The following is a 288358-nucleotide window of genomic DNA, read 5'->3' on the forward strand; positions in this document are numbered from 1 at the left end:
ATTTGTTCCAGATACATGTAGAAGTGCTTATACTTACCCTTTACAAAAGTATAACATACCACCATATACACCCCCCACCACTGTTTATACATATATATGCACGCATATATATATATATATATATATATATATATATATATATATATATGTATATAATGCAAGTGACTGTAATTTTCAATATTAAATGTAATTAGAGGCAAATACAAACTATAAATTACAAATACAATTTAAATGACAGTACATTAAATTCAAACGTCTGTTATTTTCCCCTTAAAAAGAATTCGGAATCTTTTTTCCTGCAGTAGTCCAAATGGAAATAACAATTAAGTAATATGAATATACGAGTTACGTCTCTGTAAATGATTTTAATATATTAACGATACTGATAATAATCACAGATTGACATCTATAACATAAAAGAATACAATAGGAAGTAGAATAGAAAACGCTAATTTACAGTAGATAAAAGATTTGAATACTCTGCAGCTTGGGATATCAGTTTCCTACCAAGTTTGCAAAAACCCTGAACAATTGAAGAAAGTAATAAACAGATTCACCAACTGCATGGTTTTATGTGTGCAATGATATATATGCAAATCATTTATAGGGGCGTATTCAATTGTTGCTCCGGGAGCCGCCGGAACGAGCGCGTTAAAACTATTACCGTTTATACGGTAATATTGCGCATAATTACCGTTCATACGGTAATTTACTCGCTCAATTTCAGCTCGCTGCTCAGGGAGCTGCGAGCTGAAATTGAGCGAGTACAAATAAAAGAAAAATGTTGTCCGGCGCTCAGAAACAAACAGAATTTAAAAATCACTGTGTCAGCATAAACATAAAGGAGAATTTTGTGCACAATATAGCTATATTGGGGTTAAGCTCACCTGCCGGACGTCAAGGCATCTCTTGTAGGTGAGTCCCTAAGCTAGTGATACAAATTTACATTCAGGGTGTTCCATTTAAAACCTTCCCCTGAACCTCCATCTTATAAAGCCTGCAGCACCTTTGTAGGGAGTGGTCAACTCCCAAAAAACTTTCACTATGAAATTGAGCGAGTAATTACCGTATAAACGGTAATAGTTTTAACGCGCTCGTTCCGGCGGCGCCCGGAGCAACAATTTAATACCCCCCATAGACTCTAGGGGGGTATTCAATTGTCAGCGTTAACGCTGAAAAACGAGCGCTCAAAAAATATTACCGTTTATACGGTAATATTGCGCGCAAAAACCGTTAATACGGTAGTTTACTCGCGGAATTTCAGCTCGCCGGCAAGCTGAAATTCCGCTAGTAATTACCGTATTAACGGTAAGATTTTTTGAGCGCTCGTTTGTTAGCGTTAACGCTAACAATTGAATACCCCCCTCGTAATATTTCCTTTTTTTGTAAGATTGTTATACAAAGTGTCAATGTGCTTTCTTATATCTCCCCTAAAACATTCTATAAACGATCACAGTTGTTTTGTTATATTTTGGAAGGAGCTGAAGTTATTGTGCTTTAAATTTTGGTGTTTGACATGCTATTTGTTTTATGTCACATGATATTATAAGCATAACACGCTCCAGTCTCTGAATATAAAAATAATCTACATCTATGATAAATATTTTCTGGAGAATTCATTAAATGAGTGGTGTGTTTTAAAGGGACACTAGAAATTGTTTGTGAAGGACAGGCATTAATACGGTTTTTTATTCTTAACAAACTGACGACTGGCATCAGGCTCCTCTCAACACATACATGCAGGATGAAGCCCAACAGCATTTAATGTAACAACACATTTTTTTATTCCCCCTCATTGATTCACTTTGCATACATCAAATCACATTTTACAGTAGACTGTTGTGCTGATGTAGACATAACAATTGCACTAAGAATAATGCGTGGGTCACATCGAGTGATTTATTGAACTGTTTTTTTTGTAAGTAGAAAAAAAAGCAAAAGGCTAATCTGATTTATGGGTCTAATTTTGTTTGGTCACATTGCAAGTTGCCATTTGTAGTAGTATAGAATTACCATGTACAATAAATGTCAAAGATTCATTACCTATTGTATTAGTGCTTTTAAACTGCATACTTAACAATTTTGCCAAGGTTTATGATTTCTGCATAGCGTATTGATGAGGGAGATTACGAGATAAATCTACAGTTATTTGCATATGACCAAGAAACAAATTAGATCTCACACATGTTACATGTAGAAACCTTTCTTTACATATTTTAAATCAAATTTCTTGAAGGAAAAAAATCTACATTTTTCTACTGTGTAGAAAACAAGATTAAATGTGCTACAAGGAATGGGTAATATCTGGTATATATTAGTGTTTCACTGAGATACTAGTATATTCTACCGAGAGATGGGCAGGGTAAAGCAAGAAGATGCCTGATCTTGACCCTGAGGTCTGTATGTATTGTTTTTATTGAAACTTGGAACAAACTTTCAAATGCCATATAACCATAGCAATTGTGACTCCGATGTGGCCCTACCGCACAGGGGGCCGTGTCCCGCAAGAATAGAATAAACTTACTATGGCTTCATAACAAATGTATCCAAGTAGATATCTGATCCGGAAAATAAGGGATAAATGACTCTACATATACATAATTTAGACTAATGTGCCAAATTGCTACTAATGCAATACTCTGATTTATTGGATACTGACTAAGGTTGGAGCAGACAATATGGCGACTATGACTTTATGATGATGTGTAGGGGGTTCATTCACATTCCAAAATATTATTGTAATTATCTGTTATTAATAAAGCGTCAACATATTGTGCAGCACTGTACATTGAGGTGATGCAAAGATGTGCTATACATTACCAAGAAAGAGAAGGTATGGATGGTCCTGCCCAAATGAGCTTACAATCTAAGAGGTGTGGCGAAAACTTGATGCATAAGGTAGGAGAGTAACAACTGTAGCTGCTGGAGGGAAAGTGTGTGTGGCTACTGTAAGGCAGAAGTATTATCAGCCATATATACTGAAACAGCCATTGGTGACTGGTATTCTTATGCAGTTTCTGGTGGTGTGTTATGGTTGGAATGAGGAAACACAGAGGAAAGTAGAGATATGAAAATGAAAGATGTGGCGGCAGCTGCTGCCACCAAGGAGGTTACAAAGATTACCAAAAGAGGAACTCGGCTACCCTTCAGTGATCATTTCATCATGACAGCACCCAGAGAAGGGGCACAGCACTAGTCCTGGGTGTATTGGGGCTCTGGTGCTTCCACTGTGGGACAAAATGTTAAGGAGCATAATACTGTTCAATTGCTGCCCAATGCTTTAATCCTAAGCGATATGCTAAATCTCCCCACTCCCAGTTGGGATGCTCCATCCCAGAATAATTTATCTGTGCATGATTACAGATATCCTGAGAACATAACCTACTGTGCATGTATAACCCACTGTCGAGAAATCCTGCTCTATATTTATTGACTTTTTTTAATTTCTCTCTTTTTCTGTGTACTATACGCCATCAAGTACACTCACCTACAATAACTAGGTTCTGCTCACTATGATACTTTAGTATGTAAGCTCTTCCCTCCTGTCTCTTTACTGTTTCTTCACCTCCAACTCCACTGTACTTGCTCTGCTCGGAGCTATTGGAGTCTTGGCAGTATTCGTCTTTGTTCTGTACTGTATTACCCTGATATGATGGCTTATACCGCTTATATACATTGAATAAAACAGTTACCTTGTGAGTATTCTCAGATAAAACGTGACACATTAGTGAAATTCCAGTCACCCATTAATACCACTCTAAGGATTTACTATTCTAGCATCTCTGTGGACCTTATAACTGTGTCAATGTACTATGTAAATCTATATAAATGACTTGCATGAGCTTTGCAAGCATTAGGGGGAATCTAGTTTAGATCAATTTGGTTCAGCAGTTTCAGTCAATCAAAATCTTTTTAATTTGCCATAATTAAATTGTTTACTAAATTCTATAATTCAATAAATATCAATTTTATCCTTAAATTAAGCACATGGTTATGAGGATTTTTTTTGATTTTTTTTTTTATATTTACTCTGTAATATTGAAGCCTTCACATTCATTTCAATGGCCCATTAGTTTAAAGGGATTATGTACTACAAACTTGCCTGCTCTCCCGGAATTTCCGGGAGGCTCCTGAATTTTGTGGAATCTCCTGGACTCCCAGAAGAGTAGGCAAACCTCCCGGATCCTAAAAAAATGCAGAAATTGGCGGCATGGAATATCGGGGGCAGGGCTTAATCGTGCCATTAAGCCACGCCCTCCCACTATTCAATACTGTGAATTTCTGCATTTTATAGTGGGGGCAGGGCTATGGTGGCGCAAAGACGTCACAACACCCTCTCCTACCCCTGTCACATGACCTGTCCTCTAGGATCTCCCGGAGGACAGAGTCACAAAGTCGGCAAGTATGGTGTACCTCAAGTAAATTACATTGAAATGAATAAGCTATTGAAATGAATGGAACTCCACAGCATTGTGGAATACTTTTCTCACATTTTCCCCACATCTTTAAAGATTTAATTAGTTTCTATTAACGTGGAATCCCCAGGACAACCAATCCCCAATGGCCTGTCAGAAGGAGAGTATGATAAACACTTGTGATTGTTTGGCGTGGAAGAGGCGTCCCTTGCTTTGATCATTTAGCAATCAACAGGACTAGTAAGTAATCTAATAACTTTTAGTCTGGGATTTGTTACTTCCTCTCATTATTATTGTTATGGTAGGTTTGTAAGGTTCCTCAGAACTCCTCAGAGCCAATTGGACTAAGTCAGGTCAAGGCATCATCATCATCATTATTTATTTATATAGCGCCACTAATTCCGCAGCGCTGTACAGATAACTCATTCACATCAGTCCCTGCCCCATTGGAGCTTACAGTCTAAATTCCCTAAAAGACACACACTCCTACACAGACACAGACAGACAGTGAGACAGAGAGGGAGAGACTAGGGTCAATTTTGATAGCAGCCAATTAACCTACTAGTATGTTTTTGGAGTGTGGGAGGAAACCAGAGCACCCGGAGGAAACCCACGCAAACACAGGGAGAACATACAAACTCCACACAGATAAGGTCATGGTCAAGGCAGAAGAAAAAGTTCCCATTTCGACTATAAAAACAATTTTTTATTTTATATTTAATAAAGTGGTAAATGAGGGTTTGGGAAGTGTTTCAATCAAATAAAGTTTGTGTCTGTGTGTTTTTATTTACTATTTTAATATAATGGACATGGGTCTTAGACGCCTCTATAAAAGTTGCCACTCCAGGGGTCCCAAAAGTCTTCATTACCTCTTTTCATTACGAGTTTAGAACTCAAAATGAATTGCATGGACCATTTGAATGAAAGGGAAAACTTCTATCCACGCATAAAAGCTTTTTTGTATATCTTCATTTCTTTTGCATCTCACTCGTCTCTCTTGTGTTGAGGTAACATCAATTGAAGCCAGTGAATTCATTTTTCATGATAATATACTGTTTATTAGATAACCCCTGTCCTATACTTTACTATGCAGAATTGCTGACTTTGCATAAATTTTTTTTGCGAGGTTTGAAAAAGTGTCCTATCTCTATAGCAATTCTCCTAGGGATTTAGAGATAGATAGATAGATAGATAGATAGATAGATAGATAGATAGATAGATAGATAGATAGATAGTTATACTGGAGAATGGATATTTGAAAATATGTCTATTTTAATTCTTATTTAATTAATATCATTCTGTTCCCTACATCTCTCAGATTGTGAGCTCTTTTGGTCAAGGCCATCTTTACCTTTTGTTTCATGTATGTAATTTCTTTTCATCATGATCCTCTCGATGTACAGTCACGTGATAAGGTGGCACTTTATAAATAATAATAATTATAATAATAATAATAATTACAACAATAATAAGCCTTTCTTTAGCTTGCTGTCTCTGCTTGCCTGCTTGCTCTCTGCTCACTGTTTTCCTCCCTACTTCTCTCCCACAAGCCCCAAGAAAGGTGATTGGCTGTTGTGCTGGGGGCGTGGCAGCCTATTCTTTTTTAGGCTGACTCAATGCATTGACAGGTGTAAGTGCAAAAGCAATGGGGGGGGGGGAGCTGTGACAGACACAGTGAAAAGCTCTTGCCTTAGGTTTTTACTAATAAAGGTCCCACTACTCATTAATTATATAGTTATTTCAATATGTTAACATATTTCTTTTAATTGTGGGAAGCGTTGCTTGGCTAACTCAGTATGTCTCAATAAAATAATAAATAGATCTGTAGACTATTGTCACTTCCAGTCCATCATTAATAGACTTCTAATTATACATAGCGTTTTTAAAGTAAACCTGAACGATTACAATTTAAATTGATGTTGCAAGCATTAAGCAGAAGCTAATTAACTTAGCATAGACATTTGGTACAATTTTAAGTAATCACTAATTTTTATCTGGTAATTTGTGATTGTTAGAAGTCTGCTTTTAATTATAGGTCATTTACAATTCATTAAAATGTTAATAGTGTCAATCGGATTTAGGTTTGAAAATGGATTGCTACATTATTGCGCCTGATCCCCTGAAGAAACATCATAAACATTTCATATATTTGTGGCTATAAATAGTATAATAGGTGTAAAAACATATATTTAACAAACTCACAAAGGATTTACATAATGCATTTTCATCATGCATACCGTCAAATCCTAGGCAGTAATAAAGAGGACACACAATACAGACTGAGATGCTGAAGGTATAAACCATACTGATCTCTAGCCAATGCATAGTATTGATGACTGCATGCTATTTTGTCATCTGAGAACCAAGAAGTGGTGTGGTGTTCATATAGCAAATCGAATTGAAGAAAAATCCCAACGTTTTTACATTTAATGCTGCAAAGTAGCTATTGTGAGACTGGGGTGTAAAATAAAATCCTGAAGTGATTCATGTGTTTATAGAACATATTTCATTTATGTTGAGCTATAGCACTATTCCAGGACCTTTATGAAAACTAGTGCACAGTAACTAAAAATGTTCTGTATCCCATAACTACCAGATTCTAAATGTTTTATTACTTGCAGTTTAATGGGGTTACAGCACCATTCACCAATTTTGAAACATATATATTTTTTATAATTTTATTTACCTAGTACCAGTATACTATGCAGCACGGCACAATAAGAGAATATTTATTTATTTGCATCTGACCCTGTCCCAGTCAAAGTTATGATCTCAATTCCATTACCACAGTCACACAACCACACACTAGGGCTAAATCAGTCAGAGGCCAATTACCCTATCAGTATGTTTTTGGACTGTGGGAGGAAACACATATATGTGGGAAGAATATGCAAATTCCATACAGATTGTACCCTGGTTTGAAATTGAACTGTGCATGGGGACCCTTTTGTCTCCTTTAAAGTATAGGATGAGACCCCATCTCTGCCAGCTCTAAGCTGGATTGAAATTCAAGGTATTGGAATATAATGTAGGAATATAACATCCCTGAAAATGCAACTTGTTCCCACCTCTTTAGCTCATTACAATAATCATGCTTGACAAAAATAAATCTTATTTCTGCAGAGCTCTGCAAAATGAGGTGCGCTGGTGCGTCTATTCCATACTTTATTAGAACACAATCACTGCGCCCAACTCCTCTCCTCTGATTCTGCAATCTGCGTTCTTCTAAATCTGTGACCCTCTTAATCCACAAACATATGCATCCCAGCATAAATCTAGGAGCATACGTGCAAATCAAAGTACACTGCAAGGCCAATTCTGCATTTGCATTGCAGAGTGACCAATTTGCATTTCAGAAATTACCTCTAGTGTTTTGCCAAATGGTGTTTAGGCCAATTATATCCTGTTCTTAAATATCTTGTCTCATGGTATGCCATGCCCATCTTACCCCATCATTTATTCTTGTTGTTTTGGAAAGGGGCAATTAGGTTGCCAGCTTGGCAACCAATGATACATGTTACACTGAACTCAGAGATGCTTTAATACATTACTAGGCCCAAAGCAAAGAACATATTATTTGGCCAAATTTCCATTTGCAGAACATGAGACATAACCTACAAATGTAACACGACAAAACCATTTGTGAACATTATGCTGTGTGAGGGTTTCTTACATTTCTAGAATTGTGCTGGAAAAAGCAGAGATAGTTTTATATCTTGAGCAAGGTTTATGGTTAGGACTTCTGCATGGATTACAGAAAGGTTTATGGTTAGGACTTCTGCATGGATTACACCAAGGTTTATGGTTAGGACTTCTGCATGGATTACACCAAGGTTTATGGTTAGGACTTCTGCATGGATTACACCAAGGTTTATGGTTAGGACTTCTGCATGGATTACACCAAGGTTTATGGTTAGGACTTCTGCATGGATTACACCAAGGTTTATGGTTAGGACTTCTGCATGGATTACACCAAGGTTTATGGTTAGGACTTCTGCATGGATTACAGAAAGGTTTATGGTTAGGACTTCTGCATGGATTACACCAAGGTTTATGGTTAGGACTTCTGCATGGATTACACAAAGGTTTATAGTAAGGACTTCTGCATGGATTACACCAAGGTTTATGGTTAGGACTTCTGCATGGATTACACTTAAAGTGGGTGTAAAGTTTACACTTGGGGTAGCCTCAGATGCAGCATTTGGTTATTGCTCAGTTATATACACTACAATGTATTCAATTTATTTTAAGTTTCACCTTTTTTTTTTACCCAGATTTTAGGATTATCTTATCAAATAAAAATAAAAAGGAAACTCAACTCAAGTGGTCAGTTGGGGACTGGAATAAAACCTGTTTTATGGACCCCTGAGGAAGTCCAATTTTTTTCTCCCTGTCCTGGCTCAGAATAATTGACCTTTTTGCCCATTTTTTTTAAATGGCCCTAATTGTACTCCCTATCACTCTAAAAGTAATGGCTTCTGAAAACAAATGTGTCATTTTATGCATTGTGTGTATTACAATTTACTGATGCTTTTAAGTGCACATACTACTGAAATATTACTTATTAGAAAAATGTTGTATAGTTCTTCTTGCTAAATAAAACAAGAACAATCTCATGGCTCTGTTTATAAGATATAACAACCATTCCACAATCTTTCTGACAGATTTGGGACTAGGGCAATTCTACATTGTAGTCTATGGGTAATATTTTATTCTAATCTCAAATCAAGCAAAATAGCAGCTTTATCTGTGATAAATGTGAACACAGAGCCGGTTTTAAGTAATTATGGTCTTGCCTCAAAATCAGGGTTGAAATTATCCTCTAAATACTATCCCTTGGAGTCGAAAAGTGGCTTCATAGAAACATTCCAGACTTTAATTACTGAGGACCTATGCCGATCGGACTTTTATGTTTCTGGTTTTAATAATTTAAAAACACAAGAGGTTAAGGCAGTAAAAGAACTACAAAAGAATCATGACCTGGTAATTAAACAGGCTGATAAAAGAGGGGGAGTGGTGATTTTAAACAGGGAGGACTACATAATAGGAGCTGAACGTCTTCTGAATGATACATCTTCTTATAGAAAATTAACAAAAGATCCTACAGAGGATTTCATCTCTGTTTTGAGAAATATACTCACCCCAGCACTTCATGAAGATTTGATTACCAAAGATGAGTTTCAATATCTGATGTTGAGTTATCCCGTTGTGCCAATTTTTTATTTTCTCCCAAAAAATCCATAAGACCCTCATTAATCCACCTGGCCGTCCGATAGTGGCTGGAATAGACTCAATTACCTCAGAATATGTCGATGTGTTTTTGCAGAAACATGTGGTTAAACTAAAATCGTATGTGAAAGACACCACAAATGTTCTGAATGTATTTCAAGATTTCATATGGCACAAGAATTATATCTGGGTCACGATTGATGTCCAGGTACTATATACCTCTATAGTACACAAGAAGGGTTTGGAAGCTGTCAGATATTTCCTTAATAGTGATAATGCTCTTTCGGAAGCCCACAGGGATTTTATTTGTCATCTTATAGATTTATCTTGACCCACAATTATTTTTAGTTTATGGATCAGTTTTAGAGACTTTACCATCTGTTCATTCTGGACTAATTTATTGACTGTTTACCATCATTATTCGTGACTGCTGGAAATTCACTATGTTATGACATCTATCTGGGATTACCCGCATTGTCTATTTTGGATCACCAGTTGCTGGTCTAGCAGAGCTGATCATTGGCTACCTAATATGTGAGTGGCTTATATGCATTTATTAAATTTTACTATTTTTGATATTATACCTGTGATTTTGCTTCATTTTTGAGGCATCCACCATCTATTGAATATGGAGGGCGTGTGACCTGTCCACATTGGCTATACAGATAAGCCTTAAAGAATATATCTCTGGTACGCACATTCACATAAGAGTGGTTGGTGTGAATTCTGATATTTATCTTCACATTAAATAACCACTAGTTTATTTTCTGGTGCAAGGGTTCTTTATTGTTAGACCTCTTAGGTCTATATATCACTAAAATACTACACTATTGTGCACCTTGTCCTCTCCCCCCCCTCTTTTCCAGATTTATTCCAGTTTACAGCCGCCTGCACAGGGGAAGTGTATCATAAGACTTTTTGGTCATTTCAATTTCTCACTGATAATTTGTTTAAGCGCCCATTGTTGTGGTATCTGTTTCTTCTCGACCGAGATAAAATAGTTTGTCTCTGCACAATGTCTTATGGCAATATGTTTCACTTGATATTTATAGAAAAGATATTGAAAATAAACTATAATTATAGTGTCGGGGTTGTAACTGACATGCAACCTTCTTTTTCACTAGCAGTCCAGATCATAGAGTCTAATAAACATCCCAGTAAACAATAGGGAAGCTCACAAGAGATCTTGGTGTTTCCCAGGGGCTGGCTGGGCTGGGGGGGGGGGGCATCTGTCTCATAGGGGGCTACATTGGGCTGGGGCACTGGGCTGCCTGCATTTTTTGTTCCTTTAAAATGTTGATAATAGGCTGCTGAGCCGAGTCTCACCCCCAAGGTTAAAATTTGCCAACCAGCGCCTGGTGTTTATCATAGAGTACTGGGCGCAACTATCTAACACGGTAGATATTTATGCAAGGTCAGTCAATAGTTAATGCATGGGGCATTGGATCCTAAACTGGATGACAAGTTAGGCTCAGGGCAATATTGTCGCTGAAGTAAGGGAAAAAAGCATAAAATAGGGAATGGCAAATACGTCAATGAAAGTGTGCATGTTACCAGCTTGTACTCAGACACGTGTATCAATATACAACAGAGAGCTCTATTGCTAAAGCTTACAGGGAAGCTTTAGAAGGCTGGCATGTGAGAGCCCCAAATAGAGAGGAATCTAGCATATTAAATAAATGACTCATCAACCGAGCAGTATGTATGGTAATACATGGTTTACCTGTAAAGTGAACATATCATAATATAGAAGCTGGTTGTAGTGCTGCACAAAATGCACCATCTCCAAATAAGGTGTGTGTGACTACTGTCACTCTACAACAAAAGGACTTGGATTTTTTACAAGCTTAGAGCTGGTGGTCTTCAGGTCTCTTCCTATACCTTTACTGGGAAGCTTTTTGTGCCAGCATGATGCAGTTTAGCAAGGAAGAATTCTACCATTCCCGGTTACAGGACTTTATTCGGGCTGCACCCACTCTATGGAATTCTCTCCCTCGCACAATAAGACTCTCCTCTGGTCTACAAACTTTCAAGCGTTCTCTGAAAACCCACCTCTTCAGACACGCTTATAATATTCCTCAACCACTCTCTTAACCTCACCGCCTTTAGCCTGTTACACAATTTCACACAAGACAAGTACCCCCTGATCAACATTGTTGTGTGACAGGACATTTAGCTTATGAGTCACTTTTACCTTTGCAGTCTGGCTGGGCCGAAATGCAAAATGTAGACTTAACCTCATGTATCAAACTCCCATTGTAAGCTTGCGAGCAGGGCCTTCTCACCTCTCTGTCTGTTTTACCCAATTTGTTTATTAGTTTACTGTGTTTGTCCCCAATTGTAAAGCGCTACGGAATATGTTGGCACTATATAAATAAATGATGATGATGATTTGTAGGAACACGCCACGCAATATAGTAAAACGCATTATACACAAAAAAGTTATAAAAACAGTTCCAATATCCTCTCACTGTCATGATTATTTCAAGCCATAAATAGGGCTAAACCAAGCAATATTTTGGGGTAAAACATAAATGTTTAATTGAATTAAAAACTTTGTTCTAAAGTGGTAACATTTACACTTTTGAACTATGTGTCTCTTGTGATTGTTTGTTTTCTCTGCAAAACTAATTAAATTTCCCATTAGGACCCAAAATGCGCAAAAAATTAAGATCACCATGATATTAAGAAAAAAATTAAGAACACCAGGATATTGTTGATGCCTAAAAACGTATTAAAGCTTTGCAAGCAAAGTATATTATGCTAACAGCTTGACACTAAGTTTAAGTTAATTGGCAGTCAATTTCAAAATCAACTTAAATTTAATGCTCAGTTTAATTTGACTTAATCCAATTTAAAAAATGGTAAATCCTTATGTTAGTTCACAGTTAATTAACAGGTTAACTGTGTTTCTGTGGATCAGTGTGATAAACCAATGAAGAAACAAAGAGTGTTCTTCCTACTGAGTTAAGAGTTGTTTTAAAAAACACTATTATGTTCAGCAAATTATCCATCTACCATATATACTATTAGCCAAATTAAGTGAAAGATACTTGTTTTTAGTGTCACAATATAATTCCTGGTTGCTTAAATGTGTAAGAGAGTAACACAGAGACATACTGTTTATTTCTTCAGGTTTTTGCCCTGCTGACTTAGTGTATTTATATGGTGTCAAAGTGCCTTATAGAGTAAATGACAAGCAAATCTGTAGGAACAGTTTTAAAAATAATGGATGAGGACTAAGTGACCAAAGATAATCAGGTCTAAGTTCATCATTCATCATAGTTAATTTATGAGTTTTGTTTATAAGATAGTTTCAAGCCATATTACCAGAGTTTGGAGCTGGGTCAAATTCATCTTCAGATTTATTGTTATTGCCCATCAGTGTTTGGGTTGAACAGAACAGTAGAGCATGCATTGCCTCTATTGTACTATATACTAGAGATGAGCGGTTCGTATTCAGAGAAACCCAAAAGATCCTAGATTTGGGGTTCCAAGTGAAACGGAGTCATGACTTGGTTTCACATGCCAATTTTGAATCTCCAAGCATAGCAAAACATAATTTCCAGGAAAATATAGATGCCGAACTCACAAGAGTTTTGGCTCGATACCTTCTATATATATATTGCCCTCCCTCGTTTTGTCATGTGCCATTTCAGAACAGACAGCGTGTAGGGAGGATGTTAGCTGCAGTTTTGTGCTCTGAAAATAGTGTTTAAACTACAGAATATAGCATTAGGGTTTTAATTTCAATCTGTCAGAGAGTTTAGATGGAGTAGTGGTTACTGGTTATTAGTGAATCTATATATAGCACTAGTATATAGACTGAGCTAGACATCATTCTGAACTAACTAGTATATTTAGTGGAGAAAAACAGCATGCTTTTGTTGTATGGCTATTAGCAGCAGAACCCAAAAAACAGTTAGATTTATTTTTTAAATAATGTTTAGGTTTTCTAGTGAAAGTAACTTGTGTGGGGCAGTGTTATCTGTATTAAGCTGAACCCCTCCAAAAACTAATATATTGTAAACTTTTTTTGTATTTTTCAATACTTGTCAAGATGCTAAGAGTCATTCAGTGACATCTATATTAAGTGGGGGAAAAAGGATGTTTGCCTGTGAAGATTTTTTCCAGGCATTTTCAACATTCATGTAGAAAATTGCAGTGGATGCAGAAAAAAGGTCATCTGATAACTTCGCTGCCTGGCTTCCACACTACTTTTCCACTGACCTCACCTCCATCATACTAGGTATTTTAACACCCCTATTGACAACCCCTGCCACCAACAAACTTCTCGCCCTTTCTTCCTCCTTTGGCCTCACTCAATGGACCTCTTCCCCCACCCAATGTCTTGGTTACTCCCTTAACCTTGTCTTCTCTCATCAATGTGCTCTCTCGGACTTCTCTAACTCTCCGTTCCCACTCTCTGACCACCCTCTCCTCTCCTTCACCCTGTCCTCCTCCCCTGCTCCCTCCCAGCCTAAACTACCCTCACTAGGCGCAATCTGGACCCTATCTCTTTCTCCTCTTCTCTCGAATCTCTTCTCTCCTAGTCTGCCCTGACCAAGCGACCTTTCTCTATAACCACTACCTCACCACTGCCCTGGATGCTGTCGCCCCTGCCGCCTTGGTCCACTGTCGCCGCTTAATTCCCCAACCCTGGCACTCCAAATTCACCTTCTTTCTTCAGAAGTGCTCTCGCGCTGCTGAACTCCTCTGAAGTAGATCTCGTTCTCTGGTTGACTTCCTTCACTTTAAGTTTATTCTCTCTTAATACTGCTCTGCCCTCTCACTTGCTAAACAATCTTTAAGTGCCTCATTTTTTTTCAGTCCTCTAATCCCCACCGCCTCTTTGCCACATTCACCTCTCTCCTCACCCCCCTCCTATCCCACTCTCCCTCTCTGCTACCAACTTCGCCTCCTTTTTCTCCTCCAAAATTGAGGCCATTAGACTTGACATCTCCACCTCCCTTCCCTCTCCTGCTATCCTCTTTGCTCCACCCTTCCTCTAACAACCAACCCTGGCGCCCTTTCTGCCCTACTTCGGGTGATGATGTCTACTCCCTCATTCTTTCCTCTCCCCCGTCTACCTGTCACCTGGATCCCATTCCCTCTCACCTTCTCTCTATCACTGTTTGCTCCTATTTAGCTCTCCTCTTCAACCTGTCTCTTTCCACTGGCATCATCCCCTCTTCCTTTAAACATGCCCTTATCTCTCCCATCCTAAAAAAACCTAATCATGATACCACCTCACTCACTAACTACCGCCCCATTTCACTTTTCCGTTTGCCTCTAAACTACTCGAGAAGATTGTCTGCAACTGCCTCACCAGTCACCTCTCAGACAATTCCCTCCTTGACCCTCTCCAATCAGGTTTCCGCCCCCCTCCACTCCACTGAAACTACCCATGCCAAAGTAACCAATGATCTCCTTTCTGCTAAATCCAGAGGTCACTTCTCCCTGCTAATCCTCCTGGACCACTCCCTTCTTCTGTAGATCCTTCTTTCTCTTGGTCTCTCTGGCACTGTCCTCACTTGGTTCATCTCATACCTTGCCAACCGCTCCTTCCCACCGTTTTCACGCCTGACTCATCCTCTCCCCCCACTACCCTTTCCATTGGGGTCCCTCAGGGCTCTGTTCTCAACCCTCTTCTTTTTTCACTGTACACTACCTCCCTGAGCAATATCATCTCTTCCTTTGGTCTCCAGTACCACCTCTACACCAATAACATTCAACTCTACATTTCTTCTCCTGACCTTTCCGCCCCCCTCCTCTCTCGTGTCTCTGACCTTCCCGCCATCTCCTCCTGGATGTCTTCACGTTTTCTCAAAATCAACATTGCTAAAACTGAACTCAATCTTTTCCCATTTTCTAAATCTTCTAATAACCTTGATCTCTCCATCACCATAATAACACCACCATCTCTCCTGTCCCCCAACTCTGCTGCCTGGGTGTCACCCTTGACTCCTCCCACTCTTTTGCCCCCCACATTCAATCTCTTCCCAATCCTGTCGTTTCCAACTTCGGAATATTGCCAACATCAGGCCCTTCCTTTCTCAGGACACCACCACAACTATTACCCACGCTATCATAATTTCCCATCTCGATTATTGTAACCTTCTCCTTAACCAGACTCCCTCACTCCCATCTTGCCCCCCTTCACTCTATTCTCAATGCGTCTGTGAGAATCATCTTTCTTTCACACTGCACTTCCTCTGCCTACCCTCTCTGCCTTGCCCCGCACTGGCTCTCTCCAATTGCACTGCCTCTTATATCTCTAATCTCCTCTCCATTCGCACTCCCACCTGTTCCCTGCATTCGACCAATGACTGTCGCTTCTCTTCCGCACTGATCACCTCACCCCATGCCAGAATTAAAGACCTCTCCTGCGCTGCCCCCCTTCACTGGAACAACCTTCCTCACTCCATCTTTCTGTCCCCTAATCTGAGCATTTTTAAACAGGCTCTGAAAACCCATCTCTTCCTCAAAACCTACTAGCTATCCACCTAACCTTCTCTAGCCTTGTTCTCCTCACCTCCCTCCTCCCTGTCTCCTCATTCACCTGATCCCCTCCACTGTCTCCTCTCACACCTCCTGTCTGTTTCCCCTCCCTTTAGTATGTAAGCTACTATGAGCAGGGCCCTCTTCCCTTCTGTCTCAATTCCATTTCTTCTTCTCCGACGTCACTGTACTTGCTGTGCTTGGAGCTTTTGGAGTATTGGTTCTACTTGTTTTGCTCTGTCTTACCCAGTATTGTTTTGGTCTACTGTTTTTTTTTCTGTATTTGCATCATGCTGCAGAAACCTTGTGGAGCCATATAAATAAAGATTAATAATAATAATAATAATCTGCCATGCCACCAACTGAAGCAAGTCCAAGAGATGAAAATGTTGAAATACTACGCACACACTAAATTTGGAACATTAGACAGCATACATCATGGAGAGTGAAGACGCAGCAACATTCAGATGTCATTAGATGGACAGAGGCATCAGCAAATATTTAGACAAGTAGATACTCAATTGTAAAGTGCTATGTAATTTGCCATCACTATATAAATAAATGTTTATTATGACAGACAAATTAAGAAACTTCAAAGACTAGGCACACAATAAATTTGGAACATAATACGGCATCCATTATATACATTGATGCTACAAAAACAGGCAGAGGTCATTGGATGGCCACTGATATGAATAAGTAGAGTTAGACATTTATAAAAGCCTGCATCCATACTAAAAAATTCAATGACTTGTACTATACACTTGTCGATGGACAGAACATTCATTGTAGGCCAAGAGACAGCTTTCAAATACCTTGTTTTACTTAAGCAGTAATTTATGCTACGAGTAAGGTAGATGTGGGCCGTAATGCTGCCCTTGTGAATCAAATAAGGGGACTCTGATATACATGTCAGTTATCGTGTAGATCTACATCCAGTTACCAAGTATCTACCTAATACAGTTTGAGATTAAAATGTCAATCTTGATTCATCCTTTTGGCCTAGCTCAAGTGCATTATATGACCTAGTACAGTAGGTTAGGGAGGTCCTCAATGGGTGTGTCTCCTTGGTCTGATGCCAGAAGGCCAGTGGTGTTTGGAGCCTGAGGTGTCTGTACCTCCTGGGGACAGGGCCCATAGGTGACCTGAAAATGCGGTGGTAGTGGGACCGAAACCTTTACCTTGCACATACCTAGAGTAAAGTGGACTGCCTGAGACTTGTGGTGGAGGCACTCCAGAAGAACCATGTATATAAATACGGAATGTATAAATAACACAGCCCAACAAAACAAAAAAAATATTTTTTTTAGTAGCTAAGGATATTTGAACAAATTTAGGGCTGCTGAATTCAAAAATGAAAGTAGTTTTTGCAAACGGACTCTTGTTCTTGAGATAACGGATACCTTCAATTAATAGGGAACTTTGTCATAACACGTGCATATGGGAATCTACCAGAACATTCTAGAAGGTGAAACATGCGAATATTCTAGCTGTTCACTCCATGATCATTCTAGAATATTCCCCTTTCGTATATAAGTGATCGGTCACCCAACCAGTGTCAGTTGACATATGGCAGTTAAGCGGTTTGCGATGTTTATTGTGTTTTTCTAGTGTCTCGTCCATGTAATATTTTTGTATACATGTAACTAGTGTAAATAAGTCTAGTTGTATACAGAGTTGTTGAAGTGACAATTTGTATACACCGAGTGTTTCAAGTAAGAATAAAGTCAATTGGTTGACAGGGAAAAAAATCTTCCCACCATTCCATATCAAGCTGGGACTAATGAAACAACTTGTTAAGGCCTTGGACAAAGATGGCAATTGCTTCAAATACATTTGTAGATCATTACCTGGACTATGTATGGAAAAACTAAAAACAGGAAAATTTGATTTCATTTGATCGTAAACTTAGCAAGGATTCTAATTTTGCAAAATTTATGCATGATGTTGAAGCTTCTGCTGTGTGAGTTATGTCTCAGTTGTCAAGAACTTCTTGGGTAAACAGACAATTAAGAAGAACTGGTGCAAAACATGCTCACAAACTTTAAACATTTGGGTGAGCATAAAGGTACATTTTCTCAATTAGCACTTACACAGATTTACGGATAATCTTGGTGATTTTAGCGGGGAACAATGGGAGATGTTTCATCAAGATATAAAGGTGATGAAGGAAAGTATTAAGGTACATGGGACAGACACATGATGGCAGACTATTGCTGAAGCCTCCAATGTGACTGTCCTAATAACGCACATAAAAAAAAATCATGCAAACAACGTTTTACTATGCATACATTGTAATTATCTGAATCAGCTTACTAGGATTATCTGTTATTATACCAAATAAAATGCCATTATGTATTTAATGTTTAGTTGAAAATACAATTTCAATGCGACTTGGAAGTAGCTTCTGCCTCACATTACATTTTATGCATTTTTAGGTTTTTCAATATTGTACCAATTATCTAAAAAAATAGAGCCAATCTAACACAACCAACCTCCTATTCAGAATCAGCACCACAAAGTTACCACAAAATCAGACTATTATGATTTGCAATAAAATGAGTGCTTACCAGTGTAATATATATGTTATATTAGTGAAGTGAAGAAAAATATAAAACAGATAGTTCATATGGGTCAATAGTTGTCCTTCCCACACATGTAAGTATGTATAACTGATACTGATGCAGATTTGGTTGCTAAAAACATCTGTCTTGACAAGACAATGCAATTAAAAGTCCACATCTAAGAAATTAAAAGGACAGAATTTGGCACTGGCAAAGAATACATGTATAGATGGAGATATGATTGGTGATGATTTACGCTATGTGATGGAATTAGAAAACCGTATAGACCAGTTAATTATTTTTTAAATTGAATCTCAGAAAGCAAAAGCAATGATGGCAGAGTTATAAAATCCTTCATTAAGACAAGAGTGGATATAAGACCTCAACGATGGACAGCAGCATTAGTAGACATTTAAAATAATGATGAGAGGGCACAATGTTAAATGGTGCAAGTCACAATGGCATTGTCATGACAGTTGCCCCCCTGCCCCCCAGCCCAGCCTGTCCCTTCAAATGACAATACTATCCTCAACCTCATCAAAGATGTCTACATCAACTACATTTTAATTTTTAAAAAAGAAGATACACCAGGTGTTAGGCATCATGTGTGACACATTGGAGAGGGTCACTGGCAATACTTTGACCACAATTGGTGAAAATTTGGACAGTTGTGAAAAGATCATTAGAAAATAAACTGTAAACGACTGTTATTGCTGTAAATAGTAATATAGGCGGAAAAACAGCTCACAATCACACCATTTTTCCTATTTTTCACAAGTTTTCATTAAATCCAGATCCAAAAACAAAACTTGTGACAGTTATATAGAACCAATGTACAAAAACTGTATAGCTACACTATCTTACAACACGCAGTAATTTCAGTGTTCACCACATAAAATATTCTTTCAAATAAGACTTTATTAAAATATATAATTATTACAGAAGTCGATATTTAAACTATGAATTGTAAATATTCCTATTTTGGAAATTAGTTTATTTGATTTTGACTTCCAGGTGTTTCCTTAATTGTCTGAAATGTTCCAAGTAACCGAGATACAAGAAAATTGTCTGTGTTTGGTGATATATGGACAGTCAGTGAACAATGATATAATGCAAGACTTGACTTTTGTGCATGTTCTAGTCCCTGGAGGAGAAAGGAGGTGTAGACAGCCATGATTCCTTGAAGAAGACTAATGATTGTAATGATACACAATAAAAAAAATGGCTAAAGATGAATGCTTTATCACATCTTTGTAATAATAATTCATTTACCAGACATTCAGTGTAATTCATGTATCCACATCTGTAGTGACTTATTCTACATGCTGTTTGACAGAGAAGACCTATATTTTTTACTATGTTCATTGTGCAAATGAATGTGAGTTAATATCCCACATTGTCTATTCAACCCTTAGATATGACTTTTATAGACATTGCCAGGCATAGGCACAGAGATAGCTAAGGAAGGATGGACAGCTCTGATATACAGGGTAAAATCCTGTTTTAAATTAATAATGATCTCTGTGGAATTTCCAATTCTTCTGAAAACTCTGAGTTCTAAATAAAATATTTAAAGAGAACAGTGGAAAATGTAGGAGGTTGCAAAGTAGAAAGCATCACAAGGCACTTCAGTGTGAAAACAATCATCACAGTTCTTCACATAGGAAAAAGAAAACATGCTTATATCAAGTATAATACTCTGAAAGTGTACTGTGATGGGATCTCTCTCACAAGCAGAAATAGAACTGTGATTGACAAACTATCATGAGGCTAAGTATTGTAATAAACTATGTACACCTAACTAGGAAATACCCTACATAATTCAGTGTGTGTATCAAAAGCCATAGAGCTCTTTGCATTTCACCCTATATATGAAGGGGTTTATAGCAGGTGATAAAGGCTTTTACATGAGGAAAGCTATTTATCAAGTATTGTGGCACATAATTCTCAGGATGGCATTGACTGAAATAAACCTATTGATTAAATAAATAATTTTAAGGGCAGGTCTGTTTGAAGTTAATGGGTATATAGCATTGCCCTTCCATACACAATCCTTCAATAACACAGTTTAACTCATGACATAACACACCTTCAGATGTCATACTTTTTAACCTCAGCCACCATTAAACAGTGTTAAATAAACCACAGTGATATTTAAAAAATAAACCTATATTTCAAAAATTGCAAAATTAAAGTGACTTGCCTAATTATTAAACTTTTGCTTTGCAAAAGAAGACCAGGAAAATGAAAGCATACACAACAAATTTGTATTGCATTTATTAATTGTGGGAGAAAAAGAGTAATATGGCAGAGTCACACATAACAGGCTAATACTAATAATTACTATGTCTCTATATTTTTATAGGAATAACTGAATAAAGACAGATAACCCCTTCCAACTTTATCCCCTAACATCTGTTATGTTTGTTCTGTCGCTATCAATAAGTATTGTCTGCTGCGATCAATGTGGTTCCAATGCACAAAAGAGACTTTAATAGCAAGATGTAACAAATAACAATAACATAAAAATAAGTACAGCCGATACATATGCAGTGCACTGGATTTGACAAACAGTCATTCAGTCCTAAAGCCTATGATAATCGTTGACTGAATGATGGTCTCATTGCCTGGTTTACATTTTGTGGTACATAAAAAAACAGTAGTGATGTCATGGCATTTTTCCATTGCTCCAGGATTTAGGACAGTCCAGTAAAATTCAGGTCATGCTCTCCAAGGGTGGGGTCTCAGCTCTCCAACAGTTGCGTATGTGTCTTCCCTCAGGAGCCTGCCGAAATACTGGTTCAAACCAGCCTATGAGCATTCCAAACACAATACCATTTTGAGCATTAATCATTTATCATCCATAACTAGCATACGCAAGGTACAATCGCTTAGCCGATTGTAGCGCATGTCTGATGGTAAAAAGTGGATTAGTATGACACTAAACATGATATATTTCCTATTTCCTGAATCTTATAGATTAACAAAGTGGTTTTAGCATTATTATAGTGAACAGTTAAATCTATTACATATAAATATAAAAGACTATGTGTTGGAACTTTATTAAGGTGAACCATTTACAAATGTATGTGTGAGTGCAAATGTATTTAAAAGTGTTTGCTAGTGTTATTGCATAGTCAGCCCTTCCACGACGTAGCGTTCTATTCACATATTTTCATATAAAGCCAATTAAATCGATGTTTATTAATTTGAAACGACTTCATACAATTTTTTAACTTTCACACATCTGCCTCATCTCCTCTTATTTAGCTCTTGCAGTCTATTGAGCCTACTTAAAAAAATTACCAATGTCAGTTGCACTTTATAAATAAACCAGCAGCACAATGGTTTAGATTTGTAAGACTCCACGGTGCTCTGCAGTGCCATACAGTAGGGAAAACATGAAACACAGGGACAAAATAAATGCAGACATTAAAACCAAGGGTAGGGAGGGCCCTGCTCATGAGAGAACTTACATTCTCAGTGGAATAGACCACAGCTGAAACAAGAAGAGCAAGAGTGGTTCAGAGTGGACACTTGTGAGGGTGCATTAGTTTGATTAGTATCACTGGGGATAAGGTAAGCTCTAAACAAGAGAAGAGATTTCAGAGAGTGCCTAAATATTTGAAGGCTGTGCAAAAGCCTGATTGGTGGGCAAAAGTCTTGTAGGTAGGAGTTAGAGGTGGTGACTAGAGATGATATCAGGCACAGGTCAGATCTAAGAGGGTGAAAGGGAGAGTATTTTGATATAAGATTTGAAATGTATGAAGGGGTGGTGTTGTTGAGAGCTTTGTAAGTAAGGGTGAGTAATATGAATTGGATTTTGAAGGGCACAGAGAGTGTTAGGGTTAATTCTGCCTTGTATACTGCTAGCATGTGCTTAGTTCTGCAGTGCATGTGTGCCTTCCCCTGTGAGTTTATTGGAACACTGCACTATTTAAATCCTAACTGGTTCTAAACCCATTTCCACTCATGCTCATGGCTCCTGTATCCTAAGCAGTTGGTTCCTGTCCCTGCATTGGTTCCTGTTTGAACATTTAATTGTATCCTGATTTCTAGACTGCACCATACAGTTTTGCTGGCTCTGGTTCTGTTCATATAGGATACCTAAGACCTGGATGCTTCATTCAGTTTGTTTCTACCTGGCATTGCTTTTGTTATCTCTTATGTTCAGCTCTGCATCAACTCAGATTCCCTAGACACAGACTGCAGTAATTATTCTTTGCTTTCCATTTATTATTGGACACTGTGAACATTTGCACCAGCCTTGTTACAAGAGACATTACTTATTATCTTGCATTGTCTAAGACCGTGCATGATTCCCGTGTTACCTTGTGCCTTATCATGATACCAGCATAATTTCAGAGATAGTGTTTATTTCCTCTCTGCTTTTAAAGTCTTTGAATAATCTCCATATTGTTTGTAAATGCATACCTCATTACTCCTCTGATTTCTTAAGAGGGAGCCAGTGTAAGGATTTGCAAAGTGTTACAGCAGATATGGAGCATTGAGAAAGGAAGATCAGTCTAGCAGATGCATTTAGGATGGATTAAAGTGGGGATACATGGGTGTTGATGCCAGATAGTTGCTATAGTCAAGATAGGAGATGAGAGAATGGATAAGAGAGGAAAAGGGAGTATGCTGGCAATATTTTCTAAGATGGAGTTGACAGGACTGGGGGTAGCCTGGATGTGAGTAACAAGGCAAATGGCAATCAAGTGTGACACCAATTGTGCCAGAGGTAGAAACACTAAATAAAAGCAGTTCGACAGCTAGGAAGTAATTCAGGAAAGAACTGTGTCATAAAGGCCAATGGAGTGAAGGATCTGTAGGAGAAGATTGTGATCAACATGGAAAAAAAGCAATAGAGAGATCCAGAAGAATGAGCATGGAGAAATGACCTTTAGAATTTGCTGTAAGTAGATCAGATCCCTGTTGTGAAAGTAGTTTCAGTGGAATGTTGGGAGCTGAAGTCTGATTGCAGAGAGTCAAGAATGGGGAGAGAGAGGGGAGAAAATGAGACAGGCAGTTGTACACCTGTTGCTCAAGTACTTTGGAGGCAAAGGGGAGGAGAGAAATAGGGAGATAGTTGGAGAGAGAGGCTAAATCAAGACATGGTGTCTTTAGAGTTGGTGAGATGAGCACATGTTTAAAGGATAGAGATACTGCCAGTGGAGAGAGACAGGTTAAAGAGGTGAGCTAAAGGTGAGGGAGAGGGACTGGAAAAATTGGAAAGGAATAGGGTCAAGTAGACAGATTGTAAGGTGAGATAATGAGATGAGTGCAGCCATTTTATCGTCAGTTACTCGAGAGAATGCATTGATAGTGGATTGGGGAGTGTAGGAGACGGTGGGTAAATTGGGTAGAGTGGGTGGAATTTAGCATGAAGAAAAATCTTGTAGAATGGTGTTGATTTTGTCTTTGAAGTAGGTGGCAAAATAATGGGCTGTGAGGGAGGAAGGGGGAGGAGGTGCAGGTGGGCAGAGAAGTTAGTAAAATGTGGCAAAGAGGCGACATGGAAAGAAGACACGTTGGATATTAAAGATCTGAAGTATGTTTGTTTGGCAATTGTAGGGGCATTGCTGTAAGTTTAAATGATTAAATGATTAATTTATAGTGTAGGATATCAGGATAGGAATGAGATTTCCTCCTTTTGCAGGTAACGGGTCTGTTGTCATGGTTGTGGTTTGGATCATTGAAGACTATATGTGATGTCCAACATCCATAGAAGAAGTGAAGAGAGGGTAGTGGATTGGAGGTACAGGTGGATGGAAAGTTTTGGGGTGTAGTGAGGAGCATGAGCAGATAATTGGGATTGTGTGAGACTCAGGATAAGGTGAGATGTCATCAGCAGCCATTAGAAGGAGCAGGGTGAGAAAATGAACATGCAAGGATGATGTAAGTCTGTGAGTGTAGTGGGTACAGGAAACAGAACAGTTAATGGGTGCAGACTAGTAAGGAAGGAAGTAGTGAAGTGGAATGATAATATTGGTGGAAGATATAGGGTGCTGGAGAGAGAAGAGTTTGAAGAGAAGTGTGGTGAAAGTGAAAGCAGCTCTGACACTATGAAGTCCAGGATGCTGACAGTTGGATGAAGAGGGTCCTGTAGCCAAACAAAGATGGCAACAGCAATCACATTTTAGCTCAGTGAGCAGTTGAACAGATAATGAAACAGTAATGACAGTTGAGCTCTGAGGGTCCAACAGCTAAACAGAGATGGCAACAGCAATGACATTTGAGAACAGTGGCTACAGCAGGTGAATAGAAATGGCAGTTCAGTAGAACTTAAAGCAGCCTTGTTTTTGGTGTGAAGTTAATCCTCAGCACTACAGCGTTGAGGATTAACAGCGCTGACATTTGACAACAGTATTCAAAAATATCAAATGCTTTATATTTGTGAGAATAAGAAAAAGTGGGAGCTTGTGTATAGAGCTGAGCTAATGTGCAGCCCTCTCTTTTCCTATTCTTTGTTTTTTAGGCACATAATATCTATACTGGATATCATTGCTAACAACGTGCTGACTACAACAGACTTCAAAAACATAAGGAAATGTTTAGAAAAATCGCACAATCACCCTCACCCAGACGTATACTAACCTGCCAGGAAAGCATCAATGTACCTAGAGAAAGTGGAAGTGCCTGGGAGCTGTGGCTGAACGTAACGTCCTTGGAGGCACAAGAAGGTGGCTAAAGAGGAAAGTGCAAAGGAAAGAAATTGGAAAAGAAAAACCAAGTGAAAAAGCAAATACCCGGACCATCTTATGTAAGATGGCAACAGTAAAGCTTTTAGAAGATAAAATTATGACTTGTTGTATTGATTGTGTTGCAAATCTAGATAACATTTACATTAAAAGCCTATTGTGCATAATTGCAGGGTGCACTACACATTGAGAATTAGATTGGTCGGCTATTCAGGTAATGGGTTTTGCTGCTAAGGGCAACGTTCTACAGCTGCCAGTATTTCAATGCAATTTCATGGGTTTTCTGCTGGGTAGGTGCATCTAAGTGTGGCAATATGCCCAACAAGATGTAATAAGGCCAGTAATAATGCCCAGCAAGATATAACATGGGCAGTGATAATGCCCAGCAAGATGTAACAATGGCAGTGATAATGCCAAGCAAGATGTAACATGGGAAGTAATAATGCCCAGCAATTTTGATTTGTAACCACTTGGATGTTGGTAAAATGGGTAAAAAAGGAAAAACACAGACCACTTTGCTGTTCATTGGAGTTGACTAACTTGTTACATTGTCTATTAGGTGGTCAATATTTTGCTTGAATGTCCAGATTTCACTTAAACATCTTTCAGAAATGCGCTGGCAATGCCATGTTGAAACTATTACAGTGATATGTTCAAAAAATAGAAAGTGAAGCAGGATCTATTGCTAGAGAAGTAGTGCCATGTGTTTCCCTCATTGTATGTTATGACATATTGTTGAAAATTAACACAATTAGCAAACTTTGGCAAAAAAACGGGTACACATTTGCTGATTTGAATCTCCATTCATTTCAGTCAATAAATAAGCAGCAATAATAAAAAGTCTTGAACTAAAATACCCTTCCTATAGCAGGAATAATCTAATGTTTGGTTATGAGCATAAAGATGAGTCACTTGTTGACCCAAGGAATCAATTCAAATATATTACTTACTGATTGTAGGCATTGTCAGCAGGTTTGTAAACTAAAGGATTCAAACATTTAAAGAATACACATATAACTTGAAATTTTCATGCAAAATATCTCAACTGCAGGACATGAATAAAGATCTACAATGATTTGTATCTTCACTTAAGTGGCAATGATTCTCCTAACTTTGCAGGCATAGAACTGTCCATGGAGCTTTTTGTGTTGTGTAGATTAGTTACAAGCAATATAAATGTGAGATGTGTTCTTAAGTACTTGATTGAGAATGCTTTGTGTGAAGTATATTCCAACTACTATGTTATTCCTCACATCACTGTAACCATCTGTGGGAGACTTGCCTCTGCAAAATGTAGCTTCTCTTTTCTGTTTTAAACTGATTAAGTCATATATTTACAATTAACCATGGCTCAAGGAAGACTAAGTGCACTTGCTATCTCAGCAATAGAAATGATGTAACAAATTACTTTGATTATACAGAACTTATTGAGGAACTTAGGGTGATGAAGAGCTGACACATGCAGTTGTAAAGTCACATAAAGCAGACATCTAGTTTGTTCAACAACAATAGGTCCTTTTAATATAAGTTTTTTAATGTTTTGTTTATTTCAAGGTTGACAAGTCCAGCAGATAAAGTTAACATAGACCAATGCAGTGAAAAGTTAGACATAAATTAATTTGCATTACAAACTCAGTAGTGTCTAGAGTTTGAGCTCCTCAAACTAGGGATTTTAACAGGAAGGTGTGATAAGTACACGAGGGAGGGAGAGTAGGAGGAAAAGGCGAAAGAGAAGGGTAGGAGTTATACCCATCGGGAGGAGTGCAAGGAAACAAAGGGCTAATCCAACAAATGCTGTGTCTCATTTCTCACAAAATGTGGACTGTATACTTTTTAGCCTTGTTGTCCCCTGCAGATTCTGCATCTTCCAAATAATGTTTTAAACCCATGCATTTATTATGCTTATGTTTGGAATCATTTGCAATGAACATCAGCAAGTTCAACAGGTCTCGCCAGTAATATAGAGTAGAGTGTGAATCAGGAGAAGGACGTGGTGAACCACGAAAAGACGGTATCAGAAAGACCAATGGTGTGAAGGGTCTGGAGTAGGAGATGGTGATCCATGGTGTCAAAGGCCGTAGAGAGGTCCAGGAGGATAAGCAGGGAGAAATGGTCCCAGGATGATAGAAGATCATTGGTCAAGGCAGTATCTGTGGAGTGAAAGGTGCGGAAGCCAAAATAGAGAGGAAGGATGGAGTTGTCAGAGAGGTAGACAAGCCACTCAAGTATTTTGGAGGCAAAAGGGTGAAGAGATATGGGGAGTTGGTTAGAGAGTGAGGTGGGGTCAACATTGGGTTTTTAAAGAATGGATGAAACAAGAGCATATTTAAAGGATGAGGATAAGATTCCAGTGGAGAGGGACAGATTGAAGAGGTGGGCAAGTTGGGAGCAGTTAGTGGGGAGCCAAGGAGGTGTGAGCGGACAGGATCCAGGGGGCAGGTTGAGGGTGGAGAGGATAATACAAGAGAGTGGACTTTGTCACCCGTAGTGCGTGGTGGTTAGAGGGAGAGTAGGGTGGAGTGGTAGGGGTGGCAGAAGAGTGATGAATGGGAGGAGATTATTTGTTCAAAAACCTTATTCTCCTGCAGCAGCGGGTGTCATATTAAATTATTAGCATTCCAATTTAATAAATAAGTCTATTTCTCCCCAACAGATCCAACATTAAATTAATATCATTCCAAATTATTAAATAGGTCTTTTATCCCCAATCAGCCCCAATATTAAGTTAATAGCAATACAAATTCCACTAAAGAGACCCAAAATTAATTTATCAGCTCTCACATTTAATAGATCCACACATTGCTTTTATAGCCTACCCACCCATTTTTATACCCCCACCAGCTCCCCAAAAATCACTAACCTGCTTTTTATTTGGAATGGTGGCTCAATTCAGGGATAAGTACTTCCAGATCACTTGTCTCTGAAGTGGGAGCAGTGGAAGGAGAGGGATGAGTGCAAGGGAAGGGGGTAAAAGACACAGGCAAGTGGTGAGTAAGATTAGAGGGGAGGAGAGAGATGAAGTGAAGCGGAAAAGAGAAGAGGGAAGGAGAGAAGGGAGGGGTAACGGAAAAATGGATATCTGAACCATATAATATCGAACAAGGTGGTTGGTCCCACAGGAGGAGCCAGAAGCAAAGAGATTGTTGTGAGGGGGAAGAAAAATGGAGAAAAGTGTCAGACTGCATTACAGCACCCAGAAGCACTGTGATGATCTGAGTGAGAGTAGCTCAGATCCACTCTGACTGTTATTGTCACTGTGTCACCGGAACCACACCTCGCTCATGGTATCCCCCGCCCTCAGCCTTGTCCCCTGGAAGATCCAACACTGCTTTAGTTACAGTCCTGGTGAGGAGGACACTCCAGGGATGTGGATTAACTGTGATGGGGGGTAAAGCTAGGAGGTGGAAAAGGTTTATGGTGAGTTCAGTATACAATTTAGTATAAACCAGCTGGTGACATGCGGAGACAGAATGGTAATTCCCGGGGCTTGTCTGGGTGTTGAGGCTGTGCTGTGAGGCATACTTGCCTACTATTCATACCTGCCCTTGAGTGGAGGTATGAAAAGAAAAGATGTTCGTGACTTGACGGTGCCATTTGCATTATCAAGTTGGTGTGCAAAGACTTTGAGTACATTGTGTCATAATCATCATCATTTATTTATATAGCGCCACTAATTACGCAGCGCTGTACAGAGAACTCATTCACATCAGTCCCTGCCCCATTGGAGCTTACAGTCTAAATTCCCTAGGATTGACACACACTCACACACAGACAGACAGACAAAGAGGGAGACAGACAGACAAAGGGAGAGACTAGGGTCAATTTTGATAGCAGCCAATTAACCTACTAGTATGTTTTTGGAGTGTGGGAGGAAACCGGAGCACCCGGAGGAAACCCACACAAACACAGGGAGAACATACAAACTTCACACAGATAAGGCCATGGTCGGGAATCGAACTCATGACCCCAGTGCTGTGAGGTAGAAGTGCTAACCACTAGGCCACTGTGATGCCCCTGTCCACTCAGTGTTCACTGATATGGGTGGGGCTTGATAACACAATTTGCATCATCACTGCAGTCACCCACTCACCATGAAGAAGAATTGCCTGCTCTCTCTGACATCTGGGGGGTCAACCTGTGTCCAACCTTTGTCCATCCACAATAATGATCTGCTTCTTTATTATGATTGAAATTTGTGTATCTCCTACTATAAAATAAAAATGGTATTAGAAGTCTCAGAGGGCTGTGATCTGTATAAAAACAGCCTCCAATCGTCTGATTTTATATGGTCACGGAACTTCTAATATACTATTTGCTTACAATAAGAGGTATATTATTTCCCTAGGTATAATTGAAACAGATCTTATAGGGCGCTTCACTCAAGTATGCAGCCGTGTAAACACCCCAGAGTTTCCACCAAAAACTCCACAATAAATACACAGTAATACACAGAATGGTACGTACACTGGCGCTTCCGTCTTTGACTCACAGAGAACCTCTAAAACAGAGGAATGTATCTCCTCAATCCTCTCGTCATACGAGGTACATAATAAAGAAAGAAACAAAGAAAAAACATGGCATAGTAACACAAAACACCAAATAAAGTCCACCACCACTATGGGGTATATGTTGATCCTCAAAGGTAGGTGATGTCAAAAAACTTCCAATAAGCACCCGTGATTCTTTCTTCAATTCTCTTCCCCTTAGGGAAATGCTTACATTTAAGGAGATCAATATGCGCCTGTAGGGTTATTCTCTGTTCCCTTAACAGTATTGCAGTATGTATTCTCTCTCACTCCACTAGAAAGATCCCATCGCAGATTACTGAGAGTCTCCCTCTATATAGCTCTCATAAAGTCTCCTCTTGATAGAGATGTGAGGGGTGCATGACGTCAGCGCAGAATCCACCAACAGAAAGTTTCTCCGCCTTTAACCTTAGGCCTTCATCCACCCAATAATCCCCGGTCTTGCGTGACAGCTGCACCCGGGTTTGTAACTGAACGTCCCTGGTGCCGGAGGAGGAGGAGCAGCGACCGGCACCTACAATAAAATACCGCAGAGATGTGACAGTATGTGAAAGGCAATATTATTTCCCTGGTATATTACTTTTTATTTTCTTAAAGCATTACTTTTTCCATTTCAGCAATTATTATAACATTTGTAAATTGACTTGCTGAAAATATAACTATAGCTGCCATATCTCTTGTCATTCTGTGGCCCCAACTGTGGTAGATTTTCTCATCTTTAACAATACTTATTTATAAATATTAATATTTTCAGTTGTCTCAACACTCAGGGCTGTTCATTGCCCTTAAATTTATATGAACGGAGTAATTGCATTTTCACTGTCCTCAGTCTCCATTTCTCCTCAATCTGAGAGATTTTATTATACTAATACCTGCTTCCTGCTTCCAGCTTAGTGTTGCAATTAGTTCCAGGAACTTGATAGCACAATATACTTATCCATCTGAGCACTCTGTCAGGATGCATGAAGTGTAAGAGGTTCGCACTTAACTTTTGAAATGATAAAATCCGGTATTTGTTTCCTAAACAATACGAGAAAGTTATAATAAATGCAATGTATACAGTGTTTTCCCAAATATATCAAACTTATGTGGTACAGGGTTGTAAACAAATGACCCAAATAGCCACCTCATCACATACTACTCAACCATATCCATGACATAGCCCAGCCCTCCCCTGCTTGCTCACAGTCACTCTGAAGTACCATCACACAAAATTACACAAAATTGAAGTTTTGAAGTAAATAAAGGGATGTGATTTCCATGGGAGATGGTCTGGTTATTAACTACACTTAGATCCCACAGAGCCTGAGAAAGGGGGAAAAGGGACTGGGGTAATTGGTAAAAACCCAGGACTAGAGGTAGGTGTCTGTGAGAAGCCTCTTCAGCAGATTTTTTTGTTTCCTTCCTCAGGGTTACCCCTGTCATGGCACTGACACCCTGGAAGATGACTTCCAGGACACTTACACTCTCTGCATACATTTCAGCATGTATTGGCCTCAGTAACAAACTGTTACAGTTGCTTAGTAATAGCATAAAGTCAATGCAGGATAGAACAAGGGGATGTCTTATACAATTAGTGGAGGTGTCCTAGAACTAGAGATGGGCGGGTCCGGTTCTCCGAGAACCGAACCCACCCGAACTTTGGGTATCCGAGTACCGAGCTGAGCAGCTCGGTACTCTCCCGCCCATTCCGAATCCAAATCGAGGCCGAACGTCATTGTGACGTCGTCGGATCTCGGGACTCGGTTCTCGCGATACTTCAACTTTATAAATACACGCCTCCACAGCAATCCATCGCCATTTGACAGAGGGAGAGAGCAGGGTGTAGTCATAGGCTAATTAGAGCAGGGACAGAGAATACCATATTGTTCTTGCAATTGCTCTAACCAAAATCGCTAGTGCAGAGAGGAGGATAGAGGTTTATTATTTTTTCTTCATATTTGGCACTCCCCAGCGCTTTTGGGGTGTCCCCCATAATTGTGCATTAATATTTCTGGCTGTCAAAAGTCATATCTGTCAGCAGTATCTACTCAATAATTTTTAGCACTCCTCAGTGTTTTTGGGGTGTCCTCCCTAATTGTGCATTAATATTTCTGGCTGTCAAAAGTCATATCTGTCAGCAGTATCTACTCAATAATTTTTAGCACTCCTCAGTGTTTTTGGGGTGTCCTCCCTAATTGTGCATTAATATTTCTGGCTGTCAAAAGTCATATCTGTCAGCAGTATCTACTCAATAATTTTTAGCACTCCTCAGTGTTTTTGGGGTGTCCTCCCTAATTGTGCATTAATATTTCTGGCTGTCAAAAGTCATATCTGTCAGCAGTATCTACTCAATAATTTTTAGCACTCCTCAGTGTTTTTGGGGTGTCCTCCCTAATTGTGCATTAATATTTCTGGCTGTCAAAAGTCATATCTGTCAGCAGTATCTACTCAATAATTTTTAGCACTCCTCAGTGTTTTTGGGGTGTCCTCCCTAATTGTGCATTAATATTTCTGGCTGTCAAAAGTCATATCTGTCAGCAGTATCTACTCAATAATTTTTAGCACTCCTCAGTGTTTTTGGGGTGTCCTCCCTAATTGTGCATTAATATTTCTGGCTGTCAAAAGTCATATCTGTCAGCAGTATCTACTCAATAATTTTTAGCACTCCTCAGTGTTTTTGGGGTGTCCTCCCTAATTGTGCATTAATATTTCTGGCTGTCAAAAGTCATATCTGTCAGCAGTATCTACTCAATAATTTTTAGCACTCCTCAGTGTTTTTGGGGTGTCCTCCCTAATTGTGCATTAATATTTCTGGCTGTCAAAAGTCATATCTGTCAGCAGTATCTACTCAATAATTTTTAGCACTCCTCAGTGTTTTTGGGGTGTCCTCCCTAATTGTGCATTAATATTTCTGGCTGTCAAAAGTCATATCTGTCAGCAGTATCTACTCAATAATTTTTAGCACTCCTCAGTGTTTTTGGGGTGTCCTCCCTAATTGTGCATTAATATTTCTGGCTGTCAAAAGTCATATCTGTCAGCAGTATCTACTCAATAATTTGTAGCACTCCTCAGTGTTTTTGGGGTGTCCTCCCTAATTGTGCATTAATATTTCTGGCTGTCAAAAGTCATATCTGTCAGCAGTATCTACTCAATAATTTTTAGCACTCCTCAGTGGTTTGCGCTCAGAATGGATTCAAAGCAGTCCACATATGATCTAAATGAGCAACCAGGTTCTGTCACCAGTCCTGATGTTAGTGTTCCCAGTACGTCATCTGGCCAAGGCGATGTCAAACAACAGAGTGTTTTCAAATTAGTGCAAAAAACAAAAACCAAAAAAAAATTTACTGTATTGAAGCGAAAAAGAAGTGTAACTGAGCAAAAGTTAAGTGACGATAAAAAAAAAATTGCAAGCATGCCATTCTACACACGCAGTGGCAAAGAGAGAATGAGGCCTTCACCTTTGGCTATTAGTGGCAGATCCCAAAAAGTTACCCAGGCTACAATTGGTGCACAACTACTGTTACGCGTCAAAGCTGAGCTGCAAGATACCAGTGAGGCATTACAGGAGAATATTTGCTCTGATTCACAAATGACAACAATCCCTGTGGAGAGTCCATCCAACAGTGGGATGTCTAATCGTGAGCATTCTGCTGATGTGTGCCTTAATAGCCCGAGTGTAGCCGGTGATACCCAAATTGAGGATGCCACTTTGGAATTAGAAGAGGATGAGGGGGAGATTTGTGTAGGCGACGAGGGCGCTAATGAGGATGTTGATGAGGATGAGGTTGTTTGTGTAAGTCCTGCACCAGTGGCAGCAGTTCTGGCACGTGACAAGAAAAAGGCCATTGTCATGCCTGGGCATAAAACAAAAAAATCCACTTCTTATGTGTGGAATTATTTCTACCCAAATCCAGACAACAATTGTATAGCCATTTGTAGTGTATGTGAAGCCACAGTCAGTCGAGGGAGGGACCTTAACCATCTTGGAACCTCGTCTATGTTACGCCATTTAACGAGAGTTCATGGCAAAGTGTTGGGAAAAGCTGAAAGTTCTTCCCAAAAGAATACAAGCACTCCCTCATCAGCTAAGACCCTCCGCTCACCGACATACCGACGGCTACAAAATACACCCACCACACCATCCTCATCAATATCCTCAGTAGCGCTCGGAGTTAGCCCGGCATCCCACTTAAGGCTGGATGACTCCGGCACTATTATTGATTCCTCTGAAGAAAGCGTTAGTCCTGCTGCTGCTGTTGCTGCTGCTGGGGGTGAATCGTCATCCCAGAGGCAGGTGAATAAAATGAGCAGTCCTACATTTCAGCAATTAACTGTGAAACAATCATTTGCGAGGGGAAGCAAATATGACAGCAGTCACCCAGTCGCCAAGCGAATCACAGACGCCATGGCTGCAATGTTAGTGTTAGATCTGCGTCCAATCTCCACAATAAACGCAGCTGGTTTTTCACAGTTAATTGAGGTTTTGTGTCCGCGTTACAGAATTCCATCGCGACACCATTTCTCCCGTAAAGCTATTCCACAACTATACCAAAAAGTGTGTAAAAATGTAGAGATTGCGCTGAAAAATGCCATTCTGCCCACTGTTCACTTAACCACAGATATGTGGACAAGTGGAAGTGGCCAAACCAAAGACTATATGACTGTGACAGCCCACTGGGTTGGTCATTCACCTTCACCAGCAGGAACAGCAGCAGCATGTACACCACTACGTAACATTTGTCACAGGCAGGCCACTCTTTGTATCACCGGCTTCACTAACAGGCATACGGCTGACAATTTGTTACGCAAACTGAGAGATGTGATTGATGCATGGCTTATACCACTCGGACTCTCCCCAGGGTATGTCATTTCAGATAACGCCAACAATATAGTGCGAGCATTACAGCTGGGTGATTTCCAACATATTCCCTGTTTTGCTCACACCATCAACTTGGTGGTGCAGAGCTTCCTACGAAATAACCGTGAGGTGCAGGAGATGCTTTCGGTGGCCCGTAAAATTTCAGGCCATTTCAGGCATTCAGCCACAGCATGTAGGAGATTACAGCAGCTCCAAGAGCAGTTTAACTTGCCCTGCCACCAACTTAAGCAAGAGGTGGTAACTCGGTGGAATTCCACCCTGTACATGCTTCAGAGGATGGAGGAACAGCGCAAAGCCATCCAAGCATATTGCACAAGTCATGACATTGGGAAAGGAGGGGGGATGTATTTCACTCTTGCACAGTGGGGAATCCTTTCAGTGCTGTGCAAGGTGCTGAAACCATTTGAAGTTGTGACATGTGAGGTCAGTGCAGACTCTGCTAGTTTGAGCCAAGTCATTCCTTTAATTAGACTATTGGAAAAGCAGCTTGAGAAAATGAAGGAGGAGCTGAAAGCAAGCAATTCAGCAAAGTATGTTGGCCTTGTCGATCAAGTACTTAATTCGCTTCACAATGATCCTCGAGTTATTAAGATCTTGAACTCGGATCAGTACGTTTTGGCCACTGTGCTTGATCCAAGGTTTAAAACCTACATTGAGTCTTTACTTGTAAATGAGCGAGATGTGAACTTTTGCAAGGAGCTATTGCTCAGCAAGTTGGCCGCTGAACTGGGCCTCGGCTTGACGACGTGTCCTCCTTCACTTTCTCAAGCTGTTGCTCGTAAAAAATTAAATTTCCAAAAAAGAAGCAGGGAAGACACAGGGGGCAGACGAGAACAATTTAACATCTGGGCTGGTTTGAAGGATTTTTCAAAAAAAAGTGTCACTTTGCCCATAAGTCCATCCAATATGAGTATAAACATGCAAAGGATGGTGGAGGATTACTTTCAAGAGGTAGTTGATATGGAAATGTCAGACAGTCCCTTTCCTTACTGGGAAGAAAAGCAAGCCATTTGGAAACCCATGTACAAACTTGCTTTGCAATACCTAAGCTGCCCACCCTCCAGTGTGTACTCTGAACGAGTGTTCAGCACAGCAGGGAACTTAGTCAGTGATCGCCGTAGAAGGTTACTTCCCAAAAATGTGGAGAAAATGATGTTTATAAAAATGAACTACATCTTCCACGAGGAAGGCCTTCACCATCCAAGACATCCAAGCACTGACTGTTCTCTAATGGCGGATTCAAGCGGCGATGAATTGATAGTCTGTGATGATGACGTACACACTGATGAGGGTGAGGATGAAGCTGAAGATGATGCCGATAACATCTTTTTAAAACTTTCTATGTAAGTGTAGGGTGCAATCTACCCCCAAAGAGGAAAGGGACTTGTGGCATTTCCATATCACATACCATCTTGAAAGGCTGCTGTTAGGGCAATTTATCCTTAAGGGTAGGGTGTCATAGACAGAGTGACCCTAAACTGGCTTTGTCCATTTTTCATAATATTGTACAGTCTATAATGGCTGAATTTTTTAGTATTTTATACAAGTGGAGGGGGGCCTAGAGAGACAGAAACCAAACTGGCTTTCTCCATGTCAATTAATATTGTACAGTCTATAATGGCTGAATTTTTTGGTATTTTATACAAGTGGAGGGGGGCCTAGAGAGACAGAGTGACCCCAAACTGTCTTTCTCCATATCAATTAATATTGTACAGTCTATAATGGCTGAATTTTTTAGTATTTTATACAAGTGGAGGGGGGCCTAGAGAGACAGAAACCAAACTGGCTTTCTCCATGTCAATTAATATTGTACAGTCTATAATGGCTGAATTTTTTGGTATTTTATACAAGTGGAGGGGGGCCTAGAGAGACAGAGTGACCCCAAACTGTCTTTCTCCATGTCAATTAATATTGTACAGTCTATAATGGCTGAATTTTTTAGTATTTTATACAAGTGGAGGGGGGCCTAGAGAGACAGAGTGACCCCAAACTGTCTTTCTCCATGTCAATTAATATTGTACAGTCTATAATGGCTGAATTTTTTAGTATTTTATACAAGTGGAGGGGGGCCTAGAGAGACAGAAACCAAACTGGCTTTCTCCATGTCAATTAATATTGTACAGTCTATAATGGCTGAATTTTTTGGTATTTTATACAAGTGGAGGGGGGCCTAGAGAGACAGAGTGACCCCAAACTGTCTTTCTCCATGTCAATTAATATTGTACAGTCTATAATGGCTGAATTTTTTAGTATTTTATACAAGTGGAGGGGGGGCTAGAGAGACAGAAACCAAACTGGCTTTCTCCATGTCAATTAATATTGTACAGTCTATAATGGCTGAATTTTTTGGTATTTTATACAAGTGGAGGGGGGCCTAGAGAGACAGAGTGACCCCAAACTGTCTTTCTCCATGTCAATTAATATTGTACAGTCTATAATGGCTGAATTTTTTAGTATTTTATACAAGTGGAGGGGGGCCTAGAGAGACAGAAACCAAACTGGCTTTCTCCATGTCAATTAATATTGTACAGTCTATAATGGCTGAATTTTTTGCTATTTTATACAAGTGGAGGGGGGCCTTGAGAGACAGAAAGCAAACTGGCTTTTTCCATTTCTTTACATATTTAACTATAAGTGTAGGGTGTAATATACATTCAAAGACGATGGCTGCATTGCCAATATGCATAGATGGAGAGGAAGACAATCTGTTTTGTGTGTAGAATAGGCCTACCAACGAAGAATTAAACTGTTTTTTTGGATGATTTATTACCTCAACAATTAGATTACTTGTCTCTAAAACAGTTGGAGCACTAAATTGGGTTAATTTAGGCCCAAAAACATGGATTTTCCCAAAAAATAGCAAAACAAAACCAAACAAAACCAAAACCAAAACCAAAACACGCAATGGCGGTTTTGCAAAACCAAAACCAAAACCAAAACACGACGGTAATCCAGATCCAAAACCGAATCCAAAACCAAAACACGGGGGTCAGTGACCATCTCTACCTAGAACTCACCTTCCAGCCTAGCTTTAGTTGCAATGCAATGCACACCAATACATACACTAAAAAAAAACCATACCGGTATGTTTTTTGGATTGTGGGAGGATATTCATGCAAATACAGGGAGAATATACAAAATCTACACTGGTAGGAACACAACCCATGGTCACAGCACTGTGAGGCAGCAATGCTGACCACCACTGTGCCCCTCTATGGCCCTAGAATGTCTTTGGGACATGGGAGGAAATTAGACCACTCAGACAATGAAGCCCCAAGATTGTAATGAAACCTATGGCCCATTACTGACTTCCTGTGTCCTCCAGAAACTAATTCACATTACTCACCCTTACCTACAAAGCCCTCAACAAATCTATCCCTGGTTACATGACATCTCAAATCTCATATCAAAATACTCTCCGGCCTGCCCTTTTAGATGTACCTCTGACCTGCGCTTTGTCTCGCCTCTGGTAACCGCCTCTCACTCCTGCCTACAAAACTTCTCTTGTGCTGCTCCCCACTTATGGAATTCCCTGACACGCTCAATCAGATTTTCCCACAGCCTTCAAATCTTTAGATGCTCTTTAAAAAACTCATCTCTTTTTTTAGTGGTCACCTTAACTCCGATAATAATACTTTGAGGCAGCAATGCTAGCCACTGAGCCAATAGATATTAAAAATAATCAAAGGATGTTAAATGCTCAAAACTTATGTCTATTACTCTCTCCCTCTCTGTATGTATCTGAATCATACATATACGGATAGATATAGATATATCTAATATATAAATGCTTAGTGGCGTCTGTGTGTGAAAAAAAAAAAAACAAGTTGCAGCGCCACCTGCTGGGCAGAGTTATACACTGACCTACTAAATTCTTAGTGTGTGTGGGAAAAAAAATTCAAAAAGGGCTGAAATTTGGTAGGGCTCAAACTAATTTTCGTGAGGTAATTTTACCTCATGAACACACATGTGTAGAGGCGTGCGTTAGTGTGTGTGGAAAAAACTATTTTCTCAGAAAGGGCTCATCCAATTGACCTGAAATTTGGTATACTGACATTATTTGACAAAAAAATTAGAATAGTCAAGTCAGTTAACGTCCATCATCCCCCCTTCCCCCGTGGAAGGCTAAATTTACAAGTTGAGGGGTCAAACTCATTTTCGTGAGGTAATTTTACCTCATGAACACACATTAAAAAGGCTGCTTGCGTCGGGAACTAACGCTCTTCCCCTGAGGAGGCCTGGGCTAGGTCCAAATGCATGACAAGAACCTTTTTAAGACCTTAAGTAGCTTGATTTGACTAGAATGCATGAGTATCATGCACGGGTTAACTTATAATATATATATACCCTTACAGCAAAGTGTCCATGTGAAATAGAATGTTTATGGGTATTTTATTTACTCCTTAGCATTTTATAATCCCATCATGTGTTTAATTAGTATGAAAAGAAACACTGAACAGGCACATAGAGTATCCGTTATTGTATTAGATCATTATCTTTACAGGGAAATGCTATTGACCAGTATATTGCCATCAGTTTAAATTCAACTAATGTTTACCTATCAAATGTTGTGTATTATTCTTTTTAGCATCCAATTACACTTTCTAAGAGTTGATTGCTAAAATGCATTAAACAATAATTAGATAGGCCTGATTTACATCTAATGTGTATAGTTTAAAAGAGCAATATAGCTGGTAATTGGCCTTGACCAAAGTAAATAATGTCCTCCTTTTTATTTACATTTGGTTTTCACATAAACTGCCTACTGTGTTGCATTGAAGTAAGAGGCAAGCAAAAACCAGTATCTCCATCCATCAGTATTAATCTCACACTACACCGAGGCTCCCTCCATTCATCTTTCCGACACAAATTAGAAATTCAAGAGTTTTAACAAATGAGCCTGCAAATGTAAACTTATTAGGCCATATATTTTTACTACACACTGTGCTGTGTCCTCCGCAAAGCTGTCCCTTCAGAGAGTGTTTTCTTATTTTGTGTTATTGATGGCAGCTAACTAATCACATTTTTAATGTTGTCTTTGGGGAGGCCCATTTGAATGAACGTGCAAACCAAAGTGCCTAGAATAAATCTACCTTATTAAATGCCTAAAATTATGTGTCTTACACGATAAAGAAACTGGAAAGCATTATTACACTTGCTAACCTCCGTCTGCTGGAATCAAAATAGGAGGGATAAATTAAAATAATATGTCAACAGCAGCATACTGTAGAGAATGTGTCTCCAGGATGGGAACGTCCAAGAAAAATTGGCTAATTGGTAGCCTCACTTCTATCCACTTGAGTGAATAGATCTATATTCAGTTATTGCTTTATATTAGTCACTGAGAATCAGGAAATTCAAGTTAATTAAAACAATAAAAGATCTCCCAACTGGATAGACTTGAACAATTCATGTGTCATTTCCTATACTACACTATGTTGTGCTAAGTAAGGGAGTAAGGGTCATGTCCTTAACATTTGTTAAGTTTCCAACATTGTGTGATATGTACTGGGCTTCTTAAAAACCAATAATTTACAAAAAGCAAAGAAAAATATTTTGCTTTATTTAATCAACTTTCTTAAAGACTGTGCTAAAACCAAACTGTATTCATAAATAAAACACATAAGATACGCATATTCCTCTAAAATGTCATCGTAGCCTTTCTTTGACAAAACTATCCAGACATTTTAACATGCATGATAATCTGTGTGGTATCACAAAAATCAGATCTGCCAAATGAATATCTGACTGAACTGGATTGGATTGGTTAGAACTAGTCCTACCCACACACATTACAATATTACTGTTTTTGAATTAATTATTTCCCTCATGAGGTTATTATTCACTATGTGAATAATCCCACTTAACTTCCTACCTTTTCTTCTGTCTCTTCCCCTTCATTGCCCTTCCCTTATCCTTATCCTCCGTTCCTCCTTCTCTCCCTCTCTCCCCTGTGTCTCTCTTTCTGTCTACCCCACCCCTGCTCCTTTGAGCAGGGTCATCTCTCCTCCTGTCTTCACCACTTTTAACTCTCCTCTCCAGCTACCTAGCCCTCCTCCTCGAGGACCCTCTTCCCCCCGTCCCCTCTCGCTCCCTCCTCTCCCCTCTGGGGGTTTCCCTTTCTCGCTCCCTCCTCTCCCCTCTGGGGGTTTCCCTGTCATCTGTGCCCTCCCTCTTGGGCTCCGTCGTATGTAGACCTTCCCCTCTCACCTCCCCCCCGCCCCTAGCTGTGCTTTGAGCTCAGAGTTACTGTGTTTATTGTTTACTGTACTGTGCTCTCTCACCTCGTATTGTAATAATAATAATAATAATAATATGTGACTGGAAATTATTAGGTCACATCTAAAAGATTAGAAATATTGTCTGACACACATTAAGATTATTAATGGGCAGATCTATTGAAAGCTGAACAATTATATAGGATTGAGTGATCACATCACACCTGCTACAATATGATTGTACCTTGCCAAAAATGAGCCAGCTCTTCCAATTGCAAATTAGATTCAATCATATATTTTTTATTGAATTGTAACCACACACGTCTCAGTATCTGCAAAAAAAATTCAAACTCAAACATATACAATCATATACCTTAAAGCTCCGAATGGACTATGACCATCAACATATGTGGCTTATTTAGCTACAGATTGTTCGGTGATAATTACAATCACAATTGCATGTGTGCAACAAGATCCATTTGATTTGCACCTGTATCTATTTTGATTAATAAAGTAATTTCATATCTAAATCCACTATAATATACTTTTAAAAACACTAAAAACAAATTTGAACTTACTACATTAGTTTAAATGATTGGTATATAAGCCATTTTTGGCATACTGTTTATTTTAAATGACTTGATTTCCTCTACATGTGCTTTAAAATCATTGTAAATAAATAAATGCTTCAAAGTAGTCAACTTAAATTACATTTGTTTGTCTCACTGCAAATACTCTCTGGTCTATTGTTTGGAATATTGTAATTCCAGAAAAAAGAATGTTTTACAATCAGTGGTAGATAAGTACAGCTCAGTATAGTCTTTGAACATTTGTACTGGATGTAGCATTCAACACCAGGGAAAGAAAGATGTTAAAATAAGTCTCACATATAAAAAGCAATCCCAAAAGAAGACACATTATGGCGCCTCCACTACTTAGTAAAAGCAGCCAATGTGCTTCAGCCTCACTTCTACTTAGTGTGAATAATTCAAGATGACTTTTACATGAAGCATCAAACAATTATATAGATCCCCTGTGTCACGGACTTTTAAAGCCAGTAATGTAGTGGGCTTCACTTTTGTTCCCCCACTCCCGTTCACCAACCTTAAAGGACGTCTTCAGTGTGTATGTAATGCAGCAATATATTATGTGTGCCACAGTGTTGACACTTGTCATTGTGCAGTCATGGCTAAAACTATATGTCACACAAAGCCAGCTATCCAGACAGCAACATTTAAATAATAAAAATTACGGTAATAAACCTTCCTATACCAATAACATGTTATAGAAATAGTTATACAAAGACTGCCCATGGAGTTTCAGATAACATGGCATTAATTCAATACATTTCTAAAAAGTGGAAAATGTAGCACTTGAAAATAAAAAAATTAGACATGATGGACTGGATAACACTAGTTACTAAATCATTATAATTTGTTAATATTTTACCCAACATCTAGCATTCTCTAATGTAATTTAATGCAGTAGATTTTTATTTTTTTCAGTGTCAATCACCAGTAAATTGGTGCCTACCTGACTTTTCCATCTGTAGTGTTTAATACACTGCTTGTTTTACAGTGGTTGTAATTTAATGCATCCGCCATAGACTTAAAGCAGTAATTCCACTATAGAAGATTTACATTTTAAGTAAGCATCTGCGTGCTTTTTCTTAGCTGTCCTCCTAAAAATCATTATGTCCTTTTAAAAATCTCTCTGGTGGGTTGACAAAGACAGCTGCCAGATACAGACACAATCAGTCTGCTATACACACACAGACAGCTCTCAGCTTGTCATGTCATGGGTGAGAAGGACAAGGAGGATTTTACAGTGCCTGATGAAATAAACCAGAAAAATGGTAATTAAAACATTTTTTCCTCAAAGCCTGCACCAGTGATTTATGGTAAAATACACAACTCATTTTTTTCATGGGAGTGCTGCTTTAAATAATTTCCCAAGCTCTCCTTACCTGCTTAGTTAGACAGTTTTCTTTTGCTTTTAAAAGAACATTTGACATAGAGGGACTGGAGGCCATCAACGGCAGCCCATCTACAACTGAGTTTGTAAATGCAGAATGAAGGTTCCTCATTTCTTTTGCAATTATCTCCAATTCCATGATACCATATGTTGCTCTGTAATGTCCAGCACCACTGTGTAGTACTCAAATACATATCACACCAGTACCCATCTCTTGGGCCTACAATGCCTCAGTGCTCTTGCTCACCAAGGAACCAGCATACAGTCATGGCCAAAAGTTTTGAGAATGACACAAATATTATTTTTCACAAAGTTTCACTGTCTCAGTTTTTATTATGGCAATTTGCATATACTCCAAAATTTCATGAAGAGTGATCAGATGAATTGCAATTAATTTCACAGTCCCTCTTTGCCATGAAAATTAACTTTATCCCAAAAACTACATATCCACTCCATTTCAGCCCTGCCACAAAAGGACCAGCTGACATCAGGTCAGTGATTCTCTCGTTAACACAGGGGAGAGTGTTGACAAGGACAAGGCTGGAGAACACTCTGTCATGCTGATTGAGTTAGAATAACAGACTGGAAGCTTTTAAAGGAGTGTGGTGCTTGAAATCATTGTTCTTCCTCTGTTAACCATGGTTTCCTGCAATGAAACACGTGCAGTCATCATTGCTTTGCACAAAATGGGCTTCACAGGCAAGGATATTGCTAATAGTAAGATTGCACCTAAATCAGCCATTTATTGGATCATCAAGGAGAGACGTTAAGTAGTTGTGAAGAAGACTTCAGGGCGCCCAAGAACATCCAGCATCGCCAGGACCCTCTCCTAAAGTTGATTCAGCTGCAGGATCGGGCACCACAAGTGCAGAGTTTGCTCAGGAATGGCAGCAGGCAGGTGTGAGTACATCTGCACGCACAGTGAGGTGAAGACTTTTGTAATATGGCCTGGTGTCAAGAAGGCCAGCAACAAAGCCATTTCTCTCCAGGAAAAACATCAGGGACAGACTGATATTCTGCAAAAGGTACAGGAATTGTCATTAGCCGTACCTTTTCTAGTATTTGCCAAAGTAACTGTGAAACACTATGTCTGCTATTATAAAATCCTTACCCTCTTGTATAGAGTAGCATTATGCATAACATACCAGCTGAAGCAAGGCTTCATTTTGCATGTTTCACTCATATCATAAAAGCTCTGTTTAGGATATTGAATGGTATTAAGCATATGTTCCCTACACCAGCATTTGCTGCCTAATATATTTTATTGCTTTGGTATCCTCGACAATGTTATTGTTATTATTATAATTATTATTTAAACTGCATTAAAAGAATTTGAAATGTGGTAGTGAAAGATTAGTAAGGCCACCATTTTGTGCTGCCTGTCTCTTTCCTCCGGAAGTAAGAGCAAGAGGATTAATCCTCACTAGTGGGCCTCTAGCCTATATGCTATATAAAATATCATATTTTTATCTCCACACTAGAGTGAAATAAGTAGTTGGCCATCTATACCATTCTGAAACGTATCAATATTTTTGGTTGTTATGAACAGATTTGGCCAAACTCCATTACAGCAACTTTACATATATGTGATGATCACACCATCCAAATTTTGCCATCTGGTATCCACATATTATATATTCTATCACCTAAACTGCTCCTGTTTACATATAAAAAATAAATTGCACATGGCGGTGTATGGCTATGAAGAGTAACTTTAAAAGGTGATTACAGAGATTACAGCATAACGTTCCTGCTTTACCCAGGCAGGTTAAGTCCAATGCCTCCTGTGTCCTGCCTTATGGTTCTTTGTAAACGGAGTGGAGTCACATTGCACCAGTCCTGTGGCCTTGCAGAACACCTTCAGACTCTGGCCTGACATTATCTACTGGTAATCAGAACGCCACCAGACAGTACATTACAAGGGAGATAAAACCTGGTGAGTACTCAGTTCCCATCAAATTATCTTTTTCATGGTCAATGTTCCAGGGTAAGCCTCTGGACTAGATACTATTTTTAAGAGCCTCTATATTTACACATGACTAGGCCATTTAAAATAGACCACCAGTGAAGATCCTTTAAGCTGCCTGTGACCTCCCAGTTTTGCTAATACCTTTGAAGATTGTCTATGAGAAGTTCACTTGAGGTATCACACCAGCACACTACTAATTTAATCCCCAGCTCATTCAAGCAATTATAACTACCCAGAAGGGTCAAGAAGGGCTTACTTAGATCCACGTGGTTATTGGAACCAGCTAACCTGGAGTCTGCTGTAATCCAAAATTTCTCCAGGAGAAGATAAAAGGATATAATCACTCAAGACATAAAAAACAAGAAATGTACCAATAATAAAAACCCTTCTCTAGTGTGTGCAATCGGATAATGTGTAGCCATTTGTATGACATGTCTCAGGTTATGTGCTGATAGCCACCTGGCATTGACCATGTTAACACCTGACTAAGCACTTTATTATAGAGAGTGATCAATCTCAGTCTTAGGGGACTTCCCATAATAACGCATTATAACTCTTTCTACAAGATGTCATAGGAGATCTGATTACCTCCAATGGGTGTAATGGCTAATTAGCCCTGCCACTTACCAGTTCTCCTAGAGATATCATTCTATCTTAAAATTAATAAATCCAGTTTTCCTCAGTGGATTCCTCAAACAACTGTTACTGGAGTTTACAGAGGAGAATTTGCTTCTGAAGAGATCCCAAAGGTCCTTGCACATGAAAGCTGCTTCAGATTAACCACCAAGCTATGTCATAGTGAGGATCCACTAAAATGCCTATAAAGAAGAGCAGATGTCTATGACAAGAAATGCAACTATAATCTCCTCTCGGGGGTTAGCCTTTTATAATTCAATGACCTATCCCCTGGAACCATGATGGAGAGATCTTACCAATGTTACTAAATATCTACATAATCAAGGACTTCTCTACCAGTTGTGATTCCCTTTCCACCTACTGTTATTTTTTTTGTTCCTGCTAGAGAAATTGGCCTTCCAGATTGCCCTACCATTGCAGGGTCAAGTGCCAGGGTCCAAGGTCAGATCACCCCCTGGTTGGAATAGACTGTGGCATGCTGAATAACCAAAAGACGTTCAGTGCATTTCAACATCTCTCCAGACAAGCACATGTAAACGTCACCTTAACAGTAAACTCTTGGTGCTTCCTATTCTGCACCAAAGTGCAAATGTGCAGATAATCAAACGGGACCCAGCTGAATGTAAAATTCAAAATGTTCTTATGTTACAATAATATCAGAAAGTTAAGGATCGGTCTCAACTGATCTTGTTAAGCGAAGAATATTCCAACTATTGATCTTCATATAGGTTGAATTACCTCCCAATCAGGCTCTCTGTACCTTGTTACACAAGTCAATCAGCAGTAGAGATCCCAGACGAAAGGAAACTTGCATCGTTATTAGGAATGTAATACCAAGTAAGAAATATAATATGTATGACTGCCGTAAATAGCAATTACAGATTTATTGCTGGAACCTATGGTAGCACTGCAGATTCAAATATTTTCTACTGTTCTTCAATGGGACAGATAATATTAGAAGGTACATTTAATGTGTCACTAAAAGAAACCAATTCTGGTAGTGGCCTCATCTGTTTGTAACTGACAAGGCTTTTTCTCCATCGGTAAATTTAATAGAACCTGTTGATTTAGTTATCTTAGTGTTTTGCTTGAATTTGATAGTTCTGTTAAAAAAAGAAAAGTAAAACCAGCACTTGTAAAAACTATTGTTTTAGATAAAACACAATTACAAATGCATGAGGAAGGCACATTGCCTCCTGGGAGTGCCACAGGAGAGCTAAGTGAGCTCTGTTTACCATAGGTTCAGGACAACACCATGGATTCTGACTGCAAAGCTCCAGGAGCCAAATTCAGCTCAGAGATGGCCCTAACAACCAGAAATATAGTCCTAGAAGTTAACTTGTCAAAATATCTAAAGATAAGATCCGTTCAGCCCCGACCCATTGGGCAACAGCCAAGGTAGAGAGGGGACAGAGCTATCCCTAGCTGGTTTAGGTGATAGAAGTGGTCAGCGATGAAAAATTGCTGACCACCAGCGAAACTTCATAAAGCTTGGTAGACAGGGTGGCAATGACAGCTTATCACACCAACATATGATAAAGTGCAGTGTTTGCAATCCAGTGTACAGAAAATCCTTGCAGATGCGTATTACTCTTCCAGTGGTGGGATTCAGCCAGTTCTCACCGGTTCGCCAGAACCGATACCTAATTTTAGGCTCGGTTCGGCGAATCGATGACTACAGGCTGGGTCCACCCACTTTGTTGGTGGGGGGAGCAGGCTCCTTTAAAAAACAAAAAACAAAACCTCACCTGTCTGTGGCATCGGCACTCCTCCCCCCCTGCTCCGTCCGCACTGAATGTCAGGCGTAACGTCATCACGCCCGACATTCAGTGAGGAGTGGCGCAGAGAGGAGTCTGCAAGCAAGAAGACAGAAGAGAAGAAAAGAGAAGAAAGAAGCCGATAGAAAAAGTAAGTGGAGGAACGGAAGCAAGGGGGAGCAAAGGCAGCATGGCAGAGTGTGAAGAAGGGGAGCAAAGGCAGAATGGCAGAGAGCGAAGGGGGAGCAAAGGCAGCATGGCAGAGTGTGAAAGGGAAGCAAAGACAGCATGGCAGAGTGTGAAAAGGGAGCAAAGGCAGCATGGCAGAGTGTGACTGGATCACTATTAAATAACTTTTGGTAAAAATGTATTTAAAGTAAATAGCGCAGGGCACTTGTTTATGTAATTGCATTTGCACTTATTTTTTTATATTGTTTATATTGTGGGATAGGTAATCGTTATTTCTGAGACCAGGGAAGAAATTCGTCTCTTGTCTAACCTTACTATAGGATATGTCTATTTCTGATGCATATATCTGATATAATGAGCCTGTGTTTACCAAGCCTTTGGTGTATTGTGGTTTGGGAAACTAGCTTGTTGTGGGTCCTTTTGTTGTTTTGTGTGAATATGAATTCCGAATGGTCTGATGAAAGGCCACGTGTTAATTAGATCTTTTGATGTGTGAGGTTTAACTTGGAGACACGCAGGTTTAATTTAAAACGTGCTGCTACATTTCCTGTATCTCAAAGATGCAGGATATCACAGCAAGGTTTTTAAGAATTTCAAAGCTAAGTATAAATATTCGTGGCTTTGCAATGTATGTAAATCAATGTTTTGGTAAACGGGGTTACATCCTGAATCTAAAAATAGCCTATGTCAGAACTGTATAAAAGATGAGCTGTGTGAGCATAGAATGTATCGTTCTTCTGAATTTTCATCTGACCTGATCACACTGGTATCTTCCACCAGTGTGTGTGAGAAAATAAACCATCTTGCTTCAAAGACCTGCTTAGAAACATCTTCAATATTGCTGTTTTCCTGTGATCTACAGATTAGACCCTAAAATCTAATCCGTTCTCCGGCTGACTCTGCAGTTTGGACCCATGCTTTTCCAGTACCAACGCTCTGCTTGCTACGCATGCAGCCCTGGTCAGTGTGATAGGCCAGGGGGATCCATCCACAGCATCCCTGATCCATAGTAAGAGGTCAGGAGCACCAGCCCAGGTACACCAACAATGAGATACGCTAGCAGTGTCAGTGACCCAGAAGAAACCCGGTTCTGGATGCCGGTATAGGAGTCCAGTGGTGGCAGCAGCTTAAGCCCCTCCTACTGCAGAAAGAGGGCGCTTTTGGGATAATGAAAGGGTACGGTGGCAAAGTAAGCCCAGTTGGTTCCCAGCAACAACAGACAGGGTGGAATAGGCGGTCCATCCTGTCACACAGAGTGTAAAGGGGGAGCAAAGGCAGCATGGCAGAGTGTGAATGGGGAGCAAAGATAGCATGGCATAGTGTGAAGAGGGGCAAAAGCAGCATGGCAGAGTCTTTTGGGGGACAAAAGCAGCTTGGCAGAGTGTGAAGAGGGCAAAAGTAGCATATGGCAGAGTGTGATGAAGAGGGGCATTACTGTGGCATAATATGAACTGGGGGCATTACTGTGGCTTAATTTGAAATGGGGGCACTACTGTGTATCATAACATGACTCATTACTATTATTATCTCGATATTAGCAGCATAAAATAAGAAATATTTTATACACACACGCACACCTGGAGTTGACCAGATAACTGCCTCTTGATATGAATATCTTTTTGTATACTTAAAATGGTCATTAGGGCAGTGAACTGGTTGTTAATTTATTTGAATCCCACCACTGCTCTTACCCATAAATAATTTGGAGAGGTGGGTAGTTAGTGTTTGTAATGCATTGGTACTAGCCCAGTTGATCTTTGTTTAACCACTAGCATTGTTGGAATATCTTGAAAATTGGGGATTAGGGATAAGAGTTTGACCAATTGCTGGAATAGGATTCAGCTGAAGGTGGGTCAGTAAATGGTGATTATTCTTATTGACACATGGTAGGTGTACAAAACTTGGGGTCTTAGGAATGAATCTGCACTTTGGATTTGAGTTGTGTACACTGGATATATTGGTGGAGAACAAGGCAAACTAATATGGTGGTGAACTAAATTCATCATTGAAATTTTAAAATTTAGTAAATGGTCAGTGGCTACATTGTTTACATTTCCTATCAGGCTTTTGCAAACCAAGGTTGCCTCATCGTCATTATCATTTAATAGTGATGAAGTATTGAGGAATGTGCACGAGCCCTGGAAAACCTGTTCATGAGGGAGATCATGCTTCAGGTTCTGTTGTGGAGATAGCTGGGTTATCATTGGACATGCCACATACATTGTATACTTCTTCTGAGCCAATTTCTGCATTATCCTCTCATTGTCAGGTGAGAGAGGCACTAGTGGACTCGCTCTTTACACTGCTAATGTCCTTTGGAAAATAAAATAGGAAACAAAAAATCTAGAACAATGGTCTGCTATTAGAGAGAACTTCTTTATGAGCTCCATTTGTATTAGGATCAAGGAAAATGCATATAAATTTACTCTTGTTGGTATTTGACGCCCTCCAGGTCACACAAAACCTTCCCTCATTCCTATGATTTGTGTTGGAGGAACTGTGCTCAGCTAGGCACTTTGTTACAGCAATTAGATACATCATTGCATGGGTCACTGAGATTTCAAATCCAAACAAACTACTACTCTCTGGCCTGATTCCTAGCAATAACACACTGAATAATAGGCTAACCAGACACATACTCAATGTAGCTAATTGCCACATCCTGTCCCTCCTTCTCTCCAAGGAGTAAGCAAAAGGGTATCAAAATTCTATGGTACACATTACTTGTATACTGCAAAACACTTCTGCATGCTTTAAGGCAATCTGGTGCCCTGGTTAATATATAATAATGTGTTACAGGCACCTAGTTCATTAGTGTAAGGAATGGATCAGACTGGTAACTGGGCTTTGGCTAATAAACATAATACCCCAAGGGGTAAGTTTATCAAACTGTGGGTTTGAAAAAGTGGAGATGTTGCCTATAGCAACCAATCAGATTCTAGCTATCATTTTGTAGAAGGTACTAAATAAATGATAACTAGAATTTGATTGGTTGCTATAGGCAACATCACCACTTTTTTCAAAACTGCAGCTTGATAAATGTACCTCCAAGTGACTCACTGGGAACCCCCTCCCTTTTTCACAGCCCCTTCCCCCTCTCCCAGTCCCTCACACCCAGTTTTTTCCCCAGGAGATCAATGATCTATCTCAAGAGAATAAGATGGATCATAGAAATTCTTTTGTTATGCATTATTTTATTAGTAAGTATTCATTAAAATAAATGTATTTTCTTTTTTTTTTTTGCTGGAAAAAACCAAATTAAAAAAAATTAAAGAGACTAAAAAAGAAATTGCACACTGTGATGCCTTTTCTTTTAGTTGACTTACATTTCTTCATATAATTACTATATAATACTGTTTGACAAAGGCACAGCTTTAAATATATTACTCATAAGTACAAATGACGCCTTAAACCAATCAAACCACAATTTAATGTATCTGTATGTAAGCAGATAGCCCACTATATTATCCATTAAGCAAACGTTCATCACATGCTGCAACCCAGCTTCTAGAAATTATTCCAAATAATTCATATCGTACAATAGACATTTTGTAGTCCTTAATTCTACAAGTCATACATACAGTGGACAGAAACCATAATCAGGGATCAATTAAAGATAATCATCAAAATAATGTAAACCTTTAAATCTACCCTTTAGATTATAAGCCATAAATATTTAAATATCTTGCAATGCAGTGTGGCTTCTAAAACTGTCACATGGAAAAAGCAACATATATAATCTATGTGCCTCATTACTGAATGTTCAGCTTTAACACAGCAAAACTATTGTGCTGTGCTTTGAACTTAGACTTTAATACACCTCTGAAAGCACTAATTTGTGCAGTATAAAGGAATATGGAAATGACAATTTTATTATGTGCTATCTAACTCACACAGAAGGTTCATGTGAATGTTACATTATCAAATTGTAAAATATGACATTGTGTAGGAGTGAAACCAGAAAAATCAATTTAGCATGTGCAAGTGTACTTGCCTTTTTTCGGGTTTTAATTATGTGTTTGTTTGCCACGGTGGCCTAATTTAGTCAACTAGATGAGCCAACATTAAAAGCTGGTAGGTGAGGTAAGTAATCCCAAGGGTGGGATGCTACTGCATAGAGTTTAAAAGCTATATGTTCCAAAGCACAAACCAAGGCAAATTTGAAAAAGGGTCTACATGATAAACAGTGAAAAGCGAGCAAATCAAATTTTTCACAATTAGTTGAACAACAACTGTGACAGGCTCAGCGCTTAGCATTTTCATTTGTGTGCTCAAATTTGGTTATCCGTCCTCTTTTATGCAAATGTGATGTGACAGGGAAGCTGGGAGCACTCAAGCAGCCCGATCACTCACAACAGGGGCTGTGGTCTGTACAGCTGAGAGGCCTGGATTAAATGGACTGAGCGCTGATGGATAAATGACATGAACAGCACTCAAAACCTCATAAACGGATTTCAAACTTCAGAGGGAGGGCTTTTGTTTACGCAATTATGCTTTTAACCATAGCTGTAACTTTATCGAAGAAAATGAAAAAGGGAATGGCTGCAATGCAAAAATACAAAAATGGGATAATGTTGCCAAATTCTTCATTTTATGTCTCCCTATATTAAAAAAATGACGATTGAAAAGCATTGTCATTTTCTTTATGCAAGAATATTGCACACTGTAGATTTGATAAGAATAAAGGAAATTTAAACATAAACTGTAATTTACATGAATAATTTCATTCCAAGTTGTAGATGCTAAAAATATTTATATATGTATATATTTTTATCTGTATACTTATATTCTAGACTGATGAAATGTCACGGCACAGAATTGCTGTAGTGCTTTGGAGACCACGTATTCTTTCTCTGATTTATATCACTGGAGTAGGAGACATTCTTCATAAGGCAAATGGGATTTCTCTGAAGCACTTTAGTTTACAAGAGAACAGAAAATTATTTTAAAGCTTCTGTTCAAGAGCTTTTGCTTTGCATTTAAGTATCCCAATCAAAAAAAGCTACAAAAATAAATATACTATGTGTAGCTGTTCAATGAAGCAATGTAACAAGGTATTCCTCCATTTGCAGTACATACAGTTCCTGCTTTCTGTTAGTGCAGGGGACTCTGACCATCTACATGTCTGTGGGACTAATACCCAGAGCCATTTCTCTGGTCCATTGGAGGCCAGTGATTAACACCAAAGTAATTAACAGCTTCTGGTGAGGTAGGGCTCTGGTTTATCATGACAAATTCTTACAGCGAATTGCCCACTTTTGCTTACGGAGTCCTGGCATAGCACAGAACGAAGGCATTATTACATTCAAAATAAAGGCCGCACAGAAATGTAGTAATATTTTAGCAACTTTTAAAAACTTGACAGAATATAGAGAATCAATAATTAAACATTTTTTTTCTTTATTTTTAAATAAAACAGTGCAGGCATAGCCAGGCATGATGGACATAATGGTTGCCAATCAGGCAATAAACAGACCTGAAATAGCTACAATAATTAGCTAAAGAACCCGTGAGTCTACCTGGAGGGAAAGTATGTGTTTGCGAGTTATATATAGATACGTAGATCTTCATAGAGTTTACAGAGTCACAATATTTTCAGTCGATGGTTATGACAGGTGAAGAGCACAGATCTAAAAGGTAAATCTTGTTTATAGTGTGTATAATCTTGTAAAAACGTGTATAGTGTGTACGCATAAATTGGCATGCTGATCTGGACTTTCAGTCATTGGTAAAATCGTTAACGATAAACCATCAGGATAAATTTTCTATAGTTTGTACCCAGCCTTAAGCTGATTCCGGGAGACCCCAGCAGTCCAAAAGACAAATTCTTTTATTAAGCGTAAATATTGAGCTGCTAGTGATCTATACATTATCACGGGCTAAAAGAGGGTGCGAATTTAGGAGTTTAGCAGAGTAGGTCTGAAAGTCCATTTGAGGCTGGTTTGTCTTTGTTGTAGAAATACATAGGCTCCATATTTGTGTAAATTTGGCATTTACAAATTTTCTCCATTGCCGCAAGGTAGCAGATCTCATTATACATTTGCTGCAAGAAGATGGAGGGGGGGGGGGGGGGGAATCTGGGCAGATTGTACATTTGTACAGATAGTTTGCCAGAGTATTTGTCCAGACCCCTCAAGTGGTAGACCCAGAAGGAAAGAGCAAGGGTTGTTGAAGATGGGTATTTTAGTGATGATGGTGAGAAGGTCTGCAATGCTATCCTTATATGTAGATATTTTAGGGCAGGTCCACCAGATATGGAAGAAAGAGCCTGGCTCTCTGTAGCCTCTCCAGCATTATGAGAAAACTGTGTCAAAAAATCCTCCATAGCCTGGTTGGGAACAGTTATCACCTGTAATAGATTTTCAAAGAATTATCTTTGATGAGATTTTGAGGTTTTTCACACTCTTTCTTTAATTATGAACCATGAGCCTTGTCCTGGTGGCTTGCTTCCCAGTTAAGCTTGCGTTTTGGGGTAGCAGTTTGCTTCGCAGTCACCAATAGTTTATTCAGGGTTGAGATTATACCCACTGGGTGGGGGTTGTGGTAGCAGATGGACTGGAAATTATACAGTCATGGCCAAAAGTTTTGAGAATGACACAAAGTTAGCTGCTTTAGTGTTTTTAGACCTTTTTGTCAGATGTTCCTATGGTATACTGAAGTAAAATTACAAGCATTTCATGAGTGTCAAAGGCTTTTATTGACAATTACATTAAGTTTATGCAAATAGTCAATATTTGCAGTGTTGACCCTTCTTTTTGAAGACCTCTGCAATTTCACCCTGCCATGCAGTCAATCAACTTGTGGGCCACATACTGACTTGATGGCTGCCCATACTTGCCTAATAAATACTTGGAGTTTGTCAATGTGGGTTTTTGTTTGTCCATCTGACTCTTGTGGATTGACCACAAGATTTCAATGGGAATAAAGTCTGGGAAGTTTCCTGGCCATGGACCCAAAATTTCAATGTTTTGATCCCCAAGCCACTTAGTTATCACTTTTGCCTTATGGCAAGTTGCTCTATCATGCTGGAAAAGGCATTGTTCGCCAACAAACTGTTCTTGGATGGTTGGGAAAAGTTGATCTTGGAGGATTTTTTGGTACAATTCTTTATTCATGGCTGTGTTCTTAGGCAAAATTGTGAGTGAGCCCATTCCCTTGGCTGAGAAGCAACCCCACGCATGAATGGTCTCAGGATGCTCTACTTTTGGCATGACAGAGGACTGATGGTAGCACTCACCTTTCCTTCTCCGGACAAGCATTTTTCCAGCCACACCAAACAATCTGAAAGGGGATTCATCAGAGAAAATGACTTTACCCCAGTCCTCAGCAGTCCAATCCCTGTACCTTTTGCAGAATATCTGTCTGTCTCTGATGTTTTTCCTGGTGAGAAGTGGCTTCTTTGGTGGCCTTCTTGACAACAGCCCATCCTCCAAAAGTCTTTGCCTCACTGTGCGTGCAGATGTACTCACACCTGCCTTCTGCCATTCCTGAGCAAGCTCTGCAATAGTGGTGCCCCGATCCCACAGCTGAATCAACTTTAGGAGATGGTCCTGGGGCTTGCTGGATGTTCTTGGGTGCCCTGAAGCCTTCTTCACAACTATTGAACTTCTCTCCTTGAAGTTATTTATGATCTGATAAATGGTTGATTTAGGTGCAATCTACTAGCAGCCATATCCTTGCCTGTGAAGCCCTTTGTGTGCAAAGCAATGATGACTGTATGTGTTTCCTTACAGATAACCATGGTTAATAGAGGAAGAACCATGATTTCTAGCACCACCCTCCTTTTAGAGCTTCCAGTATGACAGAGTGATCTCCAGCCTTGTCCTCATCAACACTCTCACCTGTGTTAACGAGAGAATCATTGACCTGATGTCAGCTGGTTCTTTTGTGACAGGGCTGAAATGCAGTGGAAATGTAGTTTTTGGGTTAAAGTTCATTTTCATAGCAAAGAGGGACTTTGAATTTAATTGCAATTCATCTGATCACTCTTCATGACATTCTGGAGTATATGAAAATTTCCATCATAAAATATGAGACAGCAGACTTTGTGAAAAATAATATTTGTGTTATTCTCAAAACTTTTGGCCATGACTGTAGGTACAAATTGCAGTCAGTTGACGAAATACTAAGGAATGTTACTTACAAATGTTAGTGAAAGCTCATCCAGATGCTCTCAATAAAAACAAGCTTTACCAGAATTTTGCAAAACTAGTAAAATTGTATACATTAGTATTGTAAAACATTAACATACAATATATACTGTACTCACACAGAGATAAAAAAAAGGCTTTTAAAAGCGTAGCAGCACAGTAGGAGAAATGTATACAGTCCCTGCTTCCCTTCTTGGCAATCACTGCTCATTCGTTTCCCTGAAGTCAATGTTAGCAAGAACATTGTCTACAACTTTGTTTCCCACAAATAAAAAAATCTTTTATGAAATTACATTTGTTCTGTAGCTTACATGGAGCATGAAAGTGCATTGTTAGACAGATTAGGATGACTTGAAAGCATTCACTCTTCATTTTCCTGCTTAGAAACAAGTGTGCTGATTTTGAGCTTTTTTGACATTTTCATTGACTTGATGGACAGAGTTTCACAGAAATGTGGCAACATAAAGCATCTGGATGTTTTTGATAATGAAAGGAGCTGTTCCAAAATCCAAACAAAGGCTATATAGTAAAGATCACTTTTATTATAATACAACATATTTTGTTGCTGTATCCTTAGTAATATGAATAGTTCATTCCCTTTATGACACAAACAGCCTGGTTCGGCCATTTTGGGATTATCAGCCAATCAGCAGACAGGAGACATCCATCATTTTTCAGGTACAAGAGGTGTAAATATTATTTATTCATGCAGGTATAATAGTCTGCATAGCAACTGTGGTAATCAGGGGTGATTTCTATCAGTAATATTTTATAGTAAGGAGCACATTTTCCTTATAAACAAGAGTTTTTCTAACAAATATTGACGTGATGCAAAAATGATCTAGGACATGTGTAAAAATAGTCACCTCGCAATCAATTTACCTCCCCATTCTTACACTGTGGGACAATCATGAGTTTCCCATGGGCACATCACAGCAGTAACTCCCAGTCCTGGTGTGAGGCAGATATACGTTTTGCCTATGACCTTTCTGATAGAGGTTCCTGACTGACCTTTGATGGTTTACAAAGTAAGCATTGTGATCTCTCACAGAAACTCTTCCATTTCATGCAACTGAAACACTTCTTGGGCTCCCTCTCATAAGACGAGCTTTGCCGAAATACCACTACTTTGAAAAGCTTTGCATCTCGTCCCCAGAGAAGAGGAATGATTTCCTCACTTTACAAAATATTATTGGACAAGGTTCTGGGACCCCAGGGCAGGTATGAGCAGGAGTATGAAAGAGATCTAGACCACCCCTTATAAGGACTAAACTAAATAATCAGGAAAAGAATAGCAGATAGCTCAATTTTAACCCTTATTATTATTGATGTAATAAAATGCATGTAAAGTGTATTACAGGTAGTACTACACCCCTGACAAACTTGCTGCTATGTTCCATTCTACAGCTAAATCCTGTTGGAGAGAATGAGGTTGAAGAGGCACCCACTACCATTTTTAGTAGCCCTCTTTAAAAAGCTTAGCTTACTGTAAAAGTCTGCAACTCTTCTGGCCTCACTTCTGCCATGCCCTGTCATTAAAGGCCCTGGTCCTTTATACTTTGCTATCCGCAAGATATAGCCAAGCACTCTACCAAATAAAAGAAAAAATGTTGTCTGTGCCCAGAAACAAACAATATATAAAAATCACTGTGTCAGCATATACATAAAGGAGAATTTTGTGCCCAATTTAGCTATATTCTGACCTTCCCCGCCAAGATAGAACAACAGACCATTTCTCTGCTGGAGGCCCCATGCCATCATCAAAGAACTAGTGCCATCTTTGGAGTACATGAGACACTCGGACTAGGTCAGAGCTTAAAAATGCTGCCTTTGGTTCATCTTTGAGTTCTGCTTCTATCTCAATGGCCTACACCATTTCCGAGGAACACAACAACTGAGCCAACTCCTGCACTGGCACCTTGCACCTATCTGGGACTCTAAGGATCCTGCTACTCCCTCTTCCCTCCAAGAGGAGCCGCCAATCTTGAAGACACTCAGGGTAACATACACCCCCTTCATTTGTTCTTCTACAACAGAAGCAAGTGGGCCGTTGCTCAGCGATTCTTTGGGGACTACAAGAAAGATACCCAGAGCTATATTCAATCAAGACCTGGGATATATCTGCAGAGTGAGTAAGGGTCTTGTGTCCTGCGTCATATTACACATGCAGCTGTAAATTTGCCTATTCAGAATCTGTAGACCCCATAAAAACAAGGTAAGCATACCTGTTGCTTATGTTGACACCAAGTTGCCAGTCATATCATTACAGCTTTCTTAAATGCAGTCCCCACAAGGCATAGACAATAACCCCCAATGCTATATTTCTTCAACTAATGTAACCATCAAGTGCTAATATATCATGAAACTTTCTTTTGTGAAAGAGTCTGATAACAATCACAAATATGCTTCTAACTGGCTTACTTGTATTGTTCTGGAGGTAACCAATAATTGATAGCCACTTATTTTCTCTATGGGCAAAGATAAAAAAGGCCCCTCAAAAGAGGGAGGCATCTCAGGGCGACAAGCTTTAACCACAATCAGATATGAGACAAAAACTTAAAACTACTACCTCTAACAACTCAGCCTACACATCTGGCCCCTTGCTCTCACAATCCCTGGAGTGGAGTAACCTACTAAAATGATCCCTCAGCTTGAGGACAATACATGGAATATAAAAATCTTCCAACACTTCCACAAATCCCTGTCTACAAAACAGGATCTCCTGGTCTTATGGTGAAAACTACAAGCAATAGTGGCAATAGCTGTTTCTAATATTCATGTAGACCTGCCAAATCGAGCTGATAGGCTTACATCCCTGGAAGAGGAAAAGGAAGCATTGGGAGACTAATTCACATGCCTTTAGGAATCAAGCATCAAGTTATGGAATTAAATAAATTACTTGAGGAAGACCTTGGGAACATGGGCTGGCGTAACAATCTCTGGAGAAGAGGTATACCAGAGGACATCCCCCCTCAAGACATAGTGAATGTCCTCACACATTTTTTTAGAAAAGTCCTGGAACAGTATCCTAATGCCCAAATATTTTTTGACATGGAACAGAGTCTTAAGGTCCTAGAGGTGGGCCCCAACACTGAGCAACAGATTCGGCAAACATAGATTGCATTATCATACTCAAAAGGAGATCCTTTGGAAAGTGTGGAAATCAATCTCATCCAGATTCCTCAGAGACAAGATTCAGGTGTTCCAGGAGTTCTCCTGGCACACCTTGCTACAATAGAGAAATCTAAAGTCCCTGACAGAAGAGCTATAGGAACATAATATAAAATATTGCTGGTGCTTCCCAATCAGCCTCATTGCCTCCTAATGGCAAACAAGTGCTTCTAATAGACCATTTCTGTACTATGCTAGATCTCCCAAAAATCACCTAGTAGGACTGGTCTGCTTGTCTGGTCCCTGCCTCTCTTCCACAATGGGAAAATGGTGGAAAGTTCACTATCCAAACAGAAGCCAAAGCCTCTTCACAAGACAGCCCAATGAGTACCTCTTGTCTCTGACCAGGACCTTCTATGTGATATTGAGCTAAAGGTTTTTAGGTTTCCTGTTTCTGACCAAGTGCAAGTTAATGTACATGGCCATCAGAATTGTTATTTACTGTCCTTTTACATTTGAGTCATATCACCATAGCACTACATGACACTCAATATAGCTGATGTCTCAGTGTTGAACCTTTTGTGTGTTACCAAGCTGATTGTTTTAGAGGTTTTTTTTATTAGGTCCCAGCTCTGATAAATGAGAATACTCAGCAGAGGTGCTTTTAGTGCTTTTCTTTTCAATGGTTCAGTGTTACTTTTATATCACACTACAATCAATGGGAAAACCCAACCTACACAAGGAACTTATATGTGATGTTATATGCCCCAATGTCCCCCATTCTAACCCAAATTAAGGTTAATGCTTACCAGAAATGCTGGTCACTATGCCAGTTATATAGTCCTAAAATTTGCCGTAACATTATGCTGCACCTGATTATAGCTCTTCAAATATAATTTACAGTATTGTTCTTGATTTATCAGTTACCTCAGTACACTTTATCTAATGTATACCCTAAGCCATTGATTAGCTAGTTTATTTTTTCATATATATAGTTTATTGTTGCGCCACTAATTTAGTGGGAGGTGTCACCACTCTACCCCTGTTAGCAAAAACACCATAATTTACTTTTACCTAGCTACGCTTAGGGCTTCTTTCTCCATGATTTTTAGGTGCAGTATCCTACTGGTATGTTACCATTTAGCATATGTATTTTGCTCCTTTATTGTTATTTCCTCTCCCTATGCCTTCACCACCCTCCCTCCACCTCTGATGGTCCTCAGGGTTTGTGCTTAACCCTTCATGTTATATCACAAAATTATGTCAGCTCAGAGTAGTTCCCCTGTCGCCCAACCCACCGTAGGGGACATCCTAAAAGGTCTGTTTGATCAATGCAAAATAATATTTCTGAAAAATGATCTCAGGCCTTACCTGGGCACTGGAACATCAGGTTGACACCTTAAGTGGAACCCCGAGACACTCCAAACACATACATTGAAAGGTAAGGCATATCTTTCACAACTTTTAGCTGACCGACTCTGGCGGCTCCTACATCCTACCGGCTGTGATAAATTTTTTCTCATATCCCCAAACTGCATAATTTAGAATAAACTTCCTATTTTTCAGCCTTCAGGAATCACCTATTAAAGGATGCTAGCATAGGGCAGGCGACCTGGTCAGACCATGTGCCTATTTACCTCTCACTATCTATGAGCCACAGCTCTTCCAAATAGTGGAGATAGAGACTGAATGAGTTATTACTCCAGGAACAATTTTGTAAATCCCAATTAGAATCAACAATTTACAACTATATTGCCCATAATAACCAAAAAGATACCTCAAAAGTAATTGTTTAGGGAGCCTTTACACCTATGAAGGCGTCCTTAGAGATAACCTAAAATGAAATAAAAAAGAAGCCCTTAAAGAGAATTTGTTGCTAATGACCAAAGATCTAGACACTCGTCACAAATCCTCCTTGGCCAGGGAACCTTTGCAGAACTAATTAAACCTAGATCCACCTTTAATCAACTTATAAGTGATAGGACAAATTTGTCCTTTTGAAAGTGACAAAATAAATACTATCAATTGAGGAACAAACTGGATGACTCCTAGCCAGGGTATTTTGTGCATAACTCTCCATCATACACATACAGTGCCAGGGACCACAGCGGCAGAGTGTGCCATTTTAACCATGCAATAGGTAAGGGCTTTCAAGACTATTATACTAAGCTATACACCATCCACAGGACTTCCACACCTGTAGATATTGCACACAAAAAGGAGAAAATAAGTTATCTTTGGAAATTTAACTTTCCTAAATTTTTGGAAGATGCTAGGGAAACCTTAAATAAATATTTTCTTTAAAGGAACTAGAAGACGCAATCTGTTCCTCACCTTCTGGAAAAGCCCTGGCCCAGATGGTGTCTCCATAGCATATTTTCATGTCCTTTAGATTTGGTTCACCGGCCCAAATTTCCTTTTCATGCATTTATTCTATGTTGGTAAGAAAACCCACGCAAACACAGAACATACAAACTCCACACAGATAAGGCCATGGTCAGGAATTGAACTCATGACCCCAGTGCTGTGAGGCAGAAGTGCTAACCACTAGGCCACTGTGCTGCCCATCCAGATCCATTAAACCCTGCTTCAGATTGATGATGAATTTGAAAGGCTCAGCTCTATCTGCATCTTCACTAAATTAGATTTAAGGGACGCTTACAATTTAATACAGATTCATCCTGGAGATGAGAGGAAGGTAGCTGTCACACACCAGGCTCTCAGGTTATGTCACTTACCTCTTCGCTGCCTTTCCAAGTCTCTTTGGTCCTCAGGCTCTGCTGGTTTCAGAGCTCTCTGCAAGATGCTGTCCAGTCTGTCTCCACTCCAGAGACCCCTCCAGAATGAGAGTATGGGCATGGCCATCTTGGATTCATGCACATGATTCCTCTCAGCCAATCAGGTGATAACAGCCTTCATTTCAAATTCACTCCAAAACTAGTTCATGGGAGCTGCCATCTTGGATATAGTTACCTGATCCATCTCAGCAAATCAGAGTGCTGCTTCTATAAAAGGACTTCATGGAGCCCTTACCTGTTGCCAGTGCAATGTTGTATTTCAGATGCCAACCAGGTTCCCAGCAGTTTGCAGTCTTGCTATTTATCTTGCTACAGTCTTGCTATTAATCCAGCTCTGACAGTGCAGTCGGCATTTTGGCTCCAGTCCGATTCCAGCATTCCGGTTCCAGTCTAGTTATAGAATTCCGGTTACAGCGATGCACTTCCAGAATTCCGGTTAAAGTATTCCTTTTACAGCATTCCGGTTCCAGTCTGGTTACAGCAATCCTCTTTCAGCATTCCGTTTACAGTCCGGTCCAGTATTCCAGACCTAGTCAGGAGTTCCTGTTTGTTCTCCTCTGCTAGTGAAATCACCATCGGTACCAGTCCTTTCACTACATGCAGTGGAACATTATCAGGCCACCCAGGTTTGTCCAGGTAATCACCAGTCCAGCTCCAGAGACACAACCCAATCCAGGTACTGATAGATTATCAGGAATGAAAGCAGCATTTCCCAGACGTTATGGTTATTTCAAGTATCTTGTGATGCCTTTTGGACTTGCTAATGTCCCAGCCACTTTTCAAAAAATTGCTAACGCCATCTTTCGAGATAATTTAGATTCATTTGTTATCATTTATCTTGATGATATTCTCATATATTCTCAAACATTATCAGAACATTGGTGGTATGTGAGAGCAGTGATAGTGTCTCATAAATCATAACCTATACACAAAGTTGGAAAATGTTCTTTCAAAACTTCATCTATTGAATTTTTAGAATATAGTGTCTGGCAAAGGGTTTGTCACGGGCACTAGGAGTCTTTACCCAGGGATCACCAGGTGATAGGCTTACCAGAGCAGTATAGGTGGTAATATGGTACTCTGGTAGCAGGGTGATCACGGAACAGGAAATAGCAGATGATGAGATGCTCAGGAAAGTCTATGACTAGCAGCACTGGCAATATGGAGGTAGTAATACACGAGGAACTGTATGGACAAAGGACACGTGAAGGTAGTCAGTGGTCTGCGGTAGCAAGTTGTACCACTGCTATAGTGAGGAGGAATGTCCAACAGAAACGAGGAGGTGATGAGAGTCAGCGGTCTGCGGATAGCAAGTTGTACCGCTGTCTGAGTGAAGGAATGGAATCCAAGTGGAGGTATCCGGGGAGTCAGTGGTCTGCGTTAGCAAGTTGTACCACTGCTATGTGAGAGGATACTGGAACAGGTGAAACTGTAAACAGGGGTCAGTGGTCTGCCACTAGCAAGTTGTACCACTGAATATATATGTGAGGAGGTGCACGGGGAGAGACTGCAACACAATATATACACGGGCACCTTGACTTTGATCCACAGTAATATGCACAATATAAATGTTTAAATGACTGAACAACACTGCCAATATAGAAAGTCTCTTGAAGTAATCCAGCACGAGATAACACAGTCAATGATGGCAATAGACTCAGCGGATAGCAAACTCCAGAGGAGAACCAACACAGTCCAGCAAGGTATGCAATACACAGCACAGTCAATGAGAAGTATGCATACCGTGGTTCAGGAGAAGGCAGTCAGACAGGAGTGCAGAGATACCTGAACGGCAGGAGGCCGGCAGGATGCAAAGTCCCTGGATGGGTGAAGCGGTGATCTAGTAGGTGCAGCGCACAGGTAGGTAGACCAGCAGGGAACACAGGAAAGCGTGGAGAGCGGATCAGCAGTAGATGGATGAGTAGCGCTGAGGAGTAGCAGCAGCGGGTCTCTGCGGGAACACGGAGGTAGCCAATAGCAACCAGCAGGTGCAGTAACGATGGGACACGGGAGAGCAGAGTTGAACTGGAACTGTTGATCACGGAGAGTAGCGGGTAGCAATAGTGGCAGCAGACTCAAGGAAACACGGGAGAGTAGACAAGGACTGAAGACTGAAGCGCACAGAGGCAGCGGATAGGAATCAGCCAAACAGTCACGATGAAACACAGACGGGTTGCAGGTTGAAGACTGTAGTGCACGGAGGCAGCGGATAGGAATCAGCTAGCAGTCACGATGATGAAACACAGACGAGTTGCAGGTTGAAGACTGTAGTGCACGGAGGCAGCGGATAGGAATCAGCTAGCAGTCACGATGATGAAACACAGACGAGTTGCAGGTTGAAGACTGTAGTGCACGGAGGCAGCGGATAGGAATCAGCTAGCAGTCACAATCATGAACAGGTGAGTGGATGTGAATGAAAGACTGTAGTGCACGGAGGCAGCGGATAGGCATCAGCTAACAGTCCCAATAATACATGGTAGAGTTGAAGTGGTTAGAAGACTGTAGTGCACGGAGGCAGCGGATAGGAATCAGCTCACAGTCACGATGATACACAGAAGGGTAACTGTGGTATGGGAACCACAGTAGTAGAAGTGGTTTGGAAACCACTGAGGTAGAAGTGGTTTGGAAACCACAGGAATCAGCTGGGCTGAATAAACGAGGAAACACAGGAACACCTTCAGAGACTCATGGGGAATGAGACTCCAAGATCAGGCAACGTGGTGTTGACCACAGGTGCTTAATATAGGGAGGTTGCCTGATCTGCCAATTAAGTTAAAGGAACATACACTGGAGGTTTAGAAAGGGCTGCGCATGCGCAGTCCCTCAGGATGGAGGACGGCCACGGTTCCTAAATGTCCGGGAAGAAGCACTCACAGTCCGGTGAGTGACAGGGTTGGAGATGGATCAGAGTTTGAAGAGAATCACAGTTTTGTTTTTTTTAAAAAATAAATCAAATTATTTTGATTTAAATCAGATTTTTTTTTAAAATTATCAAGTAAACAAACAAACCCAGTAAAACCAATAATACATTCTTATTTTAAAATACTGTATCTTTAATATATTCAATTTAAATGACTTTGCTGTGCCATGCCATGATTGGTGACACTGTCAACAACAAACAAATCACAACGCAAACTGCAAAAGGAAAGAAACAGCAATGATGTTAAAATTTACAATAGTTGCCAATTGCCTTGCCTGATTTGTAAATCTGAATGAGCCTACACATTAGGTTTATTGAACAACTTAAAAAAAAACCCACAAGTTTAGCAGCTTTGTCAGTACCCAAGCGGTTTCTCAGTTTTGCCTGCCCCAACCCAAATGTGGAAAATATTCTTTCTACTGAGGTTGATGATACTGTTGTTGTTAGCAATTGCTCTACTGCTACCATGATAGTTTCATTACCAGCTATAGTTTCTGAACCAATGTGCATTTTCCACCAGTCTGTTGGTGCTACTGTTGACACAAATCGTGGTCAAACAAGAGGTCATTAAACGGGGTTGCTTTTACAGTGATAAGTTACTTCTTTCAACTGTCCTTTCTCTCTGAACTTGAAACACTGGTGTGGTGTGATTTTGGTCTTTCCTTCTGGATTCTGGAATTATCTGTTTCTTGTCTGGACTTGTCTGTTGCCTGTACCTCTTTGTATCACATGAGTCATAATTAAATTATGTTAGCAAGCAATAGCCATAGATACAGACATTTCAATAGTAGAGCAGCTAATCAAAGGTCAAGGGGCTATGGTCCATATTGCACAGCATGCCAATTACCATTAAAAGCTTGTTAAAACCCTGTATTTTTTATGATGATTTAAGTCAATTATTTTATTTTAAAAAGTCATGTGATTTAAATCACGATGCTTAAAATCAAGTTATTTTAAAGCGGCACACCCGGAGATGGATCCCAGAAAAAAAAAGCAATAGAGGAATGGCTTCCATTTTTAAGGTGGTGCAACCATTTTATAGGATTCAGTAATTATTACAAACATTTTATTAAGAACTTGTCCAAAATCTGTCAAGCCATCTCTATGGTGACTCGGAAAGGATTCCATTTCCAATGGAACCCGACAGCTCAAAAAGTCTTTGGGTTCCTTGAAAAAATAATTCCATTCAGCTCCCATACTGGCACATCCTGATCCTATCTAAGCGGTTATTCTTGAAGTTGATGCCACTGAAACAATGATATGAGCAGTTTTACTCAAAGATCAAGGAGTTAAACACTTGCTCCATCCCTGTTCCTCTTTCTAAACGAGATTAACCACAACCAAATAAAATTATTCAATAGAAGACAAGGAATTATTTGCCATCTGACAGGCCCTTAAGGAATGGCGTCATCTCCTAGAGGGTGCATGTCACGAACAGCACTCACCTGAGTCTGCGTGACACTTATGTGACACAGGGTTAACCACACAACAACCACTTGGTATGTCTAAAATGATTAAATACTTCCCTATCTATGCCACACACTAGCTTTGCGATACTAATTACCACCACCAAGGTTTTTTCGGATAAGAGCTGACACTCTTATTTAGGAAGCCTTCGGTTCTCCCTAGCATTAATCCAACACAATTTACTTTAATCAGAGTTCACTTAAACCACAAGGTTTGCACAGTTTCAATTAGGTAGCGTCTGGACCAAACTGTCGCGTGAATTCATAAGAACACAGAGACTAGAACTTATTAAGTGTAATTTAATATGGAAGGCACATCCACAATGCTTAAGATAAAAAAGATAATAAAATGACATACAAATATAGTGCAATTGTTTCTTATAAAATAAAAAGTATAAAACACAGAATTGATACCTCACTTAGAATCAAGTTTGTGGTGCCGGGAGGAGCAGGAAAAAATGGAACCTCTTCAATTAAACTCCCTCAGAAGAAGAACCCAGAGTTACATTTTCAATACAGTTTTAAAGTCAAGCTACAGGACCCCCCAGCCCCCTTCCCTGTGAGGTCAGAACCAACAGGAGGGGAGAATGCAAATTAGGGTCTTATGACTTTGCTGTTTGAATACCTCTAAGTCAAGTTTTCTTTACACCGTCCTAACTTTTCAACAGTATGGTTTACGAACATGATTTTACCTTCACACAACAGGTCCTAAGCTTCCCTTCATCTGCATACCACACATGCCTCTGGTATGTATGATATTGGAGAAAATGAAATGATCTTTTCCTGTGCCCTTATTCAGCTTGGATCTGTCATTAACATACAACCCAGTCTCTGCAGTCGGCCTGTCTGGGGCCTCCCAAACATGTGTGAGATTTCATTGTCTTGCAAGAGATCTCCTCAAAGGCATTCACATTTGCCATCCTGCCATTCACATTTGCCAACCAGCCCCCCTGGGTGGTTTAACATCCACAAAACCCATTGATCTAACAGCTTCTAAGAGAACCAGGTCACACTATTTCTAGGAAGTAATACACAAACATATATTTACAGATTTATGCCTAAACATTAGCTTGCACATGACAGTGCAAAAACCCCAATAACCATCTAAACTGATCATAGAAACTTTGAATATTTCAAGGCTAAACTCTCAACAAGTCAGATTGTCCCTGTTCTTTAAAAGGTTTTTACTTTCTAGTCCCATATAGACTAGGTTCCCAAATATTAAAGCAGATGCCTTATCCAGAATGTTTGAGTAATTCTGAAGAGATTCTCAAAAGTAGTTGCCTATTCTACAAGTGGAAAAGATCCTTAAAAGGTAGAATAATAAAAGCAACCAAAAAAATTACGGGATATTCAGAAAATTCAAATATTATATCTACAGCTGCAAGAACCTGCTGTGGTTGTACCCCCAATTTGCTCATGTTTTTGTCCTTCTGCTCTTCAACAAATAATTATTTCATGGCAAAATGGCAGGGCACCCAGGGAATTCATAAGACCATAAATTTTACTTCATGGTACTACCGGTGGCCATTACTTTGCAAAGACTTTAGATATGTTTCAGCATGTTCCATTTGTGCCACAAACAAGACTCTCCATTCACCACTGGTTGGATTAGTTCAACCTTTACTCATTCCAACAGCACCATGAAAGGATATTTATATGCACAAGGGTTTATGGCTATTTTTGTTGTGCTAAATCGTTTTACTAAAATGGTACATTTTATTCCCTTCACAAGATTACCCTCTGTTCCACAAATAGCCCAATTATAAACATATTTACAAATTACATGGATGTCCGGATATCTCGTTTCTGGAAAGTTTTCTGGGTTCCCTTCATTTAGATCTGTCCTCTGCTTATCACCTACATTCCAATGGACAAATAGAGTGGATCAATCAATGTTTAAGCATTACCTTCGAATTTATACGTTTCCAACAATATGCTCCCCTTCATGTACACCTGCTGGCCACCTGTAAATGTTCTTGGACATAACAAATATGTAGTAGAGAAAATTTTAGACTCTCATATTTTTCTTGGTCAAGTGCAATTTCTTATCACATGGAAAGGTTATAGAATGAAAGAATGTGTGGGAACCAGCAGAAAATGTACACTCATGAAAGAATGAAATATTGTCATGAGCAGTGTCAGCAACGGCATGTCCATCCTCACCCTGGACATGCACACTTTACCTGTCCAGGCATATAACTTTACATGGCTTGTCCATTTTTTACAGGTCCCACATCAGTGGGTCTATTCTCTCTGGCAGAGACGACGTATCAGAAATACGCAATGCCTGGCAACTTACCCTGCCAGTTCTGCACATTGCGCAGAACTTCTGGACCACTGCTTATGAACTATGATGATGACATCAAGCTGAGCCTGAAAAGCACTATAAAAAAAATACCCCTCTTCTTTGTAAAGATTGCCAGGTAATTGTGTTTTACACTGCCTTGCTCCTTGTACCTATTATATTGATTTTTTTGAGCTCTGACTTCTGAACTTCATGACAACATTTATCCCTTGGTACACTGCTTGTATTACCTTCCCATCTGTATGCTGATCTGGCTTGACTTTTGGATTCTGCTTCTGAAATACCCATTGTAACCGTGCTTGCTATACTGTTTTTTGTGTACTGACGCAGCTTGATTAAGGACTACGCCTCTGGATGCCGCCAAATCATCACTTGATTGCCTCATTCTGTGGCCTTTCGACTGCCTTTCTCAGGTCCACTCAACCCCCAGCAATGGAGATCCAATTATCAGAGACTCAGGTAACTCTGCTTACTTTCTTGTTACTGTGACACATATTATAAATCCTTCAGACAAAATGAACACTCTACTCCTTAATGTCCTCAATGAGATTTCAGCCAAGTCAAGCTTTTCCCTGCAGTTGCTCGAAGTACACATTCTGATCATCCTAAAGGAATAGATCCCAGTGCTTTAGTTAAAGGCCACTTTCCCTGTTGTATGTTGACCTGAATCCCTTTCGAAAATGATTGCAAACCGTTTAAAGCTCCTTTTAGCATCTTTAACCAACAGTGATCAGGTGGGCTTAATTCCAGGACAAGAAGCTTGGGACAACACCACAAAGATCTTTGAACGGATATGCGCAAAAAACTAAAACCCTACAAAATATACCACTCCCATGTTACTCCTGTCAACTGATGCCAAGGCACTCAACAGGGTAGATTGGCTATAACTTTTGAGTATGCTGGAGTACATGGGACTGGGCCTGGTGTGCTTGCAAATAATTATTTAATAAGAACCCCACAGCCAGAATTAAAATTAAGATTCTTTCCACATCTGAAATGGGACTAAGCAGGGCTGTCTACACTTCCCCTTGGTCTTTGCTGTTTGTATGGAGGCCCTGGCCAATTCACTCAGAAGTAACCTCAATATCATGAGGGTCCAGTGTGTGGGGGGGGGGGGGGGGATCATAAATTTGCCCTCTTCACAGATGATTTGATGGCAATTATTACCAAACTAGTCATCTCTCTTCCAAATTTCCTACTAGTATTACAAAAATTCAGTCGTTTATCAATTAACTTCAAAATAAATTATGTCAAATCGGTAGTTCTAAACCTTTCTTTCTCCAGCATGCCTTTCCCTTATCCTGGGGTACACCACCCTTATTAAATACCTAGGGGTATTGATCACCAAGGATCTCACAAGAGATTCTTCATAGAAGCAGGTCTCAAGGCAGATTGCAGTTCCCCTTTTCTCCAATTTGTCAGTCAGTAATTCTCACCAGAGTATGGAATGGATGCAGGCATCTAAATATAAGCAATGGACGGCAATAGAGGTGTAAGAGATAGGTATTTCCTTTGTTATCTTCTTGTGGCTATCAAAGTTGCTGTGCACCACTATTGGGCCAAACTAAGAAAACTGAATTGAACTATAGGACCAGGATTTGGACAGGTCTGATTAGACCTAAAATCGTTCAGTTTACCCAGGCAAGCTCTTCTATCCTATCTGTATTGGATACACAGTTCAAGATCCTCTCTAGAGGGTACAGGTGTCCTTCCCAATTGTCTAAAATGTATCCGGTGTCTCTGATTTCTGCTGGAGATGTGGTTCTGGAGTTGAGTCACCCCTACATATTTACTGTAATTGTCCCAGAATAGCCACCTTCTAGCTCAAGGTAAAGGAGCTTCTTCCAAAAATTCTTGATGGCCCTGTCCCTCGAGGGCCAGGCTTCTGGCTGCCTTATCTCCCAAACATGTCTAACTCTCAATATAAAAAATATATTATAAGACAGCTAAATAATGCTGCCCAGTTCATTAGAGGCCCCCCTCTGCCCCTACACTGAAGGTGTTACTGGGCAGTATAGATTACTATATGATCATGGACAATACCTGTCAGATCATTAAGCAGACTTCAAAGTAGCTTGGAATAGACTTTAAAGTATCTCCTGATTACAGCTTCCTGTTGCAGGGGTGAATGTTATACCTGGTGTTCCGGAGGGATTTAGAAAATACAAGGTGGTCAGTGGGTATCTGGCCCTCACACTACTCTAATTTAAAGCTGCTAGTATTCATGAAAATAGGCCTTTATTGTGCCATACCCTGATTTAAAGAAATATATATCTATTAAATATTACATAAACCCACACAGTTAATAATGGTGAGATTTACTACAATATGCATAAGTAGAAAAATGAGATTCCTGAAATCAGTAGTACCATACCATGGCATTACACCAAGAAACAATGCTTAGCAAATTATAGCAAACTAAAAAGTAAAATCCAACCTACATAGGTCTTTAGACAGTAATTGGGAAGATCCTAAATTTGTCTTCATAATATTACTGTAAATATTTAAAATACTGACAGTTCCCATTATATGATTAAAGACAATGAAGAAAAAAATATCTAAATGTTACACTTAGATAGGGTAACAGAAGAATTAGTGACTATATGACAAGTTTCACCCTTGGGTGCCTTAACAGAAAGAAATTGCACTAGTTTTATTTGAGCAATAAAGCCTAGTATATATGATATATATATCTTTGAATCTTTGTCTCAATTGCAGTCCCCACTCCATTAAAATTTAATTCAAGGATTTAAACTATGTAGAGGAAAAACAATTTTACTTAATGATATTAATCTCACCCATCCTCTTTGATTGGGTGTCATAATTCTTTATAATACCTTAAGTAACTGTTGCATGGTGTAAAAATAGTGATTGCCTACTACATTGCAAAAATTAGCAAATGAACTTCTGACTTTGCATACTTTAAAGGATAAGGGCTGCAAGCTGAAGTGGGTTTTGAAGAAGAATGGGGTATTAAAACTAGAACAAAATTTGCAAGAATATTTGAATTGCATGGTAATTACCAAATATCTATTGAAAGTTCCCTGATCATTTTGCTATTGAAACTTGCCATCACGTCTTTAGAAATATTACTGTGAACACAAAATATATTACTTTCTAATGTGCAATAGTAAGCTGCTCTATGGGGATCCTCATTTACACTGCCATTTTTTATTTTGTTGTGACGAATAGGTTTCTAATGTAACTGCTGTCGAGGTAAAGGTTTTCATTTTATTCCAGCCATGACAGGTGTATTACAAATATGTTAAAAGATGCACTAATGCACCTAGCTGTAGGTATATGAGCTACAAATCAGTGTCCTCCACCCAATATATCTAGAAGCATTGAAAATTTGCTGTTCGTTGCCATTGAGTGCTGCGTGTTAACTTGATATCCTGCAGGTTGAGGTCTGTAGTGGTGTCACAACAGAGCCTGGTGTCCATATGGTTGTTGTCGAGAAGGAGGAGTAGAGTTGTTAGGAGGCATGAGAATAAAATTTGTGGGGACTAAGGAAAAATGTATATTAGTCAATACATTAAATATGTGTGCTCTATAGGAGAGGTGTAATCAAAAGATAAGAAATATAACATGGAAGAGAGCTAAAATATAAATAAAAATACTGATCACATTTATTATTTTTTCATTTGCATATCATTATTTAATCTATCTATTTTTATTTTAGCAATTTCTCTCATCTCATTCGATGTTAAATTTTTTGCATTGCATACACATACCACCTCCCACTACAGCTAAGCACATTAGTTTGTTGTTCCACTAGTAAATCTATACCCTATGGCAGAGGTGGCCAAACAGTCAACCGCAGAGAGTTGTTTGGTAGAGCACAACATTGTCCACACTTGTTTTAGTGCATCGTGAGGATCAATGTCTGATGCATGCCACATATGGACACCCCTATCCTAATGCCCTATCAACAGAACAATGGGTATGTTTAGGGGCTGTTTGTCGCTACAGTTTCCACTTGCGATTTTCAGTTTGACTTAGACCAAAGAACTGACACCTCACGGACTTGTGGGGACAGTGTCATGTATTCCGACTTTCTAAGGACATCCCTACACCGACCGCTAGCCATAGCTAGTCACACAGGTTACAGTCATGGTCAATCACTGTGTATCAATTCAGTTATAGTTCTTATCTGGTTCTTTATGTAGAATTTCACAGCTAACCAGTTTTGAACTCTCATTGCGGATGGCTCAGCCATTAATGCTTTAAAGATACTCTGCATGTCTGAATATGATTAAATCTGCAAAATAAATAGAAAATAAAATTCATTGCAAAACAAAACCGCATGCTACACTCAGTGTCGGACTGGGGCATGAAGGGCCCACCGAGGGACTGCAATGCTATGGGCCCACCAGAGGGGGTGTGGCCAGCCATCATAGAGGCGAGACCAGACACTAAAGGGAGAGTGGTTAGCCCACGAAGGACAGCTAGCACCATAGTGTAGTATATAAAGAATGCAGTGTGCTCATCCTTTTCTTTTAAAATGACAGGCTGACTGCGCACTTAGTTACTAACCGGCTCATGCTCCTCTGGGCGGTTGGATATCCGGAACTCCTACTCTCATCTGCCCTGCTCAAAGTGAAAAACACACTACCGCGCAGGTTCAGAGAGCCCAGACGCGACTCTCTGCACCTGTGTGGTAGTGTGTTTAACGGGAGTGTTTGGCAAAAACGTATTTTTCTATATCTTGTATTAGGCTGTGAGCAAGATGCTCGGTTCAATTAGTGGGATAACATTTAATGTTAGTTTTATCACAATTTTTGAATCCTGGTTAAAATACATAAAAATACATTACTATAGACAAATAAAATACTCCAATTAAACCACAGTATTTATATTATGAGGCATTGATTTCTATATACATACATATAGTATGGCATCAATTGAACATACATAAAAAATCAGACAAACCTAGGTATATAGACCTGGACTAGTCTAGCTACTGGGAGGCAAATGGCAGTGGGTATAAATGCTGCATTGATACAGATATAACACAGTCACTGATATCTCAATAAAATAATGTTCATAGCATACAAGTCCAGTAGATGGGAATTGGTATTTCTTTAAGTCTCTGCTAGTGCAATATAAATATTCAGATCACTGTCCACATATATCACATGGTTATTGCTGCGATGCTTTCAAATTTAACTTTGTTTACTTGCAGTTTCGATGTATATAGAGATGTTTCTCGTGGTCCGTGCTTGTTACTGTTGGAGAGGAAGGTGCCTGCGTTCCACTGTGGAACGCATCTGTCCCTTCCTGTTCTCGCGTATGTCCAAAAGATGAATTGTATGCAAGTCGGGAGTCAGCTGTTTTCTTAGCTCCTCCCTAACAACGGTGGGGGCGTAGCTATAATGTGGCGGGGCCTACTGGTGGGTAGTCCTGCTGCCCTGCAGGCCAGTCCGAGCCTGGCTACACTAACCTTTGGAGGCCTTGGCTGGGCTTTGGTCCCGAGTTGTTGGATCCATACACCATCTCCTTTCTGACAGGAATGTATCAATCAAATGCATACCCACTTGTTTCTCTGGTTAAGGGGATAGACCATCCTGTGACTCATCACTCTGTAACTGGGCCAGTTCTAAAAAAAAGAATGGATATATAAATGACCATGATAAAAGTCAAACCATATATCGGATAGAAGATTTCTAACCTACCATCTGCGTCAATATCCGTCTCTTCCACATTTTTGCCTTTAAATTCAGCCTTTAGTCTTCCCCTCTTGAGAGTCATTAAAAATTTGCTGATCTTGTGAGTTGGAGGGTACCTTCTGTGAGTCGGTAATACTACTGGTTCACCCTGATGTCATGCCCAAGGAAGTCGGCAAATTCTTCCAATTTTTTGCCGTTTAGGTTTAAATCCTTTAAATAAGTAGCAACATGCTTTATGCAATTAGAATCTCTGAAATGCAGCTGGTTTGGTAAATATTAGACGTTTTCAGTGGTCACTCTACATTCTTCACTCTTATCTTCAAGAAGTAACATTGCACTTTGCATTGCTGGTGTCAGCTGGGTTGGAACTTTTCTCCGGATTTCAATCTGTGTGAAGTACCAACAGAGCATTTTTTCAATCTCAGAAACACTAGGGCAGGATTTTCATGGAGATCCAAATTATATCTGTAAGAAAAGGTAGTCAACAGCATTGGAAACTTTCCCTTCTGTGAGTGAACAAGATCAGCTGTGTGAGGTTGACTTTTGCGGGCAAAGCCCAGTTTTAGCGAAAATGCTCCATGATAAATTGGTGTGGTATACTTGCTGTTACAAGTGCATCTTCTTCACATCTTCAGTGGAAGGTAAGAGCTGAGGCACATTCCACTTTGACTCCTTCAGAGTTTTCAATACAACTGATGAGATCAGCACATTTATACCATTCTTGCCTCATAGATCTTCCTGAATTGCATACATTTTCCATCACAGTAGTGCAGCCATCCATCGATTGGCATTCCACAATGCAAGCCATGGTTGACATTAAGTGTTAGCAATGAGGTCTTGAATTTACCGGTTTCATTGTCACAGACAGCTGCCTGCTTCACTGCATCTCCTACATGCAGAAAAGTTTGATGGAATGGTAAAGTTTTCCATCTTCTCCAAAAGGGTAGCTCTTCTGGCATGTAACAGTAGCCTTTACATTTCTCAAAGCTTCTGATGGATGTACTCCTGTTTGCTGACATCTGATCCATGATACATCTATCGTTTTTAACTGTGCAAAATTTTATCTTGGTTTCTGTCACTTAAAAGCTTCCAAAGATGATGTCAGTTGGAACAGGCTCAGCAAAGGCACCCAGAGTCTGGACTTTTGCCAGGTTTCGGTTTGTTGGACCTTTAGTTTATCTTATATCACCTTTATGTGTTTGCACTGGTATTTTTTTTGCAACTAAGCCTTGGCAGGCAGCACAGGGCATGAAACCTTCAGGAACCATGTAATATAAACAAGATAGTACATACACTTGCACTTCAGTCTCTTCAACACAGGATGGTCATATGACTTAACCAGTGGCGGATCCAGGGGGGGGGCAATCGCCACCCCCCCTCACAGGGGCTTGCTGCCGACAGCTGCACACTGTGCAGGTCCGTTCAGCAGTGACAGTGTGCTGCCCGGCTGCTCTGATTGTGTTTTAAACACAATCAGAGCAGCGGGACAGCACACTGCCACTGCTGAGCAGACCTGCACATACTGTGCAGCCGCCGGCAGCATTAGACATCAGAAAGGGAGAGGGGCCTAAATCGCCCCGGGTCTACATCCGCCCCTGGACTTAACCACTTTTCTTCAGTGAATAATTATTCCTTCTATATGGACCTTATCACACCTCCATACAAGGCTCATGTATACATACAAAAATATATGATAACATAGTGTAATCACTTTTGTCAGACAAAATGTGTGTGTGTGTGTATTTTTATGCCATAGAAGGGGAAAGTGTATGTACAGCACCACCAGCTGTCAGTGCAACTGCAGCCAATGGTGGTGGCTCCGATTATAGGCTGGAGAGCAGTGGAGATAAGCAAGTAACTGATCCTTCAGAGGAGAGTGGTTCAGAAACCAGCAATGCCAGCAGTGATGTACCATTGCGGGGTAGTGGCACAAAATGAAGGAAAGCAGTACTACTTATATTGTGAGTGAAACCTATCAAAAATAGCTCAGCATATCGAGCATTTTCATGGCAATGAGACTGAAGTTGCCTAGGCTTTTAAATTTCCAATGCATTCGAAGGATAGGTGCATACAATTTGAACAGAGGCAACTTTGTGTACAACTCTAAGATAATAAGGACAGAACATGTTGTTCTTATTCCATGCAAACTTCCTTGTCTTAGTGAAGTGCCTGATATAACCAAATTTAAGATTTTTTTGTTTCAGGAACCATGTATAGACAAATTCATGGTTTCTGAAACAAAAAATTATTGTTTTGTTTTCAATTAAATGTCCACTTACGAGATTTGTGTGAGAGCCCCGCTACGCGAGAGGAGAACAAAAGTGTTTTGGAACAATAAAGTTATTACAAACCAGACTTCAATGTGAATTCACAATAGCAGATACCGGAATTAACCATAAAGTGGGGGTGTGTACATACACAGACTTGTAATGAGATTGTGGACTATTTAAGTTTGGGCTTGTATGTAACATTTTCACCTTGATAAAGACCCTCGTAATAAGGGTTGAAACGTATTGGTGGACCCGGGGATCGAGGGACCAAGGACATACTGCATACTGCATTATACTGTGGATCGTAGCTGCAGCCGTACAACATCTTAATAGGATCCCGTTTATGCTGTTACGTACATGGAAGCTCGGTACGGGTCATATATACAAGAGTGTTTATAAATTCTTTTTTTAAGCTGATGTTTTATTGAATTTTTTTAATGCATGAAGTTCCCTCTTCTGGTGTTATTTTTCTCCACAACATGTTTTAATGTCTGAGGCTGGAGGTGTATCTCCATGATTCAGAAGGATGAGGGACAAGAAGAATTAAATCTTGAGAAGCGATTGTTGGAGCAAATATTTGTAAGCATATGCTCAAAGGGGCTGAAAATGAGAAGAACACGGGTGTATTTCTGAGTCTACTGTTAATACTTTACAGACTTATAGCAACAGATTTTACAGAGTGGTGGTGGATATTGTTATCTATTGTTTTTATATACTACGCTATGTTTGTTATCATAAATGTTTGCATGTATACATGAGCCTTGTATGGAGGTGTGATAAGATCCAAATAGAAGGAATAATTCTTCTCTGAAGTAAAGTGGTTAAGTCATATGACCATCCGATGTTGAAGAGACTGAAGTGCAAGTGTATGTACTATCTTGTTTATATTAGATATTTTTTTTGAATATTGAAATATTGATAGGTTTCACTCATAATGTAAGCAGTACTGCGTTCCTTCATTTTGTGCCACTACCCCGCAATGGTACATCACTGCTGGCATTGCTGGTTTCTGAACCACTCTTTTCTGAAGGATCAGTTACTTGCTTATCTCCACTGCTCTCCAGCCTATACTCGGAGCCACCACCACTGGCTGCAGTTGCACTGACATCTGGTGGTGCTGTACATACACTTTCCCCTTCCATGGCATAAAAATACACACACACACATTTTGTGTGACAAAAGTGACTCGTTAGGACATGCTAGATTTTGCTGCTGAGTATATTCGCAAGGTCTCCTGCATGCATTGGCATTAGTCAGTTTTATGGGGACCTTATTTTGTGCTCCCACTATGGCTGAGGTCTCCACAGTGTCTGTGTGTAAACAGGTCAAATATCCCCACAAGTATAAGAACCTCAAAAACACACACACACACACACACACACACACACACACACACACACAGTGAAGACTGCACGCAAAACAGCATTTTTGCCCTGATGCTACCAAGTCAGATTTAACATCCATTTGGTTCTCAATCATGCCTCAATAAAACAGACCAGATGCAGATTCTAAGTTCTAGAGTGTAAATGAAGGCACATTATTCCATGTCGGCTTCTATCTGCAACATGATTTTCATTATAATAGTGAGCAGGCTCAGAAGTTATGGAGAGGTAAAACTGATGTAATTCTTTACAGAGGCTGCTGTATCCAATATTGTTACAATAATAAATATGGAAATGTCTTCTACTCGATGCTGTCAAGTATAAGACAAATATTTAAGCTTTTGCTAATTTAGATGTTTTAATTATAATACTGTTAAGAAAAGTAATGGTTGCATTGTGAATATAAGATTCTTCACTTCAGACTCTGTGATGATCAAGTGAACTCATGAAATCAAGTTCTTGCATAGCCCCCATCTCCACACATTGCATAGAATTGTACATTTTATTAAAAATAAATGCATTATAAAAATGTATATGCTTGATCTTATTTTACTTTGTATTGTATAGTTGGCATAATACATATTGTATTATGTACTATGATGGATAGCAAAATGTTTCCAAAAATTCTGGCTACCGCAATCCTATGGTGTACACACCTCTAACAACTACTGGTCAAAATACCAAGCCATGCCAAATAACAGGCAAACCACAATAGAAGCCCTACATGCAAATTTGAACATAAACCTATACAGAGAAAATCCTCATAAAAAAAATTGAGAAAAAAAATGAAAAGAAAATTTCACCTATAAAAACTCAAGTAAACATATTTGAGTCAACAGACCCACCACATCAACAAATCAGACTTAACGCCCTTAAAAAAAATTCTAGAAGTTTTTTTTTTTAAAAAAAGCAAACTATCAAGGGCTGATGACTGCAGAAAAGAAACACACAGGAAAATAACTGTAGACACTTCAAACAATATAAAAGCCTTACCCCCACAATCCACAAAAATGATATACCAACACAGTTCAAACCTACCTAAACAAAGACAACTCATGGAGAGTGTGAAACACAGATATTATTGTTATATATATATATATATATATATATATATATATATATATATATATATATATATATATATGTAAAAAATAGGATTTTTATACTTTCGTAAAATACGTTTCTCCTAGCCCATTGGGGTACACCAGGGTATAGAGTAGGTGGAATAGGCGTGTGGCACTTTAAGAAAGTTATTAGCTAACCCTAGGTCCTCCCCCCTCTATACCTCACTTCCTGCTTTCTCCCAAATCCATTTCGGGGACACCATGGACATTGGGGACGTCACAAAGCTGCAATTACGGGTGGGGACACTCGGAAGAAACAGTGCTTTGCACTGCTCTGCCAAATCCAGATGCAAACACATGAACACATAAAAATAAGCTAACCATGTGAAAAGGAGAGCCACTGGCTGCCAGAAAGCTGCTCAGAAGAGGCACCATGCTGTGCCACCCAAGAGCACAAACAGAAAGGGCCCAAAGAACTTCCGGCAGAGTCTGACTAGCCCTCTAATAACGAATTTTGACATTGCCCTAGGAAAGCTTAGGTCAAGAACCTCCTTACCTTTAGGAACAATAGAAGGAAGGAGACTTGTAAGATATGTCAGTAAGCTTAGAAAATCTACTAGCCAACGAGATGACTAAAGAGAACCTGATTTGTAAATGAAAACATTAAATCTACCGTGGCTAGAGATTCAAGCGGGGAATGCTGTAAAGTAGTCAACACCAATAAAACCAAAATCACTCCAACACCTGACTCTAAGAGAAACTAAGATGCAACCACCTGCCCTACATGAACACAAGGAACCTGAACACCCGAAAGAAAAGATAAAAAAAAAAATTTAATCCACGTTGTGCAATACATGTGCTCTAGACAAGACGAACAACCCGACTTGCGATCCCGAAGCATGGTTAGTACCATGCGCTCAGACAAACTATTAGCTTAAAAGAAATATGGCTTCAACAGCCATGTCGTTAAGAACAGATGTCCTAAACCAAAACAACACACCCTGACCGAATAGGTTTAATCGTACCACCAGCTGCCATGACCAACATCCCCGTCATGGAGAAAATGTCGGTATACCAAGCCGTCCGAGGCCAACCTCTGCCCACCATATCACAGAAAACACCCTCTGTCATTAAGTGTTTCAAGACTCTCGAAAGCATGGCTACCTATGGGAATAGGTAAAACAAGCGAAAACTGCCAAAGTAGTAACATGGCTGCTACGGATACAACAAAGAATCTCTTATTCTGGAACAGGAGAACTGGACTATGTGGTTCCACCAAGTGTTCCTGCTAAGAAATCTAGTAGGGGAGAGGGGGAGGGGATTTCTGTGATCGGCTGAACCTCACGTTCGGCCGACCAAAAGATTCAATGTGTCCTTGTGATGAACCAAACAAAAAAAACTCCACGCCACCCCAGTAAATCTAGGTTGGGCACCTTGGAAACATTGTCCAACGGACTCTTCAATTTCTTTCTCTGCAGCAAATGTTGCGTGCTAACTAGAGCACAAAACACTACTCGCAGTACCATTACCTTGAAGGAAGGTTGGATTCTTTCAGAACCCAAAACCTGCAAAACCAAGATGTGAAGAGACATCACCTGAAACCCAAAGACCTGGATAGGTTGTCTGCAAGGTCCACTCCGGAATCGAGAATGGACGATTTTGCAGATATCTTTGTTTTGTTACCACCAAGAGAGCGACTGAAGCACTTATGGCTAAATATGGAACAGCAGACTCGACTGCACAGACAAGATCTGTTCTACTTGGAAATTATTACAGCCGAAAACTCTCGTGTATGAACCCGACTGTAAACACAAAAAAACAACCTTTTTGTGATTCTGGAACCAGAACACAACTTCATAAAAAATTAGGTAGCAGATGGCTTCTGGCACAGCCAGTCACCTAATTGGACATACATGAAGCTTAGTGGAAACTAAACTCTTGGGAGGATAATCAAGGACACTGTACCTGGACCCCCAGTCCATAACTCCCCATACTCTGACAAACCACCAATACCTAAAAGGAAAGACAAGTTTTTATCATGGCAGACTGTGAAGTTTAGAATGCCCGACAGAGCGACTGGCCGTCCACCGACTTAGCCGCCAGGCGAGAAACAGATGGGATGACCCGGAACCTGGCCATCCTGGGATTTTGGGCAAAAAGAGGAAGGAAGTGCCCTTATTTTCCGCTACCTGAACAATGATGGTGAGAGTCTGAGAGCCAACAGAACACCCCCTGAAAAAAGAAAGTGTTTCAAGGACCTAATTCAGACTTCACAGAGTATGCCAGGATTTCACAAGAGAGTTTGACTCCCAGAGACCGCAGAAACATATCTGTACTCCAATATGGCTGTGAATGTGTTTCACCAAATAAACAAGTCAAAATTTAGCCAGTCCGATACAGCTGTACGATTGCACTCTGCACAATCGTAGTAACCCAAACTGCTACTAAGGTGGGTCGCAAGGATGCCCCCAACATCAAAAAGAAAACAAACATAAGGATCACCACAACCCAACATCTGCACTGTTGTTAAGAGTGGCCTTGGTGGGAAAACTACCGTAGCCAAGCAAGGCACCTAAGCAACCACCAGTGGGGGAGCCTCTCAGCACGCCAGCATCTCAGGGAAAATATGAGAAGCGAACTGTAGCAGATGTAACATCTGGGACTTAAGATCCAATGCCGCTTAAGACCCACTAAATAGATTATCCAAGTGGTAGAAAAAGTAAACGACTAAAAACATTTGCTCACCCAGTAAAAGGAGAGCTTGTTATCTAAGGAATTACACCTGATGTACAGCCTGTATTAAAAATTCTACCCCCTGACAGTCATAAGGAACTTTCTCTACCAGAGTTCTTAACCTCAGAGTGAACAATTATGTCACCCGCCTTATGGAAAGTTAGAATCTGACTCATTTCACTGTAGGAACGCTTCCACCTGCCTGCGCATACGGAGAGAAGGAGGCGCAGTTGAATGTAATATCTTACATAAGGAGGAGGAAACGGAAAACAAAACCTTGTACCGAAGTAGCAAGACCCCATACCCAGGCTGAAGCATAAACCATTCTACATGCCACAGAGGCAAGGGATATAGAGAATAGCCGTCTACTAATATAGACTGCACCAATTTGGCAACCTGAACCACAACCTTGGTCAGTGACCGAGACCAGGTGGATTTTTCAATTTGGCTAGAACCCCTCGGGGGAACACAGCATGCGGTCTCTAGATTGGCAAGATGCGCACAAAGGGTACGCGCCTGACCCTCCGGACGGCAATTAAGAGGTACCACGGAACAGGTGAACTTCATCACAGAAACCACCCCAGCCTTAACCGTTAAGGTTTACCCCCCCCTGATATATTCTACACAGAAGGGACTAACACAATGAACAACACTGCCAAAAACAAGCAGCACACAATAAAAGCACAGAAACAGAGCCTGCTATACAGCCAAAAAACACCAACAGTGTAAGTGTAAAAATACACACCCCGTCCAGTACTTGACAAGGCAAGGGACACATAAGGGAGAATCTGGAGCCTCAAAATGGTTACCTATTTTTGCGTCTGCACACATATTTAGACCACCAGGGAGGAAGTGCAGGCAGAGGAAAGCAGCACTAAGCACTACCCCCAAGGGGCTAGCACTGAATTGGCAGCTGTCCTGCAGGACAGCCCCTCCACTAATCCAGTGCCTAGCAGGGGCTTACACCATGGTGTAACCAATACCTGACCCAGCCCCCTAAATATGCTAATGGCTGCTTCTAGTAAGAAACAGCTACTCAGGGAGCCCACTGTGTATTCTACCTGGCTCCGCCAGAGGAATCCCACATGGGAAGCAGAGGGGTGGCAGCAGAGGCACCACCAGAGCACCTCCAATCCGCTGCTCCAAGTAACGCACAGCCGTCCTTGCTTTGCGTTGCATAATAAATGCAGATTCAGGAACAGCAGGATTTCTTTTTTTTTATGGCTGCCTGCAAGCATCAGGAGAGGGCTGCTGTTGCTGCAGACCTTACAAAAAAGGGTCCTTGCAGACGAATAATTATTTGTGTATATATATGTGTGTATATATATATATATATATATATATATATATATATATTATAATGAGCTTACCCAGTATAATTTTCAAGTGTAAATAACTGTAAGAGAGTGGTAGGTCAACTGCACTTCCTACACAAAAGTCAGTGTTGCAGTCCATCAGGGAAATTTTCTTGGCTTACCTTGAGAATCTGGTATATAAAATACGGAATGCTGATGAGCATACATTATTCAGTCTATACATATCTAGTGATTTACATATATATTTTTATTACTATATTATATTTAAATGCACTGGTTCTCACACAATTACACTGACCCACATAACCTTCATTCTTATATTAAACCCATTTAAACATTTGTGCCTGGGAAAAGCCATTGTATCCTTTAGGTAAGTAACTATGTATATGAAAACTATCACATTTCAGACAATAAACAACTGTTGATCTGTTATTACTACATAAGAATAAAGCATTAACTATAATCAAGCATAGAAGAGAGACCAGGCTTTAAAATATACTATGATCGAGTCCCGCAGGATATGCTCCTACCTGCCAACCGGTGCTGTTGTAATACTTATTTACAAAGACAAAAAAAAAAAAAAAGGTTTAGGTGTCCCCCACAGCAACAAGTGAGCTACTGCTGAGGCTCACTAAACAGTAGATGCAGAATCACTCCAACCTCTCAGGCTGTTTGCAGACACTCAGTGTCTACAGCAGCGCCACTTGTTATAGTTGCAGTCATGCAGGCAGGGCCGCCGAGAGGGGGGGGGGGAGCGGGTACTAATTACCCGGGCCCGGCATGTCAGGGGGCCCGGCCCGGGCCCTTGCGCTGCTGATTTTTTTTAATTTTCAAATATTTTTTTTCAAAACGTTTTTTTTCCTTTTCTTTTTTTTTTTTTTTTTTTTTTTGGCAGGGGGGGGGGGGGCTCGGTCGTTGGTGGGGGGAGCAGGCTAGTTTAAAACAAAAACAAAACATACTCACCTGATCGCGGAGCCGGCATCCCTCCTCTCTGCTGCTCTGTGCTCTATTCAGACTGTCTGAATGCTGGGTGTGATGTCATCATGTCATGCCCAGCATTCAGTCAGTCTGGAGCAATGGAGCACAGAGCAGCAGAGAAGACCAAGAGAGGAGAAAAGGTAAGTGAAGGGAGGAAAACGAGGGGGGCACAAAGGGGTTAAAAAACGGGGGGGCAGCATGACAGAGGGGTTAAAAAATAAGGGGGAGCACAGAGGGGTTAAAAAACGGGAAAGCAGCATGTCAAAGGGGTTAAAAACGGGAAAGCAGCATGTCAAAGGGGTTAAAAACGGGGAAGCAGCATGTCAGAGGGGTTAAAAAATTAGGGGGAGCACAGAGGGGTTAAAAAACGGGAAAGCAGCATGTCAAAGGGGTTAAAAACGGGGAAGCAGCATGTCAGAGGGGTTAAAAAATGAGGGGGAGCACAGAGGGGTTAAAAAATGGGAAAGCAGCATGTCAGAGGGGTTAAAAAATGAGGGGGAGCACAGAGGGGTTAAAAAACGGGGAAGCAGCATGTCAGAGGGGTTAAAAAATGAGGGGGAGCACAGAGGGGTTAAAAAACGGGAAAGCAGCATGTCAGAGGGGTTAAAAAATGAGGGGGAGCACAGAGGGGTTAAAAAACGGGGAAGCAGCATGTCAGAGGGGTTAAAAAATGAGGGGGAGCACAGAGGGGTTAAAAAACGGGGAAGCAGCATGTCAGAGGGGTTAAAAAATGAGTGGGGGCACAGAGGGGTTAAAAAATGGGAAAGCAGCATGTCAGAGGGGTTAAAATTTGAGGGGGAGCACAGAGGGGTTAAAAAATGGGAAAGCAGCATGTCAGAGGGGTTAAAAACGGGGGGGGGGCAGCATGACAGAGGGGGTGAAAAAATGAGAGGGGCACAGATGGGTTAAAAAACGGGGCAGTATGGCACAGTGGGGTTAATAAACAGGGGTCAGCATGGCACAGTGGGGTTAAAAAATGGTGGGCAGCATGGCACAGTGGGGTTACAAAGGGGGGGAGGCATGGCACAGTGGGATTGAAAAAGGGGGGGAGCAGCATAGTATAGTCTGATGAAGGGGAGCCAGATGAAGGGGGCAAAAACAGCATGGAGGGCACAGTGTGATCATAAGGCATGGCGATGATGAAGGGGCACATTATTGTAATATTGGAGCTGGAGGAAGGCCTAATTATTAATCGTGGATGGTATTGATTTAACGCCAGGGTTGTTTGGAATTATCTAAATGTAGCTATTTTTTTCCAAATAGGGCCCCCAGCATTCCAGGATCCAGACAAGCCGCAACTAAAGAAACATGCAGCCACAGGTGGAGAAAGTGAGAAGAACAGGTAGGAGAGAGCAGGACAGTATGTGAAATGTTGTGATTCTAGTAGGGACAATACCAATTTTTGGTGAATGTTGTGCCCAATGTAAGGTGTAGGCCAAGACTGAACTGTTTGTGTACACACTGCATTGTTTGTATACTACACTGTGGTGGTAGATGTCCTGAAAGTCAGGAGTGCTTGAACATATGTGACGCTCCGGCGAATTGAGAGCCTAGTTGTTTTTATGTTAGCCACGCCCCAATGTCACGTTTGCCACGCCCCAAAATGCATGACCACACCTCCCAAAATTTTTGCACCGCCGTTTGGCTAGCTACGCCCCTGAATGCATGACCATACACCTAAATTTTTTTGCGCCGCCGTAAGGCGGCGCAAAAAATTTTTGGGGCTTATTTGACTATGAGGGGGGGCCCCATGAATTTGTTGTACCCGGGCCCTGAATTCTTCTTGGCAGCCCTGCATGCAGGGACCTGCGGCAGGGCACAGCAGTAAGTGTACACAAAGTGTGTCAGCGCCATTACAGACGGGGGAGGAGGAGGTGGAAGGGGGGGGGAAAGGGCAGAAACGGTGGTGGAAAATAATTGCAGCCGCACTCCTATTCAACCTACTCTATACCCCAATTGGATGTTGGAGAAATAAATAGATAAATATATACACACACACATTATATATATATATATATATATATATATATATATATATATATTTATTATATACACACTTACAATATTATCTATAATATCTTATTTCAAATCTACTAAATTATATTTTAGTTTAACAATTACCTATATGGTCTCTATTTTTCTACCAAAGGAAAGTGTTTCTGGGTGAACAAGTGGAGCAGTCCCCCATCACATTAACCAGTGCAAAACCTGTTGAGTGCAGTTGTCAGAGATCGATTTTCACCATCTACGGGACAATGCACGTTTGCCAATTTTTTCTGGCAATTTGCAAACTGCTTTTGTATAAAAAGGCAAACTGATAGCAAACCTCTGGAAAATCACCAATGCCATCCTGACATTTAGCCATGACAGGAATATAAAGAAAAAAAAAGGAGCAAAATTATGTGATTTTAGCATATTTTAGGATTTTTTCTTAAAAAAAAAAAAAAAAAAAAAAAAAATCCAAAACCAAAACCAATTCACAGGGGTCAGTGAGCATCTCTATTCTTCATAGTGAGGACAAGGTGCTGATTCAGCAGGAGAGCTGAGGCTTTTATGAGCAGATCATCCAGATAGGGCACTATTTGCACTCCTCTGGAATGAAGACAGGCTGCCATTACAGCCATTATTTTTGTAAACACTCTTTGTACTGTCGAAAGGCCAAATGGGAGATCTCTGAATTGGTAGTGAGATGATCCCACTGTGAATCTGAGAAGGGTCTGATGAGCCTTCCAGATAGGTATGTAAAGGTAGGCATCCTTGATGTCTATAGACACCATGAATTGATCTGGCTCCAGTCCATTGATGACTGACCTGAGGGATTCCATTCAAAACCTGACCAACCGTAGGTACCAGTTTAACTGCTTTAGATTTAGAATAGGTCAGAACAAGCCATCTAGCATTGAGACCAAAAAGATTGGAGTAGAGCCTCTTTCTTTCGAGGGTCGCGGGGCAAGCTGGTTGTGAAGAACAGACGAGGTGCTGGACCTAATAGGTCTCATGTATGCTCTTGTCATGATCCCCCGAATCCAACGGTCTTCTGAGGACACTACCCACTGATCTCTGAACAGTAGCAGACGTCCACCCACTCCCCCAGCCGTGAGGGGAGGGAGACCGTCAAACTGACTTTTTCAGGAAGCTCGTGAGATGGACGTTTCGTGGAAGAGGAAGCCCTACCTCTATACGATTGTCCTCTAGAGGCCGAAGTTCTCGGTCTATATGTCTGGCCAAGGCCAGCGGAGCCCTCACGAAAGGATGGTCTAAATTAACCAAACCTCTGTGTCCTAGGTTTTGGGGCATTTACTGGGAGGAAGCTGCTCTTGCTTTGTGTGGTCTGGCAAATTATGCTGTGCAGTTCAGAGCCAAATAACACTTCCCCTGAATAAGGGACTGATTCTAACAACTTTTTTGATTACGTGTCTGCATCCCAAAACCTGAGCCATAAGGTTCTCCTGGCAGCTACTGCGGTTGCATTAATAGCTGAAAAAATGGACGGCCTCGTATAAGCATCCGGAAGCCTCATTAAGAGGCAGGGCAAGGGGGAGCAATTCCGAATTTTGCAGACACGCTGTTAATTGGTCAGCCCATGTTTCCATAGCCCTGACAACCCATGCCGATGAAAACATTTGTCTGAATGATGTACTTGCCGCTGTGTAGACTTTAAAAAAAACCCCTCTATTTTGTGGTCAGTATTATCCTGCAGGGTAAGCTGTCCCTGGGATAGGGAGTGTGGTGTGTCTTCCTAAGCGCGCCACAAGTGAATCAACCCTTGGAACCTGTTCCAAACGGTTGAGGTCCTCCTGTAATGGATATAAAGCCAGATAACTTCATGGAACAGTAAATTTCCTATCTGGTTGTTTCCAGGATGCTTCCACTATTTCCTTCAGTTCTTCTGATGGAGGAAAGTGGATCGCACATTTCCTAGCTTTTTTTTGAAGAGACTCTGATCTGATTTTCTAGTCTCTTTTAGATCCAGAATACCTTGATATCTGGAAGACTCTATTGCGTCTATGACCTGTTTAGAATCAGAGTCTTCCATCAGTTCACCCTCCTCTTCGGATGAACCCTGTGAATCGAAGGTCAGAAGGGGGGGTTAGCAGATCGGTATCACTTATTTTTGGGTAAGGGTCTTGGTACATCCAAGAATCGGTTTAACCTGTCAAGTCCTCTAACTAGGGAAGCCGACCAAGCCGGTGCTCCTGTAGTAGGATCTTTGGAGATGACAGATGGAGCCCCCGCGTGTCCCTGTATTCCTGCCTGTTACTAGTGGGTCAATTGCTGAGGTAGAGGGGAGAATTGCTGCAACCGCTGGAATCTGTTAGTTTAGATAGCAGCTTAACCAAGGTCTCAAACCCCGGTGTCAGGGCATTTACCCATGCTGACGTTTCCGCTAGTGGCGGTACTCTAACCTGAGCCTGCACAGTCAGGGTACCCCCACTGCAGTCAGCACATGTCCTGTAGTCCCATTGGTAACTTATCTTTACACTTGGAGCAGGTATTATATTTTGCACAAGGTGCATTTCCCTTATCAGACATTTTTTTTTTTAAAAAGGGAACAGTATCACAGTAAAGGAATTAAATACAGGCAATCACTCACAAGCAAACAGATACTAGCTAATCTATAACAGTCAAAAATTAAAAACCCCTGCTAAGGCTATGCATTATGCAATTAGTATTCTGTTTTATTAAAAATGCTATTGCAACAACAACTTAATTTGAATATACTCCTATCGATGATACAGATACAAGAAAAGTGGTACTTAGCCTTCCAATCAGGCTATGTCGTCTTATGGAGCAAGTGAGGTCTGTCAGCACCTCAGTGTCCCAGAGAACGTTTGCTGCTCTTTTTCATTGGCAGTTTTGTCATCCTTGGCATAGCGTACCTGCTTCAGACTGCAGGGGAGGGAGGAGGAGGGGGGGGGGGGGGGCGGGCGACCGTCCTTAGTACCCTCCGACTGCACAGTTTTCCTACTTCTCCTCGAGTTTTCTGCTGTTCACAAGGTGATCAGCTACACCTATTCTATGCAGCAGTCGCTAATAGCAGATTCCTGGTGGCTGTTTTGAGGAGGGATCCTGGTATATTCCAATATGGCGCCCCCCGGCGTTGCGGTTACCGGAGCTGTTTGCCGGTTTGGGAAGCGCCGGTATATCGGTCCTGAATCAGCGTGGCAGCGGCTGTAAGACGCTTGTCAGCACGGAGTAATTTTTAAGAGAAAAAAATAAAACTTCCGATGCTAGCGAGAGCTGTCTGGCTCTCACTGTCTGAATAAATGTGCGCTGTATTGTTAACAGAGCACACTACTGCAAAATTTAAGTTAAAATTATTAGAAAAAAAGATTTTTTACTCACTGTAAAATCAATTTCTATTGCTCCACTGGGGGACACTGCGACACATTGGGGTATAGTAGTGGGTATGGGAGTTCAGGCACTAAAACTCTATGGTTTTTACTCCCCTCCTCTACTATGCCCCTCCTTTCCTGGAGAACTCAGTTTTGACTAACCAAGTGTACTATAAGAAGAAGCCCTAAAAGGGCAAATAATAGAGGCATAACATTCACATAAACTATTTACAGAGCAAGGGAGGGAGCGCAGTGACCCCCAGTGGAGCAAGAGAAATTGATTTTAAAGGTGAGTAAAAATCTTCTTTTCTCTTTCCTACCACTGGGGGGACACTGCAACACATTGGGGACATATCAAAGCTGCCCCTAAGGGAGGGAACGCTCTGGAACTGCTGCGCGTAAAACATTTCGGCCAAAACGCGCATCTGAGGATGCGAATGCTTGCAATCTGTAGAACTTAGCAAAGGTATGAACAGATGACCAAGTGGCCGCTTTGCAAAGCTGTTCAGCCGAAGCACCTTGACGCGCCGCCCAAGAAGCACCAACCGCCCTGGTAGAGAGCGCTTTCAACAAATGAGGAATAGGCTTAGATGCTCGAACATATGCCAGACTGATGGTAGAATTGATCCACCGCGCAATAGCATGTTTAGACGCTGGCCAGCCGCGCTTTTTTGCATTATACAAGACAAAGAGATCCTTTGTCTTGAGAACCGAAGCTGTACGGTCTACATAATACTGGAGAGCCCGAACTACATCCAGCAACCGTAAGTCATAATCCAAGGACTCAGAAGATGTGGAAGGAGAAGGTGAACCAGGCTGGAACACCGGAACTACAATCTCCTGATTTAAATGGAACCTACACAGACGACCTTTAGAACAAAGGAGGGTTTTGTGCGAAGCACCGCCCTATCCTTGTGGAACACCAGGAAGGGAGAAGAATAACAAAGTGCTGCCAGCTCCGACACTCTTCTAGCAGATGGAAGACGGTTTTTCTCTTAGCTATTTCAAGTTAGATGGTGTAACTCTGCCGTCTGAAGAGGCTCAAATGGCGGAAGGCAAAGAGCCCTGAGCACCAAATTTAGGTCCCAGGGTTCCACCGAATGAGTAAACGGGGGCTGAATATGAAGAAGAACCCCCTGCAAGTAGGTCTGAATCTCCCTGAGAGACGCCAGCTTTCTCTGAAAATAAATTGAGAGCGCTGACCTTTAAGTGAACCCAAACGGAGTCCTTTATCAAGACCCTCCTGCAACAAGTCCAACAACCTGGGCAGGCTAAACCTAGACGTATGGACTCCCCGCGACTCACACCAGAGAATGTATACTTTCCAGACTCTCTGATATATGGCTGAGGAAGATGACTTTCTAGCTCTGATCATGGTGTTAACGACCCGAGACGAGACCTCCTTTGCCTTAAGGACTAACGATTCAATTGCCACGCTGTCAAAGCTAGCCGATTTAAATTGTGGCAAAGAAGGGGGCCCTGAACTAGAAGGTCTGGACACAAGGGCAGACGAAACGGCAGACCCGTGGACATTTTTAGAATGTCCGAGAAGCACGTCCTGCAAGGCCAATGAGGGGCTACTAAGATGGCGGGAACCCGCTCTCTCTTTAGTTTCTTTAGAACCTGCGACAGCAATGGAATTGGTGGAAACTGATACACGAGTCTAAACCACCGTGGAATGGCCATGGCGTCGGAGGCGTGAGCCAGAGGGTCACGGGATCTGGCGCAGTACAGGGGAACCTGATGATTCAGCCTGGAAGCCATGAGGTCTATTTCCGGCATTCCCCATCGTTGAACCAGGATAGCAAAAGTCTCCTTGCACAGGGATCATTCGCCTGGATGAACTTTTTGTCTGCTCAGAAAATCGGCTTCCCAATTTTCTACACCTGGAATGTATATGGCCGAAATCCGAGGAACTTTGCTCTCTGCCCATAACATGATCTTGGCTGTTTCCTGCACGGCACTCGCACTGCGAGTTCCTCCTTGATTGTTTATGTATGCCACGGCCGTGGCATTGTCCGATTGAATCTGAAGAGGCTTCCCTACAAGGAACCTCTGAGCCTCCATCAAGGTCCTGAGAACTGCCCCGAGCTCCAATACATTGATTGGCAGAAGAGCTTCCTGGGGAGACCAGAGACCCTGAAACCTTAAGGATCCCGTGACTCCCCCCCCAGACTAACAGACTTGCGTCTTTGGTAACTAAGGTCCAGAGGCCCGATTGGAGGGACTGACCCCTGTCCAGATTTTTCGTGGACACCCACCACGTCAGAGAAAGCAGAGTCGGTCTCGACAGGCGGATGATCTGCCTGTCTAGCAGATCGTGAGACCCCGACCACTTCAGAAGGATCTCCAGCTGGAGAGAACGGGAGTGGAACTGTGCGAACGGGACCACCTCGTACACTGACACCATAGTCCCCAGAAGCTTCATGCAGCTGAGCATGGACACCTAAGGACGAGCCAACAGATCCCTGGTTTTGCGCTGGAGGGCGCTGATCTTGTCCTGAGGTAGAAAGACTCTCTGTGACACTGTGTGGAACGGTAAACCCAGAAAGCGCATGCGCTGAGCTGGGATGAGGGAGGATTTTGGAACATTTAGGATCCACCCATGGGCTTCCAAAAACTCCATCGTGGTCTGCACCTGACAAGACAATATTTCCGCTGACTGAGCCTTCAGCAGGAGATCGTCCAGATAGGGAACTACATTGATTCCCTTCTGTCTGAGGATGCTCGCCATGATCTTGGTGAATACTGGAGGAGCTGACGCCAGGCCAAATGGAAGGGCCCTGAACTGAAAATGGTCCAGGCCCACCGCAAAACGAAGCAGGTGATGATGGCGACTCCATATGGGAACATGGAGATACGCATCCTGTGTCAATGGAATCCAGGAATTCTCCCTGTTCCATGCCCGCGATGACTGTTCTGAGTGACTCCATCTTGAAACTCTGGGCAATCACCTGTTTGTTTAGGGACTTTAGGTTCAATATAGGATGAAAAGTTCCGTCCGGTTCGGGTACCAGAAAGAGAGTGGAGAAAAACCCATGACCTCTTGCCTGCATCGTAACCGGAACAATAACACCCGACTCCTGAAGCTTTATTACCGCCTTCAGAAGAGCCTGATGTCTGAGAGGACAACCAGGTACCGGAGATGACAGGAACCTGGGTGGGGGAGGATGGTGTAGGTCTATAATGTATCCTCTTGACACGCCCGCCCCCCCCCCCCCCACGTCCAAGCGTCCGTCGTGGCTGACCACCACTGATGCCTGAAGCAAAGCAGACGTGCCCCCACCCCCGATACCCGAGTGGGGGCGTAGCAGTCATGCAGAGGGCTTATCACTAGGGCGTGAAGCTCCTCTTCTGGCAACACCCCTGCCTCTACTGCTCTCTCCTCTAGGGGCTGGAGGCTAGCTCCTGGGAGTACCACTTCGGGCTCGGGAGAAGGGGCTAAAGGAACGAAACCGAGCCTGCCGAGGTCTGCGGTAACCCATGGTGAGAACATTACTTTTTCCCCCGGTGGCCACCTAAATTACCTTCTCCAACTCCTCACCAGAGTGACTCCATCAAAAGGCAAAACCTCTAACGACCTTTTGGACTCTGCGTCCGTGGTCCACGAACGTAACCATAAGGAATGTCGCGATGCAATAATTAAACTGCCTATTCTGGCATTAACAGCTATTGCATCCATGGATGCCTGACCCACATAATCCGAACACTCCTGAATATGCTGAGCTAGGGAGAGGAGGTCTGCCCGCGGAGTGTTATTTTGAATTGCCTCAATTAACTGCTCCACCCACATCTGAACTGCTTTATTTGCCCAAACAAGCTACCCAAAGCTGTATAAGCAGACGGAGAGCGTGGTCGCACTTTTTATCCATAGGATCTCTCAAAGACAACCGCTCTTGTGTAGGGATGGCTGAGGATAAATGGGGAATAGGTGTGTCCACCCTAGGAAACGCCTCCCATTTAATTGAGTCTTCCGCTGGAAGAGGATAAAGACTCTTGAATCTAGCTGGCATCACAAACTGTTTCTCTGGTCTTACCCAGGCGTCCGTTACAATTTTCACCATCTGAGAAGAGGTAGGAAAGGATGTCAATTGAGACTTAGACCTTTTAAAAATGGAAAAACCTGCAGGAGCCAAAGGTTCAGGCTCTGGAAACCCTAAGGTATGTCTAATACCTAGGATAAGGCTGTCCACATTACTGGCCGAGGCCATACTAAATGAGTCTTCCTCCAGCTCTAAATCCCCTTCCTCATCCAAGGAATGATCAGAAGCTAGAGAACGCACCCTAATATCATCCCTTGTGCCCCATTTGGACCCGCGGGAGACTGCAAGCAGACATTCCTCACTCCCGAGTTGCAGAACCCTGGGATGATGTGCCTGCACTGTCTATAGGGATGCCCTGTGAGGCCTCTATACGTGCGGCCCGCTGCTCTGCTGGATTTTGAGCTATGCCGATTACCCGTGTGTTCTTTCAACATCACATCGGTAAACCTTTCCATGGTGGCGGCAAAGGATTTCACCAAGAGCGGTTCTTCCATGACTGACGGTGACTGTACCGGGGCGGGACGCTCGAGTGCTGCGGTCTTGCATGCTGCACAAAGGGCATTTTTATCATGTTGTCCAGATGGAAGCTTAGCTCTACATTTGGCACAAACAAAATACATCACAGACACTCCAGAGGGTCCCTTGTCAGAGGTCCCTTTGTTAGACATTATTGCAATAATAAAAAATAAAAACTTATTACATACACACTGTCACAGAATATATAACACCACTAATATGTCTAACAGAAGACCCCAGACAGTATTACAAGACTTGTACACCAGATCTATATACCAGGTTACAAATTGTAATAATACTCTATTAACCTCTTTGCCAATATAAACAGTTTGCCAGTGAATGTTCAATACACATTAGTGACAATCAAAAGCAGGTCTATTTTTAGTCAAAAACGATACCACACAGCAGAGAGGTACAGCAGAGGAGAGAAACTTTAGCCTGCAGCTCCGTGTTTGAGCCCAAAATGGCACCTCCGCACTGCAGGGACTGAAGATGGAGGCAGGAATCCCTTCTCTGGCTACGCCCGACAGCTAGAATTTAAAAATAACCTCTCCTCAGCGCTACTCCGATCAGCTTATACTAAAGTCATGGTTGTCGAAGGCTAACACACAACACGCAGAGTTACATGCCCAGGCAGCGTGTGCGTTTTTCCCCTCCTCACATCAGCGCCGCTCTCTATAATAGAGCAGAACGCTTCACAGTCCCCGCTGCTCGTTGTCCCGGGGGGGGAGGGGTGCTTGCCAGTCGGCAGGGAGAGATGGATCCCTTATCTCCCCGTGCGACCTAATTATACAGTGCCCCAAGCTATATAACTGTATGGGCACCTAAAGCCTTAATGGCTGCCAAAAATACTAAAATATCTTTAAGCTTGTGTCTAGGGGATTGAACTGCCGGCAAGAAGGTGCAAGGAAGATATAGGGCACAGCCACTTCTTACTTTCCGCGGGTATCAGAGTGAAGGATGTCCAGGACTGTTCCCTCCCTCTAGGTCTTGGGATCGATCCCTGCGGACACCCTGATAAGAAAAAATAAAATAAAAACATGTGCCTCTATTCCCCAATGACCTGACTCCTAAGGCACTAAAAAAAACATGCGTTCTCCAGGAGAGGAGGGACATAGTAGAGGAGGGGAGTAAGAACCATAGTTTTAGTGCCTGAACTCCCATACCCACTACTATACCCCAATCTGTCGCAGTGTCCCCCAGTGGTAGGAAAGAGAAAAGTATAATTCATTCCAGTCATTAAAAGTAAGCCCAACTCCCTTCGCCACTTATCCAAGACTGGAGAGGCTAAAGGATGTTGCAGAGGGGAAGGGTTTGTCAGCTTTGAAACATTAACAAAGTTAACCTGTTAAGTGTCAACTCAACCTCCACTCTCACAACCCATGATAGTGTCCCCCAGATAGGATGAAAAAGAAAAACTATTAACCCTTCTATTTTTGAAAGCATTCTGACTTTGCAGCAATATTTTCACACCTGCCTAAAACTTTTGCACAGTACTTTATGTACTTTTAATACGCTGGAAATACACAGATCATATACAGTGTGTGTGTGTATACACATACACTAGCAGGGTCACCTCGCGTTGCTTGGGACGATATGTAATGTGTAGCAGTTTTCATATAATAGTAACTTATTTGGTAAATAGACCAAAAATGCTATTTAGAAAATAAGAGCTCCTTCCAGCAGTAAACCAATTATTCACAACCAAAAAATTATGTGCTTAATATTTGTTGCTCTGTCGATATGTGGTTTAATAGGTTATTTTTTTTAATAGTAAATAACCAAGATTTTGCAGCTATATCTTCAGAGCTGTCGATATTCATTTATATTCACACACCTCTATATATCTATCTATTTATACCATAAACATCGAGTGGAAACTGCTGAAATCAAACCTACATTTTTTTCCAGAGCTATGTCTTACATTACTAAACATGGAACAGTTTTCAATCCTAAAGGACTCTTTACTCTAGTACATGACTAAAGTACACTGTATAATCAGGTTTGATCTAATTATAAGAAAGCTTTATGCATCTAGGGATATTGCCTATTACAACTTATATCATGGGACTACTTGACTCCAGAAGCTGATCAGAAATTATCAGTTCCCTCTGTTATCTAATACATATAAGCCTAGTGGCGTGTGTTAGTCTGTGTGTGGGAAAAAAAGACAACAAGCTGTAGCGCCACCTGCTGGGCGGAGTTATACACTGACCTACTAAATTCTTAGCATTATCTAATATATAAAAGTAAAAGCCTAGCGGTGTGTGTGGGAAAAAACTATTTTCTCAGAAAGGGCTCATCCAATTGACCTGAAATTTGGTATACTGACATTATTTGACAAAAAAATTAGAATAGTCAAGTCAGTTAACTTCCATCATCCCCCCGCGGGAGGGGTAGTAAAGGCTAAATTTACGAGTTGAGGGGTCAAACTAATTTTCGTGAGGTAATTTTACCTCATGAACACACATTAAAAAGGGCGCTTGCGTCGGGAAGTAACGCTCTTCCCCTGAGGAGGCCTGGGCTAGGCCCAAATGCATGACAATAACCTTTTTAAGACCTTAAGTAGCTTGATTTGACTAGAATGCATGAGTATCATGCACGGGTTAACTTGTACTGAATATGTATATTAAACATTGAAACCATGCAATAGGTGTTCTGCTAAAACATTTGAAGGAGGACCATTGTCTTTTCTCCTGTTTAAACTTAACTATATATTTGTAAACAATGTACTTTGGTGTTGAATATTTTAGAACAATTTTATTGATGTACCTAGCATGCTTTTTATAGAACGGTTTAAAAATAGGCGGATGTGAAATATAGGCACTGTTTTTTATTTAACATCTATTTTGGGAGCTATTTCAAATAAAAGCTCAGCAAACATCCATATCAAACTATTTCTCTTAATTATTCTAATTTAAATAGCTCTGGGAGAAAAAAAATGGCTACTATTTTTGCAGCATCTTTAGTGACCTCACCAAATTGCTTAAGCATAATATGGGTGTTTTATTAACTGCAAATTGAATGTTTCCGTCTGCACTTTGTCAAACTGGTTTGTACTTGTCCTGTGTTTATATAAGATTTCACTTCTGTATATGTCATTCTGTATGTCCAGAATGACATATACAGAATGTATATATGTCATTCTGTATGTCCATCGCTGCAGTTTTGTGGTGCCTTACATGCAAATGATAATATATGCTAAGCATGACTAATTTACAACCAATGAAAAAAAGGACACATCATTTGGGGAAAGAAAAAAAAAAAAACTTTATTATTTTGGTTAGAAAAAAAACCCAACCCCCCAGAAACAAAACAAAAAATCTTAGACATCACAAGACATTCAGTTTCATTGACACCCTTTGTTGGGTACCAAAACGTACCCTTAAAATGTGCAATTTACTTTTATGTGAATAACAATTTCCATTGGATTATGTGTTTTATCTTTTAGAAAAAGCAGTATAAATATTTTTTGGAAATGAATATCATAATTTAAAAGATAAAAATATACATATTTCTGAACATTAAATTACATGGACATACTGGTGCTTCTAACACAGCTCTCTAGAATAAAAAAAAAGGATTTTAAATAATTTTGTAAGTGTTGTAGAATGTCAGGGATATGGTAAATATTGACATTGGTCTATGCTGACAGACATTTTCCAATTTGAGTTTCAAAGTAATTACAGACAACCAGAAGTGATATTTTTGAGGTTACACCTATATATTGGTATGCAGTTTCACAAATAAATAAAAAACACAGTGTAGTCTTGTGACAGAGGCACCAGCATAGTGTGCAGAGTAGATATTGGGGACATTCTAGTTCTGAATTCTTACAGGGGTATTGTGCAGTGATTTTATTGTAGTTCTCAAAATCTAGAAACCTTCTCTAAGTATTGAGCTGGACAAACTTGTTATATTGCAGAGTATCATGAGCATACTGGGATTACAAAGCCCCCATGTTATGGTACATTTGCTACCCCTGTTTCTATGCCAAAAATGTTAAAGAATATTTAGAAGATGAATGTTTACAATCTAATGCCAACAATTCCTAAAAAGATCCCTTGTTAATAGGTCCACAGGACAAATCTACCTGCACACATATTTAAACCATAGCCACTATGAAATCACAAATGGTAACCGTTTTAAGCTGTAGTTGGCACGGATGAAAAAAAACAACACACATTATTTTGAATGCTTTAATGCAAATCCTATGTCAGCATGGTTTTGTTTTGTGTGCTGTGTGGTCTGGTCTACAATTTGAACACATTATCTGTTAGTCTTGAAAAGACAATTCAATGGTTTTTAGGTTTCGCTCTCCTTATGCATAGATCGTCCTACAGGACCGTTATTTACTTGTACAAAAGGACAGACTAATAAAAAAAACCAAAAAACTGGGAGCAAACATTCTAGTGGAACTGCCATATAACATCAGTGCTTCTACTTTCAGAAAGTGACCAGTTTTATTCAGTCTGCTTAAATGTTTTAATCTAACAATTAAAGAGATACTCAAATACCTTTCAAACTTTTAGAAGCATAGCTTGATTTTTACTGAGAAAATCTGCATGGAATTTAGGTGTTCTACCATTAGAGATGCAAGACACTATGCATTAGTAGCTATTAAAAGGCAGAATACTATACACATCGCAATTAATACAGTTGTGCCTATTGTGTCATATCTGGTAACTCTGCCAACTAGGCAACTAAATTACTGCAGAGTAGACCAGAAGCATTCCTGGTGCTATAGATGGTAAAACCACCACCTCCCCTAATCCTTATTGCACAGACTGTCACTCTGAACATGAGAAGCGTCTCTCTGTCATCAGACGGAGGAGCTCTATACACCACCTCCGAGTGGAAACCATCCTGTGAGATAGAAAATCTAACACGACACTAGAGGTGACCGTGAAATCTGGCCAATGAATGCAGAAGTCCATTTTGTATAGGGAGCATGTGGATTCGAGTTATAGGTCTGCTTAAAACACTAGTGATTTGATGAAAAGTGCTGACATAACACCATACAAGAGGACTAACAGCTTTCTAACAAAATTCTAAACAAAAAAAATTGTCTACTTACAGCAAAATAAGTGTTCGTTTATATCTTTTTAATACAGGTGTGATCTAACCAACACGTAACATGTGATCTGGAAGACTTAACACATGACTGTGCATTATCATTTTTAAGTGGATTAACCCCCTGACATTTGGATTAAGTGTAAATATAACATTTTTACAGCCAGATGAACTGTGAAACTTTTAGTCCCCAACTATGGCAGAATTAGGTTTGGTTTATTTTCACATGATTTGTTATTAATTTATGCACTCCATTCTATAAATAGGGTACCACGTTCATTATCCCGTTGATAATTTGTAGTAGAATGCTATTTTTAATGGCGTTACTTATTTTGTGTGTTTGATATATTTACTCAAGCTATGATCATTTCAACCCCACCATGTGCATGTTTTTTGTGCTTTTTGATGTTGATTTTTTTGTTACTAGGCATTATCCATCATTTGATAACGGCTTCTTTTACAGTGTAAATATAGGACTGCCCCACGGAGTGAGGTTTTACAACTTGATACTCATACAATACTTCAAGTTGTTTCATTTTTAAGCAGTAGTTCTTCCATAGTGAATATTAAACTCCTTATACTCATTTAGTAATGCGCACCCGAAACTCCAGAATAGTAAGATTGAGGGTATTTTCAACATATGGAACCATTATGGCCCTCTGACAACAGATAAGCACTGCCTTAGATCATGACCTTTGTGAAGGTCAATGAAGCGCATTACAGCCCAAAAGGAAGGAATTGAAAATGTAAGAAAAGTAGAGGAACCACTAGTGATTTCCCCATACGAGTAATATGACGGAATCCTGAATATTCAAGGATGCCAAAAATGATCTGTTCCCCAGTCTGAATAACTTCAGTTCAAACATAGGTTAGAAGGAACAATCACACTCTAGATAAACATTGGGGTTAAAATCCAACCCCTGTACTAATCCATGTTATGGCTGATGCAGTATCTAGCATCCCTTGAATGATTAAGTGCAGGGTTTCCCAAACCCAGTCCTCCCCAACAGTGCAGGTTTTCCATATCTCCTTGCTGGAGCATAGGTGTATTCATTACTGACTGACACATTGTAACAGATCCACAGGTGGTCCTAATTATGTCACATGTGATCCGGAAAACATGCACTGTTGGGGAGCCCTGAGGACTGGGTTTGGGAAACCCTGATTAAGTGTATTAGCATTTCTGAACTCTAGCAACCTAAATTAGGGAGAAACTGTCTGGAGAAAGATCTACAAACTATATCAGATAACTTCCATTGGTGGCGGCCAGAGGTTGGACATGGAGCAGAACCAATAGTAGATTGGCCCTGTCCACTTCAATGCCTCAGAGCAGAACTTTAAATGTTTTACTGTTCAATTTAGAAAGGCATCTTTTTGAGATACTCTGTCCCAAGGAGGCATAGGTCTTTAGACCACTTTACATGTGAAGAGCAAAACAAGCTCTTGTGATAAAAGTTAACTGGGTGATGGGATCCTTGGTTTTGAGAGTCCTGAAAATAAATACAACCGAAAAAAATCACCCTAAGACTTGACAGAATTAGTCACAGATAGGGACTTATCAGACTCCGGAGGCACTGCCTCCTTGTCTAGGACTCCAACCTTATTATATTCCCATTTCACCTTCCTCTTCACTCAAGGTAGGGAGTGCACTAAAGTATTCCAAATCAACCTGGGAGCCTAAACAGCTTCAGCTTTAGAAAAAGAAGCACCTGCAGGCCTGTCAGGAGCTGCTGTTTATACAATGCTCTGGTTCACTGTCCATGTCCTGCACCCTCCAAGTCTCCAGGGGGAAGCTCCCTGAAAACTCATGCTTCCACAGACCCCATTTCACTGGTGTATTACAGTGTCAAATTAAACCCACTGGGGTAAGTCTGGGCATTTAGGAAGACTGATAGCACAGCAACTATTATGGCAATACTGCAAGGGTTCATAGTAAAGACTATCTTCTTCGAACATAAGTGGGGTGCTGGCCCTTTATGATGGAAACGGACTAAAGGAAAAAAAACAAACAAACACCACAGCCCCTGCCACTTCCAACTGTGACTGTCCTTCAAATTAGCGTAAAAAAAAAATCCAAACTGGGAGATAAGCAGCAGAACAGGGAAGAGTCCATTCTTAATCCCCGCACCCTCCTGACTTCAGTCTCCTAAGGGTGAAACATAACCCATTGTATGTGTTACACTACTGCTGAAGAAGCAAATTATATTAACAGTTAACAATGATTTACCTTCTGTGGGCACAACTGTTTATGAAACAAAAATGACCATGCTCAGTAGTCAGGGTCTATGATGTATATATTTCACCTACAAACATGTGTGGCCTTCCTTTTGCAGGCTAAACTAATATTGTGATTAGTGAATCAATTTACTAGGAACCAGTACATCATGAATATTAGTCAGGGGGTACCTACTACATTAAAAGATGTGCAGTTAAGATATTAGGGGGGGACTATTTTCCCAGTGTACAGACTCAAAACAAGAGATTCCCACTTGACAGACTATAGCGGAAACTATTCTTAAAAAAAACAAAAAAAACAAGCATATATATTGCCATTTCTCTTTGGAATCCACCCAAAACGTTAGAATATACCTGCAAAAGAAACAAAATAGTGATGCATTAAAGAAAAGTCCATATTTTATTGCTTCTTTTATAAAATAGGTATTATAGCAAATAATGTGGACAATATCCAGACAGCCTATGCACGTAATAACTGATATACTAACACAATTTAAGAGCAAGGTTCAAGCCCAGCAAACTGCAGCCCTGATTGACAAAACACTAATTAAGATTTAAAATGTTAAAATGGTAACCTTATATATCAATCGTATCATTCTAAAAACTGAACTTTCCAGCAAATCACTTGGAAAAAAAATTATGATTTTTCATTACAAGATTTACTTGAAGACCTGTTCCATGAGATATTGAATTCCTGTTGGTGAAATCAAAGAATATACTAGACAGGTGACATAGCCCAGCCAACTGTAAACAGTGTGACACACCCCCATCTGAATAGGTAGTGCAGAAGTTAGGCTGCATATACACTACCGTGTTTTCAGCCAACGATATTTGGCCAAACGATAAACGACCGTTCGACCCAATATTGCATTAGCGTGTTTGCTTCTTTGTTTGTGTACGCTTGTTTGTTCAGCAGAACAATAAATCTCGTTCAGCTATGGAACAATATCCTTCCACTCCTGCAGTGTGTATACACTCACGATAAGAATCTCTATATAGAGTTTACAGAGTCATGATCTTTTCAGCCGACGATTGACAGTTGAAGAGCACAGATCGGAGAGTAAATCTTTTAAAACTTGTATAGTGTGTACACATGAATCAGCATGCTAAAATCAGGACATTTTTTTCCCCAAGTCATTGGTATAATCATTGTAGACAACACATTGGTCGGAAAATTCTGTAGTGTGTATCCAGCCTTAGCCAGGAAGCAATGCCTGGACAAATCAAATTTCAAGGGAACATACCTTTATAGCCCCACTAGTTGGGGTGGGTTGTAAGATTTGAAGAAAACAATAAGTGGCCAACATTCAAATGCAAGATCAACAGAACAAACATCAAATATTATAATAATCCGGGATAAGAACTATATAAATATATAAGGTGCTACAGAAATATAAACCATCAATGAATTATAATCTACCTTTTTCTGATTAAGTTCTTGAAGCATGTCACATGTTCTAAAATTCTTAAGGCGCAAAATCTATAAAAAAAGTAAATAAACACATTTACATTACTCATTAAATTCTCATATGGCTTTACAATTTGGATATCTATATTGAAGATATCAACAAACAGTTTTAAAATGTATATATGAATAGTGGATTCTAGAAAAGAAAATAGAAGGCTAACAGACTGCTCATATTTCCATCACTTAAGAGTCCATTCAAATAATTCTCATTGCTCCTTGAGGCCAATTTGACGGTGTCAAGAGACATCTTAACACTGCTATGTGGGTGAAATTCCCATTACATTTCAGGAATCAATTCTGAGAACTACACCATTTTTGTGACGTTTAAGATCGTGAACTAATGACTAGTGCACAGTATTCTCAAGTAGACTTTTCCATTCAGAATCGTAAAAGAGAAAAAAAAAAACGCAGTTGTAAGTTTTGTGTACATATTAGCTCCTGAATAAAAAAAACTAATTTTAAGTGAAGGGGAAAATTAAGAGTGTAGAACATTTCTTAAACGCCCTCTACTTTTGCCAAGTTTAGGTACACAATCAACGACTATATATGTGTTTTGGGTTTTTTTTAAATTAGATTTTATGCGAGTTGTCAAATTGGTTTCCACTTTAACAATGTTTGCTCTTCACATATTTATCAGTAACAGATAAAGAAAATAAACATGCTACTCACCAATACCTGCATTTTTTTTCTTGTTTCAAGACCATTCGGATGGACGAAGTTCTTTCAACAGCCATGTAAACACGTATGCCTCTCAGAACAGTTAGTTAGTAAGTAACCATATAAAGACAATGCACTTTCCATATAAAAGGATTTTTGCATGTTACGTTAGATGTTTAATTGGACAAGACAGCATGAAATCGTTAACTTGTGATGAAGTTGTAGCCATTGGAATGGTTTAATTTTTTTCTTCTTTTTTTTTTTTTTTTAAACCCAGCTTTCATTATTGTTTTTGTCGTCTTTCTTGGACCATTCCATTTTCTTTATTTTTCTTTTTAACATACTAGTCACAAGGACTTATATGCAAAGCAGTTGTACAATGTTATTAAAACCCATACGTAAAATACGTACACAAAATAAACCGAACAAAAAGGCTACTACATAGTAAAGCCTACGCATAGCACTATGTATTATTTATATATAACAATTGAGTTTCCTGTTTAGTATTCATCTACATATGTCTGAAAACATTCATAGATTTTAAAGCAAATTCTGTTATCAGGAAAACAAATAACTTGCACTTGACAAGTTCTTTAAATTAGAAATGAAATCAGAAATTGTACACCCAGCAAAAATGTGTGTAATAAAACCATTGCATATGTGTCAAGAATGATGCATTGCGCAATCATTTACTGAAATGTGACAACAGAAGGCTTTCATGTCTTAAGTAAGCTATCCAAACCAAGTGTGCACTACATCTTTTCACACAGAAACGCAGGAAAACATCCTATGGAAAAGTGCTTTAGGTGATCGCAACAGTCCAGGCATTTACAGCTGAATCATCAAGCAAAAAGAATCATCTTCTCCAAGACCGCGACTCATTATCCTCCTCCTCTTCATCGTCGTCCTGCAGCAAAGAGTCATCCACAACAGAGTCTTCCTGCAACTGGAAAATAAATACATTTGATTAGGGGAAAAAAAAAATAAAAAAAAAAATTTAAAGCGATATTGACACTGATTAAAAGAACATATAGGTTATCATAAAGGAACCTCTAATTGAACAGCCAAGTTAACATTCATCCACAGTATACATACAGTAAAGAAAGTTAGTGTTTCACTATCAAAGCTCTTCCTGTGCATGCAGACATAGATCAATTTCATATAAAGCTACTATATAATATGTGTAAAAGGCTTTCTTACCAACATGAGCAAATCAAACAATATAGGAACTCCTGTTTTCCAATACTGGGGAAACACTCATTAGTAGATGGACAGCTAAACACAAGAAACACAGCAGCAACTGACTTGGAAAAAAAACCTAATCTATGATCATTCTAAAACAATTATTGTGCTTGTAATTAAGCATAATCTTTAATAAACTAGTATCAAGATATTTTACATATTTTAGATATTGTACTGTGCTACATAGATGAAAAAAAGGAAACAAAACAGTATAGTTGGTGAATACATTTACAGGTGCTGCCTGTAACTGGGTGTAGTGATTACCCGCAACTGTCATTGATGCAAGCTGTAAACGAAGACACATACAGGTAAACATTTACTCTATTGAAACACTCACTTCTTCCTCCTCTTGTTCAGCATCTTCCACCTCTATGCTACTTGTATTTGGTGTTGGTTTATTCCAAGCTAATTTTAAGTCCTGTCCTTTGAAGTGGGCTCCATGGATTGCAGCCTAAAATTGGCAAACAAATAAGGGAAACATTATGAACTACAAACACCCAATTAAAGAGGAGTTGGAATGTATGTGGACAGATTCATTATTGTATGAATATAGGTTTGCCTCTAAATTATTGATTCTACCTTCATTATGAAGGAAGGCAGTTTATAATTTACCCTGTTATTTTAACATTTCCAGGTGTGAACACACTGAATGTGTGTATGTTACTCAGGCAGAATTACCTCTTTAATCAAAACAGATTTCATCAACATATAAAATCCTAATTTTGAGAAAAAAAAGTATCTGTAGTCCTTTTTATGAAAGGAGAATCAGGAAAGGAGCCATCATTGTGACCTATAGCAGTTGGAAAGACAAATAACCTTTGAAGAACAGATTCAGTAATTGAAAATGGAAAAGATCTAGTACTAAAATAGTCAAGTCTTGCTTGGTGCCAGCTGCACAAAGTGGCTGCTTTGGAAATTGTATGCTCAAATTAAAGTAACATGAAGCAGCATAAATCAGTGTTAGCAACATACCCAAATAACTGGGACAGTCACACAAGATTTATAGTACAATCCCAAAGTACAGAATAATGTGAAATGTAGAAACAATTACATGTTCAATGACATCTGAACATGAATTGTGTGATATTGAAGTCCTCAGGTATAAATTTTAAATCTGTACATATAAATTTATGATATATTTAAAGGATTCTAAACTCATTACCATGCAGCTGGTGAGCCTTCTGTTCATGGTCTAATAATAATGTCACACAAGTCAAATTTTTAAAAAGTATTTATATGGTGACATTTCAGATCAGAAACAATTTTTTATCTTTAGGGGAAAAGGCTTCAAACAATGAATCCGTTCAGGATATTCTGTCTTGACCTCTCAGCCAACAAGCACAAATTGTGCAGAACTAATGTAAAAGGTCACAAAAACCAGGCTTAAAAAAAAGCAAAATAAAAAAAACCTCAAGTCTTTATTGATGTCTTTGTTCCATTTATTTACTGTTACCAAAACAATCCATCTATTAGTATATAAAAATAAGTATAATGATATAATGAGTATGCAGTATGTGTATGCACATTTATAAGAGAGTATAGAGGACGTTATATGAAGAGTGGGTCCATGTTGGAAACATGTAGGGGAGGGTCAGTCTCAAACAACTGCAACATGTAAACTTACAGCCTCAGCTTGTCCTCTTGTCCTGAACGTAATAATTGCATGGAGAGAAGTGTCATCTATTTGGCAGTCTTCAATTTCACCAAATTGCTTTATTATAAAGAGACATATTGTGAAATATACATACATTATACAAATATAACACATTATAAATAGGATTTGACAGTGACAAACATGCATATAAACAGTATTGACTCCAATGAGACTATCCTAAAGATTAAAATGAAAAGGATAAGTTTCTGTACATCGGTTGATTTTATGTTCACATTTTAGCAAAGAAGAAAGAAAATAATGTCTACTTGTTATGTGCAGAGGTTACTGGGCATACATCGGGGTTGCCATATTTTTTGTCCAACCAAACAAGCAAAAGTATAGTCATAATCCTGGAAATATAGGTCTTATTTCATAGGGTTACCTGACAGCTATGGTTGTAGCTTAGCTTGAACCTGTGTTAAAAAATGCTACGATACTTCAATATAGATAAGCCTCAAATATGGATAAAGTTACTTTAACACTATCCACATTACCTCTGAAAATGCCCTGCAAAAATCCAGAGGGCAGATCTTCATTCCAAGCAAACAAGGCTACGTAACAATTCAAAAGTCAAGTAATTATCTAAACTTCTGACATACTAACAGTTTAAGCAAATGAATATATTTTTTTCTAGTATATACAGGGCTTTCTTTCAAAGTTTATAGTAGGGTAAATCTCCAATTTATGGGCATTACACACAATGAGTCACACAACCGGTATATGATGATTGAGTAAATTAACACACAAATTACAAACCGATGTGGTTACAGATATTTTGTATTTATCAAGTCTACTGCCACCACTCAGACTAGTATTAACAAAACAGTAACCCCATTTTCAGGCAGAATGGCCACTCTCCAATCCATGGATAAATTTTAGTGAAGTAGAAAATCATTTTCCCACTTCTCTATATTTACAGCAAATTGAATCAATGCCATAGATCGTGAGATACAAAAAAAACAAACATTAGTTCACACTGATTGCAGCAGATCTGTCACCTGCAGTGCCATGCATGCAAACCTGGGTTACTAATTAGATTATGGGGTATAAAAAGTACAGGAATCAACATTTCAGAGGGTGGAGGGTAGCCTATCCATGACCAAGCCCTAAGTAGCAACAGACAGTATTCAGCAATGTGGACCAACTACTATTATTTGCTGTATTCAATTGGCAAATGAACATCTGTTTCTGCTTTTCGAGAAAGTAGCAATTACTCCAGGCCAAAGAAATAGACAGAAATCTGTAAACCAGTCAATAAATGGGGCCGTCAATCAAGCTCAACTCATGAACACCATCATAAAATGCAAAGAGCTGCACACTTTCAATTCAAAGACAAAGCTAGGATAACTCCAAATACCACCAGATCAGCAGCCGCCTGCAAATCCAACAAAACCACAATCTCAAGATTGAAAGAGATAAGCTCAAAATTACACAATTGGTACAAGGATTACTTATTGCATTAACAATGCACTAATTTATTTTACCAGTGCCCAGTGGTAAAATAAATTAGTATTTAAAAATTAAAAGTGGTGCTTCTGGGCCTAAATGATCCACATGTGACATACTTGACTACTATATGACATTTTGCAAAAACAGCACTAACATTACCTACCGCAAAGTGCGGAAGAAGATCTTCCCTGTCACCTTCAATAAACCCAAAGATCTCTAGAGCTCTGGGACGATGGTCTACCACAGCATGAATGGGGGCACCTCGGCCCCTGCCTCTGCCACGTGACATTCCTCTTGCTCTCATACGTGCACCTCTTCCACGTCCATTAGAGAGAATACCACGCTTTGCAGCCTGCAAGGAAGAAATATTGAAATATTATAATTTAGAAAAATAAGGATGCAAAAGTAGATGGTTGCATTTTACTTCCATTAGCTTCTAAATTCTAAACTGGAAGAAAAAAAAAGTCAACAAATTACTACAAGAAAAAATAGCTGGTTAATATTCTTTATTATTAAGGAAATTTAAATGGTATAAAGATCCAAGAATCCTTATAATTGTATAAATTATAAATTATTTGACAACAAAAGTATAAACATAACTGGGGTTTTTGCATGTCAGTTAAATCTTCTTCTTTGAATCCATTGGGGAACACTGGAACCATGGGGTATAGAGGCTGTAGATAGCCAAAAAAAAGGAAGTCTTCCATGGAATACACTTCGACTCCAAAGGTTCAAAATTAGGAAATTGTAACGCTGTCAAAACAAAGTTTAGATCTCAAGGAGCTATAGGAGGGATACATGGAGATTGCACATGCAGCACTTCCTATAAAAAGGTCTGCACTTCTGGTAAAAGTGCCAGCTTCTTCTGAAAGAAGACTAAAAGTTCAGATCTTGGCTCTGTCAAAAAACTAAGTGTCAAACTCTCCAGCAAAAACATAAGTAAATGGGCCAACAAAAAAAGGTAGGAAACCTCTTCTTGCACCAGGAAATATACATCTTCCAAACCCTATGAATTACAAGTTTAAACAGGACGACCTCTGTTTAGATGGTTTCACCTGAGCTACCAGGAGTAACAGACACTGCTTCAGGAGACCGGCTGATGAGTTGATTGGACAGGTGATTGAGCGGATTCCGAAAAAAAAGTCACAATCTGAAACACCCTGGAGTGGTACCATGCTTATAGCACCGGCAGACGTCCATATGAAAGCCAATTGGGACTTTATAAGTCTCTGTAATGAGAGAATGTTGTATTCATGCAAACACATCTTCTGTAACCAGGTGTCAAACAGCAGCCCTACAAAAATCATTCACTGGGTCATTATCTTGGATTTTTGGTAGCTGATGGACTGATGGACCCATTGGACTCCCAAGGTCTGGTATGCCATTCACCCATGGGTCTGGAGTAAAATTGAAGATACTGCCTTAATTAACAGGTCATCGAAGTAAGGACCGATAGTCCACACCCCATGACTTTAGAAGAGAAGCCATAACTACCATGATCTTTGTGAGCACACTCCATGCCATAGTCAGGCCAAAAAGCAGAGCCTGAAATTGATAATGAGATCGGACTACAAATGTGAGAAGGCCCTGAAACTTTCCTAGATCAGGACACGCAAGTGACATGAAATCGTTCCGCTCCTTGCAGTTTATGACATCAGAATCTCCCATCTTGAACCTGTCCATCTGAAGTTGAAGGTTAAAAATAAGCTGCAAAGACCCATCTGGTTTTTTTGGACCAAGAAGAGATCTGCAAAGTTTCCCAAACTGTTCATCTGGAACTGGAATGACCACCCCTGAGGTGACTTAATAATAATACTTGCTTTCAGGTACGCCATTGGAGTCTTAATTGTTACTTTTAGTGGGAACTCGGGAGAGATCTTTGATGAAACCCTGAACTACAATTCCTCTCACCCAGGCCTCTGATGTGGAAATGAACCACAGATCCTAGGAGAGTAATAGAAAGGCTCCCACCACAGGTGATCCTCGGTGGGCAGATTGCCTGTGTTTTCTAAGGGTTTGCTTAGTTGAACAAGCCAGTTTCCCTCTTTGTTGCCTTCAATGCAGAGCAAAAAAAGAGGACTCACTGGAATTAGGTACCCTAAGCTTTACAGGAGAAACCAAAAAGTCCCAACTATAAGACCACTAGAATCGGGAGTATTATCAGGCAGGAAAGAACATTCCCCAGTTGTCTGGCTTAAAATACTATACAGCTCAGGACTGAACAAGACCCATAAAAGCTAGGGACTTAAGAGTCCTCTTAAAACTACACATCCATTTCTCAGTCCAGAGTAAATAGTGCGCCACGACCATAAAGGCTGAAATCCTAGCCCCAATGAGTTTAGTATCAATAGCTGCATCAACCAGATACTCTGATGTGCAATGTCAATTAAAAATTTGGCGTGTCCAACTACAGACTTCTGAAAGCTGTCCAGACCCCCTTTCCACCACATTCTTAACCAAAGCTGTGGCTAATATGGGTCTAAGAGAGGCCCCAGTCACAACTTATATAGACTTTAAAGTGGCTTTGAATTTCCCATTTGTGCTATACACACACTGCATTGGAAATGGGAATAGTTGCAATGTTTGAGGAGCATACTATGGAAGATTCCACCTTAGGAGAAGACTCAAATTTTTCAGTATTCTCACTAGGAAGAGTATAAAAGGTCTATAGTCTGAGAATTGGAAGCCCTTGTCAGGTTTAGTCCATGCCTCACAAAAGTAAAATTTCATAGCACTGAAGAGAAGAGAAAAAAATATACACACAGTTTCTTCTTCCTCTTGAAGAATGATAAGTCTGGAGTAACAAGCTACGGACTATCCTGAATGTTCAGGGCCTTTGGTAGCTCCCACACCATGTCTTCTACACCCTGCTTCTTAGAGGAGACCTCGCTCAAATATGAGGAATCCTCAAGATCCGAATCAGCACCAACTTCACATGAACACTCAGTTTGATCTCTCCCAGGGCTGAAGCACTGCAGGCACGATCTGTAGATGTACACTCTAAAAACCTCTCCAAAGGACAAGCAGACCTTTGGCTAAGCCCTGAACTATTTGTGCCAGACTGAGCCCAAGCCAGCTACTCAAGGATGTAAAAAGGAGGGCCGAAAGCCTCTGCCAAAACATCTCAAACAGAACAGGATCCTTACTTGAACTTGGTAGGGAAAAGATGGAAGGATTAAGATCTTCACTCACCCCCTTGGGTCACAATGTGAATTACACAATAGACTGGGCTTAAGTTTTATCCCAAACTGGTTTCGCCAGATTGGATGTGCGACACAAGCTGCACATAGTGCAATGGTCCCGGCTGTCCACTTCACAATTTTGACACTTTGAAAACGTAAAAGACACAACTGAAGTTGCCCCACCAGCTTTAGTTCTTGAACCACTCCATTTATCTGACATGACATAAGTAGATAAGAAAGTGGGGACACCTATAGTACACAATCAGAAGAATGAAACAAAGATTACAAAGACAGACCAAGACCCTTGCAGAAACTGGAACAAGCCTCCATTCTATAACGTTCCTTAAGAGAGAGAGAGAGATTGAGAAGCAGAGCAGCAGATGTGGGTCTCAATGTCTGACAGTTTAGGTGGACTATCCTCTGTGAGAAAATAACCAGCCAGGGTAGAGGTGCAAACTCAAAGGATTAGACCCTATCCCTTGGGCCCAGTACAAACATGGCAAACATCCAGGACAGCTGCCTACATGACAAGTAGTGCACAGTGAGGGGCTGTATGTCATACAGCCCACACCTTACAACTCCTCTCTCACCCAGTGAGGAGAAAAAAGAGGATTTATGTACTTACGTTAAATCCGTTTCTCTGATTCCGTCTGGGGGACACGGCTTACCATGGGTTGTGGAGGGAGCTTGGGGAGTTGGCACCTAACTAGTTAAGTTTTAGTACTGCCGACAGACCCCTCCCCTCTACAATCCCCGTGGACTCTTCAGTTTATTAAAAAGCCCTAGGAGTAAGGCCAGTCAAACAAGAGCACACAGAAGAACAGAAGAAGGGAGGGATCGCAGTGTCCCCCAGACGGAATCAGAGAAACGGATTTAACGTAAGTACATAAATCCTCTTTTCTCTTTCATCCAGTCTGGGGGACACTGCTTACCATGGGGACGTTCTAAAGCAGCCCCCTAAGGGTGGGACTACTCTGAAAATCCCGCTCGCAAAGCATTACGAGCGAAATCTGCATCCGTAGATGCAAATACATTAAATTGGTAAAATTTTGTAAACGTGTGGACAGAGGACCAGGTGGCTGCTCTGCAAAGCTGGTCCGCAGAAGCCCCATTTCTCGCTGCCCACGACGCCCCTACCGATCTGGTGGAATGGGCCGTAAGTCTCTCTGGCACAGGACGGTTAGCCTTTATGTAAGCATGTCTAATCGTTGCCGTAATCCATCTAGCGATGGACTGTTGAGGCTGGCCAGCCTCTCTTATTAGCATCATAGAGAACAAACAAAGAATCTGTACGTCTAATTTGAGAAGTTCTTTTTACATAGATGCGCAGAGCCCTAACCACATCCAACTTTTCCATAGTCTGGAGATCAGATTGGGAAGAGGATGAAAAGGCCGGGACTACAATGTCTTGGTTAAGGTGAAAAGCCGAAACTACCTTCGGAACGAAGGAAGGAAGGGTTCTTAAGACCGCTCTGTCCTCGTGGAAAACCAAATATGGTTCCCGACAGGACAAGGCTCCTAATTCCGAAACTCTGAGCAGAAGCGATAGCTAAAAGAAAGAGGACCTTCCAGGTCAACCACTTTAATTCTGACACACGCAAAGGCTCAAAAGGAGGCCCTTTAAGCATTTCCAGTACCAGGTTGAGATCCCATGGTGCTGTCGGCGGAACATAGGGAGGCTGAATATGCAGTACTCCCTGGAGAAAAGTCCCGATATCTGGTAGATCGGCTAATTTCATATGGAAAAATACAGAGAGTGCCGATACTTGGACTTTTAGGGAACCTAACCTGAGACCTGCCTCCAGGCCATCCTGAAGGAAAGCTAACAAGCGAGTGAGGCGAAAGGAGGATGAGTGGCAAGTCCTACCTTCGCACCATCTAATGTAAGCTCTCCAAATCCTGTGATAGATGCGAGCTGAAACTGGCTTCCTAGCTCGCATCAGGGTATTAACTACGTTGGGGGAGAAACCTCTAGCCCTCCAGAGGCTGGCTTCAACAGCCATGCCGTTAAACTGAGCCGAGGTAAATTCTGGTGTCGGAATGGACCCTAAGGGAGAAGGTCGTCTCAAAATGGTAGACGAACCCCGGGTCCTTCTGCCATGGAGATTATGTCCGCGTACCAGACTCGGCGAGGCCATGAGGGGGCTACCAGAATCACTGGCAGACCCCCCTGCCTGACCTGTCTGAGAACGCGAGGAAGCATGGAGACAGGGAGGAAATAGGTATCCCATCCTGAACTCCCATGGCATGGTCATGACGTCCACTGCCGCGGCTAAGGGGTCTCTTGACCTTGCGCAAAACGTGAAAACCTTCCTGTTGTGTCTGGAGGCCATGAGATCTATGTCCGGAAGACCCCACCTCTGAACTAGGGACTGAAAGACTTCCGGATGGAGAGACCACTCCCCCGGCATCATCTGGTTGCGACTGAGATAGTCGGCTTCCCAATTGTGTATTCCTGGGATGAATACAGCCGATATTGCCGGGACATGAAGTTCTGCCCAAGACAAAATCTGGGCTGCAATTTTCATTGCCGCTGCACTCTTGGTTCCTCCCTGTCTGTTGACATATGCCACAGGCGTGGCATTGTCGGACTGAATTCTGACAGGGTGGCCCTGGAGGAGGGATTGTCCTCCTTTGAGGGCCAAGAGAATAGCCTTCAGTTCTAACACATTTATGGATAGGGATGATTCCTGAACCGACCAAAGGCCCTGAAGGCGAGGTGTAGGATTACCGCCCCCCAACCTTTCAGGCTGGCGTCTGTCGTGGCTATGATCCACGCTTCCGGAGAGAAGGATCTTCCCACTGTCAAGTGATCCTGAATCAGCCACCACTTGAGAGATTCTCTGGACCTCGGGGAGAGAGAGATCTTCTGGAGGTCCAGGCGTAGATGGGATCCTGACCACTTCGTCAACAGGTCCCACTGAAAACAGCGAGAGTGGGCTCGACCAAAGGGAATGGTCTCGAAAGAGGCCACCATCTTTCCCAGCAGCCGCATGCACAAGTGGACTGATGGGCTGGGGGAGGACAAGACCTGAGATGTTATGCTTTGAATTGAAGCAGCCTTTTCGACAGGAAGGAACACCTTTTGCTGGCTGGTGTCCATGATGAGGCCCAGGAAAATCATGCGTTGACACGGAACCATCTGAGACTTCTTTAGGTTGATGAGCCATCCGTGACCCTTGAGAACCGCCAAGGCAAGGGACAAGTGATAACGCAAACAACTCTCTGAGGAGGATTTAAAGAGCAGGTCGTCCAGATAAGGCACGACTTGGATGCCCAGAAGGTGAAGACGAGCTGCCATAACCGACACGACTTTTGTGAAAACCCTCGGCGCCGTGGAGAGGCCGAAAGGGAGGGCCCGAAACTGATAATGGGAGGGTCCTACAGTGAATCTGAGGAGGGACTGATGGCCCTCCCAAATGGGAATGTGGAGGTATGCATCTTTTATGTCTATGGAAGCCATAAATTGATCTATCTCCAAACCGTTTATGACCGACCTCAGAGATTCCATCCGAAATCTGTCGACTCTTAGGTGCACATTGAGGGTCTTTAGGTTAAAAATGGGTCGGAAGGAGCCGTCCGGCTTCTTCACAAGGAACAGGTTTGAATAAAAACCCTGTCCCTTTTGGAATTCTGGAACCCTGCAGACAACCTTCTGAGAGAGAAGAGAGGCGACACAATCCTGTATTGCCTGTTTTCTGGATGGATCTCGGGGTAGGGGGGTTACGAAGAACCGATGGGGTCTGGGACCCAGCAGGTCTATCCTGTATCCCCTTGAAATAATGCCCCGAATCCAGGAGTCCTGGGAGAACTCTGTCCACTGTTGAAGAAAAAGAGACAGACGACCTCCCACTGGGGTTTCCTCCCGGGGAAACAAGTGGTCGTCAGGACGCAGGCTTCTCCTGAGTCCTGGAGGCCTGGCCGAAAAAGAAGATCTTCCTCTAGAGGAGGAGCCTCGGGCATTTGGCTGTTTACCCCTAAACACCTGTCCCCTGGACAAGGAGGATCCTCGAAAGGGCTGACGGAAGGAGCTGAACCTGGGTTTTCTGCTTCTACCTGGGAAAACCGGCAAGGAAGTACTCTTGCCCCCAGTAGCCTGGGATATCAAGGTATCTAATTCCGGACCAAACAAACCTGCTGCTGAAAAAGGAATGATTTCAACAGACTTTTTTGATTCCGCATCTCCTTCCCAGGATTTCAGCCATAGAGTTCTTCTAGCTGAAATGGATGCAGCCTGTATAGAGGAGGAGACAGCCGCTGAGTTTTGAGCCGCCTCATAAATGTACCCCGATGCCTCTTTTAAATGTAAGGCCAGGGGGAGTAATTCAGAACCCTGTAAGGTCTCTGCCAGCTGGTCTGCCCATACTTCCATGGCTCTAGCCACCCAAGCTGAAACTAATGTGGGTCTAAAGGACGAACCTGCAGCCGCAAAAATAGATTTCAGTTGGGATTCAACCTTCCGGTCATTGGCATCCGGAAGGGACGCTGAACCAGGAGCTGGAAGTAAGGTGTGTTTGGCTAAACGTGCTATAGGAACATCCACTTTTGGGATACTTTCCCAACGAATTACCTCCTCCTCCTGTAAGGGGTACAAGGAGGAGAATCTTCTGGGAACTGAGAACCTCTTCTCAGGTTGTTTCCATGCTCCTTCAGCAATATCTACGAGTTCCCTAGAAGGGGGAAAACGGCAAGCCTTTCTTTTGGCTTTCTTGAACAGAATTCTGTCTCTAGGCGTAGGATCCTCCGGTTCTGGGAGGTCTAACGCTTGTCTAACTGCAAAAACCAAATCATTAACAAATTGGTTTCTAGAACTATCCTCCTGTTCCGAAGACTGAACTTGGTCAGAATCGGAATAAACTGTCTCATCCTCAGAAGATTCCTCAGAATCTGAAAGGACCGTGATAGGGTTATCCGATCTAGGTCTCTTCCTTTTAGCGGACAGGATGTTTGGGGACTCAAGCAACAAGTTAAGCTTATTTAAACCTTTAAAGGAAAGCTAATATTCACAAAGAAGAGGTAGAGAGTAGAAGACGTGTATATTAGGGGCACTCTATGATTGTTTATTTATATAAAACATACATTTTAATGGTTCATTTAAAACGATAATGAAGTCCCAAATTAGTACCTTAGTACCACTAGTAGCGAAATAAAACCAAAATAATAATCAAAATAAATTTGTTAAAAAGGCAGAACCAACTGCCTAGCCTCGCTGTGTGATGTATTTTACAATTCCCTTAATTATATTATATCTGGGTAATATCGATCGTCAAGCTGTCCAGGTGTCTGGCATAATAAGCAGTTTAACCAAATCAGTATAGGCACTATTCAAAGTGCAAGAGAGATAAGCTATATCATTACAAACAAATCCTATTTGCATATATAGTGTTATAAATCCAGTTCAAATGAATTATTTCCTTTCAATACTTTATTGATAGAGGGAGAGACAATTTGATAAAGTTGAATATATAACATTTAGGATCGAATCAAGACCATTATGTTTTCTTCTATAAAGTGAATAGGTCTAGATATCCCTGTATAGTGAGAGTTGGTAGCGCGATTATATTATATCCCGTTTTACACCACTGTGATCTTGTTTATCACAGAGAACACCAAATTAGCTACCTTCCAATATCACTCCCTAATAAGATTGATATGGTATCCCTCTTTGAACTGCAAACACTTCCTAACAGATTGGTTGTAATCACGTTCCCCTCTATACAGAGTTGTGGGGTAAGGTGAACATATACTGCAGACCACCTCTGTTATATTGTAGCCCCTTAGTATATTGTAGCGTATCTCCCTAGTTTATACACAAAACGGCAGCATGAGTCACACATGTAAGCAGCACAGCGAGGCGGACGCCGACGCGCGTTTCGCTTACTCGCTTTAACAAGGCAAAGGCTTACATGTGTGACTTATGCTGCCGTTTTGTGTATAAACTAGGGAGATACGCTACAATATACTAAGGGGCTACAATATAACAGAGGTGGTCTGCAGTATATGTTCACCTTACCCCACAACTCTGTATAGAGGGGAACGTGATTACAACCAATCTGTTAGGAAGTGTTTGCAGTTCAAAGAGGGATACCATATCAATCTTATTAGGGAGTGATATTGGAAGGTAGCTAATTTGGTGTTCTCTGTGATAAACAAGATCACAGTGGTGTAAAACGGGATATAATATAATCGCGCTACCAACTCTCACTATACAGGGATATCTAGACCTATTCACTTTATAGAAGAAAACATAATGGTCTTGATTCGATCCTAAATGTTATATATTCAACTTTATCAAATTGTCTCTCCCTCTATCAATAAAGTATTGAAAGGAAATAATTCATTTGAACTAGATTTATAACACTATATATGCAAATAGGATTTGTTTGTAATGATATAGCTTATCTCTCTTGCACTTTGAATAGTGCCTATACTGATTTGGTTAAACTGCTTATTATGCCAGACACCTGGACAGCATGACGATCGATATTACCCAGATATAATATAATTAAGGGAATTGTAAAATACATCACACAGCGAGGCTAGGCAGTTGGTTCTGCCTTTTTAACAAATTTATTTTGATTATTATTTTGGTTTTATTTCGCTACTAGTGGTACTAAGGTACTAATTTGGGACTTCATTATCGTTTTAAATGAACCATTAAAATGTATGTTTTATATAAACAATCATAGAGTGCCCCTAATATACACGTCTTCTACTCTCTACCTCTTCTTTGTGAATATTAGCTTAACGTGTGTAGGGTGCACCAACCCAGCCATATAATAATAAATATTACAATAATAGACTGGGTATATGATTATCTGGTGCGTCGGTATATCTCCTTCTTTAAGGAAAGCTGTAGACCATGCCCCTTCTGTGGGGATAGGGGTTTGGTCAGAAAAGGAGGAGGAAGGTCCTGGTAAGGACGCTCCAATAGACCCTGTGGTAACAGGGAGGCTCAGCTGAGTGCTATTATTAGAAGCCACCGAAGTAGCCATATTAGATAGCAATTGGTTAGATTGTAATACCATCTGAGCGAAGGAGGAAACCGACTGAGTCAGGGAGGCCACCCAGGCCGGCTCCTCCATCAGAGGGGCTGTGGACTCATGAGTCTGCACAGTGGAAGCCCCTGCATCACATGCAGAACAGAGCGCCAATTTAGGGTCCCCCTGCCCACACGGTAATTTAACTTGACATTTTGAACAAGTGAAATATATATATATATATATATATATATATATATATATATATATATATATATATATATATATATATATTAGGGCCCTTTCCCTTATCTGTCATTTTTATAAAGGAAGGCACACCAAACACACAGATTAATGGGTTAATCTAGCTGTGTAACAGAGAATAGAGAGAGATATGTTTGCAGAAAAAAAAACAGATTATATAACAAGAAACAACTGATCTATATAATAAAAGTTGTACTTGTAATAATTAAACACCAAATGTTTTGTAGGCAAGTAGGAGACTATAATGTAAACCTTACAAGCCTACTTTTTTCCACAGAAATAAACAATATGTGTGTTTAAAGGCAATACTTAGCCCAGGGCCATAAAGGAGAGAAGTCCACGGCAGTTTGTCCAGTGTCTGCTCCCTCAGCTCTGATCTCTCTTCCCGGGCTTCCTTTGGCGCCAGAAGACAGGGATATACCATCTCTCTGTGGAAGGAGGGGGGAACTCTATGTATTAGCTCCCCCCCCTTCAATAGCTCCAAAACGTTTGTAAAAAGAAAAAAATGGAGCGTGACAGGTAGTGGAGACCTCTTTACAGAGGTCTCCGCAGCGACATACCCGGCGCCCTCCTCCTATGCATGAGGTGGGAACCGTGGTATAGCCCCCTTCCTCCTCTCTCCGTAGCGCTGCTGGCCCGAAAATCCAAGATGGCCGCCGCTACTTGTAAATCCGATAACCGGCACTCTATGCCTGTCATGGCAGCGCCGGTTATCGGGGAGGCTGGAGGAGTGCAGCGGTCCATGAGACCGCTTGTCACTCCTCAGTTTAGGCACCCTTCTGAAAGTTTTTCTGTCAGTGAGAGCCTCTGGCTCCCAGCTGACAGGGGAATGCCTGCGCTGCTGGCTGTGAGTGTGTTCTCTATCATAGAACACACTCCAGCACTGTCACCAGTAAAGATTAGAATAATAAAAGAAAGAAATAAAAATTTTTAAAATTACACTAGTCTATAAAAAACACTGCCCAACTCCAGGGCACCTGAAAAAAAACTGAAGAGTCCACGGGGATTGTAGAGGGGAGGGGTCTGTCGGCAGTACTAAAACTTAACTAGTTAGGTGCCAACTCCCCAAGCTCCCTCCACAACCCATGGTAAGCAGTGTCCCCCAGACTGGATGAAAGAGAAACAGTCATTTACCTAAAGCTGCTCTTCTGGTGCTTGGCCCTGTGCCTGATGTTGACTATTCCAACCCCCTGCTATCTGGCATTCCTGAGACACATTTCCACACTTCAATCCAATCTTTCAGCAGCATTTAGGATGATCTCTCTCACCACTCCACATCTGCTACACCACTTTGCAAATACCTACACTGGCTTATTGTGTCCACTAAAATCAAATTCAAATTACTCACCCTTACATCTCAAATATCATATCAAAATACTCCCCCTTCCCGCCCTCTTAGATCTACCTCTGACCTGCGCCTTGTCTCTGGTACCCACCTATAACTCACACCTACAAAAGACTTCTCCCGTGGTGCTCCCCACTTATGGAATTTCCTACTATGCTCAAATCAGACTTTCCCACATCCTTCAAATCTTTAGACGCGCTTTAAAAAAAAAAAGCAAAATTTGGTCCTCTTGTTTCAGCTGTGCCCTCTTCCACTTAGAATGTCAGCTTTCTATTGAGTAGGGTCCTTCCTATGCTTTGTTTTCATATCTGCATTTATTTCGTCTACCTTATAAGTCTCTGTTTAATGTATGTACTGTTTTCCCTACTGTATGGCCCTGCGGAGCAGTGGCGGCTTAGATAAAACAACTGAAATAGTGACTCCTAGATCCCTTTCCTCATCAGTTTCCATTATAGTGCCATTAATACTATATTTAGCCCATGAATTTTTGAGACCCAAGTGCATGATTTTGCATTTTTTGGCATTAAACTGTAGTTGCCACACTCTTGACTATTCCTCTAGTCTACCTAGATCATCAAGCATTTGTTTTACCCCTCCTGGTGCGTCTACCCTGTTGCAGATCTTTGCGTCTGCAAAAATGCTTACGTTCCCCTTTAATACAACCAATGTCACCAATAAAGATATTAAAAAGCATTGGTCCAAGTACAGATCCTTGGGGTACTCCACTGTTAAACTTTCCCTCCTGTGAATGCACCCTATTTACTAAAACCGTCTGTTTTCTATCCTGTAACCAAGGTCTTATACTCTTGAAAGCTTGGGATTGGATAACAGTGGATAACAGTCTGATGTGGGACAGTGTCAAAAACCTTACTGAAATCCAGATAAGCTACATTTACATTATGATGTATTTACTTTAGTCACCCAATCAAAAAAGTCAAGAAGATTTGTTTGACATGATCTCCCCCCAGTAAACCCATGCTGTTTGGAATCCTATAAGTTACTGGATTTTTTTACCAATTGTCTGTAATTACCTGCTTTCAGTTTTGTGCAGTGCGATTACATTCACTCTTTTCCAGTCCTCTGGAATTAATTACTCCTGTAGCTATTGACTGATTGAATAATTCTGTTAATGGAGTTACCAACATCCCTTTCAGCTCTTAGTATCTTTGAGAGTTGTTAGGACCTTCTCCTCTGTAAATGTTGTTGTATAAACACACCTTATTTTTATGAGTATACTTGCAACTTAACTGTGGCCCCTTCCCTCGCTCTTATGTAGTGTAGTACACTGAGCAAAAATAAATTAAAATGATCTGCTATTTCCTTGTCTCCATCAACAAGACTCACTGTCTTTAGTCTTATTATTCCTCCTTTTGTTTTTATTCTTCCACTTCCATACCTAAAAGAAGTTTTGCCCCCTTTACCTACTGACTGGTACAATTTCTCTTTAGCTTGTGCCTTTGCACATCTGAATACCTTCTTAGCCTCCTTCTAACAAGATACACCTCTTTGTCTTCATTATTACGAGTCTGTTTATAGTTCCTATTTCCTATTTTTTGCTCTCACTATACTAGCTACTTCTTTTGCAAACCTCATTGACTTCCTTTTCCTTGTGCTTTTCTTAGCTTTTGATACAAAAAGGGTCTGTTGCGTTAAGTATTGCACTTTTTATTTTTTCCTACCTCTCCTGCTCACCATTCAAGTTCTTCCACTATGCCAAAGAGTGACTTACACATTTTCCCATCTCTACAAATTCAACTTCCTAAAATCTAACACCTTTGTTTTTGTGTGCTATGAGTCGGTCTGTCTTTATACTAAACCATACTACTTGATAATCATTGGATCCTAGGTTCTCACCCACATTTACATCAGATATTCTGTCACCATTTGTAACAATTAAGTCTAATATTGCGCATTTGCGAGTGGGCTCCCTCGCAATTTGCTTGAGGGATGCTCCCTGCAAGGAATTCAGAATCTCCCTACTTCTAGTGAAACTTTCAAAAGATCCCTCCCAGTTCACATCAGGTAGATTAAAGTCTCCCATGATTATTACTTCTCCTTTAAATGCCATTTTATTGATGTCCTGCAATAATTTCCTGTCCAGCTTCCCCTACTGACCTGGTGGTCTATAGATCAGTCCAGTATGAAGAATAGCCTTGTCCCCCATTTCAATGGTCACCCAAAGTGCATCAGTTTTTTCTTCAATACTTTGTATTAAAGTAGTATTTAAGCTTTTTTTCCCCCACATACATTGCCATCTTGCCTCCAATTCTTCCCACTCTGTCCTTCCTAAATAAAGTATATTCCGGCATAGCTATGTTCCAGTCATGATTGCACCACGACTCCGTAATAGCCACAAATCCAGATCATCCCTTGTCATTAAAGCAAATAGTTCTGGGATTCAATTTTCAAAAATATTAACGTAATTTAAGATAATGGCCATTGTTCGTAATGAACTGATCCACCTCCTAGGTTCAAATACAGGTACTATGAGAGATAATATACTGCACATAAAAGGCAGAGCTGGGAGCTCACAAAGTAGCTGTGTTGGATTTGCCGGAACACTGCAGCAGAAAATGGAGAGATGTGAATCAGCAGTGTTCGGACTACTGCAACCATATTCCCATGTCGTGATCAGGTAACAGCAGAGCCAAAGTCACTTCTGGTTGTAACGGAAAGATTCTAATGAATCCTGCCAGTGTGCCAACTATATAGCCAGGGAGCAAAGGACCAGAGTTGAGGTTAAAATCTGCAGCTCAGATGTCTGCGCACCAATTTCCTGGAGCTATATTAAGCTTTGGGACACACCAAAGCTTGGTTACCTTATCACTTAAGCAGTTTGGCTGAGAGAATTAAAGCCAGGTGGTTGAAGAGGCTGAGGATTAGTTTGTGGACAGTGTGTGGTGGCAGCAGGGAACCAGATCCTATATTTTGGGTCTTTATTTGATCAACTTATCCATCCTGAACAGCTGCTCTTTCCATCTGCAACAAACCTGTCTATACAGGCTGCAATTGCCATAGCTGTTTATGGCATAAACTGAAACAATTTTTTTATACCAATATATTAATGTAGCGATGTGTGTGTTCTCCAAGATTCCACATTTGGCTAAATGTTATGGTTACCTCATGATTACTAGCATCAATCTACTATTGTCACCTTTCCTTCACCTAAATAATGGTCTGTGTGTGTATTTTAATTTAGACTAAGCTCCAATGGGGCAGGGACAAATGTGAATGAGTTCTCTGTACAGAGCTGGGGAATTCGTGGCACTATAAATAGCTGAAATTATCATAATGTTCCAATTTTCAAAAAACAAAAACAAAAAAACCCCCCTAAAATTCTAAGTTTCATTAAATCAACTGTCAGTATGAAATGTTCACATACAAAAACTACATCATAAATTATAACTTGCAACTTTCTCTCCAATCATATTAAACTTCAATAAGCACAGCAGTAACTGGTTATAGGCATATCCAGGTGTGTGTTACTGATTATACAGTTGTAAATTGTGGTGCAATATAGGATATGCACAAGGAAGAAAACTAAATTACACCATATAGAAGGATTACGGCATAAATACTGCTCCATATTCTACACACTAACAGATCCCTATCAAACACTTACCTCAAGTTGTAGTTCTGTATATTTCCGTCTCAACTCCACCACATCTTCTCCCCCCTGAAGTTTCTTGTACAAATCCAGCTCTGTGTCTAACAGCTCCTTTTGCATCTTAAAATACAAATGATGACACAAATGTAAATAAGTGAACTGTTCATGTGAATCACACAAAATAAAAATATATTTACTAGAGGAACTGGCAATATATTTGAAGAAACCAAAAAATAATACATCATACAAGGTTCTAATATTCCATCTAGATATACATTAAAAATCAAATTATGCAATAAATTACCAAGACATAAGATCCATTATGAGTGGATGCCAAGTACAATCCAACATATCTTAGGTATTATTCTTTAGGTAAAAATCATTGCATGGAAAGTTGACATCGGACAAGATCAAACATACATGTATCAATAAGTAGGATAAGGTTTCCTTCACTCCACATGCTTATTTTTTCAAGTGTTTCTACAATTATTATTTTTTTTTTTTTTAACTTGTAGAATCTGTAGAATCAAATTATTCTGTCTTTCAAACATCACTGTGTCTACTACATTTCATCGATTGCCTCTCTGTTTTTAACTGGCCTCAAATAATGGTCTTTGGTTTAACCAATTTGCACCATGTTTAATATCCATTAATTGGCAGTTTAATACTAGGAAAAGTGGGATCACCAAAAGTTTTTTAAAAAAACCCCAAAAAAACAGACTTTAAAAATCAACATTACTAGCCTAGGGCAGCTACAAATATTGATCTAGAATTATAAGATGGACATCTGTAATGTTCGTATTGCACTAAATAGGGAAAGCAGACTTGGTTCCAGCATTTATACTAATTTGGAGTTGTAACAATAAAGTTATCCATTTTTAAAACCATTGTAAGGAATATATTAATGGATAAAAATGTTGTTCTTTTTTCAACAAAAAAATAATAATACCTTTTCAACTTCTAAAAACAAAATCTGTTTATATTACCTCGTACAAAAGTAGAATGCCTCTCAATAAGAGAACTCTTAAATAATGTGCTAAAATCTTCTTTCTATAAACAGAATTATCAACATCACTAAACAATTACATCTACTTCATTTTTTTTAATAAAAAAAAAAAAAACGTAAAGGGGATTTATCATGTAAAATTATATAGAACCACTGGAATAAAAAATTGAACATACAGACTTTTTTTTCTTTCAAATACAAATCATCACATACACTTTATTCAAATGGGTAGTTAAATATGTGAGTTAGTAGGTAAATAAGGCACGGGAATTATTCAATGACAATTCTGTACTGATAAATTCACCAAACCGTAACTTGAACATGTAGCGATTTCTTGCAAATGACTGAAAAAGTTTTAAAGCTCAAAATTTAGCATAATTGTTTACCAACAGTGTAAACCATTAAAGCAGTTGTTTGAAAGGTGTGCCCAAACTGTGTGATATCACAGCTCTGAAAAATTGTATAACAGGTAAATTTTTCACGTTGCAAAGAAAAAACAAAAAACCCCAGCAATTATCTTTTGCACATCAAAGCATTAGAATGGTACAAAAATAAGGCTCAATCTTAAGAAATTGGTCAAAATGTTTTAACTATAAAAAATAAAAAAAAATAAAAAAATATCAAGAACAAAGTGATAGAAAATAAAAGTCCAGGTGACAAGAACATTGGACATGTGGGTGGAGCAGAGAAATGCTGTCTAAGTATTTAAAAAAAGGGCTTCAGTTGTATCCCCCCCCCCCATTCTGAATACTAATTTTAAAAAAAATTCTACACAAGTTTCTATGGAAGTTGTCTGGTGAGCTGGGGGTCACATAAAAGCTGGATATCCCTAAACTAAATGAAGCAGCTTTATAGTGTAACCAAAAGTGGAACATAGTGATGTGGACATATACATACAAATAATATGTAATACAGCAATTTAAAAGCAGACAACTTTCAATTACATTTTACAGAATATTCTTTATGAATAAAAAATTTGGTACAAAAATCTCTTTTCAGACAAAGAAAAAAATTGAAGAGTGCACAAACCAGATCAAGGTGAAACCAAAACAGGTGAAACATGTGCGTTAGCCACTACATGTGTAGGAATTTGAGTAAAATGCCAAGGCCTTGGGTGCCAAAAGTGAGGTTGCGGTAAGACATCTCTAATGGGAGGTTCATAATGTTGGGCAAACATTCCCACTTCAAAGTTAAATAAAACCATATTAATGTGGTGCTGGGCAACCAAAACTTCTTGGCTGCTTCTTCCCTTTCGTAATCTGTTTGCAACATGTTCTCCGAATATAGTGTATTCATCTCTTTTTTCACTAATGTCAGGAACATCTTTGACAACTGAAAAGGTTTCAAATCTTCTCTCTTCCATGTCTGCCTGTAAGGAACTATTCATTATCTGGTAGGCTTCAACTGCCCGATTTTCATTTGGAGAAAGGTATTCAAATTCCTGATGCTGCACTACTAAGTTTTTCCCCAAACTTTCATCATCCTCTTCAGCAAACAAATCCGAATTCCGATCGTAAGAAATTATTAAATTGCCATCATCAGAGTCTGAAGTGTCAAGATTTTCCTGAAACAAAGATAAAAATTATATTTGGAGTAGTTAACCAGAGCCAAGACTGGGATGTTTAAAATGATATAGTCACATTTATATTGCAATCAGAATGTTATGAAACTTGGAAATGTATCTGACACTTCTTAGCTGTCCACAAATAAAATGTTTCAGAAGTGGATTTGTTTTACTTTTTTCTCACTAAAGAACATAGTACAGGTATTTATTAGCAGATACTAATTTGATTCATATGACAGATATCTCTCTCTCTCTTATTATATATTACTTTTTTCTTTTTGGCTTTCAGAACTTGTTATCCATAAAAAAATATATATACATTTAAAGCCGATTGACAACTTGAAAATAAAGAAAACTGACAAAGGAGCAGGTAGTTATTTAAGAGACATCTAAATGGATTAAAATCTCTGATGGGGCTGCATAATAATACTTACAAAATCTTTTTTTTATTATTTTAAATTAAGCACTGTGGATTTATGAAACAAATATTAAACAAAGGACATGTTTTAGAGTGAATCAGGTGAAGCATCTAAAGAAAAGAACTTGCCAACTGTTAAGCTTTGAGGTAGATTTATTATGCTTTGTGGTTATGTGGCAGCCAGTGGCACAGGAAATACTTCTCCACGTGGAAATACTAATAAATTCCCCTAAATAATAACAAATCCTAAAAGCTATTTTCAGAGTCCATGAAGAAATTGAAGTTGAAAGTTCTTGGATATTTGAGCAAGACAACAAGCCAGATTTATCTCAGCCATAAAGTAATTACATGAACAAAAGATTATGGTTTTGGACTGACCTTCACAGTCCCCAGAGTTGCATATTTCTGAAAATCTGTGGTAAGATTAAAAAATATGCTGTGCATGCAAGAAGACCTCACAATAATTTTTAGCTAGAAGAGTTCTGCAAGATACAATGGGAAACAACTTCTAAAGCAATAATGGGAAGACTCTTAGCCGACTACAAGAAATGTTTGGTGGGTTTGAGTTGAGTACCAACAGACAGGGTACCCAATTTTTGTTTACTTTCCAGTCTGTTAAATTCAGCAAACAATTATTGTGCAGTAAAATATGCATAAATAGGTCTTGTTTTAGTTTGTTCCGTGAGCAGGATGCTGTACTGTACTCAACCTTATAGCAAAGACATGCTATATTTTGAATTACTAAGTCTTATGAAAACATTTCTTATTTAAGAGATTTCTTTTCCACACTGTGGCTATGTGCCACTCTCACAGGCATTAATTTTCTTTTAGTATACAAATGTGAATGTTAGTGCATTTTATATCTAATAGGATTTCCTTTTAGCAGAATAGTGTAGACAGTAACAATTTTCCCTATATAAAGCCCGTAAAAAAAAAAAAAGGGTAATTTTCACCCTATTTTGTTTCATTGACCCTCATCTTAGTTACATTTATGCAAATAGTATTACCCTAAGTAAGACTCATAAAAAGTAATCTGCCAAACCTCATGATTATAAGGATACCAAATATGAGTATCTTACACCACTAAGTGTCCTGGGACAAAAGTCTGCTTTTTAGTTTTATTTTTACCATGTGGTCACTGTACATGTGTACAATGTACCTGCATACACAAATCTTTATACACAGAGTAAAGTTTTTTGATATTGCACGGTGACCCCGATTGCCCTGAAGAGCTCTCTTGGGCTGGCATCTTCAAACACAGAGCTGGCAGAGGGATGTGACATGAGTAATTTGCCCAGGAAATGTTACAGTACACCACTTGAAATGGAAGGAGAAAAAAAGATATTTTACAAAGTGTTCTGCCGGGGCAAAGGGACCACTGAGAAACACCACTTTAATTCTTTATAAATAGCAACAAAGTGGCAATAACATTTTTATATTGCTGCAACAATGCTATATAACTTTGCAGTTGATTTTTAATCCTGGTTTTTGTTATCAGCATACCCATTATCAAATGGAGAAATGGGGGAAAAAAAAGTTCTAACAAACAAATGGCTGGCTCAGATGGTTTTTTTTTGCTAATGATTAGCGAGAGCCCAAATAACTACGAATGGAAACAATGACATGAAACGTACAATGAACTCATGTTTTGAACTTACCTTTTGTAACACAAACCGTCGAGGTCCATCAGTAGATTTAAAAGAGGTTTCGCAATCTTCCGCACTTTCCCATTGTGTATCTGTTCTCTGAAACGGATTTCTTAGCACTTTTATTTGGTGCACAAATTCCACCTCACGGGTCACAAATTCATCAGCGGAACAATGGTCCTGGTCCTCATTGTCCATCAATGTAAAATCCTGCAAAGCAGGGCACTGTGTACAGCCTCAGTAAACCGTAAAGTTCTTATCACACATGTGGCTGTTATTTTCACTCACACAAGATAAAGAAGATATATTTGAACACTCCTTTAAAATGTTAATATGTAATGACTGCATCCAAACATGTCCATTCATGACACTGTTGTCCTCTTTTCTTTGGAAAACCAGCTACATGTTGACTTGACAAATGATGAATTGTAGCCTGGCAGTTGCCGGATTACTGACAACTGTTGTCCCAGCAAGAATGTAAAAATATTGCCCATCCTGCTGTAAGCTTTACAGTTTGAAACACTAATCTGTAAAGCAAATTTGTCACAGACATGCAAATAGATTCACACAAATACTATAACAAAATAAAAGCAAAAACAAACAGTACCTGAACTTTGCTTCGGTTACACTTCAAAGCATTTCCTGCAGAAGAGACTGCCTTCAGCTCATCTCTTAATTTAGTAATACTGATAGTCAATGTTTCCAATGTTTTCAAGATTTCTGCTTTGTCATCCGACTTAATATTTTTGTTTTTCTCAAGTCTTGATATAAGCATCTGCAAAACATACATTTATGTTAGTCCCACAGTCTCAATGAAATAAAAATATTTAAAGGTTTATTTAACCAAATTACTTACTGTATTGTCTTCAAAATGCCTGCATGGCTCAATTGCTTTCTGAAATACAACTGTGCTGATACTAGTGATGGTGTACTATCAATGGTGTACTATCCCACTTGTTGAGAACAACTAGTCCCCATACCTTGCCTACCCATATTATTATTATTGGTTTGTAACTTACCAAAGTGCACCTCAGCACTAGACAACCGTGAGTAAAACTAAGCATATATAAACAAAGCATAGAACAGGCATACAAAATAAGTACAAATGTGAAAATTAAGGGTACAGTGAATCCTGCATGTGAGAGCTTACAATCCAGGGGGAAAAGGGCAGAGGGGAGACAATAGGGGAAATTGTGACTCAAGAGTGGGGATTGGAACAAAAGCAAGGGTGTACCAGTGTGAGAAGTGTAGAGGAAAGGTAAGGGGTTTTATAGAGCATTTAAATATTTGAAGGCTTGAAAAAGTGATCAGTGATTTCAACAAAAAGCTGTGTAGTAATTCTGTATTCCACCATTATTCACATGATTGCCCAACAGAAGAGAAAGACATTAAGCCTGAGAAATTCAGCTTAGCTTTCATAGTTAAAATCAATAAATTGTTTGCTCTAACTGGAGGGTTTAGAACATTTTATTTTAATATATATATATATACACACATATATATATATATACACACATATATATATATATACACACATATATACATATATATATATATATATATATATACATATATATATATATACATATATACATATATACATATATACATATATACATATATATATATACATATATACATATATACATATATACATATATACATATATACATATATACATATACATACATATACACATACACTAACAAAAGTTCATGTTTAACCAGCACAAAGCAAACATGTTAACGTGTGTGGTCACAAAGCTACAGAGAACCCCAGTTATTAAAGGGATTAAGCATCATCTTAGGTTTGTCACTAAAGACAGGAAGCCTACTTACTACACTTGGGACAGTATTTCCTCCAGTATATTACAAAATAAACAATCACCAAATTAATCTAAATAAAGTATGCCCTACAAGTACTTTTTGTCGGAACAGATCCGCACAAGATCACCCAGTCATCATGAAAAATCAAGAGGGGAAACCTGGAGGACAGGGCCTCCCAGTCTGAAACCCATCTAGTTGAAGAAATACCTAAAAGGAAAATATTTAAAGTCAACTACTTTAATTCAATGGTCTCCAAAAGGTTCAAATTGAGGAAGCTAAAGAACCAAGAGAACAAAGTTAAAATTCCATGGTGCTGTTGGGGGACTGGATTTGCAAACCACCATAAGGAAGGTCTGAACATCTAGAATCAGGGCCATCTTCTGGTAAAAATGCACATACAAAACTGAACCCTGAACCCCAAGGGAAGTAAGCTTAAGGTCATTGTCAAGTCTCTCCGGGAAAAAGGATAGACGACGTGAAAGCCTAAAGGAAGAAGTTTGGAATTTCCTGTTTTGGCACCACATAATACGTCCATACCCTATGACAGATTATTGCAGAAACTGGTTTTCTAGCTTTCGACATTGTCTGTATAACTCCATCACAACAATCCCTAGGCTCTCAAGATTCTAGCTTCAACAGTCACGATGTTGAAGTCTGACAACGGTGGTCCTGATGTAGGAATAAACCTTGCAACAGAAGATTTTCCCACAGAGGAAGTTGACATCCTGAACCTGCTTCCATCCTTGGCATTGTGGTGTACCAGATACTTTGTTGCTAACCTGGAGCCATTATAATTACCAGGGCAATCAGTTTATTTAAACTAATAAAGCCCCAAGAATAGAACTAAAGTCAAATTCAAACAAACATACAATTGAAAACGGTTAAAACAAAAAGGGTTGAAGCGTAGTGTCCTTAAATGGGTTAAGGGAAACAGATTTTACAGCGAGTATAAAAATCCTCTTTTCATAAAGAGCCTAGTTAAGTTACAATTTTGACTATGGATGAACAAATTTCGAGGTATATTATAGCAGAAACTATGTAAACTTCTTACCTTCTGTGTTTCTATGTGTTTTTCCAATATTTCCTGCTTTTTCTTCCTTACATCTTGCTGAAGTTTTAGCGCTTCCTGTAAATTTGTTTTGGGAGGTGAAAAAGCAGAGTTTTTCTACAATGGGATATATTAAAGGGCAAACAATTAGCAAAATTTTGTCCTTTAGTGAACGATCTAGGAGGTATACCTCTCTCACTTTTACTGTATCAAAATGATATACGTCACTGGTCCTATTAAAATTTGTGCAATAGCGTGTACGTCTTGGCACTGCGATGCACAGTGAAAGAATAAAATGTATTTTTTTTTACACACAAGTTAATACCATTAACCAAACACCTGATCATTTGACTTAATATTTTTTTTTTATTTTATAATATTTATCTTTATTGAAGTTTTTAAGGCAGTTTCAACAGAGATTCACAAGAACAGATAAGTGGGTAACAAAACCACCTCATTAATACAAAATGTCATAATAACACATTCAAATAAATGTTATGATAGAAGAAGAAGAAAGAGAAAAAGGAAAAGAGAGACGGGGATAGGTAAGGGGGGGCGGCAATGTTTCCTAGTACAGATTATGTAAATAAACAATTCAAGTCCTAGCAAGGAGAGTAGGTGAGAGAACTGGTTTGTTTAAATGATTAAATTTATCGGAGTCCTGGAATTCGAGCCATGGGCTCCAAATGGAGTAATATTCAGTAACTTTATCAGCAGATGAAAGTAAAAGCTCATCCATAACTCTATAAAACTCCAATCTCTGGAACCACTTCCGGATGGTTGGGGGGTTAGGAGATCTCCAATGGGTTGGAATCACTGCTTTCGCAGCCGAAATCAGATAACGTAAAATGTTTTTTTAAAACCTGGAAATTGGAACGTCGATCTTGTTGAGAAGCCAGAAGGCGGGACTATCAGGAACACCATCTCCTAATATTTCAGCAGAGACCTCCATGACTTTGGACCAGAAAGGTCTGAGTATCTCACAATCCCACCAGATATGCATAGTAGTGCCCCGGGCATTCTGGCATCTCCAACAGGAGTCAGAAACACCCTGGCAAAAGTTTGCTAGTTGGGCTGGGCACCTATACCATCTTGTTAGAACCTTGTAATTAGTTTCTATTATAGAGACACTAGCAGAACAAGCATGTGTGGTCTCAAAAATGGCTAACCAGTCTGCTTCACGGACATGCTCTCCCAGATCTTGCTGCCAAGCAGTGGTGAATTTGGGTAAGGAGCTAAAAAGGTTTTCTATAAGTAGTTTGTAGATTTTGGAGAGCAGGTGGGTAAGACAGCCATCTGCTAGACACCATGTTTCAAATGCTGTGAGGGCTCTAGTTATATCATTACGAGGTAATCCCGAGGTCAGTAAGTGCTTGATCTGGAGGTATCTCCAAATCTCCAATCCCGGAAGCTCCCATTTGGACTGGATCTCAAGAAAGGAGGACACACCGGTGGAATTTATCAGCTGGCCGACACGTGTAATCCCAGCACGCACCCATGTCTTAAAGGGGCCAGTTTGTACGCCTGGGGGGAAAAGAGGATTATCAAATAAGGGGGTCAGTGGTGAAATAATAGAGGAGAGGTGTGGAAGGATCCGAAGTCTGGACCATACTAAAATGGTAGGACCAATTATGGGGTGTCTGATGATAGGTAGTTTGCTTAACCATGGAGTAAATAGAGGTGAGGAAGGAAGGTATGATCCTTCAATAACGATTCACTGCTTCTCACTATTAGCATTTGACCACTCCAGGATCCTTCCCAGCATCACCGCATTATGGTATGAGGGGAAGTGTGGAAGTTGGAGTCCCCCTATGTGTTTACGTCGATATAAAATGTAATGTTTAAAACGGGGCCTCTTTCCCCTCCAAACAAAGTCTCTCAGCAATTTCTGTAGGTCATTAAACCATTTATTTGGTATGTGAATTGGAAGAGTCTGGAGGAGGTAAAGGATACGTGGGAGAATGTTCATTTTAATAATATTGATACGACCTATCCAGGAAAAGGCCTTGTTATGCCACTCTCCCAGATCCTTACGAAGTTTAGCCATGAGAGGACTAAAGTTAAGGTCGAACAGTTGCATCAGATCTTTAGAAATAAGTATACCCAGATATTTAATATGTGATGAGTGCCACTGGAATGCAAAAGCCTGCTGGAGCCCTTCAACCACACGAGGAGCTAAAGATAAGTTCAAAGCCACCGATTTTGAATAATTGATTTTGAAATTGGATAGAGAACCAAATTGTTGGAATTCTTTAACCAGATTGGGAATTGAAATGATTGGGTTGGTAACCACAGCTAGGAGATCATCTGCAAAAAGTGCTAATTTATATTCCACTTTACCCACTACCACTCCTGAAATATCAGGGTTGGCTCTAATGGCCCTAGCCAGGGCTTCCATACAAAGTACAAAAATCAATGGTGAGAGTGGACACCCCTGTCTAGTGCCATTTCCAATCAAGACTGGATCCGAGAGAGACCCGTTAATTTTTATACGAGCCGTAGGGGTACGGTAGAGAGCTAAAATCCGATGAAGGGCAATTGGTCCTAGGCCCATATGGGATAACATGCAGCCGAGAAATGACCAGTCAATTCGGTCAAAGGCCTTTTCGGCATCCGTGGATAACAACATAGAGGGTGTATTAGAGCTCACTGCCGAATGGACCAGGTCGATAATCTTAGTTGTGTTATCTCTTGCTTCACGTCCAGGAATGAATCCCACTTGGTCAGAGTGGACTATTCCCGTCAGGATGGGCTTCAAACGGTTAGCTATAAGTTTTGCGTATAATTTAATGTCCACGTTAAGTAGGGAAATTGGCCGATAACTCGGGCACAGAGAGGGGTCCTTGCCATCTTTAGGTATTACTGTGATGTGGGCTTCTAGGGATTGTGTGGAGAAAGGGGTGCTCTCTGAAACAGTGTTGAAGGCTGGCACCATCAAGGGTACTAGCTTATGTTTGAAAGCCTTGTAGTAAGATATTGAAAAACCATCAGGGCCTGGGCTTTTACCTGAAGGTGTAAATTTTATTGCTTCAGCCAGTTCATGGGTAAATGGCTGTTCCAGCAAGGCTATGTCAACATCTGAGAGAGTAGGAAAGGCTATCTCCTGTAAGAAAGATAGTATCGAGGGACGTCTATTGGGAAAGTCTGTCCTAAACGTCTTGTCCGATATGTTGTAAAGTTGGGAGTAGAAGGAGTGGAAAGCTACCGCTATGTCTGATGTAAGTTGGCATTCCATGCCTTTGTCATTTTTAACCATGGCTATGAATGATTTGGTCCTCTGAGCCCGCAAGGCCCTTGCTAACATTGAGCCGGGTTTGTTACCCCATTGGAAGTATCGATTGCGACATTTTTGAAAATCTAGTTTTATTCTATCATATAGGAGTGTATTCAAGGCAGTCCTGGCTTTGGTCAATTCCGCAAGTACTTCGGAGGACAAAGCAGCTTTGTGTCTGGCCTCTAAAGCGATAATTTTTTTGAGAAGCTGGTCTTTCAAAGCTTCTTTCTGTTTTTTCATAAATGAGCCTAGTTGGATCATTTTACCACGAAGGATACACTTATGTGCCTCCCAGATTGATACTGCCGAGACCTCCGGGGTATTATTGAATTCTATGTAGTCGTCAACGGCTTGTTCGATTTGTGCTTTACAGTTGGAGTCTTGTAAAGGGAGCTCGTTAAGTCTCCATGAACAACCTTTAACCCTTGGTTGAGCTAAGTGTATGGACAAAGAGATAGGGGCATGATCTGACCAAGTTGCCTGACCTATAGATGTTGAATGAACAAGGGAGAGATGTCTGTGTGAGAGAAATAGGTAGTCAATGCGGGAATAGACTCCGTGTGGGTGGGAGAAAAAAGTGTAGTCTCTAACCGATGGGTGCTGTAGCCTCCACGTGTCGACCAGCTGAGAATCATGTAAAGTGCGCCTTACCTTCCCATGCAGGTAAATGACTTAATATTTTTAACACAAAAATATTCACCTGTTTTTTTTTATGTGCTTCGCTGTTGTCCATTGAAGGAGAATAGATTACCGATTTTTGAATGGCCTTTAAAGCTTCCGGGTTGTAAACTGTTTTTGTAAGACCAGTAGAGGTGGACAAAACCTGAAAATAAAGTACACTTGTTGGATAACAGCATAGTCTTTAGATTATAGACTACTAAAGTGCCCACGTATGAATGAACTGAAATCTGAAAGTAAGGGAAGAGTTTCTCAGAGGGAGCTGCATTTTCTAAATATATTGCAAAGGCACATCTTAAAATATGCACATATTTATCCTTTGTTAAAGTGCCCCACTATTCCTGGAATGAAACTAGAATTTTAGTTGTTTTTCTCCAATCTGACATCAAACAATCTTTTTCAGTCTTTTCATGATGAATATTGTACAACATCCGCAATAAATAAAAGAAAATACATCAAAACACTTACATTGTTTATTTTGCAATAAAATACTGTGCTGCCATTTAGAATTTGTAGAATCCTTTCATGCTGTAGACATATCTCTTGCCAAGAAATTGCCAATTACACTGTTTTAACGTGAAATCACTCATAAGTTAGGTGTGTTTAAATATATTTGGTGCACACAGAGAGCAGAAATTTCTTGCCATCCCCACATTTAAGTTTGACTAGGAGATGGTACACCCCAGTGAGCTTACCCCCGTTTCCTTGTATATGCTAGTTCTGGAAACCCTACAACAGTGCTGCTCACTGTGCACAGTGTGAAGAGGGCTCAATCTGGAGAAAAGTGAGAACATCCTCCCCCCCCCAAAAAAAACAAACAAGAAACAGCTCAACTTGCAACTAGCTGAAAATGCCATCTATGCTGCCTCTTGGGCAAATGAGGGTATAGGTACCAAGCAGTGTGAGGTGCCATCTGCCTTTTTTTTCTTCAAGTGTTTCCTGAGGGTTAAACTTCTCCCCACTAGTCACTTTATTTCCAAACGGCTGATGGAAAAATATTCTTTTCATATTATAAACATTTAATTCTAAAATGTTTTTCTGACCTTTTCAGTGGCTGTAGAAGAGTTTTTCGTGATAAAACCCAGTCTCTCCTTTATTGGTACTTTTGTTACCGTCTAGAATGAAAAAGGAAGACAATTATATTGTTCAAGTGCACCATAGGAGTGTATAATCTCTACCTTTAGTCTGTATTTGCTTAGAGAACTACAAAATAGAGAATGGAGTGCACATGGTCTTCCACGTTTACCAATTCCAGCTCATGTACCTGGGTGCAGCTAAAATGCATTGTTTGTAAATAAAGCATCAGAAACAGTGATGAAATAACCTGAGCAATTCACTGATGGCAGTGAATAGTTTACTTTAATCATATTAATTTTAAAATTAAGAACATTAAAAATGTTTGTTATAATTTAAACCACACTACTCACAGCACTTCGCTTTTATTTTACTTAATTAGCTAAAACCATTAAGAAACAAAAAGAGTGAAGAAAAGCATAGGTACAAATGAGTAAAATACCTGTAATGTTGTTGCGTTTGTATTTTGGGCCTCAGCTGGCTCAGTGTTACTAGAAGGGACTGGACCAAGGCGCTCTTTCACAGACTGCTTAATAACCGGCAAATTTGAAGCTTGAATATTCAGCTGCCCAACCTTACAAAGAGTCAGTAAAACAGAGATAACATTACAAAATGTCTTCTAACCACTTTTTTTTTTATCCAGCAAACTATCTCTTGAACACATTATCCATAGTGAGGTATTTCGGTAACAAGTAATGTGGTATGACTGACATCTATTTGCATACATTATTTGTGACAAAAACAGGGATTGGTGATTTGTTTTTCCTCAGTCCATCACAGTTTAATAGTAGAAGTACACAATGTGGATGAATGTGGAGAGTGCATCTTCTTTGCCCTGGAGCAGGATCTGGGCAATGTCCCTTGAATGAACTGTACACCAGCCTGGTTACTATTTTAGTCTAATGGTATATATTATAGTGGACATCCCAAGAGAGTGATATTTACATTCTCTCCTATGAACCACTTATTTTCTAAATTCTGCAGTATGGATGCTGCTCTGCTTTGTTTTCTTATGCTTAGGGGTCATACACCACAGCATTAAAATGGTTAAATTTCTTTGCCGTAAAACCACTATGCAAGTATTGTAAGGAATGCTTTATCTACTACTATAAATAAAGATAAAATAAGTCACAAATTAATACCTTTGGAGATGTTGGCGCTTGTGTCTGCTGAGAAGGGCCTTCTCTGTGCCAATACATTTTAATAAACCGGTTATTCAGAACCGCTTCTGTGCTTGAGATTGCTTTCTTCGCTTCTGCATGTGCTGCAAATTGAATTAGAGCACCTTCCGGATCTCCTTCATAAGCAACCTGTATATTAAATGGTACACAAAAGGACGTGCATGTAATACATATTTTCTTGAAACAACCAAGATATGAATAACTGAATTTGGATTTGTAGCTTGTAACTCCTCCCCCACCCACACACCCCAAACTACTATTGTTAGTATGGATTTGGTAAATTTCATATTTGGGGGGGGGGGGGGGATTCAATTGGCCGCGTTAATGTAATCCGGCCTGCGCACTATTACAGTAATTTCAATGCCGGCTCCCTGAGTTGCGAGCAGAAAGCTGGGTTAAATTTACCGTAATAGCGGTAGTAGGATTAACGCTGCATTAATCTGGGGGGAATTGAATTCCCCCCTAAAAGTGTTAAAACTATGATGTACAGTTAATTTAGACAAATATCTTTAAGATACATTAAGCTGTCAAAAACACAGCAGTATGAAGAATGGAAATAATACCAATATCGTGTGCTTTTCTCGGCCACCCCAACTTGATTCAAAACTAGAAAATTAAATTACTGTAGTGGCCTACAATACCACCAGCACCAATGTATTATGGCATATAGCACATTGACAATGACATAAATTAGCAGATAGAGTTCCAACCTACAGAAGTAGAAAAAAATATATATACAGCCTATATGTAGGCAGATATAGTCTTTCAGCCAAGAACCAAGCATTTGGTTCTCTGTACAATTTATTTCCCATATTAATGGCCAAATTGGGCAAGTCATTTGGGGACCAATGACCGCATAGGGGCAGATTACATCCATGAGATTACTGGATTTCCTAAAATGATCAAAATTGCTGGCCGTTTTAGTCCCACAATCAGAAAAGGTGATCTGGGATTTTTGGTCTAAGATTACCAAATTTGATGTCTTTATGTATGTGCAAAAAAAAAAAGTGAAAGAAAGAAAATGTGTCACGTAGATACGTATTGCAATATTTGCTACCTAGTGGACCACTAATTATGATTTGGCCCCATACAGTAATTTTTTTTTTTTTTAATATAGCACATACACTATACAGCTCATTAAAGAGTCAAGACGAATATATAATTTTGGAGACTAGTTCATAGACATCAGACACTAGGTTTCAAATGGGTGTCTCTGATAAGCTTTTAAGTGCTCTGTTGTGCATGACATTAGAGGAGTTATACAACCACCCTTGGCAATGCTGGCTTTGACTGCTATTAATGGTGGGAGAGGTGATTTTACTGCAAGAGAGTTGCATAGAATATATGTCTCTGGTATGAAGGGTGCCGAGTTCAAACCCCAGTTGGAACTTCGCTGTAATCTATTTTTTTTTTTTTTATATTTAACTTTTTGTATCCTTTAAGAAAAATAATATTTGTATCCAGTCAAGAGTTTTTTTTAATGGTATATTCATGTTTACTACAAGAATAAATTAGATGAAGATTAGAGAAATACTGATGTGTTGGGAAATGTAAAATGAATGTTATAGGGATTGCTATGAAAGTTAAAGTTTCTATTGAGTATTTTTAAATAGATTGTGATTTTACTATATTTATATCTCTGTATGTGCAATAGTATTGTTGATTTTTGAACGATTAAGTTGTTTATTAATTTATGCCAACCATATGTGTGTGTGTAGTAAAGTTGAGTTTAAAGTTCCACCTGCGTTTGATTGGCAACTGGATCCCAATGGATCTAGACTACTTTTAAAGAAGAGAAGCGTTATTGTCAACCACGATACTCTCCTAAGTAACCACAGTGTAAAGAGTATAGAAACACGGTAGAATTTCTGACAAGAAAATTACAATGACATGGAATCACTTGTCCGATTGGCTGCACATTACTGCAAGTAAGACTTTGGCGATTATGTTACCCAATCATATGCAGTCTGCTGTAGTGGTGTAAGTACCTACACTTTTCAAACCCACTGTCAAAAGCAGTATCGCCAAAAGAGGGTGTACAGTTTAATTAACCACAGAGCTACTCCATAAGGTGTACAAATAAACAGGATAAATAGTTGGAGTATCCATCACATGCACGTTAAACAAATATCTGGGTAACATAACCAATATGTTACAGCTTTATATTTTTTTCTATATCCCCTTTTTACATGAAAACAAAACTAAAGAAAGTACATAGGAATATTCATGGAATGGAGTATGAATAACCAATGCACTGGCAGGAGTATGCTCAGCATCCTGGCTCAAGCTGCCTGCTGTCAGTACATTGGCTCTGAATGATCACATGATTTAACGGTCATAGGAACTCATGGCAGCAATAACACCTAATTTAAATAAAGCCTGAAGCATTTAGGAAAGAGGGATAGACATGGTTTTGGTGAATGTGTTAAAAACGTCATACAGCAATGAAGCTTTCACTCAGTATAGCATTAAATTTAGATTCATTCATTTTTACACATCTACATGACAGTTACACTTTAAATTCTTTTATTATGTACTTTCTTATGATCAATGATTATTCATTGGTAATATGTGTATCTCAAGCGAGGCAAAAAGTAAGCCAGAGAGGGACAAGCCATGTCCAAGATGGATAGATGACAACACTGTCTATTGAAATGGGAACATTGAAAAAAAAGCGGAGCACTATATATGGCCTATAGTATTTTAACTTCCCACTTAAGAGTCAAGTCAGGGTGGCTCAAAAGGCAAGCACAACAAATTGGTTACGTTTGTTCCAGTCGTTGACCAGCTGTGCTTGCACATTTATCTCTAAAATCCAATGTACATTAAAAGAGATTACCACTTTAATTATCAATTTTATGAAATCCTATCCTTTTCAACAATAGTACTTTGGTTGGGTCTCCTCCTCAGAATCCACAGTCACTATAATTAGCAGGGTCTTTGTAGTCTGCTATGGAGAGAAGCAAGCAGTACCACAAATTATCAGACACATCAGACGCAAAAAAAGCCTCAGATCTGCTATGTCGGATCTCATCTAACAAAGAGCAGAGCAGCACTTTGTGTATCAGAAGAAGTCCCCAACTGTTTGTGCCACAACCCCCATAGAGTAAATGATGGTAGTCCTAAGGGAGGGACCCTCCCACCATAAAATATTATTGGGAAAGTAGGTGATTTAGTCACATTTAGATTTAAACTAGCAAGCTCTTAAAAAAATTAATAATTTACTATAATGTCCAGGACGACAATATTAGACATTGGTCTCCAGAGAATACAGAATAAGTCTCTATAACCCACTGAAGTTTAGTCTAAATTCTCTACCTCGTGCACACATAGGACAATTTTTGGACAAAAAAGCCAATTAATATACAAATTTTTTTGGACTTTGGTGACCATATAAATCTGAAATTAAACAATTAACACAAATACAATACCTGCAAATTCACCAAGGTCCCAAATTTACTGAAATGCTCATTAAGTTTACTGATGTTGTTCAGCTCTGGAGGAATTCTCCTTAGCTCCAGCTTAGTATTTTCACTTGCAAACTGAACCTTTTTCTGAAAGCCAGGATTGCTCATTCTATTAAAATTTGACCTGTGAAAGTACAGTATTCAAATAAACACATTTCTGGTCATTCCACTTATACATTAGAGTAAGTACCATTTTCTTAATTTTACACATACTACTACTACATCCGTTAATACAGCAGCCAAAAACAATACACGAGACCTTTGTAAAGTTGATCCTGTTACCATAAAAATAAGCAATTTGCTCAAACGTTTTTGTGAGGATCCAGTTACACAAGGAATAACCTACAGATAATGTAAGGCATTCCCTGTCTTTACACTTTCTCGGTCACTTCATACATGAACATATTTCATTCAATATGCTAAAATCCCTGACGCTATTTCACTAATGAAACATTTTTCTACTGTCATACTTCTGTACATTTCATATATTTCAAGTGTTCAGTATAGATGTTCATGTTTAGTACAAGTATTACAATATACTGTACACAAAATAGATGCCTGGATATATTTGCTCAACTTAGGAACAAATAGATTTTTCTTAAATTAGCACTTCATTGTACAACACAAGCTAGAACGAACATAAAACACTATTCAACGTCAAGTCAATGAATTGCGTTTTCTTTATTATATGTTTTAAGTTCTCAATTTTTTTACATCTCATTTTACAGCAATTTGTACTGTAGCCTTGAAAACTGTTGGGTTTAATGGTCTTTTAACCACACCCAAATTAAATTTTATATTGTTTTGTAACTAGAGCTTTATTTTGGGAATATTACAATCAATATCTACTGTAAAGAAATTAGGAGAGAAAAAAAATGAACTTGAAAACTAGAAGCATGTTCATATTTAACATTAAATCTATTTCATGTACATGGAGTACAGTTTATTAAAGTTAACAGCACAATACATTTGCAATTAACTTTATTATCTTGAGTTGTCCAAAGCTAAACAAAATCGGATACTGGCTTCGGTACCTGTATGCATTCCAGAGTATAACACAAATGCCAACACCTTAACACATGCCCTATGTTCAGGGTGGTATACTCGAATTGGAGTCATGCCTGGATATATAGCTAAGAGGAGGAATTACTTTTATTAACTCCTTAGTGTTCCCAGTTGCAGGACCTATACATAAAATATGCTTGTTCATGTGCATGAGAAACAATTCTATTACACAAAGCCAACAGAAGATTTTCTATTTCAAACAGGTTCTTAAACCAACATACTTATCAAACCAGGGTTTTTTCAGAGGTATTCCAGATTCTCTTGTTGCAAGATTTCTTTTCCGGGATTCAGAATCAACCACAATCCTCATATTACTGTTGACAGATTTTTCTACAAAATAAAATAAAAACACATGTAAGAAAGTTGAAAAAGCATATTCAGACATAGCTAATGGGACCAAATCTTTTGCTTTCATGTTTGTGGAAAACACATTATTACATATTCAAGGCTAGAGAAAATATTTTCCTACTCGTATAAGGACCACATCCTGTACCTCACAAGGTACACTGCTGCCCCCTGCTGTATTCTAGCACAAGAACAGATTGCCAATGCCTTTAAAATTGAGACTGGCACATGAAAAAGCAAACGTGATAGGAGTCTAAACGCAATATACCTAATTTTCAACACACGCTAAATAAAACCAGAACATTTTTCTTCCTCTCTATCTAAAGAGCGCAAATTATCTGGTAACGGATACCATTTATATGGGCTGAGTAGCCCGTAGAAGCTTAAAAATGGAATTTTACACTTTTGTTAATTTTTTTATTATAATTTTTATTTCATTGAGGAACAATGCAACCGCTCATGCAGGAGCTAAGCACTGAAATCTACACAAAATCTGAATACTCCATCCTCCCATTGTTGGCTAACCTGTGACACTCCAGGTGTTGTGAAACTATAAGTCCCAGCATACCCTTCCAGCAGTAAGCTGCTATATATTGGCAAAGCATGCTGGGAGTTGTAGTTTCACAAAACACCTGGAGTGTCACAGGTTAGCCAACACTAGAATACAGAATATAATTTTAAAAACTTGAAATATTAAACACGAGAAGAATGAGCTGGCTGGACAAGTAATAGTCTGACTTGTTCATAGGTGTTTTTTCTTAGTTACTGTAAAATCAGTGTTACTTAACCCATTTGGGAGACACTGCTCGTCATGGGGTATAGAGGACGCTGTGCGGGGAGTATGGCACTAAACCTAATAAACTTGTCCGGCCTCTACGCCCCCTGGACAGAAATAGATCACTATATTAACTAACAAAGCCTCAAGGAAAGGACAAAGTCACAAAAAACAAGAACATTCAACCAAAACCATCAAAACAAGAAGTGGGAGCACAGTGTCCACCAAATGGGTCAAGAGAAATGGATTTTACGGTAAGTAAAAAATGCTATTTTCTCACCATGGGGACAATCCAAAGCTGCTCCTTATGGGTGGGTACGCTCAGAATGAGCTGCGCGTAGAATTTTTCGACCCAGACTAGCGCCTTTGAAAGCAAAGACATGGAAGATCAGATTCAAATAGTGACATCGGCTGCATTGCAAAAAAAACTATTTCAGGTCCCACGGCGCTACCGGCGGGACAAGGGGTGGCTAAACATAAAGGACCCCCTAAAGAAAGGTGTGGACTTCTGGTATCAGAGAGCCAGCATTGAATACGACCCATAACTCAAGATAAAACACAGACAATGTAGAGATCTATCCCTTAAGGGATGCCAGTTTCGGACATTGTCCACGCCATCCTGAAGGAACACTAAGAACGAGCCAACTGGAAAGAAGAGCTAGGAACACTGTCTTTCACATCAACCAATGTATGACTTCCATAATATGGTGATTACCGAAAGATGCTGCTTTCTGGGCTTTAATCATCGTCTTGATGACCTTTTCAAAGAAACCATTTCTACGAAGAATCAAGACCTCAACAGCCAGGCCGTCAAAACCATCCGTGCTGATGGAAAAACAGATCCTGGCAGGGAAGATCTTCCTGGTGAGGGAGTATCCAGGGCCAATCTATAACCATGCTGTGACGTGAGGTTCTCGACCAGTCGGGAGCCAGCAGAACTACTAGTTCCCCCTACAACTTGGCCTTTTTCAAACACCAGAGGCAACATCGGGATAGGTGGGAAGAATTATACCAGCCGGTAATTCCATGGGACCATCATGGCACTCGGTAAGGGGGCCACCAGCGAGTCCCTGGTCCTGGTACAATACCGATCTTTTTGTGGTTCAGCTGAAAGGCCATCATTTCGACCTTTCGGCTGACCCCCATCTGTTTACAGTCTGAGCAAACACCTCCAGGTGGAGGGAGCATTCCCTGGGACTCAAGTAGTCCGCTTATCAATTGTTCACCCCGGGATAAAGGCCTCAGATGGCTGGGAAATGACGATCCGTCCAGCGCATGATCCTGGCGGCCTTCATCATATCTAAGGAACTCCAGATCCCCCCCTGGTAGTTTAAATACACCTCTGCCATGGTGTTGTTGGACTGGACCCAATTGGGCAGATGCCCAAGAAGGGATTGTGCTTGAACCAGAGTATTGAAGACCATCCATAACTCAAGAACAATAATAGGCAGCTTTACTCTCTTCCAGGTCCAGAGCCCCTGAAGACAAAGGTTCAGAGTCACCCCAGCCTAGGAGGCAGACATCTGTAGTCACAATGGTCCAGTCCCACACCGACACACCTCTGATGGAGATTCTGCACCCGCAGCCATCACAATAGGGACCGACGGGTCGCTGATGACAGTTGGAAAAACTGCGTTGCCAAATTAAGATTGGCCCTCAACCACCTGGTAAGGATCTCGAGATGGAAAGCTCGAGTGGAAGAAAGCAAACTGAACTGCTTCGAAACAAGATGCCATGCACCCCTATTCATGCTCTGAAGAATGGAGACATGTCTGAGGGATCACACTGTCTTCTCCTGGTTTTGAACAGCCAGAATTTTGTCCTGGGGCAGAAACACCCTATTCCACCTGGTGTTTAACAGGGAACCCAGGAAAACCATGCGCTGGATAGGGGACAAGACTGGACTTTTTTAAGACGGATGACACAGCCGTGCGATTGCAACGTGTCCACCGTTAAACGCAAGCGAGACCGAAGTAGAAGGGAAAAATTTGCTTTTATTAGGAGATCGTCAAGGTACAGCGTTACCTTTGTGAATACCCTTGGCTTTGTTGCCAGAGCAAAGGGTAGGGCCCTAACAATGAGACACGTCCACAGCAAACGTGAGGAGGTTGTGGTGCCCCTCCAAAATAAGTATGTGAAGGAATGCGCCCTTTATATCCAAGGATACAAGAAACTCGCTCCGTTCCATGTAGTTGATTACAGAGCGAGCAGACTCCATCCGGAAGCAGGGTACCTTCAAGTGTGAATTGAGGGAATTCAGAATGGGGCGAAAGTTCAAATCTGTTTTTTGGACAAGAAAAAGATTTGAATAGCCACCTCTTTGCTCCCTCGGGACTGGAACAAATCACTCCTGAAGAGATTAAGGATTGAATGGGCCCCAGCAGGACCACCCTCCTACCCTGGTCTTGTGGAAGGCGAGTGGACAGGACACGCTGTGGATGCATCCCCAACACATCTGAGATGTAACTGTCTACTATGCCCCTTACTCAAGCGTCTGGAGAAGAACTGAACCACTGGTCCCAAAAAAGCAAGGTTCCACATCAGAAATATTGAGAGTGTGTTGGACCACCAAAATAAGGTCCATCACCCACTGTCTACTAGAGGAATCATCCTCCCAGGCTGTCAGGTCCTCATATTCTGAGGTCTCCTGAATTTCCTCATCCTCCTGAAGGGAGGGGTCCGAATCGAAGTCTACTAACTCCTGGACCTAGGGATGAGCCTGGCATTTTTGCCATCTAATGGGAGACGACATTTCTAACATGTTCTCTAGGGATGAAGATACCCCGACTAGTCTCTTGATTGTGCTTTCTAGGTTTTGCATTCAGGGAGTTTCTTGTAACGCCACTATTTCATCAGGGGCTCGCCGAGACACCTGTCCCAGAGGAGGGATAGCTCTAGACAGAGCACCTAAGGAAAGAATAGGAAAAAGGTCATCACCTACCGCCAGAGACCTGTGCCGTTTCAAGTCTAAGTACTGCAATGGACCTTTCCACTTGTCTAGCCCAAGTCAGCTCCACCAGGTCGGGTGTGTCCCTGCCAGACGAACACAGACCCAGATCCTCAGACTTGCAAGCTGTGCAACAGGCATCCGCGAGGCAACTTCGCTTGCCACCTGGAACAGGTGAAGTACACCACCGAGCTAGTCCCGGCAGCTTTGTACCTGGAACCCACCCCTCTTTGACATATTGTATATTATTATCCTTTATTTGTTAGGCGCCACAAGGTTTCCGCATCGCCGTACACAGTACAGACAGACTAAAACTGTACAAAATAATAAACAAAATACCAATACTTCAGAAACTCCAGGCTGGCTAACGCAGTAGACATGGAGCAGAAGAACAGGTAGGGAGACAGGAGGGAAGAGGGCCCTGCTCATGTGAGCTTACATCCCCAGGAAGGGAAAACAGAACAGGCACAGGGGGAGCGAGATGAGGCAGGGGGGAGAGCGAGATGAGGAGATTAAGGGTTATGTGGATGATTGGTAGGCTTTAAGAAAGAGGTGGGTTTTCAGCGCACGTTTGAGGGAGCACAGGGTAGGAGAGAGGAGGATGGAACGAGGGAGGTCATTCCAGTGAAGGGGGGCAGCACGGGAAAAGTCTTGGATTCTGGAGTGGGAAGAGGTGATAAGAGTGGAGGAGAGGCGTCGATCATTGGCTGAGCGCAGGGAGCGGGCAGGAGTGTGAATGGAGAGGAGGTTAGAGATGTAGGGGGCTGTAGAGTGGGAGAGAAAGAAAGGAGGAAAAATCTAGGAATAAGACTGTAGGAAACAATTATAGCCGTGAATAATCTAACAGTTTTTGCACATACTAATATTGCACTAAGTAGCAACAATGTATACACACATTAGTCTTCACTATACAGAGAGTAAAGAACCTATAAAGAAAACAGGTCAGTACTCAACCTATATACAGAACAGAGATAAAAATGAGACCAAAAAATACTCTTATCAACTTAGCATAAAATACAGTGACACAGCTACAGCAGTCACAAAGGCACACATGCAGATAAAGTTTTCCCTCTGGTATTAGTAATGACCAGGCACCACTAGAAAGGTGAGAAGCAGTAACAAAAATGGCAGGCTTTTACTGTGAAAAAGCCTGGCAAGAAGGGAGCTGTCACACTGTAGAGAAGGCCAGACATGTTTGTTAGGCTTAGTGCCTTACTTCCCCCACACAGCACCTTCTATACCCCATTATAAATCTGGAAAACCCTTGATTAAATCATGTAAATTGCATCGTCACGAAGGTAGAGACCATCTGCCCTAAGACCTTCATGCATAACAGATTCAACATACGTCTGAGACAATAGAGAATACATTTGCCTCTAGCTTCTCGTCTTCAAACAAGAATACCAGTTGTAGTCTGATGAGGAACTGAAGCCCTAGAAAAATCCTTCAATGGGTGGGTATCAGGTCGGATTTCTGGTAGTTAATATCCACCCATGGGACATAGGGTCTGGGTCACCATCTGTAAATGGATATGGAGTAAAGTCATTGATCCTGCCTTGATTAACAGGATGTCTAGATAAGGAACTCAGAAGAGCCACCAGGATCCTTTATTAATACCCATGGCACAGTAGCCAGGACAAAAGTTAAAATTTTAAACTGATGAAGAAATTGAACCGAGAGAGCATTGATGACATTCCCAAATCAGGACATGCAGGGACATCTCTGATGTCTATAATCTCATTTTGCTTCATGCCGTTTATGACCGATGTCAGGGACTGCATCTTGAAACTGTCCGCCCGGAGCGAAGCGTTTAGGTATTTCAGGTTCAAAATGGGTTGAAAAATTCTGTTGAATTTCTGGACCAAGAAAAGATGGTCATAAAACCCCCAACACCCTTTGCTTTTTTTGAACCGGCATTACCACCCCTAAAGAGACTAAAGACTGAATGGCCTCTTTCAGAGCCAGTTTATCTTCTCTCCTGGAAAAGCAGTAGTGAAAAACCATCTGGATGGGGACTTCATGAGATCTATGATTTAGCTTTGTTTCAAGATTCCTCTCACCCAGAATTTGAACTGTAACCACTGACCAGGGAATGTAATAAGGTGAACTCCCACCACAGGTTGGGCAGAGGCTATCTGAGGGTTTAGAGGCTACTCGCCATTTCCCTTGTTGTTACCCTCACTGAGAATCAGAGGTTTGCCCCTCCATAGCTATTCCTGAGAAGCATAAGGACCAAAATGCCCCGAGGCTAAAGTTCTGAACTAATAGTCCTGCATCACCCAGATACTCGAATGCCTTCTGGATGTGGTCAACCAATGTTAAAAATTCTGAGTTTGCTTCCAAAACTGGAATATTTCCAAGAGCTGTTCCAACCACTTTATTTACCCAAGCTGATACTAACATGGGCCAAGAGGCCTCAACAACAACATATATAAATTTTAAAATAGCTTCACATTTTCTATCTGTGCCACTTTTAAGAAATGCATTTGGAATTTGAATAGTTGTCGTCTTTGACAATCACCCTATGGAGGCATCGACCTTTGACTGCCATTTCTCTGTATCCTCGCTAGCAGAGAATAAAAAATCTACAGTCTGAGAAACTTGAAACTTCCTGTCAGGTTTGGTCCAAGCTTCACAAAGTAAAACTTCCAACTGGAGAGAAGCAACAATTGAAATAGACTTTCTTTTTCCTTTGAAATAATGAAGTGTCAGAGGCCTCCAGCTACTCAATGTTGAATAGTAAAAACCTGCCACACATTACACTAAATAGTCTACACTCTGAGGATCCATCAGGTTTAGAGGATTTCATCTAGACAACAAAGTCTAATCCCTCAAACACTATGCCTCCCCCCCCCCCCACCCCCCTTAGGAAAAAACTGAACCGAAACCCATCAGGTGCCTAAACCAATTTTGCCAGGCTCTATGCCCTAGCTGGTTTCTCCGGTGCTCCTGCTATGAGGCCCGGATCCTGTTTCAGCGAGGGAAGCAGAAAGAGGAATAACCTCTCTCTGGAGTGTGCTGTCTATGCTATGCAATTGACTGGGCCCAAGTTTTAGCCCAGGTTAATTCTGTCACATCAGCTGCATTGCCCTCAGACATTACCCTCACACACAGCACAATGGGCATCTGCCTCAGCCCTTCAACTAGACAATTTGAACAATTAAAAAAATGACAGATTTTCTTACACCCACCAGACTCCACTCTGGAACTACTGCCTTTATCGGACATGGCTGAAAAGGATGAGCTAGAGGAACAGCTGTAGTGCACAGTCTAAATAAAAGTTTATGTAACTACAATGCCAGACAGGTCCTTTGCTAAAACTGGATGACTAACCCATACAGAAAACTCAAAATCTGCCACTCAATTACTTCCCTGCAGGAGATATAGGAGAGGTGGTCTGTGTAACAGAGAACCTGTGATTACAGGCTCTTGAGGTAAAGCGTGCCATGGAGAAGGTTCTAGCTGTGGGGGAATAGCCCCTACATCTAGGGCCCAAAACAAATATGGCCACTGTCCAGAAGGATAGGCTCCCCTAAAAACCGTGTTTTTTTTTCCTCCTATAGAGGGGCTGCTTAAATAGTGGCCCCACCCCACCTGATCGACTCCGTTGCCAGGGCTGACCGGTGCTACATATTTTCTCTCCTAGCAGGGAGAGAGGAGACACTCACTTGCAGTCATGCCTATGGATCACAGTCCGATTCTATCGTGACATACCCGAAGGCAATGACAACACGTGGTGCCCGGCCGCTACCTATGGCAATAGTGATTGGTAACCTCTCCAGAGACCTTCGCACAATGGAGACACCTCTTCAGCCCGATTCATGCTTATCTATGTCTAGCATAGCAATAAAAGAACTGTCCACTATGACAAAAGAGAATGTTGACAGAAGAACAGATGATAAAATAATTTAAGTTGAGCTACCAGAGGCAGCAATAGTGCAGAAGCGGCTTACTCCTTTGGGAACTTTATATCCTTTACATCAGGGAACCCCATTTTGAGTGGAGGAATCTTCTGAATTTGTGCAGATTTCAAATAACGGGCTTAACTCCTAGATGATATACCCCAAGGTTGCAGTGCCCCCCCCCCCCCCAGTTGAATGAAAGAGAAAATGACATCTGCACTACTGACACTGAGTGGGAAGGGGGACAAAAAAAAAAAAAAAAAAAACACACACACACCAGATTTGCATTCTTTGAAACTACTCAGGTAAGTAGATGAATAAAACAAACAGAATACAGCTAAAATATGCACTTTATATTTAACAAAAGGTAGTGTTTTCTGTACCTCTTGGTGGCAAATCCATGTCTCCAGAAGTTAGGCCTATCAAATTCGGCCTCTGTGCATGCACACGATGTCTATACATAGGTCTTGAAGTATTTGTCATGCTTGGTGCTTCTGGGTTATAACCATCAGCTTCATATGTTTCTGGGAATAGAGGAATAGGGCCAGCTGCAACTACAAAAAAAAAAATAAAAAAAAAATTTGTGAAGAAAGTTCTAAAAATAAAATGCAAACAAGATTATTTCATTACGCAAAACAATCACACATACCTGAGGAGAATAGGGATGGTGGTGGACCAGAGGGAGGGGGGTGGTGAATGCCTGTGGTTACCACAGTAGGAACAGAGCTAGTGGCAGAATTTGGGGGAGCATCCATGCCAGCAGGCTGTAATGGTGGAAGAGGTGGTGGTGGTCCTGAGAAACATTAAGCGAAAATAAACAAGCAAAGATTGAACACTATACAAACTTTGATAACTTTTGCAAATTTAGAGCAATTATTAAATACAATAACCTAGAAAAGGAAAAGCAATACAAAACATCTAACTGCACAATATACTCATGAATTATGAATCGTCTAGAAAATGAAAAATCAGCTATGGAATTTGGAGAAAACAGCATCACACAAAAGGTCATGTGTACAGGGCCATTCATAAATACCGTTTATGACTAAGGAGATTCTCCATTTTAAGTATACACAAGCGCCTTGAAGAGGTTATGTCAAAGCAGGGTCAGTTGGAGGAGCGAGCTGAGCATGTTACAACAGCCCATCTCTGCTGTGACTTCCACGTCTAAAAAGCACCTCTGTACAGAAATGAGTCATCTCTATGCAAATATGGGTCTCTAACCCAAACCAAAAAATGTAATAGATGCAAGATAAGAAGACAGCCATATGCATATAGCCTAAAAATATCCAAATCACAGATTTAATGCTGTACCTGTTACTGGAGGAAGACTGGGTGGAAGAGGACCTGGTGGAGGAACTGGTGGTCGCAAGTTCACAGGAGGAGTTAAAAGGGACGGTGGGGGAGGAAGTCCTGGAGGGTGTGGACCATCTACAACAGGAGGCTGCGCTGGGAATGGCAGTATCCCAGGTAAGTTTACATCTTCAACAACTAGAGGATCACTACCATGATCAAATGGACACATATCACCTCTCATACAAAACCCCTTCTCTGAAAATACAAAAAATTATATATATACACACATTATGAGATTGAATACAGTCCAGTATTGAATTTTAATTTTGTTACATTTGGGGGGGAAAAAAATCTTTCTGGTGCAAGAAATTGTTTTCTATTATATGCATATTTTAAAAAACAAAAAAAATACTTGCTCTTGCATTCTAGTTGCTCGTCTATGCTGTATGCATTGTATGGAAAAGTACACATACATAATACTAAACATGTAATTTGTGTAGTTTACATTTAACTCTGGCTGGTATATTACTTCATTATTTGGTAAATGCCTAATGTTAATTATAATATTGTAAATAACTGTTTTCAGACATTTTAGATACCTTACTGTTTTGGGAGGGGTTTATTTGGGATGTTGTTTGTGTGTCTTGACAATGTTTTGAATGCTTTCAATAAAATTTGAGTAAAAACAAAAAGGACATAACACTGAAAGCTACTTCATATTGTGCAGCACATTTTGGTGCTGCAAGAAAAAAAAAAACACCACGATAGCTCATTACACCTTGGTTCACTGATCAATTTTTTTACACAGTACTGATTTAAACAGTGCGCTACATTTTCATGCGTCATGATTAAATAAATGTACCGTAATAATAATAAATAAAAAAAATGACATCATTATGTACCATCATAATCCCTGCATCGCTTCTTGGGTATGGGAGGTCTTCCGTAATTGCTATGGTCCACTTGGTCTTCATGGAATTCTGGCCAGTTTTCAGATGAGTTATTCCCATGATGTGATGGAGCAATAACTGTGATCGTGCTACTTAGGGTTGGCACAGGGTAATGAGCTGACCCAATAGGAGGCACTGAAGATCCAGTCTGGTAATTATTGTCAGATTGTTCTGATCTATCTAGATCATATTTTGGTTTTCCAGCATCCTTATCTGCAAACATAAATGTACTTTAACATGAGGTGGAGAAAATCAACAAAAAAAAACCAACAGGATTTTTATGCTTCCGTCAAATCCTTTTCTCTGAATCCAGGTAGGAAAATAGAGACCATTATTTAGAGTTGAAGCCAAAGCGCTAAAGGGGCATCCATCTAAGGTGAATTTCCCCAATTATCCAAATCTATTCTGGGTAGAGGATTAAGGGTCAGTAATCTGCAAGTAACCTGAAGCTTCCAGTCAGGTTTTGGTCCATGCCTCACCGAGCATGGAATTCAACTGCAAGTACGAGGGTAGGAAACTTTCTTTATCCAGCTCAGCTGAATACATACTGTCCTGGAAGTGAAATGCCTGTCGTACTAACTGCACTAAATCATCCATCATCATCATCATCATCATCATCATTTATTTATATAGCGCCAACATATTCCGTAGCGCTTTACAATTGGGGACAAACGTAATAAACTAATAAACAAACTGGGTAAAACAGACAAAGAGGTGAGAAGGCCCTGCTCGCAAGCTTACAATCTATGGGACAATGGGAGATTGACACATGAGGTTAAGTATACATTTTGCATCTTGGCCCAGCCAGACTGCAAAGGTAGGGTGACTCATAAGCTAAATGATCCTGTCACACAATAATGTTGGTCCGGGGGTAGTTGTCTTGTGTGAAATTGTGTAACAGGCTAAAGGTAGTGAGGTTAAGATGGTGGTTGAGGAATATTATACGCTTGTCTGAATAGGTAGGTTTTCAGAGAACGCTTGAAAGTTTGTAGAACAGAGGAGAGTCTTATTGTGCGAGGGAGAGAGTTCCATAGAGTGGGTGCAGCCCGAAAAAAGTCCTGTAACCGGGAATGGGAGGATGTAATGAGGGTGGATGAGAGACGCAGATCTTTTGCAGAACGGAGTTGCCGAGTTGGGAGATATTTTGAGACAAGAGAGGAGATGTATGTTGGTGCAGCTTTGTTGATGGCCTTGTAGGTTAGTAAAAGTATTTTATATTGGATTCGGTAGAAGACAGGCAGCCAGTGTAGAGACATACAGAGTGATTCAACAGAGGAATAGCTATTTGCAAGGAAAATCAGTCTTGCCGAAGCATGCAAAATAGATTTTAGGGGTTTGAGTCTGTTTTTGGGAAGACCAGTAAGGAGGGAATTGCAATAGTCAATGCGGGAGATGATTAGTGCATGAATTAAGGTTTTAGCAGTGTCTTGTGTGAGATATGTGCGGATTCTGGAAATGTTCTTTAGATGTATGTAACATGATTTAGATATAGAGTCAATGCGGGGAACAAAGGATAGGCGTGAATCAAGGATTACACCTAGGCAGCGAGCTTGTGGGGTGGGATTTATGGTCATGTTATCAACAGAGATAGAAATGTCAGGTATGCTCTTGTTGGCGGGTGGGAATATTATTAACTCTGTTTTAGAAAGATTAAGTTTGAGTTGACGAGAGGACATCCAAGATGAAATGGCAGAAAGACAGTCAGTTACACGGGACAACACAGATGTCGAGATATCAGGAGAGGATAGATAGATTTGGGTATCATCCGCATAGAGATGATACTGAAAGCCAAAGGAACTTATTAGATTTCCAAGAGAAGCGGTATAGATAGAGAACAGCAGAGGACCTAGCACCGAGCCTTGTGGTACCCCAACTGATAGGGGAAGCGGAGCAGATGTGGCTCCAGAGAAATTAACAGTGAAAGAGCGATTAGAGAGGCAAGATGAGAACCAGGATAGAACTGTGTCTTGAAGACCTAGGGATTGCAGCGTTTGTATGAGAAGAGAGTGGTCAACTGTGTCAAATGCAGCCGAGAGATCAAGGAGAATTAGGAGAGAGTAATGGCGTTCAGTCTTAGCAGTGATCAGATCATTAACAACCTTGGTCAGCGCAGTCTCTGTGGAGTGTTGAGAACGAAAGCCTGACTGAAGAGGATCCAACAGGTTGTTTGCGGAAAGAAAGCGTGTGAGGCGAGTGTAGGCAAGTCTCTCTAGAAGCTTGGAGGGGCAAGGGAGCTGAGAGATGGGACAGTAATTTGAGAGAGAGTTTGGGTCGGAGTTTTGTTTTTTTAGAATAGGAGTAATCACTGCATGCTTGTATAGTGATGGAAAGATGCCAGTAGAGAGTGAGAGATTACAGATTTGAGTTAGAGGTGAAATGAGCACAGAAGACAGGGATCTACCAATTTGCGAGGGAATAGGATCAAGAAGACAGGAGGTAGAGTAGGAAGATAAGAAGAGCGTAGAAATTTCCTCTTCATTTGTGGGGTCAAATGAAGAAAGGGTGTCAGAGGGTAGTGGGAAGGAAATGAGCTGATGGCTTGTTGAGGAAGAGGATACCATTTCTAGTCTGATCTTATCAATCTTGTCCTTGAAGTAGGTAGCAAGATCCTGAGCACTGATAGTAGATGGAGGGTTCGGGGTGGGAGGATTGAGAAGATGATTAAATGTATTGAAAAGGCGTTTGGGGTTAGAAGCCTGAGCATAGATAAGAGATTGAAAGTATGTTGTTTTGCAGTGTCCAGAGCATTTCGATAGGAGTGGTAGACAGAAGTATATGTGAAGAAGTCATTAGAGCTTCGAGATTTACGCCAGTGACGTTCTGCTTTACGGGACAGTTTTTGTTGCTTTGGTGTGCCACGGTTGACATCGAAGTCGACGTGTAGTATGAAGTGTCGCTGGAGCCACTTGATCAAGGGCCGTTGCTAAGGTTAGGTGAAAATGAGGTACTGCCATCTCAGGGGATGAGAATGTAGAGATAGGGGAGAGAAGGTGTTGGAGAGAGGTGGAAAATTGTTGAAGATTAATAGAATTCAGATTTCTACGAGTATGAGGAGGCTTGGTTGAGTTAGACAGTAGAGAGGTTAGAGCAGTGGGGGTGAGAGTGTAGCTGATAAGGTGATGATCCGAGAGGGGGAAGGGTGTATTAATAAAGTTAGAAACTGAGCATAGTCTAGAGAAAACAAGATCAAGGCAGTGGCCATCCTTATGAGTAGATGATTCAATCCACTGGGAGAGGTCAAGTGAGGATGTTAGAGAGAGTAGTTTGGAAGCAGCTTTGGAAGGTGGGTTATCAATGGGGATGTTGAAGTCACCCATGATGATGGTGGGGATGTCTGAAGATAAGAAGTGAGGGAGCCATGCAGAGAAATCCTCAATAAATTGTTGGTGTGCTCCAGGGGGACGATAGATCACCGCAACACGTAGGGAGAATGGATTAAAAATGCGAATAGCATGTACTTCAAAAGATGTGAACGTGAGTGATGGGACATTCCACACCTCCAACCCATAGCATTTCCTAGAGTCCTCAATGTCAGACTCCTCCATTAATTTACCCTCTTCCTGGGAAGAATAGACAATCAGAAACTCTCCAGGAAACCTCTCTAAGGAAGAGGAAACTTTAACCAATCACTGCACATACTTAGCAAAGGCAAAGTAATATATCTCTAATGGTATCTTTCCATCACTATTCGAGCACGCAGTGATTATTCATATTCTGAAAAAACAAATTCCGACCCAAACTCTCTCTCAAATTACCGTCCCATCTCTCAGCTCCCATGCCCCTCCAAACTTTGAGAGAATTGCCTACACTCGCCTCAACACTTTCTTACAGCAAACAACCTACTGGATTCTCTTCAGGTTAGGCTTTCACTCTCAACACTCCAGAGACTGTGTTGACCAAGGTTGTCAATCATTTGATCACAGCAAAAACTAAAAGACCATTACGCTTCTAATTCTCCCAGATCTCTGTTGCTGCATTTGACAATGTTGACCACTTTCTCCTCATACAAACGCTACAATCCCTAGGTCTTGAAGGCACTGTCCTTCCTGGTTCTCATCCTACCTATCTAATAGCTCTTTCAGCATTAATTTCTCTGAATCCACCTCTGCTGCGCTTCTTTATCAGTTGGGGTACCACAAGGCGCAGTCTTACATCCTATGCTATTCTCTATCTACACCACTTCTCTTGGAAACTAATACATTTCTTTGGATTTCAGTATAATCTCTATGCAGATGATACACAAATTTATTAACTCTCTCCTGATCTCTCAACATCTGTATTGTCTCAAGTTACTGACTGTCTTTGCCATTTCATCTTGGATGTCTTCTCACCAACTCAAACTCAATCTTTCAAGAACAGAATAAATAATATTCCCAAACAAAAATCAAAAGCTTTGACATTTCTATTTATGTTAATATGACCATAAATCCCACCCTGCAAGATCACGACCTAGGTGTAATCCTTGACTCACAACTGTCCTTTGTTTCCCACATCAACTCTATATTTAAATCATGTTACATACATCTAAAAAACATTTCTAGAATACACACATCTCACACAAAACACTGCAAAAAGCTTAATTCATACACTCATCTCCTGCATTGACTAATGCAATTCCCTCCTTACTGGTCTTCCCAAAATCAGACTCAAACCCCATCAAACTACTTTGCACGCAGCAGCTAGATTGATTTTCCTTGCAAACTGTTCTCTCTCTGCCGAGTCACTGTCAGTCTCAATATTGGTTAGGCCAGTGGCTCCCAAACGTTCTCAGTTCAAGGCCAACCTTAAGGTCACCATAATTTTTTCCAAGGCACCCCTAAGCCAAAATAATTAGAGTTTTCTCGCTTTTTAAGTAGTTGGGTCGAAATAATGTAAGATATATTTAGGCCCATATTGTGCCCCTTCAGCAGCATCTCACGCTCTGCCCCCCACCCCACCCTTCAGCAGCATCTCACGATCTGTCCCCCATCAGCAGCATCTCACGATCTGTCCCCCATCAGCAGCATCTCACGATCTGTCCCCCATCAGCAGCATCTCACGATCTGTCCCCCATCAGCAGCATCTCACGATCTGTCCCCCATCAGCAGCATCTCACGATCTGTCCCCCCCCCCCTTTCAGCATCTCACGATCTGTCCCCCCCCCCCTTTCAGCATCTCACGATCTGTCCCCCCCCTTTCAGCATCTCACACTCTGTCCCCCCCCTTTCAGCATCTCACACTCTGTCCCCCCCCTTTCAGCATCTCACACTCTGTCCCCCCCCTTTCAGCATCTCACACTCTGTCCCCCCCCTTTCAGCATCTCACACTCTGTCCCCCCCCTTTCAGCATCTCACACTCTGTCCCCCCCCTTTCAGCATCTCACACTCTGTCCCCCCCCTTTCAGCATCTCACACTCTGTCCCCCCCCTTTCAGCATCTCACACTCTGTCCCCCCCCTTTCAGCATCTCACACTCTGTCCCCCCCCTTTCAGCATCTCACACTCTGTCCCCCCCCTTTCAGCATCTCACACTCTGTCCCCCCCCTTTCAGCATATCACACTCTGTCCCCCCCCTTTCAGCATCTCACACTCTGCCCCCCCCCCTTCCAGCAGCATCTCACACTCTGTCCCCCCCCCCTTTAGCAGCATCTTACGCTCTGTCCGTCACACCCCCCCCATCAGCATCTCACGCTCTGTCCCCCACCCCCCCCCCCATCAGCAGCATCTCACACTCTGCCCCCCCCTTTCAGCAGCATCTCACTCTGCCCCCCCCTTTCAGCAGCATCTCACTCTCTGCCCCCCCCCCTTTCAGCAGCATCTCACTCTGCCCCCCCCCCCTTTCAGCAGCATCTCACTCTGCCCCCCCCCTTTCAGCAGCATCTCACTCTCTGCCCCCTCCCTTTCAGCAGCATCTCACTCTCTGCCCCCTCCCTTTCAGCAGCATCTCACTCTCTGCCCCCCCCCTTTCAGCAGCATCTCACTCTCTGCCCCCCCCCTTTCAGCAGCATCACACTCTGCCCCGCCCCCTTCAGCAGCATCTCACACTCTGCCACCCCCCCCTTTCAGCATCTCACACTCTGCCCCCCCCTTCCAGCAGCATCTCACGCTCTGTCCCCCCCCCCTTTAGCAGCATCTTACGCTCTGTCCCCCACCCCCCCCCCCCCATCAGCAGCATCTCACGCTCTGTCCCCCACCCCCCCCCCCATCAGCAGCATCTCACACTCTGCCCCCCCCTTTCAGCAGCATCTCACTCTGCCCCCCCCTTTCAGCAGCATCTCACTCTGCCCCCCCCCCTTTCAGCAGCATCTCACACTCTGTCCCCCCCCTTTCAGCATCTCACACTCTGTCCCCCCCCCTTTCAGCATCTCACACTCTGCCCCCCCCTTTCAGCAGCATCTCACACTGTCCCCCCCCCTTTAGCAGCATCTTACGCTCTGTCCCCCACCCCCCCCCCCATCAGCAGCATCTCACGCTCTGTCCCCCACCCCCCCCCATCAGCAGCATCTCACACTCTGCCCCCCCCTTTCAGCAGCATCTCACACTTTGCCCCCCCCCCTTTCAGCAGCATCTCACTCTCTGCCCCCCCCTTTCAGCAGCATCTCACTCTGCCCCCCCTTTCAGCAGCATCTCACACTCTGCCCCCCCCCTTTCAGCAGCATCTCACACTCTGCCCCCCCCCTTTCAGCAGCATCTCACATTGTGCCCCCCCCCTTCCTTTCAGCAGCATCTCACATTCTGCCCCCCCCCCTTCCTTTCAGCAGCATCTCACACTCTGCCCCCCCCCCTTCCTTTCAGCAGCATCTCACTCGCTGTCCCCCATCCCCCCTTCAGCAGCATCTGACACTCTGCCCCCCCCCCTTCCTTTCAGCAGCATCTCACACTCTGTCCCCCCCCCCTTTCAGCATCTCACACTCTGTCCCCCCCCCCTTTCAGCATCTCACACTCTGCCCCCCCCTTTCAGCAGCATCTCACACTCTGTCCCCCCCCCTTTAGCAGCATCTTACGCTCTGTCCCCCACCCCCCCCCCCCCATCAGCAGCATCTCACACTCTGCCCCCCCCCCTTTCAGCAGCATCTCACTCTCTGCCCCCCCCCTTTCAGCAGCATCTCACACTCTGCCCCCCCCTTTCAGCAGCATCTCACATTGTGCCCCCCCCCCCTTTCAGCAGCATCTCACATTGTGCCCCCCCCCTTCCTTTCAGCAGCATCTCACACTCTGCCCCCCCCCTTCCTTTCAGCAGCATCTCACTCGCTGTCCCCCATCCCCCCTTCAGCAGCATCTGACACTCTGCCCCCCCCCTTCCTTTCAGCAGCATCTCACACTCTGCCCCCCCCCCTTCCTTTCAGCAGCATCTCACACTCTGCCCCCCCCTTCCTTTCAGCAGCATCTCACACTCTGCCCCCCCCCCCTTCCTTTCAGCAGCATCTCACACTCTGGCCCCCCCCCCCCCCCTTCCTTTCAGCAGCATCTCACACTCTGCCCCCCCCCCCCTTCCTTTCAGCAGCATCTCACTCGCTGTCCCCCATCCCCCCTTCAGCAGCATCTGACACTCTGCCCCCCCCCCTTCCTTTCAGCAGCATCTCACACTCTGTCCCCCCCCCCTTTCAGCATCTCACACTCTGCCCCCCCTTTCAGCAGCATCTCACACTCTGTCCCCCCCCCTTTAGCAGCATCTTACGCTCTGTCCCCCACCCCCCCCCCCATCAGCAGCATCTCACTCTGCCCCCCCCCCCTTTCAGCAGCATCTCACTCTCTGCCCCCCCCCTTTCAGCAGCATCTCACATTGTGCCCCCCCCCCCCTTCCTTTCAGCAGCATCTCACATTCTGCCCCCCCCCTTCCTTTCAGCAGCATCTCACATTCTGCCCCCCCCCCCTTCCTTTCAGCAGCATCTCACACTCTGCCCCCCCCTTCCTTTCAGCAGCATCTCACTCGCTGTCCCCCATCCCCCCTTCAGCAGCATCTGACACTCTGCCCCCCCCCCTTCCTTTCAGCAGCATCTCACACTCTGCCCCCCCCCCTTCCTTTCAGCAGCATCTCACACTCTGCCCCCCCCCCTTCCTTTCAGCAGCATCTCACACTCTGCCCCCCCCCCTTCCTTTCAGCAGCATCTCACACTCTGGCCCCCCCCCCCCTTCCTTTCAGCAGCATCTCACACTCTGGCCCCCCGCCCCCTTCCTTTCAGCAGCATCTCACACTCTGCCCCCCCCCCCTTCCTTTCAGCAGCATCTCACACTCTGCGCCCCCCCTTCCTTTCAGCAGCATCTCACACTCTGCCCCCCCCCCCTTTCAGCAGCATCTCACAATCTGCCCCCCCCCCCTTTCAGCAGCATCTCACACTCTGCCCCCCCCCCCTTTCAGCAGCATCTCACACTCTGCCCCCCCTTCACTCTCCGTTACTTTACTTGCCTTCTTTCCTCATTTTCTGCTGTCTTCTTTCCGGATGTCCTCTCTGCTGCTGCTCCTCACTGACACTGATGACGTCATGTCCGGCAGTCAGTGAGAACAGTGGGGAGGAGGATCCGGCGCTGGATTGGCAAGCTCTTTTTTTTCTTTTCTTCTTTTACAAGTGCAGCCGCGACACCCCTGTGACAGCGCCGCGTACACTTTGGGAACCGCTGGGTTAGCCTGTTATTTTTTTAGCAACTTCAATATAAAATTCTTCTACTAACATACAAGACCATCAACAAGATTGCACGGACACATCTCCTTACTTGCCTCAAAATATCTCCGAAATCAACACCACCGTTCTGCACAAGATCTGCGTTTCTTCCACTCTCATCACATCCTCCCATTCCCGGTTATAGGACTTTTCAGGCTGCACCCACTTTGTGGAATTTCCTCCTTTGCACCACTTTCCTCTAGTCTTCAAAACTTCAAGTGCTCTCTGAAAACCCACCTCTTCAGACAAACTTATAATATTCCTCAACCACCATCTTAATCTCCCTAGGTTACCCTATTATCACCCTCTGCACAGCTAACAAGACAAACCTGTGACCAACATTGCTGTGTAACTAATCATACAGCCCACTCAATACTTTTTACCTTTGGAGCTGGACCAATATGATGTAGCACTTATCCTTGTGTATCAAACTCCCATTGTCCCATAGATTGTAAGCTTGTGAACAGGGCCCTCTTACCTCCCAGTATTGTTTTATTAATGTCTGTTCACAATTGTAAAGCGCTACGGAATCTGCTGGCGCTAAATAAATAAATGACAATGATGGGCTTGCGCCCAAACCGGGTCATCTAATAGCATCACCAGGAAACTGGACGACCTCTGGCCTAGTACTTTTAGAAGATTAGATTAATCCACTGAAACTTCCCCAAAAGAGGGGAAGTGACGGACCAATTCATCTAATCCCTGAGGACGCACAGTGGTCTGCATGAGCTCAGAAATAGGCCGAGCTAGGCATTAGGCCCAGGCTGGTTTACTGGATCAGTGTCGAAAACCACAGGCGTACTCAACAAATGATAGCCAGCCTTACATGGTGTGCACAAGGCTTTTATCTTTGATTGTCCACTGGGTAATTTAGACCGACACAAAAGTATATAAAATTACTGCTGAAGCACATCCAGACTTAGCCCTGGTACTACTCCCCTTCTCAGACACGACAGATAATGAGGAGAGTGTGAAAGATGCAGATACAGAGTACACAACAGAGAAATTGAACTCTCAGCAGAAGACACAGAAGACAGCAGAGCAGAAAGAAATGACACAGACACTCAGATAAGGGGGACAACCCCCAGCTCCAGATACAAGAGAGGCAGATTATTCAGTACAAAGGTAACCGCACCAAGTTTGTCAATGAAGTCAAATATTTAGTAACCCCAATTTTATTGAACATATATTAGTTCCTCAATTAGTCAATTATCACGACTATAGGGTGCACCCTAACACTAATAGTTTAGGAATATTAAACAAAGAAAAAGAGAGTGTATGTAGGGGCACTCCAGGGTATAGAGTATAAAATTTACATTTTATTGGTATTCATTAAAAATTGGATACAACTAGCGAAAATTTAAAATAAATACAAAGTGAGGGGAGTGAAAACAAAATTGCAGTTGCAACTGCAATGTCGCTTGTATTCTCACATAATTTTATTTGTAATGGTATTGATATAATATTATTAAGCTGCTATGGTAATTATTTACTCCTTCATCCCTGGGATCTTAATAAGAATAGACCCCAATAATATATAGTTAATACTATATACTATATACTACATAGTATTAACTATATATTATTGGGGTCTATTCTTATTAAGATCCATCCCAGGGATGAAGGAGTAAATAATTACCATAGCAGCTTAATAATATTATATCAATACCATTACAAATAAAATTATGTGAGAATACAAGCGACATTGCAGTTGCAACTGCAATTTTGTTTTCACTCCCCTCACTTTGTATTTATTTTAAATTTTCGCTAGTTGTATCCAATTTTTAATGAATACCAATAAAATGTAAATTTTATACTCTATACCCTGGAGTGCCCCTACATACACTCTCTTTTTCTTTGTTTAATATACAAGAGAGGCAGAGCAGGAGCTATGAAAGGTGTGTGTCTGTTTTGGCAGGCTTCAGTCAATGAACTAAAGCCTGCCAAGATGAAAGTGCTATTCTGCAAATGTTTGAAACCCCCCCCCCCCCGGGGCAATCCAAAAAAGGCAGCCCCCATGCTGCCAACCAGCGCTTAGTACGTGGCTGTCTGGTCTGGGCTGTCCCCAGCTGATTCCTGCCTCACAATAAAACTGCTGGGCACTCCCAGTAGGTCCTAGGTTCCACAGGCTGACCACAGCTGATGTACCTGACCTCCTCCTGGTGTGATGTCAGCACAGAGTTTCCAGACATTGCCTGCGGTGGTCATAGGGGAACGACGCCTCCTCTGTCCACTGCATAAGGCAGACAGTTCAGCAGTGGAAAAATCAAAATAGCTCAGAAAATGAAAAACATTACAGGAATGGGATCTAGAAGAGGGAGGAGCATTTGAAAAATGTAAAGTGTCAATGGTGGCTCTATATACCCAACAATGTGAAAGAGAAAAAAAATCTAGCATTAATATAATTATTTTTGAAGCCTATTCATGGAGTTAACCAACTCTAAGAGGTATATAGATAAGGAAACTAAACCAGGACAAAAATAAGAGGATTTATACTTACAATAAGTCGGTTTCTCCGACTCCATCTAGGGAACCCTGCTTAACCATGGGTTTGAATAGGTAAGGAGTAGTTTTGGCACCACCCCCTGCCAATCCCCACAGGAACTCCGTTTGATTAAAAATCCCCAAGATAGGCAAATCAACCAAGAACACACAGAAGAAAGCAGAAGGGAGGGATCACAGTGACTCCCAGATGGAATCAGGGAAACCGATTTATCATAAGTATAAATCCTCTTTTCTGTTTGTCACCTGGGGGACACTGCTTCATCATGGGGACCTACTAAAGCAAGCCCCCTTGAAGGGTGGGACCGCTCATATAGCCAGGCACATAGAGCACTACGGCCTAACAAGGTGTCAGAAGACGCAAAGACATTGAATTGGTAACATTTTATAAAAGTATGGGCCGAGGACCAGGTGGGTGCTCTGCATAACTGATCCGCTGAGGTCCTATTTTGTGCTGACCAAGACCCCCCAACAGAAAGGGTAGAATGGGCAACAATAAGCTCCGGCACAGGACGGTTAGCACTGACATAAGCTTGCTTACTAGTCAGAGTAAGCCACCTAGCAATAGATTGCTTAGACGCTGGTCAACCAAGTCTTGAGAAAATCAAACAAGATAAATAATCTGTCCTATGAATTTTTGCAGTTGTCTTGACAAATTCGTAGAGCTCTAATCACATCCAGAAATCTCATGTTCCGTTTCAGATACCTGAGGATCCTCTCTGAACACAGGAACTACCATCTCCTGGTTTAAATGGAAACCATACACCACCTTAGGAAGGACTGATGGAATTGTTCAAAGAACCGCTCTATCATCAAGACAGACCAGATAAGGTTCACAAGACAAAGCCCCCAGCTCAGACACCCTCCGAGCTGAGGCAATAGCAAGAAGAAAAACCACCTTCCAAGTTAGGACCCGTAACTCTGCCAATTGTAACGGTTCAAACGGAGGCTACTGCAGCATATTAGGGAGCAAATTAAGATCCCAAGGAGCAGTGGGTGTGTGAGGACACCAGGGTTATAACCAAAGCTCTCTAGATACCCAGTCCTCTAGGTTCACAGGTCACATAGGTAAGGAGACAGGAAAGAAATAATCCCTTTTATTAAACAAAGTGCACACACTTTGTAAAATACAACAGTGCTCCCCAAGGAGAAACTTGTTCCCCCACCAAATATACTGTCAGAAAATCACCAGTGCAAGTAAAAACTCCCCAAAGTCTCCAGCAGGTTACCTCCAAGCACAGAGTCCTAGCAGGCCCAAACTCATGGTAATAAAATCCCCAGCTGACAATCCAAGTGGGCCAGGGTTTCTGATCCTTAAGGTGGGTCTGTGTATCTTGCTGATCCCAGCCGCTCGGCCAACTCTCCACCAGCTTGGTGGGACCCTGGGTATTAGTCTCCCTACCGATGTAGGCTCACCAATTCCCCAGAATCTGCGAGTGTCTCCCGATGGAGTGGTAACAGAATCAGTCCTAGAGGTACACTGTCCGATCTCTGTCAAGAAGCTCCTGCCTCAAGCATTCCTTTAAGGCCCTGCGAGAATACTGTTACTCTCAAACAGTCCAAGTCCTCACTGTCTCAAGATTCTCCAACAACCACCCCCTCCTCCAGACAGCTCCTTTTTGTCCCTTCTCACAAGAAATCTGATGCTGGCCACCGCCCTGGGTCAACCGCCCAACTCATTGTCCTCTTGTGATTGGTCACCGGGCGGTATGTAATAACAGAGTGGGCCATGGTTGTTCAATTGGCCCACTGAGGACAGACCGGGTTGGCACGATATTCTCAATATAAGGCCCGGGTCTGTCACAGAGTGGAAGATAGGGAGGTTGGATATGAAGAACTCCCTGTAAAAAAGTCTTAACATCCGGAATCTCAGCCAAACGTCTGTGAAAATACACAGAAAGTGCCGACACCTGAACCTTCAAAAGATCCTAAATCGAAGAACTCCATCCAAGCCATCTTGTACAAACGCAAGGAACCTAGCAAGATGAAACCACTCTGAACTACAGTCCCTATTCCTACACCATTATATATATATATATATATATGCCAGATCCAGTGGTAAATACTAGCCGAAAGTGGCATCCTAGCTTTGATGAGAGTATCAATTACCCTCAAAGAAAACCCTCTAGATTTCCACAGACTGGCCTCAAAAACCATGTCGTTAAATTCAGCCGGGCTAAATCCTGATGCAAGAACTGTCCCTGAATTAGCAGATCTTTCCGAAAAGTTAACCCAATACCTGGACCTACTGCCATAAGAAGAATTTATGGGTACCAGACTCTTCGTTGCCAAGCTGGAGCCACCAGAATGACTGGCCGACCCCCATTTGACTCTCTGAAGGACCCTGGGAATCAGTGATATGGAAGGAAACAGGTAACCTAACTTGAAGTCCCATGGCATTGTCAACACATCCACTGCCATTGCCAGAGAATCTCTTGCCCTTGCGTAAAATTCTGTAACCGTCCTGTTGTGATGCAACGCCATTACATCTCGATCCGGAAGGATTGAGATCTGGATATAATGACCCATACTTTTGGACAGAGCAAACCTTACGTCTGGCTGTTTTCCAAGAAGCCGCTGCAATCTATCTCAACTCTGCAGAGGGGAGGGAAACGAATCGCCTGTCTTGACTCCTTCTTAAAAGAGACTGGTCCAGAGACCTGGGGGTAAACGTATCAATATGCGGGTTCTTCAACACCCGCGTGTTCAGCCTCTTCCGCGATTAAATTTCAAGCAGCGCTGCATTGTAAAGGGTTAACTTCCCTTTACAATGCAGCGCCGCTTGAAATTTAATCGCGGAAGAGGCTGAACACGCGGGTGTTGAAGAACCCGCATATTGATACATTTACCCCCTAGTCTCTTCCAAATCCCAAGGTCTGACGTACTGCTTTCACCAGATTGCCCATACCTCGATATCTAGATCAGAGTCCTCGAACAAGTCACTTCCTCCTCGGATGATCCCTGAGTCAGACAAGAGAAAAAGCGGATTTGCTGATCTAGGTCTTTTATTCCTAGGTAAATGTCTAGGGTTCTCTAACAAATGGTTTAACCGATCCAGACCTTTTACCACTGCAGACCATCCAGGCTCCCCCATAGGGGAAGATACCGGAGACGCCAGGGAAGGAGATTGTCCTACTGCAGAGGGCAAAGAACCGAGGAAACGCCTGAACTAATTGAGGCTACTGTTCCAGAGGTAGAAGGCAACACCGCAGTTACCGCTGGAATCTCAGATAGCTTAGATAATAGCTTAACTAGGGTATAAACCCTCTGTGTCAAAATAGCCACCCACTCAGGAGAATCCTGGAGTGGAGCCATCTTTAGGCTGCGCCACAATTGATGCCCCAGCGCAAAGCACCCCTGGGTCCTGATGTTCACCAGATAATTCAGTGTTACATTTGGAACATGTATAATACTTGGCACGTGTTGCTTTACTTTTCTCAGACATTTTTAACAGAAAATAAAGCTACCACACAGCAAAAAGTATAGGCACATACACACAAGATATTTACACAGAAAATATTAACTAATCTATGAACACGTCAAAAGATAGTATTTGTCAATGAGAGAGCAATAATCTCTTATAAATATTATGCTCTTCCCCCAAAATGTGCCCAGAATCTATACTTCCCTATCTACATATAGAGAGCATAAAATATACTTAGAGGGAATCCCGTCAGCAGCTGCAGATTTTACAGGATGGCTCCTTTTCCCCTCGTCTCCTTCTGGTGCCAGAGGGACCTTCCGACTTCTCCATCACCATATCCAACTCCCCCTTTGCTGTGCTCTCTAGCAGTTTGTTAGTGATTTCTACTTCTTCTGCAAGTATATCTGCCATTAAGTGCCCCACATGCAGCACACACACTGCCTGGCCATTCCACAAGTTCCCCCTCCTCCTTCTCAGGAGGGGAACTTGGTATGTTCCACTTGTCTCACAGTGCCTCCGTACATGGCCCCCAGGGACTTGCAGGACTACCGGTGGTCTCTGCCAGCAGCAGCGCCGGTATCCTGTGCAGTGTGACAGCGGTCTGTACACACCGCTTGTCACACTGAGAAGCCCTCACAGTTACTTTGAAGCTGTCAGCGGGAGCCGTTCTGCTCACTGCTGGCAGCTGCTTCTCAACACAACCTGTCTGTACTATAAAGTAAAAAAATATTTAAAAATAATAAAAACCTAACAGTGAATTTTTAATTCACTGTGCTGCAGCTCTTTAATCTTCAGTCCGACTCCTTGGGCACCTACATTAAACTGAGTTCCTGTGGGGGTTGGCAGGGGGAGGGGGCCTGTCGGCATCTCAAAAATTAACTCTATGTGCCAAAACTCCTCCCTACCTACTCAACCCCATGGTTAAGCAGTGTCCCCCAGATAGATGAAAGAGAAATAAAAAATAAGACATAAATCAAGGCCAAATTAAATCCAAACAAAGCCAAAAGGAATCCAGTCTGAAAGGAGACTAAGAAACTTGCCATCTCTATGCAACATCTATAAGACTGCAAATTACGTCAATAGAGAGAAGGGTTGATATTTAAACCATCTTGGAGTGTCGACGGCTCTAGATCGCCAGGAATTAATTCTGCGTCTAATCTCAAATGACAAAAAGATGCCCATCAGTAGAATGGGTTAAACAGATAGAAGACAAGCCTTTTGTGAGTGAAGCCTAATCTCAAAAATAATGTGCATGTCCCTAATGGATGACGGCAACAAAGTAAAACTAGTTTAAGGAATAGACACTAAATGACAGCGAACAACTCCAAATACTAATAAAATGGTGAAATAAAAGTAAACACCGAGGGAAAACTCGGTGTACAGCCAACTACGGATTAAAGTTGGTATAACAAACAGTGCACCCGTTTCCATAAATGTCCCCTTTTTTTTTTTTTTTTTTACATGAGATCAAAATTCTTAGGAATGATAAAAGCAAAAGAAGATGCAATAAATATACAGTTTGTGTTTGTATTTCTACTGCCCACACACCTCTGCTTCTTGTTCTGCTCCTTGTTCTGCTGCGGCTTCTATCTCTGTCTCTATCACGTTGTCTCTCTTTACTCCAACTACGACTACGACTTCTGCTGTAACTGCGACTTCTCCCTCTCCTCCTGGTGTATCGGTCCCTGTATGAGTCTCGACGAGGCAAATTCCGGTCATACTCCCGCCTCCGAGAACGATCATCTTTCTTTCGATCATCTCTACTCCTAGGTGTAAGTGATAAATAAGTAATAAACACAAATTGTCCATTTTTTTTTCCATTTTAATTTAGATAAAATTAGTAAAATTCATTAAGAATGATATAGGGATGGATGCACAGAACTGAAGTTAATCTGGCAAAAATATTTTACCACGGAAATATTTTATCATCAGGAAATTGATCACTGCAACAAGTGGTCAGTGATATCCTGTAAAATTGGCTCTTGACATTTTCTTTAGTATCTTTGCAGAGTTGATCGGAAGTAGTGTAATCGGTATAAACACAGATTAGGGCTTTGAGTTTCCGCAGAGTCAGTGAATTAGTGTGGTCCACTTTTAAAGCTTCCATTCATAAGTGTAATAAACAAAACACCACCATTTTATAAACTTCCACATTTAAAGTGTTTGATGGGTTAAACTACAGGTAAATAAAACTTACAAATAGTCATTATGTAGCATAAACTACCAATAATGTCTTACCTGGTATTTTTTGAACTCTGTACTTTGCATCCACTCAGACGAGCTGATGTAGTATCAACATCTTGTTTCTGTTCCTGGCCTCCTGATCTGAAAGAGTTCTGAATGGAAGCACCCTCTCTATCAGAGTTACTTCGTTTTCGATTGTTTTCCCTTTTCAGTGATTGAAGAAATAAATATAAAATAGTGGTTACAAGTGTTCTGATAATGCCAAGGTAAAGTCCAACAGGCACTTCATCCAACTGTGACACACCCGCCACCAACAAAAACTACATACTACCTGCACAGCACCCTCTATGCCTCAAGGTTAGCAGGGTACCCCAAATGGATGTGCCAGAGAAGCTAGTTTTTCCCAGAAACTAACAAATAAAACATTTATTTTGCTTAATGTCACTTCCTGGTTTCTCAATGGTTCAGGAAGATTTATTTTATTGGCTTGTATATGCACTTCTGCAAATTTTACTATATCATGAGATATTTATTCCTATTTTACCCTTTGTAGGCAGAAATGTATTATTTTATCCTGCTAAGCTCAAGGAGAGAAGAAAAGGGATCAGAATGGATGGCACCATATCCCTTCTGAAGGTCTTCATAAAAGACAAACAGATCACTCAAGCAATGGGACTCTTAAGTCCTGGAAAAACAGATCAGTATACAATACAATAGATCCAAGGAGCAAAGCACTGTTTCTTTATAGTTCCCATAATTGAACAGAACAAAAATGGCTCAACGAGTGTACCCTAGCAGGACATTCAGAAAAATGGTTCAGATCTAGGGGAGATAAAGAAAGGGCTGCAAAACATGTCTCACTCTTTGGCAAACACTTACACATTAAAGCAGCACCAGTTGAAACTGAAAAACAAAATGAGACCTTGAGAAAATTCAGTGCCACACCTTTTTCCGGGCCTCCCTGGACAAAAAGAAAAGAAATACAGCAAGAGATAGGAAAAACCTAAAGTGGAAACCACCATTACTCACACAAAGCCAGATAGAATTTTGGAACCATGATAGACATGGGAAGAAGAGGGTTTCCGGTGCCACAGCATTGGTCTGAATAGCTGGGTCAGTTGGGCAAATTTCCTTAAGAATTATGGCTTTACAAACCATGTTGTTAAAACAAGTTCTCTTAGTCATTGTTGAATGAAGAAAAGTCCCAGAAACACAATTTTGACACATGGTCCAAGAACCTGTTGATGTAACAGGGAATCTTGTGATTTTGTCAGAACAATAAGAGATTGGATGTATTTCCAGGGAGCACAGATCTGATGATTTTAGGTTGGAGATACCACTCAAGCAGCATTGATTGCTCAGGAAGTTTCCAAAATGAAGGTCACTTATATGGTTGACACAAAATACTTCTTCCTCTGCGAAATGAAAGATTATTTTCTCATGAGCAAGATGGTTGAGAAAAGTCACTGCAGAGGCTAAACCGCCCCAATCCAAGGATACTGGCATCTGCAGTTAAGTGTAGTCTACATGCTGCAAGGAGGTGACGGGTCTCACCAACAGAACATGCAGAGGAGAGAGCCATATATCTTAGCTAATCAACCACCCAGTGAAATAGCTTGATGGGACTCTCAGAAAGCTTGAGACCTGGTAATTGAAAACAGAAGTGCATTTTGAATGTAGTTTATAGTACTGCAACCATGTTAGAGATAACAGCTATAGCCATTGAAGATATGAATGTAAGCATCCTGGATAACCACGGATTTCAGAAACTACCCGCCTCATGGCCTGAACCACCCACTAAAGGAAACCCAGTTGAAATCTAAAACAGGCCAAAAAAGAGGATTTATGTACTTACGTTAAATCCGTTTCTCTGATTCCGTTTCTCAGAGACGAAAGGAGGACGTGTTACATGTCCTATTTTCGCACCATCTGATATAGGCTCGCCAAATCCGGTGATCGAATACGAGCTGAAACTGGCTTTCTGGCTCTCATCATAGTGTTCAATACACTGGAAGAAAAACCCCTAGCTCTCCAGAGGCTGGCTTCAACAGCCATGCCGTTAAACTGAGCTGAGGTAAATTCTGGTGAAGGAAGAGACCCTGCAGAAGGAGGTCGTCTCGTGACGGAAGACGGAATCCTTGTCCTTCCGCCATAGAGATTATGTCCGCGTACCAGACTCAGTGTGGCCATGATGTTTGGCCTCCCTCTACACTTGAGTAAAAGTCTACCACCGGCTTGTCCAAAAAAAATACCCCAGGAGCCTGCAAGAAAGGACACTTACGCTTCAGGGTATGAGTCTGCAGGCCTTCAACTTTCTTAGGAAGGACAGTAAAGCCTGCAGAAGTTACAGCCTATCCAGCATAGGTACGCAAGAAATACGTCCCACAGACTGCGCAAGGGACTTGAACAACTGACATGTTTTACAGGAAGGTGTCGAACTGAGGAGCTACAATTGTCCTGCAGGTAAATTTAGTCTTCAATTGTACATAGAAAAACTGAGAATTGGAATTGCCTGCACCTCGGAAGTGGAAAAAGAAACTGACTCAAATTCCCACAATGTTCTCCAAAGTGAGAAGAAGCAGTTGGCACCACTTAGTCCAGTGAAAAAACAAGAGTATAAAAGACAAAGTACTGCCCTGAAAAGGTGGAACACTAGAGGAGCAGGAGTCGGTCCTTATTGGCCGTCACCACAGTGTCTCCTAAGTATACGACTGCTAGAATAAACCTCAGTTGGTAAGAAACTGACAACTGTTGTAGTAAATTTGAAAGTATCAAAGACTGCTCAATTAGCTGATGTTTCATCATTGTGGATGATAACTGTACATTGCTAAACTTAACCTTGCAAATGTATTTCAGTTGGAATTGCGTAATTGATGAAAGAGAGGTTCCAAATTCATTATAATTCTAATTTCTAACCTATTCAGCTTTACCTCAACATTACTTAATTAGAGCAATGAATAAAATTTTGAACAGAACATACTTGCACTGAAGTTTCAACAGTTAACAAGTAAATCTATATTAACAACAATATCAAAATTACCTATTATCTCTATGACGAGTGCTTGATGACTGAGGACTATGATTTAGTCTTCTTGAAACTTTTTTTTCTATTTCTTCTTCTTTGGTTACCTGGGGGGGAAAAAAGAGCCCAAATGGGAATGTTATTCACCATTAGGTTCATGACCAAGAAGTTTAAACCATGAAAAATGGTCATGCTTAAAATAACTATACAAAAGTACAATGTTGAACACTATCCAAACAGTAACAGCGGACTGACATTATGCAATGAAAATAGTAGCTACACAGATCTTGTAGTACTGGTCAGTGTCTGCATACTGCATGCAATATAAATTTGTCTCAAGGAAAAAACACAGTAAAAATCTTGTACTAATATGTCACTTAACTGTTACTTCAAGTTGCACATTTTGCACATCTGCAACAAGTCACACTTCAATCACTTTCAAAGTTTTCTTTGCACTTTTTTGGATATGCAGTTGTCACAACAAGGTTGGTTTACATCCTAACCAGTTCATATATCAGTAGCATAGTATAGGTAAATACAAAACATACATGCAAGTGAAAAAAAAAAGTTATATATATATATATATATATATATATATCTCATATACACACACACACACACACACACACAGCATTTAGATTAACACTTTCTATTATTATATCAAGTACTCATGTCAGCCAATTAGGATGTGTAGGCACAGCACATTGTTAAGGTTAGGAGGATCAGAGTATTTAATCAACTATAGAATTGTCTTCATGTGGCTTAATTTAAAGACAAAGCAAGTCAATTAAACTTTGGGACTTGGGGAAAAAAAAAAAAAAGAAAGAATCAACTTCTGCCAAGGTATGGGAGCAGCTACATATATATGTTGATGAATGTTGCTGCTAGCTCTTTAACATAAAGGCAACTTGTATTTTAGGTCCAGTGGTTCCTTCCCCATAATCTTAATAATTTGCATGAATGATGTAGAGAACGAGTGGGAAGAGGCTTTGGACTATTATAGCTATTGGGTACCGGGTTGGCTCCATGAAATACAATGTTCTCCCCAGAAAATTTTGCCAGCCGGGTAGGGGCAGTTGTAATACTTTGCAGTACTAATGAAATATGTTGGAGGTTATTGCCCACATCTGCCAGGACAGGTCAGGCTGGTGGTTAGTGGTCTAACACACACTGCTGCTGTAGTGCTCACATAGCGTCTGTTACAACAGGAGAAACAATGGTTTATTGTATTAGAATAGGACTCTGTTGGGCTTCAAGAGCCGGGTGGAAAGTAACAACAGCCGGGTGGAGCACCTGGGAAATAGGTACTAGGGAGAAAACTAAAACGTAAGAAGGGTTTTGACTTTGCTTTTTGAACACCACCCAAAACAAATTAATACCAGTAGTTTGTTTTTGGATGGAGTCATCGCTCAAGATTTCATAAAACCAACTCCAATGAATTATAAATACAATTATAAATACATTTTTGTACAAGAAACATTATTTCAAATAGTTGTCAGGTGTGGTATGGACGCCATCTCGATGAGACCTGTGCGTTCTGCTTACCAAATAACATTGTGCCACTAACAAGATCACCCCTCAAAAGTGCTCGAGAAGCTGTTGTACCCCTGCACCTCCAGTGCCTCTTTTCAATCGCACCACTACGTCTGGGCAGGCTGGAGGAATGATACCTAGATCCGGAGCCCAGCTCTCTAATGGCGTTCAAGTTACCTGGGTATTGTGCCCACAGGCCACATCTGTGCAGATATCTGCTCATACCGTTTTCCAACCCAGTGCCACGGGCTGCCAGGAAGTGCCACACATACCCCTTCTGAGAGTGGATTCCATATGCGGTTTCCTGATAGCCCGCTGACAACCGCTGCTCTCCCATTAGATGCATCGGTGAGATACAGGAGAGCTGGACAAAGACCTCCTCGGGTTGTCATTGGGACTTGGTGCTGCTCTCAAGTACCAGACGCAGTACTGGGCACCCCAATCACCTCCCCTTATAAGGCACCCCTCTTTGCTGAAAGCTGACAGCAAGAACAGACACTCACTACCAGAAGACTGTTCCCCTTATACTGCTATTCTAGCCCCAAGGTTTTTGTAAAAATCTCTCAGCTCTCATTTTCAAGCTCTGCAGAGACCAAGAAGACGCAGATCGTCATTCCCAACCACATTAGATACTTTTGCTTATAAATTCTGGTTACGAGATTCAAGATTAATGCATTCCAATTTTGGACTGTTATGATGTGTTACTACTCGCCACTCCCCTGATACAACGTGGTCTCATTAGACGCACACAGACATCTACTGTACTTATCTCAGTATAAATGGTAAAATTCCTTTCACAAAATGGTCAGGGCCTAAATTCCCTAAATAAAAGGCAGTTGGCGCTAGCTTAATTTTACAAACTTAAAGCAGATGTGGTTGCCATACAGGAAACCCATTTCCTGACCTCTGCCCCTCCTTTCCTTCAGGACAATCACTACCCAGCCTGTTATACAGCCAATGAGCCACTCAAATGTAATGGGGTCACTCTAGCTCCGGAGTCACTTTTTATACTTAGGAATACAAGCGCAGATAAAGCGGTCACACTTGATTGTGACGGGCCTTTTAGACAATACGTTGGTGACCCTGGTGTCACTTTATTCCCCAAACTTTTGCCAAATCCCCTTCCCGAAAGATGCGTTTAGGGAAATCTATAGAGATAAAGGAAGGCAATCTAATTATCATGTGAGACAAACATTGTTGCAGACTCAAGATTAGATAGGTCTTCTGCGCAGCACTCTTCTCCCGCCTCCTCTGGCCCTTCAAGAACTTTCACAAAACACTTCGCAGAGCACAACATGTATAACACATGATGGATTTCTAACCATGGCGGAAGGTATTATACCCATTTTTCCTCCGTTCACAATTCCTATTTCAGCATTGACCTCATCCTTCACGACAAATTAACACTACAGACATCTGCCCAGATTGAAATCCTCCCAATTAAGTGGTCCGACAATGACCCCCTACTCTGGGCATGGCGTTTAGCAAAGACATGTTTATCCTCTAGGCTCTGGCACATGTCGTCCTAATTATTAACTCTCCTTGAAGCTAAACTGGCTCCTAAAGACGCTCTCCTCCTCTATTGCCAGAGTAAATCCCCAGAGCATACCGCCATTTTCACCTTCTGGTGTCCCCTGCAAGTGGTAATACGAGACGTGGCAATTCAAACGGGCTAACACCAAATCCAGACTGAGCTGGAAACAAAACTCCAATCATTAGATTTGCGGAACAAAAGGTCTACCCTTTTACTGAACTTAAAACCGAGCTTGCACAAGTTAAGGCCCAGCTTCAGAAATTACCTATGTCCCGAACACAACAGACCCTAACCAAACTTCAAAAAAACGTTTTATGTCGCAGGGAACCAGGCAAACTTTTAGCCAGGAAACTCAGAGGCCAACTTACCAAGAACAGAATCAAACATTTATTTGACGAGGCGGGCCAGAAAATCTCTAACCCTCAAAATATTCCCCACCTGTTTGCCACATTCTATACCAAACTCTATAATCTAAAAGACGATCACCAAACACCCAAGCACAGATGGTATAGATTTCTTAGTGACCGCAACCAGCCCACGCTAGACCCAGACATTGCCTCCAGCCTCCATGCCACACGTTCCCAAGCAGAGATAAAAGTGGTGATTAAAAACATCCCAAGAGATGGGGCCCCGAGACGGGACGGATACGCCAATGATTATTATATCACCTTTCAAACTGAGCTTACTCCCATACTCGAAACAACTTTTCAATGATGGGGTGGACAAGAGTCTTTCCCCTCTGAAATGTTAGAATCCCAACTTGTTACCATACATAAACCCAGGAAGGATCCTGCATTATGTTTGAATTACAGGCCCATTGCCCTACTTAATAGACATATGTCTACAAATTATATGCCAAGCTTATTGCAAATAGGTTTAATCTTGTTATCTCGACATTGATCAATTCTGACCAGGTGGGCTCTGATAAACGGGACCAAGCCTCAGATAAAATGAGATGGGTTGTTAATATCATTAAACAGGTTAGAGTCCCAATCAGAGCTCCTCGTCCTCTCGCTTGATGCCAAGAAGGCTCCACTGGGGATAAATGGAGCAAGTTCCTCTTCAGTTTGGGTTCAGGCGTCAGCACTTGATTGCAATCTGTGCCCTATATTCTAGCCCTTCGGCTAAAGTGTTTACCAATGACTTCCTGTCTTGCTAGTTTTTCAATAACAAATGGTACCAGAACGGCGTATCCCCTCTCCCCACTTATTTTCATCCTAGCGATATAACGAGTATACGCTCAACTGATACCGTGTACCTAGGCCTGTTTGGCATCAGTAGAGGATTATGACGATTAAGGCAGAAACCTTAATGGACGAGTTACTTGCGCAATACAGACATGATATGCCATCACATCCTGTGGTTAGCTGCAGATTCAGCACCATCATTGAGCGAGATTGCTGTAACTCTCAAAATGGTGGAGCTGTTAATCCACAGATTTGTGTGTTCACTGGAATACACAGATGATAGTCCCCACAGCCATCCCTCTTAGTCCTGATTTCGTAAATTCATTGCTGTTTGCAGTCTGAGTTGAAGAGTTTCAATAGTTTTCTTACATTGTAGATTGTGTATAAGAAACCTTAATCGGACATGTTAAACCGTAAGGTTTTTTGTTCCTCAAGTCTCTAAAGCCCAATTTTGGAAATGGTCTCACCCACCTTCTCTCCAGAAAGTAGTGTCTAAGGTTCAATATAGCTTTGAGATGCCGAGCCGGAGACAATGCCTTACTCCACTACGTTCTTGTCTCTCATGATGAAATGGTTTGATTGGCATGTTTATGTTAATGAAGGAGACAAAGCCCCTCTGGCCCACTACAGCCCAGCTTCACTCCAATACCTAGGCTCACTGAATCTCCCCTCCCAAATAGAACAGTCAAAGAATCCTGCTTGTGTTTAAAGGAGAGGCTTCACTCTCCTAAGGTGACTAATACCTTTACCTGTATGGTGAAATGTGGTTCTCATACTGTTGTGTTCGTACCCCACTATGTAGCCTTCTCTCCGTTCCCCATTTTGTCCACCCCCCCCCCTTTGTTTTCTGTATACGCATAACTCTTGAAAAATGTAATAATTATTGAAGTTAAAATAGTTTTGTGTATGCAGAAGTTTGTGACAAGGGACTCAGCTTGTCAATGGTTTCTCAGAACCATAATGAGCATGTTCCTGTTCATGTGCCATTCAAACTCATTAGTACTCAAATACCCACTGTTGTCCAGAAGATTGCCAATTTTATGCATAAATGGGATTATAGAAGAAGCTATACAGCTGTATATGTGTCATCTATTCAGATATCTGTGCAGTTGTATGTGGCTGAAGAATTATGGCACAATATACAAGTAAACTTTTAATTTATACCTCTTCTTTCCTCACTTCCTTTTCTGGGTGCTCCAAAGTTTCTTCTTTTACAATGACCGTTGATGTAGGCTCAGGGGGTGGGAGGTAACTCTTTGAGTTCACAGCTTCAAATAATTTGTCCACAAAGCCTTGGGTTTCTGAAATATGTTAAAAGAAATTAAGTTCAGTATCAGCTTAAAAGACAAAATAGAACAAAAATATTATTTGTTAAAATACAGCATCTATTAAACAATGCCGATTTTGATTCACCTACATTAAAAAAAAAAAAAATGAAAAACACAGTATTGGGCAACTACATGCCTTGGTCAAATCAAACAGACTTAGACAAAAGCCAGATGAATGCTTAAACAAATTAAATTTTTTCATTGCACTTGCATTGGATAACCAACAAATGCAGGTTTAGGTATTAGATTCAACGGTAATATTATGCGCTAAGAACTTTTTACTATTGTAATCTGGCCAAACTAATATGCAGTCTGTGACATCCTTTTACTATGCATGGCAAGCTTGCCAGTAGGTCCCTTTTAACACTTTCTTAATACCCTGTCTTAATTCATTAATGGGTGTTTCAATTGTAAAGCTAAATATACTGGTATTATATAAGTGTTAATTATCTACACTTCAGATCTGTTGTTGCACTTAAGGGTAATATACTAAAAATGTAATCTGCCTGGAGACTGCATTCTACATTAACATACAGTAACTGGGAATAGAAATGAATGATGTCAAGCTAGACCTCACTCATAAACCCTAATTATAGGCTGGGGACATACAGAATACAAAAACACAACATCACAGTGCATCCGGAAAGTATTCACAGTGCTTCACTTTTTCCACATTTTGTTATGTTACAGCCTTATTCCGATATGGAATAAATTCCTTTTTCCCCTCAAAATTCTACACACAATACTACATAATGACAACGTGAAAAAATTTTTGGGGAGATTTTTGCAGCCTCAAGTCTTTTTGAATATGATGCCACAAGCTTGGCACAGCTATCTTTGGGCAGTTTTGACCATTCCTATTTGCAGCACCTCAAGCTCCATCAGGTTGGATGGGAAGTGTCGGTGCAGAGCTATTTTCACATCTCTCCAGAGATGTTCAATCGGATTCAAGTCAGGACATTCACAGAGTTGTCCTGAAGCCACTCCTTTGATATCTTGGTTGTGTGCTTAGGGTCATTGTCCTGCTGAAAGATGAACCGTGCCCCAGTCTGAGGTCAAGAGCGCTCTGGAGCAGGTTTTCATCCAGGATGTCTCTGTACATTGCTGCATTCATCTTTCCCTCTATCCTGACTAGTCTCCCAGTTCCTGCCACTGAAAAACATACCCACAGCATGATGCTGCCACCACAATGCTTCAGGGATGGTATTGGCCTAGTGATGAGCGGTGCCTGGTTTCCTCCAAACATGACGCCTGGCATTCACGCCAAAGAGTTCAATCTTTGTCTCATCAGACCAGAAAACTTTGTTTCTCATGGTCCGAGAGTCCTTCAGGTGCATTTTGGCAAACTTCAGGCGACCTGCCATGTGCTTTTTATTAAGGTGTGGCTTCCGTCTGGCCACTCTACCATACAGGCCTGATTGGTGGATTGCTGCAGAGATGGTTGTCCTTCTGGAAGGTTCTCCTCTCTCCACAGAGGAATGCTTTAGCTCTGACAGAGTGACCATCGGGTTCTTGGTCACCTCCCTGACTAGGGCCCTTCTCCCCCGATCGCTCCGTTTAGACGGCCGGCCAGCTCTAGAAAGAGTCCGGGTGGGTCTGAACTCCTTTCATTTATGGATGATTGAGGCCACTGTGCTCATTGGGACCTTCAAAGAAGCAGATATTTTTCTGTGCCCTTCCCCAGATTTGTGCCTCGAGACAATCGTGTTTCGGAGGCCTACAGACATTTGTCTTCATGCTTGATTTTTGCTCTGCCATGCACTGTCAACTGTGGGACCTTATATAGACAGGTGTGTGCCTTTGCAAATCATATCCAATCAACTGAATTTACCGCAGATGGACTCCAATTAAGCTGTAGGATTAATCCAATTAATCTCAAGGATTATCAGTGGAAACGGGATGTACCTGAACTCAATTTTGAGCTTCATGGCAAAGGCTGTGAATACTTATACATATGATTTCTTAGTTTATTTTTAATAAATTTGCAAAAATCTCCAAAAAAAATTAAGCAGAAAAAAGGAATTTATTCCATTTTGGAATAAGGCTGTAACATAACAAAATGTGAAAAAAGTGAAGCGCTGTGAATACTTTCCGGATGCACTGTATAAAGATGTATTCCAGCAATTACAGAAAATGAAAGCATAAAACACTACAGTGCAAAAGCATAGTGCTTAAACATTAAGTGCCATTCTACCAATTTCATTTTAAAGAAAAATAAGGGTAATAGTTATTTTTGGCGTTTAGTTTACTCTGAATCAACTGTCCCTTTAAAGGCTCCAAAAGGACTAGCACTGCACTCCTATCATACTACCCACAAGCCTGATTTATTATATAAAAAAATGGCTGCCCTGTTGTCTATTCTCCTTTCCATTAATGTGAGGGCAGAGGCAACAATGTTTGCTTGAATCAGTTGAAACAGTTCTGCCTTAGGAGATAAACATGGCACCGAAGTCTTCAGAAGGACCAGCTAAATCGGCATGAGGATACAAAATGTAAATAGATATTTGTGTCTTATCTTAGTATACATCACCCAAAACATTTTTAATTTCCAGTGGAGTTATCCTACAAATATATTTTCTTGAAATTCAAGTTATTTATACATTAATTACAGCATAAAAGACAAGAACACCACACTAGAATACTGTGGAAAATTACCTCTCTGAAGAAAAACATCAAGTTGGTCTATGCACAGTGCCTTCAGTTCTCTGTCATTTTTATCTTTTTTTACCAACGCAAGAACATATTTTGCAAGGGCTGAAGGGTCAGCATCACAACTGTAATCAGGAAATAAGAAAAGATGGAAATAATCAGCTACGTCAAATACAATACACTAATTTAGTTAAAATTGATTGTAAACCAGTTAATGGTACAATTGGCATTTTCCCAGTCTCCCACATAATCATGAAAAAGAGAAAAACCATTTTGATTTTAATGTAAAAAGGTGCAATACACATTTACCTATGCAGAACTCCCAAACTTAATTATATACCTTTAGATCATTGAAATATTATCAGAACACTTCCACTGCAAGACTGACTGTACATTTTTAAAAGGGGTCGATCATTAATGAAAGATGAGTTTTTAATTAAAGTACTTATTCTGTGACTCCTAATTGGTCTTCCCACTCACATCCCCACCCGAAACTGTTCACAAGTTTAGGTTGTACTGCAGCTATACACCCCTAGCAACCTAATAAACAATTCCAACATCGTAGCCTTCAAAACCAATGGGACCTGGTGCTGCAGAGAAGCGGAAGTTGTTAATAAATCTAAAAACAGGAGACATAGATAATAACAATAATTTCAAATGAACATACCACCAATTAAGTGGAAAATGCCTTCATCTTTTTCTGGGTTCATACAGGCATCACTCAATATAAAACCACCGCAAATAACAAATATGCACCATGGAGTCAACCAATGTCTGGAATTGTGCACAAGGGACAAAAAGTCACTCAACTGACTCCTCATTAGTGGTGAAAAAGACACTGTTCCAGGTGTTCCAGAAAATTCCATAAATGCTTGATTGGGTTTAGATCTAGTGACCAAAAAGGCCACTACATACGAATAATATCAGGATCATACTCATCAAGGAAAGAAATACTGCAACATGGACTAAAGATGATCACGCAGTACCATTAACAGTGTTCTCCCCAGCACCTATTCCCCAGGTGCGCCACCCGGCTCTTGGAGCCCAACTGAGTCCTATTATAATAGAATAAACCGTTTCTTCTCCTATTTTAACAAGCACTATGTGAGCACTACAGCCAGAAGTATGTGTTAGACCACTGACCTCCAGTCTGGCTAGTACTGGCAGGTGTCAGCAAAAGCCTCCAACACTTTTCATTATTATTGCAAAGTATTACACTGCCCCACCTGGCTATTGCTTAACGCCACTCGGCTGGCAAAATTTTCTGGGGAGAACGCTGATTAAGGAGTAATTACAATTGATCCTGCACGCTAAAGAAAGGACTGCACCCAAACCATGCCAGAAAAATCTGCTCCACAACAATACAGCCATTGCTGGTGCTCTTGCCACCATTAAACTCAAACATCATTGCTAATTGTCATGAGCTATTTATGCACTGGCACCAGACTTTGATGAAAACTCCACAGAATAGAATATCAAACTGTTTTTTGCAATTGGTCTACAGTTGCTTGCCTGTTTTGCCTTACACTTCCAATTATTTCATGAATATCACAAACCTGAAGTATGGGCTTCTGCCGTTTGCTTAGGGTGATATCCATGCCGACATCAGCCTAGACACCATGCCAATATCCATGCTGACTGTTCAGTAGCAAGTTGTTCAGCAGGAGCTCCAGTGACTGATCATGCGCCAGCAATCGCCACTAATTCAAAGTCAAATAGGTTTTTTCTTCCTGTATCTCCAATCATATAAGAAACTAAAAATGCTTCCTAATGCTAACACCCCCCCCCCCCCCCAAATTCCCACTGAGAAGTTTATTAGTAGTCCCTTTCCTCTGACTTCTTCCCCCTAACTCATTACATATTTTAGAACAGCTGCCATTTTCTGAGTTCTGCTAACACTGAAGTCACTAGCTAATATTACAAGGGGATGATTATCTATACTGCCATGTGCCCCGGCAATATCCCGGGTTAACAACAAATTATAATTTGTGGCACCACAGGATAATTGGGGCCAAAGGGGCAGTCAATTGAGATGGACCTTAAATGAAGTCAGGCAACAACATCTGACTGTGTGCATGGTCACTGTCTGACTGTTCTAACTGTGCAACGTTTAAACCAGCTTGAAAGTTGGATACCTAGATTCAGTGATTGGGCCACATATATGTATGGTCTAATCTGACAGATCCAGGCACTTGCTATTCGGGTCAAATAGCTGGATCTGCACATGTATATGCACATTTATGCATAATTAAGGAACAGACAGACTGGAGGGAGGGGAAGTATCAATTCGATTTACACTTAGGGTTTACTTTCATTTAATTTTATAATTAAAGATCTATAAATTATGCCACACAGAATGTCTATTAAATACATATTATTTTGTTAATGTATAACAATTGTAAACCATGTAAACAAATGAAACTATGGGGGGAACTCAATGAGTCACCAGAACAGTCTGTGGAGACAAATTGCATCAGTTTTTACTAAAACCTTCGCTCATTTCCCCTTGTATCCCATAGAGATGAAAGGAAAACGAGCAGAAATTAATGGGCAGCAATATGAACAGCCAGGCATGAAAGAGACTCCTGGCAGGACCTTGCAGGCAACCGAATTCCCCTCATTGCGTGATATAAAAAAAATTCAGTTTCCAGTCATTCAAGAGCAAGCAGGCTCAAGACATCAGTTGACACCAGATATGCAGCTTTTTTTTTTTTTCTTCACTTGACTTTAGAGTTTTTGAACAATTTCCTTTGCTGTTAAAAATATCTAACTAAACTTAATTTGCTATTGAAATAACCAACTAAAGTGTGAAAAGCAGTCTCTGACCACACTATGATAACAAGTTCAGCAGACTGATATGTATAGTATTATTCCCACAAGGCTACAGTGCACACTTGGCTGCAAACTGATTCACGCTGCATTTCACTGCACTAATGTTTACAAGACATACTTGTGAGTAAAGTTGAAGTGATACAGTTATGTTGTGACTATGTATACACACAGCAAGTTACACATGTAGTTATCACTGCATGTCTGGATAGAGCAGCTGCCCCACATGTGAGCACACAACCCTACACCAACACTACATGATGCCACAGACTCACATAGGTTCCAAGGTCTTTGATAGCCAGTGTTTCAACGCCTCGAAGTCCTCAATTATCATGTTCGTGTCTCTCCTGGGCCGGAGAGCAGCTGGGAGCAGTCACAGGGAGGCGGGGAGTCCGGCCTGTTCTCCTGGGCTCGGATCCTAATTAGGACGTCGTGCTGATGTCTACACTGTAAATCCGTGTACTGGTGGCTGTGATAACTTCCCACTCAGTAACGGTAACATTAAATAACAGATTCACTTTTGAACCGCAGACCCCTATGCTCTAAGATGGCGGCCACCAGCAATCGCGACACTAGAATTATGTCCTGCGTCATCACGTTTGCGCCACTCAACGTATGCACCTCTGCGCATGCGCGTTTTCAGATAAACTACTAGTGGGGGCGCTGTAAACTGTCAAACCAATAGGTGTCTAGGGAAGAGAGGAAGGCAAGCTATTGATAGGCAGCTCCTGTTAAACTACAAGTCCCAGCATGCCTATTCATTGTCGAGATATGATGAGTCGCAGCAACCTAATGCAGTTAGAGAACCGTAGTTTGCAGGGACTAGACTAGAGTATCAGTTATTTGTATTTTGCTACTATGTAAATGAATGACAAAGCTTTTGATCTATTTGGTAACAACACTGGAAAATATATTTCAGTAATGTGTAATCTCAAATAGCAAAAGGAAAGTAACACTTCCTGCAATACCATACCACACATCATCCGGCTCTTCACTTATTGCCATCTACTAACACTCACAGGGGCATATACAATTAGGTTTCTACTCCGTTACCGTGAAAAGTGCGCAGTATTGACGGTAATACTGTACCGCAATAACGGGGATTTTCACCCCTATGGGGTGCGCACAAAAATCCACCTTATTGAGGTACCGTGGATTGCCTTCGCGGACCGAAAATCTAATTGAATATGCCCCACATATTCAATTAGAGTTTGCGTCCATGATTAAGCGCGACCGCACGGGTCCTGGTGCACACACCTTAGGGCTCCGCACAGAAATCCGCGATGTTGCGGTACCGTAATGGCACTTTATAGGCGCAGCCGCGTGTAATCGCAGCATCGAATTTTAATTGAATATTCTCCACAATATTAATATGTAAGGTGAATATGACTATATTGAATTTAGGGGTCTATTTAAGAGGCGATGGAGGAGCCAAAAAGCCTGTGTAAATGCCAGCAAAAGTATCTATCATCACATTTTGTTATTTATCAGATGATTAACATCAGAGAAATCATGGTATTCAGTTAGGTCCAGGATTTGCAGCACCACGCGGCTGCGCAGGTAAGTATCTTACTACGGTACCGCAACATCGCAGATTTTCGTTCTCAACCCTATGGGGTGCGAACTGTATTTTTTTTAGAAAAATTGCTAAAATATGCTAAAATCACATAATTTTGCTCTTTTGTTGATCCTACATTATTATCAACCTCACTAACACTAATTTCAAGTAATTTGCAGTCAATTTTGACCACCTCACAGGTCACATTATTATTTTCATACACTTAAGGACAAATACTGCAGCGGCCTGGCTGGATGCTAAGCGACAGAGCAATGGCTCAAACACACAGCAGTTCGTAGCACAGCTAGGACACATTGCTACACAGCAGTGACAGAAAAGAAAAGTTGTGCAAGATGGAATTGTCCCTGGGCCCCCCCAACCACCCTTATGTTGGATCTTTAAAAGGACATGCACACTTTAACAAACCAAGCACTTCAGCCACAAAAGTGCCACCCCTTGTGGCTGAAGTGCTTGGTTTGTTTGGGCCCCCTCAAAACAAGGTAACAATGGCCTTAAGGCACCTAAGGTAACAGTGCTGTTAATTAACTCTACTGTGGCAAGATGTTGTTGTCTTTATCCTCAGCCTCAACATCCTCATTAGCGCCCTCGTTCGCTATTTCTGAATCTGAACATACATTTTCCTCTAATTACTGCTTACTTACTGTTTTCTTCCAGCCTGGCTTTTACATGTAAAATTATTTGGGCACCACTTTTGAAGTCCGAATGACAAGGTCTTGCTTGGTCACGAATGATCTTACAAGAAGATGCCTCAGTAACAGTTTCAGATCTCGCACTCATAGAGAAAGGCGAAGGCCTCATTCTTTCTTTGCCACTGCGTGTGTAGAATGGCATGTTGGCAATTTTAATTTTTTCTGCAGATAACTTTGCCTGGATTACAGCTCTTTTTTTCTTGACCAAGGTAAAAGGTGTTTTTTTACTTTATTGTTTGCCTGACTAAAATACACTATGTACTTTTACATAGGCTTTACCAGATGACGTACAGGGATTACTATCATCATGACTGGTGACAGCAGCTGCTTGGTGCTTCTGCTCTTCTGTGTATTGCTGTGAATCCATTTTGATAACACTTATTGGTGTCAATTCAGAAGAAAAGCCTGCAAGGACTAGTATTTGTATTTCAACAATGACAATTAGCAATGGAGCTCTTGTCTTTCATCATCAGCTATTTATATAGCGCTACTAATTCTGCAGCGCTGTACAGAGAACTCACATCAGTCCCTGCCCCATTGGAGCTTACAGACTAAATTCCCTAGCATACACACAGACAGACACACAGATTAGGGTCAATTTGTTAGCAGTCAATTAACCGACCAGCATGTTTTTGGATTGTGGGAGGAACCCGGAGCACCCGGAGGAAACCCACGCAAACACGGGGAGAAAATACAAACTCCACACAGATAAGGCCATGGTCGGGAATTGAACTCATGACCCCAGTGCTGTAAGGAAGAAGTGTTAACCACTTAGCCACCATGCTGCCCATTGTCTTTGTGTGTATATAACACCCTACACTTTTTGGTGCAAATTCAGAAGAAAAGCCTGCAAGGACTAGTATTTGTATTTCAGCAATGACAATTAGCAATTGAGCTCATGTCTTTAGGTGTATATAACACCCTACACTTTTTGGTGCAAATTTAGAAGAAAAACAAGCAAGGACTAGTGTTTGTATTTCAGCAATGACAATTAGCAATGGAGCTCTTGTCTTTGGGTGTATATAACACCCTACACTTTTTGGTATAAATTCAGAAGAAAAGCCTGCAAGGACTAGTATTTGTATTTCAGCAATGACAATTAGCAATGGAGCTCTTGTCTTTGGGTGTATATAACACCCTACACTTTTTGGTATAAATTCAGAAGAAAAGCCTGCAAGGACTAGTATTTGTATTTCAGCAATGACAATTAGCAATGGAGCTCTTGTCTTTGGGTGTATATCACCCTACACTTTTTGGTTCAAATTCAGAAGAAAAGCCTGCAAGGACTTGATAAGGACTTTTGTAGAATTGATAAAAAACGAAGTCTCTTCAGAATATGTTCTCTATTTATGTATGTGCAAATGTGCAATACAGACCATGCAATTCAAATAGAATAATGGTAACTTTACAATACCTTTGCAAGCCTTTTATCTCTTAAAACCACAAACTAATACGTAAATAAAAAAGCATCATATGAAACTTTTGCCCAATAATATCACTCCGCATATCAGGAACTATCAATATCCCCCCCCCCCCCCCCGATATAGGCATTAATGCAAGTTAATCTTGCCACATCTTATCATGCGCTAACGTCAATGTCTCATTATACCACAACTTCCCTATTTATTTATGGAGGCCACATTTCCTTTAGATATATTACTTCAGCACTTTTTGTAGACATACCCTGAGCAATATGTCTATACAAGAATAATTTATGCAAGTAGTTTTCTTAATTCTTAACCTAACTTAATTTTATAACCAGCTCTTTATTCAACTTCCATTTTGTGTGAATTGATTATCCATATCAGGACTAGTATTTGTATTTCAGCAATGACAATTAGCAATGGAGCTCTTGTCTTTGTGTGTATATAACACCCTACACTTTTTGGTGCAAATTCAGAAGAAAAGCCTGCAAGGACTAGTATTTGTATTTCAGCAATGACAATTAGCAATGGAGCTCTTGTCTTTGGGTGTATATAACACTGTACACTTTTTGGTGCAAATTCAGAAGAAAAACAAGCAAGGACTAGTATTTGTATTTCAGCAATGACAATTAGCAACGCAACTCTCATTTTTGTGTTAACTATATAACACTGTAGAATTTTACTGCAGAATTACACCAACCCTGACAGCACTAGTTTTTTTCTTTTTATGCAATGAGAATTACCAACGCAGCTCTCCTTTTTGTGTGTTACCTATATAACACAGTAGAATTGGACTGCAAAATTACACCAACCCTGCCAGCAGCAATAGTATTTGTATTTTTCTTCAATGAGATTTAACACTGGAGCTATGGAGCTCTCCTGAATGTCACTGATTACTTTCTTTAACACTGCTACCACCCTCCTCTTTTAATTCTCTAACTTTGCCTGCCTAACTGCTCTACACTCTATGCTACCCCTTCTGTGTCCCTCTCTCAAATGGCGCTAGATCGCTGCAGAGGGCGGTATTTATAGATTCAAAAACTCCCGAGATCCGACGACGTCACAATGACGTTTTGGCTCGTTTTGGAATCTGAGAAAGCGCGAAAGTACCGAGCCGACTCTGTTCGGTACTTGGTACCCCTAAGTTCGGGTGTGTTCGGTTTCCGGGGAACCGAGCCTGAACATATCTATATATATATATATATATGTGTGTGTGTGTATATATATATATATATATATATATATATTTATATACCAGTGATGTTTCTTTTCCAAATGTCTTAAATATTAAGATATTAAGAAGTGTGGTATAGGTCAGTGGTGTTCGATGTTTTTCACAGGTAGGATTGCAGGTTTCACTATGCCATTGTTCTGGGACCAAAAATGACAGTGTACCATTGTTCTGGAACTCCAGCAATTGGGAAGCTACAAAAAGAGATTTCCTTTTAGTGTCGATATGTACATTGTTAAAAATGTGCTTCAAATTGTTTTGGAGTCCTGTCCCATAATTTATTTTGTATGTATGTAGTGTCTATTTGTGAGTTTTAGTGACTTATTCATATTTTTATTTTTCCTCTGAAATTGAATTTTCCTTCAGAATTAATGAACACAACACAACAAAATTATAAAGCATATGATTTTTTTGGATCTGTCTTGCAACTGTTGTGGCAAACAGTTGTATAAATAATAATGCAACTAAACTGCCCATTGTTTTTATAAATGTATCCCCAATATGCCAGACAGTGGTAATAGTCCTGTCTGCGGAGGAAGGAACAAAGTGAACCCAAGCAGCCAGTCAAACTGACATAGCAAAAAGTAGAGCTCTGGAGAGATAGTTACCGGTATGTTATAAATGTAACTGTTCAACTGATATATACCGTGATGGGTCTTCATTCAATGGCAAGTTCCCTCATTCGGAACAAAATTACAGATAGATGCTGCTGGTTAAAAGAAAGCAGCATAGTTCATTTGTTGATTTCAGCTAATTGGAGTTCACTAGGAAGATCAATTTGGCTTTTTAAAGAATGACAGAGCTAAAGTTGCTTCCCAGCACCGCAAATATGCCAACATGTTAAAATCATTTTCAGTGGCACTGCAGCTGAGCAGGTGCATCTAAAATGTCACCTGCTGCAACTGTCTAGCTGGACCTCTGTACAAAAAAAATCTCCAATCATGACATTTATCTGAACTTAGTTAAAATGCCAGTTTTTATATTTTTTGGCGTTTTAAATACTTCTTTTCGATATATATTACCTTATAAAGATGAAATAATAGAACAGGTTGTACTTATCCTGAATAAATATAAAGGTAGTACTTAGGAGTATAAAGCTTTGGTTTTGAGCAGTGCTGTAGTAATCTTCTGGAAAGAGCATTAGCCTTCAAATTCTTGGAATCCAGTCTATATATGATGGTGAAATTGAATCTAGAAAAGAAAAGGGCCCACCAAGCCTGTCTTGGTCCATGTAAACTCTACCAACACCACCACCATTTATTTATATAGCACCACTGATTCCGCAACGCTGTACAGAGATATAATTCACATCAGTCCCTGCCCCATTGGAGCTTACAGCCTAAATTCCCTAACACACACACACACACACACACACACACACACTAGGGTCAATTTTTGATAGCAGCCAATTAACCTACCAGTATGTTTTTTGAGTGTGGGAGGAAACCGGAGCACCTGGAGGAAACCCACGCAAACACAGGGAGAACATACAAACTCCACACAGATAAGACCATGGTCGGGAATTGAACTCTTAACCCCAGCGCTATGAGGCAGAAGTGCTAACCAGTGAGGCACCGTGCTGCCCAACAAATGCCTTGAATCTTCAAAAGCCGATTTGGTGGTCAACAATTTTCTGTTTGCCTATCATAATTCAGTTTAGGAGTACTTTTGTGAAAATAAAGCACATGGATGTAACTTCTTGTCTACAGGGTTGACTTAAGAAAGCTTTCAAATTAGTCTTGAATGGCCTGACCTTTGGCTGGATCCAAGGTAAACCATTTTGCTGAAATTATGTACTCAAAGGATGCCTGAGGTACCTCAGACTCGCACTTCTCCAGTTTTGCAAATCATTTGTTTTCTCTTAATTTCTGGAGGACTGAAAAGACATGTTGTAGATGCTGAGGAAACGAAGATGAATAAATTAGGATATTATCCAAATAAATGATAGAGTTCCCCCAAAAAATCTCTTAAGACACCATTGATCATCTAATACGCTGAGGCTTCACCCAAAGGGCATTACTAAGTACTAGTAATGACCTCTATGAGTACTGAAGGCGGTCTTCCATTTGTCTCCTTGACAAATACTTATTAGGTTGTATGCCTCTCTGAGGTCAGAGGAAGAAAGAGTAATCAATCTTTAGGTAATTTAGCGTTTGGCGCGATGTCTATGGCACAGACATGATCTGTGGGGTAGCAGTGAACCTGAGGCTTCTTTGCAGAAGACGTCACTGAAGTCACGATAAGCAGCAGGATTAGACAAAGACATGGTAGTGGCCAGCCTAACTGGAAGAGAAAGACAAGATTCTTCCCAATCAACAATTTGGTGGTCCAATTGATATGTGGATTGTGTTGAAACAACCAGGGGAAGACCAGGACTATAGCATATCTAAGAGAACAAACATTATACCAAGATATGAACTCTGAGTGAAGTTAACCAACCCACAGAGTGATAGGGGTCATTTTTAGTTTATTATTACGTCCATTAAGCAGGCAATGAAGAGTAGAGTTTCCAATAGTACAATAGGTAACTTAAACTTCTGTAACGTTACCAGCAACTCCACTATCGCCTAATGAGCTGACTGAAAATGCTCAAATTAAAAATATATAAATATAGCAATTTGAAGGGGGGTAGCAGCCTTCTGGTTAAGTAGGCCTATGGGAAGCTCCCCATCTTTACCTAGGCCCTAAACCCTTTCCTATGCAATACAGCGTCTCTTAACAAGTTGCCCCAAATTTGGCCTGTTTCCTGACTCTGAGCTCATTGTTCCAAGGGTGAACTTTGCCTATCCCAGGATGTTTTGGTCTTGTCCTTGTGTTATTGTCAGCAGTTGCCTAGTAGTGTTGTTATCTTGGAACCCATGAACCGAGGACAAACCACAGCAAAATCCAAAGATCCTGGAGTGCTCATTAAACTTCTCACCCCAGGACACTGGAATGTGCGAAATCTTTTCATCCCAGTGTCGAAGTCGTATAATTGGATGAACGAAAGTATATTGGTTAATATTGTTTTATTGGTCGATTGCACGTGGCATACGGCGATCGCAAGGTAAAATACGCACGTACACACTTGCATTACTACATTTAGTTATTTATATAATTCATATTGGTTCCGTTACACAGTAATTTATGAGCAGATAGTATTTAGTTTATTGTTAGTTTATATAATATGATTATATGTACACTTCAGTGTTATTTAAGGTTCGGGTATAGGAAATGTGTCATGTCTGATATCATTCTAATCCCCTACTCATCAGCAGTTGTCCGGTTCCATCGCCGAAGAGATAGCATATTGCATACTCTAGTTATTGATGTTAGGCAATATCTTGTCAGATTGATATCAGACTGTAACATGCTAATGGACTTATTGTAACTGGTTTCTGGGCGGGAGATTTATCTGGAATGTTGACCTCAGCCTTTGAGGGGGTTGTTTGAACTAGCCTATGACCTGTTTACCCTGGACCCACCCGAAGTCTGAACCTATAGAAGCAAGCCACCTCATCTCTATTGTTCACTCTGCAACACTGAATGTATATATAATCATAGCTGCACCCACACTAGCCTCAGTCTACTCTGACCACAGTATTCCATAGAGATATACTGTGCACTGGGTCCCGTGGGAGCGCAGCGAGTGCATGCGATAGCAGCGGTATGTATTTATCTTTTGGTATTGGCTGTACTGTACTGTATTATATTATAATCATGTATTGAACTGTTAAACTTTGCATCTGCTAAAATAAATCACTTTGTGCGTTAGAAACACAATACAATTGCTTGGGCAATGCTTGTTTGAAAACGATAAAATTACTTTAATACCAGTTAAGTTTGCATCAAGTACTAACAGCTATGTGAGTCCATTCTCAGCCCTACTCCTCTCAGTTGGTTTTGAGGAAAAGACTGATTAGGCCTTGAAATACATCAGCATGAAGTCACTTGTCCATCCCATCAAAAAGCCCATTATGAGAGATCATGTGACAATATTAATAGCCAAAACCAGGGTTCAGTTTTTTTACATTTCGGATGTTCCTGCAAACCTGGTGGCTTCATGGTGACTTTGTTGTAAGATAAGCTTTTAAACATTGCCCTGCCAGAATGTCTAGGTATTGTGATCATGGATTCTGTTGACAGTTTTAGCTTACATTCTCATGAAGCAGATTGTAAGACTCAGAGATTGAGTATAAAGTTCTTATAATCAATCTTGCTGCTTAACATATGGGGCTCATTTCTGTTGATATCAGTGGATGTACATAGTCACAGTCTTCTTATAAAAACCTGCTGGGGGATAGTTTGGCGTGAAGAATCCACATCGATCCTTGGACTCTGTTGCAGTCAGCAGATGGGCTTTTGTACCCAAGGTAACCTCAGTTTTGGTTTAGTTATTGCTCAATTTGCTGTTATTTGGGTGTTAGATACGAAACATGCATAGATTTGACTGTTTCCCGACAGGTCACTCTTATAAAATGCCTTGCAAAATTGAAGAGATCAAAGACTTCTTGTTGACAGCAAGGAGAAAGGATGAAAAATCTGTGAAAGTTAAGATGAATAATAATGTGCAATTTTAGGTGTGCTGCAGCAAATACCAATCATCACAGGCAAAGAGAATGCAGAAGAGCTGAGACAGCCTCTCCCCGCTGGTCTGTCAGTCAATGAACTGAATTATATATGTTATCTAGTATCTTGTACAATAAAAAACATTAAAATATGATTTTAAAAAGAACAAGAACTGGTGGCTTCTACAGTAAATGTCACTGATTGAATTCTACAATACTTTGTCCTGTCCTAGGATTCCTTTTTTTATGACCAAAATAATTTTTGATAATATATGAGGAAGTGAGTACACCTTTTTTCAAACTACTTTAGTTGTCAAAAGCTACTTAAAACTGTGAGATGTCACAGGCTATAAGAGCCAATGTTCTGACAGAGACTTTCTCTTGGTCACCCAAGGTATAGAGTCTAAGGGCTATATTTACTAAGCTGCGGGTTTGAAAAAGTGGGGATGTTGCCTATAGCAACCAATCAGATTCTAGCTTTCATTTATTTAGTACCTTCTACAAAATGATAGCTAGAATCTGATTGGTTGCTATAGGCAACATCCCCACTTTTTCAAACCCGCAGCCTAGTAAATCTAGCACTAAATGAGTGTCTGGTCTTCACCAGGAACCCCTACAAGGAGATGATGAACACGTACAGATCGCTGCAACCAGGTTCAGCCCGCTAGGCAGCAGCTGTCATAAGAAGTACCAGAACTGAAGCAATGATACAAAAAACGTGGTATTAGACAGACCAAGGGGTAAATTTATTTAGCTGCGAGTTTGAAAAAGTGGAGATGTTGCCTATAGCAACCAATCAGATTCTAGTTATTTATTTAGTACATTGTACAAAATGACAGCTAGAATCTGATTGGTTGCAGTTTGATACATTTACCCCCAAATGTAAATGTGCACAGGTTGAAAGTCAGGAAATGAGCTACATGTCAGGATCACAAGCAGACATGGAAGCCATTTGAGAAATGAGAGATCAAAGGAGCTATAAGGACTAGCACACCAAATATGGTGCTGTGTAGTAAGTGAACTTCTTGGTGCCTGCTGATGACATGGATAAAAAAACAGAGACACCGGTACACACCTAAAGAGAACTTGAGCATGCCCAATATCGGGATATTTGCTTTTATGTTTGCAAACTTCATCTTTTCCATTTCCAAATTCCTCATTCATTCATTCTAATTCATTCAATTTGTCTGTTGCCTAATAAAAGAAATCTAATAATAAAATAAAAAATAATATTCAGAACCTCCTCCGGGTGAACACAGGTTGGAAAGGGTTTTCTAGCAGTGTATCTGCACAGAACTGCATTTATTACAAAGCATTGCCAGCAGCCACCAGAGGTCATCATGAGATACCAAATAAATATATCTTCTTCCTCATTTAAAATGTATTACAAGTAACATTTATAAATTCAGCTTTTAAGATGTCTATTTATTACTGAAAGTTGAAATAAAAGCTTCCACAAGAAAAAGAACATATAGACACCATTTTGATTTAAATCTCTGGTCTCTGGAAAAACACTTAGGGCTACATTACTAAACTGCGGGTTTGAAAATGTGGAGATGTTACCTAAAGCAACCAATCAGATTCTTGCTGTCATTTATTTAGTAAATGCTACAAAATGACAGCTAGAATCTGATTGGTTGCTACAAGCAACATTTCCACTTTTTCAAACCCACAGTTTAGTAAATATACCGCTTTGTCTGTTTACAAAGGAGCTTGGAGCTAGTAAATCTATAAGGTAACAATTAGAGATGTTCACTGACCCCCGTGTTTTGGTTTTGGTTTTGTATCTGGATTAACTTCATGTTTTGGTTTTGGTTTTGGCAAAACCGCCCTTGCGTGTTTTGGTTTTGGATCCCTACTTTTTTTTTTAAAATCCCTACTTTTTTGTTGCTAAAATCACATAATTTTGCTGTTTTTTTCCCCCCTACATTATTATTTTCCTCAATAACACTAATTTCAAGTCATTTGCAGTCAATTGTGACCACCTCACAGGTCACAATATTATTTTCATACACTTTCAAACAAAGACTGCAGCGACCTGGCTGGATGCTAAGCGACAGAGCAATGATACAAACACATGGCAGTTCATAGCACATCTTGGAAACATTGCTACACAGCAGTGGTTGAAAAAAAGTGGTGCAAGATGGAATTGTCCTCCCACCCACCCTTATGTAAGATATTGAAAAGGACATGTACAGCTTAACAAGCACTCCAGCGACAAGCAGTGCCACTTTTGTGTCTGAAGTGCTTGGTTTGTTTGGGCCCCCACAAAACAAGTAACAATGGGCTAAAGGCACCTAAGCAAACAGTGCTGTTAATGAACTCTACTGTGGCAAGTCATGCACCAGTGGAAGCAGTTCTTGCCAGTGATAAGAAGAAGGCCATTGTCCTGCCTGAGCATAAGACCAAAAAATCCACCTATTATGTGTGGAATTATTTTTGCACAAATTCTGACAACATTTGTCTAGTCATTTGTAGCATTGTAAAGCCACAGTCAGTAGAGATAGGGACCTTAACCATCTAGGAACCTCATCCATGTTACGCCATTTTTGTTAGCTTGAGTCAAGTGATTCCCCTAATTAGACTTTTTGAAAAGCAGCTAGATAAATTGTAGGAGGAAATGAAACAAAGCAATTCTGCTAATTATGTTGGACTTGTAGAGTAAGTACCTTATTCGCTTCTCCAGGATCCAAGAGTTACCAACATCTTGAAATCGTATCATTACATTTTGGCAACTGTGCTTGATGCTAGGTTTAAGAGCTATGTCTTCTCTTTCTTTCCAACTGACCCAGATCTCAAGAGATGCAATGAGCTCCTGGTCAGCAAGCTGACAGCTCAAGTGGTACATGACACAATGATGTCTCCTTCAGTTTCTCTGGAATTGCTGCTAGGAAAAAACTTAGCTCACCCAAGACACCCAGTGGTGATGCAGATGAGTCTGCACAACATTTTGACATTTGGTCTGGTGTAAAAGATTTGCCCACAGATAGTGACAACACTTCTGTAAAATGATCTACAAATTCCATGAGGAAGACCATTACTGGCAATTACATCAAAGTAGACAGACTTCTGTGATGGTGGATTTCAGCGCGGATGAATTAGTATTGTTTGAAGATGATGTACACACTGATGAGGGTGAATATGATGACAATGTAGATTGCAGGGTCTGAGATATAACAGAGAAGGGAGCTAGCTGATGCTGGTATGCTTGGTAATATTTTGGGTAGAATGACATGTTGGCAATTTTATGTTTTTCTACAGTAAACTTTCACTTTTATTAGAGAGGTGTGTTTTTCTTTAAAAAAGTACAAGCTTTCTATTTACATTTAGGTTTCCATACTTAAAACCATTATGCACTTGAACATAGAGTTTAGCACATGAGGTAGAGGGATTAGTATCATCATGACTGAGACTGGAGAGTGGCAAGAACAATGTAACTGAAAACTGGAGAGTGACAAGGACACTGCCACCCCTCCTGCTTCTGTAGGAGCTATGGCACAGCAGAATATCACTGGAGACTTTTAAGAAAACTGACAGCCTTATTAATACAATTTCTGTTTCAGCACTGAACCCTGCCACTTCTTCTGTTTCTGAGTGAGCTATGGCACAGTAAAATGTGACTGGAGACTTTTAATAACACTGCCAGCCCGACTACTTGAATTTCTGTTTCAGCACTAAACACTGCCAGCTCTCATATTTCTGGGTGAGCTATTGCACAGTACAATGTGACTGCAGATTTAGAACAAGACTGCTAGCCCTATTATTGCTATGTCAGCAATGACAATTAGCAATGAGCGATGGATCTATCCAGTTTGTGTGTGAGCTATGTAACACCATACTTGCCAACTCTCCCGAAATATCCGGGAGACTCCCAAAATCTGCGTCAGTCTCCCGGGCTCCCGGGAGAGAGGGCAATTCTCCCGATTCCTGGGCGACGGTGGAAATTGAATGGGGGAGGCGGGGCTTATCTGCGTCACGGACGCGTCATTGTGGCCCCGCCCCACCCCCTTGTTTTATTGGATGGGGAAAGTGGTGACAGCTTTGGGGGCGGGGCTAAAGGCGCGCTTCTTCGAGCCCCGCCCCCACACACACACCTGACCCCCGGACCTCCCGGAACTTAGCCTGCCAATGTTGGCAACTATGTATAACACAGTACAATGTGACTGCAGATTTAGAACAAGACTGCCAGCCCTATTATTTCTGTTTCAGCAGTGACAATTAGCAATGGAGCTCTCCTGTTGGTGTGTTAACTAGATAACACAGTAAATGTGACTGCAGATCTAGACCAAGATTGCCAGCCCTATTATATATATTTCAGCAATGACAATTAGCAATGGAGCTCTCCTGAATGTCACTGGAGACTTTGAAGAACACTGCTACCCCTCCTCTTTCTTTTCTAGCTATGACGCTGACCAACTGCCCTAGATACTGCCAAGAATCGCGCTACCCCTTCTGTGTCCTTCTGTGAAATGGAGCTGGCTCGGCTCGGTACTCGGATCGCTGAAGTTCGGGTGTGCTTGGTTTTCAAGGAACCGAGCCTGAACATCTCTAATAAATACACACAGGATAAAATCTTAATACAATAGTGCCTTCCTCATAGAAAGTCAATGCGTTTAGACAATATCTTCTTGCAGATTGTAAATGGCAGATTTTAACATTTAAACTACAACATGTTACTTATACTAGCCAAGTATTAAGTACATATTGTCAAGTACATAACTGTGTTAACAATAAGCTTAGAGATATATCACAACTTTGAAATACCGTATATTCATAATATATAGCAACATTCGCGATACAACTTCAAAACACATGTACAGTACAAAACCCCATTGAACCACTGGATAACGTGGGCTCTAGTGGGGACCAAAAGTCCTGTGCTTAGAGGCAGTACTACCAATGGTAGTGAAGAAGCAGGACCAGGGCTATAAAAGTTCATTAACCTGATTTCTCCCCTGCTTTTCTAGCCCTGTGTCTGGGCTAGGGATGTGCACCGGCGACTTTTGAGGTCTCGTGTTTTGTGTTTTGGATCCGGATTTTCGTTATTTTTGAGGTTCGGATTTGTCTCGCAAAACACTTGACGAAAGGTCTCGGTTCGGATTTAAGGTATTGGATTCGGATTTTTTTTGAAAAAAACATAAAAAGTTTAAAAATCAAGTTTTTGGGCTTATTTTCACTCCTAGGCTATTATTAACCTCAATAACATTCAATAACAAGCATTTCCACTAATTTACAGTGTATTCTGAACACCTCAAAATATAGTTATTAGTCCAAAACGTTGCAACGAGGTATCTTTCTGGACTGCGTAGAGGAGTGGGTCACCACAATATCTTAAAAACCCTGAACTTTTATGATTCGCACCAATAATTGTACCTGGACTGCGTAGAGGAGTGGGTCACCACAATATATTAAAAACCCTGAACTTTTATGATTCGCACCAATAATTGTACCTGGACTGCGTAGAGGAGTGGGTCACCACAATATATATTAAAAACCCTGAACTTTTATGAATCGCACCAATAATTGTACCTGGACTGCGTAGAGGAGTGGGTCACCACAATATCTTAAAAACCCTGAACTTTTATGATTCGCACCAATAATTGTACCTGGACTGCGTAGAGGAGTGGGTCACCACAATATATATTAAAAACCCTGAACTTTTATGAATCGCACCAATAAATGTACCTGGACTGCGTAGAGGATTGGGTCACCACAATATATATTAAAAACCCTGAACTTTTATGAATCGCACCAATAAATGTACCTGGACTGCGTAGAGGAGTGGGTCACCACAATATATTAAAAACCCTGAACTTTTATGATTCGCACCAATAATTGGACCTGGACTGCGTAGAGGAGTGGGTCACCACAATATATTAAAAACCCTGAACTTTTATGATTCGCACCAATAATTGTACCTGGACTGCGTAGAGGAGTGGGTCACCACAATATATTAAAAACCCTGAACTTTTATGATTCGCACCAATAATTGGACCTGGACTGCGTAGAGGAGTGGGTCACCACAATATATTAAAAACCCTGAACTTTTATGATTCGCACCAATAATTGGACCTGGACTGCGTAGAGGAGTGGGTCACCACAATATCTTAAAAACCCTGAACTTTTATGATTCGCACCAATAATTGTACCTGGACTGCGTAGAGGAGTGGGTCACCACAATATATTAAAAACCCTGAACTTTTATGAATCGCACCAATAATTGTACCTGGACTGCGTAGAGGAGTGGGTCACCACAATATCTTAAAAACCCTGAACTTTTATGATTCGCACCAATAATTGTACCTGGACTGCGTAGAGGAGTGGGTCACCACAATATATTAAAAACCCTGAACTTTTATGATTCGCACCAATAATTGGACCTGGACTGCGTAGAGGAGTGGGTCACCACAATATCTTAAAAACCCTGAACTTTTATGATTCGCACCAATAATTGTACCTGGACTGCGTAGAGGAGTGGGCACTGGGCACCACAATAAAATATATAAAAAACCTTCAACAGATCTGCATTACACTACACATACGGCTGCTCCTCCATCCTCTCCATCATATACATGTTGGAGTTTTAGCGTGTGACAACCTCTTGTTTTTGATAATGTCAGTGCATTTTGAATATTTTTCAATTTGCCCCACACCACTGAATGTACTTTATCTATGATACGCAATACGCATCTATCTATCTTGACTGCGTAGTGGGGTGGCCCCGGTACACAATTTGGTACCGAGGCCACAATATAATTAAAAAACCCTCCACGTGTCTGAATTCCACCAAACAAGTATCTGGACTGCATAGTGGGGTGGCCCCGGTACCCAATTTGATACCGGGGCCACAATACCTCCTCCAAACATGGTACAGACAATTCGTCATTGAGAGACCCCAGACAGACAGGGTCGAAGTGTTATTGTTTGACTTTGTAAACCCAAAAAAATGTCCCTGTTGCACATAGTCGTGCAATGAAGACTGACTTTTTCATTTAAAGGCACGATCTTTAAAGTGTAGTGTTTGTAAGTCTAAGTCATATTATACTTTTGGTAAAATTGGTTTATTTTGTTCCTCTTTATGGTAATTAATTAGTAATAGAAGTAAAGTAGGAAATAGAATTAAAGTATGAAATAGAATTAAAGTAGGAAATAGAGTGGTATAGAGTTGTAGTGTGGTATAGATAGAGTGGTCCACACAATATAATAATAAAACCCTAAACTGGTCTGAATTCCACCAAACAAGTATCTTGACTGCGTAGTGGGGTGGCCCCGGTACACAATTTGGTACCGAGGCCACAATATAATTAAAAAACCCTCCACGTGTCTGAATTCCACCAAACAAGTATCTGGACTGCATAGTGGGGTGGCCCCGGTACCCAATTTGATACCGGGGCCACAATACCTCCTCCAAACATGGTACAGACAATTCGTCATTGAGAGACCCCAGACAGACAGGGTCGAAGTGTTATTGTTTGACTTTGTAAACCCAAAAAAATGTCCCTGTTGCACATAGTCGTGCAATGAAGACTGACTTTTTCATTTAAAGGCACGATCTTTAAAGTGTCAGAAAGAGAGAGAAGACACAGGAGAGGAGAGTTGTAGCTGGGGACCTGGGGTGGAAGCTCCCAGGCTCCCCCAGCATTGCCTGGAAGTCTGAGCGTGGTGACTGAGCCAGGGCAAGGAATGTGTGCCCTGGATGAGGGGGAGAACTCCATGCCACTATAGTGAACCCAAGAGAGAGGGGGACACTGCACATGGAAGAGGCCCTGGAGTGAGGGCTGCTACAAGAGGCATGGTAGTTGTAGTGTCAGATCCTGAGGCTGAGAGTACACAGAGTGACGTGTCAGAGCACAGGAGACATTATCCCCGCAGAGGAGGGATGAGCTGCAGTTGAGAGGTACACAGAGTGTGTCAGAGCTGCATGGAGGAGAGGCTGCCTGCCTATTAGCATCCATGCATGTGCCCCTGCAGAAAGGGTGATCTGCAGTGAGTATGGAGTGCAAGAGACATGTAAATTATGTTATTTAACATCTGGATAACATTAAGAACTGTGCAGGAGGAGTGATAAGATATTTGCAACCATATTCGTATTTCTCATTAATAACTGTGCTGGAGAGAGTAAGGAGATGTATATATTCTGCAACCATTATGATTATCGTGCTGGAGGAAGAGTGTAAATAAAAGTTCAGTTTGTTATAGAGATGGTCTGGCGCCCAAATTATTGTGACTTCTATTACACTGCACCAAAGTGACATTACCTGTGTCCCACTAACTACAAAGAAACACCTGCATGTGCAGGGACCCCCTGATCATTTACACCCATGCCCATCAGCTAGCCAGGGCTTGAGAAGGAGGTGCACTGTGTACCCTTTGCACCCCACACTACACACAGTGACAGGGGGTTACATAATGAGGCCACAATATAATTAAAAAATTGGGCATCAACTGTCACCGTTGTTTAATATCTGATACACCTAAATATGGACTGCACAGTGGAGTGTCCCCGGTAGTAAATTTGGTGCCGGGGCCACAATACCTCCTCCAACTTCCAAGTGTAGTGTTTATAAAGACACACAGCGTCGAAGTGTTATTATTAGTTGACTTTCTTAACCCTAAAATTGTCCCTGTTGCAAATATTCGTGCAATGGACAGTTACTTTTCTATTGAAAGACTCAAGCTTTCAAGTGTAGTGTTTATAAAATATAAACAACAATACAGTAGTTTTAGAGCACGTCAATACCTCTTGTTTTAAATTATGACACGGCATTTTACTTTTGGTTTAATTTCTTGAATTTTTTTACATTTGGTTTTACTTTTTGAACATGGCAAACGACTGTTGCTTGGTCATATAATGCAAAAAAAAAAGTTCCAAGATGGAATTGTCCTTGGGCCCTCACACCCACCCTTATGTTGTTGAAATAGGACATGCACACTTTAACAAACCAATCATTTCAGCGACAGGGCCTACCAAACAACTTTGGCTGAAATGATTGGTTTGTTTGGGCCCCCACACCAAAAAAGCTATTCATCTCTCCCTGTACAGACTAAACAGGCTCTACTGAGGCAAGATGTCGTCCTCATCCTCAACCTCTGATTCCTCTCCCCCTACAGTGTGTACTTCCTCCTCATCACACATTATCAATTCGTCCCCGCTGGACTCCACAACCACAGGTCCCTCTGTAGTATCTGGAGGGCAGTGCTGTACTTCATTGAGGAATTGATTATTCATTTTTATAAACATCATTTTTTCAACGTTGTGAGGAAGCAACCTCCTTCGCCGCTCACTGACCAGGTTCCCCGCTGCACTAAAAACTCTTTCCGAGTACACACTGGAGGGGGGACAACTCAGGTAAAATAGAGCCAGTTTGTACAGGGGCTTCCAAACTGCCTTTTTTTCCTGCCAGTAACAATATGGACTGTCTGACATGTCTACTTGGATGGTGTCAGCAAAGTAATCATCCACAATTTTTTCTATTGTGACAGCATCCAATGCAGCGAGAGTAGACATGTCTGCAATGGTTGGCAGGTCCTTCAGTCCGGACCAGATGTTATCAGCATCCCCGCCAGTGCCTCTTTTGGGAAAACTGAGCTTTTTCCTCGCAGCCATAGATGTGGAAGAAAATGAGGGTGGAGCTGTTGGCATGTCACGGTCCTCTTCAGAGGACAATCTCCTGACCAGCAGGTCTTTGCACCGCTGTAGACTTGTGTCCGCCGGAAACAGAGACACAACATACGCTTTAAACCGAGGATCGAGCACGGTGGCCAGAATGTATTCCTCTGACTTTAAAAGAGTGACCACCCTCGGATCCTGGCAAAGCGTACGAAGGGCTACATCCACAAGAGCTACATGCTTGGTGTAATCGCAATGGCTTACCAGCTCCTCCCTCACTTTCTCCAGCTGCTTCTGCAACAGCCTGATCAGGGGAATGACCTGACTCAAGCTGGCAGTGTCGGAACTGACTTCTCGTGTGGCAAGTTCAAATGGCTGCAGAACCTTGCACAACACGGAAATCAGTCTCCACTGCGCTTGACTGAGGCGCATCCCCACTCCTTTGCCTATGTCGTAGGTGGCTGTGTAGGCCTGAATGGCCTTTTGCTGCTCCTCCATCCTCTGCAGCATATAGAGGGTGGAGTTCCAGCGCGTCACAACCTCTTGTTTGAGGTGATGGCAGGGCAGGTTCAAGCTTTTTTGATGTGCCTCTAGTCTGCGGTAGGCACTGGCTGAATGCCGAAAGTGTCCAGCAATTTTGCGGGCCACCGCAAGCATCTCCTGCACACCCCTGTCACTCTTGAGGTAATGCTGCACCACCAAATTAATGGTGTGGGCAAAACATGGGACGTGCTGGAAATTGCCCATATTTAATGCCCGCACAATGTTACTGGCATTGTCTGACACCACAAATCCCCATGAGAGTCTAAGTGGGGTAAGCCACTGGGAGATAATTTCCCTCATTTTCTCTAATATGTTGTCAGCGTTGTGCCTCTTATTAAAGCCTGTAATGCACAATGTTGCCTGCCTTTGCATGAGCAGCCATTTTGTAGATGCTGCTACTGATGCAGCTGTTGCTGTTGCTGCGGAAGGGGATGCATCTACCCAGTGGGCTGTCACAGTCATATAGTCCTTCGTTTGCCCAGAACCACTTGTCCACATGTCCGTGGTTAAGTGGACAGTGGGTACAACCGCATTTTTAAGAGCACTGAGGACACTTGATCGTACTTCTCTGTACATTTTTGGTATCGCCTGCCTAGTGAAGTGGAATCTCGAGGGGATTTGGTACCGGGGACACAATACCTCCATCAACCCTCTAAATCCCACTCCACTGATGGCGGACACCGGGCGCACGTCTAACACCAACATTGCAGTTACAGCCGCAGTTATACGCTTTGCAATAGGGTGACTACTATCGTATTTGGTGGTCATGGCAAACGACTGTTGGACGGTCAATTGTTTTGTGAAAGACTTAGCGGTCTTACGACTTCCCCTCTGGGAAGATGACCGACTAACAGCAGCAACAGCAGCAGTGGCAGTAGTAGGCGTACCGCTGCAGGATTCCTCGGATGAATCCCGTATTGAGGAGGACTCAGTCTGGCTGCTGACTTGGGCTGCAGGACTGAATCTGATGGAGATTGTGGAGGAAGTTGACGAGGAGGGTGTTGCTGGTGTGTATCCAACTGGACCACGGGATTTAGGTGTCCCTGTACCGATGAGGGTCCTAGCCCCAGTTCCTGAACTAACCACTGAACTATGAAGGTTATTCAGGTGACGTATAAGGGAGGATGTTCCTAGGTGGGCAAGATCCTTACCCCTGCTTATTTGAGCTTTACATAAGCTACATATTGCCATACATTGGTTGTCTGGATTTGGATAAAAATAACTCCAGACCGAAGAGGTGCATTTTTTGGTCTTCTGACCAGGCATGACGATGGGCTTTTTCATCCCATGAACATCAGCTGTTTCCCCCCCTGGTGCCTCATTTACAATAACCACATCACCATCCTCATCATCAAGTTCCTCCACAGCGCCAGCTACATCATCAATAGCTTCCTCCCGAGCCACCTCTTCCCGTACAGTGATGGGAAGGTCAGGCTTGACAACCACCAACACCCTTGGACTCGCCTTGGGGATTTGTGATAATTTCTCTTTAGAAGGCAGAGTTGTTTGCTGTTTTGTTGCTGACAGCATAACTCTCTTCAATTTTTTGTAGGGGGGGGGGAGGAGGAGGAGGGCTAAGATCCGTGGGTGAATCTGAACCACTAGTCATGAACACGGGCCAGGGCCTAAGCCGTTCCTTGCCACTCCGTGTCGTAAATGGCATATTGGCAACTTTACGTTTCTCCTCAGATGATTTTAAGTTTCTCTTTTTGCTACTTTTTCTTAACTTGGGCTTTTTGGATTTTACATGCCCGGTACTACGAGATTGGGCATCGGGCTTGGAAGACGACGTTGATGGCATTTCATCGTCTATGTCATGACTAGTGGCAGCAGCTTCAGCATTAGGAGGAAGTGGGTCTTGATCTTTCCCTACTTTATCCTCCAAATTTTTGGTCTCCATTATATGTAGCACAAGATACTGCAGAATGTGTGAACTTGGTAATATTGCAGTACCAATGGACTTATACTGCTGGATTGGTTTTGCAAATTTGGTTATAATTATTATATATATTTTTTTTTAAAATTTTTTATTTTTTTTTACTTTTTTTTTATTTTTAAAAAACTTGGGAATAGTGGGGAAATAACTATGCCCTTAGAAGCACAGAGCACAGGACACAGCACCACTGGACTGAACAGGACACGGCACAGGACCCAGCAGCACTACGGAACTCAGCAGGACAGAGCACAGGACACAGCACCACTGGACTGATACTGCAGAATGTGTGAACTTGGTAATATTGCAGTACCAATGGACTTATAATGCTGGATTGGTTTTGCAAATTTGGTTATAATTATTATATATTTTTTTTTATTTTAAATTTTTTATTTTTTTTTACTTTTTTTTTATTTTTTAAAAACTTGGAAATAATGGGGAAATAACTATGCCCTTAGAAGCACAGAGCACAGGACACAGCACCACTGGACTGAACAGGACACGGCACAGGACCCAGCAGCACTACGGAACTCAGCAGGACAGAGCACAGGACACAGCACCACTGGACTGATACTGCAGAATGTGTAAACTTTGTAATATTGCAGTACCACTGGACTTTTACTGCTGAATGTGTGAACTTGGTAATATTGCAGTACCAATGGGCTTATACTGCAGGATTGGTTGTGCAAATTTTGTGGTAATTAAAAAATATTAAAGTCGTTTTTGGTATTTTTTAAAAAAAACTTTTTTTTATTTTTTTAAACACAGGGGAATATTGGGGAAATAACTATGCCCTTAGAAGCACAGAGCACAGGACACAGCACCACTGGACTGAACAGGACACAGCACAGGACCCAGCAGCACCACTGACCTCAGAAGGACAGAGCACAGCACACAGCACCACTGGACTGATACTGCAGAACACAGCACAGCACAGCACAGCACAGCACAGCACAGCACAGCACAGCACAGCACAGAACTAAACAGCACAGAGGACCACCTAACACACCCTCCCTCTACCCTGATCAATGCCCGAGTGAAGATGGCGGCGACTAGCGGGGAATTTATAGGATCCGAGTATCGCGAGATCCGACAACGGGATTATGAGTCAGAGCCTCAGTTTCACTTTTGAATTTGGCGCCAATACCCGGATCTGTCTCGGATCCGACTCGGATCCGCAACGTTCGGGTGGGCTCGGATTTCATAAATCCGAGTGCGCTCATCCCTAGTCTGGGCAACACAAACTTACTGGTGCAATAATCCCACCTGAGTCAAAAGGACTGAGGGATATGATACTTAGAGTCTAGTGCACCGGCTTTTGGGTCTGATTAACAGTTCACAGTTTTTGAGTCTTCCACTGGATTCCCAATTACATGTCCCAGATAGCAAATAACTTTTGGCCCAAAACACACTTGTACATGCTCACCCCTCTCCCACTTGCTCTGGGGGACCCTACCTGAGAACAAAGAAATAGTGGGTTGGTGGCTGGGAGTAGTTTCAGGGAAGTAGCGAGATCTGGCATTTTATGTTTCAGCTCTTCCCTTCTTCTGTTCCCTGTTGGGCTGCAGAGAAGCTGGCAGGATGACTGATATGTGCCAGGGTCTTCCCCCGCAAAACCACTTCCCTCTCCCCAAAACACAACACTATGAATGGCTCAGTAGCTGGGTATAGTTTGTTCTCCTCTGAAGGATATTGGTGGGCTTCATCCTCGACATGTCGCTGTTACTCTGCGATGACTTCCACATGCTCCATATCAACGTAAGGAAAACGGAAGGGTTGTAACTCTGTGACAGTGTTGGAAGCAGGCTGTACAGTTACTATTCCCTCTGATGTGAAAAGCATTTGCAGGCAGGGTCTACAGACATACTCCCGGCTGTGGGACTGGTACTCACATGGGTAACATCCTGGATCCGAGAGCCTCCATAATTCCTCTCTGACTCTGATTCACTTGCCAATTCCTTGTCTCCCAAATCAACATAGAGAAAGATGTAGGGTAATAGCTCTGGGGCAGGGCTTGGTACCATTCAGTATCTACCTGATGGCACTGGGATTCCCATAGCGGATATAAAACAACCCCCACTCCGAGGCCTCATCCTTGGCCACCTCTAAACACTCCTCCACATACTGTAACTGTTCCCACAGTTTCATGGTGGGTCTAGGTAGGGGTAACCTTCTCTGATAATCACTAAATGATTGTATTGGGTCTTCCATGATTTCCCCTCTCGTCAGATCATGCCAAGGGACGCCTTGAAGCTGGCACTCCACAACCAGCTCCTCCAAACTCATTTCAGGCAAGAGCTCCACATCATTATACTCCCACTCATCTGGCTGCTTACAGGAGGCCAATTCCTCTGTGCCATTCCTCAGTAACTTTGTTGTCCACGGGTGGCTGCATATAGTAGCTTGCAGTGCTTGGTCTGAATCTCTTAACGGTTTCTCCAGCACTTAGTGATCCCATTGTAGCTGCCACCGATTGTGAAGACTACAACTTTTAGTGGGTTCTTTGAAATCACCTAGGCAGATTGTTGCAACCAAGATGCAGTTTATTCCGTATATGGCCATACAGACAGGTGGATATACAATCAACAGACAGATGCGATTCCTTGCAGGCACATCATACACATGTTACGGAAGCATAGTTCTTAGTCACTAATCCATGAACACAGCATACCCATGTGACAGAAGTGCAGTTCCTACTCACTAATCCACGAATACCGCATACATAGTTGATGGAAGCACAGTTCCTAGTGACTAATCCACTACTCTGTCAAAAACACATGTCTATCCCATTCAATATTCCCACAATGGTGGGGCTAGTGGTGGCCAGCTTGTGATACGTGGGAACATGATAAGACTTAACCATGAGTGTCCTTCACATGGTGGTTGGGGACCACTGGGCCACTGTGGAGAAGGTGCCTAGGAAGGTACCTTGTTGGCTAACCATGAAAAGGTTGATAGTATCTGCAGTTAGTATAGCTGTTTAAGACAGACCCATTGTTCTCTTTTATCCCTGATTAAACACTCCACCTGGTCACATTTAAGAATAACTTGTCTAAGGCTGGGTTCACATTACAGGAAAATTCTAATGATATGATAGTTGAAGTGATTTTACTAATGACAGGGGGGAAAAAGTCCTGCTCAGCATGCCGATTTATGTGTACACACTATACACAATTTCTTTCAGATCTGTGCCTTTCATTTGTCATAATCATCAGCTGCAACTCATAGTCTCCTCTCTGCCTCTTTCATCTCTAAAACTCTTCTGACCTGGAAAATACTATAGTTCAGTGTAGATTTTATCCTCTTTCTGGTGCGCATATGATCGTCGTTACATAGCGTTGTATATTTGCATGGAGAGATGTGGGTTGTATTTTTGTTTGTACATTACTGTAGAGCCCAAGGGTGACTTAAGCGGCTGATTTTGGTTTGTGTTGGTGTCGGTTATACTATGCACCCAGATTGCTGAACCCTCAGTCGATCTCAGAGTGACGTTTCATTATTAACACCACCTGTCCTCCCCCCTACTTCACTGCTGCTTAACATGTATCAGGATCTGCCTCAGGATGCTGCTTCATCTCGGCAGCTCCTGTCTCTGGGAATATATTGTACTTTATTATTATAGTTACCCTGGAGTACCTGTGAACCACCAGAGGTTCTGCTATTAATAATAATAATAATAATAATAATAATAATAATAATAATATCATTTATTTGTTAGGCGCCACAAGGTTTCCGCAGCGCCGTACATAATGCAAACAGGAGACCATACAGGGTGACATAGTACAGAGCAATAAACACAAAGTACCAATACTTCAGAACTCCGGGCAGACATATGAGCGAAGATGGAGTAGAAGAACAGGTATGCTATTCTACCTTCTTTGGCACACTACCAGGGGTTAGTAACTGCATTATGTTAATCATTCGCACCTGATTGTCTCCTATATATGCCTGTCTCTCCCAGTTTCATTTGCTGGTCATTAATGTTTTTGTGCCTGTAATGTTTGTTTACCCTTGGACTAAATGCCTTGCTTTTTCTCTGTTCCTGTGGAAATCCTTGCTTAGCCAGTTCCTGCTTTTCAGTAAGCATTTACCACTCATCTGTATCTTGTCACATGGAGGTAAACCTTATATCTGCCTTATAGCTGTTATTCTGCAATACCTGGATGTCTGTTTATTCACTTGGGGGTAAATGTATCAAGATGGGATTTTGAAAATCCCGCGATTTTCTCGGGAGAGTTGAAACTCGCTGATGTATTTACCTGAGATTTCATGTAAAATTGCCGGAGATGAGTTTTTTAAAAAAATCTCTGGTTTCCAATTCGCAGCAAATCGCTGTCCACTTTAGCTATACAAGTCTCCAAATGTATGAAAGTCCGATTTTGCTAACCCGACAGAGTTTCAAATAAAAATTGGCAGATACAACACACTGCTTCCTATATGCGAGATTAGCAAACACATCACTGTTACATTGCCCTGCCTAAACAGCTGCAGGTCCCAGAGGCTGTCTAAAGTTTAAAAATAGATGAATGTCTAAAAAAAAAACAACAACCCATTGGGTCCCCTCTTCCGTGCACTATTAACCCTGTGTGCTGCCAGATACTACTGCTGGTTGCGCGAAAAGCGGGGAAAAATCTGCGTGGGGTCCCCCATTTTCATGTAACCAGCACAGTATTATTGCAGGGGAGACACGCGGCAGGGATCCCCCTGCCATAAAGACAATAAAACCCCAGGCTGTTCAGCGATGGGCTGGATTCCCTAGGGAGTGGGGTCTGCAAAAAAAATGAACGTCCCCTCTCTAGGAATAACCACCCCTGGATGGTGGATGTAGGGTAATAACGGCGATGAAATTGTTAAAAAAAAACCCAGACACCATTTTTGTTAGTGGAACTAAAAGTCCCAGCCAGGCCGGGCTGACTTAAACAGTCTGGGCATGCTGATGCCTGTAGAACTGCCGGTAGAACTGCAAGCACCACTGGAGAACCACAAGTGCCAACATGGCCTGACACCAATGACTGCCAGCGACCTGTAGTTCTAAAACAAAAATGTTAAAAAACCACAACACCCTGTTTTAAACCACAACATTTGAATAAAAATATTAAAACCCCAATAAATACATAACACACCCTCTTTAACACCACATCTATTTACTAAAAATAATGAAACCCCATATACTCACCAATATGATGTCTTCTTCTTTTGTCAGCAGCTTTTAATCCACAAATGCTTGTAAACCATGTCCACAAATATTAGTATTCCAAAATAAAGTCCATGAAGATGTCCCCAAAATATTTGTATATCCAGAAGTCCATGCTTGAATAAAATCTTCTGATCTTCGGGTCATATATACCCCCATATTTGTAATTCTAAATGTCCATGCTTGTAAACAATCTTCGGATCTTCGTGTCAGGAAGACCCCCCATTTGTAAATCCATCTTGATTGAAGTCTTCATTCTTTGGGTCAGGGGACCCCCATTTTGTATATCCCAACTGAAACATTCTTGAAAAAAAAAAATAAACCCAGTAAAGACACGACATGAACTATGTGTTACATCTCGTGGGAGACTCCTATTAGACAGAGTTATCACAGGCCTTCCCAAGGCACGCAGTCTAACGGACCTCCCGGTCTTCACCAAGAACCACCGCAAGGCAGGATGGGTTTTGCTGCCGGAGGCCCGCAGGTCGCGGGGTTAGCCCCCTGATGTAATAGGTGAGAGACTGTACATGGGAGATCCAGAGAACAGACTCTGAAGCAGTAAAGCACGGCAGGATAAATAGATCTAGCTGAAATAGATCAGCACACACCGAAGAGTCCCATCACGTCTCAGTGGAACATCGGGTCAGATACACTGTAGAGATACCAGCTTCAGGAGAGTCCAGGATTCGGATACGCTGATACTCAGACAGCGGAATGGACAATAATAATATCCGGGTCAGATACACAGAGGCACATGCAGCAGAGAAGTCAATATCAATAGCGGAGTCGGATACACAGGAGCACAGGCAGGAGAGTGGTCAGAATCAATAGCCAGGTTGGATATATAGGAGCACAGGCTGCAGAGTAGTCAGAATCAATAGCTGGGTCGGATACACAGGAGCACAGGCAGTAGCGTAGTCAGTAAGAATAACCGGGTCGGATACACAGGAGCATGGGCAGAGAGTAATCCAGAAGCAGTGATCTAACAAGCCAAAGGTCATACATGGAGGAACACCAGGAAGCAGCACAGGATACACAGAGAGGGAGAGCCAGATGCCAAGCTGTAACTTGACACACTGCCTGTGTCAGAGCTTGCAAGATATAGGGGAAAGAAATTCATATTCCCCGCCTCTGTGTCACATTACCGCAGCCGCGCGCCGGCTGCCCAGAAGAGGGCGTCTGCAATCGAGAAAAGGAGAGAGAAAAATAGCATTGAACTGTAGGCTGTACACAAGGAGGGGACACTGAATAGCGGATTATAGAGTCACTGGAACAGCGTGGAGTCCAATACTATGTCTGCATATTCAGCGTGGAGTCCAATGCAAATAGTCTGCGGATTCAGCGTGGAGTCAAATACAAATATATGAGCAGGGCAGTATACAGGAGCACAGGGAGCCAGGTCCTAACACCACACTAAAGTGAGCACAAAGAACAGGCACCTGACAGCTATGTCAGGTGTCTTAAATATAAAGCCAATGAAGAGGAAGGCAAGATGGCGCTCACAATCGGAGGACGCGACTTCACCTTCCGGAGAGATTGCCCTCATGATGCAGGTAAGTCCGTCGGTACCCGCTTGCGGGTTTGGCGTGTGACAACATGGAAGATTATTCATAAGGAAATGAGTAACAAGTTCTCATCTTATTGAAAAATCTAACTATGTCAAGAGACAAACTAACCATCTTTTAAAAGCAGACCTGGGTTGAGGAAATTCTAATAAAACTCATGGTTACTGTGCAAAATGGCTGGCCAAAGAGAAGAAATCAGATTTAACAAGAATTATAGGACTACTGGAACTCCAGTGATGAGCTCACAGAAGCAGATTTAGTTCTTTTTAAAGGAGACAGAATAATTGTCCCATAAAAAGGAAATGTTGGAGTGCAGCAACGAAGATCACCTGGATTTGAAAGCTGTAGTACATTAAGAAGGGACTTACTCTTTTCATCTGGTAGATCTTCCAACATTATGAATATGATAAACAATTGGCAGGTTTGCAACTCACAGAAAACTATAAACCAAGGCTCTATTACACAGAAAGACCATGGCAGAAATTAGGAGTAGACTTAATAACCTTTGATAAACATACTTAAATACAGTAGTACTATCGAAAGTGCATTAAAGTTGAATGGCTAAGAAATTTGCTAGCAGTTTGACAATTAATAACCTCCAATTACAGTGTGCCACCTATGGAATTCCAGAATTTAGAATTGCAGACAATGTCTACAATATAGCTCAAAATAATTTTAAGCATTAGATAAAGATTGAAAGTTTTGCCATTTCATTACGGAAAACAAAAAAACTTTACAGCCATTTTAGATTAGTGAAAAAGTAAGACTATGGTGTGATGGAAAATGGAATCCAGCTAAGATGACAATTCTTGTTGGGCAACACAGTGGCACAGATATAACTACAAGCACCTGCATACCCATGGCAGCCAGGGCATGTTGGCATTTGGAGAACCACAAGTGTCAACATGCCCTGACACCCACAGCTGTTTGGAACCTGTAGCTCCACAAAAGAAAATGTTAAATAAACCACCACACCCTCATTAAAACCACATACATTTAATAAAATAATAAAACCCCAATAAAGACACTAAACACCCTCATTTATACCACATATATTTATTAAAAATAATAAATCCCCAATATATTCACCACTGATGTTTTCATCTGTTGTCAGCAGCTTTTAATCCTAAAATGGCTGTAAAACAAAATAAATTTGTATCCAATAGTCCGGCTTGAACAAGTCCAAAATAAATTTGTGATTCCCAAAGTCTGGCTTGAAATGTCCAAAAATTATTTGCATCCAAAAGTCCTGCTTCAAATGTCCAAAAAGAATTTGTAAATCCAAAGTCCCTGCTTCAAATGTCTTCTCTTCTTCTTGGGCAAAAAGCCCACCTTGTTGCTTGAAGTCTTCATTTTTTCTGGGCCAGGAGGGCCCCCTTGTGCCTTGAAGTCTTCTTATCTTCAGCCAGGAGGGCCACATATTTGTAATATCCCACCTGGAACATGCTTGTGTAAAAAAAAAAAGGAATGAAGAGAGCCGCCGCAAACAGCTTCTACAATGTAGAAGCTCCGATACACAATGAACTTAGTTCATTGCGTATTTGTAGTATTTATAGTATTAGGGGTTTCCCACAACAGCAAAAAAAAAAAATCGCGATTTTCACGTAACCAGCAGTAGAATGGCAGCACTAGGGTTAATAGTGAATAGAGGGGGGACCCCACGCTTTTTTTTAAAAAAACTTCTATCTATTTTTAACAGTTTTGACAGATGCCAGAGCTCCGGCTGTATAGGCACACAGTGTAACAGTGATGTGTTTACTAATCTCACAGCTACAACACAGGAGAGTTTGCTAAACACGGGAGTGTTTGATATCGCAGCAAATCGCCGGAGATGACCAGCGATTTTAAAGATCAAAATAAAAATCTCAGCTTAATACATTTGAGAACTTTTGGACTAAAATCGCGGGTTATCGCCTGCGATTTGCCACGATTTTAACACGCTGAAAAATTCGGACCTTGATACATTTATCTCCCAGATGTACAGAGATACAAATGGACTAAGAGGTTCTTGATTAAATGAAGTAAAGAGAAATAAATAAACAAAAAACAAAACAAAATACTTCTAATGACACAGCAGAAATCCACATGCATTAAATAGCATGCAATTATTGGAAGGAACAGAAAGGTAGCAACTCATAATGGGACACCTGTGTCCTCTTGCAGCATAGTCATGGTAACGTGGGGAAATCTGCTCTGTGACTGCTTATACAAGATAGTAATAATCAGTAAACAGCAATTGTAAATATCAGTCACTCAGCATTTATATTCAATGACTGTCTACTGAGTGTAACACCAAAGGAAGCTTCTCTTCAACAATGTACTCATCTTTAAGAACAAGAGAACAAAGTCTTTTAGGGAGTTATAAATGGTTAGTGTCACAAATTCAGAGTCAGGATGGGCCTCGAAGTCTGCTCAGTTGGATACTACCTCCAGAGAGCTGCAGAGTTTAACAGAAGAGAGGTGTGCACCAGGGATTCGCGCAAGGGGATGTGGACTTTGCAGCTCTCTAACCGCAGGTTGCGGTCCTCTAGGGGGGAAATGAGCGAGACTAAATGGATGGATAGGAGATAAAGGTGATAATACAGCAATGTCATATCGCTGAAGTCCTGATGAGCTGGAAGCCCTTGTCAGGTCTTGCCAAAGACTTCAGTCGTAGTGAGCCACTAACCGGTATTAGCACTACTGAACTAACAGGTGCGAAGTCTAACGTACCCCTGGTGTTCGCCAGGGACCCCCACAAGGAAGTTTGGACTTCGCTGCACAGGGAACGCATGTCGCGGTCCTACTAGCCAGTTGCCGGTGTAGTTGTAAGGAGAGTCAGACGGTCCGGGTCAAGCCAATCGGGAATGCAAGGTCCGTCCCCGTATAGCAGGGGAACAGCGGGGACGGCGCATGACAGTACCCCCTCCCTTCTTCTCCTTCAACGAAGGGTTAGCCCTTTCCAGAAATTTAGCAAGGAGACGAGGAGCATGAAGATCAGCCTCAGGAACCCAGGATCTCTCCTCAGGGCCGTAGCCCTTCCAATGTACCAGATACTGGGAGTTGCCACGAACAGAGCGGACCTTCAGGATTCTCTCTACCTCAAATTCATCACTCAGAGAGGTTTTGATCGGTGGTGGGATGACTGGTTCTTTGAAGAATTTGTTGAGGACTAGAGGTTTTAACAGAGAGATGTGGAAAGCGTTGTGGATTCTGAGGGAAGGAGGTAAAGTGAGTTTATAGGAGACTGGATTGATAATTTGAGAGAAAGCAAATGGTCCGATGAAACTGGGAGCCAACTTCATGGAGGGAACACGGAGTCTGAGGTTGCGGGTAGCAAGCCAAATGCGGTCTCCTACCTTCAGGACAGGTAAATTTCTTCAGTGGCGATCAGCAGCCGTTTTGTACCGTAGAGCGGACATAGAGAGTTTTGCTTGTGTCTTGGCCCAGATTTGAGAAAAGTTGTGGATGAGGGAATCAGCTGCATGAACTGTTGATGCCAGAGCTTCTGAAAAGAGGGGAGGAGTAGGATGTCTTCCGTAGACAGTAAAAAAAGGGAGAATAGCCCAAGGAGGAGTGTAAGAGATTGTTATGTGCAAATTCTGCCCAATAGAGAAGGTCACTCCAGGAGGCTTGGTACTTACTCTTTCAGTCTGTCCATTAGTCTGGGGGTGATAACCAGACAAGAATTTAAGTTTGATCCCAAGTTTAGTGCATAAGGCTCTTCAGAATTTAGCCACGAACTGTACTCAACGATCGTAGATTATTTCCTGAGGACACCCGTGGAGACGGAACACATTCTTTAGGAACAGATTTGCGAGCTCGGGAGTCGAGGGAAGACCTTTACAAGGAATAAAATGGGACATCTTGGAGAATCGATCTACCATGACCCAGATGGTATTGTAGCCGTGGCTTTGAGGTAGATCGGTAATAAAGTCCATGGTGATGCTGATCCAAGGAAAGTCAGGAATCGGAAGAGGAAGTAGAAGAGCAGGAGGACTCTGTCTGGGAGTCTTGTGGCGGGCACATACACAACAGGCCGACACGAACTTGCGTACATCAGAACCAAGGGAAGGCCACCAGTAGTATCTGGAGAGGAATTCCTTAGTCTTCTTGTAGCCGGCAAGACCTGCGAATTTAGATTCATGTGCACAGCACAACAACTTGGGACGCAGATGCGGGTTTACAAAGGAGCATCTAGGAGGAGGAGAGACCGTAGTAGAATTGGTAAGAGCCACCACTTGAACGGGGTTAAGAATGGTTTTGTTGTCCTGGGAGTCAGCATTGTCAAAAGATCTGGAAAAGGCATCGGCTTTGAGATTTTTAGATCCAGGACGAAAGGTAAGGATGAGTTGGAAACGGGAAAAAAAAAGAGAACAGTGAGCCTGGCGGGGATTGAGACATTGTGCCTCCTGGAGGTAAGTTGGATTCTTGTGGTCGGTCATTACTGTCACGGGGTATAACGCGTCCTCAAGAAGGTAACACCGTTTCTCAAGTGCCATCTTGATAGCTAGGAGCTCCTTATCTCCAATCCCATAATTCAATTCACAACTGGAAATTTTTTTGGAGAGGAATCCACATGTCTCAAAGGAACCAGATGAGGATTTTTGGGACAGAATAGTTCATATTCCCACAGAGGAGACATTTACTTTGAGAAAAAAGGGTCTCCTCTGATCAGGTTGTTTGAGAATGGGAGCAGAAATGAATACCTCCTTAAGGGTCTTGAAAGCCGTAACCGCGTCTTGAGGCCATGACTTACAGCAGACTCCCTTGCGAGTTAAGGCCGTAATAGGACTGATGATGGACGAGAATCCTTTAATAAACTGGCGGTAATAATTGGCAAACCCGATGAAGCATTGAATAGCTTTAAGACCACTAGGTAGTGGCCAGTTGAAGATTACTTCCACTTTTACAGGATCCATTTGGAGACCAGTACCGGAAACCTCGAAGTCTGCTCAGTTGGATACTACCTCCAGAGAGCTGCAGAGTTTAACAGAAGAGAGGTGTGCACCAGGGATTCGCGCAAGGGGATGTGGACTTTGCAGCTCTCTAACCGCAGGTTGCGGTCCTCTAGGGGGGAAATGAGCGAGACTAAATGGATGGACAGGAGATAAAGGTGATAATACAGCAATGTCATATCGCTGAGGTCCTGATGAGCTGGAAGCCCTTGTCAGGTCTTGCCAAAGACTTCAGTCGTAGTGAGCCACTAACCGGTATTAGCATTACTGAACTAACAGGTGCGAAGTCTAACGTACCCCTGGTGTTCGCCAGGGGCCCACGCAAGGAGGTTTGGACTTCGCTGCACAAGGCACACAGGACGCGGTCCTACTAGCCAGCTGCCGGTGTAGTGGTAAGGAGAGTCACACGGTCCGGGTCAAGCCAATCGGGAATGCAAGATACAAAAGGAGAATCCAAACAGATAGTAAAACAGGCCAAGATCGCAGGAATAATATGGGACAGCGGACAGACTGATGGTCGACAAGCCGGGTCACCACAGGAGAGCAAAAGGACAGGAGAATGGTCAGGAGAGCCGGATCACAACAGGAATAATCACAGGGAAACACTGGAGTCATAAACCTGTTACTCTGGCACCCTAATGGCGTCAGAGCCAGGTTTAAATAGAGGCAGCAGAGCAGTGATTGGAGGAGCCAGAGGAGAGGCACGCTGCGTCCAGGGGTAGCGTCCCGTTGCTAGGCGATGGGATGGAGCAGGGCGCATGCGCCCGACAGAGAGGTCCGGCAGAAGCCGCAGCGCGCCTGTTGCTAGGCAACAGAGCGCCCCGGCCAGACTCAGCAGGCGTCTGTCCCCGTGTGGCAGGGGAACAACGGGGACGGCGCCTGACAGCCCTGGAGCAGGATCAGAGATGATGCACAACAATTTGCAGAGTGGCAGCAGCGTCTTGACTGCGGAGGTGATTCAGAAATATACAGGAGAGCAACAGGCTGCAGGATGGTGAAGCGCTTAGGTCCTGATGAGCTGGAAGCCCTGGAGCAGGATCAGAGGCGATGCACAATGATCTGCAGAGTGGTTAATGAATCTAAAGAATAATGAGGTGGAAGCAATAAACAGGAGCCAGAGGAGGAGACGTCCTCACAAGTAAGGAGACCTGAAGATCTGGCACCAGGGAGGCAGGTGCTTTAAATAGACAGGACTGATAGGCAATAGAATGCAGGAAGTTTTGAAAAGGGGGTAAATGTATCAAGCTGAAAGTTTTCCAGCGGGTTTGAAAAGTGGAGATCTTGCCTATAGCAACCAATAGCAACCAATCAGATTCTAGCAGTCATTTTGTAAAATGTACTAAATAAATGATAGCTAGAATCTGATTGATTTTTCAAACCCGCCGAAAAACTGTCAGCTTGATACATTTACCCTCAGGTGTGCGCATGCTCAGTTCAGACCCAGGGCTGGTGCAAGGTCTCCAGGCGCCCTAGGCAAGGTTTCAGCCAGCCTCCCCCTTCCCCCTTCCCCCCCACTACCACTAATACCCTCCTGCGAGGCTCATTGCAAGAGCTCTGCCGGCCTGCAATAAGAGACAGCCTGGCAGTTGTAGGGGCCGCCTACCTTTAGTCCAGGGTCTGCGCAGATGATTCTGGGCTGCAGAGCAGCTCTTTGCCCCCATATAAAAAGAGATCATTGGTTTTAAAAACAAAAAAACAAAACCAGACCGATGCACAAACCAAAAAAAAACAAAAAACAAAACCAAATCAAGTGGCCCCATTAGACAACAGGCCTATCGGGAAAGTTCCTAGTAAGGCCTATGGCCAATTCGCCCCAGCCCACAACCAATGAGTGATTAATATGGTTCAAGGTGTAGTGTAAAATAAAAATAACAACTCTTACCTTCTCCTGGCTGGCAAAGCTGCAGTCAGGACGCACTGATGCCTGATGATGCATGCTCTCAATGCTGTCCAGGTTCCATTTCTGCACATTGGCAAGTTGCTGCAGGAACAGCAGCACATTATTTAAAATTACTTTCTGATGTAATAATATATATTATAATTTAAGATATGATTTCCATTTATAGCCACATAGTTCTTGTGTATTGCTGGGCAGCTGGAAGCCTTAAATATACAGCCTATACAAATTTCTTTCACTGCAAGGAATAAAAAAAAGGTATAATATATACATATATACATATATATATATATATATATATATATATATATATATATATATATATATATATAAGCCCTTGCCTACACCTGTATTTTTGTACAACAGTATAAATGAGTGAACTATGCGAATACAATAGAAATCATAGTTTATGAATATAAAAATTACCTAATTGTGCTTTTTTAGAGACTACATAAATACAAAATAAACAGAGATATCCAGTACCAACTAATTATTTTACATTTAATTTTTTGCCACCCAACTACTCTCCTAATTTTTGAAAAAACGTTTTAATTAATATTTGATTTATTTTGCTTACCTATTGTTTTTCTCTGGGCTGGTCAGCACAGCAGGATCTGCACGGAGCTAAAACTATGGCTCTGGCTCTCCCAAGTGTCAATGGTGACACAAAACCGCTCCTCAGAGTCAGGGATCTCACCTTCTTCTCAGAGGCAGGCTGTATGGGAGCTTCACAGAAAGGAATGATGGGGAGGGGGCGGAGTGGCACTGCAATAACTTTATTTACACTGACAACAGTGTGCAGCAGACAGATCCTCTGGGCGGCACATCACAGTGACACTGCCTCATCTCCTCCCACAGTCATCTAACAGTCCTGTTATCTGAGTACAACGGGGATGTAGTAATAGTGTAGTAATAGTGGGAGGATCAGACCCAGCAGTGAGATCTCCTGTTCTGCTGCCTGTTGTCCATACAGAGAGATAATCAGATAGTGACTAAAGCAGGAATCAATCTGTACACAGCTGACACATGAAAACCCCTTCATCCAGCGGCTGCCGACAACTTCAAACAACCGGTGGCCGCTAGGAATATTGTTACCCATTTATACTAGAGATGTTCACTGACCCCCGTGTTCTGGTTTTGGTTTTGGTTTTGGATCTGGATTAACTTCGTGTTTTGGCAAAACCGCCCCTGCATGTTTTGATTTTGGTTTTGGTTTTGGATCCCTATTTTTTCCTAAAATCCCTATTTGTTTTTGCTAAAATTACACAATTTTGCTCTTTTTTTCCCCTACATTATTATTAACCTCAATAACACTAATTTCAGGTCATTTGCAGTCAATTTTGACCATCTCCAGGCTGAAGTGCTTGGTTTGTTTGGGCCCCCACAAAACAAGCTAATAATAGCTTAGCTGCCTTAAGCCTAACAGTGCTGTCAATGAACTCTACATTATTAAACCCTGTCTGATCGTGCTGCATCTTTAATCTCCTCCTCCTCTGTGCATACTTCCCTGTCATCCCTGAAGAACTGCCAAATTTATATAGACACGGGAATGGATATTAAAACTGGAGTGGCAATTGATCTGCTTCAGACAAACTGTGACACGGAACATGTGGGCAACATGGAATCTGTCATGTTGGAATACGCTGTATTGAACAGAGGTGTAAACCAATATATAGACGCAGTTGAGGAGGCTGTACTTAAGTTAAACCGTGACCCAGATTTAAGAGAGCTTGTACACGAGAGACACACTGCGCTTCAGAAGAATAATACAAAGGAGGCCCTGAGGCAGGACAATACATTTTAAAGTTTAAAGAACAGCTAAGAGACCTGAGAAAACAAATGGGTGTGTCACTGCCCCCTGCAGACTAAGTGTAACGGTTCAGAAGGATTGGATCCTACATCTGTCTAATTTAGCACTACTTCCAGCAAGGCGCGGTGTCTAACGGGCAGACGGTATTCACCGGGGACCACTGCAAGGTGGTTTGGTTTTAGCTGTGTCTGCACCGCAGGTCGCGGCCCTTACTGGAGGTGTCAGGCGAGACCTATAGTGGAATGTAGAGAGGAGAGACTCTGCAGATGAAAGGTTACAACAGGAGTAATGAAGTTTCAGCTCTACAGACCACAGGTTTAGCACTGGGATAGTGGCGAAGTACACGATGAAGGTGTCAATTCTGCGGACAACAGGTTATAGCAGGATAGATGAAGTGTCAGCTCTGCTGACAATAGACTACAGCAGGAGAGGTGAAGTGTCAGGTCTGCAGACAACAGCATACAGCAGGAGAGATGAAGTGTCAGCTCTGCGGACAAATGGTTACCACTGGGATAGTGGTGAAGTACACAATGAAGTGTCAGCTCTGCAGACAACTGGTTACCACTGGGATAGTGGCGAAGTACACAATGAAGTGTCAGCTCTGCAGACAACAGGTTACAACAGGAGAGATGAGGTGTCAGCTCTGCGGACAACAGCATACAGCAGGAGAGTTAAAGTGTCAGCTCTGTGGACAATAGGCTACAACAGGAGAGATGAAGTGTCAGCTCTGCGGACAACTGGTTACCACTGGGATAGTGGCGAAGTACACGATGAAGTGTCAGATCTGCAGACAACTGATTACCACTGGGATGGTGGCGAAGTACACGATGAAGTGTCAGCTCTGCAGACAACAGATTACAGCAGGAGAGGTGAAGTGTCAGCTCTGCGGACAAAAGTTTACAGCAGGAGAGATGAATCTCTGCGGACAACAGGTTACAGCAGGAGAGATAAAGTTTCAGCTCTGTGGACAACAGGTTACAGCAGAAGAGATGAAGGGTCAGCTCTACGGACAACAGGTTACAGCAGGAGCAATGGAGCCACGTCTAGTACCTAGCAGGTAACAGACACTGAGCTGCAGGGGGGGGAGTGGCTTGTAAACTTTGGAGCCAAAATTGAGCAGCCAATAGGTGAGAGGCAGAAGACATAAGGGGATCGAGTCTGCGCATGCGCACACCCGAAAAGAAGATGCCGGGTGGTCGGACTGAGCGCAAGGGTCAGCGAGGAGCAGGTAAGTATGCAGGGCTTCGGTTATAGAAACGAATGCCCGGCGTGTGACACTAAGCTTTGGAAGATGATGACGAGGAGATCGCCATCACCCTGAGCACATAGTTGGTACAGTGAAACTGACAATGAATCATGAAATCAGTTATGGTTCATTTGATCACGCCACCCGTTCCTTGGTTAACTGTGGTAATTCTACAGCTAATACATGGACAGAGTGAAGCGGGCGGTCATGTACAAGGAGCCGCTCAAAGGTGGGAAAGGGATCCCGGATTTCCACACCATGCTGCACGCCTTCTTTGTCTGCAACTGCATCCGCAGAACTCTTATTGAAAAGAACATTTGCTCTGCTGGGAAGTCCAAGTCTCGCTTTTTCCTCCTGCCTCTTTAGAGGACCCTTGGTTGGGACAAGTGGGACAACTCCTTCCCTTACAAAGGTCCTGAAAAATGTGTATTTTCTGACCATTATAGTCAATTCCATCTAGGCTCCTCCCTTTTTGAATGATTGCCTCCTTTTGTGCATCGATCAGACTGGGCTACCCGTGGTTTTAGGGCCCTGTGGGCTCTGTCTAAGTGAATAAGCCCCGATGGGTCCTATGCTAGTATTAAGTTAAAGATTTTTGTGAGAATCGGGACCAGATCTTAGAGAGAAATGTCTTCAGGGATGCCGCGGATCCGTTAGTTGTTTCTGTGCAGCCTATTATCCAGGTTGTCAACCCTGGTGTGGAGCACTTGGAATTCCTGTGCCTGCCTCTCCAATGCCTTCTGAAGCCTGTTCTGATGGTTGTCCGATTCCTTCCTGTGGGCCTCTACTATTGTCAATCTGGAGGCTTGTAGGGTGAAGTCTGACTGGAGATAGGCATCTTCCTTACGAATAGTCTCATGGAGTCTGATCTCCAGAACTTGGAAGTCCTTTTTCGTCAGAAGTTCCTCTTTTGTGGGAAGCAACTTAATAAGTTGCAGTATCGCGCCAAGATCTTGGCCGGCTTGAGCAGCTGGATCAGGGGTCGCCATGTTAACAGAATAGGATATATCAGATGCAGGAGAGTGTTGGGAGAAAGCCGCAGGCGAGGCAACTGAGGCGGAGGAGGGTGTGGAGGTCTAGAAACTGTCTGAGATCAGAATGTTGTGGAATATCTGCAGGTTTTCCAGAGTCCCTTTTTGCAGGGCCTCTCCTATCCTTTCCCATTGGAGGCAGTTGTTGTACCATAGTTAGAAAAGTCAGCCTAGATTTATATATAGATATAGTTACCTTTAGTCACATTCTCCGCAGACTGGCCTAGGGAGCCATGAGGTTGGAGCACAGGTCGGTCTCACCGTCACATGGTAAAGAGTCGATAGAAGAGTTATGGTCCTACTAACCCAGCTGAGGGATAACAGCCCCTGTGACGGTAAAGTCTATTGGTGCGTTTGGTTGATGCTGGTTTAGATGCGTTGGATGATGGTTCTCTAGCTACAACTTTCTGCTGATTCACTAGCTGCTAACTATAGCTGTAAGACATTTGTAATTGGAAAGATGGAGGCCGGGATTACCAACTGCCACTACTAGGTGGTACTGCCTGCAATGCAGGGGCTTGTATAGGTGAGCAGTTCACAGACTCTTATTATAGTTTTCTATAGTAGGAGTGTGTTTGTGTGGCAAGTGGAAGGGTTTGCAATCTCTTAACGACCCTCTACAGGCAGCTCTGGAGCATCACCCCAGCAATCTCTCTGTCTGTTTTGGGTGGTCAATTGGAGTCAGGACAGTTCCAATGCGGTGTTCCTCGTTCTCAGGACTCATATGTGAACCATAAATGCAGCTGGCAATGGCGACCGGCACTTCCAGGCAAACGTCATGCTTTTCTGTCGGGCAGGGCCCACAGGCAGAGTGAGTGAGTCCACTGCCAGCAAGGGACGGGAGGTTCAGTACTCACCGGGGTCACCACCATTTAGATGCCACCAGTAGGGATCTGATTGCAGCTCCGCGCCGCCTCCAGCAGCCGCACAGTGAGGAGGAGATGTGACTTGCCGATATTATCAGTTGAAGATCAGACGTTGTGTGGAGGAGTACTGTATCTTGGAGGGACACCTTTTCAGGGATAATGGTGAGTGACTGACGGTCGCCTTGAGGGCACTGGGTGATAAGCTCAGAGTCTTGGCATTATTAGGTCGGTGGCAGAGACATTCTCGGGGTTGCCAGACTGATGGATTGGTTGATGTAAGCCCTAAGGGCACTTTGTAACTTTGGATGGGTAAGGATGTCTGGACTGCAAGAACAGAGCTCAGTGTAGATGCCTCCGACTTCGATGACTGCCAGGCCACACCCCCCCTCATCTGCCATTTTACAACAAACAACATGTTGGGAAGATGTCAGCTGCAGTGCTCTGCTATGAAAATCGCAATTTAAACTAGACTACAGGGTTAGACAGGGTGCAAGAGACAGAGGAAAGAATAGAATAGTTTTGATTAATTAGAGTTTATTTTAATGCAGCTTAGTTCTCCAGAGATCAGTGGGATATAATACTTTGCAGATCATTGTTTCCTTATATAGTACTATATGAGTTAGACATTATTCTGAACTAGTATTTAGTGGAGAAAAACAGTGTGCTTTGGCTGTATGACTATTAGCAGCAGAACCCAAAAAAGTTTGATGTATTTCTTTTACAAATGTTAGCTTTTCTAGTGAAAGTAATGTTGTGTGGGTCAGTATAAATCTGTATAAATTTGGGAAAAATGGGTGTTTGTTTGTGAGGGTCAGTAGCAGGTCAGTAGTGATGGCCACTTTGGGACAGCAGTTGTCCTATGCTCAATTATTTGGGCCAGTATCTGGAAAAGCTGGTCTGCATGCTGCCTATTTCCTTAGAGAACCAATGAGCAGCTATTTAGACAGGCACCGCAGCCTCTGTGAGCAAGCGCATACCCGCCCCCACGTTTATCTCCCTATCATTTCTCATCTGCTCCCACTGCATGCCTTCCAAGTGTCCCGAATCCAGCGGGACAGTGCTGATTTCAGTGAACTGTCCCGATGTCCCGCCCACCTTACAGTTTGTCCCGATATGCCCCTGTACACACTACCCCCCCACTATACCCACTGTACACCTAATAAATATGTCCTGTACCTCTAATGTATCCCACGTCCTGCTATATCCTCCTGTACCCCATCTAAATATATTCTTATATTCTCTACTCCTAATGTATCCCCTTCTACATACCCTGTACCCCTATACATGCCTCCCAACTTTCCAGATTTTGGTATTACAACCCGCTTTGCAGACTTCAAAAAGGTGGGGTTTAGCATGAAAGTGTTTGGAGTTTTAAGGAAATGTACTATTTGTGGGCGGAGTTTGGTTTGAACGTGGTGGGGCTTATTTTGTCCCTCTTTTGGGATTCTAAATGTTTGGAGGTATGCCACTGGTGTCTTCTAAAGAGATACTTTCTCTGAAGAACGTTATGGTTCTGTTCAAAACCAATTCCTTGATTACAGCCATGGAGCCAGACACATGAAATAAACGTTTAAACTGCTTATTGCAGTAAAGTATAGTCCAGGTAAGGCAAAAATAAACAGTAACAGTTCAGGCTGAATGGAACAATGGATTTCCAGATCTTGGCACACAAGCAGTAAATAATAAAGAAATGCAGCAGATGACTTAACTGAAACCAGTTTGTAGTAGCAGCCAGAAACATGCAGGTAATCCAGGAACAGAGAGACACATGAGCAGGCTAGGAACATCAATGACCAGCAAAGGATTCTGCTAATGGCAGGCATATATAGGCCACAGACAGGTGTGGATAATTAACTAGCAGTGCTAGTTAACCCCTGATAGTAGGAATGGCTGAACAGCAGCTCCTCTGGAGAATCACAGGTACTGCAGGGTAATATGCACACAGAGTAACAAGGCAGATCGTAACATTATCCCCCCCTTACAGGAGCGGAATCCAGACGCTCCATAAAAAGTCTCTTTTAGGCTTTTCTCTTCCTCTGCTTACCCCTCTTGCGGGATTTTCTAGGCAACATAATTGAGTCCTTCTGCAATGGAGTGCAGGCAAAGCCCAATTCTTCGAAAGCACAGAAAGAATTGTCAAGTTCGTCCACTAACTCTCTAGTATCCTCCAAAAATTCGCTTTCAGAGTCTGAGTCCCAGCCTAGAGGCGGAACAGGACTGTTAATTTTATGAGAAGATGGTGAAATGCCCATGAAGCCGGTTGTTATGTGCGTATTGTCGCTAACCAATAACGATTGTCGAACCTCGATTTGTGTTTCCAACTCACAAAGATTTATTCGCAAATAGTAGAATAATATGCTCAAGCGAAGTGATAATCAATACAGCCGTTACTTATCACAGGTGCTCTGGATCCAGTGCAGTCATTCAATCCTGAAGTCTGGGGACAAGATGTCTGAACACTGGATGTGAAGCTGCTGCTTATATACACAATGAAATACAGTAAAACAATGAAGATGGTATAGCTTGCATCTATTGGTCCAGGTCTAAGGAAGGTCCAAGGGGTTGTCAATCATTGGCTAGTTCATCCTAAGGAATCCAAAGGAGGGGGTCACCTCTCCAGGGGGTATGCTCGGTTCTTCCCGCCAAGATTCCTTAGTCTTAAGTAGTTCATAATTCCCTATCATTCATAACTTGTGTATGCACTCTGCGATTCCTTCGCAGTGTGAATCAAACAGTAGGATATGTAAAGAGGTTTATTATGATACCACTCATGATAATATTCCTTCAACCTGTTCCGTATATTTCACTAATATGCATGTAACTCTAATATAACATATAAATACTACTATATTTCGACACAACAGACTATGTGTTGCAACTACCATTAATGTGTACTATTTTATGCGTGTTTGTGCGAATGTATGGTAAAAGACCAATTACTGTTGCTGCCACGTGTAGTGGATGCGTATGCCCTTTCACGCCGTAGCGTGCCCTTGTACGTCGTAGCGTACCGTACGCATCTTTTCAGACCAAGACAACCAAGTTTGCTCGACTTTAATTGAAATGACTTTATCCAATTTGCTGACCTCGACAGCTCCACCCTTTGATAGTGTAATAAACTATCACCCAATCACCGTTTCAAGTTCAGGATTATACAATACTTCTTCACAGACCATGATCTCGGTATCTGGTACCACCCTTTCAGTCTCTTTCTCAGTGTTACTCCTATGAGACCGTTTTCCACACTTCAACACAGTAGGAACACATTTGACAACTAAACCAATTGCTAAGATGACACCCAGTATAAGGAGAAGGAGCTTACCTACACTAGCAACCATTTCCTGTACCCAATCCCCCAGACCGGAGAACCATTTCACAGGGTTCAACCACTAGAACCAACCCGCCACCTTTTCCCCGACCTCATATAACGAAGAATTATGGCTCTTTCGAAATTCCCATTTCAGCTGCAAAATTTCATCCATCTTCCAGTCTATAACCTCTTTAGGGTCATCCGTATTATTAGACACCGAACTGGGTGGCCAGTGTCACACAGTACCCACCAGTAATAGAGGTGAGATAATTTAGTACCAGTCTATGTTGCACCAACTCCTTCTTGTACGCTTGTAGCTCCCTTCCAGTATACCTGAAAGTGTCATCATACATCTCAGAGATATTATCTATTAATTTAGCTAGGTCTTGGATATATTTAAAGTTTAATGTTCCCCGAGCGGTCCTGGTGAGATCTAGAGCAACCATAACTTGGAAACCAGCAGTTTCACTAATCAATTTCGTAGCTGTGGGTTCCTCACCAGGAATCATATTTCTCTTGCCACGGTGTTCATACTGTGTGTGTATGTATGGTGGTGATGTAGTCTTGTGAATACCAACCATTTCTTCATGAGTAATAGTCATGATTTCAGAAACCAGTTTAGCTAAGAAATACAAGCCCTTGGAACTCGGAGTCACCCAGGAATAAGCTTTCCTCCCACAAACAAAATACACATCATCAGGGAGAACATAAGGAACAGTTTGGCCATGAATTATATCACACAGAGTTTTGATAAAACTACCCATGCCCAGTGTCTCCATTTGTTCTAGACACGGGTCGGCATTAATGACATTTTTACATTTATCTGTAGAGACTTTTCCAATGGATACCTTCTTATGTTTGGTTATACGCCCTAATCTGTGACTTCCATCAACATTCCTGCCTACTAGTGACCTTGTGAGTCTCCCTCTAAAATGAGTGTGGCGAGCCATTGTCTGATCTGATAGGTCAGCCTCCCAATTCTCCAGGCGCTTTGCATGAGATATGTTTAGGCACAGCAAAGATCTGCCTATGGAGTATTGTCGAAGCGTCAGACTAGGGGACCTAGTGTTATTGTACCTCCCGTCTATGGCCTCCCACCCCTGAATTCGAGTACTTCAGATATGTTTAGAGGGAATGGCACTAGTCCTATATTATGCTGCCCTTGCGGCACCTGAGAGCACACCCAACACTTGGTTTGGTTTAGCACCTTACCCACCAGGGAGTGATAATCCTCCAAAGGATGCCCGCCTATATTCAGAGTACTGGGGGACTGGCATCGTTGGATGCATCTCTCTTCAACTAGGGAGTCGCAGAACTTGCAGATACAATACTCATCAGACAATAGCCCCTCACACTGCCTCCGAGTTCCTGAGCTAGCAGACCTTTTCATAACCCCTGGACCAAGTTTGATAATGGGCTGCTCTGAGTATCCTATTAACTTTTCTTCTGCCTCCATTTCATCCGCATCATTCCCAGAACCTTCCTCCGTCCTCCATCCTCTTTCACAAAAATAGAATGTCCTAGAAAGAGTAAAAACAAGGAAAATCCTGGAACAAAAGAAAAACAAAAACCGCCACTCCATCGCTGGAAAGATAGTTCTGAGGCAACGTCTCTGGTTCAGGTGTCTCGACTGCAGGCTTTAGGTCTCCCGGTACAGACTCACAAGTGACAGCTCTATGTCGTCGGTCTTAGTTTTATCTTGCACTTTCTCCGGATTATGGACTCTCCTGCAGTGGGTGGAATGGACCCAAGTGTCTCTCTCTGCAACCTTCAGTGATGTAGTACTGGTCAGCAGCACTTGGTACGGGCCTTCCCAACGGTCTGTTAAACAACCTGAACGTAAGAAATTGCGGATCATAACATAGTCTCCAGGTTCAACATCATGACAGTTCATTTTTGGCATACCAGGTGACAGCATTTTTAGTTTTTGTTGTTGTTATTTTAGCTGTCTACTCATTCTTATAAGATATTGTACAGTCACTTCATTATTACACTTCAAGTCGTCTTGTGGACTCACGATCAAATGAGGTTGTCGTCCGAACAGTATCTCAAAGGGGGACAGATTAAGAGGAGGTCTAGGAGTGGTCCGAATGCTATGGAGGACTAATGGCAAAGCCTCAGGCCATGCCAACCCAGTTTCAGCCATTATCTTACCAAGCTTGTTCTTTATAGTACCGTTTACTCTCTCCACCTTACCACTGGCTTGTGATCGGTAAGGGGTGTGAAGTCTGCTACCGATTCCCATGAGTTTACACATATTTTGGAAGATATCACCAGTAAAATGGGTACCCCTATCACTTTCAATGATTCTAGGGATACCGAACGTACACACAAAGTCTTGTACAATTTTCTTTGCAGTGAACACAGCAGTATTGGTGGCTGCCGGATATGTTTCTACCCAACCGGAAAACACATCAATACACACTAACACATACTTTAAATTCCTGCACGGTGGTAATTGGATATAGTCAATTTGTATTACCTGAAAAGGTCCGTCTGTAGGAGGGATGTGGGATGGCTCAGTTGGAATAGTTTTCCCAACATTTTTCCTCAAACAAGTAAGACATGACATTGCTTTCTTACCAGCCTGAGAGGAAAATCCGGGTGCACACCAGTATGCTCTCACCAGTTTGCACATACCTTCTTTACCCAGATGAGTCAGACCGTGTGCTGCTTCAGCCAGGCTTGGATAGTATGTTCGGGGAGCTACAGGCTTACCTTGTCCATCCCTCCAGAGCCCTGAGGACTCTTGACCACATCCCTTCGCCTTCCAGACCGCCTTTTCCTGCAGGGAACACAAATCTTGCATTTCAATTAATTTCTGCATGTCTAATGTCTGAAAAACTATCATAGTCTCGTCGATACAGCCATAGGTTGCCCTGCTGCCCATTTAGCAGCTTCGTCTGCCCTGTTGTTGCCCAATGACACTGGGTCTTCTTCAAAGGTATGGGCTTTGCACTTTATGACGGCTACTGTTCTGGGTAACTGTATCGTTGTCAGAAGTTCTTTTATGTGTTGTGAGTGTGCCACTGGCGTACCTGCTGCTGTCGTAAAGTTTCTAAGACGCCAAAGGGCCCCAAAATCGTGCACTACCCCGAAGGCGTACCTAGAGTCAGTATATATATTGGCTGATTTACCCTCTGCCAATTCACACGCTCTCCTTAGTGCTACTAGTTCCGCCACCTGGGCTGAGTGAGGAGGGCCAAGGGGTTCAGCTTCTACCACATCCTGATCGTCTACCACAGCGTAACCAGTACATAGCTCTCCTGTCTCTGTCTGTCTATGGCAACTTCTGTCTGTATAAAACGTAAAATCTACATTTTCTAAGGGGGTGTCTCGTATGTCGGGCCTTGCAGTAAAGGTCTGATTCAGGTGTTCCATACAGTCATGCGTGTCAGTATTCTTGCCTAACTCATCATCAACCAGGGTCTCCTCACCTCCCACCCTTTGTGTCTCTAGAGACACATACGGAAGGTATGTAGCTGGATTTAAGGTGCTACATCGTTTGATGGTGATGTTTGAGGGTGCCATCAGGGCTAGTTCCCACTTTGTGAATCTAGCTGAAGAGACATGTCTGGTTTGGGCTGAATTTAACAGAGCTGAACCAGCATGGGGTGTATAGATAGTTGAATTATGTCCTAATACTACATCCTCGCTCTTACTTACCAGAAGAGCCGTTGCTGCTACACTTCTGAGACATGTTGGGAGTGATCTTGCCACATTGTCTAATTGTGCACTGTAATATGCTACCGGTCTGCTAGCGTCACCATGTTTCTGTGCGAGGATGCCTGCTGCACAACCATCAGCTTCTGTACAGAATAGCTCAAAAAGCTTTTCATAATCAGGTATTCCCAATGCAGGTGCTCTAGTCAGACTATCTTTAAGATTAAAGAACACTTGCTCTGACTCTTCTGTGTGTACAACACGTTCTGGTTTTGAGGAAGAGACTAGCTCCTGCAATGGTAATGCCAGAATAGAAAAACCTGGGATCCAGGATCTACAGTATCCACACATCCCCAAGAAAGTACGAATCTGCTTCTGGCTCTGCGGCAGTCATGTGTTGTATGGCCTCAATTCTGTCGGTTGTCAGGTGTCTTAGCCCCTTAGTGAGGCAGTGTCCTAAGTATTTGACCTTAGTCTGACATGGCTGTAATTTATCCTTTGCCACCTTGTGCCCTGTTTGTGAAAGATGAAGCAACAATAATTTAGTATCATGTAAACATGACATAAAAGAATCAGAGCACAACAACAAATCGTCCACATGTTGAATTAGAACAGACCCATTGTGGGGTTGAAAGAATTGCAAACAGTCATGTAAGGCTTGGGAGAAAATACTGGGGCTGTCAATGAACCCCTGGGGTAGCCTGGTCCATGTGTATTGCACTCCCCTGTAGGAGAATGCAAAAAGGTATTGGCAGTCAGGGTGAAGAGGGACTGAGAAGAAAGCAGAACATAGATCAATGACAGTAAAATGACTGGCAGACGGTGGAATCTGCATGAGGATGACAGCTGGATTCGGCACTACGGGGAATTGGCTCTCAACAACTTTATTAATTCCCCTTAAATCGTGGACTAATCTATAGCCCCTCCCCCCATTCTTCTTCACAGGGAAAATGGGACTATTTGCTGTACTGGCTGTACGAATTAAAATCCCTTGTTGTAACAGCCTCTCAATAACAGGATATACCCCTAGTTCCACCTCCGGTTTTAATGGATACTGTGGGATTTTTGGAGCTATCCTACCACTTTTTAGATTGACCATGACAGGGGCTACGTTTGCCATCAGTCCAGTGTCCTGTCCATCTCTGGGCCATATGGAACCTGGTATTTCCAGCAACATCCCCTTTACTTGAGATGGACTGTGTTCTATAACAGTAGAGTGTAACATTAACCTTTGAGGGGTGTCCAATATATCCTGTACCTCATGTGCGACCTTCTCCGGTATATCTAAGAACACACCATCAGAAGTACAGTATATGACACATCCCATTTTACATAACAAGTCTCTCCCTAGCAAGTTAGTAGGAGCCGCTGCAGCTAAGAGAAACGAATGCTTAGTATGCAGAGGCCCGATAGTAACTTCGGCGGGTTTAGTTAGAGGATAATGTAACACTTTTCCCGTTACCGCCATAGCTGTAATAGTTTTACTGGTCACCTGTAGATTGAAAGGAGAGGTTATCACAGATCGGGCCGCCCCTGTATCTACAAGAAAAGTTTGTTTCCTACCAGCTATGTCAACTATCATTTTTGGTTCTTCACTCTGACTCTCAGTTAACCTCACTGGCTGTAGACTACAGGTATGACCTGACCCCTAGCTCTGACTATTGATTTCCCACGCAGCATTTGCTGCTGTAATAAGCGCGGGTAAATGTGAGTCTTCTAGTCTATGTGAATCCCTCCTTGGAGCATATCTATGTGACCCTTCATTAGGATTATACCTTCCCTTTGTACAATCTTTTCTCATATGTCCTTCTTCTTTGCAATTGTAACATCTGAACATTCTGCGTTTCCAGTTATGTGGGTTATATGCTGGTGGTCGTGTATGCATTCCCCCTAATGCCTGTATACTCACCGTCATCAACTTGTCACTCTTTTCTTCCCTTTTCCTAAAGATATTTTTGTCATGTTTCACAGCAACTTCTCTAAGAGAATCTACCGTGCTGCCTCTCCAATCAGGGGTTGAGGTTTGTACTCTTGTTTTTAGATTTTCCTTTAAACCATCCATCAGTACTGTTACCGCTACTTCCCTATGATGTGGGTTCTCCCTTATATCTGATACCCCCGTAAACTGTGTCATTGATGCAAGAGCTCTACCAAAATAATCCGCTGCAGTTTCACTGTCTTTTTGTTTTATGGTGAAAATCTTACTCCAATTTACCACTACTGGAAAATATATGGCTAAGTGTTTGACAATTCTTTCTATATTCTTTTGGTTAATCTCATCAGTCAAGGTGTCATCTTCCTCCAACAAACAATCTTCAATACATTTTTGTATGTTAGTATTGGGAGGAAGACACGCCCTCAACAATACATGCTAATCCTTATTGGTTGGTTCGTGGGCATTTCCTAAGTCTTTAACAAATTTCTGACATTTAGCTAACTCCTTTCTAGGATCTGGGAATTCAGTCATAATGGAACGTAATTCTGATCTAGTCCAGGGACAATGCATTGTAACATTTCTTAAAGGAACTACACCATCCTTATCCGGTTTCCCATTGGGAACTGATATTGTGCGGACTGGGTACGCACCCTCTGGTACACTGACTTCAGGGGACACTACAGGATTTGCTGGTTCTAGATTTAGAACTCTTTCACTCCTAGTGATCACGCTACTCTCACCTATCTCAGCCATTTTCTCATACTTGCGCTGAGCCTCTAGTACACTAACGGCATGGGCAATGGCCGAAATCACAGTGGGTTCATCTTCATCTTCAGATACACTTGATTTAAATTGGCTTAAAACAGGATACAACTTAGCATTTTTTCTTTTCTCAGTTTTAATACCGGCTGTACTTACCGCTCCCGCCACATAAGGTGGCGGGGGCGCGCTTGCGCTGAGTTCGCCATGCTTCTCAACGGTTACTTCTGTTGTGCGCACGCTTTTAGCCACGCCTACTTCCGCTTTGCATTCGCTGCTCTGCCACGTGTTACCTTCCATTTGCCACAATTTTAAACAATCATTATGTTTATTCCTCACTTTCGTTGAGGTAATCAACCATACTTTATCTTTTACAGTATTTAGTACCTCTGCATTAAAACTCCCTATTGTTGGGAAAGGCCTATCACAACCTTTGGTCATCTTGACCCACGTGTCGCAATACACAGTTGCGTATGCACCATATTTCTTACACATGAGAAATCTCGCTGAACCAATAGGACCTTCCTTAGGCAGTACCTTGGCCTTCTCTAGCGTTTGCTTAGCACCCATATTGAACTATAGGGTCCCAGAAATATCACAATATTCAGCCACTAATTTTCAACACTACCGCTAGAGATATTTTACCGGCCCGTGGACGTATTTGCTACAAGCCTTGTCCACTCGATTCCTCTTGTATTAAACAAGGACCCCTAATACAGAAATATCAATGCGGACTAAAGGGTTATCAGCTTCCTGATCACCCCTGACTCTCCAACAAAAATCTGTTGAGTTTATTACAACTGGTAGCATCCGGTAAAGTCAATTACCAGCCTTACCAACGTAATTCCTCCCCGTTACTCCCAAGTCACAATCACGGCTTTCCTTGCCGTGCGGTGCAATCGCAACGCTTAAAGCTAATCCGTAAGTGATGCGATTACCCTTGGGTGCACGTCGCACCCAAGGGTAATTCAGTTTCCGCCCCCCGGTATACCTGCCTTGTATATCATACACCAGTTGGGCACCTGCCTCGTCAAACAGCAACTGACACTCTATTTTGCAATAGATAAAACCTTAGTGTATTTAAAGTCAACAAATCACACGACATACACCTTTTCTGCGCAGAAAATAAAAGAATTCCCAACAATAGTAATAATGTCCCAGAGGTTTTCACAAGTAATTATATTATGCACATATAATAACTATCAAGACGATTGTTTAACCACGTGGCAAATCTACCGGAAGTTTGCGTATGCACAGCAGGAAATACACATACGCTAAGCAATGCAATACAGTTAAAACGCACAATGACAGTAAAAAGAAACAGTTTTCTCTATTGTCCCTAGGTACTAGTTGGCGTGCCCTAGATAATGCAAAACGGACATTCGGTTTCACAACACAGAGTAAAATTCAGTTTTTGAACCCAATGCGTTCTTACCTGTATATGACGCGTCTCCACCCTTTGTTGCGGAACCGAAATCCGTTGGTCTTGCGTATCATCGGCAACGAAACCTCCAAAGCTCACGAGCCCCCAAATTGTTATGTGCGTATTGTCGCTAACCAATAACGATTGTCGAACCTCGATTTGTGTTTCCAACGCACAAAGATTTATTCGCAAATAGTAGAATAATATGCTCAAGCGAAGTGATAATAAATACAGCCGTTACTTATCGCAGGCGCTCTGGATCCAGTGCAGTCATTCAATCCTGAAGTCTGGGGACAAGATTTCTGAACACTGGATGTGAAGCTGCTGCTTATATACACAATGAAATACAGTAATACAATGAAGATGGTATTGCTTGCATCTATTGGTCCATGTCTCAGGAAGGTCCAAGGGGTTGTCAATCATTGGCTAGTTCATCCTAAGGAATCCAAAGGAGGGGGTCACCTCTCCAGGGCGTATGCTCAGTTCTTCCCGCCAAGATTCCTTAGTCTTAAGTAGTTCATAATTCCCTATCATTCATAACTTGTGTATGCACTCTGCGATTCCTTCGCAGAGTGAATCAAACAGTAGGATATGGAAAGAGGTTTATTATGATACCACTCATGATATGATTCCTTCAACCTGTTCCGTATATTTCACTAATATGCATGTAACTCTAATATAACATATAAATACTACTATATTTCGACACAGACTATGTGTTGCAACTACCATTAATGTGTACTATTTTATAAGTATGCGTGTTTGTGCGAATGTATGGTAAAAGACCAATTACTGTTGCTGCCACGTGTAGTGGATGCGTACGCCCTTTCACGCCGTAGCGTGCCCTTGTACGTCGTAGCGTACCGTACGCATCTTTTCAGACCAAGACAACCAAGTTTGCTCGACTTTAATTGAAATGACTTTATCCAATTTGCTGACTTCGACACGGTAACCAAGGTTTGTTGTTTGTGATTTTTTTTTTTTTGAAGATATAGGCTGACCAATGAAAGCAACGGACATCGATGATTTGTGAATAAGCAGAGGAGCTGAAACACAGGCCGGAATGGAAACAGAAGAACTATGACCAGGAATATCAACTGCTGATGGAGAGTACTTCTTGCACACAGCATTAACAAAGTCCATGGTGTTATGGATAATGGGGTTATCAGAATTTAGAAGGGAGAAGGCCCAGGTCTGTGGCTCCCCTCTAAAACTCATGATTATGGAACCCACTTGGTTAAATTGGTTGGCGAAGTAATCTGGAGAGTCTTGAAACTGTTTCATGGAAATCTGAAGAAGTGAAATAAACTGTTTGATGTCTCCATCAAAGAAGACTGGAGGAGGATCTGATGACTTGGAAGAGGCATCTGGGCATTCTGGCTCACTAGGAAACTCTGAGGAGTCCTCAAGTTGAACAGCAATCTCTGGAGAATCCCTCACTGGGACGGCAGAGCATAAGTCCCCGACTGGGACGGCAGAGCAGGAGTCCCCGACTGGGACGGCAGAGCAGGAGTCCCCGACTGGGACAGAAATCTGGGCACATCGGACTGATAGCCCAGATTGAGCACACCACTCGTACTGTACAGCACTGTGAGGAGCCGCAGAGCAGACAGCACTGTGAGGATCCACAGAGCAGACAGCACTGTGAGGAGCCGCAGAGCAGACAGCACTGTGAGGAGCCGCAGAGCAGACAGCACTGTGAGGAGCCGCAGAGCAGACAGCACTGTGAGGAGCCGCAGAGCAGACAGCACTGTGAGGAGCCGCAGAGCAGACAGCACTGTGAAGAGCCGCAGAGCAGACAGCACCAAGTGGTAACTCGGGCTGAACCGCATAGAGTGGCAACTCGGGCTGAACCGCATGGACTGGCAACTCGGGCTGAACCGCATGGACTGGCAACTCGGGCTGAACCCCATGGACTGGCAACTCGGGCTGAACCGCAAAGACTGGCAACTCGGGCTGAACCGCATAGACTGGCAACTCGGGCTGAACCGCATGGACTGGCAACTCGGGCTGAACCGCATGGACTGGCAACTCGGGCTGAACCGCATGGACTGGCAACTCGGGCTGAACCGCATGGACTGGCAACTCAGGCTGAACCGCATGGGACAGGGCCCTCTCTGGAGCAGACTGGAGGGACAGGGCCCTCTCTGGAGCAGACTGGAGGGACAGGGCCCTCTCTGGAGCAGACTGGAGGGACAGGGCCCTCTCTGGAGCAGACTGGAGGGACAGGGCCCTCTCTGGAGCAGACTGGAGGGACAGGGCCCTCTCTGGAGCAGACTGGAGGGACAGGGCCCTCTCTGGAGCAGACTGGAGGGACAGGGACCTCTCTGGAGCAGACTGTAAGGGCAGCGCCCCCTCTGGAGCAGACTGTAAGGGTAGCGCCCCCTCTGGAGCAGACTGTAAGGGCAGCGCCCCCTCTGGAGCAGACTGTAGCTCAGGAACAACGACAGCAGCTTGTGACTTGGCACTGGAGGCAGCGGCTGAAAACTCTGAACCGGGCAGCACAGTGGCAGCAGGCTCAGGACCGGACACAGTGGCAGCAGGCTCAGGACCGGACACAGTGGCAGCAGGCTCAAAGCTGGAGGCAAGTGATGTGACCTCAGAGCTGGAGGCAGATGATGTGACCTCAGAGCTGGAGGCAGATGATGTGACCTCGGGACAGGAGACAGAGGCTGGCACCTCGGGATAGGAGACAAAGGCTAGCACCTCGGGACAGGAGACAGAGGCTGGCGCCTCGGGACAGGAGACAGAGGCTGGCGCCTCAGGACAGGAGACAGAGGCTGGCGCCTCAGGACAGGAGACAGAGGCTGGCGCCTCGGGACAGGAGACAGAGGCTGGCGCCTCGGAACAGGCGGCTGGAGCTGGCGGCTCAGGACTGGTAACTGGGGTTGGCAGATTGGGTCTCATCCCAGGGAGCAGAACAGGTGAAGTGTAAACAAATCCAGTGTGCGGAGAAGTAACAACAGAAGATGGTGTGGTAGGCTGTCGTGGTCTGCGGAGAGGACAGGCTTGTAAGAAGTGTATATTACTTGCACAGTAGAGACACAGTTTGTTGGTGATTCTGCGCCATCGCTCCGGTCAGGTGGGGGCGTGGACCACCTGTGAACTGGGCATTTGCTACACTGTAGTTGTTAGTTAAATGCAAATTTGTCATAGTACTGTTAATAGGTGCTGGCAGCACAGTTTCAGCAGCAGACAGAGTTGGCTGAAGCAAATCAACCGTATTGGATTTCAGAGAAACAGATTCTGATAGTCTCCTGAGTGGGTCCAAAAGTATAGCAGAAAATTGAGCCAGCTGAGAGCGTAACAGAATTATGTCCGTTTGTAGACATTGTAGCAGAGACTGTTCAGCCATTTGTAGAGCAGACATGTTTGCAGGGAGAAAACAAATGAAATCAATTGCAATGGAACAATGGATTTCCAGATCTTGGCACACAAGCAGTAAATAATAAAGAAATGCAGCAGATGACTTAACTGAAACCAGTTTGTAGTAGCAGCCAGAAACATGCAGGTAATCCAGGAACAGAGAGACACATGAGCAGGCTAGGAACATCAATGACCAGCAAAGGATTCTGCTAATGGCAGGCATATATAGGCCACAGACAGGTGTGGATAATTAACTAGCAGTGCTAGTTAACCCCTGATAGTAGGAACGGCTGAACAGCAGCTCCTCTGGAGAATCACAGGTACTGCAGGGTAATATGCACACAGAGTAACAAGGCAAATCATAACACAGGGTAAAATGCACACAAAGAAACAAGGCAGATCGTAACAAAGAAGTGCTGCAAGAATGTTCATGACCCACGTCTACCTCCCTTTCATTCCTCTCCTAATCTCACTGGCGTCCTCTTTAAAAGTGCGGTGGTCTGCATCTGCTCCAAGTAAGCCCCTCTCCTCCTCTGCCTGCCCTTGACTCTAGTTTTCCTTTCCTGTTTATTTTACCTTCTGTTTATGTCTGTGGCTGTATCCCTGTCACTGTTATCCCCTATTTATTCCCTCCTTTTGTGTGCTCATCTGTGCTCTATTTGTGTGTGTGTGCCTGTGCCTCTATCCCCACATTTGTGTTTGTATGTCTCTGAAGACAACATGTTCAAGCAACATGTTCCCACGCTGCATACTTTCTTTAACCGTGTAACCGTGACCACCCACTAAACATTAATATTCTTTACATTTCCCCTATTTAACATTGTGCAATTAGAACTTTCTTAAAAACCGTAAAACAAGTCCTTCATGCTATGTTTCCATACGCAGAGCAATGTCAAAGTTCATTGTATTGTTCAGCAAGCAGCAAACCCATTTGAAAAAGTTCAGCTTAGTTAATGTCATGCATGCAGCATTAAGTTATTAGAGAAGGCATTTAGGATAAATGCCAAATACCTCTCTCACATGGGCACTGTGTCTGTGCTGTGAAACAGAGTTCGTTCCACTACCTTTTAGATTGTGTGGCTTTTTGCTTGGCTTCATTATCCTCCTCTGACCCCACATTTCTTTGTGTCTGCCCCTCTGTCCCCCTGTTTGCGTGTGTGCACCCCTCTATCCACCCAGTGTCTTAATAGAAATCTTTTGTTTACATTCTGGGTCTCATTAATCATGCTCAAAATCTTATTAATTGGGCTTTAACAGTGCACTAACCCCACCTACTTTGTTTTGACTCCACCTACATGAGAACACTTTCAGAATTTTTCCTGGGCCATTTTAAGCTCCCAAATTGCTGTGACAACAACTGTTTTTTGTTTTGTATTCATATATGGCATTTATATTACCATGCAGCAGGTACCATGTAGAGATGCTCACTGACTCCCGTGAAGTGGTTTTGGTTTTTGGTTTTGGATCTGGATTAGCTTCGTCTTTTGGTTTTGGCAAAACCACCCTCGTGTGTTTTGGTTTTGGATCTGTATTTTTTTAGAAAAATTGCTAAAATATGCTAAAAATGGGGCTAGATCGCCGTAGAGGGCGGTATTTATAGATTCCAAAATTTGTGAGATCCGATATCCGAGGACATCACAATGCCTCATTTTTTATTCCGCTTTTTCGGAATCCCCTAAGTTCGGGTGTATTCGGTTCCCGAGGAACCGAGCCTGAGCATCTCTAGTACCATGTATAATATGGGTTTAACCAAGCACAGGTTTATTTCTCCACTGTTTTTGTTTCAAAATATGTCCTAATGTTGTCTTGGCTGTAAAACAATATTAAATCCAAATAATGTCAGCAACAGTAATAGCTCTAATGTGCACATATGAAAATATTTATTTGCTTAGGTATGTCACAGATGCCGAAAGTTTTGAGTATTTCCCAACAGGACAGAAAATGAGAGCACACTGATTTATTGCATGAGTACATACTGGGCAAGAAAATGTAATATAGTGGTAGCAGATTATTACATTATTAGGTCATATACATGATTTACTGTTAGGAACGGCAGGTTAACTGTTCTCTGAGCATTTAGGAGTTAATTGCCTTGCTGGGCTGTTAACAAAAATTCAGGTCTTTACATGATCAATCATACCATCTGGACACTGATCTGTGGCCAGGGGTGGATTGGTCATAGAGGGTGATGGCAATGTGTGTGTGAAGGCAGCAGGGGGTGCTGATGGCAATGGTGGGTGTTGGCAAAGGGGGCTTGTGGTAATGGTGTGTGTTGGCAAAGGGGGCTTGTGGCAATGTAATATGGGTGTGAGGTAGGTGGTGGCTAATTAATGGGTGCTATTTGGTTTGTGGAGTGATGGAGGGTAAATTTAATAGCGGGGACTATTTAAGATGGGATGATTTGGGGGCTATTGAAGGTGGGGGTGAGTTTGGGAAGAGGGCTATTTATTAAATATGAATTATTTAATGCCGACATGGTCGTGGGAAATGGTTATATTTATTAAATGTAAATGCTGTCAATTTATTGCTGGGGCTGTTTGGAGGGAGGGAAAGAGGTTTATTTATTAAATGTGAATTCTAGCATTTTAATGTTGGGGCTGGAGGGAAGCCTATTTATTAAATGTGGGTGCTTTTGATTTAAACCGGAGCTTATTGGAGTTTTCTAAATTTTATGTACTATTTTTTTTTTTCAAATAGGGCCCCCAGCATTCCAGGATCCAGACAAGCAGCAACTGATTAAGATACACCAATAACCACAGGTAGGGAAAGCAACAAGAACAGGTAGGAGAGAGCAGGACAGTCTGTCAACTGTATTTTTCTATATTGGCAGTTCCTCTGCAACATGTTATTAAATAAACATGAATATGTTTCAGCGGGACAGTACTGATTTAGGGCTCTGTCTCATGAGTGGGAATGTTGGGACAACGGTGGTATGAGCAATATTCAGCCCTCTGATGGCATAATCAACTTTGTATTAATCCCGCCTCTTTTTTTGTTTGCCCTACCTACACTTGACTTGGTCCCACCCACATGAGGCCACATCAAGATTTTTTTCCAGGGCCACTTTATGTTCCCAATCCGCCCCTGTCTGTGGCTGTTCCTCATTGGTTCTTGCTACCTTAAGTAGTTAGCTGTGTCTGTGAGTAGTTGTTAGTTATAGTATTTACATGCTAGCATTTCTGTGCTCCTGGTCAGTGGTCTGCTTTTTAGTATGTGACTCTTTCTTGTGACCCCTATTAACCTGATTGTTGCCTGGACCGAATTGTAGCCTGTGGCCCCAAATATAATGTTTTGCTAATACTTGCCAACTTTTCCTCATTGGCTTCAGGGATATCCCGGGGGAGGTCGGCGTGCGGGGGCAGGGCTTGATGAATCGCATCATTTTGGCACCGCCCCTAAACGATTGTCACAATTTTGACCAATTACAGCAGGGGGTGGGGCTAAGATGATGCAATATTTGCGCCATTAAGCCCCGCCCCCGCCACTTATCTATTCTTGGGGCGAGAACCGGGAGGTTGACCTGCTCTCCCAGGAGGTCTCCCAGAAATGCAGGAGTCTCCCGGACATTCCAGGAGAGTAGGGCAACTATGCATTAAAGAAAAGCAGCTAATGAATCTCTAGAGACTGAAGTGTCTTTTACATTTCTGTCTCCATTACTGAAGTCATGTTGTCTTACCTGTCAATCTTTGATTAAATCTTGGTCTCCATGAAAATGGTCTAATCCATAGGCATCAATACATGGACATAGGACACAATTTCTGAACTGTGTCATCATGCAACAGATGGTGTTGCATGATGACAACCACTTCTTGTACTGGCTCAGCATCAGGGAGAATGCCAGACTGTTCAGGGAGTGAGGGAGTCTCCCTGACATTCAGGGAGAGTTGGCAAGTATGATTTTGCTGGACCGAATTATAGTCTGTGTGTTACGAGCCGCCGCGGCTCGTCTCCTGGTCCTGCTAGCGTCCCGGCTGTCACCTTGACGACCGGGACGTCACTTCCGCTTCCTGGTCGGCCGTTGCCAAGGCAACGGTCTGACGCTGATAATATAGCGCTGCGTCCCGGCGGTACTAGTGGCCGGGCGCATGCGCGTAATTTAACACAGCCTGTGGGCTGATTAATGCAATTATCATAGGGGGCTGTGTGAGACTCAGAGCTAGGCTCTGATTGGTGGTTTGTGGTATTTTGGGCAGTGAGGTCTGCAGCCTCACTGCCGGTTATAGCGTTCTGTCCTCAGTTCTGCTGCCTGCTTGTGCTATCCATTTTGGTTCCTGCTACCTTGGATTTGACTACCTGTGTTTTGACCCCTGCTTGTTATTGGACCTGTGACCCTTCTCTTCTGACCTTGACCTTTTGCCTGGAATTCGGATTTTGCTTCTCTGCCTGTGAGTTTGACCCTTTGCTTGCCCTTGGATATTGCATCTGTGCCTGTGACCTTTTGACCTAGGATTCTTCTTATACTACTGTCCACCAATCACTCCACTCCTGGGAACTCCTTTAAGTCACTATATGTTTCTCGACCCTCGGTCGGCCCGCAGCCCAGTCTGTCCCCACCACTAGGGGCTCCAGCGAACACCTGGCCTTCTGAGTAGTTCCCGAGTTTCACTGTACTGACTTGGGAGTTCCTAACATTATAACCGGCCAAGGAAGATTGGTATCATACGGCCATGGACAGAGAAGAATCGAATCTGTCTCCAGCCCAGATTCTGGCCAACCAGATACAGGCGGTTTCCCAAGTGGTGCAGACTTTATCCCAACGTCTGGCAATCCAAGAAGGGGTTTCCAGAGACCGGCAGCTCCAGCAAGTTCCCGCTGGTGACACACCGGAGCCTAAAATGAATTTGCCTGACCGATTCTCTGGAAGCAGGCCAGCCTTCCGTAATTTCAAAGAGAGCTGCAAATTGTACTTCCGGCTGAAACCACGTTCCTCTGGTTCCGAACAGCAGAGGGTAGGGATCATCATCTCATTGCTCCAGGGCGACCCGCAGTCTTGGGCCTTCTCCTTGCCTCCCACAAGTCCAGCCTTACAGTCTGTGGATGCCTTCTTTCAAGCTTTGGGGCTATTGTACGATGACCCGGACAGGGTAGCCTCAGCTGAGGCTCATCTCCGTACGCTAAGGCAAGGACATCGCTCAGCGGAAGAGTATTGTGCGGAATTTCGGTGATGGTCCACTGATAGCGCCTGGAACGACCCAGCATTGCGAAGCCAATTTCGCTTAGGACTTACTGAGCAGATTAAGGATTCTTTAGTTCAGTATCCGATGTCCGACACGCTGGAGAACCTGATGCAACTTGTCATAAAAATTGATCGTCGGATCAGAGAGAAAGGCTGAATGGGAGTCCGCTGCTCCGATGGACGTTTTCACAAGCTCTGATAACACTTTGCCCGATTCCTCTGAACCTATGCAATTGGGCGCTTATCGCTTGCCTCCGGAGGAATGCTCCAGAAGACGCTCACTAGGTTTGTGTATGTATTGTGGTCAACCAGGCCACTTAGTCCGTTCATGTCCCAGCAAGCCGGGAAACTCCAAAGCCTAAGTGCAGGTGAAGAGGTGCGCTTGGGTCTTCAGATTACCTCTTCAGACAATTCCTTATTAGTCCCTGGACGTCTAACCTTCCGTGAGAGATCCATGGACCTGAAAGCTTTTCTTGACAGTGGTGCGGCTGGTAATTTCCTGGATATGCATTTGGCTCAGACACTTGATATTCCACATATCAGGTTAGGATCAAGCATCACCACATGTGGTTTGGACGGTAACCCCTTGCCCGGGGGAAGGATTCTTGCCAGGACTCCAATTATTCGGTTGTCTGTAGGAGTCCTCCATACGGAGGAGCTCTCCTTTTATCTCATCTCTTGTTCCTCTGCTCCTTTGATATTGGGGTATCCATGGCTTCGCAGTCATAACCCTCTTATTGATTGGAAAACAGGGGAGATTGTCCGTTGGAGTCCCGGGTGCTCTACGTCCTGCTTGACCTTGCCTCTTAGAATTATGCAGCCTACTCCAGAATTGTTGCCGGTACCCTATCAGAACTTCAGTGATGTCTTTTGCAAGAAGAAAGCTGATTCACTTCCACCACACCGGGAATACGACTGCGCCATTGAATTGGTACCCGGTTCTAAGTTGCCCAAAGGGCGTTCATATTCACTATCCCTTCCTGAAACTCAGGCCATGGAATTATACGTAAAAGAAAACCTGGAGAAAGGGTTCATCCGCCCTTCTAAGTCCCCGGTTGGCGCAGGTTGTTTTTTCGTTTCTAAAAAAGATGGCAGCCTGAGGCCTTGCATCGATTTCCGTGGACTAAATAGTATCACGATTAAGAATATGTATCCGTTACCCTTGATCTCTGTTCTGTTCGATCAATTAAAGACAGCTACTGTATTCTCTAAAATTGACCTCCGAGGGGCCTACAATCTTACCTGAATCAGGAAGGGGGATGAGTGGAAGACTGCCTTTATTACCCACTCGGGACATTACGAATATCTCGTAATGCCATTCGGTTTGTGCAACGCTCCGGCAGTCTTTCAGGGTCTGATTAACGATGTATTACGTGAGTTCTTGGGAAAAACAGTGGTTGTTTATTTGGATGACATCTTAATTTATTCTGAATCCCTATCTCAGCATAGTCAGCACGTCCACCAGGTTTTATTGAGATTGCGTGGACATCATCTGTACGCAAAACGGGAGAAATGCGAATTTGAGGTGTCCACAGTGGCATTCCTGGGTTATATCATCTCCTCATCAGGATTCGCTATGGATCCCGCCAAGGTGCAGGCAATCCAGGATTGGGTCCTACCTACTAACTTAAAGGCGATCCAAAGATTCCTTGGCTTCGCCAATTATTACCGTAGGTTTATTGGCTCATTCTCCTCGTTAGTGGCTCCTATCACTGCCCTCACTCGAAAAGGAGCAAACCCAGCGGAGTGGTCCGCAGAAGCACTGGCGAGTTTTTCAGCTCTCAAAGCTGCTTTCATTTCCGCCCCAGTCCTTAGATACCCTGACCCAGGACTTCCGTTTATTGTGGAGGTGGATGCTTCGGATGTCGGTGCTGGTGCCATCCTCTCTCAGAAAGACTCACAGAGTAAAAAACTACATCCTTGTGCATTTTTCTCGAGAAAATTTCTGCCAGCGGAATGTAATTATGACGTCGGAAACCGTGAACTATTGGCTGTTAAGTTGGCATTGGAGGAATGGCGACATTGGTTGGAGGGGGCTGCACACACCATTACCATCTTCACAGACCATAAAAAACTCCAATATATTCAGACTGCAAAAACTCTGAATCCCAGGCAGGCTCGCTGGGCCCTATTCTTCACCAGATTTAGGTTCATCATCACATTTCGTCCAGGTGCAAAAAATGTTAAGGCTGATTCTTTGTCCCGAAGTTTTTTGGCTCAGCATCCCCAAACTCCTGACTCGCAGTCTATTATTCCTTCCACTTCAATTCATCTCGGACTCACTCAGGATCTGGGAGCCACTATCCAACACTTCCAGAAAATTGCTCCCGTTCAGACACCTCTCAACAAGTTATTTTTTCCGGTTCATCTAAGGAGACCTGTCCTCATAGAGGGTCACAACAACCGCTTTGCTGGTCATCCGGGAATTCGTAGGACTATTAAAATCCTTTCTCGCTGGCTTTGGTGGCCCACCTTATCGGATGACGTGGAGACTTACGTTCGTGCCTGTCCTGAGTGTGCTAGAAACAAATCTGCTAGGAACCGTCCTGCTGGTCTACTGCTACCCTTGCCTGCTCCAAGCAGACCTTGGTCCCATCTTTCGATGGATTTTATTGTTGACCTTCCAGTATCTGCAGGCCATAACACTATTTGGGTAGTCGTGGACCGATTCAGTAAGATGGCACATTTTATTTCCTTACCCAAACTACCGGATGCCAGGACTTTGGCTACCTTGTTCCTGACCCACATCTTTCGTCTCCATGGTCTTCCTGAAGACATCGTCTCGGACAGAGGATCTCAGTTTATTGCACGATTCTGGAGATCTTTTTGTAAGTCCATTGGGATCACTATCAGTTTGTCCTCAGCATATCACCCGCAGTCGAATGGACAGACAGAAAGAACCAACCAGTCCTTGGAACAGTTTTTACGCATCTATGTTTCAAAATTTCATGATAACTTGTCCTCCCTCTTGCCCTGGGTGGAATTTGCTTACAACAATTCCTGCCATTCCACAATACACACATCTCCATTTTTCTGCAACCTTGGATTTCACCCGCAGTCTAACTCTTTCTCTACTGCTGTTCCCAGTGGGGATTCTGGAACACCTGCCTTTACGACTAGGTTGAGATCTATCTGGAAAAAAGTGCACTCTGCCCTGGGTCAAGCCTCGCAAAAATCCAAGGCTTTCGCTGATCGCCATCGTGTGCCATGTTCTCTGAAGGTGGGAGATCGAGTTTGGTTGTCCACACGGAACATCAAGTTGAAGCAACCTTGCAAGAAACTGGGGCCCCGATACATTGGACCATTTTTAATTGAGAAAAAGATAAATCCGGTGGCTTTCAGGTTGAAACTTCCACCGTCTTTCAAAATACCTGAAACATTCCATTGTTCGCTTCTGAAGAAAGTTGCTGCTTCCGGGAGATTCAGTCAGCCTTCCTCTAGCAGGCCTCGGCCGTTGGATGTGAATGGAGACCAGGAATATATCATTGAAAGAATCCTTGACTCAAGGAGAGTCCAAGGCCAAGTTTAGTTTCTGGTGCACTGGAAGGGTTATGGCCCTGAGGAGCGATGCTGGATACCGCGGAGGCGTCTCCATGCTGGGAGACTCATTAGAGAATTTTTCAGGAGGTTTCCTACTAAACCGGGGTGTCGGGGTTCCTTAACCCCTCCTCAAGGGGGGGGTACTGTTACGAGCGGCAGCGGCTCGTCTCCTGGTCCTGCTAGCGTCCCGGCCGCCACCTTGACGACCGGGACGTCACTTCCGCGTCGGTCGTTGCCAAGGCAACGGTCCGACTATGATAATATAGCGCTGCGTCCCGGCGGTACTAGTGGCCGGGCGCATGCGCATAATTTAACACAGCCTGTGGGCTGATTAATGCAATTATCATGGGGGCTGTGTGAGACTCAGAGCTAGGCTCTGATTGGTGGTTTGTGGTATTTAGGGCAGTGAGGTCTGCAGCCTCACTGTTGGTTATAGCGTTCTGTCCTCAGTTCTGCTGCCTGCTTGTGCTATCCATTTTGGTTCCTGCTACCTTGGATTTGACGACCCGTGTTTTGACCCCTGCTTGTTATTGGACCTGTGACCCTTCTCTTCTGACCTTGACCTTTTGCCTGGAATTCGGATTTTGCTTCTCTGCCTGTGAGTTTGACCCTTTGCTTGCCCTTGGATATTGCATCTGTGCCTGTGACCTTTTGACCTAGGATTCTTCTTATACTACTGTCCACCAATCACTCCACTCCTGGGAACTCCTTTAAGTCACTATACGTTTCTCGACCCTCGGTCGGCCCGCAGCACAGTCTGTCCCCACCACTAGGGGCTCCAGCGAACACCTGGCCTTCTGAGTAGTTCCCGAGTTTCACTGTACTGACTTGGGAGTTCCTAACACTGTGATTGTTAGGTAAAACCGGTATGTCTTCGGAAACCAAATATACTGACAGTTGGAAATAGAACAAAACAAAAAGCTTTATTACTATTATCATACACACTGGTAGGAGATAGTGATTATGGAGGACCAGTGGCAAATGAACCAGGACTTGAAAACAGCTCAAGGAAACAATGAACCCAAAACACAAAACACAGTTGAAATCTTGGAGTCAGGGGTGATAGCAAACAAACAATAATGAGAGCTAGAAACAATAATCATAAATCCCTGCACAGGAACAGACTGGTGATATAGAAAAAATAAAAGTGTCTTAGACACAGTATATGTCAGCTTACAGAAAATAGTCTTTGAAAACAACAGATGTCTGGTTGAAATAATACTGGAGTGTAATACAACAAAGTCCAGGTACTTAGCTTGAAGTGAGAGACTGGTTGTAGAAATACAAATCCTAAAGGATATAGTCAAGGTACTTGGCTTGAAGTAAAGCAGGAAACAGGACTAATTATCAATAAATTAACTAGGACACATTTAATAGCCAGCACTATGAGCTAGGAGTTGCAGGTATAAATAGGCATGCAACAGGTGTGGCAACTAGCTGCCATAAAAAAATGGTTAGCTGCTCTATTGCTGACCAGCAGGTAAAGAGAACTGCAGCAGTCCTGGTGAAAGGGAGAAAACTGCACTAGGATATCAGACATCAGGTTCTCAATCCTAACAGTGACCTCGATTATTCTGTTTGCTGCCTGGACACAAATCTTAGCCTGTGATACTGACTTCAACATTCATATATTTTTTATATAGCCTCTATCTAAATTTGCATTAAATAACTTAATTCAGTATCCATGTGTCACATTACTAGAGCAACTGAACACTGTTTGCCAGCACTTACCTGTGAAGTGTGTACCCGGATGTGAAATTACCTGGTTTAATGTAACCCTCTGTGCCGCACAGCTGGCCTACCCAGTACCTATCCAAGGTTCAAAATCACCAAGGCAAATATCCCCCCCCAAAAAAAAAGTTTATTTAACAAAATGGTAGCACCAATTAGCAATAAACATCTTTAAATAATGACCTGCAATAAATAACACTACAGTCTGGTGTCACGAATTACCCTATGAGTTGAGTTATCAGAACCTGTTGTTGAAGAGAGCTTCACCTATAGAAACCCATTTCCCATAGAACTGGATATGTTCGCCGGCACTCGGTTGTCCCCAGGACTTATCCTCAAGTAGTGATAACTCAACTCCGGTAGGTAGGCACCACAGAGGACTTGACAGTGGGATGCTGAGCAGAGATACTCCTGGACCAGATTAAGCAGGAACACTGAGTAGTAACAGGATGCAGTACCAACCTCCATCAGTATTACAGACTGGCAGTGTGGAGTAGAGGATGGTGTAGTACCAGCTGTGGCCTGAGTGAGATGGAGGTAGAGAGCAGCACAGTGTCAGGGAAAATGCTGGAGCAAGATGGAGCAGTAAATCTGTACTGTGAAACACAGCAGACACAGGTGAGCCTGATGGAGCTGATAGCTGGCACCATGATCCTGTGGATGGGAGGAGATCTCTCAGATGAAAAGGCAGAGTCCGAATCCAAGTAGAAGTCAGGGCCACGAGCAAACAAGCAAGGCCAGTATTCAGGCAGAGGTCAAGGTCATGAGCAAACAGACAAGGTCGGTATCCGAGCAGAGGTCACAACGGGTATCAATCAGGAAACTAGACCAGGGCCTCAACGCCAGCCTGACTTCAGCTATCACTGGACAGTGAATGACAATTTGCTGTTCTCTGGAGTTGGTATTTAAAGGCAGAAATGACCACCTCAGGAGTTTCAGGACCTGCCTGATTGGTCCTTTTCTGTGTTTACCTTTAGACTGATAGCAGATCATTTTCTCTTGATACAATTAGGGACAGGTATTGCTCTGTAGCTATACAGCAGAAGTTATTTAAACAAGTAAGGTTACAATCCAGAGACAATACATTTAATTATATAATGTAGTCATCTATCTGTTGTCCTTTCCCCTATGCTAGCACACACAGACACACAGCTAAAAAAAGACAAGAGACCCCCATGCTGTGATGTACATTCATACAGGCCTGGTGGACAATAATTCTTTTGCCTTGGCTAAAACAATGGACTAGTCTGCAAGATAAGAAAACCATGCTGGTAGACGTTTTAACTACTTAAAAATAGAATATATACAAGTTTGAATATGTTTGACAAATATGGGGACCAGAGGGATAGAAAAAGTATGTTTTTATAGTCCACAGTTTGTGAGAAACGAGGCGCAGACTGGTTCAGGTGATATTAATACCTCGCTTCACCACACTGAGTCTACTGGCAATGTCTTCCACACCATGGGGTAAATTTATCAAGGTGCAATTTTGCAAATCCAGCGATTTTCTCGGAAGAGTTAAAAGTCGCTGATGTATTGATTTCATGTAAAATCGCCAGAAATGTGTTTTTGTCAAAATCGCTATTTCCAAATTCGATAGAGATCAAAGTCCTGACTGTTTGCCACTCTAGCTATACAAGTCTCAAATGTATGAAGCTGTGATTAAGCAAACTCTCCTGAGTTTGCTTTAAAAATCGCCAAATACAACACACTGCTTGCTAGCAGCATGATTAGTAAACACATCACTGTTACACTGCCTCTGTTTATAGAGAGGTCCAGTAGCTGTTAAATGTTTAAAAATAGATAAAAGTTCAAATGAAAAAAAAAAGTGTGTGGTCCCCCCGCCACGATTAACCCTAGTGCTGCCAGTCTACTACTGGTTACTGGAAATTGGGGAAAAAATTTGATTGGGGTCCCCGCAATTTTCATATAACCAGCACAAGGCAAGGCAGCCCGGGGTGGGTGGCACTATAGCAGGGGACACGCGGCAGGGGTCCCTCTGCCATAATGACAAACCAACCCCAGGCTGTTCAGTGCTGGGCTGGATTCCCTAGGGAGTGGGGTCTGCCGAAAAAAATGAGCGAGCATATAAGACATACTGCGCAAATAGTGTCTGTCCCCCCCCACCTTTACTTTGTCACGAACACCCAGCCTGTCTCAGATACAGCAATGTGAAACAGTTGGCTGTGACTGGAGTTACCTTGGTCACGTACCAATAAATATACATTTTCTGCCACCACAAAGGATTTACTCTGGATTCCTTGGGGTAAATGTATCAAGGTCCGATTTTGCCAGCGTGTTAAAAGACAGGAGCCGCCGCAAACAGCTCCTAGCAAGCTAGGAGCTCCACTACGCAATGAGCGTTGCTCATGCGCAATGTCTATTTACAGTATTAGGTGATTTCCCCACTAGCTGGAAAATGACCTTGTCACAGGCACTAGGAGTCTTTACCCAGGGATCACCAGGTGGTAAGCTTACCAGAGCAATATAGATGGTAATAGTGTACTCTGGTAGCAGGGTGATCACGGAACAGGCAATAGTAGATGATGAGATGCTCAGGAAAGTCTATGACTAGCAGCACTGGTAATATGGAGGTGATAATACACGAGGAACTGTATGGACAAGGGCAAGTGGAGGTAGTCAGTGGTCTGCGTTAGCAAGTTGTACCACTGCTGTAGTGAGGAGGAATGTCCAACAGAAACGAGGAGGTGATGAGAGTCAGCGGTCTGCGGATAGCAAGTGGTACCGCTGTCTGAGTGAAGGAATGGAATCCAAGTGGAGGTATCCGGGAAGTCAGTGGTCTGCGGTAGCAAGTTGTACCACTGCTATGTGAGAGGAATGGAACAGGTGATACTGGAACAGGAATCAGTGGTCTGCCTTCAGCAAGTTGTACCACTGAAAATATATGTGAGGAGGTGTACGGGGAGAGACTGCAACACAGGATGTACACGGGCACATTAAACACGATCCACAGTAATATGCACAATATATATATAAATGACTGAACAGGTCTGCAAATGTAGAAAGTCTCTGAAGTAATCCAGCACAAGGTAACACAGTCAATGATGGCAAAAGACTCAGCGGATTGCAAACTCCAGAGGAGAACCAACACAGTCCAGCAAGATATGCAATACACCAGAACAGTCAATGAGAAGTATGCATACCGTGGTTCAGAAGGCAGTCAGACAGGAGTGCAGTGATACCTGGGCGGCAGGAGGCCGACAGGATGAGAAGTCCCTGGATGTAAGAAGCAGGAGTCTAGTAGGTGCAGCGCACAGGTAAGTAGACCAACAGGGACACGAATCCAATGCTGACAGGAGGGTAGCGACCAGGGGAACCAGGAAGGCGTGGAGAGCGGATCAGCAGTAGATGGACGATAGGACTGGCAGCGGCAGCAGGACTCTGCGAACCCACGGGAGAGATGAGATGACGCTGAGGTGCACAGGAGCAGCGGATAGAAATCAGCTAGCCGTCACGATGATGAACACAGGCGAGTTGCCAGCTGGAGGCTGTAGTGCACGGAGGCAGCGGATAGGAATCAGCTCACGGTCACGATGATGAACACAGGCGAGTTGCCGGCTGGAGGCTGTAGTGCACGGAGGCAGCGGATAGAAATCAGCTCACAGTCACGATGATAAACACAGGCGAGTTGCCAGCTGGAGGCTGTAGTGCACGGAGGCAGCAGCTAGGAATCAGCTCACAGACTCGATGATGAACACAGGCGAGTTGCCAGCTGGAGGCTGTAGTGCACGGAGGCAGCAGCTAGGAATCAGCTCACAGACTTGATGATGAACAGGTGAGTGGATAAGGAGAGAAGGCTGTAGTGCACGGAGGCAGCGGATAGGAATCAGCAAACAGTCACTATGGAATATAATAGCGTTGAAGTGGTATAGGAGACTGTAGTGCACGGAGGCAGCGGATAGGAATCAGCAAACAGTCACTATGGAATATAATAGCGTTGAAGTGGTATAGGAGACTGTAGTGCACGGAGGCAGCGGATAGGAATCAGCAAACAGTCACGATGATACAGTTGATGGTAGAAGTGGTATGGGAGACTGTAGTGCACGGAGGCAGCGGATAGGAATCAGCAAACAGTCACGATGATACAGTTGATGGTAGAAGTGGTATGGGAACCACAGTAGGAGAAGTGGTTAGGAAACCACAGAGGTAGAAGTGGTTTGGAAACCACAGGAATCAGCAGCGCTGAATACACGAGGAAACACAGGAACACCTTCAGAGGCTCATGGGGAATGAGACTCCAAGATCAGGCAACGTGGTGTTGACCACAGGTGCTTAATATAGGGAGTGTTGCCTGATCTGCCAATTGAGTTAAAGGGACATACACTGAAGTATAGGAAAGGGCTGCGCATGCGCAGACCCTCAGGATGGAGGACGACCACGGTTCCTAAATGTCCGGGAAGAGGCACTCACGGTCCGGTGAGTGACAGTACCCCCCCTTTTAAAGGTGGGCACAGAACGCCTGGAACCGGGCTTGTCCGGATTTTTGGAATAAAACTTCTTCAAAAGGGCAGGAGCATTAAGATCTTCAGCTTTGATCCAAGAGCGCTCCTCAGGACCAAAGCCCTTCCAATGAACGAGGAAACGGAGTACTCCTCGCGAAATTTTTGCGTCTAATACCTCAGTAATTTCAAAATCCTCCTCCTGATGAACTTGAACTGGCTGCGGAGCTGAGGGAGGTTTTGAAAAACGGTTGATAATAAGAGGCTTGAGTAAGGACACATGGAAGGCATTAGAAATCCGAAGATTCTTAGGAAGAAGAAGTTTCACACATACTGGATTGATTACTTGAATGATCCTATATGGACCAATAAAACGAGGGGCGAATTTCATAGATGGGACCTTCAAACGAATGTTTTTAGTAGATAGCCAGACACGATCTCCAATTTTTAGTGGTGGAATAGCCCGCCTCTTCTTATCTGCAAAAGATTTATATTTGATAGATGTTTTCTTCAAACAGGTTTTGACCTGAGACCAGATATTTTTAAAGGTCTGACAGGCCGTCTCCACCGCTGGAACTTGGGTGGGCGGGAGGGCAGGAAATTCCGGAAAAGACGGATGGTGACCGTAGATCACAAAAAATGGAGTTTTGGATGATGACTCATGGTACATGTTGTTATGGGCGAATTCGGCCCAAGGAAGCAACTCTACCCAGTTGTCTTGATTGGCTGAAGAGAACATCCTTATAAAAGTCTCAAGATCTTGATTGACACGTTCAGTCTGTCCGTTAGATTGCGGATGGTAAGAAGATGAGAGTGCTAATCGTATGCCCAAGGTTTTACAAAGGGCTCGCCAGAATCTGGAAACGAATTGTACTCCTCTATCTGACACAATCTCAGACGGACATCCATGGATGCGGAAGATCTCTTTAATGAAATGTTCGGCCAGGATAGACGAGGAAGGCAAACCAGACAGAGGGACGAAATGAGCCATCTTCGAAAATCTGTCCACCACCACCCAAATAGTGTTATGATTCTTACTAGGTGGTAAGTCAGTAACGAAATCCATACTAATATGGGTCCACGGTTTGGACGGAATGGGTAGTGGCAACCCTGCTGGAGTTCTGCGGGAAGATTTGAATTGGGAACATAATTCACAGGAAGCAATGAACTCTTTGACGTCTCTCCTCATTGAAGGCCACCAGTAACTTCGAGAGAGCATCTCAAAGGTCTTGTGTTCACCGGCGTGTCCAGAAAAACGAGAGGCATGGAACCACGAAAGGATTTTCCTCCTTAGAGTAGGAGGCACGAGAGTCTTCCCAAATGGTAGCGTTTTGGTAGATGAAGCAGCCAGTGAGATACATTTGGGGTCTAGAATGGTATGGTTGGAAACCTCTTCTATATCAGAGGACGTCACAAAAGCTCTAGATAAAGCGTCAGCTTTTTTGTTCTTGGCAGCTGGTTTGAAGGTTATTATTAATTCGAAACGGGAAAAGAAAAGAGACCATCTTGCTTGGCGAGGGTTCAAGCATTGGGCAGACTGAAGATATGACAAGTTCTTATGATCCGTGAAGATCGTCACTGGATGGCGAGCTCCTTCCAATAGGTATCTCCACTCCTCTAATGCAGCTTTGATAGCCAGTAACTCCTTGTCCCCGATAGTATAATTCTTCTCTGCGGGCAGAAGACCCCGAGAATAGAAGGCACAAGGATGGAATTTTTGCTGTTCAGAGCGTTGGGAGAGAATAGCTCCCAAGCCCACATTAGAGGCATCTACTTCTAGAAAGAAGGGGAGTGTCACATCAGGCTGTCGAAGGATTGGAGCCGAAGAGAAGGACTCTTTGAGTGTTTGAAAGGCTTGAGAAGCCTCAGGCGACCATTGCTTAGGATTAGCCCCTTTTCGAGTCAGGGCCACAATAGGAGATGCAATGGAAGAAAAGTCTTGAATGAAGCGTCTATAGTAATTGGCAAAACCTAAAAAACGCTGAATAGCACAAAGAGTAGTTGGCTGGGGCCAATGTAGTACAGCATTCACCTTGTCTGGATCCATCTTCAGGCCAACTCCGGAAACTATATACCCCAAGAATGGAATCTGGGGTAATTCGAATGAACATTTTTCTAATTTACAGAACAATGAATTTTTTCGTAGCCTGGAGAGGACTTCTGCCACATGTTGGTGGTGAAAAGGCAGGTCCTGGGAAAAGATCAATATGTCGTCCAGGTAGACGACGACACATACATATAATAAGTCCCGAAAGATCTCATTGATGAAGCCTTGAAAAACAGCGGGGGCATTACACAGCCCGAAAGGCATTACCAGATATTCGTAATGCCCGTCTCTGGTGTTAAACGCTGTCTTCCATTCGTCACCGGAACGGATTCTGATTAAATTGTAGGCACCACGAAGATCCAACTTAGTGAAAATACGGGCTCCCTTGATGCGATCGAATAGCTCAGTGATCAGCGGAATGGGGTACCGATTCTTGATAGTAATGGCGTTGAGTCCACGAAAATCTATGCAAGGGCGTAATGATCCATCCTTCTTTTTGACAAAGAAGAACCCAGCTCCAGCGGGAGAGGTGGAAGGTCGAATAAACCCACGCTGGAGGTTCTCCTGTATATACTCAGATGTAGCTTGAGTCTCAGGTAACGAGAGTGGATAGACCCGGCCCCTGGGGGGAGTCTTGCCAGGTAGAAGGTCGATCGGACAATCCCAAGAACGATGAGGAGGAAGACGTTCAGACTGAGCTTTATCAAACACATCAGTAAATGAAGCATATTGAGGAGGGAGTCCCGGTGAGGTAGATGAGATGGAAGATTGCTGTACTTTGAGAGGAATAACTTGGAAAAGGCAACGATGGTGACATTCAGGCCCCCAAGACGTGACTTGAGGGGTGCGCCAGTCAATCTGGGGAGAGTGACACTGAAGCCATGGAAGGCCTAAGACAATCGGACTTGTCGTAACAGGAAGGATTAAAAACGATATTACTTCATGATGCAGGGCACCAATCTGAAGTGTCACTGGAGACGTACTCTGAGTGATGAGACCGTTGATGAGACGTGATCCATCTATAGCCGTCACAGTAATGGGTGTTTTTAAGGTAATCACTGGTAGAGACCATTGATTTACTAAGGATTTGGAAATAAAATTTCCTGCTGCTCCGGAATCAATTAATGCCTGTGACTCAAAGGTTTTGGTAGCAGAGGAAATCGTAACATCAAAAGCGCAGACTTTAGATTTCATGGAAGATGGAGAGGACTCCAGGGACCCTAACTTCACCTCTCCAGAACTAGTTAGGGCCTGGCATTTCCCGATCTCTTAGGGCAGGAGCTGAGAATATGAGTGGAATCAGCACAATAGATACAGAGTCTATTCTTTACTCTTCGTTTTCTCTCCTCGGAAGATAATTTGGAACGTCCTATCTCCATGGGAATCACAGAGGGTGAAACTGGACGAAATTGAGGGTTAGAACGAAGAGGTGCTTTAGCAAAAGTTGTTCTCTCAGCCTCCCTTTCACGAAATCTCATATCAACACGATGGCAAAGAGAGATCAAATCTTCAAGTGACGAAGGAAGCTCTTGAGTAGTCAGTGCATCTTTAATTTTATCGGAGAGCCCCTGCCAGAAGGCGGCAACTAGGGCTTCAGTGTTCCACTGAAGTTCAGAGGCTAAGATCCTAAATTGAATGACGTACTGACCTACTGTATGAGGTCCTTGTCGTAGGCGGAGGATGCTGGAAGCAGCGGAGGTCACACGACCTGGTTCATCGAACACACTTCGAAATGTAGAAATTAATTTGGCACTATCTTGCAATATAGGGTCATTTCTCTCCCACAGAGGGGAGGCCCAAGCCAGGGCTTGTCCTGAAAACAAAGAGATAAGATAGGCCACTCTGGAACGATGGGTAGAAAAATTTTGAGGTTGGAGCTCAAAATGGACTGAACATTGGTTAAGGAAACCCCTGCAGGTTTTGGGGTCTCCATCGTACTTTGACGGAGTAGGCAGGTGAAGCGTGGAAGCTGTAGACACCTGGGATGGCACTGGGGAAACGGAGGAAAGCACAGAAGCCTCAGGAGTAGCTGTCACAGTCTGTCCAGATGTTCCTTGGGAGGTTAATGACTGATAACACTGAAGTAACAGCTGTTGGCGGGCATCCTGTTGCTCCACACGGCTGACCAGATGCTGCAGCATCTCTTTGGCGGTAGGTTCCGTATCTGGGTCTGTCATGGCCTGATCTTACTGTCACGGGCACTAGGAGTCTTTACCCAGGGATCACCAGGTGGTAAGCTTACCAGAGCAATATAGATGGTAATAGTGTACTCTGGTAGCAGGGTGATCACGGAACAGGCAATAGTAGATGATGAGATGCTCAGGAAAGTCTATGACTAGCAGCACTGGTAATATGGAGGTGATAATACACGAGGAACTGTATGGACAAGGGCAAGTGGAGGTAGTCAGTGGTCTGCGTTAGCAAGTTGTACCACTGCTGTAGTGAGGAGGAATGTCCAACAGAAACGAGGAGGTGATGAGAGTCAGCGGTCTGCGGATAGCAAGTGGTACCGCTGTCTGAGTGAAGGAATGGAATCCAAGTGGAGGTATCCGGGAAGTCAGTGGTCTGCGGTAGCAAGTTGTACCACTGCTATGTGAGAGGAATGGAACAGGTGATACCGGAACAGGAATCAGTGGTCTGCCTTCAGCAAGTTGTACCACTGAAAATATATGTGAGGAGGTGTACGGGGAGAGACTGCAACACAGGATGTACACGGGCACATTAAACACGATCCACAGTAATATGCACAATATATATATAAATGACTGAACAGGTCTGCAAATGTAGAAAGTCTCTGAAGTAATCCAGCACAAGGTAACACAGTCAATGATGGCAAAAGACTCAGCGGATTGCAAACTCCAGAGGAGAACCAACACAGTCCAGCAAGATATGCAATACACCAGAACAGTCAATGAGAAGTATGCATACCGTGGTTCAGAAGGCAGTCAGACAGGAGTGCAGTGATACCTGGGCGGCAGGAGGCCGACAGGATGAGAAGTCCCTGGATGTAAGAAGCAGGAGTCTAGTAGGTGCAGCGCACAGGTAAGTAGACCAACAGGGACACGAATCCAATGCTGACAGGAGGGTAGCGACCAGGGGAACCAGGAAGGCGTGGAGAGCGGATCAGCAGTAGATGGACGATAGGACTGGCAGCGGCAGCAGGACTCTGCGAACCCACGGGAGAGATGAGATGACGCTGAGGTGCACAGGAGCAGCGGATAGAAATCAGCTAGCCGTCACGATGATGAACACAGGCGAGTTGCCAGCTGGAGGCTGTAGTGCACGGAGGCAGCGGATAGGAATCAGCTCACGGTCACGATGATGAACACAGGCGAGTTGCCGGCTGGAGGCTGTAGTGCACGGAGGCAGCGGATAGAAATCAGCTCACAGTCACGATGATAAACACAGGCGAGTTGCCAGCTGGAGGCTGTAGTGCACGGAGGCAGCAGCTAGGAATCAGCTCACAGACTCGATGATGAACACAGGCGAGTTGCCAGCTGGAGGCTGTAGTGCACGGAGGCAGCAGCTAGGAATCAGCTCACAGACTTGATGATGAACAGGTGAGTGGATAAGGAGAGAAGGCTGTAGTGCACGGAGGCAGCGGATAGGAATCAGCAAACAGTCACTATGGAATATAATAGCGTTGAAGTGGTATAGGAGACTGTAGTGCACGGAGGCAGCGGATAGGAATCAGCAAACAGTCACTATGGAATATAATAGCGTTGAAGTGGTATAGGAGACTGTAGTGCACGGAGGCAGCGGATAGGAATCAGCAAACAGTCACGATGATACAGTTGATGGTAGAAGTGGTATGGGAGACTGTAGTGCACGGAGGCAGCGGATAGGAATCAGCAAACAGTCACGATGATACAGTTGATGGTAGAAGTGGTATGGGAACCACAGTAGGAGAAGTGGTTAGGAAACCACAGAGGTAGAAGTGGTTTGGAAACCACAGGAATCAGCAGCGCTGAATACACGAGGAAACACAGGAACACCTTCAGAGGCTCATGGGGAATGAGACTCCAAGATCAGGCAACGTGGTGTTGACCACAGGTGCTTAATATAGGGAGTGTTGCCTGATCTGCCAATTGAGTTAAAGGGACATACACTGAAGTATAGGAAAGGGCTGCGCATGCGCAGACCCTCAGGATGGAGGACGACCACGGTTCCTAAATGTCCGGGAAGAGGCACTCACGGTCCGGTGAGTGACAGTACCCCCCCTTTTAAAGGTGGGCACAGAATGCCTGGAACCGGGCTTGTCCGGATTTTTGGAATAAAACTTCTTCAAAAGGGCAGGAGCATTAAGATCTTCAGCTTTGATCCAAGAGCGCTCCTCAGGACCAAAGCCCTTCCAATGAACGAGGAAACGGAGTACTCCTCGCGAAATTTTTGCGTCTAATACCTCAGTAATTTCAAAATCCTCCTCCTGATGAACTTGAACTGGCTGCGGAGCTGAGGGAGGTTTTGAAAAACGGTTGATAATAAGAGGCTTGAGTAAGGACACATGGAAGGCATTAGAAATCCGAAGATTCTTAGGAAGAAGAAGTTTCACACATACTGGATTGATTACTTGAATGATCCTATATGGACCAATAAAACGAGGGGCGAATTTCATAGATGGGACCTTCAAACGAATGTTTTTAGTAGATAGCCAGACACGATCTCCAATTTTTAGTGGTGGAATAGCCCGCCTCTTCTTATCTGCAAAAGATTTATATTTGATAGATGTTTTCTTCAAACAGGTTTTGACCTGAGACCAGATATTTTTAAAGGTCTGACAGGCCGTCTCCACCGCTGGAACTTGGGTGGGCGGGAGGGCAGGAAATTCCGGAAAAGACGGATGGTGACCGTAGATCACAAAAAATGGAGTTTTGGATGATGACTCATGGTACATGTTGTTATGGGCGAATTCGGCCCAAGGAAGCAACTCTACCCAGTTGTCTTGATTGGCTGAAGAGAACATCCTTATAAAAGTCTCAAGATCTTGATTGACACGTTCAGTCTGTCCGTTAGATTGCGGATGGTAAGAAGATGAGAGTGCTAATCGTATGCCCAAGGTTTTACAAAGGGCTCGCCAGAATCTGGAAACGAATTGTACTCCTCTATCTGACACAATCTCAGACGGACATCCATGGATGCGGAAGATCTCTTTAATGAAATGTTCGGCCAGGATAGACGAGGAAGGCAAACCAGACAGAGGGACGAAATGAGCCATCTTCGAAAATCTGTCCACCACCACCCAAATAGTGTTATGATTCTTACTAGGTGGTAAGTCAGTAACGAAATCCATACTAATATGGGTCCACGGTTTGGACGGAATGGGTAGTGGCAACCCTGCTGGAGTTCTGCGGGAAGATTTGAATTGGGAACATAATTCACAGGAAGCAATGAACTCTTTGACGTCTCTCCTCATTGAAGGCCACCAGTAACTTCGAGAGAGCATCTCAAAGGTCTTGTGTTCACCGGCGTGTCCAGAAAAACGAGAGGCATGGAACCACGAAAGGATTTTCCTCCTTAGAGTAGGAGGCACGAGAGTCTTCCCAAATGGTAGCGTTTTGGTAGATGAAGCAGCCAGTGAGATACATTTGGGGTCTAGAATGGTATGGTTGGAAACCTCTTCTATATCAGAGGACGTCACAAAAGCTCTAGATAAAGCGTCAGCTTTTTTGTTCTTGGCAGCTGGTTTGAAGGTTATTATTAATTCGAAACGGGAAAAGAAAAGAGACCATCTTGCTTGGCGAGGGTTCAAGCATTGGGCAGACTGAAGATATGACAAGTTCTTATGATCCGTGAAGATCGTCACTGGATGGCGAGCTCCTTCCAATAGGTATCTCCACTCCTCTAATGCAGCTTTGATAGCCAGTAACTCCTTGTCCCCGATAGTATAATTCTTCTCTGCGGGCAGAAGACCCCGAGAATAGAAGGCACAAGGATGGAATTTTTGCTGTTCAGAGCGTTGGGAGAGAATAGCTCCCAAGCCCACATTAGAGGCATCTACTTCTAGAAAGAAGGGGAGTGTCACATCAGGCTGTCGAAGGATTGGAGCCGAAGAGAAGGACTCTTTGAGTGTTTGAAAGGCTTGAGAAGCCTCAGGCGACCATTGCTTAGGATTAGCCCCTTTTCGAGTCAGGGCCACAATAGGAGATGCAATGGAAGAAAAGTCTTGAATGAAGCGTCTATAGTAATTGGCAAAACCTAAAAAACGCTGAATAGCACGAAGAGTAGTTGGCTGGGGCCAATGTAGTACAGCATTCACCTTGTCTGGATCCATCTTCAGGCCAACTCCGGAAACTATATACCCCAAGAATGGAATCTGGGGTAATTCGAATGAACATTTTTCTAATTTACAGAACAATGAATTTTTTCGTAGCCTGGAGAGGACTTCTGCCACATGTTGGTGGTGAAAAGGCAGGTCCTGGGAAAAGATCAATATGTCGTCCAGGTAGACGACGACACATACATATAATAAGTCCCGAAAGATCTCATTGATGAAGCCTTGAAAAACAGCGGGGGCATTACACAGCCCGAAAGGCATTACCAGATATTCGTAATGCCCGTCTCTGGTGTTAAACGCTGTCTTCCATTCGTCACCGGAACGGATTCTGATTAAATTGTAGGCACCACGAAGATCCAACTTAGTGAAAATACGGGCTCCCTTGATGCGATCGAATAGCTCAGTGATCAGCGGAATGGGGTACCGATTCTTGATAGTAATGGCGTTGAGTCCACGAAAATCTATGCAAGGGCGTAATGATCCATCCTTCTTTTTGACAAAGAAGAACCCAGCTCCAGCGGGAGAGGTGGAAGGTCGAATAAACCCACGCTGGAGGTTCTCCTGTATATACTCAGATGTAGCTTGAGTCTCAGGTAACGAGAGTGGATAGACCCGGCCCCTGGGGGGAGTCTTGCCAGGTAGAAGGTCGATCGGACAATCCCAAGAACGATGAGGAGGAAGACGTTCAGACTGAGCTTTATCAAACACATCAGTAAATGAAGCATATTGAGGAGGGAGTCCCGGTGAGGTAGATGAGATGGAAGATTGCTGTACTTTGAGAGGAATAACTTGGAAAAGGCAACGATGGTGACATTCAGGCCCCCAAGACGTGACTTGAGGGGTGCGCCAGTCAATCTGGGGAGAGTGACACTGAAGCCATGGAAGGCCTAAGACAATCGGACTTGTCGTAACAGGAAGGATTAAAAACGATATTACTTCATGATGCAGGGCACCAATCTGAAGTGTCACTGGAGACGTACTCTGAGTGATGAGACCGTTGATGAGACGTGATCCATCTATAGCCGTCACAGTAATGGGTGTTTTTAAGGTAATCACTGGTAGAGACCATTGATTTACTAAGGATTTGGAAATAAAATTTCCTGCTGCTCCGGAATCAATTAATGCCTGTGACTCAAAGGTTTTGGTAGCAGAGGAAATCGTAACATCAAAAGCGCAGACTTTAGATTTCATGGAAGATGGAGAGGACTCCAGGGACCCTAACTTCACCTCTCCAGAACTAGTTAGGGCCTGGCATTTCCCGATCTCTTAGGGCAGGAGCTGAGAATATGAGTGGAATCAGCACAATAGATACAGAGTCTATTCTTTACTCTTCGTTTTCTCTCCTCGGAAGATAATTTGGAACGTCCTATCTCCATGGGAATCACAGAGGGTGAAACTGGACGAAATTGAGGGTTAGAACGAAGAGGTGCTTTAGCAAAAGTTGTTCTCTCAGCCTCCCTTTCACGAAATCTCATATCAACACGATGGCAAAGAGAGATCAAATCTTCAAGTGACGAAGGAAGCTCTTGAGTAGTCAGTGCATCTTTAATTTTATCGGAGAGCCCCTGCCAGAAGGCGGCAACTAGGGCTTCAGTGTTCCACTGAAGTTCAGAGGCTAAGATCCTAAATTGAATGACGTACTGACCTACTGTATGAGGTCCTTGTCGTAGGCGGAGGATGCTGGAAGCAGCGGAGGTCACACGACCTGGTTCATCGAACACACTTCGAAATGTAGAAATTAATTTGGCACTATCTTGCAATATAGGGTCATTTCTCTCCCACAGAGGGGAGGCCCAAGCCAGGGCTTGTCCTGAAAACAAAGAGATAAGATAGGCCACTCTGGAACGATGGGTAGAAAAATTTTGAGGTTGGAGCTCAAAATGGACTGAACATTGGTTAAGGAAACCCCTGCAGGTTTTGGGGTCTCCATCGTACTTTGACGGAGTAGGCAGGTGAAGCGTGGAAGCTGTAGACACCTGGGATGGCACTGGGGAAACGGAGGAAAGCACAGAAGCCTCAGGAGTAGCTGTCACAGTCTGTCCAGATGTTCCTTGGGAGGTTAATGACTGATAACACTGAAGTAACAGCTGTTGGCGGGCATCCTGTTGCTCCACACGGCTGACCAGATGCTGCAGCATCTCTTTGGCGGTAGGTTCCGTATCTGGGTCTGTCATGGCCTGATCTTACTGTCACGGGCACTAGGAGTCTTTACCCAGGGATCACCAGGTGGTAAGCTTACCAGAGCAATATAGATGGTAATAGTGTACTCTGGTAGCAGGGTGATCACGGAACAGGCAATAGTAGATGATGAGATGCTCAGGAAAGTCTATGACTAGCAGCACTGGTAATATGGAGGTGATAATACACGAGGAACTGTATGGACAAGGGCAAGTGGAGGTAGTCAGTGGTCTGCGTTAGCAAGTTGTACCACTGCTGTAGTGAGGAGGAATGTCCAACAGAAACGAGGAGGTGATGAGAGTCAGCGGTCTGCGGATAGCAAGTGGTACCGCTGTCTGAGTGAAGGAATGGAATCCAAGTGGAGGTATCCGGGAAGTCAGTGGTCTGCGGTAGCAAGTTGTACCACTGCTATGTGAGAGGAATGGAACAGGTGATACCGGAACAGGAATCAGTGGTCTGCCTTCAGCAAGTTGTACCACTGAAAATATATGTGAGGAGGTGTACGGGGAGAGACTGCAACACAGGATGTACACGGGCACATTAAACACGATCCACAGTAATATGCACAATATATATATAAATGACTGAACAGGTCTGCAAATGTAGAAAGTCTCTGAAGTAATCCAGCACAAGGTAACACAGTCAATGATGGCAAAAGACTCAGCGGATTGCAAACTCCAGAGGAGAACCAACACAGTCCAGCAAGATATGCAATACACCAGAACAGTCAATGAGAAGTATGCATACCGTGGTTCAGAAGGCAGTCAGACAGGAGTGCAGTGATACCTGGGCGGCAGGAGGCCGACAGGATGAGAAGTCCCTGGATGTAAGAAGCAGGAGTCTAGTAGGTGCAGCGCACAGGTAAGTAGACCAACAGGGACACGAATCCAATGCTGACAGGAGGGTAGCGACCAGGGGAACCAGGAAGGCGTGGAGAGCGGATCAGCAGTAGATGGACGATAGGACTGGCAGCGGCAGCAGGACTCTGCGAACCCACGGGAGAGATGAGATGACGCTGAGGTGCACAGGAGCAGCGGATAGAAATCAGCTAGCCGTCACGATGATGAACACAGGCGAGTTGCCAGCTGGAGGCTGTAGTGCACGGAGGCAGCGGATAGGAATCAGCTCACGGTCACGATGATGAACACAGGCGAGTTGCCGGCTGGAGGCTGTAGTGCACGGAGGCAGCGGATAGAAATCAGCTCACAGTCACGATGATAAACACAGGCGAGTTGCCAGCTGGAGGCTGTAGTGCACGGAGGCAGCAGCTAGGAATCAGCTCACAGACTTGATGATGAACACAGGCGAGTTGCCAGCTGGAGGCTGTAGCGCACGAAGGCAGCAGCTAGGAATCAGCTCACAGACTTGATGATGAACAGGTGAGTGGATAAGGAGAGAAGGCTGTAGTGCACGGAGGCAGCGGATAGGAATCAGCAAACAGTCACTATGGAATATAATAGCGTTGAAGTGGTATAGGAGACTGTAGTGCACGGAGGCAGCGGATAGGAATCAGCAAACAGTCACTATGGAATATAATAGCGTTGAAGTGGTATAGGAGACTGTAGTGCACGGAGGCAGCGGATAGGAATCAGCAAACAGTCACGATGATACAGTTGATGGTAGAAGTGGTATGGGAGACTGTAGTGCACGGAGGCAGCGGATAGGAATCAGCAAACAGTCACGATGATACAGTTGATGGTAGAAGTGGTATGGGAACCACAGTAGGAGAAGTGGTTAGGAAACCACAGAGGTAGAAGTGGTTTGGAAACCACAGGAATCAGCAGCGCTGAATACACGAGGAAACACAGGAACACCTTCAGAGGCTCATGGGGAATGAGACTCCAAGATCAGGCAACGTGGTGTTGACCACAGGTGCTTAATATAGGGAGTGTTGCCTGATCTGCCAATTGAGTTAAAGGGACATACACTGAAGTATAGGAAAGGGCTGCGCATGCGCAGACCCTCAGGATGGAGGACGACCACGGTTCCTAAATGTCCGGGAAGAGGCACTCACGGTCCGGTGAGTGACAGACCTAATACTGTAAATAGACATTGCGCATGAGCAACGCTCATTGCGTAGCGGAGCTACTAGCTTGCTAGGAGCTGTTTGCGGCGGCTCCTGTCTTTTTTATTTTTATGCAATCAAGAACAAAGTGTTGTTTGATGTACAAATATGGGGCCCTCCTGGCCGAAGAAATGAAGACTACTATCAACATTGGGCCCCTCCTGGGCGAAGAAAAGAAGAGATTACAAGCCAGGACTTTGGAAGTATAAATACTTGGGGACTGGGGCAAGCCGGACTTTTGGATCTACAAATTGTTTTTGGACTTGGTCAAGCCTGGACATTTGGAAGGTATAAATAACGTGGGGACTGGGGCAAACTGGACTTTTGGATCTACAAATTTATTTGTGACATTTGTGACAGCCATTTTTGGATTGAAAGCTGCTGACAAAAGAAAGAAGACTTCATTGGTGAGTATCAGGGAATTTATTATTTTTAATAAAAATATATAGTGTAAATGAGGGTACTTGCTGTGTTTATTGTGGGTTTTTTATTTTTATTAAATGTTAGTGGTTTTTAAGAGGGTGTGGTGGTTTTGTAAACATTTTTTTGTGAAACTACAGGTCCCAGCCATCCATGGATGTCAGGGCATGTTGGCACTTGTGGTTCTCCAAGTGCCAACATGCCCTGGCTATACGTGGGTATGCTGGTGCTTGTAGTTATACAAGAAGCAGCATGGCCACAATATTTTGGGCAACCTGGCTGGCTGGGACTTGTAGTTCCACAAAACAAAATGGCGTCTGTTTGTTTCTTTTAAACCTTTTTTCACCGTTATTATCCTACACCCACCGCCCAGGGGTGTAGGAAGAGCCCTAGTGCTATCAGCACTGGGCTGGGTGTCTCTAGGGAGGGGGCCCACTCGTTTTTTTCGGCGGACCCCACTCCCTAGGGAATCCAGCCGAGCGCTGAACAGCCTGGGGTTGGTTAGTCATTATGGCAGGGGGACCCCTGCTGTGTGTCCCACTGCTATAGTGCCGCCAACCCCGGCTGGTTTGCCTAGTGCTTGTTAAGTGAAAATCGGGGGGACCCCACGCAAAATTTTTCCCCTATTTTCACGAAACCAGCAGTAGTCAGGAAGCACTAGGGTTAAGCATGAATAGAGGGGGGACCCCATGCTTTTTTTTTTTTTAACTTTCATCTATTCTTTACAATTTTTACACTGACAGGCAGTGTAACAGTGATGTGTTTATACAACATGCTACTAGAATGCAGCCTGTTGTATCTGGCGTGTTTGAAAGCAAACTCTCCTGAGTATGCTTACTCGCAGCTTCATACATTTGAGACTTGTATAGCTGCAGTGGCAAACAGTTGGGAGTTTGATCTCTGGCGATTTTGCAAATAGCGATTTTGACAGAAGAACAACTCTGGCAATTATACATGAAATCTCAGCTTCATACATCTGTGAGTTTCAACTCTCCCGAGAAAATCGCTGATTTTGCAAAATCGCACCTTGATACATTTACCCCCTTGTGTTCACCAAAACAGCTTATTAATATTTCACACTTAAATCACAGACACATGTAGCATGAGCCTCGTAAATGTACGAAGAATCACTGAGAATATGCTAGATTAAATGTATTTAATCCAAAAAATAATTATAAAACAATTAATAACAAGACATACAAAATAAGTTGCACAAATAAGTTTCAGAAATAAATTTGAAAATAAAACCAGTGTCACTGACTTACTGTCAGGCGCCGTCTTCGCATTGTCACTTGGTGCAGGAGACGGATGCCCGCACGGATGCTGCTAGGCAACGGGACGATATCTCCGCTCACCTGTCAGAGGTCAGTGTGTCTGATCGCCAAATCTCCATCACCCAATCAGGATGCACCTTATGGTATATAGAGCACACTCAGACACATGTTGGGTGCCAGAGTATTGGTTCACTCCTGCTTCAGCACTTCCTGAACTTCTGATCCAGTGTTCTTCGGTTCTGACTCGGCTGCCTGTTACTATTCTCATGTGTTTCGTTTTGGTACCTCGCTTCCCAGCTGGTTTGACTATTTAGCTTGACCTGACTTCTCTCTGAAACCTCCCTGTGTACCGCACCGCTCGTTTTGCTTTGATCTGGACTGCCTGACTACGCCTGTCTACTACTGTCGCTACACCGGTGACTGTCTTGGAGAATCACGACCTGCATACCCTATGTCACTCACCGGACTGTGAGTGCTTCTTCCCGTATATTTAGGAACCGTGGTCGTCCTCCATCCTGAGGGTCTGCGCATGCGCAGCCCTTTCAAACCCTTCAGTACCTGTTCCTTTAACTTAATTGGCAGATCAGGCAACACTCCCTATATTAAGCACCTGTGGTCAATACCACGTCGCCTGATCTTGGAGTCTCATTCCCCATGAGCCTCTGAAGGTGTTCCTGTGTTTCCTCGTGTATTCAGCGCTGCTGATTCCTGTGGTTTCCAAACCACTTCTACCCCTGTGGTTTCCAGACCACTTCTACTCCTGTGGTTTCCTAACCACTTCAACCCTCCTGTGTATCATCGTGACTGTTAGATGATTCCTATCCGCTGCCTCCGTGCACTACAGTCTTCAAGCCACTTCAACCCTCCTGTGTATCATCGTGACTGTTAGCTGATTCCTATCCGCTGCCTCCGTGCACTACAGTCTTCAAGCCACTTCAACTCTGCTATGTATCATCGTGACTGTTAGCTGATTCCTATCCGCTGCCTCCGTGCTCTACAGTCTTCAATCTACTTCAACTCACCTGTGTGCCATCATGACTGTTAGCTGAATCCTATCCGCTGCCTCCGTGCAGTACAGTCTTCAATCTACTTCAACTCGCCTGTGTTTCATCGTGACTGTTTGGCTGATTCCTATCCGCTGCCTCCGTGCGCTTCAGTCTTCAGCTCATCTCATCTCTCCCGTGTTTCCTCGAGACTGCTACAGCTGATTCCTATCCGCTACTCTCCGTGCTCAACAGTTCCAGCTCAGCTCTGCTCTCCCGTGTTTCATCGTTGCTGCACCTGCTGGTTGCTATCCGCTACCTCCGTGTACCTGCAGAGTCCTGCTGCTGCTACTTCTCAGTTCTACTCGTCCTACAACAGCTGACCCGCTCTCCGTGCTTCTTCGTGTTCCCGCTGGTCTCTACTCGCCAGTCTGCATCGGATCTGCGCCTCACTGTTTTCATCTCATCTAGATCATCGCTACTCTTCAGGGTCCTCCAGGAGTCCAGTCCTACATACTACTGCTTCCTGAGTATTTGTTCCCCTGCTGGTCTACCTACCTGTGCGCTGCACCTACTTGATTACCGCTTCACCCCTCCAGGGACTTCGCATCCTGCCGGCCTCCAGCCGTTCAGGTATCTCTGCACTCCTGTCTGACAGCCTGCTTCTGAACCACGGTATGCATACTTCTCATTGACTGTGCTGGTGTATTGCATATCTTGCTGGACTGAGTTTGTTCTCCTCTGGAGTTTACTATCCGCTGAGACTATTGCCATCATTGACTGTGTTATCTTGTGCCGGATTACCTCAAGTGACTTTCTATTATTGCAGTGCTGTTCAGTCATTAATATATTGTGCATGTTATTGTGGATCAAGTTTAAGGTGCCCGTGTATCCCCTGTATTGCAGTCTCTCCCCGTGCTCCTCCTCACATATATATTCAGTGGTACAACTTGCTAGAGGCAGACCACTGATCCCTGTTTCCTGTGTCACCTGTTCCAGTATCCTCTCACATAGCAGTGGTACAACTTGCTAACGCAGACCACTGACTCCCCGGATACCTCCACTTGGATTTCATTCCTTCACTCAGACAGCGGTACAACTTGCTATCCGCAGACCGCTGACTCTCATCACCTCCTCGTTTCTGTTGGACATTCCTCCTCACTATAGCAGTGGTACAACTTGCTACCGCAGACCACTGACTACCCTCACGTGTCCTTTGTCCATACAGTTCCTCGTGTATTACTACATCCATATTACCAGTGCTGCTAGTCATAGACTTTCCTGAGCATCTCTATCATCTACTATTTCCTGTTCCGTGATCACCCTGCTACCAGAGTACCATATTACCATCTATACTGCTCTGGTAAGCCTATCACCTGGTGATCCCTGGGTAAAGACTCCTAGTGCCCGTGACACCCTATGCAGCTAAGCCCAAACTCCCTTGCGGGGGTCCCTGGTGAATACCGGGGGTACGTTAGACTCCGCGCCTCCCTGTTCAGTTGCGCTATTCCCGGTTAGCGACCATCTTTGAAATTCTGTGACACTTACTAGATTACGACTTGGTGTACACTTTGCGAAGGATTGCACACTTCAACCTAGACTTAGGTCTCCTCAGAAAAATGAACAACAATATCAAGTCATGCAATGGATTTAACTTTTTACAATGTTCTCTCCCCCACTTTGGAAATAAGCTTGTTCAATGTCAGGGCAGGTTGACTCCCAGAATGACACAGGGCTTTCCAAGTGAGTTATGTAAACCTGAGATATATGGCCGGACTATTTACACAACTCTGGAGCGTCTCAGAGATATTAACTGTCTAGCCTTGTTACTTTCAAAAGACTCTTGACACTTGCATAGGTCACTGGTGTCAGTCAGCAAAGCACACTTTAAATTACAATGTTACATACATTATACACATTGTCATATATGAATTTTCAGGTTAAAAGTAGCAAATTGTGATTAGACGCAATACATAATTGCCACGAGACCTAAAACTGTTAATGCAGCAAAAAGTGGTTCTACCAAGTACTAGTCTGCATGGGATTGAATACTTATATAAGCAGCACTTTCAGTTTTTATATTTAAGAAAAAAAAAACCTGCAGAAATATAAAGAATTAGGAGCATACTGGTTTGCAATAAAACTATGGTCTAGGATTAATTTGTATAAGTGTCATTTATGATACAGACAGATTTGCTGGCTTTTAGGGGGTTGGATACATTTGCAAGCCACTGTATATACTTAGGGGAAGGCTTGATTCGGCTATCTGGAGGAGGGGGTCTCAATGAGCTTAAACTTTATTTGAACATTCTCAGTACCCACTTCTGCTTAACCATGAGAATATCCAGGGAACTGTTAAAAAGTATCCTGGCCACAATGGTTGGGCAAGTTTAACCCTCATTTCACCACAATATGTATTACCAGTAGAGAGATGCTCAGGCTCGGTTCCCCGAGAACCAAACACACCTGAAGTTAGCAGATCCGAATACCGTGCTGAGTCAGCTCGGTACTTTAGTGCGGCCTCGGAATTGAAAACGAGGCAAAACGTCATTGTTATGTCGTCAGATCTCACGAGTTTTGGATTCTATAAGTACCGCCCTCCACGGCGATCCAGCACCATTTCAGAGGGACACAGAAGAGGTAACACAGTTCTTGGCAGTCTCTAGTGCAGTTGGGCAGCGTCATAGGTAGAAAAGAAAGAGGAGGGGTAGCAGTGTTCTTCAAAGTCTCCCGTGACATTCAGGAGAGCACCATTGCTAATTATCGTTGCTCAAATAGAAATAATAGGGCTGGCAAGCTTGGTCTTCTAAATTTGCAGTCACATTGTACTGTATTATATATCTAACACACAAACAGGAGAAGTCCATTGCTCCATTGCTAATTGTCATTGCTAAAATAGAAATAATAGGGCTGGTAGTTGGCACTTGGTCTAAATCTGCAGTCACATTGTACTGTGTTATCAAAATGGAATCACAGCAGTACACAGAAGACCGAAGCTTTATTAAGACAGACACAAATGTAGAGAAGGGTGCATAAATTAATGCAAGACATTCAACAAAACTTCAAACAGTGAGGGGGGAATGGGTTGGAGGGGGTAAGGGAGGAGGGGACACAAGCCCAAGATTTTATTGAATAAACAGACATATAGGGGAAGAAGGAGAAGAGGGAGACAGAAAATCAATCATATTCCTCCTCCTCAGGACTGTCAAATGTGTTATAGTCTATTAGCAGGCTGTGGATCAGCCTGCGACAGTCCTGGATGGTCATCTTCTCTCTTTTCAAGATGAGGTGATTCCTGGCAGGCCAAATAGCATCCTTAAAGCAGTTGATAATGCACCAGGCCTCCTGAATTGCTCCAATACCAGGAAATAATCCATAAAATACAGATTGGTATGAGAGGAAAGTTCTGGGCACACTGTCCTTAAGTTCATGTTTCAAGGCATCCAACAGTTCCTGCATAGTGTGGCAGTCCCAAAAAATACACTGTGCTGTTTCCCTTCTGGTGATGCAGAAGGGACAGTGGACATATTGGCACAGGTTCCGGGAGTGCGTAAATGTCCTGAGAGGCAGACCCCCCTGGATAGCCATACATGCAATGTCTTTGTGTCTGTTAGTCAGCCTCTTAGAGGCCACATTCTCCCACACGTGTTTTGTTGTTGAAGCAGGGAGCCCTGGAACAGACTCCATAATGTATTTAGCTCCGATGAGCTTGTGGACAGCTTTTGGCTTCTACAAGTCTGGTTTAAGTCCCTCCAGATGGCGCTCCCTCACAAATTGTCCAACATTGTAAGGGAAGGAGCTGTCCCACTTGTACTAACCAAGGGTCCTCTAAAGAGGCAGGAGGAAAAAGCGAGACATGGACTTCCCAGCAGAGCAAATGTTCTTTTCAATAAGAGTACTGCGGATGCTGTTGCAGACAAAGAATGCTCGCAGCATGGTGGGGATATCTTTGTCACCTTTGAGGGGCTCCTTGTACATGACTGACCAATTCACTCTGTCCATGTATTAGCTGTAGAATTACCACAGTTATTCAAGGAACGGGTGGAGCGATCAAATGAACCATAAATGCTCAGTTTTATTGCATCGTAGAAAAAAAAATTGGCTTCCACGCTCCCTAATAGGAGAAGTGTATAAAGGAAGAAAGTTGCTGCCGGGGGAACAGGGAGCAAAGGGGTAACCCCTAACCCCTGATGTAGAGCTGATAGATATAGGTAGGACCCCCTAGGCACAGAGAGAGTATAAATCAAAAGGTAGTGGTGCGTATATGGAGTAATGGTGTAATGGATACCACCCAAAAGTCAATGGCTAAGCATGAAATAGCCCTCTAGGTAAAGTGCTGATGGTCTAGAAATACACATATGTATAGACACAACTGAGGACAGCAATATTTATTGCTTATTTATACTGCAGCAATGGATACAGGTAAATATCTTATTGTCAAAACAACGAATAGTAAGTGGTAGGTGCAGGTATAAAGAAAAAATAGGAAAAATACAGGAGTAACACGGGTAACAATGATCAAGCAGTAAAGCAGTAACCTGAAGTGCTTGGTTTGTTTGGGCCCCCACAAAAAACAAGCTAACAATAGCAGTGCCGTAACTAGAAATTTTGGTGCCCTGTGCGAGACAGGGCACCAGCGCCCCCCATCTAAGTGGGAGTGGAATGTGACAAGTGGGTGTGGCCATCCTAATGTGGGTGTGGCTAGCACTTTACTGAAAGAATTCTCTCTCTCTCTCTCTCTATATATATATATATATATATATATATGCTCAGATTCTGTTGTTGTACAGTTGACATTTCTAGAACATATTACTCTCTGTGAATCTCATACTGCTCCATCTTTAGAAAACCAGCATCAAATGTTGCCACTGTACTTTAAAACACGATTTTTGTTACCTTTTGTCACTTGACTGGTAGTACTGCTGGGAGAGCATGCCAGTAACGAGAGCTCTAGGTAGACCTGGAATGACAGTCTGGAGTCCTTTGTGGTATGTCGAACGCAAAATTGTGTTTCACAGACTTTTTTTGTCAAAAAGATCCAAAATAACAAGCAGCGCGTTTAAAATACGTTCATCTCAGTTCACATGTTTATTCTAGTTCAGAGATACCTGCTTTCTAGGAGGGAGGGAGGGAGGGAGAGAGAGAGAAAGTTACTTACAACACTTTGACGCTTCAGCCCTTAAGTCCGTCCTGCAGGAAGTTCGGCATTTGGAACGCAAACTTGCATTCCAAATGCCGAACTTCCTGTCATGCGTTCCACTGCGGGACGGACTGAAGGGCTGAAGCGTCAAACTGTTGTAAGTAAATGTCTCTCTCTCTTAGGGCTAACGGTAGGAAGGCAGGTAGCGGGCGGCTGCTGCGCCCCCTTAGCCTTGCGCCCGGGTCAACAGGACCGCCCGCACCACCCTCGCTACGGCACTGAACAATAGCTTAGCTGCCTTAAGCCTAACAATGCTGTCAATTAACTCTACATATTTAAACCATGTCTGAACGTGCTGCATGTTTAATCTCCTTCTTCTCTGTGGATACCTCCCTGTCTGTCACGGGCACTAGGAGTTTTACCCAGAATTCACCAGGTGTAGCTTTACTCACCAGAGGCGCGAAGTCTAACACAGTGGCTGGTCTTCTCCAGGAACTCCCGCAAGGAAGTATGGTTTTAGCGGCTGCCACTGTACAGGTCGCGGCCCTCTGGGGAGTGTGGTGAATATACGGAACTATACAAACTGGATGGAAGAAGGAATGTCAATGATATATATGCATAGTCTCTGAGCAGTGGAAACAATGGTAGCACGGCAGAATGATGAGTAGTGATAAAAGGAGAAGAGAGTTCCAAAGTGCTTAGCACGCAGGTAGCATACAGCAGGCAAATACTTGACAACTGGAGAAAGTCTATGCAAACAGTCAATCAACAATGTAATAGGAGAGTCAGTGACTCGCAGCTATACTCCCGAGAAACCATAGACTTTAGTCCCAAAAATAGGTAACATGCAAAGTAGTAGAGTAAGCTGCTCCTGACAGGTGTTACCACTGGCATGAAGTAAAGATTTGTCCAGAGATAGGTAGAGTACAACGTAGCCTGAAGCGGTCTGCGGCTGGCATGTATTACCACTGATGTGGAGAGAAGACTTGTCCAGGTGCAGGTAAGATACAATGTAGCATGGAGCGGTCTGCGGCTGGCAGGTATTACCACTGATGTGGAGAGAAGACTTGTTCAGGTGCAGATACGATACAAGGTAGCATGGAGCAGTCTGCGGCTGGCAGGTATTGCCACTGATGTGGAGAGAAGACTTGTCCAGGTGCAGATACGATACAAGGTAGCATGGAGCGGTCTGCGGCTGGCAGGCATTACCACTGATGTGGAGAGAAGAACTTGTCTAGTGCAGGTAGCGTCCACAGCAATCAGATAGCACAAGCAGGAACAGGAAACTCCTCGGTGTCTCAATGGAATGAGGATCAAGAACAGGCAAAGGTAGTAGGGCAACAGGTGCCTTAAATAGTGAGAGGTGATTAATTATCCAATGAGACTAGGAACAAGGTTATAACCGTCTGTGGGTCTTGCACATGCGCAATCCTTTGGTCAAAATGGCGGACGACCGCGGCGCAAGACAGGCGCCGGCAAGAGAGAGAGAGACCCATGTCTAAAACTAGAGGCACTCATAGTCCAGTGAGTGACACTGTCATCCCTGAAGAACTGCCAAACTTATGTAGACACAGGAATGGATATTACTATTGGAGTGGCAATAGATCCGCTTCAGACAGCTTGTGACACGGAACATGTGGGCAGCATGGAATCTGTCATGTTGGAATACGCTGCATTGAACAGAGATTTAAACCAATATATAGACGCAGTTGAGGAGGCCGTACTTAAGTTAAAACATGACCCACCGGATGAAATCCCGGATTTAAGAGAGGTTGTACACGAGAGATACACTGCGCTTCAGAAGAATAATGCAGAGGAGGCCCTGAGGCAGGACAATACATTTTAAAGTTTAAAGAACAGCTAACAGACCTGAGAAAACAAATGAGTGTGTCACTGGCCTCTGCAGACTAGACTTTGGAAGATGATAACGAGGAGATCGCCATCACCCTGAGCACATGGCAGATACAGTGAAACTGATAGATATAGATAAGCCCCCTAGGCGCAGAGAGAGTATAAATCAAAAGGTAGTGGTGCATATATGGAGTAATGGTGTAATGGATACCACTCCAAAAGTCAATGGCTAAGCATGAAATAGCCCTCTAGGTAAAGTGCTGATGGTCTAGAAATACACATATGTATAGACACAACTGAGGACAGCAATATTTATTGCTTATTTATACTGCAGCAATGGATACAGGTAAATATCTTATTGTCAAAACAACGAATGGTAAGTGGTAGGTGCAGGTATAAAGAAAAAATAGGAAAAATACAGGAGTAACACGGGTAACAATGATCAATCAGTAAAGCAGTAACCTAACCGCCAGGTGCATAGGTATGGCATTTGAAAAATAGTAAAGATTTAGTCAATGAGGTGTAGAGACTCCATACACCTATACAATGGTGGCGATACAGTCAATAGGCGTAGAAACTCCTTACACCTAATAGTCCTGAGAGTATCAGAGGCCGAGCGGAAAATAGAGATGATACAGCCAGATGCGTCCCCTAAATATATCACAAGGGGCAATGTCCTCTTATAATCCAGTGATTCTGGTATACCAATAGGAATACGGCAGATGCGTAGATGATGTAGCGGGACTTACCCTTTAGGGAGTAGAGAAAGTATCCCGTCTAATCTGTAACGTCCATCGATTCCCAGGTGGTGTAGCGGTGGGTGCCTTGAGGTAACGATGAAGCGGTGGTGTCGTGGCCACGACTTCCTCCAAATGCGCATGCGTTTAAAGTGATGTTGGTCTTTTTCCATGGTGCAGCAAGCAGGTTCCATAGAGAAGAGAAATGGTAGAAGATATATAAAGCGTGATAACCCAACGTGTTTCGCCAGTATGGCTTCTTCAGGGATAGTAGTATTGATCCTTGCTGGAGCAATGAAAGTTTATAAAGAGCACCCCTCTCTCTGATAGGTGGATTTGCCCATCGCTCCCATAGGTTACAGCTGTGTAGGCCAAACATAGTGAGCTAATCAGGATGTAGTGGGCAGAGAGACTCAGAGGCACCAGTGGGAGGGCAAAGGGTAATGATTGAAAGCCACAGGGGCCAATGAACAGGGTCCAATGCACATAGCAAGTGTGCTGGAGATAGGGGAACGCACAGAGTGAAAAATAAAAGACCTGGCGACCAAATATAAAGTGGCAAAAATAAAATGATGTATAGAATGGTATGGATACTCAGAGAAATTGATCCAGCTCAAAGTCAATATTGAGGCCCTGTTGGGCTAGAGACCTCATGCTGTAAATCCATTCTGACTCTTTCTGGGAAATCAGTTTGACAAAATTGCCACCCCTCCAGGGCTTGACAATTTTCCTAATGGCTATGAATTGGAGCAGAGAGGGGTCCTGTGAATGATGTGTTGCAAAGTAAGCTGAGACACTATGTGTATTAAGACCTTTTTTAATATTTCTCTGATGTTCTGAAATTCTGACCCTGAGTTTCCTGATGGTCCTCCCGATATATTGAAGGCCACAGGGGCACTGTAAAAGGTAGATAACCCCTATGGTGTCACAGGTGACTGTACTGTTAAAGGAGAACTCTTCTCCAGAGACATTTGATTTAAATGAACTAATCGGTTTAGTGCTTTGAATGCGGATAGTTTTACATGCACAATAATGAGGGCAGTGGTAAAAGCTTTTTTCATTTTCCTTAAGCTAAGTACATGTCGAAGGGGCAGTCTCAGGGGGAATGGTGTTATTGACAAGTTGCATTCTTAGATTGTTGGCTTTAGTGTAGATGAATCTAGGTTTTGGTGGGAGAATGTCTCTTAATGCAGTATCGCTCAAGAGTATGTTCCAGTGTTTATGGATGATGCGCTCAATTTTCTTTGAATCACTGCTGAATTTGGTGACAAAGGGAATTGGAATGGGTTTTGATTGTTTGTCATTGTTAGCAAGGATAATCTCCCTATCAGTGTCCTTAACAGATGTGAAAGCCTTGTCTAGTAGATGAGGTGAGTAGTTTCTTTCAAGGAACCGATCTTTAAGGGTATTGGCTTGTATCTCAAATTGATCAAGTTTTGAGCAATTTCATTGTATTCTCGTGAACTGACCCTTAGGGATATTGCAGATCCAATTTTTGTGATGGTTACTGGTGAAGGGGATGAACGAGTTGGAATCAACTACTTTACAGTGGGTTCTCGTCTCTATTTGGGCATTTTCAATGTATATTTCAAGGTCCAAAAATTGGATCACTTTGTCGTTGGTATTGGCCGTGAAGTGTAGGTTGAGGTGGTTATGATTGATGAATTCTAGGAAGGAATCTAGGTCACTTTTGGGACCTGTCCAAATAAATAGAACGTCATCTATGTATCGACGCCAAAACAGAATGTGCTTAGTGTAAGGATTGTTTTTCTAAATTGTGTCATTTTCCCATGCAGCCACGAACAGGTTTGCGTAACTGGGCGCAAATTTAGTGCCCATAGCAGTTCCGCGAACCTGTCTGTAGAACTGCCCCTCCGACCAAAAGCAGTTGTGGTGGAGAATGTGGGAGATACCTTCCATGATGAAGTCAATTTGTAAAGTAGGTAGGCCCGATTCTGCTGTATGTTTCTACATGGGTGTATCCGGAACACGCATCTGCCGTATTTCTATTGGCATACCAGAATCACTGGATTATAAGAGGACATTGCCTGAACATCCCCCTTGTGATATATCCATTCCTGTGTCTACATAAGTTTGGCAGTTCTTCAGGGATGACAGGGAGGTATCCACAGAGAAGAAGGAGATTAAACATGCAGCATGATCAGACATGGTTTAATTATGTAGATTTAATTGACAGCATTGTTAGGCTTAAGGCAGCTAAGCTATTGTTAGCTTGTTTTTGTGGGGGCCCAAACAAACCAAGCACTTCAGCCACAAAAGTGGCACTGCTTGTCGCTTGAGTGCTTGATTTGTTATAGTGTACATGTCCTTTTCAATATCTTACATAAGGGTGTTTGGGAGGTCCCAAGAACAATTCCATCTTGCACCACTTTTCTTTTCAGCCACTGCTGCGTGGCAATGTTTCCTTGATGTGCTATGAACTACCGTGTGTGCCATTGCACTGTCGCTTACCATCCAGCCAGGTCACTGCAGTCTTTGTGCGAAAGTGTATGAAAATAATATTGTGACCTGTGAGATGGTCAAAATTGACTGCAAATGACTTGAAATTAGTGTTATTGAGGTTAATAATAATGTAGGAAAAAAAAGGAGCAAAATTATATGATTTTAGCAAAAAAAAATCCAGATCCAAAACCAAAAGCAGAACACGGGGGTCAGTGAACATCTCTAATTTCCAGTATGATGTTATTATGCACTCTTCTGCTTTTTTAGTTACTTTTTAATAATAAATATTTATTCAAATTGAAGGTTTATATAAGAATATGAAAAGTATTTTTATAATAGCTAATATATATAAGCCTAGCGGCGTGTGTTAGTGTGTGTGTGGAAAAAAATATTTTCTCAGAAAGGGCTCATCCAATTGACCTGAAATTTGGTATACTGCCATTATTTGACAAAAAAATTATAATAGTGAAGTCAGTTAACTTCCATCATCCCCCCTTCCCCCCGTGGGAGGGGTAGTAAAGGCTAAATTTACCAGTTGAGGGCTCAAACTCTTGACCGTGTGGGTATTTATTTACCAGAGCCTGTGTTTTGTCATGGACAATTGTATGTCGCATTTTCACAAGTATGGAGAAGCAGTGATGTGAAAGTGCAGGTTATGAATACTGCCCTTCAAGGAAGACTGATTGAGCACAGCGATAAGGTGTTTAGCAGAAACGTTGTGTATCGAGAGGTTTTAGAACAGTAAGACGTTGGAGATTAAGGATGTGGCGATGAAGATGAAGGATGAGGTGATGGAGAAGAATGATGAGGTGGTGACATGTGGACAAAACCACGTTAAAAAAGGGCGCTTACGTCGGGAAGTAACGCTCTTCCCCTGAGGAGGCCTGGGCTAGGCCCAAATGCATGACAAGAACCTTTTTTAACACCTTAAGTAGCTTGATTTGACTAGAATGCATGAGTATCATGCACGGGTTAACTTGTTCAGAAATAAGTATGTAAGGATAAATACACACTGGCTTTAAATTGCATTTTTAATGCACGTTAAATGCGTAAATGTAATGTGTAAATGGATGTGAATATAAAAACCATTGTACCAAATGAGATCGTACATATTTGTGATTAACTTGTTTTGAATGCGGTGCATTATTTTGAATACTGCTTTATAGATATCATTGCGTGTAACTTGTGTAAATGCAGTTGAAAACTGAGTGGTCTGCACATATGTAAACACTCCAACCGGTTCATACCTATAGGACATGCATGGCAAGGTGTGTCTTCTCATCACATCTGTCACTGCCCACACATGGTCGCAAAGAGAGATGGGAGGTATGGTTTTGTGTCTTTTTCAAGTCCACTTGCTCTCTCTGACCACAGCACCACAGCACACTTTCCTGCTACCAGGATCTCTTCAGCAGGTTTCCCTGTATATTCTGATTACAGGTATTTCTTCTCTGCAGTAACTATACAATAACTATTTTCAAAAATTCACCACTACTTTCCATTAAGTATTATTATGCTTAACTCATCAATACCCTACATTTCTATGATGGAATCCTGTAACTGATTTTCCCTGTAATAACCTTATATCTGATTCTCCCTAATTTATGCCTGCAATACTGTATGTAACCCTTTAACTATTCCTGGAAGTATAATGTATTCCACCACGAGCTAATCACAGGTTGCAGCAGGGAAATATGGAACGATGTAAGTATTCTCATAGAGAGAAGTAATTGTATAGCCCGCAGGATTGATAATCTTAGAGATATTAAACGTAATAATATATCTAGGTCCCAGTTTGGCAGCAGACAATCACACTATATCTCCTACTTTGAACTTAAAGGCTGCACTTCTGTCCTGATCAGCACATTTCTTAAACTAAGAGACAGATTGGTTCAAAGTAGAATGCACCTTCCTCCAAATTATCTTTTGGACAGACAACCCACCTCTGGAACATCTAAAAAAGGGAAAATTTGCAATACTTTGGATGATACCCATACACACACAAAAATGGAGAGACCTTAGTTGAAGAATGAGCCACATTATTACGAGCAAACACTTCCCATTGTAGGAACTCAAACCAATTGTCCTGTAAATCAGAGACAAAACACCTGAGGTTTTAAAGGGTTTCACTGATTTGTTCTGTTTGCACTTTTGTTTGTCGGTGATTGGCAGACGAGAAAGATGGGTCAATAACAAGCTGATACAAAAAGCTCTCCAAAACTTAAATACAAACTAAGGGGCATATTCAATTCCGATCCGATCCGCAGTAACGTGCGTTACCGCGGAAAATGCGCACTACTGCCGGTAATATGGTATCACAATAACGCGGATTTTCGTACGCAGCCCTATGGTCTGCGAATGAAAATCCACGTTATTGCGGTACCGCGGATTAGGTTCGCGGACGTTCCGGCGCGATCCCGCGGATCGGCATCGGAATTGAATATGCCCCCAAGAGTCTCTGTCACACACTATGTTAACAGGAATGCACTGAAGTCTCAACACATTCTGGGCGAACACAGGTTAATGTATTAGCCAATGAGGTTACCATGTGACTCATGTTACTGAAACGGTCCACAATAAGCCATATAGTATTATATTCTTTAGAGGGAGGTAGGTCTACAATACAGTCCATAGACAGATGCATCCAAGATCTTGTGGGCACAGGCAAAAGCATAAGCTGTCCTGTTTGTCAGCAACATATTTACTTGAGTCTTTCTTAATTGACAGCCACCACATTTCTAGAGAGAGCGAGAGAAGGTCAGTGGTCTTATTGATGACAAGGTGACCTGAAATCTTACTATCATGAACCTCATTTAAGACAGCCTGTATAAGGTTCTCAGTTACAAATAATCGGTTATCAAGGGTCTCTGCTGGAGCATGTTTCTTGACGGTAAGCAAAAGACCAGACAAATCTTGAGTTAAAGCAGATACAATACATGATATAGGAAAGATAGGTACACTTTCTAAAACCTTAGCATGTAAACAAAATCTATGGGATACGGATTCGGCCTTGGTATTCTTTGACATCTTGGTGTAAAAGAGATTGTGAAATCAAACTGAGAAATTCATTGTTTTAGCTGCCTTAATATATTGTAGGTTTTGTAATCAGTTACACCATGATAGGATAGATCCCTCCTTCCAGGCAGTGCCTCATTTTCAAAAATTCTAATTCCATGTTACCTACATAATCATTCATCTCTGCAGATGTACATTTTCTGCAGAATGCACAAGGATGTAATTCACCAATGGTTCTGATATTCAGAGACAACACAACCGCAGCCCCACCCCCCACTTCTTGAGTATCCAACTCAACAACAAATGCTAAACTGGTACCAGGATTAAAAATTGTCAAAGTTGCAGAAGCCCATACAGATGGATCAGCTCACTTTTAGTTATGGCAGTGATGGGGCCCATAATAGTGGAAAATGAACTAATAAAATGTATTTATTAATTAGAGAAACCCAAAAAACTCTGTATATCTTTGAGATTGCAGGGCAATGTCCAATCAATAATAGCTTGAACCTTAGCTGGATCCATACATGACCCACTGGGAGAACATAATATAATGCAGAAAAGACACCTTATCCACCTTATTCACTTCAAATTCGCATTCGCATAAAACTGATATTCCTTTTTTTCAGTACCATTTATTAACTGATCATGATGTTCATCACCATTCATCACCATTTATTTATATAGCGCCACTAATTCCGTAGCACTGTACAGAGAACTCGCTCACATCAGTCCCTGCCCCATTGGAGCTTACAGTCTACATTCCCTAACATACACACACACATACACACACACTAGGGTCAATTTGATAGCAGCCAATTAACCTACTAGTATGTGTTTTATGAGTGTGGGAGGAAACCGGAGCACCCGGAGGAAACCCACGCAAACACGGGGAGAACATACAAACTCCACACAGATAAGGTCATGGTCTGGAATTGAACTCATGACTCATGACTCAGCACTGTGAGGCAGAAGTGCTAACCACTTAGCCACCATGCTGCCCCAATGTTCCTCAAGAGAGCAATAACAGATGAGGATGTCATCCAAGTAAACCACTGGGAATTTGCCAAATATTCTCTAAAAATCTTGTTCACAAAATCCTGAAAGACAGCTGTGGCATTAAATAGTGCAAAAGGCATCACTAGGTAGCCTTAATGGCCTCACCAAATTATAGCCTCCACTGAGGTCAATTTTAGAGAATACTGTAGCTCCCCAAAAGAGATCTGAGATAATGGAAGAAGATATTTGTTTTTAATGGTGATTTGGTTATGCCCCCTATAGTCAATACATGGGAGCAATTCCCCATCTTTTTTTTTCTCACAAAAAGAAAAAATCCAGCCCCCACCAGGGAAGTTAGTGGTCTAATAAACCTTTTTTTCAAAATTATCCTTTATGTAGGTTTCCATGACTTGAGACTCTGGATTATATAATGAAAAAGTCACAGTATCAACCCAGAGGCAACCTATCTGCAGATGTTTTGCAAAATGCATCATTATATTCACCATATTGTACAGGAACATTCTTAATACATGTAGTAGCCAGCAGGATAGACTATGATAAATATACATTCTTACACTCCTCACCCCATCCTACTATCTCAGGATTATGGTTATATCCCAGAACAACAGTAAAGTGAGAGATTGTGTTTGAGGGAAAAAAGAGATAGTGTCCTTATGCAATGAACCAATATTAAGCATAACTGGAGGAGTATAAAAACCAATAGAACCCCCAGAAAGTGGGCTACCATCCAACTCAAATATTTCGAAACCAAAATCAATGGGTAAACTGAACCACTATAAATGAAAGCAAGATTGTCAGCAAGCAATTCTCCAATTGTTAACTGGATAAACACTAACAATGTGTTCTGTGTGTAAGGAAATACCCTTGGAGTTAGATGAGCTTCCTGGTACACACCTAGGCCCTGTTGTCTCTTAAGGCAGGAATGAGCATAGTGACTTTGCCTATTTTTTGTCAGACAGCAACTGGAAATCCCCAGTCTGCTTGAGCTCCATGGCAGTGGAATGGTATTAGGATGTAGTGGAGTAAGACTCACACTTAAGTTTCTTGCCTATTATGCGTCTATCGATTTTGATAGCTAACTAAATTAAAGTCTCCAAACTATCTGTAGCTGGATACTGTAACAGAAATCTTTCATCTGCTCAGACTCACCTAAACGGGACTCCTAAGTACTGAGTTTTTTCAATTCAGTGAATGGATGTCAGCACAATAGTGTTTAAGAGTCCTGCGGCCTTGTCTCGAGGAACGGAGGTCATTTTCTACTGAGATGACTCAGTCAGGATCATCTATAAAAACCACCAATTTAAATGGACTGTGGTTGGGCTCTAGACTAAATGTCCAAGTTTGAGAAACATCCTGGAGTAGTGAAATACAATCCATTTGTTGTTCACATCCTGAGGAACATGGTCTGAACTTAAAATTTAACCTGCAACTTCTTTAAAATGTTAAAGTTTTCCGGTCACTAGTAAACTGGTCATGGAGTTGCACTTTAGTTTATAGGATCCCAGAAACAACAATCTATTGTACTCTAGATGATTCCTCCTGAGCACTAACCCTAATGGATAAACCCTATACATGATGGTTATCATTAAACACACAGGAATGGTGGGATTCTTACATTCTGCCTGGTTTTGCTCCACCCACAATGGAGGCGTGCAGTCTAACGTGGTGAAGGTTTTCGCAAGGATGTTAGGTATTTGCTGCTTACACCATGCAGGTCGCGGTTCTCCAGATGGGTACCAGGCAAGACAGACAGGACAAGAACTTGTTAACCAACAAGGAGAGACCAGATTTAGAAGGCCAGGATACAAGGATAATTTAAAAAGTAACAGATATAGAATACCAGGGTTTGTAGCGTTTGAAGATTTCTTGAGATTTTTAATTATATTAGACCAAACATTAGAAAAATCCTGACACAAAAAATTGACTGCAGGAACTTCCATAAGAGGTAAGGAAGAAAAGTTAAGAACTAATGGATGAAGTACATACAGTGAAAAAAGGAATAGAAGAAGAAGACTCGTGAAAAATGTTGTTTCGAGAGAGAGCATCAGCTTTCTTGTTCATATCTCCTGGTCTAAAGGTATTATGAAGATCAAATCCAGAGAAAAACAGGGACAAGCAGAGTTGGCGAGGGTTCAAACATTGAGCAGATGCAGCACATTTTTATGATCAGTAAAGATGATTACAGGAATGTGAGAACCTTCAAGAAGATATCTCCATTCAGCAAGGGCAAGTTTAATGGCCAGAAGTTCCTTATTGCCAATTGTATAATTTCTTGAAGGAGTTTTTAAGAAAGAAACCACAAGGGGGCAAGATCTCTGAGAAAGAACGGCTCCTAATCCAACTGAAGAGACATCAACTTCCAAAAGAAAGGCATAGTAGTGTCTGGTTGTTTGAGGCCAGGAGCTGAAGAGAATGCCACTAGGAGGGAGAGAAAAGCTTTAGAAGCGGCTGCAGTCTAATTACTATCATCTGCACCCTTATGAGTGAGGGACATGATGGGACCGACTAGTGTGGTGTATCCCCGAATAAATTTTGTGTAGTAATTCTCAATGCGTAGAAATTGTTAGATAGCTTTGAAGCTCTTGAGTTATGGATATCCCAGAATGGTACAAACTTTTTCTGGATCCAATTGTAGACCGAATAAACACTTTTCTAGTTTACAGTAGAGTTGATGTTTGTGTAGCTGAGACAGAACCTCTGAGACTTGAAGGCGGTGAGACACAAGAGGCCTGATTCATTAAGGAAAGTTAAGTGAGTAAGGCAAAACCATGTTACATTGGAGGGGAGGTAAATTTAAAATGTGATAACAGATTTATATTTGGGGTAGGGCATGTCCTAGATTGGCTTTAAATTTCAGTGTACAAATAAACTATCAAGTATTTGTGTGCTACATGAAAAAACAGCCAGTATTTTCTGTGTGTGCAAAGTAATAAACTAATTTGCACCCCATGTATTGCAACATGGTTTTGTCCAAAAAACTTGAGTAGGAAAACGTACTCAATTTTTTTGCTTAACTTAATGAATCAGGCACGAGATCTTTAGAAAAAATCAAAATGTCATCCAAATAGACAACCACACAGGAATAAAGTAGATCTCTGAGGATTTCATTAGCAAAGCTCCGTAAAACTGCTGGAGCATTACAGAGGCTGAAGGGCATCACTAAATGCTCGTAGTGGCCATCTCTAGAATTAAACTCTGTTTTCCACCTATCCCTCTTTCGGATACAAATCAAATTGTAGGCACTACATGTTTTGTTAATATACTTGTAAATCAGTTCATCAGGACACTGAAGCATGGGTGGGCACTGCTGAGCTCTTTATTCAGCTATTTGCAGACTCCGGGTACATTGCACACTGCCCCACACCCACTTCCCAGCATTCCCCATGGTCTTAGGGACCATCACTAAAGATTCAAGCTTAAACATATAAGGGAGTATCTACAAACATTAAGCATATCTAATGCAATAACATCACATCTTCTTTTCTTTAAAGATAAGCCCTGTATCCTTCAGTATAACAATTCAACGATATAGCATTAAGAACATCATCTAACACGTTTCAATGAGTCTCTCAGGTCTGCGTATTTCTCTTATGGGTCTTTCACACAAAGTCTGTGTTTCGTCAACCATGTTGGACCTTTCTTCCATCATGGTTTGTTCACCATTATCAAGTCCATCATACATGTCAGATGAAGGGTATTCTTCAGTCGTGTTGCCATCCATGTCAGATGAAGGGTATTCTTCAGTCGTGTTGCCATCACTATGGTTGGGTTGAGATCTTAAATCGACCCGATTTCTTCTTACTTCTGTTCCATGATCTGTATGTACAATATAAGACCTTGGTGCTACTTGTGCTTGCACAATACCTTTCTGCATCCAAATGCCTTTCTCATGATCTCGGAGACGGACTTGGTCACCTGATCTTAGATCAGATAAGCTTTTTGCTCGCCTATCATGGTACAGTTTCTGTTTCTCCTGTTGACGTACCTTACTCAGTCTCACCAATGCTGAGTTATGCGTATTAAGCAGTTCATCAATTATCGGAAGATTTGCTCTAATCCTCCTTCCCATCAGCATTTGTGCAGGAGAGAGTCCATTCTGTAGAGGTGTACTGCGGTAGATTAAAAGACTTTTGTAGAAATCTTCTTTGCCGTCTTGTGCTTTTTTCATTAGACTCTTTACAGTTTTTACTGAACTTTCCACCAACCCATTTGACTGTGGATAGTGGGGACTCGATGTTGTATGGACAAATTCCCACTCTTCAGCAAATTGTCTAAATTCAGTGCTGGAAAACTGAGGTCCATTGTCAGTGAACACTTCCATAGGAACACCATGCCTTGCAAAGATTGACTTCATGCAACTGATTACGGCTTTACTAGTAGTTGTAGGTAGAGTCTGCACCTCAGGGTAATTAGAATAATAATCAGTCACGACAATGGGCGTTTTTTCCAATACAATCAAACAAATCTGCACCTACCTTCTGGTATGGTCTCTCTGGCACTGCATGAGGACTCAGCGGCTCGACTTGTTGCTTTGGTCTGTACATAAGACACAGTTCACATGTAGCTGTTGTCTGTGCTATGTCCTGGTTCATTCTTGGCCAATACATCACTTCACGCGCCCTCCATTTACATTTCTCTTCTCCTAAGTGGCCTTCATGTATCTTGCACAGCATAATTTTTCTTAGTCGTGCAGGTATAACAATTCTATTGCCTTTGTAAATAATACCATTGACAACCGTAAGGTCAGTGCGGTACATCCAATAATCATGAATAAACAGTGGGCACGCACTTTTTTCTGCTGGCCATCCTTTCAGAATAATGTCTTGTAACACTTTCATTGTGATGTCTGTCTCTGTTTCTTTTCTTATCTGTTCTTGTCTTGCAAGAGACACAGGTAGAGAAGCTACAATCAAATTAACATATGCGTCTATCTCTTTATCCATCAGACTTTCGGAACCTTCACTTTTGTTCACAGCACGGGAAAGTGTGCCAGCAATGTAAATGTATTTACCAGGACAGTGCAGCAATTGGACATCATATTTCTGTAGTCTCATAAGCATTCGTTGAATTCTAATGGAACAGTCATGTAACGATTTATCCATGATAGCTACCAATGGCTTGTGGTCAGTTTCCACTGTAAACACTTGACCATACACAAATTGATGAAATCGCTCACATGCATATGTGATTGCTAGAAGTTCTTTTTCTATCTGAGCATATCTTGTTTCAGCACTTGTCAATGCTCTTGATGCATAGATTACCGGTTGCCATGTATCCTCATGTTCTTGTAACAACACTGAGCCTAGGCCAAATTGCGAGGCATCTGCTGAAATTCTTATTCTTTTTGTAGGATCAAAGAATCTTAGTACCGGTTGCTCTGTGATGGTCCGTTTCAAGTTTTGCCAACTTTCTTCTTGTTCATGTGACCACATCCACTCATTATTTTTGTCCAACAACCATCTTAGAGGTGCTGTTTGTTCGGAGAGTTGAGAAATAAACTTTCCTAAGTAAGTAATCATTCCTAGGAATCTTCTCACGTCGTCTTTGTTGCTAGGACGTTCCATGTTTATTATGGCTGATATTTTCCTCGGGTCAGGCTTCACACCTTCCTCCGAGACCACGTCACCCATAAAGGTAAGTGTTTTCACACCAAATTCACATTTGTCCTTGTTCAGCTTTAGATTCACCTTCTTGATAAGTTCCATTACTTGTCTCAGTCTAGAATCATGTTCTTCTTTTGTAGATCCCCAGACAATAATGTCATCCATCATTGTTTAAACACCTGGAATGTGTTCAAAAATCATGTGTATCCTTTTCTGATATACTTCTGGAGCAGACAATATCCCATATGGTAGTCGAAGGAATCTGTATCGACCTTCTGGGGTATTAAATGTACACAGCATTGAGCTGGCTTCATCTAGCTTCATTTGCCAGAATCCTGAAGATGCATCCAATTTACTGAACCATTTTGCTCCCGCAAATTGTGACATGATTTCATCTCTGGTTGGTAATTTGAAATGTTCTCTTTTAATAGCCTTATTTAAATCTCTTGGATCCAGACATATTCTCCATTTTTCTTTTCAACAATTACTAAGGAGCTCACCCATTCAGTAGGCTCATCAACTTTCTGTATCACACCCAAAGCTTCCATGCGGTTTAACTCCTGTTTTAGTTTTTCTCTCAGCGCAAATGGCACTTTTCTACAGGGGTGTATCACTGGAGGAACTTGCGTGTCTAGATTTATCTTATGCTCGCCAGGCAGACAACCTTAACCTTCAAACATGTCTCTGTATTCTGTAAACACTGATTTTCATTCATCTTCAACTTGTGATGTCACCATGAAAACTTTCTTTATCAAGTTAAGCTTCTCACATGAACTTAATCCTAGAATCGGTTGTACATCTTTATCCACAATCAGTAGAGATGTTTTGAACTTTTGTCCTTTGTAGCTCATGGTCACTAGACATGTACCTTTTACAGGAATTTCCTCCCCAGTGTAGCCTGTAACTTTCACATTGGCTGGATGAATTTTAGGTTTTACTCTAAAAGTCTTATAGTCTTGAAACGATATCAAATTTATCTGCGCACCAGTATCAAGCTTGAAGGGAATGACAATCTCGTTCACTGTTAAAGGAACAATCCATTCTTTCTTGTCTGTACTGCAAAGTTCAATACAATTCACAAAAAAATCTTCAGACGTAGCTTGTTCAACGGCATGCACTTTGTTTGTTTCACTATTGGTTCTACAGCATTTGGCAAAGTGATTAAGTCCACCACATTTCATGCAGGTTTTACCATAAGCAGGGCACATTTTAGGATTGTGAGTATTTCCACATCTACTGCAGATTTTCCTATTAGATTGCATTTTAGACTGCTTCATTTTAGAGAATGGTGGTTTGCTTGGCTCTGTTTTCTTCACCACATGTACAGTAGTATCAGATTCCTTGTGTAACTGTTTGGCTTGCAGTCTGGTCATTTCTGCAGATCTGCACATAGTCATTGCCTTGTCTAGTCTTAGGTCTTTCTCTGAGTCCATTATCAGGTATTCCACAGACAATACGATCTCTAATCAGTGAGTCCTTTAAATCACCAAACTCACAGGTTTTGCTGAGTGATTGCAGTTCTGTAACATACTGATCAAATCCTTCTCCAGACTTCTGATCACAGGTGAAAAACTTATATCTTTCATATGTCACATTTTTCCTTGGCACAAAGTAATCCTCAAACTTTTGCATTATAGAAGATAGCACCATATTCTGCCCTTCAGCAAACTGAAAACTGTTATAAATGTCCAGCACATCCTCTCCTATCACATGGAGGAAGATGGATGACTTTGTTTTATCCTCCATTGCATCAGCTCCACAAGCAGCAAGATACATAT

The 288358-nt window shown here is 42.1% G+C and overlaps 1 protein-coding gene and 1 pseudogene across 7 annotated transcripts; one reads left to right on the forward strand and one right to left on the reverse strand.

Moving 5' to 3' along the window:
* Nucleotides 1-103183: 103183 nt before the first annotated feature.
* RBM26 (RNA binding motif protein 26) lies at nt 103184-217892 on the reverse strand. Of its 7 annotated transcripts, none has more exons than XM_075199880.1 (23): nt 217182-217280; nt 179225-179343; nt 176406-176542; nt 171006-171094; nt 168020-168169; nt 167330-167547; nt 151171-151431; nt 150287-150523; nt 149622-149765; nt 149356-149526; nt 141225-141333; nt 139903-140062; nt 136433-136600; nt 135733-135864; nt 135260-135331; nt 134239-134361; nt 130268-130342; nt 127998-128165; nt 122772-122876; nt 107542-107730; nt 105900-105986; nt 104613-104726; nt 103184-103979 (listed from the first exon to the last, which is right to left on the reverse strand). In XM_075199880.1, exons 1-23 carry the CDS (start codon nt 217268-217270, stop codon nt 103890-103892), a joined length of 3207 nt encoding a protein of 1068 aa, XP_075055981.1. In that variant the 5' UTR covers nt 217271-217280; the 3' UTR covers nt 103184-103889. The 7 variants fall into 7 exon arrangements, 6 of the variants coding, with proteins under 6 accessions (XP_075055981.1, XP_075055982.1, XP_075055978.1 ...); XM_075199881.1 differs by lacking the exon at nt 217182-217280 and adding an exon at nt 182323-182625; XM_075199877.1 differs by lacking the exons at nt 103184-103979; nt 104613-104726; nt 105900-105986; nt 107542-107730 and adding exons at nt 124792-125326; nt 127403-127600; nt 217774-217892 and having other exon boundaries at nt 122797-122876; nt 176421-176542.
* Nucleotides 191428-191672, forward strand: LOC142140577 (large ribosomal subunit protein eL38 pseudogene; annotated as a pseudogene).
* Nucleotides 217893-288358: the final 70466 nt, after the last annotated feature.

The sequence above is a fragment of the Mixophyes fleayi genome, chromosome 2 (assembly GCF_038048845.1).
Source record: "Mixophyes fleayi isolate aMixFle1 chromosome 2, aMixFle1.hap1, whole genome shotgun sequence".
NCBI lineage: Eukaryota > Metazoa > Chordata > Amphibia > Anura > Limnodynastidae > Mixophyes > Mixophyes fleayi.

What these genes read in the sequence shown, in the direction of transcription:
- RBM26 (XM_075199875.1), bottom strand. Translation starts at nt 217,270, where the DNA reads ATGTGCAGAAATGGAACCTGGACAGCATTGAGAGCATGCATCATCAGG. An exon ending in AGGAAGTGAGGAAAGAAGAG is followed by an intron (nt 171,095 to 176,405) that starts GTATAAATTAAA and finishes TTTCCCCCCCAG; the next exon opens with GTAACCAAAGAAGAAGAAAT. An exon ending in ACCATCCCTATTCTCCTCAG is followed by an intron (nt 149,527 to 149,621) that starts GTATGTGTGATT and finishes TTTTTTTTGTAG; the next exon opens with TTGCAGCTGGCCCTATTCCT.